This window comes from Cynocephalus volans, chromosome 2 (assembly GCF_027409185.1).
Source record: "Cynocephalus volans isolate mCynVol1 chromosome 2, mCynVol1.pri, whole genome shotgun sequence".
Lineage (NCBI taxonomy): Eukaryota > Metazoa > Chordata > Mammalia > Dermoptera > Cynocephalidae > Cynocephalus > Cynocephalus volans.
Window position 1 is genome coordinate 43585486 of NC_084461.1, and position 288358 is coordinate 43873843.

Consider the following 288358-nt stretch of genomic DNA (forward strand, 5'->3'; position numbering starts at 1 on the left):
CTCCTCCACAATTCTCCCCCCATAACTCTAGGCTATACACTAGGATTGTGTAAAAAATCTTAAATTTGCCATTAATATACAAAATAAAAAGAAAAAAAGAATGATTGCTATTTTGTGAAAAGATCTTCCATTTCCATGTTTATAGTATCCATTTCCACATCCTTGTCAACTCCAAAAAACCCCAGTCCTCAGTCACTGAGCATCTGTCTTGCTATGAGACCCTCCTTTAGTCAGCAAATGCCTTCTCTGCCATATCTAGGGAGGCTGTCTCAAAATAAATTGTTTGTAATAGGAAGACCTTTGTTAGAAAACTAATTTGATTTCACTTTTAAAAGACTGTAATGAGTCACAGAGTCACAGGGTATGCTCATTTAATAGTAACAAATCTTAATATAAGTGTCTTGGTATCTGCTGTCAATATACTTAACAATGGTGGAAATTAAAATGTCAGTCAGTAACGCTTCTATGAGCACAATTGTATTAGAGTTTGTTTAACAGAATTTTTTTTTCTTTTTAAAGTACACCAGAAATATGTCTAGATTTTCTCTCAATACTTGGTCTACTAATAAAAGGGCCCAAAGCCATGGCCTTAAGTATAGACTCTATAAAAAAAGCAAACGTCAACTATCAATCCTGAGTAGTTTTCCAGAGTCTTGAACCTCTTAACAGAGTGGTATTAAGATAACTCAAGTACTATAGTCTTCCTTTATTTCTTGTTTTTCCAAACTGAAGGCTTCATAATTCTGATTCACTTGATTTCTGATTAATCTCAATTTTCTTTTTCACAGCTTAACTTATTACTACTGTTATTCCTGACTTTGTGAGCATCAAACATGCCCTTAGAACAGCACAAGATATAAAAATACAATGACAGAAAAGCAGAAATGAAAATGCCAAATAAGAGCATGATTACATCTACAAGAGGGGTATTTATACCAGCATGTATGTATTTGCTTTTTATATTTCAATATTATGATTCTGTTTTACCCCATTATCTTTGAAAGGCACTTCGCAAAATAAAGAAGAAATACTTTGGGTTAATCCATGAATAAATTTTTTTCTGGAATGATTTTAAAGCAGTGCTTTGAAGAAGCTGTGGTCACAGGTGTTTGTATTTTTTCCAAGCCAATAATATCCATTGCATATGATATTTGAGTGTAGAAAATAAATTTAAATTTTTCAATTAGTCTAATCTTTTTTTCCCCTAACTCCACTTAAAATATGAATATATTATCCTTGTTTCTTTAAAAAAAATAATCATGGCATGCAGGGATACTGTTTTTGAAATAATGAGAATAACGTAATGGTTTTATTTTCCAAATCTTGAGTTATCTTTATATTAATCATGTTCTTCATTATTATAATTTTATGGAGAACCCTGCATTATAATATTTGAGGCATAATCATGAGATCTCTTAAACTAAACATTTCTGGATAACAAAGAAAATGTATAAAAATATATAACATTATCAATGAACTTTAAACATTTTGATTAATTTATGAAAGACTTTTTCTGACATAAGGGTTTAAAAAAAATGTTGAACTACCACTATCATCTTTGTTATATGAGTTTTCATATGTATATGTGTATATGTTTGAAAAGACTAGAGGTAAAAAAAAATTCAAGTGATATTTTTCCAAAGAAACTGATATTATTTAACATGTGTAGTTTTGCAGAAATAATTACTCTGAAATAAGGAAACAGTTTGGGATCACATTTGTCGATTCTTTTTTTTTTTTTTCTTTTTGTTTGCTTGTTTTTATTTACTTTAAATTCTACTTTGAAAATGTGATTTCTTGCTTCACCTTTTCTCCAATGTTGCTTTAAAAATGCTTACTCTGGAAATCCTTGGAGGAAGAAAACTTGGTCGTTAATGTATTTTGGAAGTAGTTCATCCTTTTTTCCCTCTGAGAAAGTTACAGTAAGTGTCAGGATAGTAAAACTTCAAAGAATTACTACCAAAAAAGACACCTATTTAAGTTGGACTTATCCAGAGTTTACTATAATGTATTTGATTATAAATCACTTTTTCTCTGCTACACAACATCTAATTGACATCCACAGAGGTTATGAAATGTTGATGTAGATCACATTTTTTATTTATAAAATTTATAAAATCACCTTGTATAGTATGTTATAATATTGGCTATTTGAAAATAAGTGTCTCTCTTTTGCTACTTAAAAATATATTTTCTGCTTTTATTTTGGTAATTATTTGTGATGACTATTTTAACAATAATAATTAATTACTCCAAACATTAACATACCACTTCTTTTCCCTTTTAAAGTTGTCATTCTCCCCCAAACTTTGAAACTATGTAGCTTAAATATTAGTGATACTGTCCTATGAAAGCAAAAAAATAAATTGACCAAAAGAGCATAATAACTAGTTAGCAGTAGAAGGGGAATTAGAATCCAGGTCTCTTGATATATAATCTTGAAACCTCTCAACTGTCCCTAGTTCTGAGGCTATTTTAAACGAAAGCAAAAGAAAAACTCTTTATAGAATGATAATTTAAATTATTTATTCCTGTGTGTGTGTTTGTCATAGAAGCAAAGCAGAGCACTGATTTGTTAATAACTTCTCCCTTTTTGTTAAAAATGTTAGCCTATGAATGTTCCAGAACTATGAAATTTGTTATGCTAAGAGACTTCCAAAGGAATCAAGCCAAAGGAATACCAATGTCGAATTTCACAGATGGTCAGAAAGTATAATATTCACAAATCACACAATTCAAGGTAATTAATTCCACAAAACCAGATTCAATACTACCTTTAAAAAATAGCTAAGCAGATTTATAAGGAAGAAAAAGAGGGATGGGATTACGAAATACTAAAAGTATTAGAGCAAAATATATTTCAAATCTATTTGATCTATTTGAGCTATTCCTCAAACTGCATCAATTAACCTGGAAGTGTTTGTTTTGTTTCAAAAAAAAAAAAAATTCTTATGTACACATATGTAGAAAATTTTACAAAATTAGGTTGATGTGATCATATTATGCATATTGCTGCTTTTCTGACTTCTTTTATTCTTTTCCTTCAAACTGAAACAAAAACTAAACAAAACATCCTTATCTCACTGCTCTATTAGTAATTCTGTAACAGTCTTTGCATTTTTTCTCTGTTATTTAAAGAGAAACACACACATATGCACAACATTCGTGTCTGTTTGCTTTACAGAAAAATGGGGCTTTATGTATGTTTTCTGACTTTTTGCTCATAAAACAACGTCTAGGGAAAATTGTTCCAAATTAACTGGCAGCTTTGCAATTAATTCTTTTTAATGGTAGCATTTTATTCCCTGGTGTGAATGTTCTGTAAATTTCTTAAATCTTTTTTTTTCTTTTTTATGTGTGGGTATTCCACTTTTGCCTTTATGGATAACGTTACCATGCATAACCTTGCATGGTTGTCCTTGAGTTCTAAAAGTTTGTATTTCTGAAGGATAGATTCTCAGGAGTAAGATTGGTGTGTTAAAAATTATTTGCATATTTAATTGCGATAGACAGTAAAAAATTGTTTTTCATCTCTAACAAGACACACATCTTGTAGCAATTTATAATAACCAGTTTCCTCACATCTCTACCAGTTTTTGATTTCTCCAAAACTGTGTATAAATCAATACCTTATTTTTTCTTTAATTTGTGTTTCCCTGACTGCTATTGTATTGGAATAGCTTTTCATATGTTGGTTGGCTCTCTGGAGGGACTCTTGTGTAAAATTCCTCTTTATTCCTTTTGTTCATATTCATTGAATGTTTTTTTCCCCAATTTATAAGAGATATTAGTTTATTACAGAAATTCTGAATATCTTACAAATACTTTCCCCCACAAATCTGTTACCTAACTATTAGACCTGTTAATATTATCCTTTACCTTAAAAAACTTTGCAATTTATATATAGTTTTTTTATATATGTTATATGTACATATATTCACATATATAATTTTTTTCTTTGATCACATCAGTCCTTCCAGACTTGGTTATAAACATCTCCTTTACCCTTAGCCTTTAAAAAAAAATACTAGATTTTCTTGCATTATTTTACTACCAGTTACATTCTCACTTGTAATGGAATCTATTTCTATATTCTCCCACTATTTCTAGAAGTTGTGACAGTAACAAATTAGTATAGTAGCTTTCTAGCATTGTTTGGCAAGGCAAAAATACCATAGCTGTGCTTTCTCTCAATTGCTTTGACCATTATTAGAAAAGTAGTGGTAACATGACCTGGAAAAACATTTGTTCAATTAAAAATATTACAGTACATATTTAAATTGAATTAAATTTATAGAAAAAAATCTGGAGAATAGTCATTTTTATGTCTGTCCTTCTAAGAACATGGCTTCACTTTCAATTTGTTAAATGTATTTTAGTTTTTTAAAAGTTTTTGATTATATATATTATGATTTTTAAATTAACATTATTTTTATATATCTTATAATTTTTAAGATTACTCTATAATTATTCTCATTTACATTTGTAAGTATTAATTGCTAGAATGTAGAAAAGACTTTTTTTTAATGCTTATTTTGTATCAAAGTACCTTGCCTAATTTTCTTATTAGTTTCAGTAAATTTTCATTAGTACCTCTTGGGTTTTCCAGGTATACAATTATATCATCAGATAAATAAAGTTATATCTTTATCCCCAATATTTTGCTAGTTCTTCTCTTTTCTTTTCTTATTGTATTTGCTAAAGCTGGAAGACAATACCAAACACCAATACTTAGAGAGGGTAACCCTATTTCATTCCTGATTTTTAATTACAATAATTTAGAGTTTCACTGTTAAGGTAGTTATTTCCTTTGGTTTGCTTTGTTTAGCTTTGGTAAAGAGAGTTCTATTTCCTTGAAATAGTCACCTACACGCACTATCACCCCCTCGCTCTTGAACTTAATCAAATCAAATTTTTGCCAGTAACATTCAACCAATATTGTTTTTGCCAAAGTGATCAATAATTTCCCATTGATAACCCTGGTAGTTGCTAGTCACTTTTCCTCTGCACCTATCAAGAATACTTGGGTAGGCTGACGTCTCCCTCCTTTTTGATACTTTCTTCACCTGGTTTCTAGGAGAGCATGCTCTAACTTTTCCTTCTACTTTTTCCTTCTCAGTCTTCTTTTCCTCATGCCTCTTATTCTCTCCAACCTTTTAATGTTGCAGTGACCAAGGGCTCAGTTCTCAGTTCTACTCTCACTCTCTTGGTAATCATATTCAAATTCATAATTCTAAACACCACCTATATGCAAAGCACTCCCAAGTTTATATCTCCAGCCCAGACCTTTCTCTTAAGCTCTGGAAGTATGCATCCCACTGACTATACGATTCATTTTTTTGGATAACAAACACCTTAAGCTCAACATGTTCTATAGCTAATACTTGTATGTGATGACATTTTGTTTGTGTGTGACTTTTTTTTACTTTTCCATTTTTTCAGTTTTATTTATATTTATTTTGTGGGGTACCGTGTGTTGTTTCAATCCATGCATAATGATTCACTTAGGGTAGATAGCATAATTTTGTGCCTGTATAATTGATGACATTTTCCAAAGTTTATGCACGTAGCCATTCTAACACATTCTTCTTTCATTCTACATATATACACAGCAGTATATATAAAATTAATGATGCAGTTATAAAATTGACCAGAGGCTTTAAAGATAAATGTACATATTGATAGAATATCTTTTGTGATAAAATCTTTTCTAAACTAGATATAATATCATTTCTTTAAAAATGTAGATTAAAGTCCCTGGAAGCAATTACATTTATTTCTTAGTAGGAAATAAAAGGTGTTCAAACAAAACTATTTGGCAATATCACAACAATTTTTTTTCCTTTGGTGGCTGGCCAGTACAGGGATCCGAAGCATGATCTTGGTGTTACAAACCTGTGCTCTAACCAATTGAGCTAACCAGCCAGCCCCCTACAACATAATTTTAAAATCAGCATTCTAGTGTGTTGAAAATCCAAGAAATCACTGTGTGCGTGTGTGTGTGTGTGCTTCCTAAAAGCCACAAAAGTTTTACATCATTTAAAAATGCATAAAGTTTACATAAACTAATATAATTGTAGTAAATATTCATACTGAAGGCACAGACTAAATTTCTCTGCTTATGTAAAGCCTAAGGCCTTCAAAAGCAGAGACTGAATGTCTTACTGGAATAAAAGCAAAAGGCTTCTTCCTTCTCTCCCAAGCTTGCTCACTGTCCCAAATTACACCAAAGTCATGAGCTCACTCATGTCAACTGCCCTCCCACAAATCCTACTCATTATTCTGTGGTCTACTTTTTCCACTAAAGAAACCTTCGTTGGCTATGTTACCTGGAATTCCTATGTGTAATTTTGCAGTATATCAAATGAATGTTTTATATTGTATCAATTTTATAACAGGCATATTGGTGTCATCACCTGAAACAAATTGTAACCTTTATGATAAGTGCTGTTCTGTTGTTGACCATTTCTTACAGCACCTCATGTTTTGCAGGATTCATAACTGGCTAACACAGATCACACACAATTGACTGATAATTTTAAAACGTGGAATAATTATAAAAATGAAAGGAAAAATAAGCTCCATGTTTCATTTAAATCCCAGTCATTATTTCAATCCATATGCAAGCCAAAATGTAGTGACCCAGAAGATAATCTAGAGGACCAGTGACAAACCCTCCAGTTACTTGTATTCTTCTTCCAGGTATAATTTAAGAATAGAATCTATTTAAGATATATTTTAAAAGATTTTCTCAACAATGCTAAAATTTATCAAATTATTAAATAAATTCTATACTTTTACGTGTGTCATAAAGCAGTTCATTTAAAGCTATATTTTTAGAAGAGCTATTCAGCCTTCCAAGGAAAAGGTGACATAATTCATTTTACAGCATGCAAAAATTTACATAAATAAATCTCTTTTGTTTATGGAAATGGGTATTAAGAGAAAAAAGGAAAGACTGCAAGTATAAGTCCTCTGTCAATCTTGCTCAAATGCTTAATGCATTATTTATTGTTTACAGGATAATTTATATGTACAAAGGCCAGTCTTTAAGGAATAAGAGCGGAGTGTGAAGAAATTATGTGTTTTTGGGAAGGTGAGATTAAGCAGGTTGGAACAAGAAGTGATGAACGTTCACCCCCGAAGGCTGGAGCCAATAGAGGAAAGCGACAGAAAAGAATTCCCACAGAATTTAGGCTGAAGGATTTCAAGCAACAGATCATGGAGTTATAAATTGTTAACTAACCTGTTGCTGCTTCAAACACTCAAAAAATTAAGAAGCTAAGGGCCTATACGTATCGTGAGGGCAAGGGAACACCAGCTTATGTGGAAGTCACGAGAAATAGACTACATTCTCTGCCGGGGTCCACACTGGGAAAGTGAAGGAGAAATGTGAAAGAGATCAGAAGTTCAGGAAGCACATTAACTGGAGTCAGAAGTTACTCCGAGAATATAATTCCCTTGAATTTAGATATCTTGGAAAGGGCTTTCCATGAGTCAAGAGATAGAAGCCTGAAGACGATTTCCTTTAAATCTTAAAGGAATGGTTGACATCAGCTGATATCTAGGTTACAAAAATATTCACAAGACTCTATAGATGGCTGGGAATTGGACAGGAGATATCTACCAACATATAAATTAAAGTTCACCAGAACCCATCATGGTAGTGATAAAAATAATCACAGAAATCCCAGGAAAGAAGAACTTTTTTCTTACTCTCTAGTACTATTTTCATTCAAATTATGCTTGATTAAACAGAAGTAAATGTATTGCATATTAAAGTTAAAAAATCAAAGTTAGAGTTGGTTAGGGGAAAAAAGAACTCATATTTCACAACTACTTATTTTTCTAAATAAATATGTTTTTAATTTTTTTTCTCCCAAACTGAACTTTAAAAATGTCTGAAGTTGTATACAGGAGAATACCGATTATTTCCCCCAAAAAGTGTGCTATTATCAGTAAAAAAGCACGTTTTGATTAGGTATTCTCATATCGGCCATATTTTTCTAATGGAATGTGTAACCACCTATGATATCATAATAACAATGTTTATTAAATGCTCCTTGGGACGTTTTACAGATTTATGGCATTTAATCCTAATGATAACCCTATATATTATTAACAACAATATATTATTGTTATATTATCAGAATAATATTAAAATTAATATTATAATTCTCATTTTAAAAATGAGCAGATACACAAATATTAAGTAATTTGGCGGTTTTTTACCCCAGGTTCAATTATTCTAATACCTATACTCTTCAATACTGTTAACAATTATGCTATTTTTTTGTACAATGTCTAATATAATAACATATTTAGGCATCAAATTACATTACTATTTTCTTCTACATCTGTTATTGCCGCTAATTATGATGATTACATTGATGATATTGAAAGAGTTTTCCAAATAGCTTGAGAGTAAGTCCAACACAAATTACATTTTGGCCATTTACTTAGCCAATAATAATCGCTGTGGTTCAATCATTGTGTTTGTAGCAAACTGGACTGACTGTACAAAAAATAAACATAATTCGTAGTCTTAATGCTAGTGTTAAGATAGTTATAGTTGTATATACTTATCACAAGAATGTTTATAAGGTGCCATCAGACATCTGATGTGTAAATTTATTTTTAAATATAATATCAACTAGAATGTAGCAGTGTAAAATAATGTTTTTTTAAATAATTATCAATGGACAAAATATTTACTGTGATGATTCAATTTTATCTATTGATTGCAACATATCACATAGGATCTCTATTAATAATCCAATGCTAAGTTGCAAAATTATTATAACATCATGTAAAATAAAATTGAATAATTTAGTCTTATGAGTCAAAGACCTTGTTATATGGGACTATATTTACTTATTTTATTCTTAAATTCAATATTTGGCAAATGCTAAATACTTGCCAAGTTTTAAATGAATGCATAGAAGTTTTCTCATTTCTCATGGAAAACCAGAGGGAAGTAAAAACTCTTGCACTTAGGCGGAACCAATGATTTGGTTAAGTTAAAAGTTGATATAAAATCAATCAAGAATTATTCAGTGATTGAGTCTGTGCTAAGGAAGCTTCTTGGTTCCCAGAGGTGTCATCTGGAAGGTGAGGTTGTACTTGTTCTGAGTAGAGATTGCTCGTAGGTTGTTTCACTCTTGCTTTTCTGGGACAGGGTTCTGCCTCACTACTTCAGGGAATCTAAAAAAAAGCGTGTTATTAGCTTTTTATTTTTTCCCCCACATTTATTTTGATGACTTGAAAAGTAACTTGCATACTCAAATATTAAAAATTATAACTCGTTAGAAATCACTTGTGATACTGAACTTATAAAATACATTTATATAGCTAAGTAAAAAAATCTTATTTTCAACTATTCTATATACTGGTGATCTGCAGAAAAATTTACTTGAAAAAAATGTGTTCCACTGATGCAATAATGTTAAAACAAGAAAGAAGAGTTTTCCACGTATAAGAAAGCAATGTTTTCATTTGAAAAATAAAACATTATAAAAATTGAAAGAAAAACTGTAATCCCTCCACACCATAAAAAAGAATAGCATGAAAAAAATCAATTAATCAATTACTTTGCTCACTAGATTGTATGCTTCTGTCTCTTAAAATGAGTTTTAAGGATTTCTAGTGTTTAGATTGAGTTGTGAACATTAATACTAAACATTTTATTATGATTTATAGATATGAAAATATATCTTAGTTGTTATTATGAAAATACCTATATTTTGTCACCAGTTTTAAATTTCCATATCAAGACACAGAAGCATTTTCATTCACTATGCTTATAGTTGCCAATAAAATTATAATATTGGATAGAATCTGATTTGACTAAAAGATGCTGTCTTTCTCCTACAAATTGTTCACTTATTTTTACATATGGGAAACAATTTAGCAGCACTTTTTAATGCTGTTTTTCTAACATTTTAATGGAAAACTATATAGTTTATATTCAATAGTGATTTTAATGAACAGATTATGGCTTTACCTCTAAAGGAGGGTATTTAAGGACTTTATAGATATCTGAATGTAATACAATTTTGATTAAATACATTAATTGCTTTTTGTTTTTCCAGATGACATAAGTTGCAATAGACAGGCTTTGTGTTGAGCTGGAAGACTTCCGCCTGGTTGTTTCATTCTTGTGCACAGACAGAGCCTGAATTAATGTTCTGTATACAGTCGTGCTGACCACTGAAAGACAAATGTTGAGTGCACTGAGAGACTCTGACCTCTTCAGGACTAAAAGAATTTTCTGACTGCTACATTTCAAAACCAGGTATCTGAAAAAGAGCGGCATCATTTAAAGCTGCTTCCAAGATTAGTGAAAGTGCATTTTCTCTCTTCCATCTCTGCCTTTCAAGAGTAGGAGATAGATTCTATTTCTTAGAAGTCTGGGGGAAAAAAGAATAAATGCAACTTTTCCTTAGGAAGTCTAAATTACTTACATGTAAACCTCAGTCGTTCAGAGTTTCACAATGAAGCCTAGGCAGTGCCTGCAGAATATTGACGTGGTGGTGCATGGAGAGGGCCTCTTCAGGGTTAATTCACCTCTGCATCTGTTGATATCCATGGCCTTGAAGTCTCTAGAGTCCCCATGTACCTTTATTTCTTTTTGGTGTGTTTGGATCTCTGCCTGTTTACTACAGCACTCATACCGTATGAAAAGAAGCAGGCTGGGATATTTTATCTCTTGTCTGAGCTTGCTTCAATTAAATTAATGGACCCATTCAGCTCACTCTTTCCCCTTTCAGATGCACCCCTGATGAATACATTAAAAAGATCTTAAGTCTCAAGATGGTACATCATGGCATTAGCCAGGCACTCATTTCTCTCTGCCTTCCTTTTCTGTAAATCAAATAATTAATGAGAACTCCACCTCAATAAAGCACTTCATCAATATTTTGTGGCAAAGGAAAAAAATGCTCTCTTTGCTTGTAGTAGAGCTTTTATCTCCATTTGTGTAGGATTTTGTGGGCAAATGTAATAATATTGAAATGACAAAATATTGACTGATTCTTATAGTCTGTTTTTCAGAACTGCAAAGGATTAGTTAAAGCCTGTTAAGCAGAGAAGCAAGTGGCAAGCTTGTCAATATACTATGGATGCTTTGTACTCAATATTTAAGTTGTGAACATCAAGGGGAAAAAATTAGTTTTGCTAGAGTTTAATGTCACTAAACAGAGGCATAGGTTTTCTATGGAAAGCACACAGCTTCATTGTTAAAAAAAAGTGGGGGGGGGAAATGGGGAGCAGTTGTCTATATTTAGCTAAATTTATTTATTTATTTATTTACATTTTAGGATATTTCGTCTCTTAACAATGTCTTTTACCTTAAAGCTTCAATTCAAAAATGACACTATACATGAAAATTAGTAGTTCTTCTTTGACTTATCACTTAAGAAGATCCCTTTTCATAGACTGTAGAAGCTATATATTAAATTAAAGGAGGAAAAAAACTTATTTACTTTGTGTAACGCCCTCCAGTTGAGTTGGCAGCTATTTCTCATTTTCTTTGAAGAGGGCAACACCACAAAAGTTATGAACATTTATCTTTCCCCTTCATTTATACATATGGAATCTCAATAGAAGGGACAGGCTTGCCTGCTTAAACTGTTTAAATTCACTTTGGGATAAATATTAATAAGCCATATTTGATATTTCCTTGAACATCTAATGTTAATCAGTTTAAGAGTCAGAATCTGAATGGGAACTGAGTCCAGAGAAAGAGGGAGAGAGAGAAGAGAAATGAGAGAAAGAGAACTTAAATGTGATTGGTACTGCCAGATGTCAAGCTTAACTCAGTCCATCCAAATCACAATCACCCAAAGCACTACTTGGTAAACTACTAAACAGAGAGGATGATGTAGTCCTTATCCTCATAGATTGTGGATTCAAACAACCAACTTTAAAACAATAGGAGGCCTTTTCTTTCTGTCCTTCATTCCTTCCTTCCTCACTCCCTTCCTCCCTCCTTCTTTCCCTTCCTTCCTTCCTAGCAGCCAGTTATGAGTGAGAACATGTGGTATTTCTTTCTGTGCCTGGCTTATTTCACTGAACATAATTTTCTCCAGACTCATCCATATTGCTGCAAATGGCAGAATTTAATTATTTTTTGTAGCTGAGTAGTATTCCATTGTGAACTTTCAGAAGGAGAGAACAAACCTAAGCAAACTAGAGGTGGGGGAAAGGGAGGGAGGGGGTTTGGGAAGTGATAGGTCAGGTAAAGGGCATAAAGAAATATCACAATTTGTAAGAATGCATATGCTAATAATAAATCATAATAATAAAATTGAAAAAAAAATAGGAGGCCTAAAACACAAATACTCATATATGCACATGAAACGGGGCAAAATTAGATAACACTAAGAAGTCTATTGCTTTCACCAAAATAATTGAACACACTTAGAGTAGGACTGGGAAAGACTCATAAAGAAAGGCAAATTATAAGCAGTGTTTTGGTGGAGAACAGGCATGCTCATATGGAGGTCTAGAAAGGACAAAATTGTCTTCAGAAAAACAAAGAGGCTGAATAAGAAACAATTCTAAACTATATGGTCAAGGAAAATTTATTTTCATAGCTTCTAATGATCATGTCATGAATCTGATATTGATTTATAGTACACAGCAAACCCTTGAACAGCATGGATTTGAACTGTGCAGGTCCACTTACATGAGGATTTTTTCAATGATTACAGTGAAAAAATTTTGCTTAGATATGTCACAAATGCATGACATATCTAACCAAACAATGAAGTAGCCTACCTAATGTAGGCCATTAGAAGGCTATTAACTCCTACTTAAGTAACGATGCTGGATCCTTCCATGGGGCTGGGGCATGTACAGTGGCACAGCCCCAACCCAGGGGAAGCAGTGCAACATATTTAAGTACCAGTTAAGTAGTCACGTAGTTAGCTTTCAGGGTAGTCAAAAGTTATATGCAGATTTTTGACTCTGCAGGGGGTTGGCACCTCTTACCCTTGCATTGTTCAACGGTCAATTGTATATTTACAATATTTCAAAGACTTCAGAATCTAGGTAATACTTACATGTTTACTGCCAGGTAGGTGAGGCAAAATTAAACATTTTAATTGTTCCAGATTACATACAGCAAATGAAGTGAATACCCAAATACAAATCTTGACAGTTATTGGACCTTCATCAATTAAATTAATGCTTATTGGGGCTCACAGATAATCCCACATTCACCCACACCACATGCAAATTCCAAGATATGTGACAAAAGGTGTGGAGGGAAAAGTGAAAATAGAAAATTCACAATAGATATGAGAGAAAGTTGAAATCCGTCTGCCAGAAATTTAAGAATTTTTCACACAGATGTAGTGAATATTAGGTAACAAATTGATGAAAGGCATAGAAGCCAATTTACAATTCACTCTCCAAGTAAAACTGTTTTTATTTGAGATCAAGCTAAATTAAATCAATTAATTCATAACTGCTGAAGGAAAAAAGATGGGCAAACACAAAGAGAAATAATTGAAGAAAGCATGTATGGTGGTTAAAACTGAGTTACTTTAGAATTAAGACCAAAATATGAAACATAAAAATAAACAAAAGATTAAATACAGGAGGATGCTACAGCATTCATGAATTTTCATGCATAAATTTTAAAAATATAAAAATATATAAAAGTGTTAGTAATTAAAATAAACTGCAAAAAGCTTCATAGATGTAGAAGTCTCAGGACATTTCACTCAGTTTCAACTGAATGTCAAAGTAAATATAAATAGAGATCATCTGGAAATATAATCAAAAATTTGATTTAACACTATATATAAAGTATATGTTGTATCCTAAAAATAATAGCCTTATGGAAGAGTATGTAAAGAACTGACTCCATATTAACTTAAGAATAAAATACTGATATTGATAATTCTGTACAGCAGATAGATAAATTTACATTCTTGTACCACAATATGATAGAACTTGAAACCTAAAGTCACTATCAAAACATTAGAAAAAAACTCAGGAATTCATTAAAATGTCTTAAAAATTACCTTCTCCTAAAAGAAAGAAAAAGAAAAGGGAGAAAATAACAAAGAAAAGGAAAGAACAGCAAACTTCTTCAGTCAAAATAAATAAACTGGTTAGGGATTATCACATTTCACTGAAAATCAGCTCATGCCTTTTGATCCTACAGTTTTAATTAATTAAGAATTTTACATAAATGTTTTATTAAATATTGAGTAGGTAAAAATTGTAAAATATATGTAAAGTATAAGAACTAACAATACAGTAAAACATATCAATTTAAAGGACAAAATTAACTTTACATGTGAAATCTCTTGTGTAACACTTTCTGATCCTTAATGTAGGTTCTTCTTTTATCTATGAGTTAACCACTGTTAAATTTTTGGTTACCCATCTCCTGACATTTCTGAATATTTTTACCGCATGTATTGGTATTCCAAATGGTATATTGTTTAGTTGATACACAGCTTAATTTAGTGTCAAATGAATAGAATCAAATCCCTGACTTGCCCTTTCACTTGTCCTCATGTTCTGAATTAATCCATGTTGTTGTGTTTAGTTGAAGTGAATTAATTTTTCCTGCTGCACAGTAATCCATATCACACTGTGTATATCTATTTTTCTGTTGATGGTTATTTGCGTTGTCACCCAAAATCGAATAACCACCTGGCTAAGGATAAACAAAGAAAGTTTGAGAGCTCAGTAAACATTCTAGAATTGGGCAGCGGTCAGGACTAAAACTGGTTTAGAATGCTCCACACCATCACCTGTACAGGTCATGTTTATAGCCAGAGAAAAGGAAATGACATACAGAAAAATTGGTTACGGCTTTGCCTTTGCCTTTTTTGGGCATGGTGTGATGAGTTGGCAGCCTGGGATTGGCTGAAGCCTTGCTGTGTGATTGGCTGAATACAAAAGTCAGCCAAAGTTCACAGCATATCTGGCTAAGATGTGTCTGAAGCTCAGGCTGAAATGGCTTCTGAGATCCATTATAGGTGCCTTAACAAGACTGATGCTTTTTTTTTTTTTTTTTTTTTTTTTTTGTCAGGGTAGTATACAGATAGTTGCATTTGTGACACTACCATTATAAACATTTTTGTAGTGGTCTCCTGATATACAAAAAAAAAAAAAAATTTTCTATTAAAGTATTACATAAAAAGTCCAGTCAAAGACAAGATATTTAATTTCTTTCTCTGAGATTTTAAAAAGGTGCCTCCTTACATTAGGGTAGCCCTTCCCAAAAAGAAATGATTGTATTTAATTGCCATTAAGTAAGATTCTTTTTTTCCCTTAGAGATGCCTGGGAGTACCCAGCCACGTCTGCTTCCATGGTTTCTCATACTTCATGATTGCCCAACTGATATACCTCCATAAGCCTGAGATTTTCTTTCAATTTCGTGTGTCCAAATAAAGCTACTTTTTCTATTTTTGAAAAAAAAATATGTTCAAAGTAAAAAACATTGACAGCTATAGAAAAGTACAAAAATTAAAAGCAAAAATATTAGCCTACATATATGAATACATACAAATGTGTAAATGTACACATAAATAAAATGAATGTATGTATTGTAATGGCATTGTATTATCCTGGCATTGTAATGACTGGGTCAAACCTTCTTTAATTGCATACTTTCCTGGCTATAGAGCACTGTGTTAGTTTGTATTGTTGTTGTAACAAATTATCACATATTTAGTGGCTTAAAGCAATGCAAATGTATTATCACACAATTCTGGAGGTCAGAAACCCGAAGTGGGTCAGCAAGGTTGCATCCTTCTAGAGACTCTTAAGGAGAGTCTGTTTCCTTGCCTTTTGCAGCTTCTAAAGGCAGCCTGCATTACTCAGCTCATGTGCCTATCTCTCAACCTTTAAAGCAAGCAGTGAAACATCTTTCAATTTCTCTTTGTCTATGACCCTTTTGCTTCCCTCTTATAAGGACTCGTGTGATTACATTGTTTCTATCTGGATAATCTTTCCTATCTCAAGCTTCTTATATTAATCGTATCTGTAAATCTCTTTTTGCTTTGTAAAGGAACGTATTCACGGGTTCTGAGATTAAGGTTTGGACATCTTTTTAGACCATTATTCAGACCACTGCAAATATTTTCTGTACAATTTTGTAGGCTGTAAAGAGAAGGATCTATAGTGACCAAAAATCTAAAACTCAAATCTTTTCTTGAAAGAGTTCTGTACACTTACAGCCAACAAAGCATACATTCTCACAGAACTATGAACACTGGAAGCCAGTGGATTTCTGTATGGTATCTGATAATGATGATACACTCTCTACAGTCCACTACCATATCTAATTTACTGCATTTTTGGCTTTCATTAAAAAGGGGCTACCTTACATGCTAAGATTAAAATGATTAGGATACAATTCTTCTTGCTCAGATTAACAAAACCTTTGGCACATTATCCATACTGATGTTTCTGTGTCAACTGTGGTTTATCTGTAACCGACATTGTATCCATATGTACTTTATAATTAGAAAATTCCATTGTTTAAAAGTGGACTTTAAAGCTTTGGCATATTGAAGGCAAATCTCATTTGCCTCAATATTAGTGAAGTCATTTATGTTGTCAATAAACCTTTATCCTTGTACATGGTCAAATTTACAAATTAAATATTTTACCTTTTGCTACCTAGATCAGCTCAGGGTAAATGTAATATTTTTTTTCTGTAGGAGGCTAAATGATTCATTTTTAAAGCAACAGAAAAACATTATTTTTATTGAGATGTCAAAAGGCAGCCTATTTAATGTCTTAATAACAAAGTCAAATGGTCTTCTCCTGTATAAGAGGATACTTCAAAAAGTTCATGGAAAGATTCATATTGTCCTTTAATTCTATTTTCCGTGAACTTTTGAAGCACCCTCATATTTACCCAACTCAGAGTCAGTCACTCAGTTGAATGAATTATAGCAGCTAGGGCTTAGACAAGAAGACATTAATTATGAGGCACGTAATTATCACAATATTTGCTTAAATGGATAATGGAATATATCTTTCATAAACAATAGTATAAATAGGGACAACATAACAGAAAAGGATTAAATTATGCTAGCAAAATATTACATAATTAGATAAAACGTTTTGACTATTTTAATGAACAAATATTCAGAAGACCTAACTTTTTAAAAATAAGTCACTGATAAAACATGAGCTATGGCCATGTTGAGAGACACTGGAGTCCCCGGAACTGCTTGACAGTGTGCTATAACCTGAATCTTATTTAAATTGCTGTTTTTCACAGGATAGTGTAGATTCCTTTTTCCTGGCTGCTCCCCTCTAAATACCGCTAAATGTCTTAAAAACAATGCAGCAGACAATCATTAATGGATTAGAACTCTAAAAGGTGAAAGAAAAAGGAACTCAGAACCCTGAGTTCCTTGGGTTTTCTTTTTTTCTCCCATATATCTAAGACTGGGTATCAGAGAGGCTTGAGATCTGAAAGCACCACTAGGTATAGATGAAAACAAACAAAAAACTCTGCTCGCTTTGGTCTAAGGGCCCAGAAAGAGGCAACCCAACAGAGTCCTAGCTAGGAGATCTACTCCCTGATCCCCATCCAGGGCACAGCGGGCCCTCTCAGCCACGGCAGCCACAGCAGCGGCCACAGCAGCACAGCCAGAACTATCCCTTGTCAGAAAACTGGTCCAGTGGCAGACCTGGTCCACTGCATCCGGGATATTGCTGCTGAATCCACCCTCGCAGTGAAATTTCCATTCATCACAGATATTTTCATCATGCTCAGTTCCCATCAGCTCCTACAGAAATGACCACGGTTCTGATTTCTATAACTATGTTCAGCCTTTTCCAGAACTTTATATAAATGCAGTAATATACTAGGTATTTTGCTTATTTTTCTTGTCCATACGGATGCGCTTATCAGAAGTTCATTTCTTCTCGTAGTCGTATGAATATACCACTTTAAGTTTGAGGCCAATTAGAATAAAACGTCTATGTTCTCGTACATATCTTTTGGTGGATGCATGTTTCCATTTCCATTTTGATGCTATTTTGAATGGCATTTTAAATTATTTTTCAATTGTATGTTTCTAATTTAATGGAAATGCAGTTTCTATACTGATCAAGATCCTTTGAATTTCCTAAATAATGTTATCAATTTCAGTAGTAGTTGTTGTTTTGTCAATTTGTTAGGATTTTCCATGTGAATGAAAAGAGTTTAAATATATTATTAGCATTTTTTAAGTTTTTTCCTTTCCTTGCTTTGTAGATCTGCTAGTTATATCCAATACAAGTGATAATATCAAATATCCTTGCCATTTCCTAATCTCAGTATGACGTTAGTTATAGGATTTTCATACATGCAATTTAGTAGGTTAAGGAAGTTTCCATCTGTTTGTTATTTGCTGAGAATTTTTATTATTAATTTGAATGGCTGATGAATTCTGTCAAATGTTTTCTTGGCATCTTTTGAGGTAATCATATTTTTTCAGTTAATACGTTAAATTTTATTTTTACTGATAAATTTTTTATATGATAAACCCAACTTGCGTTTCTGGAATAAAATTCATTTGTCAATAGATATTATCCTTTATGCTGTCAGATTTGATTTGCAAATGTTTTGAAGTATTTTTTTTGTATTTATGTTCATAAAAAATGTCATCTGTAATTTATTCTTCTTGTCAATTCCCTGACAGGTTTTAGTAACAGAGTTTTACTGGTTTCATAGAGCAGTTAGAAAATATTTTCTCATCTAATATTTTCTACAACAGTTTGTTTAAGATTGGCATTTTTTTTTTTTTTCATAAATATTTGAAAAACATCACCAGTAACATAATCTGCACTGGGAAGTATTTTTTGTGTGTTTTTATTTTTATTTTTTGCAGAAAGATTTTTAATTACAAATTCAGTTTTATTTACAGATATAGGAGCATTCTAATTTTTTGTATAACCTCATGTGAATTTCAGTAATTTTAGTCTTTCAAGAAATTTGTCTGTTTCATCTGTTGTCAAATTGTTAGCATAATACTAGTTATAACATTTCCTTATAATCCATTCAATATTACTAAAAATTGTTAGTTTTATCTCTTCTATTCATGATATTGGTATTCTGTCTTTTCTCACTATTTTCTATCAGTCTAGCTAAAGATTTATCAATTTTGTTAATCTGTTAAGAATTAATTGATTTTCTGTATTGTTTTTTGTTTCATATCTTATTAATTGATACCCCTATCTTTATTATTTTTTTCCTTCAATTTAATTCATATTTAACTTTCCTTTTTAAATTTATTTTTAGCTCTGTAAGGTAAATGGTCACATAACTTATTTGAATCTTCTTTTCTAATAAAATAAAAATATACACATATACGAACACACATGTATATTAGTACATATACTTTTTTATGGCTCAGTATATGGTCCATCTTGGTGAGAAAATATTCTGAAGTTATTGGGTGGAATGCTCTATAAACCTTAAATGTGTTAATTGTGTTACATTGCTTGAGAGTATTGTTTAAATGTTCTATATTTTTACTTGTTATATGCTGTTCCATCAATTACTGAAAGCAGATTGTTAATATCTTACAACTATAATTATAGATTAATCTATAGTCCTTTCAGATTTTACTTCAAGGATTTTTGAAGCTCTGTTATTTTGTAATACACATTTAAGATTGTTTTATCTTTTCATAAACTGATGATCTATCATTATGCAGTAACTCTCTTTACCTCTGGTAGTACATCTTATCTTAAAATCCACTTTGTTTGATGTATTGCATTTACACCAGCATTTCTATGCTTAGTAGTATTTCTTGCAGTTCACTTTTTTCAATCTCTGCTTTGTAGTCGAATGTTTCTTCCATTTACATTTAATGTGAATATTTGATATAGCTGAGGTTATGCTTATAACCTACTTATTTTTTATTTGACTTTTTTTGTATGTGTTTGTTTCCTCTTCTCTATTTTCCGTTAAGTTGATTAACTATTATGCTAATTAATTATATCACATTTACTGGATTTTTAGCTAAACTTTTTGCACTTTTAATGATGGCTCTAGCAGCTATGTTATGCATCCTTCACTCGTCACAGTCTACCATGAATTCATTTTATGCCACCATATATGAGAACCTTAATAAACCATAATTATTTTTATACTTGCTCCCAAACTTTGTACTATATTATGTATATTTATTTTCTAAACCCCAAATACATTTTTAATTATCTTTGTTTTAAGCAATGAATGGGCCTTTAGATAATTTTAGAAAAGAAAAGAAAACTATCTTTACCCGTTCTGGTGCTTCTCATATCTTCTTTTGATATGAATTTCCATCTCGATCATTTATCTTCACCTTTAAGATACTTCTTTTACATTTCTTTTAGATTGTCCCTTGACAATATATTTTCTCAGCTTTTGTTTATCTGAACATATCTTTGTTTCACTTTCATTTTTGAAGGCTATTTTTCTCTGAGCCTTGAATTATGTGTTGACAGTTGGTTTTTCTCCAAGCATTTTATAAATATCAAGATGACATTTCATTTTCTTTTATCCTTTCTTGTGCCTGATGTGAAGTCCACCATTATTATTACTGTTTCTCTTTCTCTCTGTGTGTTTTTAAGACTCTTTGACTTACGTTTTTCATCAACTTTATTGTGGTTTACCTAGTTACATTTTTCTCTTAAATTTGTGGGTTGTCATTTTTATTGGGAAAGTTTTGGCTAATATTTCCTCAAATATTTTCTTCTTGCTCTATTTCTCTCTGTTTCTCCTGGAACTCCCATTTCTCTACATTTCTCCCAGAATATATATAAATACATATATTAGATCACTTAATGGTATCCCACAGATTTTGAGTCTTTTTCAATTATTTTTTTCTTCTCTGTGTACTTTAGTTTGGATTATTTCTTTTGAGATCTCTTCAAATTCTGATCCTTTTTTCTATAGTGTCCAATCTAGTGTTAATTTTACTCCATGAATTTCTATTTCAGACGTATATTTCAGTTCTTGAATTTCTCTTTGGCATTATTCTTAAGTGTTTTCTAATATATTCCTAATTTTTCCATCTCTTCAGCACTTATATCAATTGTTTTCTGTACATTCATTCTCATATCTATAATAAGTATTTTAATTATTTTTCTGCTAAATTCAACATGTTATCTCTAGATCTGTTTCTATTGACTAATTTTTGACTATGGGCCATATTTTGACCATTCTTACATGTTTTTTATTTATTAATATAAATGTATATATCTATATCTATATCTAATGTCTACATATACGTAGAAAGAGAGAGAGAGAGAGAGAGAAAGAGAGAGAGAGAGAGAGGTTTGATTTTTGACTATATACTAAATAGAATTGAGTTTTGTTTTACCTGGAAATTAAATTACTGTTGGTCACATCAATGTTACAGAAAGCTCTATTTTAGGTGTCTTCAGGACACATCTCTTGGTTTTTCCTCTTAATACTAGGGCATAGCTATCATAGCTGGGTATTAGGGTTCTTGATTCTAAAATATCGTTATTCTGGAATTTCAATGGATAGGCTAGGATATTTAGTAAGTCTCTCTACTTGGCATAATCTGAAGCCCAAACTTATATTCTCAACCCTGGACAATTCTTCAAGTTTATGTCCATTCTGTCACATTCTCCACTGTAGTTGTTACCTGTGAGTCTTATTCCACATATGTACTACTCAGGAGTCAACTCAGAATTTTCAGGTGTTTGTTTGCAAGTTTGGGAGCCTCCTTTTTTTGTGACTATTAATTGCAGATTTTCTACCCTTAATTTACATTGTCTCTGGAAGTCCCAAACTCTGGCCTAAAATCATAAAACACCTATTTTATTTTTGAGTTTAATTCTCAATGCAAGGAAGAACTAATAAATATCCTCACTAGAGAAGCTAAATAAACATGGAATTCACCCATTATATTTATCTTCTTTCAAGGGTTTTATCCCTTCCTGTTTTTGTTGCCCATTAGTTGCTCTCCAGTACCTTAAAAGAGGGATTTTTGAAAGAAATATTTATCTGGATATTGTAATTATTATCAGTAGGAGAGTTGTCTGGTATAAATTAATTCACCATTTCCAAAATTATTTCCTAAAATAATATTAAATAGTTTTTAAATAATAAACTTGCACATTTTTTAATGCAATTCCATGTTTGAGCAGCATTATTCTGAATTTTGCATCTAATAGAGAACATTCTACTGGTCTGCATACAATTATTTTTTTAATCACAACAACAAGACAAGAACACATTTTCATCAAGATCAAATAAAGGAGGATTTATGGTATAAAAGAGTTGCAGTTGAGAAAATACAATAAGTATTATGGCTCTTAGAATAGAACCTCAGATTCAGTGATAAAGTATAAAGAGTTCTTTGTGTTTGCAATTATTGTTTTTTTGTAAAACACTCTTCAGAGTAAAATATACCATGTGAAATACTAACTTTGTGCACAGTTATATTAATTAACATAACTGGAAAGTTTATGAGAATCTCCTATGGAATTTCCAATTTGAAACTGAATTTGACCCTAGTCTCCATTGACACCAGTTTTCTTAAGAAGGAAAATAAGTGGGTAACAGTCATGCCCAACCCAGTTCAAAGCATTTAACTTGTCTCTCTTGACTGATTCTAAAACTACTGGAAAGTAAATAGTCATGAGGAAACAATAGAATGTCTGGCCTTTACAACCACAGGTAAAGACACCTTGTTTCAAGACTTAGAAAAATTCAGGAAGAACACTGTTCCATGCGTGAATGAGGAAAACTTTGCATCTGGTTGGAAAACACTATTGGAATTCTTAAAGGAGCAGGTCTCAGAGTTTGAAAAATGTGGGAGAATAAGTAAAACTCTGTACTTGTAGCATTAGAATACATACTATTTAGTCAAATTTCCAAGGACCTCTGTTTCTTTGGTGGACAACTGGCCACCCAGAGAGAACGTGCTTCATGGTGAAGAGTAGCTGAAATTTTTGGATGATATTCACAACTGCATATAAAGGTAAAAAATATTGTTCTAAGGGCTTCTTCCTTCAAGGATTTTGTAGCAGGTTGGCTACAGTGATGGGGCACTGTTTTGAAAACTTTAACAAAACAAAATAATGAAGAAAATTTCACAGGATCCAGTCAAGTAAGAGAGTTGCACAACCAGCCATTTTTTTATTATGCTTAGAATTCACCATTAGTAGAGGAGACACCTATATATTTCAAGTATTGTTGAAACCAATTAGGAAGAAAAGAAAGGTGCCTTTATGGAGATTCATCAAAAATAAGGCATCATAGTGAATCATGGATTTGAAATCTCCAAGTATTCGTGGACCCAGAATGAATGCAGAACCAACTCCTTCTCTTTCTATCAAATATCAAAAATCAAGATTGGAATAAGCAAGAACAAATGTCATTGCTCAAAATCAAACAAAAGATAAGCTTAGAACAAATTTGAGTTAGGAAGTACATTACCTGATTTGTTTGTTTTTATTGAGGGACAGCATTGGTCACAAAATAATTACTTTAGCTAATGAGATACTAATTGCTTGATGTTTCAGAAAACCCCCAAGTAATGTAAGAATGACTGAGTCACAGACTGGGACTTTCTGGGAATTTCATGGGTTAGAATATAGAGGTTCCTGCTTTATTCGGTTATAAATAGAGGGATAATTAGTAGCCAACTTCAGTCATCATAAAAAGGAATCCATTCCATTCTTTTTTTCTTTCCTTGCAGAAGAATCAGCTTTAGTGAATTTTGGAAATATTGAACCCAGCTTCAGATATGTTTGCTGTTCCAAGAGTTCAAATTCCCCACAATCTGGTTTGACTGGATTACACCATGATAAAAACCACCAACCTGAATTGCACACTTTCCCCATTCACATGTGGGAGAACCCAACTCCATTCAGGAGGAGGGGGAAAAAGGAGAAAGAGGAGGAACAGAAGGAACAGCAGTAGCAACCTGGCTGTGAATGAAGGACTCTGGGGTGGCAAAAATACATATGGTTCTTTGATTTGCAAATACAATAGTTATTTGACAGAGGTAGGAAATAAACACTGTAGGATTCTACCCTACTAGAAATATTAAAGAGCAGCTCTTCAAGAAAAATGATAACTTAAAAAGGTAGGAAAATGAAACTGGAGTTAGAAAGTAGGAGAATAATGGGAAAAATATTAAGGTTAGGAATTTGAACATTTACAGTGGGAAGGAAAGAAGAGACCCTTTCTTTTGGCATTACTAAAAGAAATGAAGAGGATGTCTTGATGTTATATCACATGTTATGCAATTTCAATAGTTTTTCTGCGTATTAAACTGGTATTCCTTTCGAATTCAATACTGATCTGATTCACACCACAAAACACTTTATTTGGTTTGCCTTAAGCCCGTTCTATTCTTTCTTTCAAAACATATGCATTGTCAATGGGCAACTTGCAGGGGTTGTGAGGATAATCAATTCCTGCTCAAATATGGCTTAATATTTAATGATATATTAACTAATATCCTTTCAATTATCATTTGCAGATGATGGCAACATAAATAGCCCAGTCTGCATGACAGTTATGGTTCTCACTATAAATTTGTAAATTAAAACAAGTCTCTGCTTCCATGAGTTTTTAACTTATTATAACTTTCTTAGGATCTATCCGGGTGAGATTAATTGCAGAGTTTACCATGTAAGAAACCACACATAAAAGCATATAAAAAGATAAAACTTCTTTATTATGGTAATAATAGTACAAGAATATACATGTATATATGCTTACTATAAGGCAGTAATTCTACCAAATTACTTTAATCAAACTATCTCATTTAGCAGAAATATAAATGCAATGAATATATGAGGTAAATACATATATTGTACTCATTTCATCAAGGAAAAATTATACTTTGTAATTTTATTTATTTTCCTTATGTTACTATGTAGCTCGTGTAATAGTCCTGTTACTACTATAGTTTACTGTATTTTCCTGCACCGATTGGGGATTAAATAATATTGTTGATGGATCTTCAAAATGGAAGCTTAAACCATGTTGTTGATCAAAATCCTGATGATTTTCATATGTCCTCAAACAAGCAAAACCTTCTACCAAATTTCACTCATATAAATCATCATCCAGGTATTCCAATATCCATTATAGGCTGATAATCTTTAGGCCAGTCTTCTCATTTGTATTTTTTTTAATCCAATTTGTTTTTAAGTGCAATATAGAATGTCAAATGCTTGGACGGAGAAATTCAAAGGGCTTTGTTCATAATGGTGGCAACTGACCTAGTTATATAGGGGAAGGCTTTGAAAGAAAGGAATACTTCAGCTGACAGGACTTAGATGACGGGAGTGAAAAGACAAGACAAAGTTTTAGGGATTATTTCATTGTTTAAAGTTATATACTTTCTTCCATTTTGGCTTCCGAACAATAAGCAGTCATCATTTTAACTGGGTGAATGCAAGACCATTGTTTTATACCTCCATTTTACATTTAGATAACATCAGGATAGGGGATTTCAGAGATGTCATGTGGGAGACCTCTTGAGTTATTCGACCTGGATTAAATATCAGTTCTGAAACTAAGATCTACACTACTTTGGACAAATCACTTAATTTTGTTTAAGTCCTAGGTTTCTGGTAATGTGGCTATGTGACAGCATGGGTTTAGATGCAGTGCATGCTATCTATGTACTACATATTCAGTAAGTGTTAGCTGTATTTACTGGTTGCTTCAACTCTTCTATTTAATGGGCATATGTTTTACATCCTGAAGATTTGTTGTTCAGTTTGTGTTTTTGCTGTTAAGTAAAATAATCATACCAACTATTCTGTAAGATTAGGGTGAGAAGGAATAAGGCAAATGAGAGTGCTTTAAAGTGAAATACACACACACACACACATATATATAATGAGTTTAAATTATGTGTTGTCTTATTTGTTTCTCTAGTTATGAGTTCTGTATGAGTCTTGACTCCTGAACTTCTCTGAGAAACAGATTAGTCTTATGCTCGTCTTACAGGCTCCTGATGTATGTAGCACAGAGGTAGCATACTGAAGATATCCAATAAGCAACTCCTTATAGCCTTTCCTGATTTTAAAAGATGGAAGTAGTTTATCCTTCCAAATTTGTCTGTCATTTTTGTTCATGTTTTTGTGTCCTTAATGCAAAATTACTTGTTTTATTCATGCACTTGTTTTATTTTACCTTAAACACTGCAAAATTCCTAAATTAATTAATATATCTAAATTCTTAGAACAATAGAGGGCATAGAGTAAGCACTACAGAAGGGTTTTCTGTTATAATAACCACTATAGTTTTGTTATTATAGTTACTTATCCTTTACCAGGTGGGTATCATGTGTAGCGCTCAATGCCTAGCCGAGTGCCTAACTGTAAAAATGATATTATTAATAGAGCATTCTGAATCCTAAAAATAACAAAGATGTATGAGCTAGTTTCTTAAATGTGCTCATTAATTACTACTTAGAAGTTCTATGGAATTTAGCAGATTCCTGTGGGAACTTGAATACAGACTTAAGAGGAGAGAGGCAGTGAAAAGGTTACAAAATCACCTCAGTTGGAAAATCACATAACATTAGCTTCATGCATAATGACATGTGAGCAATGAATAGTATTGCAACCAATTTCAATTTATGGAATCAAAATCATGACTGGAGGTCATCTGTCTAATCCTTGAGAATAGCAGCTTTAAAACGAGAGATGTCTGGGTAATAAAATGCCCATTATCTGCGTCTACCCATAGGTAACCTGCTTTTACCCTTCGACCCACGAATCTGCCATGCTGAAATATCTGTGAGAGTAAACGCTTCTGAAAATGACAAATTAGTGCCAGTGAATCAGCACATCCAGCAGTGAGATGTCATCTCTGCATATCCTGAATTCAAAGACAATGTTCCCAGAAATGGTAATCAGCAGAGTGACGGGTGTGAAGTTTTCTCATTCAATAACTTTGGGGCAAGAGTTAGAAATCGAATGAGAGGCTGGCTACTTAGCTGAGTTGGTCAGAGCACGGTTTTGGCAACACCAAGGGTTGGGATTCCCATACCAGCCAGGCCCTACCCCCGCCAGCCCCAGAAAGGAAGAAAGAAAGAAATAGAATAAGAGAGAGCCATGCTTTAAATATCATGTCTCAAGAAATTTTGTGTGATTCCAAATTGCTTTAAAATGCATCAAATTTTAAAATATTAGCTTCATCTAGAAGCTATAAAAGTTCTATAACTTTTGTTATGTACTGGAATTTGAAAATCATGTCCTTTATTATCAAGGAAGTATATTAATTCTTCCCCCAAACCATTACCTCTTTATAAGATAGTTATTAACACTCACTCTCAAAACTATATTCATAACTTTCCTAAATGACCTGGTATCTAATTTCACTTATAAATGTCCTGAGCTCCACACTAATTTCTGTGTGGAATATACTGATAAATTAGACAATATACTTTCTGTCTAAATGTAGTAAAGAATTGAATTAAAATTTAATTCATAATGGGATAAGGATGCAAGTGATTTGCTCTTCAATGATTCATGTCATAAATACTCTAACACTTTTCTCTGTTGGTCCAGTGCAGACAGTGGGTGGTGGGTTAAAATTTCCCAACTAATTGACAAATCTGCATTTGGCTTTGTACTCTACTGGCATAGCATCAAATAAAAGTTGAATCACCTAACAAAAAAAATCCTATGACAACCTTTCCAAGTAATGACACTTCCTAAAACTTTTGAACACCTGAAGACTAAAATGAGTCTTAATTTTTCCTTTTGTTTTGTTACCTGATATTATATTAAATTTGAAATAATATCTGAACTTTATTAGGCCTAAAAATAAATTTAAAAATCTTTAAATTTTATTTAATTTTTTCATCTTATGCATTTATTTAACTTATTATTTTATACTTGTAAAAACCTTAGCCATATTATTTTCAAGATATGCTAAGCAAAAAATTGTTTATTCAACAAATAATTTATGGGGCACCTATCAAGTACTGAACAGGACCTGATCTCCTGCAGTGACAGTGGGATTCATAAAAGATAAATCAATGGCTGTCTACATGTGAGAAAGAATCTTATTGCTAGAATGATCAGGCATCTGGTTTGCCCCATAGAGTCAGTTTATGCCAATAGTCCTGGAGTATTTATTAAGAGAATCCCATTTCATTGTCAAAGGTGTTCCAGTTAGGAAGGTAAATTATATTGTCATCATAGACATTGGAAGGAGTCAAACAGATTCACGATTAAATCTTGACTTTGTCTTTTACCTTTGTTGTGACATTGGGCCTTATTTTCTTCATGTGGCAAACAAGAATATGACCACTTAAATTACCAGATTATTTTAAGGATAAAATGAAAGGTTCATGAAATGCTTTGCTCCTCTTCCCCCAGGTGTTTGGCACTATTGTCAACATATTGTAAGCACTCAGTACATACTTGCTATTATTTAGAAATATAGGGCCAGCTACATAATTTGTGTAACCCAATGAAAAATTAAAATTCAGGGTCTCTTGTTCAAAACACATGGAAAAATACTTTGGATTAAGTATAAACCTTTTTCGTTCTTCTACAGAATCTCTCCCTCAACTTGAAATACTTTATTTTGCTATTTAATGTTATCATAAGTAAAAAAAAAAGTTAAAATTATTAGCATAAATTTTACCATTCGTCTTTATTCTGTGCAATGCTAGTTTTAACTGCAAAAATAAGAGCATTTAACTCATGTACAGAATCAAAGAAATTATAGCACTTGTATTCCTTAGTCTGTGTTTGCATATCTATTTATTTCTAACTAAAACAGTGAAAAAGTTGCACAGAACTAACTCAACTGGTTTTATGGTCAATGCCTTCTTTCCACAATCAAAGAAAGTTCTGGTTCAAAAGTGGAAAGATGGTCTCTTAGTAGCCCCACATAATCAGCGGAAATGTAGCATGCTTATTTTGTACTCCAAAACTTGCTGAACTCAAACTCCCTCATTTACGAGTCCCCTGGAATTCTGTACTGATAGCTGTCACAAATGCTCTGTCCAAATGACGGAACAGAAGCTGCTGCAGACATGACAATGTATGCATTACCATCTGCTCATCTGCACGTTCTTTTGTCCCATTGGATTTCACTTACAAAGCACAAGTTCAAAAATTATGTTATCAAGAATTTTAAAACAATAACAACATTAAGCCAAGCACAAGGCCCTTCTGAATGGCAGACCCTGTCCAGCATCACAGGTCACATGCCCATGAAGCTGGCCTTGTGGAAATACAAGTATATGTGGAGTTTTCCTGGGGCTGGTAAGGCTATGAAGGAAAGGTAGAATCTCTGAATGTAAGTAACCAAGGTCACAAGAGAAAGAACACTATAAAATTGATTCTAACCAGAAGTTCCACAATTACTCTCAACCATCATTTTCACTTCCTAAGTAAAACATCTTCTATTCCTGTATGTACATTACTACTCTTAACTTTTTACAAAAGGTGAGTTTTACTGATTACTTTATGTCTTTCCCTAAATTGACATCAGTAGAACATGTGCTATTATAGCACTGATATGTAGAATTCTCAGACTTACTGAGATTAGTTGAGTTGCCAAGTCTTTTGAATATGTAAAAGATGAAAAGCTTGCTCTCCTGAGGTCAAGTTCAAGGTTGTATTCATGCTAAGTTGCCCATATTGAAACCATGTCCATATTGCAAATGTGGACTTTTTCGAGATGTATCTCTTGCTGACATAGAGAGGAAAAGAGTAGTAGTATTCAACTACCACACTGTGGTTCATAATTCTGAGGCAGGTGAGCATGGGAGGATTGGTCTATGTGTTCTTTAAAAAAACAAATAGAACATCTTAATGCTCTTATCTTCTTTATATTAACATCTTATAATGGGACAATTAAGTGAAACCTAAATATTGCAACAGTTTTACAGGATGGATCCATTTTTTAGTAAGTCTTTTCTGCCTGAGGTTGCATCCATTTCCTAGGAATTTGAGACCAAAATCACTATCAGTCAACTGAATGAGAAAAAATAGCTTGTCTTATAAAAGTAGCGTATTACTATTGAATTTGGCTTATCACAAGGAACAAGATAGTCTTATCATTTAATGTCATGAATAAAATTTTATTCTAAGTAGTTGTTTACAAGCACCCCAGAAATCTCGAGAAAATCTGGAATTCAGAAAATTCTGAAGGCCAAAATATGCTTTGAAATAAAGAGTTTGGACATAAATTAAATATTAAAACTGTCAAGCCATTAACAAGTAAATAGTGAACATTATTTTGGGGATATATTGTTTGTATGTATGTGTATGTGGGTTTGTATTGTAATATAAAATAATAAATCTAGATGTAGCTCTGTCTACTTCAATGCTTCCAGCTACAACTTTACCCCATTTGAAATAAATTGTACCTTAAATTTGAAGGCAATTTTCGGTAGTTTGGTGTGCAGTACAGATTTCATCTTTGATATTTAGTAAGCCTAAGATCTTTCTAACTTGTGAAGTCTGCATGTCTGCAAACTAGGATGTCTGTGTTTGTGTTTATTACCTTTTTCATGCATGCCTTGAAATGACTAAATTACAGGTATTTTACATGTGTTTTGTGGTACAAGACAGATACAGTCCACTGGTATAATTTATCTTGAAACACCCTGTTTTACAAAATTACAGAAAAGCACTGCAATTTGCTCAATTTTTTATTTCTAAGACTATGGTAAAATCTTCAAAGCCCAGAAGATGCTTTCCGGATAAGAACTTAGCCGTGCAATAAACAATTTTCATCAAAGCTCTGGGTTTGGGGAAATAGAGTACAATTGTGGATTTAAAATGTTGATAATGTTTCTTACTTATTAGCTATTTTGTCTTTTGTATTTTGACCTAATTCAACCACCAAAGACATCAACTCTTATATAAGATTACACACACACACACATACACACACTCACACACAGAGCAGTCCAAATCAGATTATCTACAATCAAGGTAATTGTGGAGAACAAAATTGCTCATCTGTGCTGTGCAGCTGCCTTTTGGATTTCGTGTTTGATCCCAAGTGACTACTGAAGTTACAACTATGCAAGTGTTCTTCTTCTTTAACCCAGTGGAAACTTTTCATTTAAAAAATCACTTTTTAAAAACTTATTCTGACTTTTTCATTCTTTCCAGCAGAATAATAGATGAGAAGCCAAAAACTCAGTAGAAAACATGTAAACCTTGTGGCACTCAAACAAAATGTAAGATAACTTGATACTGAAAATAATTTCTGCTAGTTTTCAGTAAACTATTCAAATACTTTGTACCTCCAGCTCAGTTTTAAATGTTCTGTCTTCTTAACACTAAGAATCTCTGTATATTATGAAAATTTGATTGCAAATTTTGGGCATAGAATTTGACACTTTGTTAAGGTAGCAGAAATACTATCAGTTATAAAATGTGAATCTTCAAGTTTTATATTTGTTAATGTGGCCAAGTGTGTAAAAATTTATAACCATTTTTTATGCTAACGTACCTATTTAATATTCTGGATAATCTATCGGAGAACTTATAGTATATATTTGTGGGGCTCAGCTACTTACGGTTAAATTCTGTGTTTTAATTCATTATTTCAAATGATTTTGATGCAAAATGTTGCCACTACTAGAAAAAAGGGGTTCAAATGTTCTCATCACAATGAAAGGATAAATGTTTGTGATGATGAATATGCTAATTCACTTGACTTGATCATCACACAGCATATACATGTATTGAAATATTACTCTGCATACCATATATATGTACAATTATTGCATGTCAACTATAAAATAAAATTTAAAAAGATTTTTTCAATCATTCTTTGTTAAAATAGCAACTATTTGAGAGGTAACCTGTAGATACTGAAAAAGGGTAGTTTACAGAGGTTTTCAGTTTTACTCTGATCTATTTTCCCCAATGGAAAAAATATCTTCTGCACATTACTCGTAAAGTATGGATTCTTATTAGTAAATAATCCATGAGAAGTTGATATATTTCCTGAATCCATAGATTCTTCCCTGATTACATATATATGTAATATATATAATCTGCCTTGATTATATATTAATTTTTTATATATAGATAGTGTATTATATATAGTACAACATTTATTTTATACCATTATAAATCTGAAAATTCATAGCTAATAAAAGGTATGCATTTAAATTTTCAAAAAATTCAAGTCAATGTTAATTTCATGAGGATGAAACTTCTGCTTCTCATGTTTCAAGACTTGAGCAATGTCCATCATTTGCACCCTATGCTATCCCTGATCTTAACTCTTGTATCGGCCCACAGAGGACCAGTGTGGTTGGATTCTCAGTTGCCACAGGCCCTCTTGCCTCCCTCAGTGATTATCATGCTAGCTTTTTACTTGCTTCTCTGCCAAACACCGTCTCTATCTTTTTGTGGGCAATTAGTGGCCCTCTCCATGGAAAAACCAAGCAATAGCAGCAGCAGCAGCAGCAGCAAACTACAGACATTCACTTTCCCAGTAAAACTACTATGGTTTATTAAAGTATCAGAGCTCAGATGGTGCTAATAAAATACAAACTATAGAAGTAGAAGTCTAGATTTAGAGAAAAACATCATTTTTAAGCAACCATACTAAGATTTATTTTGAGCTTATTGTATGGTAGATGTTGTCAGGAGTATTTCATATGTTATCACTTTGAATCTACACAATTCTATAGGTAGAATTACTACCATTTTTCATGTGTTTTTATGTAATTAGAATATGTTAAAATGTACTAAACTTTTCAAAGATAACAAAATTAGAAATTGTTGGAATTGGTATTCCAATTCAGGTTCATCTAAATTCAGAGCTCATCCATTGTTACAGTGGCATGTGCCTGAAATATATATATAATGTGTATGATATATATGTATATATATATATATAGTGTATGAGATATGTCTTAAAATACTAGAATGTAAGCCTCGAGAAACGTATTTCAGCAACAAATGCATCTAAATAAGGTGGAAAATTTCAAAATTGCAATATGGGCACAGTTTCAACATGGGGAGCAACTTAGGTATGAATAGAACATTAAACCTGATCTCAGGAGAGCAAACTTTTTGTCTCATACCTATCCAAATCACTAAATTGATTTGGCTTCTGTCGGTATGAGAATTCTACCTATCAGAGAGATAATAATACTTGTCTCATCTGTGTTAATTCAGGGAAAGACATAGAATAATCAGTAAAACTCCTCTTTCTAAATATAAGCATTCTATCTACTAAGTGACCTTTTTAAAACTACACGCAATATTATAAAAATGGTAGGGTTTTATTAGAACCATTTAAATATTATTGCCAACAAAGTATTAAATATGGATTAATCAATTAAATGTTGCATAAAAAGTAAGGAATCAGGGAAGAAAGAAATATACTGAATGATTCCTGTCCTTAAGACTCTGATAATGTAGTAAAAAAGATGAAAAAAATACAAAAATTAATAGCAAATATTTGATGAACTGATTTGAATACAAGGAATGATATGGGAAATGGGAAAGAAATCCATAAGTGAGAGGATGACTCTTAAGTCTTTGTGGCAATGGTAATGGAGGAGCTTGACCTTTGAAATGAAGAAGGATTTGGATGAGTAAAATGAAATGTAATTATTCTTTCTGATTCTCTGTTATAGGCAGCTGGGATCTTCATACATTAATCTCCTTGCCTGCCTTCACTTACAGAATAGCAAGCATAGTGCACCAAGGTTAGTCTTTGGCCACAGAGTTTGCATCTTTTTTCCCACCATTTATTAGAACCATGGCTTTGGGTTACTTACTCAATCTCTCTGAAATTTATCTTTAAAATAATAATAATATTAGTTAGTTGTGTTGTTGGGGAATTAATGACAATTATAGCTAATCCATATCACATGCTAAATAAATGACAGTTATTGTACTATTTTAAATGCAGTATCCCATTTGCCTCTCAGGAAAACACCCACATAATACCGTTATCCTTATTTAAACATAACAAATATGAATTTCACAGAAATTAAATGTGGCCCAGAGTCATCTAGATTTGGGATTAGGCACTAGATAGGCACTTTAATTACAGAGGCTGCATATTTAACACTTACATTATCCTCAAATACTGAGATACTGTTTAAAGTGTAGTAGGTACAGAAAATAATAAATGTTGGCAAGAGTATGGAGAAACCGGAACCCTTGTTCACTGTTGGTAAGAATGAGAAATGATGCAGCCTCTATGGAAAACCATATGGTGGCTCCTCAAAAAGTTAAAAACAGAATTATCAGATGATACAGCAATTCATTCTACTTCTGGGTATACATTCAAAAGAATTGAAAGCAGGGGCTTGAAGAGGTATTTCTACACCGAAAAGCGAAAGCAACCCAAGTGTCCATCAATTCATGAATGAATAAACAAAATGTGGTATATACATACAATGGAATATTATTCAGCCTTAGACAGGAAGAAAAGTTTGATAAAGGCTGCAACATGGATGAACCTTGATGACACTTTGCTAAATGATATAAGCCAGTCACAAAAGGACAAATACTGTATGGTTCCACTTATAGGAGTAGAAGGTCCTAGAGTAGTCAGTCACAGAGACAGAAAATTCAGTGCTGGCTGCTAGAGGCTGGAGGAAAAGACAAAGTGGAAGTTATTTACCAGGTAGAGAATTCAAGTTTCACAAAACAAATATAGCATCCTACGGATAGATGGTGATGATCGTAGCACAACAATGCAAATGGACTTAATGTCACCAAACAGTGTACTTTAAAGTATAATTAAAAATTACAAATTCTATGTTATGCATATTTTATCAAAATTAAAAGAAAAGAAAAGAAACCTCAACCAAACCATTAAAAAAAAAAGTATGGTGTGTATGTTTGTATGTGTTTGGGCAAGTGTGTGTTTGTCTGTATCTGTGATGGGAGACGAGTAAGATAATGGTCACTTGTGTGTGTGTGTGTGTGTGTGTGTGTGTGTGTGTGTGTGTGTGTGTGTGGTAAAAGGAGGAAAAAAAAGAGACCATTGGTAATATTAGTTAAAGTTTGCCGATTACAATTTTTTAGTAACTTAAACTTTCCATTTTTATAATAAATTGTATAAAAAGCCAAAATCACCTACAAATTGCAATTTGAGTTATTTTTATGAAAAATGTAATTGGGCCAGGCTCAATGCTGACATCTTTTAATTAACTAATCACGATTTTTGGAACACTAGTCCATGCTGCTTTATAAATCAGCACTGAACTGAAAGGCAGGTCACAGAAACTCAGTCCACAGACTCTGTAATCTGTACTTTAATTGCTGAGCTATCTTTTTCTTTAAAGTTGTAATTCCCCAATTTTGGATATCACAGTAAATGTGACACAAAAGATAGCATCTTAACATGGTGTTACTTAACAAAGATGTCTGTCATTTCTGTCACATGAAAATCCTGTCAGGAACCACACTTGCATTTTCCTGTTGCCATAGATACCACTTTTCTTCTGTGATCAAAAGTAAAAAAAAAGCAGCTCAGTGTCATAATTCAAATATAAAGAATGGAAACCACTTCTGAAATGTATACGACGACTCAGGAGCAAGTCACTTCTCATTGGTATTTCAGTTACACAAAGTGAATTTCTAGATCAATACTTGCTTGGGCTGTGGAGAATCTGAAAAATAGAATACTAATAATGCAAAAGTGAATTGGTCCATAAAACAGCAATATCTATTGAATCCACATATTGCTTCTGGATTCCTTTTTTCATCTATTATTAAAAGAAAGTACTTGGGAACTCATATTCAAGTTTCAAAACTTAGGCCAGAAAAATCTAATTATTTAATGTAGTTTAAACGATAATAAAAGAGAGAGCAAACCTGATATGTAGTATTATCGTGGTTATTTTATACTGAAGTGTACTTAATTTTATCCTGAGGAATGGTACTCAGAGATTATCTATTAATTTAAGGGCATATTAATATATGCTGTATATTGAAGACCTGGGAAATTTGAAGGGCAAAATTATCGAAATGAAAATTAAAGTGATGGAAATAATGACATGACTGAAAGTCACCTGTACAGCAATCAACAACAATGCTCAGGAAAAGAGTAACCCTCACAGGCTACTCTAGTAAACTAGCCATTGTGGAGTTTTGCCAAGCCTGTGGCAGCAAATTGTCTAAATTTCTATGGTCTCTTGGAACAGCCTCTGGGTACAGAAGAGTGAAGGGAGATCTGAGAATCTATTCTGGACTGCCTTGGAGGTACTCCAGAATACTGTAGGGATTGAAAATGCAGATTTGTTCCCCTTGTCTTCCTGGTGGGCCTTATTCATAGAACCATACAATAAATTTGAATTCAATACTCTCCCAGTCTAAGTAAAAAAGCTAATCAACATAATGAGCCACTAAAATAAATATTCACATGATAACTTTTCCAGAAAACTGTTCGTTTTTTATGCAAAGAGGTAACTGGGAACAGACTGTTAAACTGTTACATTTACTAATGAAATCATCATTACTTTGAATTCAATAACATTTGCAGGACCAAAATTCCTTCATAATTTATTATTACAATTACAGGGCAGCAATAGGTGAGATAGCTAAGCAAGTTAGTTTAGAGTTAGATAGAACTGGCCTCTGTCACTCACTAGCATGGGACTTTGAATAACATTAACCTCTCTAAATCCCAATTTCCTCATCCACATAATGGCGATAATAATAATATCCACCTGGCGAGTGTATAACAAAGTTTAAAAAGATAATATAAAGTACTTAATGAAATGCCAACCACATAGGAAAGGCTCACAGAAAATATTTTAAAAATGACATTTAGTGACATAAAAATAGCTATATAGAGATATGAGACATACCATGTTGTTTGATGGAAGTATAGATTTTGTAAAGAAGATTATTTTTTTTCCATATTACATTTTAATTTTGATTTTAGCACAATTTCAAACTAAACACTAACAGGATATATTTAGAAATTTACGGAGGTCATTTGGAAGAATAAGTGAGATCCAATAGAAAGAATATTAATAATTTTATAGAAAGAATATTAATAATTCTATAGTTTTTAAGATTTACTAACAAAAATCTAAACCATATGGTTCTGTTGCAAGAATTACTAGGAGGCTCAATAGATGACTGTAAAGTCAGAAATAGGTTCCAGCATATATAACACTTTGCTATGATAAAAATATTATATAAAAATCACTGGAGAAGTAAATGCTTATACTCTAAATGATTTCAGAACTATTGTGTTAACTGCTCTGGAATGAAAAACTAGACTTTATTACATATCTTAGAAAAATGCACAGATGTGTTGAAACATTAGATGTAAAAATTAAACCATTCAAAAGATCTAGAAGAAATATTACGTGAATATCAATATTCCTAGGTGAATACCAATATATCAGTATATATACATCTCTAAGTGCATGGAACCATTGTAGAATTCTCAGAGGAAAAGTTGTATTGATGTAAATAAATATTTGAAATGTTACTTAGTAATAATTTCATAACAAAATGTATAAGGTAAATGACAAAATGAGATACAATGTTTACAACAAATATTATTACACAAAGATCACTTTCAAGTCAAATAAGCAAGTCATTTCTATTTATCACAGTAGAAAAAATGTCCCAAATCATTTGTGCACTTTAGAGCCAAAGAAACACAAATGGTCCCTAACAAAAAAAGGTTTTACACCACCAATAATCAAGTGATACAAAATTTTAGAAGATACCATAAAACTGGCAAATATGAAATACTTCTGAACACAGAGATTGATATAGGGGCATGAGGAGTTTCATAAGGTACTTACCGAAGTATAAATTGGCAGTCTTTTGGGAAAGCAATTTGGAAAAGTAATTTGGAAAAGCAGAGCTTTCATTTTTTTCATTTTCTTTTTCTCATAATAATTGCTGCTAGCAGTCTATCCTGAGGAAATGGGAAATAAACATATATGTAGGAAAATTTTTATCGCAGTGCTTATATGATTATAGCAAGCAATCTAATGATCAATATGATCAAAAATTTAAATAAATAATACTTTCATTAATTAGATTATTATCCATTCAAATTATTTTTAAAAGTCTGCAATGACTTTAAAGATGAAACAAAAAAACCTATTGTTGTACTTACTTTATTAAGTATATAATATCTCTAGAAGGATACACAAGAAACTGATAACAGTGTGCCTCTGAGGAGGAAACTCAGAGACTGGGGCATAGGAGTAGAAGAGATAAGTTTTCATTTCAAATTTTTAACCATAGAAATGTATAATATATCATCAAATGTATAATTAAAACTTTAAAATAATTTTTAAACACACACACAAAAAACGACACTAAAAATGCTTGAAGTATATTAAATGTGACAAAACAAGTTTTGTAAGCATATAATTTGAATTGTATATAAACAAATATGTATATTCTACGCTTGTGTGTATATTCTTGAAATAAATCCAATTAGAGAAATAGCAATATAATTGTGCAATAGTGGTGAAAATACATCTCAACTTCTCTATACATTTTTGTGCTTGCCTGATTTCTTTTTTTTTAATTTTATGTTACTATGGTAAGAACATTTAACACGAGATCTTTCTTATGAAATTGTTAAGTGTACAGTACCGCACTGTTACCTATATGAACAGTGTTGTACAGCAGATCTCTAGAACTTCCTCATTTTGCATAACTGAAACTTCGTGTTCATCAATGAGCAACTCATTTGCCCTTCCTCCCAGCCCCTGGCAACCACCATTCTACCCTCTGATTTTATGAATGGACTATTTTAGAACCTTCTTATTGGTGTCAAAAATACAATAGCTTCACAGGAAAAGAACATCAGGAATTAGGCTGACTGACATCAATAGACCCCAAGGCAACCCTCTTGGAGGCATAAAATTCTGAGACGCTGCATAATGGCTGTATCCTTCTCTTGCCAGCAGTGTATATTGACACTGTCTTGGCACTGTGTAACAAAACAAAAATATCAGAAGATTCTCTTTTAAACAAAACAAAATGAAAATATCTGAAGATTTCTTCAGTAAATAGAAAATTGTGGGGTTTTTTTTGGGGGGGAGAGGGTATTTCTGGCAGCTGGCCAGTAGTGAGATCCGAACCTTTGACCTTTGTTGTTAGCAACATCATGTTCTAACCAACAGAGCAAATGGGGGCCGGTCCAGAAAGCTGTGTCTTAAATAGCATAAACATTAAGAACATTAAAAAAAAAAACTTGCATAACAGAGGGAGGGAAAGTCCAACCACCCTGGGTAACTACTTTAAGCCATTAGGGGATATTCATTCCCTTTTGGTGATTTGTTTAGAAATCAGCTTGTGACCCAATTCTAGCTTAAGTCACATGAAACAAAATCAGCTTTGGGCGGAGGGAGTGTAATAGATGGATTATTTTTCAGTAAATATTCACTACCTTCCTCTTCTTTCTGTGAGTGGAGTTTAGTTCCCCACCCCACTTGTGTCGGGCTTGGCTATGTAACGTGTTTGGGCCAATGGAATGTTAAGTGATGGGAAATCACAGGACTTCAATGTGCTCGCACAACGTTACTTGGCTCTTGCCTTCTGTAGATCCACCATCAAAAGAGATATTCTTAGTAGTTGCTGCCCTTTTGCACATGCCCCGAAGCAGCACATGTAAAGCAGATTAGAACCCAACCCACTGCCTGATTTCTTACAATATGTATTTTAGAGAGTAATATGTGTCAAGCACCTTAAGCATTTCACATTTCAAATAATATAAGCCTCAAAACCACCCTCCCTTGGTAGATTTTATTTTCTTCATTATTCAGATGGAGAAACTGAGGCACAGACAATAATTTGCCTGAGACCATAAAGCAAAAATGTGGCAGAATGACATTCTGAATCCAAGGCTTATGAACTTATTCTAACTCACTAAGTTATAGCAGTCATTATTTGTGTATACCTTTTATAACACTAAGAAACAAATTAATAAATAAAATACTTAACACATCACACTAAGAAATGAATTGTACTTAACACCAAAGTTCAATAGAATATTCAGCCTCAAGCCACCCTAAAACATTGGAATTTTATAATTGAAGCCTTATGGGCATTTCTCAGGTTTTACACTTTTTCCTCAGAGAAAAATAACAAGTTGTAGTGTTGTTATTGATGTTTATTAAATAACCTAGAGAACAAATAACATAATAATGAAACCAATTCTAGTGATTAGCTACTAAAGCACTCCCTCTTTCATTGCTTAGAAATGCTTTTCTGCATCGGTAATGACATGCTATGTAAAATAAATTTTTGACCTCAGCTTACAACTGGCCTGCCTGTAATTTATAAGGGTAATCTGGAGTTTCTCTTAATATTATTGAGGAACTCTAAGTCCTAACCATATTTTCAATTGAAAGGAGCATATTGTGAAGGAAGAAAATTCCTATTAATTATTTTCAATGTAGATCTGTTATGCTTTACTTCCATAGCACTCCAGTTAATAGTGTTTTTATTTTATAATGCTCTACATTAATATATATTTATTAATAGACTCTAGTAGTGTGATTAAAATTTTAAGAAATTACTTGGATGTGTATGTTACTACTGTTTTAAAAATATCTGTAAGTAATTATACACATAAGAAGGACACTCTTTTTTATTCAAAACCAATGTTTTCTATGCTAGCTAAATGAATTATTATAAACTTGTCAATGAAGTCTCTGGTATTTCAAAAAAATAATCCCCTCTAACTGTAATCAAAATGCCGTATTTTTTCAAGTACTGTGATATGCTAATTCAATATGTACAAATTATCAGTAAAAATCTGATTTCATAATATTTTAGTGGCAAAGATTTTTTAAAAATTACTATGGGTATTACAGTTGACAGCCATAGTACACACTAAAGTATACTGAACAGTGTGAATCCATTAAATCTCCCAATTCAGTCCCTTCAGGGTTCTTTCTGTATCAAATGCAGAACTTCTTTCTATGTTTTATTTCTTCTATTCATCTTTCTTTTCTAAATTAACAATTTTTTTAGCATACAGCAATTTGACACATTAGACCGAAGAGAAAACAAAAACACAAACTCCAAAATAAACTTTATCATGCTTTAGCACAAATCATTCTGTATCTGACCTTATGATTCTTTTTATTATAATTCTAAAGACATTTGACATATTTTATCTGAATATATATGAATATATATACATATATACAAATTCATGTATTAAATATGTTTATGAAACACTGATAATAACAGCATTAATGATATAATTTTTTCTTCCTCACTTTTAGGAAGGATAAATAAAGTACCATGTACTCTGAGAAAATTATACTTTATCTATGGAGCCCAAAATTAGTGAATTAGATGTCTAAGAGACATTTAAAATACGACACTATAACTTAAAATCTGAACACAGAACCTCAACTCATTTTAAAGTAGCTTTTAGTTTTGTAATGTAATTAAAGACTTTGCAGATTCTAATGTCGATAATTTTGTATTGACAAATTAGTATGATAATGAATTGCAACTACTCCAAAACTGTGCTGCAAAACTGGAAGAGTCAAAATGGAATCAAAGTGCATTTCGTTTAAATACAAAATGACAAAATAATATACATACTATGAATGTGCTTAAACATGTTCTGCATGTGTTATGTTTGTATGTGCTATGTATATAATCTTATAAAGTGTACATATAAGAAAGCTATTTTCCAATTATTTCATCTATATTTATTTATATTAAGAAACAACTAAGGCAATAAAAATAAATATTACATTTAATTCCACTTCAACTTTTAAAAGAATCATGTATTAAATATAAAGACATTCATTATTTAATATTATTTATAACTTTAAAATCTAAGATTATAATATTTTAGTAGTCTTAATTTTGACACTGTTTTTGCTATAATAACTAAATCAGAGAAGCCATTCTCTAAGAGCATTAGGTTTTCTATAAGAAGAAATGCTGATTAATGTGCCCCTATGCTAGCACATTTGAAAAAAAGTTAAAATATACCATATGTAAATAATAGAGAAAAAAGAATAGTTTGCACCAAAGCAGTTATAACAAAAATTATTTTAAAAAAGCAAGTGAAACTTCAGTAAATATGGATTCTATGAAGTCTTTTTAGTCTTAAGAAAGGTATAGTAGCATAGAACTTTATGTGATGTTAATATTCATCACCATCCCAGCTCCCAGAACAATTATAAGATTTGTTTCCCTTGTAATATTTAAATTGATCTTTGTTTATTCAGTATAAATCACTGTATAGTCTGTGGAAATGTTTTAATGAAAAATAACAAAATCTATAACAAAAAAAATAGCTGGTTATGTAATATGTTATTTAATCTTTTTAAATAAAACTTCATTTTAAAGACAAATAGACTAAAGACAGAGTAGTTAATTATATGCATTCTCTTGAGTTAGTTCTTTATGATTTGACAACTTGCACGGCAGCTGTTCTTGTAAATATGACAATAAATTTCTAAATCTCCAGAGAACTAGTAAATACAGGCAGATGCACTTAACTGCTGGTGAGCAACAAAAGTCAGACTGCAGGAAACTGTGGCACTAATGTAGCTCTTGATTAATCTCTAATTACAGTTTTGTCATCTTAGCAGGGAGACAAAACTATATCACTTCCTAAATAGCCAAGCAGCATTTTGGCACCTAGCAACCGACAGTTCGTTCCTATTAGCTGCAGTGGACTCGATGCTGTTACATGGGAGGTGGTTATGGATCACTGCTCTATTATTTATGGAGCAGCATTTCCAGAGGCCTTCACAACAGTAGATAAATTAGCAGCTTAATAGACCAGCACTAACTAAAAACATAGCACACGCTGAAGCATCAAGTATGAAATTAAAATGCGACTTGCCCGTAATGTTTGCATCATCCGTAAAAAAGAAATGCTCATTTATTTCTGTTAATTGTTCAACCAAGATAATATGAGTGTTAGCATACTATTGAAAATAAAGTAAACATTTTTTTCAATCATTTCATATTATTTTATAAAGTACCTACGTTAAATCTTTCAGAGAGACTTTTTTTTTTTTAGTTCATTTTCCTCCCCCGAGGGAATTCTCTTGGTTTCGTTCTTCAGCCTGGGATGTTAGGTGGCAAGCATTAATTAGGACTAGTGTGTGCAGCTACAAGAGGCCCCTACGTATCCGTGTAAAAGTGCCTTATTAAGCTGAAAATGGGCAAATGAGGCTGATTCTCATCCTGCTTCCATTTCCCTTTCACTTCGGGAGTGATGAAAAAGTCTGAGGAATGACCTCACACCTCCATCTTGTATCAGTAATTTGAAGGGAGATATAAAATTCTTAAGTACTTTTCTTTCAAAAGACAATCCACAAGCAGGTTTACTTAATTAAAATTAATGGAACATCTTCCTTAATCTTAATAGCAGAGATTATATTATTAATATGATTCTGCTCAGGAGATTCACAATGGGATATCCAAAATCATGGCAACTTTTCATTTTCTTTAATTTTACTAAAAATTATTTTTAAACAAAATGGCATGACACAGCATAATAATGCATACTTTTAAAACATTGTCTTGTATTTTTCAGTTATAACAATTCTCATCATAAGAATTTTTATCCAAAGTGAAAATGTCTTATACTCATTGAATTGTATGACTATTGCACATTAAATTTTTCTGATGACATAAGTAATAAAGTTATTTTTAAAAATATAATTTTGCAGCACTATATGATGAATAAAATAAAATTCCTTTTAATTCAACTGCCCAGAATAACCTGAGACAGCAGTTGAGAAGCCATCTTACTGAAATGTGACCACTCACTCTAGAAATTGTTTCCATTTAAAAATTTCTCCTTTAAAGAATTCTTTTGTAGGGTAACTCTACTTTGAGTTTTTTGAGGAACCTTCATACTATTTTCCACAATGATTGTACTAATTTGCATTCCCATCAACAGTGTACAAAGGGTCCCTTTTCTCTACATCCTCACCAACACTTTTTACCGTTTGCCTTTTTGATAATAGCCATTCTAAGAGGTATAAGGTGATATCTTGTGGTTTTAATTTGTATTTCTCTGATGATTAGAGATGTTGAGCATTTGTTCATTTATCTGTTGGCAATTTATATTTTTTCCTTTTGAGAAATGTGTCTGTTTAGATTCTTTGCCCCCCCCCCCCCCTTTTTTAAATCTGGGTCTGGTATGTGTTTTCTTGCTATCGAGTTGCCTGAGTTCTTTATATGTTTTGGATAACAGCCTCTTCTCATATCTACGGTTTGCAAATATTTTCTCCCAATTCATATGTTGTCTTTTTACTTTGTAAATTGTTTCCCTTGCTGTGCAGAAACTGTTTAGTTTGGTGCAATCCCATTTGTCTATTTTTGCTTTTGTTGCCTATGCTTTTGGAATCCTATCCAAGAAATTATTGCCCAGAACAATATCATGGAGTTTTTTCCCAAAGTTTTCTTCTGGTAGCTTTAGAGTTTCAGGTCTTATGTTTAAGTCTTTTGCCCATTTTGAGTTGATTTTTGAATATGGAGTGAGACAAAGGGCCAATTTCATTCTTCTGCACATGGATATCCAGTTTTCCGAATGTTATTTATTTAAAAGACTGTCTTTTTTCTATTGTGTGTTTTTGACATCTTTATTGAAAATCAAGTGACTGTAAAATTCCACTTTGGGGAATATATGCAAAGGAATTGAAGTCAGTATGTCAAAGAGATACCTGCACACCCATGTTCATTATTATTCATAATAGCCAAGATATGGTAGCAGCCTTAGTGTCCACCAACACATAAATGGATAAAGAAAATGGTATATACAAGGGGTCTTCAAATAGTTCACGGAATAATTTGTATTATCTTTTAATTTCATTTTTCTATGAACTCATATGCACAATGGAATCCTACTGAACTTTTAAAAAAGATGATTCTGTCATTCCCAACAACATGGATAGAAATGAGGGACATTATGCTAAGTGATATAAGCCAGGAACAGAAAAACAAATACTTCATGATCTCACATGTGGAATCTAAAAAGTCAATCTCACAGAAACAGAGTAGAAAGGTGGTTACCAGAGGAGGAGGAAGGGAGGAGGAAGGATAAGAAAAGGGAAAAAAGTCTCAGTCAGACTGGAGGAATAAGTTTTGGTGATCTATTGTACTTTATGGTGACTACAGTTAATAATAATAAATTGTATATTTCAACATTGCAAAAAGAATGGATTTTTAATGTTCTTACCCCAAGAAAATAAGATGAGTTAATAAATAAGTTAATTGGCTTTATAGAAATTTTCTAGAATGTATACATAGACCAAAATGTCACATTGTCCCACGTAAATATATACAATTATTATTTGTCAATTAAAAATAAATAATTCCTTCTTAAAGATAAATTGCTCTTATCACAAATTTTCAATATAAATAATCATTATGTCACTTTGCCTTACAAGAAAACACCAGAAGATGACAAAGTTTAAAAAGAAAGCCGTGAGTTCCATTCTAGTATGTAGAACTTAAGGGCCTGTGAGATATCCACGTGAAGATGGAGGTAACTAGTTTGAAAGAGGTCTGGAATTCAAAGGAGAACTCAGCGCTAGAGATAGAAATTTCAGAATCATTGTCCTACATATGATAAATGAAGCCACAGTCCTGGAGTAGATATTTTAAAGAGACAGTAGAACATGAGAGAAGAATACAAATCAGGAACAAGGTTTGAGGAATTGCAACATTTAAGAACCAGGTAGAAAAAGACTGAGAAGAAATGGAAAAAGACTGAGAAGAAATGACCAAAAAGTAAGAGAAAAAGTGGAGAACATGCCATTGCCAATGCCAAGGAAAGGTATTTTTGAAAAATGGAAAAGCCATTTTAATGCCATCAAAAGACCAAGTATTATGAGAACTAAAAAACACTTATTATGCTGGTTCAGATGAAAATCACCAGACTTATTTCAAGAGAGTAATGAGGATAGATGGTCACCAAATTTTAATGAGTTGAGAAGTAAATTAATGAGAAGATATAAAAAGTGAGTGGGGACAACTACTCCGTTCTTTCATTAAATGCTGTAATTGAAGAAGAGAGATTCAGTGGTAGCAAGAGGTCTCAATACTGTTGCTGCTATTATTTGAGTTGAGAAGAAGATTCTAGTAAAAAAAGAGATGACTAAAATAAATAAATAAATAAAGAGTGTTCAGGTATGGCAAGATCTTCTTTTCTGTCCTAAGGAGTTTCTTGCTAATTTTTTGTGTTAGTGATGTTTGTGGGGCAGGGAGGATGAAAGAGGCAGGAAATGTGCTTTTACTATTCTCGATCTCTGAGCTACTTCTCTGATGCTGATGGCACTTAGATCACCCTGTAACTGTGATGACCAGTAGAAAAAAATTGTCTAGTAATTCTCAGATAATCCAAGCAAGCTTTTGTCGGCCCTTAAAACCTAACGCCACCTTAAGTGACATTACAAGTGGCGCCATTATGGGCCCACAAGGGCGTATTAATGTGGCAGCCTAAGATGGCACCGGGAGGAAGTAGAGTGGGGATGTCTGCGGGAACCTTGCCCTAGCCCTTATTGGCCAAATACATGCGTCGGCGCTTGTGAACCCTGCGTGGTTGCAATAGCTAGGCATTGAGACAGGATGCATGCCCTTGACCTTTAAGTTGATAGGATTATGTAAAAAACCTCCCTTCCCCATTTGCTTTTAAAAGCAAGTGCTTGTGTGATAATAAATGGAACTGCTCGACAGAACCCCCGCCGCGTCTGAGTGTCCTTTAAACAGGGCTGGTTGGGGCCGGCGGTGTGCTCACCTCTCTTCACGGCTCTCTTCCCCTGTCTCCTTCCAAAGGGGACAGGAGGGAAAGAGGAATCCGGGCCATTGGCTTGCCCACCAAAAGGAACGAGGCTAGGGCTGTTTGGGTCGGCTGGCAGCGGACCCGACAATCTTTGCCCCGGTCTCCACCCCTCAAGAAAGGTAACAAGCAATTATAACCACATTCCTGAGCAGCCCTTGTTAAGCTAATCTCCAGACCTAGTACTGCCCAGGTTCAACTAGAAAACCAAGGTCTTCAATGAAGAGTCAAGTATTCTTGACAGAATAATACAGCATAAAGTAGAGAAGTTTTCTTCTGATTTTTACTATTCCCTCCCGATTCTCAGACTCTTCCCTTTGTATGATTAGTCCCCATCTCCTTCTCTCTCACATCCCATTTTCAAGTTTCCAAATCTGCTGCCCCCATCCACTCTCAGGAAATCCATATTTCCCTAGAAAAATGTTGTGTTTCTCGTTTCTCCCCTCCCCTACAATTCTTGTATACAACCTTGGTTTCTTTTTGTGTCTTGTAGAGTAAAGCATTTCAACTTAGTCCAGGTACTCATGGAGGCTTTTGTTAACTTACTTGTTGTGAATACAGGTAGGAAATGCTTTGGCCTTAAGGACCAGGAGTAAGGGGAAAGAGCCATTGCTCCCATTCTAGCTTCCTTTTCTACAAGGGAGAGGTATGACTAAGTTTTTCACTTGTTTACTTAAACATCAAGCCCCTCTCGACCAAGTAAACATGAATGTTATTGCAGTGCTAATAGAGTCTAATCTCATTGGAGTAGTGTATATTCCTTTTTTGAGCATGATTTTGATCTTGCCCTTTGTGGGTCAATTACATGAACATTATTTGTAAAGGAATATTTATGTCTTTTCTTGGGTAACGTAGTATAGGTCCCATCATGCTAATGTAATCGACTCTTTTTCTCTTAGCCTTCCAAATATCTCTGTACACAAAAGGAGGGCAGGATGGGTTCCAAGCCACCATTGTTCTTAATCTTTAAGAAATTTACAATGTCCAGGATGCAGAGCAATGATGGAAAGGATGGCTATAGAGAGGCAGATAAACAACTTCTCTTAAAGAAGGAAACAAGTATAAAATGAGCACAGATGTCCAAAAATTAAATAGCAGTTGAGTGAATTCTTGTCTTATGCTTTCTATTTTCTCTGTAGTGTAGGTAACATGCCTATTCGTTGAAAGTAATTGTGGTGGATTGGCAGAATCAGAGTTTTGAAGAGTGAAAATTTGAAATAGTTTTTGTTGTGTGTATTCAACTGTAGAAACATAATACAGTTTCTATGTCCATTAAAGGAACTTTGAGCTTGGTAATCGCAATACCAATCTGTACCGATGCATAATTTTCTTAAACAATATTCAGCTGCAAAATAATAGACATAGAGTAAGTGAATTTTTGTTCATCAAGGGTTGAGGTTTTGCCAGATTGATAATATAAAATAAAAAAGCAAGAGTGTTACTGAAACGACAGATGCTAGTGCCTAAGCGAGTTCTAAATAAAAATTAGAAGGCGAGAGGACTAGATTGATAGAAAGAAGAGAGTCCTCAAGAAGTTAAGAAAAAGTCCTAGTGGAAATAGTTGAGCTTTCAAACTGGAATAATAAAAAAAAAAACTTTGTTAGAGAATGTCATGCTCTTTTCAATGATTTGGAGTGTTAGAGTAGTTTCTGTTGGTAACAATGTTTAGCATGTTATTCAAGAAGCATGGATGAAGTAGAGACAAGAAATCAAGAAAAGGAAGTGAGGGAATCAAATGAGTCAGTCATGTGGATATTGGCATGTCCATAGCTAATACAGAAAACCACGTGTTATGTGCCAAAGTTTACACTTTAGCTAAAGAGCATTATCCATGATAAATAGATACTTTACTTTGTTTAAATAAGTGAGTTGGGAAATAATTGTCTGAAGAAGCAATCAAAAACAAGGAGGACACCAACTCTAAGCTATTGGTCAAAAACAAATAATTAATACAAGTTACCTGAGAAAAGTTAATAACATTGAAAAGAAAATTCCAAAATGTTCCACAGAAAACACTGTACATAAAATGATGGTGCTTCTTTCTTAAAAAATTCGATTCCTTGCAGTTTATATAATTAAAAAACTTAAATAGAAAATGAATATACATTAAAGTGAAAAGTTATTTTAAAAGCCATAGTTCTTTTTAACATTTCTGATGAATTTTTCTTTTATCCAAAGATGGGAAAAACCTTCATGAAGCCTTGAATAATAGGTGGCATTCTGAGATATTTTGAGAATGGGGTAGAAATGCCAGACAAAACCTCCCTTAGCAAGCACATGGAATGTACAGCTCACCACCTTAAAGAAAAGACATGGTCAATTAGTTTTAACAGCATGGGTATTCAGGAAGATTTGTTTAATGATGACACCCTCATTTTACTGAATCAATGCCAGGGAGTGTTTTACAATGGGATGTCTCTCTCTAGTGAGTAATTTACAACAAATAAATCCATAAATCTATCAAGCCCCTTTACTAGGCTGAGAATCTATAAGATATGCATGGTTAAAGATCAGCAAGAACTTTTGACACCAAACTTCCAGGTCAGCAAATAGGTCACTGGGGCTCTAGTAGTAAATTTGTGAAAGACTGTTCAAAATGATTTGCTCATTAAAGATTTGTTTACTGATCATGAAAAATTCATGCGTAAATGACTAAAGTATCTACATCAGACACATGGATTACAAGTTTGGGAGAAATAACCTGCTCTCTTGACATACTATCAGGTTCTGTCCTCCTCCTTAGATGCTGGTTAAGATCATATATTCTGGAGTCCAGCTGTCTGTGTCATACTCTAACTGTTTACTAGTAGTGTGACATTGAATGATTTACTTACCCTCTCTATGCCTTAGTTTTCTCACCTGCAAATGTGGTAATACTAACACCTACTCATATATGATAGTTTTCAGAATTAAATGAATTAGATTGTGCACAGTACTTACAATTGAAAACAATGTCAGGCACAGAGTAGGCACTCAATAGCTCTACTCTCTTATTGTTAATTTATTGTCATTACTATTAAAAGTAAGATGGCCAGAGTAGTCATATTACATGGAATATGTCACACAATGAGAAGGAAATAAATGTTCACATTTTTTTAGGACTATAAGTGATTGTGTCCTTTACTGGAATTTCTACAAGTCAATATATCAATTTTAGAATTAGAATTATTGATACTTGAGCAATAATCAGAAAAACCACATAAAAGATAATGCTCAATTTTCTAAATTAAAAATAAGTAAAGTAGCTTTATGTACAAGAAATTGGATGGACCTAGATATTAATTCTTTACTGAAAGACGCAAGTTTGTTGAAATTACAAATGACTCATCTACATGGACTCTTTGGGCTTTGCGTCCATTTGGGGACATTTGTCAAGTTCATTTTATTCAACATTAGTTCTTAATATCTCTTGTCCAAACCAACTCTTCATACACGTATTGGTTCAACCCAGAGAAAAGTACAATTTTCATTTTTTTTTTTTAACATTTTAATCATGCTCATTCTTTCTCCCAGCAACCTGAAAATAACACACTGAAAGATAGTTTTAAAAGTGAATACTTGTTTAGCACTTACTATATACACTAAGCACAATTTTAAGCAATCCCATGAACAAGACATCGTTAAAACTCCACATTCCAAATGGGGACTAAAGAGTTGAAATGAGTCGCCCAAGTCCACAAAGCCAGTCAATGGTATAGGTAAATGAAAGATGTCCTTTAATCCAGGAAGTCTGAATAAGCAAACTACTCAGAGGTGCAATCTACTATTGCCCCAAAGTCTCTCAACACATCCTTGCTCAATATGCCATACTGCGAGTCTCACCATCCTCTGACCCCGAGCCATGTGGGAGCTTGCTTTTCAAGGGAGGTGGAGTGGCCTGCTTACTGTTTTCTGCAATAGATGCTGAGCCTTTACCCTGGGTTCCTCATTGTAGTGCAACCTACTAAGTATGAGACCATTATATGACTCACTGTGTCACCTGTAGTAATTGAGGTTAGCGTAACTAGTGCCACAGTACTGGTACTTGTACTGTTTTCTTTTCTTTGAACAATAAACAATTGTACTCTGATCCATTGAGACTTATTGTACACTTTCATCATCAATGAAGATGTGGCAAGCCAACCTGCTTGCTTGCTTAGTCATCTCCTTTGAAGTTTTGATATTCCTTGCCATCATTTATGAGGTTGAGGTTCTTCCCTGACACATACAGAGATCCCAACCACTAATAATACTGCCTTTCAGATTTATTTACTGGGTCTTTAGATCTTCTTCCCATCGTTAATCATCTTTGGATCCCTGGGTCATCCAGGATCAAATCCATAGGACTAGAAATATTTCATTCCACTTATATTTTATATGCCTGTAAGATTTACTTATTGTAAGATTCTTTCAGGCAAAGCTGTCTCTACTTTATCTTTTCAACACCAGCTCCTAGTATATTTCATAAATACATAAAAAATAAATAAGCAATTAAAAGAATAAATGCAAAATAAGTATGTGTTCTACTTAAGAAATCATTCTATTATCACTTTTTCATATCTAGCTGTCTACTCAGAGTAAAATGGGCATTCCCCTTTGAAATGTTTTTCTGCAGAAATGCACTGTATATAGTAAAAGTCTGATCATTAGTATTTGATGATTCTGCATGTGTTCTTTTTGAAAGGCAATGTGACATTGTATAATAATACCATTTAACCTCTAGGATTAATTAGCAAAATTGTAACTTGTATTTGCAACTAACTAGGTAGGGATTACTATTTATTAAGCACTTTGGTTAATTTTCCTGAACTGCAGAATACTCTTTATTTTTTTGTTGAAACATAAGTGATTATACATACTTGTGGGGTACAGAGTTGATTTCAATTCCTATGTGCAATATGTGATGCTCAAATCAGGTTAATTAGTATATTCATCATTATAAATCAATAATTTTTTGTGTCTTTAACCAATTTCTCAATAACCCCCCTCCCTCTTTCCCACTTCTAGTAACCACAGTTCTGTTCTCTCATTTTGAAAGTTCAACATATTATTGTGATTGTTGTTCCTTTGTTTCTTTGTTTCTTTTTTTTATTTGTTTATTTTTTAGCTACCACTTATGAGTGAGAACATTTTGTATTTCTTTTTCCGTAACTGGCTTATTTCATTTAACATAATTTTCTCCAAGGTCATCCATGTTGCATGTTGTTGAATGGCAGAATTTCATTCTTTTTATGTCAGAGAAGTATTCCATTGTATAAATATAACACACTTTCCTTATTCAGTTATCCATAGATGGACATTTAGGTGGTTCCAACTCCCAGCTATTGTAAATAGAGCTGCGATAAACATGGGAGTGCAGGTATCCCTTTGACATAATGGTTTCCATTCCTTTGGGTATGTTCCTTTGGGTATGTTACCAGCATGCAGCTATTAATATTTGATTTGCTTATGTCAAGATTTCTTGAAAAGAACAAGTGTAGTAATCGATGCAAATCAGTTACAAGGCATTTGGCAGCAAGTAAGAGAAGACCCAAATACCTTAAACAATGAGATTTATTATCTCAAGTTATGAGTTAGGAGGATGTGTGCCTCCAAGTTTTACTCACTCAATGATTTAACAATATTATTGGAGAACTGGGACAATGATCTTTCCCTTTCCTTTCTATGATCCTGCGCATGGCTCTTTAATCTATCTCTCTTCGTGGTACCAAAGTGGTTGCTGCAATTCCATGTCTCATAAGCAAATATGACAACATCACAACAGCACCTGGAAGCAAGAAATATAGGCTGCTGATTTTGTTTTGTCTATTTTTAAGAAGAATAAAATAAAACCCTCAACTGATTCCCCTCATGTTTTATTGACGAAGGAATAGGAATACCTTGATTTTCCTTATAGCAATGGTTCTCAAGGTTTATGCATAATGACTCAGACCTTTTCATCTCTGCTTCTTGTAAGTTCATACTTTACATTACATTATACATTGTACATAGATGAACAAAGGTAGTAAATGAATGTCTCTGATTTTATTTTTGGAGATCTAATCTCAGTTGAGTAGGAAAAAACAAACAAACAAACAAAAAGAAGTACAGTAGTACAGGTTTCTTATAATATTTTTGAAGAATTACACACCATTTATGACAAAGTGCTGAGTACACATTATCAATGGGTTTTGGAGGTGGCCGGTGCCATTGTGCACACAATAAGCACCAGCACGAAACAGCTGCAGGCCTTGTCTTCCACTCCAGCACCAAGCCCCTCCCCCCTTCCCTTTATGAGAAGCCTCCTGACTTAGAAACAACTTTACGGCTTCTGCATTGGTGCGGTTCTCCGCCCACTTACATCAACCTACTGGTCCCTCCCCCTGTACATTTCATGCCCAAAAGCTAATATAAACTCTTGCAAACCGGTGGTTGGGGCTGTCCCACATTTTCAGGGCAGCCCTGGGCTGTCCTTCATTTTGAGCACAGCCCGGCAGATTTATTTCTTTAATAAAGCTTGAATGGTACAAGACATCTTGGGTCATCGGTGGGCAAGCTCAATCTCTGTTTTCTGATGAAGACAGTTTTTTTCCCTGCTGGCATATCTTATTGGAAAATGCAACTCCTACCAAAAATAAGGTAATAGGAAGTGAATTTAATGAAATTAAACCAAGATCTTTTACCAGGGACCTGCAAACAGTATTTGCACCAGCAACAGTACACCAAAACCATAAAGGTGGTCCAGGTCATCATAAAGAAGTATTACAGAAATTCCACACAAACAAGCACATTGCCATTATTCCTAGCAAGAAGCTCCGAAACAGATTGAAGGCTCTGTCATGCATCTGCTGAAACAGAATCAGAGAGGCCTCGAGAGAGATATCTACATCATGCTGCAAGAGGAGGAGGAGAGAAAGGAAGATAATTATGTTTCTGAGATCTTGGCCCTGAATCAGAAGATCACTGAAGTAAATACTCATGCTAAGAAAATGCCAAAATTCTTGGACTTTGTCAGTCTGTTCCACCTGCCGGTCACTCAGCCCACAATTGGAATAAATTTCAAAACACCATGTGAAGCAGTTAGAATATTTCTGCTATGTTTTATATTTTCAATAAGCCTAAGACAAAGAAGAAAAAACAAAAAGTACACCAAGCAGTAGATGTAGCTCTCCCCAAGATATTTACCCACTGTAACCCTTCTTTTGGCAAAGATGCATTAATGAACAGCAAATGGTAATTAGGACATGTGAATTCAAAAAGGACAGAAAAAGAGAAGAAGCCCCGAAAAAGGAAGATCAAGAACTTGGCACAAAATGATAAGCTGGAAAAATATATTTGTTCATGTACAGTTGCATGTGTGTGTATAGATGAAATTGTACATGAACAAACATATGCACATATATATGTATGTATAGATATACGCATATATACATATATATATACATATATAAATATAAATTTATGGATAAATACTTATCAATTAAAGTTTGTGTTTGACATAAGTGATCTGATCCTCCCTTGAGAGATATACAGAAGATAAAATCAGTTGGTGGTAAGTGGCAGAGACAAAAAGAACCTAAATCAACAAGCTCATGGTGAGAAGAAAAGCAGTGCTTCCGAAGCCTGGGGCATGAGCCAGTGTCCATTTGGCTACCTAGAAAGAACTAATGGAAGTGTTTGAATGTTAATTCCTGGGCTTCACTCATGAAAAATCTGATTCAAGGTAATACACATCCGTAACTAATCCCAGTGGCCATGCCAACACTCAAACAAAGGACAAAGAAGGTGTAGATAATCTATATCTATTTGCACTATTCCCAAAAAGACCTTTCAGTTCCTCATTCTATTAACCCGGCAATGTAGCTTTTCCTCTTTCCCTTAATTCTCTATTCATCCTTTAAATACATTGCTTCACTTGAGGACACATGAATTTGTTTCTTGCAATAAGATAAAGCCCAGCTACCTATAAGACATTGCAACTTTCATTTTCTTTACATTTCTACAAACATTTGCTCCTACAACTACTTAAAGATGGGAATTATTCATAGAATCCGAAAGAGACTTTGAATTGTAAATTTATATGATCCAATTCAATTTTTAAGAAAGAAATAACCCATTTACTAGGTGTGATAATTTCTGTACTTTAAGACATTTTACCAGGGTGCATGTTATTGCTTTTTAACTTTAATGTTTAAGAAGTTCTAACATTTTTCCTGTTAAAAATCCAGTCCCAAAATAGACTTTCTGCATTATCTTCCCTTTAAACATCATTAAATTATACAAAAAACTCCGTATGACTTAGAGTTCAACAACACTGAAGTCCGCATCATAAAATATTACAGGAAAATATATGAATGCAACAAAACAATTAATGTATAAAAATAAAATACGAAAGAACTTTAAAAACATAAACAAATAAATATCCACAGCAAATGTAGACTAAACATTAAAACCGGAATATAAAAATCATTCTTATACTTATTTTTTAAAAATTGAGAAAAAGGTTATATCCAATTTATGAAAGAACAAGTAAAAACATACACATTGTTTTAGTCCGTTTTGTGTTGCTATGACAGAAATACCCGAGACTGGGTAATTTATAGAGAACAGAGGTTTATTTGGCTTACTATCCTGGGACAGCTGCATCTGGCACGGGCCTCAGGCTGCTTCTACTCATGGCGGAAAAGTGGCAGGCAGCGGGCAGGTACAAGCAGATCTCATGGCGAGAGGAAGCAAGAGAGAGAAAGCAAGAGGAGGTGCCAGAGTCCTTTAAACAATCAGGTCTCGTGGGAACTAATAGAGCAAGAATTCACTCATTAGTCCCCCCTCTCCCAGGGAGAGCATTAATCCATTCATGAGGGATCCGCCCCGATGACTCAATCAGTTTCCAACACTGCCACATTGGGGATCAAATTTCCGCATGAGTTTTGGAGGGGACAACACATCCAAACTCCATCACACATAGAGTAATATTAAACTGCATTAGTGATAAAAGAAATTCAAATAGCAATTTGTATCACTTGTATATTTATATTTCTGTTTGGGGTTTTTTTTGTTTTTGTTTTTGGCAGCTGGCTGGTACAGGGATCAAACCCTAGAACTTGCTGTTATCAGCACCATGATCTAACCAGCTGAGCTAACTGGCCAGCCTGTATTTTTTTATTGCAACATCAATTTTGCTCTTAATTTACGTATGATTTAAAGAAAAATATTGCTAAGTGTTGATAAAGAATGATGAACAAAGGATTTTTTTGCACTCTCGGCTTTTTTATTTCAATGACATTAACTAAATTCTGAACTAAAAATGATGTATCATTTTTTTCTTGTTCCTAGTGAAACATTTTATTCTCTCATTATAAATATTAATTCATGACAAATACAACTTTTCAGACTTATGAAAATTTCTTTTTTTATTGATTATGCATAATCCTGGGGCGCAAAACTGACCAGGATGTGATGTGTCCAAGATGTAATGATCAGATCAATACTATCAATATGCCCATTACCACATTTTTATTGATTTCTGAGAGATCAAAATGTCACAAAACTTTCCAAAGTAATTTTGTAATATGCATTATCATAATAAATCAAAATACAATAAAGATATACATGAACAATAGGAAAGTATTAAGCTCAATAAGTTTATTATAAAAATGTTCACAACTAGAAAATATTCAAGCAATAAGAATATTGTGTAAGGAATGGGCACTTGGTAGAAATTCTATTCATTCAGTAGAATAACATCAAAATTGACATTAAAAAAATACTTATTACCAATTGAAAAGTGCTTTGATATAATGTTAAATTGAATCTCTCCTATTTCTATATAACAGCAACTAAAATTGAAAAATTAAATTAAATTAAGCAATTGTAATAGCATCCAAGTGATTAAATACATAGGGTATGTTTAACAATACATATGCAAGATCTGTACCACGAAAACTATAAAATCTGGATGAAAATTATTAAAGAAGACATACATAAATGAAAGACACAAAATAATCATGAATAGAGTAACTCAATGTTACTAACATGCCAATTCTTTCCAAATGACTTTATAAACTTATCGTAATCTCAATTAAAATCACACTAAATGGTTTTACGTACATTGATAAATTGAATCTAAAATGCATACAAAAACGTAAATGATCTAGAATAACAGCTATGGTTTGAATGTCCCCCAAACTTATGTGGGAGCTTGATTCGCCATGTGGCAGTGTCAAAGAGTGGGGTCTTTAAGAGGTGATTGGATCATGAGAACTATGCTGTTAATGGGTTAATGATTTAACCCATACATAGATGTGGACTGGTGGCTTTTTAAGGAGAGTAACTGAGCACATTAAAAAGTGCCCTTGTGTGTTGATTTGTATCCTGCCAGCTAACAATTACCTGCAGGACTGAGAATAGTATGTCTGAGAGTGGCTCCTGAGGGTGGCTCCTGAGGTTACTAGATCAAAGTGTACTACAAGGTAAATCTGGATAAGGGGGCAATTGGTGATATGGAAGCACTCTCCAGTGGCATAGGATTTTGCACATTCCCAGGGTCCCTAAATGACAGGTTTCATATACTCATGGAATTTATTTTGGAAGTTGAAAAAAGTGATTGGCCAACATTAAAAGAAGTAGAGAGATCTTAGATCTACTATAGCAGACTATGAAGAAAGAGATGAAAAGACTCAGAAAAGTGAGCACTCTTTAAAAGTTCTATAATACAAAAATGGAAAACTCACCAGCTGACCATGTTATCTTGGTGGGTCTGGAGGATACTTTGTTTACCAAGACAATCAGGAATGCACTAACGAAGGTGGGACCAGCATCAATTTAAAGTTCGTTAGTCTCTGTGCTCTGTATAGGGGGACTTCTGTTAGGAGATGCTATTTCAGAGCCAGGCTCCCTGGTAGTAATGTAGATGATGCGATACTGGAATAGCAGAGGCAGGTTGCAGCATTTAACTGTCTGAACCAAGGTCGGTATAATTAACATAATGGGTAGCAAAGTTGGAAGGGCACTTAGGGATGTATGACACTCATAAATCTATGAAGACAGCTCACAGAACATGTAAGGACAGCTAAGAAATATATATAATCAATCGTATAATTACATATATATGATAATTAATATATATATTCAAAAAATATTATGAAGGATGACTACAAAGAGGAAGTTCAAAATGCCAAATGAAAGTCACAAGCCCTTGCCTAGTTATCAAATCTAAACAATTTTTAGACCTGGAAACTATTGACTAGTAGCTGGATCTCCAAGAGGAAAGATCTTGCAATACCACAGCAAATACACACCATGTGATTCTCCAAGTCCTCCTGCAAAGGGTAACTGCACAGTGGGAAAGGAGAGTATCCAGATCTTTTGAGGGTTGTTGGGTAAAAGATCTAAGTTTATGCTGATATTCAAGGGAGTAGTGCTATCACGCTTCCTTTTAGTATTGACGTTTGCAGGTCAGGTAATAAGTGGACCTCGCTCAGGTCCACCTCGCAGTGGGGCTACTGGGTCCACAGACCCCTCTGTTCAGTCGTGTTCTGGTAAATTTTTATCAATTGACTCTCTGAGAAGAAAAAGCCCTAATGTATAGCAGTTGTTTATGTCCAGGGTGTAAGTACTCTCACCATGGCTGATTTTAAGCTGTCAATACAACAACACTAAACAAGGAATTAGGAGGAAATGTGTGATTAGCTCTTGTGAGCCTGTGCATGTCACCTCCAGCACACCACTCCATCTGCTGGTAATTGTCCCAGATCACAAACCTATAATTGTAATGGACATACTTAACAGTTGACAGAACTCTCATATTAGTTCCTTCATTTGTACAGTAAGAGTTATTGTAGTAGAGAAAGCTTTCCACCTCCCCAGCCAATATAGTAAATTAAATAATGCTTTTCCTGGGATAGAGGGTAGGGTAGCAGTGATTAGTGCCATCTTCAAAGTCTCAAAGAATGATGGGATGGTGGTTCTTATCTGATGTAGGTTGAGTTCTCCAGAACCTGGCTAAAATGATGTTTCGTGCAGTAAATTTATAGATATCAGCACCTATGAAAGAAGGAGAAAGCACATCTGGGCAGAAGAGGAAGTCTAGATTGAATACAGACTGATAAAACTTTAGCCAATGCAGTTGGGAGTTCTGGAGTTAGTACATTTGTCAGTGTCTCATGTCGAATTAAATCACTGGCCTTTTATGCCCTACCTTGATCAATTATTGGATGGGCATGACTGCTGCAAAGCAATTCTCTGAAGTTAAGGCAGAGCCTGAAGAAGCTGAAAGCTGGATGTTATTGCTGATGACACCGCATACAGCTAGGCAGCAAATCCTTCCTCAAAGGGTATCTTTGAGAAAGATCCCCACGTAAATCTTTCAATCACGTTCCCATTTAATTCATTAGTCAGGAATCTGCAATACCTACATGAATCATGATGGATGACAATAGACAATTAAAAACTTAACCAATAAGAAAGAATTGCAATATTTGACAGACCAATTTGGCAGCCATAAAAATGCATCTTTCGGGCCGACCGGTGCGCTCACTGGCTGAGCACGGTGCGGCCGGTCACAGAAAGACAAAAAAAAAAAAAGCATCTTTCATATCTTCTGCTTCAGGAACCATAATTGACTGATGGCACTGACTGTTCCCTCTTTGGAGCTGCTACCATATTTGTACCGAGTCCATATTTCCCACAAGCTATTCCCAGCCAATGATTGAGAACAGTGTGGGTAAAAAGCAGTCTCATTTCCACAAGATGTATGGTCTTTTAATTAGCAGGTACTAGATTCTGAAATGTTTCTTATATATGGTAGGACAAATAATGCCCCAGCCAAAGATGTCTGCTCTCCAATCCTCGGTTCCTGTGAATATGTTTTCTTACATGGCAAAAGGGACTTCGAAGATGTGATTAAAAAGGAGAGATTATTCTAAGAGAGAGTGCCCAGCTGCTACTGTTCTATTGGAAGGGTCAGCTTCCATACATGGACCTATAAAATATTTTCTAATTTTCATCCCCACCTATCACATCTATCCTTTCACAAATCCTATATGTCCTAGTGCAGCACCTCCCTAGAGTTAGTCCAAGTAGGTCACACACATCCTCAGCTGGAATCCTCTGTTCTGCCTCATCAGTCAGTGGAGTTAAACGAGCATGCTTCTTACATTCAAGAAGCTTAGAATCTAGAGGTATTAATAAACAAACAAACAAAAAAAACCCCCAGATAATTATAATATAATGTGGGAAAAAACAGTAATAGATCTGTACAGATGAGATTGCATGATTGTAAAGACAGGCTGCCTAAACCCACTTGAGAGTCAAAGAGTACAGAGCTTTTGTGGTCAGGCAAGATCTCCTGGGGGGGGGGGGGTGAGCAACCCATTTTTTCAAGGCCTTATACCTCACCACTGATAGATTGTAGAAACACAGACTTGGTTTCCTGGTTATTAATTTCAGTGTCATCATATGAAAAAGGGGTAGAGTTATATATTCTTCATAGGGCATTTTATGAAGATTAAATGACATGATACATATAAAACCCATACAAAAATGCTTTGAACTAAAAAGATCTTGTATTTAGAATGCTCTCAATAAATGGTAGATATTGATTTTCTTCAATTTTTTCATGTACTTTTATCACATTTTATCTTCTCTGAGATGGGAATGTTCCTTATGATTCATACAGAGAAATGTGCCATCTGTCAGGCAAAGGATTAGGTTATGATATAACTGTCATTGCCTGCTCATGTGTGAATTTAGCAATGCTTAGCAGGTATCCGTTTATCTTCTTGCCATCTCAGATGAGATATTTTTATTAGTACTTCTACAAATGATTGGACTTAAGATGAGTATTTAATTGTTGCTTTAAATGTTTTTAAAGAAATAATTCAATAATGCAGAACTGAAACAAAAACTTACCACATACACAGAAGAAGCCTGCATGTAATGCAATTATATATAGTACAGACTGTCAGATCTCTCAGGATAGCACTAACATTGCCAAATCTAGGACAGGTTACTGTGACAGCTTCATTCACAATGGGCTACGATTGAGGAGATAACGTTTTTCTGCCAAAAACTTCTAGTTGACTTTAAAGAAAAGCTGAGTTGCCCTTTGAGATTCATATCTCAAGTAAGGGGGAGAGTAAGTTTAATCTGATGTCTTCAGTCTGTTTTAGAAGTATATATTGTTTTCGGAGGTACAAAATGACGGATCGTGACGTGCAACATGTCTACATGAAAGCATGCAATACCACCAATGTGCATGATTAATTCAGAAAATCTTTAGTCTTCAACAGTAAACCAAGTATTTTTTTTACTATGCTGAAGAGAAAAATAATGTGAAAGTCTTTGTTAAGTCAAGGGAAATGGACAAATCTATAATTTTTTGTGTGTATTATATAAGATGGATGTATCAGTTAGTAATGGCTATATAGCAAACCACTCCAAAATTACACAGCTTAAACCAATGAGTGCTTTTTTATTTTACAAGTCTGTAGGTTTTTTGGACAATTCTACTGATAAGAACCAGACTCAGCTGGTCTTGGCTGGGCTTGTTCATGATTCTTTGGTCAGCCAACCGTTCAGGTTCGGACAAGCTCATCTAGGATGATGTCAGCCAGGGCAACTTGTCTCTGTTCTGTATGTTCTCCCATCTTCTAGAAGGTTAGCCTGAATTTATTCTCATTCTGGAAGAAGGGTGCAGAGAGAAAGAGAAATAGTGAGTAGAAGAATGCAACACTTCTTAAAAGTTAGGGTCAGATCTACATACCATCACATCTGACACATTCAGTAACCAACGAAATTCACATGGCCATACTGGATTCAAAAGAGTACATGAAAAACTACAGCTCCTGTGGTGAGGATCCACAAAAAAATCACATTTCAAAGGTTGCAGAAACTTTGAGGAATAATGAATTGGTAGATTGGCATGTTAACAATCCCCAGTTAACTGAAATGGAGTTTTTGCATCAAGGAAATACTTCCTGCTTTTATACAATTCTTTATGCTTCAACTAGTCCTTTTGCCAAGTAACTTAATATTCTGAATGAAACGTGATTTTTATTTTAAGTTTAGTTCTTTTCTTTCATTTGTAAACTAAGAAAGTGTTTTGGTCCGTTTCGTGTTGCTATAACAGAACTACCTGAGACTGGGTAATTCATAAAGAAGAGAGGTTTATTTGGCTTACGATTCTGGGACAGCTGCATTTGGCACGGGCCTCAGGCTGCTTCTACTCATGGTGGAAAAGTGGCAGGCAGTCGGCGGGAACAAACAGATCACATGGCGAGAGGAAGCAAGAAGAGAGAAGGTGCCAGGGTCTTTTTAAGCAACGAGCTCTCAAGGGAACTAATAGAGCGAGAACTCACTCGTTAATTCCCCCTCCCCCAGGGAGAGCATTAATCCATTCATGAGGGATCCGCCCCCATGACTCAATCAGTTTCCAACACTGCCACATTGGGGATCAAATTTCCACATGAGTTTTGGAGGGGACAACACATCCAAACTCCATCAGGAGGTTAGATAAATCTTTATTTTTTCAAACAAAATCCTTGTCATTGCAGAGAGATTCTGCCATACCTCTTAGGGAGTTGAGGCAAGAGCAGGGCCCGCTTTTTCTCACTTCTTGAAAATCACTAACTTAAATATCACTAAAGTCACTCTCCGTTCTAAATCTTTATCTTTTTAGATCAAACTAGTTAAATACTTTAGGAAAAGAGTTTATGCATGTACACTATTGGGCGTACCTGGATAATTTTTCAAGTTTCTGTGCTTGGTACTTGTGATTCTTTGATTCATTAAATTCAATGAGAATTTTGTGTTTTTAAATATGCAAGATTCTACAGGAGCCACTTAATTCCATCTTGCTGGCTTTTCTTCCTCTTCTACTTATTAAATGAAGGCATTCTCTAAAGATTGCTCCTCTTTAATTAAAGAATTTATCCACTTATAGATACAATATTTACATATTAATCCAGACCTGTTTCTCAAATTCTATTTCCACCTCTCCAATTAACTACCGAGTTATTTCAATGCAAATTTCTTGACATTTTCCGTTTTCAGCTTATTTTGGACACTTTTGTTTACTGCCTAGAAGAATTAAAAATAATAGCTTTACCCCTTGCCTGAAATAACCAATAAATAAACAAATGCATGGAAAACATTGCTTTTAAGACACAGGACATTAGCTGATAAACGTCAGTGATTCTTGACCTGGAATGAGAAAAGTAATATCACCACAGAGTCTACTGATAATGAGAACAGAATAAGTGAATAAAATGAACAACTTTATGCCAACAAATTAGACAACTTAAATGGACTGGACAAATTCCTCAAAATCCCAAATTACATAAGTTCACTCAAGAAGAAATAGATAACCTCAATGGCGTAACATATATCACCGACTTGATAATTCTTATTTCCCCATCTGTGTTTATGATGTCATCCTTATGCTGATCTGAAACTTTTGAAATCTCTGAGTAAATTTTTAAGATTTATTCTTCAAAATTAGTAATTCACTCTTTGTAAACTTTAAAAGTAATATTTCTAACATTTTTGTCATTCTTTCCATTTCCTTGGCCACTGTCTTATTTATATTAACATTTTATTGCTATAATACCTTGTCTCTTTACTTTTTTAAAAAAGACCTAGCATGTAGCATAATTTCTAGCATTTGGTTAGCAGCCAGTGGATATTTGTTGAATGATAATGTGATTGTTAAGTATATAGTTTCTGAAAATTAGGCTCCCAGAATTTTAATCCAGGCTTCTAAAACAGATCTTTTGGGAATCTTTCTGACATTTCTGCACCTTAGTTTTCTCATTTTAAAAGTTAAATTAATAATTATATCTTCTTCATAAAGTTGTTATGACTATAATATGAATTAATATATTTTGATCACTTAGAGTAGTAACTGATAAATAGTAAATTCCTGAGAAACATTTGCTGTTATTATGTATGAATGCATGTATCATTGCACTAAGAAACCATGAAAGGTTTTGAAGTATGGATGTTTCAAAGTCTCAGTAGTACTTTAAAAAATAAATTTCACAGTATGAAGGATGTATTGACGGAACACCAACCAAGTGTCAGGAAGGTCCACATAGAGATTATCCACAATTCAGCCTGGAGTTACTAGGAATCTGAATTAAGGCAGTGGTAATTATTTGTCTTTAGGCACCATGAGATATCACCACACATCTAACAGAATGCCTTTTTTTTTTTTTTTTTTTTAAGAAGAGAATGAAAATATCATGCAGCTGCAAGGATTTAGAATAACTGGAAATTTCATACATTACTGGTGGAAATGCAAAATGCTACAGCCATTTTGAGAAGTAGGTTTCTAGTTTATTTTAAAATTAAGCACACACTTACATTTGACCCAGAAATTCCACTACTAGATATTTCTTTATGTTCACACAAAACCTGTTGCAAATGTTTAGAGCACCTTTACTCATAATTGTCAAAAACTGAAAACAATTCAAATGTCCTTCAACTGGTGAATGACTAAATAAACTGATATGTACCTACAATGGAACACTAATTAGCAATAAACAGTAACTATTGATACACACATAACAACATGGATGAATGGCAAATGCATTTTGCTGAGTAAGGGAAGCCAGACCCCAAATATACACCATATAATTCCATTGTCATTCAGGAAAAGACAACACTATAGACAGAAAACATACCAGTGGTTGCTAGTTGCCAGGGGCTAGGGGTAGCAGGAGAAGTTGACTACAGAAGGAAATGGGGAAATGTGGAGGGAATGATGGAATCCTTCTAAATCTTTGCTATGGTAGTGGTCACAAAACTGTGTATGTTTTAGAAAACTCACAGAACTTTAAACTTTTCAAAATCAAGGATTATACTGCTCCTTTGAAACAAGAACCTGTAAAATTTTTAGGTAAAAATGTATGGTCTCACAATGTTGTTTTCTAAGTTAGTTTGTATTTAATCAGTAGAAATTATTTAACATTACTCTTGTCTTCAACGTCAAGAAGTTTGACATATAAACATTTGAGCTGAATAAAAAATGAGAGCTCTAAAAACCAATATTGATTTGTCGTGAAGAATTTTGAACAATACAGTTTACTCACAATAAAAATTTTAAATTAAGCTCATCATGGACTCACTGTGTTTGAAGTAAAATTAATAAAAAAGGTACTTACCTATTTAATTACAAAGACAAAGAAAGGAAATTCCAATAAGCACCAGGAAGTGGGAAAAAAAACTACAACTGCTTTGCAATAACGAAAGATAAAAAAAGACAGAAGAAAACTATCTACAAAGTGTTGATGAAAATAAAGGCTTTACTTCAACAATTTAATGTAAAATTAAATTTTTCTAAGGTAAAGGCACATTATTCATAGAAAAAAATGGAGGAAAACATAAGGTCTGGAGCATTTTTAATGTAAAAGATGGAGATTTAAGGGAGGATCATTTGCTCATTTGGCAGTTAAAAGTATTAAGTTACATCTCAGAATAGAGTAATGTGTAAAGATGAAAGCAAAGAGGTACAGAGAAAGAATCTTGAAGAGAGAGCTATATATATGTGTACACAGGTAAAGAAAAAAAGGAAAAACACATGGCCAAAGAAAGAAAATGGCAGCAGAAGATAATTAAAATATATTCAGCTAGATATTAAAAGTAATTTGCTTATGTGCCGTTTCCCATTTAATCCTTCTAAACACATATGGAAAAATCTAGTGTTTGAGTGTTAATGACTAATAAATAGTAGAGGTAGGAATGGAAGTTTACCCCACATCTTATTCCCACTTTTTTAAAAAACCCTTTTTATTATGGAAAACTTCAAATATAATAAAATAGAGAGAAGAGCACATTGAACTCTAATGTACCCATCACCCTACATTAATAATTATCAACTCATGGTCAATTTTAACACACTTCCTGTTTCCCCCAGTAGATTATTTTGCTGTAAAACTGAGATTTTATATCATTTCATCTATATTTCAATACTTAAAAACACAGACTGCTTTTCAAAACATAATTATATCATCGTCATATCCAAAACATTAATGTTAATTCCTTAATTTCATATCAAGTCAGTGTCCAGATTTCCCTGATTTTTTCTTTCTTTTAGTGTTAGAATCAGGATCCAAATAAGTTTATGAAATTGCAATTAGTTGATTTGGCTCTTAAGTTTTCCTTCCATTTTAAAATTGAAAACCAGTTTTAATTGAGTTATAACTAATATGTAATAAAATGTACAGAACTTAAGGGTACTGTTGTATGAGTTTTAACAATTATGAAGATGCATATAACTACCATTCAACTCAATATTTCCCTTATCCAATCCTAGAAATTTTTCTTGTGTCTCTTTCTAATAAATCCCCCTTCCTCTTCAAGCAACCACTTTCTGATTTTTTTTTACCATATATTACTTTTTCTTATTCTTAGATTTTATGTAAATGGAATTATAGTGAGCCTTTTGTATCTGGTTTATTATGGACAACAAAATGTTTTTGAGATTCATTCATGTTGCGACAAGTATCATTAGATCATTCCTTGTTATTGCTAGTAGTATTTCATTGCATGATTCTACCAAAATTTGTTTATCCGTTCTCTTATTGATGGGCAATGGGATATTTCCAATTTTAAGCTATTGCAAATTGAGGCTTCCAAGAACCTGCTTGTACAGGTTTTGTGTGTTTTGTTTTGCTCTTTGACACCTGTTTTTATTTCTGTTGGAAGTGTAATATGTGGAAGTAGTTCAAAATTAACCATACATGTACTGTGACCTAGCTAAGGGTACATGTGTAAGTGGAATTTAAGAGAAATACCTTTGTCATGTCATTGTCCCATTTTACATGCCCACTCCACAATATATGAGAATCCAGTTATTTCCCATCCTTGCCAACATTTTGTATTAATCTTTTTTACTTTAGCCATTCTAGTGGGCATTATATTTTTTTTTTTTCGTGATTTAAATTTGCAATTTCCCATTGCCTACTGATGTTGAGCTTATTGGCTAATGAAATAATAGAATGAATTAAAAAAGACAAATGACCTAGCAAAAAGTGAGCAAAAGACATGAACAGACACTTTACAAAAGCAGATACTCTTCCAATATATTACATGGTATGTCTGTTCATTTACCTAGGTGTTTTAAAATTCCATTCAGTAATGTTTTATAAGTTTTGATTTTGAAGTCCTGCACATATGTCTAAAGTTTATTCCTAGATAATTCTTTTTTATATGATATTGCAAATGGTATTGTTTTATAACATCATTTTCAATTATTCATCGCAAGAATATATAAGTACAACTGATTTTTATATGTTGATCTTCTATCCTGAGAACTTGCTAAATTTACTTATTAATTCAGGTAAGTTTTTGGAGATCCCTTAGCATTTTCTTGTTGTTTATAGAGATAGTTTTACTTCTTTTATAATCTTTATGCCATTTAGTTCTCTTTCTTGTCTTACAGCATTGTTAATGTGGAAAGTTACATTGATTGATTTTTCAGTGTTAAATTGACTTCGTATTCTTGGGATAAATCCCACTTGGTCATAATGCATCATGATTTTTACATGTTACTGCATTTGATTTGCTAATATTCTGTTAAGGATTTTTTTAAAATATTCAATTATTTGAAATGATATATTTATTTATTTATAATAAAAAGGATGTTCAAAATATACACCTTTTTTTTTTCTTTTGCTGATTTGTATTAAGGATTTTAAAGTTCCTGAGGAATATTGGTCTGAAGTTTACTTTTCCTGTAATGTCTTTGTCAGATTTTTATATCAGCTATGCTGCCTTCATAAATGAGTTGGGAACTGTTTCTCCCTCTGCTTTCTGAGTTTGTATAAAATTGTGTTTTTCTTTCTTAAGTGCTTGGTAAAATTCACAGTGAAGGCATCTGGACCTGATGTTTGTGTTAGTGGAAAGTTTTTGTTTATGGATTCAATTTCTTTAATAAATATAGACATTAATATTTTCTAATTCCTATTGAGTCAGTTTTGATGAATTGTGTTTTTCAAGAAATTCATCCATTTTATCTAATTTAGCAAATTCATTGGCAAAAAGTTATTTATAATATCCCACTTGTTATCCTTTTAATGTTTATAGTATCTATAGTAAGTCCCTTCTGATTAATCCTAAAACTAATAAAATACCTTTTCCATCTTTTTTCTTGATACATCGTGCTAGTCTTTTATTGATCTTTTTAACCTTTTCTAAGAATCTATTTTTGGCTTTATTGATTTTCTATGATTTCTGCTTCATTAATTTGTGCTGTTACATTGTTTCTTTTCTTCTACATTGGGTTTAAATCTTCTAGCTTCTTAAGTTAGAAGCCAAGATGATGGTTTTCCATCTTTCTTATTTTATAATGTAAGCATTTAGCATTATCAAGTTTTCCTTAAGCAGTGCTTCATTTGCATCCCACAGATTTTTTTTTCTTTTTTTTTAAATTTATTTTTTATTAGAATATTCATTGCTACGAATCAGAATTATTCTTTATGCCCCTTGATACCCTGCGTTTTTATTATAATTCAGTTCAAAATATTTTCATATTTCTCTTGTGATTTCTTTTATCCATGGATTATTTAGAAGTATATCGCTTTATTTTCAAATATTTGGAAATTTTCTAACATATCTTTTTGTTATTGATTTCTAAATTAATATTGCTTTGGTCAGAGAACTATGATGATTTTCTAAAACCCTCTTTTATACCACCTTTTTCCTAATCTCATTGATGTAGGGTTGTTGTTTTTTATATTTGTTTATTAACTGATTCTCCATAAACAGTTGGAAAAAATATTCCACAGGCCACAATCTAAATAATAGGAGAGATATGACTTTTTATTAACAGTAGAAAACTTAAACAAACATATGTAATATTTTCAGTTCTTAGCCACAATTACTTCTTTTCTCCTCAAATACTCAAATATTTGCCTTCCTCTTAGCTTTAATTTGCTCAAAAAAAGCAAACCTCTTATCTTGTATAATATGATTAATTAGAGAAATATGTATACTTCTTAAAAATTTGTTTTATTTAAGGAATATCCTTCCTCAAGCCTTCCACCTCTCTCTTCTACAAGCTAGCAAATTAAGATAAATGGTGGTTTTGTTGGGGTGTAAAACAACTTTTCAAATATACTCATTCACGAATCACTTATATGTTCTCAGCATTTTAAACCTATAAAAGAATGAGACAAATGACAGCTTAGTGAGCTTTACTTTACATCTCTAGCTAGGTCCAGAGCAAGAGAGAAGGTATTTGTTTCAGGTAAAAGAAGTTGCTAAGTAGCATGTCAAGACGATGAGGCAAGTAAATACAAGAAATCCCAGACTACTAATCTCACTGCTCACACCCTACCTTTAGGTAAACTGAATAGAAAAAAAAAAAAATTTTCTTTTAATGATCTTTTACTTTAACAAATGTTTAATCAAACTTTATATATGCAAGGCAAGCACACTTTCTGGTCTTTGATACTCCCTGTATTATTAGTGATTTTCCCAAGAATATAATCCCAATAATCAAGAAATCAAGAAAAAATTCTATCCAATTATTTGAAAGCAAAAATTTAGTGAAAAACAGGAATGAGAATGTAACCTAGAATGTTGAAAAATCAAAGTGCTTTCTTGGAATTTCTTTACAACAACTCATTATTAAACTGATTGCAAAAATAAGGATCTTGTAAAACTACTGTTGATAAAAAGCAGGTGAGCAAACATTGGGAAAATCAGAACTTATTATATGGGTCTTAGGATCATGCCTTTTCAGAGGGTCCTGGGGACATATATTTAACTATGCAATTAACTCTCTCTGTTTTTAAATCCCCAAGTACAGTTTCTGATAACTCACAAATTTCCATGGAGGTAACTTAGTACTCACTAACAAAAAGTAAAAGTGAAATACCAGAATGATAGTTTTTAAAAATGAAAAGATATTTTGTAATAATCTTGCACTTGAATTACTTTTATTGAATGTTTAAATATGGGGAAAGTATGCTTGATTCCCCTCCTATTTATTAGGATTCCCTTTCAAATAAATAATTCATTCTCGCCTTAACCAAAGTTAAAATAACCATAAACTATAAAATCACTATTTTAGAGAACAGTGTACCAGTGTAACAAATAACTTTATATTTTTGTGAGCAATCCAATTATTTATAATATATGAACACATATTTATAAATGAAGAAATGTTAACACAAAACTGAATTAGCAGGCATTGCACTTATATTTATTCTATTGGAATTCCTGTAATGCTTTCTTTAAAAGCCAAATGTTAATATTTAGCAGTAAGTCCTGGATAAATATATATACTTGACAATAAGCGGCATTTGTTAAGTGTTCTCCAGAAGGCAGATTCAACAATCATTTAAGCTGTCTGGAAACATATTACAGGTATATAATATATGATAAGAAAATTTTCTACTTTATACTCTATTTAATAATATAGAGAAAATCTACTACAACAGCACTTAGAATTTCAAAAGCATACATCTAGAAGGATTTATAGAGGCAGACATCTTGACCAGGTATTTGAAGCACAGTGAAGTTCTCTCAGACAGAGGTGGAGGCAAGGCATACCTTGTTTGAGGAGTGGTGCAGAAGTGGGAAAGTGCACCGTGGTAGCTTTGCATCTCTCTAATTAAGCAAGAGTGTTTGGCTCCAGGCAAGTTTCATTTGCTGAGCTCCTTTGTGTGTTGTCAACTTTGGTCCTCACATCTGTACTGTCAAGGGGGAAGGTTGATGGACATATGAAAAGTTTAGCACTTAGTGGGTCTTTCTTCCTTTTCTATCTATCACCAGCACAAATATACTTTTTTATCTTTGTCTAAAATGTCTCATGAGCTACTTGCTTCTGTATCCTAGTTTCACCTATCCTCCATATGAACTTTAAATGATATAGAATTTGCATAGTGTGGTCATTTCATCCCGCTACACCCTCTTCTAAGTGTGTGAACCTACCCTATCTCTCCCTACTTCTCTCTACATGTTTTAAACTTATTCGATCGATGTAATTTCAGTAGCTTAATTTGATGCTCAATTTGATCCTGTATCATAGCATGTTTAAAAGCAGCCATAGAATCATGTTAATTTAAGGATACATAGCATTGTGAGGTTTATTTTGTTTTGATTTGCTTTTTGGAAGATTGTAATAGGTAGACTATGTTTAGGGTGTTAAAAACCCATCCAGTGGAGGTAGGGAGAACTTGAGGATACCTGACTAGGAAGGGATAATTGAAAGATGGTTCTGTGTAAGGGGTTTGAGGAAACAGTGACCAGAGTTCCCATGGAGGCATTAGCTTTGGAAAGCAGGAAGTAAATCTCTTCTTCTGTAAACTGATTTGAAAAGGGGAATGGCAAATCAGGGGAATTATTCATGTAGTTATTTGGCTAATATTTATTAAATACACTACGTACAAAATATGGTGATATGTGTTAGATCTTTGTTAAGGCATAGTCTGCACATTCACAGAGAAGACAAGCATTGGGCCTATAATTCAAAATGAAACCACTGAGATTTATAGAATCAGTAGGATTTGGCCACATACGGGAGAGTATGGCGAATGGACGCATTTCAGGCAGAAGGATAATCTGGTGTCATGTCTTACAGTTTAAAGATCACGTGACACATTCAAAAAACAAAAGAAGTTCGCTGAAGCAAAGAATGTGTGTATGTGTGGTAGGGTAGAGGGCAGGGGACCTTAGATCTGAAACAAGGTCCTAATAACACTGCTGCCCCGGGTTCGACTACTTAATTGATGGGTTCGGGAACACTCCTGGGAATTCCATGGAAGGTTGTAGAACAGCACAGTCACTTAGAAGGTCTGGGGCACTCACTATTTACTGTCTACATTTTGTTCATATCCCAAAGTTTTGTTGTTCATAATGCCCATTCCATTTGTATTATTTGAACAATGGCCCCACCATAATGTTTAATTAGTTAAAAGCTTCATCAATTTCTGTCTTCTGTTCAGTTTGAGATATTCTTCTTACTCCGTCTTTCCAAATCCTGCATAAATTTATTTATTTTTCCTGTCCATTATATCATGGTTCGCCCATGTCCTCTTTACCAATTCCTTGACTTAAAATTAATTTCCTTGTCACTGTGCCAATGGTGGCACCTGTGCTATGACTTCAGGCCTAAATAGTTACATTTATTATAAGCCTGTTTTGTTAAGAATACAATTTTTTCAGTGCTTTTCTACTCAGGTTTTCTCTACCTTTCAGGTGGTTTATAATAAGCACCAAATTTGTTTGTTATTAAAGTCAGTAGGGAGCCACAGATCTTTAGTACGGCTTTTGCAGATGATGCTGTCTTAAAAGACCACATCTATTTTTCAAGAAGGTATCTTTAAAAACAATCCAATGTTAAAAACAAACAAAAAGGATGCAGTGATCATTTCCCTACTTTCTCCACTGTTCCTCAACATTCAGTTTAACTCTGCTTGTCTGTGACTCCTTTCATGGCTGCTCACTCACTCTCTCTCTTTCTTCATGTTGATTTTCTCCATTTTTTGGCCTTGTGCATTTATCATCAATGTCATGTGGTATAATAATTATTTCTCTTTGAACTTAGGAATTACATGCTATGTTTCATCCTCTCACTAACTACTGTGCTTGAACTAGAGCTCATTTAATAGTAATTGATTTTGTAGGTTCAAATACTAGAACATATAATTTTCTCTTTATCAAGCAGTAGATCTGTAGATTTTAAAGACCCACTATCAGGGATCTTGGTTCATGATACATAAATAGTGTGACATGCTGACTAAATTATGACATAAGCTAGGAAATTGTCCCATGAAGAATCATGTTCTCCAAATAAAGTAGTTGTACAGCTAAATATCACAGTGAATAGATGGGATAAAAGCCATGTAGATCATCACATTCATTTGGCAAAGCCATTCCACTCCCCCATTCATTTTGCCTCACATCCTTGACGGCCACAAAAGTTTCTGCAGAGAAAGTATGGATGCAAATATCATCTTATAGAAGCAGCCTTGGCATCAGTTAAGAGAGCTCAATCGGATAAAGTGACAGACAGCTTTCTAACACTGGAATCAAGAAACTCTCTCACCATTCTCATGGGAATGCTCTGTGAGGACTATAGTGTCCTTAATGTAGCTTTTTAAAAATGGAGCTGGAAACTCATTCAGTAGCAGAAACAAGATCACTACCATAGTGAAAATCATACTCTAGAGTAACACATAGTCTGATATTCATTTTCTTATCACTGTTTTTCAATATCTCAAATCAGGCATCTAATTTACTAACTGCTGAGTCTGAACAACTTACTATTTGTCCTGTTTTGTTCCCTCCTGGTTACGCAACCTTGGCATACCATCATATTATTAATGAAAAGGAACAGATGTCTGTTTAGAAAAAGAGACTCCGTTATTAGGCGCTAATAAATTACACAAGAGGAAGATTTTAGGATCCTTGAAAATCAAAGCTTATCTTAGAACTATGGTAAAGTAAATAAATGTCTCTTGTGTAAAATGTACTCCAGGTGGGACAGGGCTCTTTTCAGTGCCAACTAAAACTTATAAGGGGCTAATTAGACTATATATTTTGTTTACTCAATGAAACTCATTTTGTAGCAAGAAAAATTTCCTAAAATTACATTTGGAAGATAAGTTATATCATACTTAAAATCAACTCCACAAATTACTTCAGTCTTTTTTTTTAAAATTTTTCTTTCTACAAGCAGCAAATTATACAGAAAATTCACCAGTGAAGTCTAAATTGAAAGATAAGAAAAGATTCCTGTACGGCTAATTGTGTATTAAATGTGTGTTATAAATCTCTGGAGTTTGCATTCTTTTCATTTGATTATAGAACATTATGAAAGAGAGAGGAAAACAAAATAATCCAGAAATAGAATTGAAAAAAATGTAAGCCAATGGCAAAGTCAATCTTATAAAATTAATTGATGAGTAAAATAGGCATAAGTTTGAATATCAGCCTTACTGCTAGGTGTGTCAGTCATATTTACCCATGTAACAAAGCTAGGCTATTTGCAAACCATACTAGCAAGGCATTAACATTGTCTTATATTTGTATGAAGACATTGCTAGGCATTCAGAGTTCTCAGATCAGCCTTAAGAAGTCACCTGAAAGTGTTCATTTTATTTTGACATTTTTTGCATTATTTTTGTTGTAATATTGGTCCCAAATTTCCTTTCTATCCATTCTTATCTGGACAAAGTAGAGTATGTGTTCATATATATTGTTAATATACTGAGGTGAAAATGGTCCATTCATGAAGAAGAGAGAATAATTGTGTTTTTAATTAAATTGAACAAGTTTGTATTTACTTTATTTTATTAATTTTACTTAGAATTATTCTACATTTATTAAAAAGCATTAAATTGTTGCTCTTTTTTGATGCACAGGTATTTCAGTGTCTAAATAATGCTTAAAATATATTTAAGTATTGGGCATGATTATTTAATCAATACCTCTAATCACTGATACTCAGAGATTAATATGAACATATGAAATTACATACACTGTTTTCACCATTAGAAAGCTTAAACACACGATTGACTTAGGATGGTTGTGCAAAATCAAGATTTAGAACTAAATTTAAAGAAAGTTTTTAACTGTGACCAAAAGAATGAACTTCCTTGACAAAAGAATACTCATAGCCTAGGATTTAATCTCTGAAAATCTACAGTCAGATGCTGTACAATTGAGCTAGACCCCCTAGACTCTGAAAATCTAAATAAAGACAACATGCTGTTGCAAAAATGTGTTCTAAATAAACCTGTTCTCTAAAAAATCACTTTCTTAAATAGAAATAAAGGCAATCCATTCAATATCAGAAACTGTGAAAAAAAATGGAATAAAATAAAATGAAAAAAGAAGATCTGCTAAAGAAATTATCAAATATTTCATTTTTATACTTAGTTACTTACATTATTAGTTCAGGTCTTCTGTGAGGTGTGTTTTTTGTTTGTTTGTTTGTTTGTTTGTTTTTCTTTAACTCAAAACAATTTATTAGTCAGTTACGTTTTAATTTATGAAGTTCTGGCCTTTGAGGTAAGAAATGGTTTGAAAATAACTTCTTCTATTCTGATTTTCACTAAATCAAAGATATTCTGTTTTCCAACCCTCATTCTAATTTTGAATTGTTAAAATATTGTATAACAAAAAAATTACTTGAGCACCAATCAGGTGCCCAGAACTTTGTAGCTCTCCCTAGTTGAACATATTCATTCCCATGCATTATCTCACAAGTTATTCATTCATGTCTTACAAATGAATTTCTCAGCCATTTCTGTCTTCAAAACTCTGTTTGACTGGATGACTCTACCAGAATATCCTGCAGTTGAACTCTTCCAAAATTGAACTCTCCACTTCTGGCCCCTGAGCTGTAATGCTCCTGTGTTTCTGTCTAACCAGTTCAGAAATCATGACTACTCCTTCTCCCACATCAGCCCACCATCTAAACCACTCCTATGTCCTGTAATTCCTCTCTTCTTTTGGAATCCGTTTCCCCCTTTATTTCCTCAGCCTTAATTCACTCTTGTAATGTCTCTTCTGATTTACTGCCACTAGTTTAAAACGGTCTTCTTGAGCCTAGTTTTTTTCTTACCTCTAAGTAATTTTACATACTTCTAAAAAGCAAATCATGCTATGCAAAAAAATGTCAAATTTTCTATTTGTCTTCAGGATCAAATTCCTTAGCGCAACTAATTAGCCCTTCATAATCTGGCCTTTGTTTTTATCTCCAATTTCAAGTTTTCCATCCCCAACCTTCCCCCTTGTAACCAATAACCACTTTCCCAACCTCCAGTGCACAAAGTGGTGTCTGCTCATTTTAACCTACTTAGCGTTTCCTGATGGTACCAGCATTCTTTGACTTTTCATGTATCATTTTTCTGTCCTATAGATTGACATACCTCCTCCTTCCCCTCTTCTCTACCCAATTCCCACCCTACCTCCCCTGGGTCAGAGACCCTTATGTTTTGAACCTGGGTTTAGATGTTCTGTCTCCAGGAATCCTTCCTGTACACACTTTAATCAGGGCCTTTATCACACATTATTTCAATACCCTTTTTCCATGACTGACTTCCCCATAAACTTTATGCACTTTGATGTAAGCAAACTAACATTATTTGAGTTTGTATTTTTAATGCTTAGCATTCTGGTTGACATTGGAATGCAAAGTAGATGCTTAATAAATTTGTAATAAGTTCATGAATGATTAAATTCATTCATTTATCCAACAAATATTTATTAAGTGACTATTTTATTTCAAAAGCTATTCTAGACCCTAAAAATAAAATGAACAACAACAACAAAAAAAATAGATAAGGTCCCTGCTCTTTCATTTTACAGGGAAGAGACAGATAATAAAAATTAAATACGTAATTTTAAATAAGGTAAGGTAAACAAAATAAAGAAAATACAAACTTGGAGTCTTAAATAAATGAATATTAAATTTAGTATCAATTCTCCTTTTTCTTTTATCAAGAGAATTCCATTTTTGTTTGAGGCAGCAATATGCCCATTCCACATATTCATCTCTTAGGATTCCTTGTAATTTGGTGTACCCATGTGATGCGTTCCTAATTAATGAGCTTAAGTCACGGGATGGACCAGGTAAGGCTTTTTTGATTTTTGTTTTCTTTTCTTCATATGTCCTTTTGTCTGGAAGGTGGAACATGATGTCAGGAGGTAGAACAGATGAGTATTAGCCATGAAAATTAGTCATGCCCTAAGGATGGCAAAGTAGAAAGAAAGGAAGCTGGTTCTTAAATAGTAGTATCAGCTGTGACTTGCCTAACCCTAGGCTGTGTCAGGAAAGAAAAACAAACAAGCAACCACTTATATTATTAAGCCACCCTTAAGTTTCTGTTATGTGTACTCTAATGCAGTCTTCACTGATAACGTTCTTACTCAGGCATCAGTGAAAGAAAAATGTGCTCATGCGCTTCAGAGATTTAGTAATGAGTGTGAGACACATCTTACCATTATAAAAGGGTATAAAAATATGCAAGTAGTTTTTTTTATGAAACTTTACATTCTATATTTATATAGGAGAAGTTTAGATTTTAGAGCCAGAAAAAAATATATTAATTATGATTTCAATTCTTATTAAAGAGGTCATATACTTTTACAGTATTAACATTAGTATAGTTCTGTTTATAAAAACACAGTAAATAAATAACACTATAAAATTCCTTATAAAGAATCGGATATAGACAGAAGAAATCACATAAGAAGAGAAGGCATGAAACTGATAGTTTTCTTAGTGGAGGGAGTAGATGGGAAATAATCTTAGCAGAACCATCAAACACACAGTGTCATAAAGTATCATAAGACATTTTTGGCTTTCACACTTTTAACCTACTGATTATCTAATAATGGTAATCTCAGGATTAGAGCTTTATTTCTTCAACCTTTGACTCAGATATTTAAAATAGAAATTATATTTCAATTAACCAGGAGTACTCATACTTAAGTTTTAGCGGATCCTTTCTCCTTTTGGGAAATAAGCTTATCAAATTCTCTTTAGCTGATTCAGAGTGTGTGTGTGCGTGCGCAAGCACTCAGGAGCATGTGTGTGACCACCTGACTATACGTGGAGTTTGTGAGACAAATAGGAGGTAAAGCAACTGAGCAAATTAAGAACTGAAAGGACAGATAATACCAAATGATGTGTGTATGTGGTGCTTTTGTCTCTAATTATGCAAAATTAAAGATCAAACTGAAAAGATTATATTTTCTTATTACTCGAAGCAAATGAGTTCAGCCTCCCTAGAAAGACCATCAGGCACAGCAATTCTTCCTGCAATGCTCTAGGAGCTGTCTCCAGACCGAATAATGATACCCTGCCCTGCAGTCTCCAGCAGGGTGTTATGTGTCACCCGCCTCAAAGGTTGGCGCCAACCTTCTTCTTCAGTGCACCACAAACCAGAATTAATTGCAAATCAATCGAACAAAGTACAACTGATCAGTAAACCAATTAGTAATTTTAGCTGTTCATCCTGTCTTCATTTACTAGGGGGGAAAGTGGGAAATGGAAGTGCCTTTTAGACCACATATAAGATTCCAGGCTTTCACTCACTGCCCTCTACTTCCCCACATGCTTACATTATAGGAACATTCTTGTGTAAACCCTTCAAAATGCTTCTGTTGCAAAAATATTATGCGGGTATTTTTTGAATGTATCTGCTTTATTTTAGATGTGTAAATTAACTTTGATAAAGAAGCTAATTTTTTGCTGAATAAAATAATATTAAATAATTTTTACACAAATATGCTATATTCCATTTTAAAATAACTGAAAACATAAAAATTCATATCACAGTTTTTCCCCACAATTTTGATTATATTTCAGTCATTGTCTTAAATAGTAGGTATGTAAAAGTCTCTGATTTAAGGGTAATTCTTAAATGTATATGTCAGTATCTCTCCTAAATTTCATTGCATGTGCAGTATCTTTTTTTTTTTTTCTTTCACTATCCTTTGGTGTATAAAGATTATAATATAAACACAGATACAAAATAAATCTGTATTTAAAGCTTTCTCAGTTACTCGTCAGTCCCAAATGAATACACCTTTGATAGTACCTCATATTTTGCCTGTTACTGATCAGAAGTTCATATTAGTTAGCTTGTATAGGCCTGTTCTGTAATGCCAATTTGGCGTTGTTTCTTTGTTACTTAATTACAAGGCCAAGCATCAATTTCCAGTGACCCACTGAGCTGGGTTTATATAAAATTATTCTGCTTGAGAAAAAATTGAATTCAAATTAGGACTACAATACATAGAATATGATAGATTTTTAGTCTAACTCAACGAGAGGATACTTAAGGAACCATGTTGTCATCTTATGGACTCCGGTCATTATTAATACTATCCCATGAATAAAAATGGTAGTAGCCAAGAACAGTAAAGGAAAATTATCACTGGAAAATATCTTTTTCAAAATCTTTCCTTCAAAGCAGTTCTCAAAAGATCAATGTATTTCAGTAGGAAAGTTTAAGATGAGAGGTAGATTGTCTGATAAAATTAACAAAGGGAAAAATAATGATTGTTTTTCAGTAAACACTCAAAGTTTATCACCAAATTTATTTATTATTACATAACCTTCCTTCATTCTTTGTTAAATAGTATGAACCTTCTCTGTTATCAGGGAAACATTTTTAGTGATTTTTCTTACATTATAAAAGACAATCCAGTACAGAAGCAGATGTCCATAGAAAGAGCTCAGAAAAACTGTGTTGGCATTATCCAGCAAGCAAACAGACAATCCAAGGTGCTTTCTACAAATGATATGATTGCCATTATATGATTATGTAATAACATTATTGAGAGGTTAATGTAAAAATGAGTATGAGAAAAAGAAAGATATCATTCTACAGGGACTTGGGATTGGAAAGGATAGGGGTGGTAAGTAGCAGACGTTATCTAATATACCTAACTTAGATTGAATAGATTTCTTTAGGTGCACTCTGTAATTCAGCCAACCAAACTTATGTGTGATTGTCCCATTGTGAATGGAACTTTAAATGAATAAATTCTGAGATCTGAGTTCCCATTTCTAACCTGATAACCTGTAGGCAAAGTTTGCTAGGTAAGATGGGCACATTTCCAGGAGCTGTCAAAATCTAGGAATGCCAGAAGCAGCATGCATTTGAGGACACATAAAAGAATCAACTCTGAATGTTAAACCAAGTGAGTGATGCTTTATTTAAATTTTCTTAGAAAGCTCATGTTCTTTCATCACTTCTATTGATAAACAGTGCAGTATGTAACGACCAAATCTTCAGGAAAGTAAATTAACTAGAAATTTGCTCTGCTTTTGCCACAGCACAAATTTTGGAAATCATGGCTCTCTGCTGTTATTCTTGGAATAAGTAACCACAATCAAAACAATTCCTGGGAAAAGTAATGAAGAAATAAGGGTACACATTCATTTTCCCATTAATCTCCCTACAGTGTTACTAGGTTACAAAAGGAGACAGCAGGCACATTTTCATAGAGGTTTTCTTATGTCGTGGCCAAATTCAGTCTTTACAGTGGACAGCATACAACCGTAGTTGGACCTTGAAGTTTTTGTATCTGCTCTGACAATGTCTATCTTTTAATTGGTGTATTTAGAACCTTTACATTTAAAGTGATATAGCCGAATTAGTAGCTAGCATGTCTTTAAATGTTTTCTATTTATTGCATTTTTTCTTTGTCCCTGCTCCCTTTCTCTTTTTTCTCTGGTTTTAACTGAGAATTTTGTATAAGCCAATTTTATCAGCTCTCTTAAAGTGTCAATTATACTTTTAAAAAAGAAATAGTAGTTTCCCTAGAATTTGCAATGAGAATTTTTAACTAATCTATGTCCACCTTCAAATAGCACTATACAACTTCATATATAGTACAGGTACCTAACAACAGAGTATTCTCAATCTGGGCTTGGTCCATAATCCCAAAGATACAATCCCAAATGCCATAATTTTTAATGTTGAAATGCTGAAAGGTCAAATCCCTGAAGTCTAAAATTTAGAAAATCAAAATCCCCAAAGATAAAAATCACAAAAAGGCAAGAGTACTTCAAAAAGTTCATGGAAAGAGAATTTATTTGAAAAGCATATAAAAATATGACAGAATACTTCACAGGCCAGTTTATACAATGAAATAGACAATAATAACATGTTTTTGCAAGCATAAACACTCAGTTATACTATCTACAGTCACATGGATATAACACTTATGAGGAGATGAACTGTACTCATAAAGAAATAGGTCAAAAAGAAAAATGCGTAAACGCATATCACTATGGTTGTTAATTGTATGCACCCAGCTTTATAACCTGGTTATCTAAAATACTGTGACAAACAACCTAAGTCTTTTAAGGAAATCAGTCAAAAATCACGATGAGTCATCACCGCATATACAGTCACCTGAAGAGCTGAGATCTTGAGAAATTTTATCTTTTACAGATGCAGATGTACAAAAAGCACATCTCTGCACTTATTAAGGAAGCTTAAATGTTTTCCACCCAACATGATGCAGCTAGCATGGTGCAACTATCCTGCTTAGAACTGAAAACTCACTGATCTTCCCCAGAATTCAGCCATCAGAATTTTAACATTTGAAATTTTAATTTTTCAGGATTGTGATTTTTGGGATTTTAGACATTAGAGATTTTAGACTTTAGGGATTTTGATCTTCTTGGATTTCAACATTTGGAAGTGTGGCATTCAGTATTGTGACTTTCAGGATTATGACTGGCACTGTCTCAATCCCTTTCTCCCATTCCTTGTGATATTGCTGTCATTTCTTTTTCTTATCCAGATACTATAATAACCCCAAACATTGTTATTATTATTATTACTTTAAACACTTATCTTTCAGATCATTTAAGAATAAGGAAAATAAAAGATTTCATTTTGCTTTCATTTATTCATTTTTTGATGCTCTTCGTTTCTTTCTGTAGATCTAAGCTTCCAACTTATATCATTTTCCTTCTGCCTGAAAAACTTCTTTTAACATTTTTTTCTAGGGCCAGTATGCTGGCAATGAATTTCCTTCAGGCTGTCTTAGAAAGTCTTTCTCCTCTTTTGAAGTATAATTTTACTGGATATAGAAGTCTATGTTGGCAGATTATTTTCTTTTAACACTTTAAATATTTCATTTCACTCTCTTTTTGCTGGCATGGTCCACTCTGATTCTTATTCTTGTTGCTCTACAGATAAGTTATTTCCCTCCCCTACCCCTAGCCTGAGGGCTTCTCTCAAGATTGTTCTCTGTTTGTTTGTTTGTTTGTTTTTTCAGTTTGTATTGATAGATAGGAGTGTGTTTGTTGTCATTGTTGTTGTTTTTGTTGTTATTGCTGTTGCTGATGGTTTTTTTTTTCTTTTTTTTATATATCCTCCTTGGTGTTCTCTAAGATTCCTGGATTTGTGGTCTCAGATTCTGTCCTTCATATTGGAAAAGTTTCAGCCTTTATTTCTTTATATATTTTTCTATTCCCTTCCCTTTACTCTTCTTCTTCTGGTATTTCTTTTTCTTTCTTTCTTTTTTTTTTTTCACTTTGTTATGATATTTTAATTTTTGAATATTTTATATACATAGAGAAATGCATACAAATATGTGTATAGTCAAATAATTTTAAAGCAAATACACACTTAACTGTCACTCAAGTCAAGATATAGAACAGAAAGCAACTAGAACCCCCAGTGTGCCTTTCTCTCCTACTAAAGTTAGTCTTGATCTTGATTTTTTAATATTTCCTTGCTTTATTTTATAGTTTTGCTGTCTACACAGGCACTCCTAAACTGCAGAGTATAATTTCACCTATTTCCCTCATTACCAGTATCTTGAGCCTCTTTTCATATTGTTATTGGCAGTTTGGACTTCCTTTTTTGGGAAGTGCCTTTTCAAGTTTTTTGTCCTTTCTTTTTCTCATTGATTGTTGGAATTTACTGTGGTACAAGTTTTTTGTCGGTTGTGTTGCAAATATTTTCTTCCAACTTGAAGTTTGTCTTTTCATTCCCTTAATCCCATTTTTTGGTGATCAAACATTTTAAAATTTAATGTGATAAATGTATCAAATTTTTCCTTTATGCTTAGTGCTTTCAAGAAATCCTTTCATACCTTAAGTTCATAACTTTTCAAAGTTTTATAGCTGTTTTCCATATTTTAATTACATGTATGTTACACCTTTTGAAATTGTCCTGCAGCTGTTACATGTTCTGTTCTGTTTTGTTTTTCTCCTATCTTTTCTCTTTGTTTTCAGTTTGGAAAGTTTCTACTGACTTATTTTCAAGCTTACAAATTCTTTCCTGTGTGGACTACACTGTTGAGTTCTCCATTCATGTTACCAATGTCTTGATTTCCAGCATTTCCTTTTGATTCTTTCTTAGTATTTCCACATCTCTGCTTACATTAACCATCCTTTCTTGCTTGTTGTCTAATTTTTTTCATTAGAGCCCTTAATATAATAGTCAGAGTTACTTTGTTTCCTATATAATAATTTTAAAATTTATGTCTGTTTCTTTTTTTAAAATTTTTTTAAATCTTTTTTTCTAAACTATTATTTATTTATTTTATTTTTTATTTTTATATTTTGGCAGCTGGACAGCATGGGGATCCCAACACTTGACCTTTGTGTTACAAAGCTGTGCTCTACTGAGTCTGTTTCTGATTATTGCTTTATCTGTTCAGACTGCTTTTACTTGCCTTTTGGCAGGTTTTGTAATTCTTGGTTGAAAGCTAGACATATGTGTTGTATAATAAGGACTGAGTCAGAGGTATTAAGTGTGAGGATGTATGGAAATCTGGCCAGGAGTTAACTGTGTTTCAAGAATGTTTGCTGTAGCTACTATGTTTACCAGATGCTTCAAAATCCTCATGTGCTTTTATTTTTGTTTTCCCTGTTGACATTTAGTTTCCCTATGTATTCTTGCTTACAAAGCATCTATGTCTTGCAGCTCTTTCATCTGTAATTGACTGTCATACTCTAGCACTGTTAGTGTGATAGTGATGTGCAGAGGAAAAAGGGTCTATAATCTTCTAACTGAATATTACCACCTTTAGTGAGCCTGTGTCTTGGGGCTGTGACATTACAAGTGTTCCTCCATTGGTATAATATCTTTTTCCCCATTCCTATTGCAGTGTCCCCAATCAATTTTCTTGAATCTCCAGTCCCTTTTGAGTATTTTTTTGTTGCTGTTCGTTTGTTTAATTTTTGTTTTTTTACTTCTTAGGTGAGATAGCAAGACTACAAGTGGCTCTAATGGAAAAAATATCTTTCTCCAATGTCTTACTGGCACAAGACTTTGGCAAAGTCATTTCTCCTAGAATATAGGCCCTTTCTATATAGAAGGATCTGGGCATATTTCACAATGGTCACTCTTCCCCTCTTCTGTCAGAAACATGAGGGCATCTTTCTCAGATTTTCACCTTGAGAACTTGTGGGGAGATAGGGGGTGGATAGTTTCTAGAGGTAAAGCCTACGAAAATGTGGTGGCTGTCCTAAGACCATGCCCACAGGATTTTCTTACTCTCATGGTAGTTCATACTCAGACTCCAAGAATTTATCAAAATTACCATTTAAGTGTTCCTACCAGCACATGGCTTTGGTAACTAGGTTCCAGATGAGCAAATCTATCATGACTTTCTGTCTGTGCCTGCAAATTTGGGGCTAGCAGTTTGCCACATAAATGCAGTTCTATGAAGGATCCAAGAAAAGTCATCAATTTTCAGTTTTTCTAGTTTTTCTTGTTGTAAGAACAGTGATGAATTCCAGTCTCTTTACATGTTATAGCAGAAACCAGAAGTCAGTGCTGTAAGATAAAGAAGCACAGTTTATGATAGTAAAACACAAGGAAAGCAAAGTCCAAGTGAGGGAGACAAAAAACTTTTAGAACAAAATCATAATGGGTAAACTAGCCACGTGAAGATTCAAGAAAGGACTTTCTAGACAGAATCTCATAAATGAAGGCATGTAGGTGCAAGAAAGCAATAGAAGAAAATCATGTGGTATAGTCTGGCAATAGTGTAGAGTACAAGAAAGGAGTAATAAATCAATAGTTTACCAAGTGAAATATGCAAGGACCTGCATAATTTTCTAGTATTTTCTCTTCAAGAAAGTTATTTCCTGGTATCCAGTTAGTATGAATCAAAGTATGTAACTAGAAGATTGTTTTCACTGGGGCAGTGGGGAGCGGGGGGAGAAGACACAACAATTACAATTCCTTGAAGTTGATACGACAAGTGAACAGATATGAGGTTGTTGAAAGGGAGGCAGGAAAGGGAGGAGGGAGGGAGGTTTCGGTGATGGGCCACAATAATCAACCACATTGTATATTGACAAAAAAAATAATAAAATTTTTTAAAAAGTAAGTAAATAAAAATAAAACATGAAAAAAAAAAGATTGTTTTCAGTATATAGAATCATCTCATCATTTGGAAGGATGCTAAATAGTCTAATCTATCAAAAAAAAGAAACTTTCCTGTGATGAAAGTGAGTCCTGCTCCCCTTTTATTGGATATTTAACATGAAACAAATTTGCACGTAGTTTACTTTACCAGGAAATTATGGTAAGGGGTAGAACAACTGTTTTTTTTTCTTCCACTTTTTCTTTCCTTTTTTTTTTTTTTAGGTGTGAGGGGGTACAAAAGAGACCTTGAGGCAGAGTGACTAACAAGAAAACAGTTTCTCATTTTGTTGCCATAGCTACTACTCAAAAGTGAAGACTTTCATAATCACTGGGAAAGGAGGGCTATTAAATGTCTCCTTCCACCACAGGTGAGCAGCCACCCCCCAACCCTTACACAGGTAGCCATTACAGGCAATGATGCTACATACAGATACAAAATATTTGAATTTGCACAATATTATTTCCATCCTTATAACTGAAATGTGACCTTAGGATTTAAAGGAATGTTGTCCCAAGAAACCTAAGTCAAATAGCTGAAAATACTACTGCTTTTATCTTTGGTCTGTGGTTTATATTTCAACTTTCTGGAGTCAAGGTCTATATTCATTTATCCTCTTTCTTTCTTTCTGAAGAACTAAGGACACTGACAGTGCTACTTACATTAAAAAATAGGAGCAGATATAAGTTTACGATCAAGTAAGAAATACTAATTCATTTAATAACATAAATGTTTTGATATCTAAGTGGCTTAAGGAGCTTTTTTAAAGAATCTGGCAGATGGCATTAAATCTAAAAATGTGTATATTTGTGATGAATTTTATTTCAAAAGTGAAAATAAATATCATTCTTGATAATCTTTAATTACAAGTGGGAGATTTCTGCCTCCCCGTAGCAGTGGGGAGAAATCAATCTCCCCTGAGATTGATTTTCTTTTGAAGAAAAGTATAATGAAGAGATGTATAAATACAGCAAATACTTCATAATAAACTCAAAGATAATCAAGTCAAGAAGATTAGGCATATACTAGGAAAACCTGGCTCACCTTGGATATGGCTTCTGAGAAAAATCTTTCCTTTCTTCGAAACTCTGATCCCCTGGTCTGCTTGCATGTCTCTTCTCTAACTTTTACTTCAGTGCACTTTGTGTCCATCTGTATGACTGCATTGGGCCTATTTGAACTGGAGAATGTCTTTGTTGAAAGTAAGAAGTAGCTTCTTGTTCCTTAAATTGTCCATGGCTTGGAAAAAATCCTCTTAGAACACCAGCTCTTAATTTCTTAAAAATACTTGTGCAGGTTCAGGGATTTGGGGGATCCCAGAATGTGTGCTTATATTTAGCATCCTCGGGTTTTATGTTACAATTATATTGCATTAATTGGGTAACTGGAGCATCAACCCTACCTGGTTCTTATGTCAGCATCTTCTAGCATAGAAAGATTAAATTTTTTTAACCTCCATTTCATCACTGGTTTGTGTTTTTATCCCACCCATTACTATCAGTTCCATTACGTATTAATATTCACTGTACTGCGGGTCATCACTGAGAAGCTCAGGTTCAAAATACCAAAAGGATGTTACTTTCTTTCCAAAGATATCAGAAAAGGAACAGAGATGTGAAAAGCCACACTGTCCCATTATCAGTCATCACTTCAGTTAACCCAAGATGACTATCCTGGCTACTCGAATGAATACACAACTTTTATTTTTGTGTGTGTGATCGGTAAGGGGATCATAACCCTTGGCTTTGTGTCGTCTGCACTGTGCTCAGCCAGTGAGCGCACCGGCCATCCCTATATAGGATCTACAGCTTTTAAACTCAGGGGATACAAAATTACAGCTAGATAGGAAAAATAAGTTCTAGTGGTGTACAGTAATGCTAGGCATTTATAATTAACAATAATTTATTGTATGTTCTCAAATGGCTAGAAGAGAGATCATAAGGTCATCACACATTTTATGCATGTATTTAAATATAACTCTGTACCCATAAATATGTACCATCAATACATTGCAATTAAAAAATAAATATTTAAATATATATATATATAAATGTACAATTTTAGCAAAAGCAATCAATGGTTAAATCTGATCAAAGGTTCAAGGTTAATATAAATTGATTTTCCTTCAGAGTCCAAAGGACTATCAACTGAAAGGTTAAGCTCCTCTTCACAAAAGCATTACTTCTCCCATGTACCTTCAGTTCCTAATCACCTTTCCTTGTTTTCAGATTTAATACTACCACCCAACTTCTTCAACATTTTCTTGCGTGAAACTTTGCCCACAGGTTAAGTAAGGCCTCGTCCTGGATCCGTTTCACCTATTCCATTCGTACATTTCCCAAGTGTGAATCATCGAGTCTAGAAATTATCTCAGAATCTCAGCAACACAGTAAATGCTGGTTATAGCTCCATAGCTCAGGAGTTAGAGCACTGCTCTTGTAAATGCTGGTTACAACACCACAAGCTAAATATAAGGGGATGAGAAGAGATTTTCACGGTCCAAGTTTTGAAAGCAAATCCAGAGTGAGTAAGGGCCAACTAGATTGGATTTCCTCACCAGTGTGGATTTCAACACATTTCATGCTTTAACTGTTTTACTTGTAGGACAGCATCATCGCACTCTTCTCCCGAGGATCAAAATTTTCAAGGATGATGTAGGTTGATGCCATTAAGAGGTAGAAAATATTTGCCAAATACTTCTCCATTCATGAATTTTGTAATTTGTATTACTATGTTAAACAATAATCTCTCTTGGCGATCCTCAAATATCTGTACCATTCCTTTCTACCTTCCCTGAATAAAGAAAGAAGTCAAAATGTTACCTCTACCTTTATACTGTTAGCGAACAAATTGAGGTATGTGACTTTTGGTCTCTTTACCGTATGGGCTTGCACACTAAATTCCAGTCATAGGTAAAGCTGAACCAGGACAGGACCTCCCATATACAAGGGGCTTGTGCAGTTTCGATTTAAGACATGAAAGAGAAGAAGGGAACTCATTCTATAGTGAAGCTTGAACTCCAGAGGAAGGAAAAGGAAAGACAGAATAGGAGTATGCCCAGTGTTTTTTCTCAAAGAAGTCACTCCACTTCTCTGTGTTAAATGATTAAAAGAGAAAAACGTGTGCACTGGGAAAATCTGTCAAGAACACAGACAGCAGAGGTGTTTTCCTCTAGTACAGAATAGTACAAGTCCACACTGATTTATTCATAACTTCAAAAACCAAAAAGCTCTAATTTTTTCAAAGTTTGCAGCTGACTCATTTGGCTGCAAAACCTCAATTGAACAGATAGATATATGCTGCTTATTGTTCCTACTTGGGGTGAAGATTTATTATTTTTGCTGCAGATATATTAGCCTGTTATTAAACTATTATCTTATAATTTCAATCCATCATTCCATACTTGGCTCTGAACATCTGGAACTAAGACTTATTCAAACTACATTAGCCCTTTGCCAACTAGTTTCCAATTATGTTTTTAACAGTAAGTAACATTAAAAGGGAGACTAGGAGACAGGAGGAAGGAAAAGGGAACTTCTTTCTGCTTGTTTATTTTCCTAACAGAATCACTTCAGCAGTTCATTCCAGCATCCAGGTTCTTTTGGCACCTCCAGAATCAGCCCCATAGCTCCAGTTGAGCAATGCTCTTTTCCAACCTTCTAAATTCTGACAAATTCTTCTTGCTTTTACTTTCTCTGGGTCCCTCAGTGTTTTCTTTTTTATTCTTCCATATCTCCAACACTTGTGTAACCAATCTTCTGTATTAAACTTCCTCTACAGAAATATCTAGTGAGATTCTCTCTCTCTCTCTCTCTCTTTTCAGCTTTATTGAAGCATATTTGACAAATAGGAATTGTTTATATTTAAGGTATACAACTTGGTGTTTTGATATATGTATATATTGGGAAATGATCACAGTAATTGAGCTAATTAACATATCCATCACCTCACATAGTTACCATTGTCTTTCTTTCTCTTTACTTTGTGTAGTGAGAACATTTCATATCTTCCCTCATAGCAAAGTTCAAGTGTACCATACAGTATTATTAGCTATAGTCACTGTCTTAATTCATTTGCGCTGCTTGAATAAAATACCTGAGACTGAGTAATTTATAAGGAAGAGAAATTTATTTTTTCACAGTTCTGGAGGCTGGAAAGTGCAGCGGGTTCCCACAGTTCTGGAGGCTGGAAAATCCAGCGAGTTCCCTTGTTTGGCTGTTTGGTGAGGACTGCTCTCTGCTTCCAAGATGACACCTTGTTGCTGCATCCTCCAAGGGAAGGAATGCTGTGTCCTCACATGGCAGAAGGCAGAAGGACAAGGGAGCCAAATGCTGCGTGAAGCTTAATCACCTCTTAAAGTCCCAACCTCTTAATACTATCATATTGGCCTCTAAGTTTCAACAACAGAATTTTGGAGGGGACACATTTAAACCATGGCAGCCACCATGCTGTACATCAGATTTCTAGAATTTATTCATCTTGCATAACTGAAGTTTTGTACACTTTGACCAAAATTTCCCAATTTCCCCTCCCCCAACCCTGGCAAGCACCATTCTACTCTCTGCTTCTATGAGTTTGACTATTTTACGTTCACATGTAAGTGAGATCATGCAGTATTTGCCTTTCTGTGTCTGGCTTATTTCACTTAGCATGAGATTTCTTTTTTTCTTGACTGGACCCTACTGATCTTGGCATGCTACCACAGAGCCTGCTGGCTATACTATGTAATGTATGGTATATGCACCATATTACCTTTCTAAAACACAAAAAACTCAGAATTCAAAATACATCCCCCATGCTAAAGGTTTTGAATAGGGGATTGGAGAAAAGTATTTTTGTAGTTCTTTTTGAATATTTGCATCAGAATCTCCTATTTTTGTTTGTTTTAAAGGACAAGCTCCTGGGCTATAGAGATTTCAGAATCTGGGAATATGGTCTAGGATCCAGCATTATCAAATACAAGAGCACTTCAAAAAGTTCATGGCAAGATTTGTGTTATATTTTAATTCTATTTTCCATGGATTTTTTGGAAGTAATCTCCTAAAGTGATCCCTATTACTATCATTTAAAAACCACCATCTTCTGCTCACTAGAAATCCAAAAAGGTCACATATACCTTAGAAGCAGCTACTCCTTTAAGTGCACATAGAGAAGCTGTGAACTGACTGTTCCAGAAGCTTCTTGTTAATTTACCACAAAATATCTATGTTCTCCTTCTGGGGAAAAGGGAGAAGATAGTCTATTTTTTTGTATACTTTCTTCTTGAACATAGCCTCTGTTTTCTTTCAGCTTCTGTACTTAGTAGATACAAAGTTATAGCTAGATAGGAAAAATAAGTTCATCCAGCAACTGCTGCTTTTTATGTTGTCTTCTTTACTCACTACCATTTGTGGATGCTTATGGTGATACTAATGGGTTTTAACAACTACCTTAATATTCTACCATTTCTGTGCTATGTATGCAAATGAAGCTATGCCTGTAGTCCCTTAGGAAACACTCCTTCTCAAAAGCAATTAAACAAGAATCATGGTGTTCAAAGGTTAAAATGAGATATGCACCCAAATTGTCAGTAAGATAATGGAGGTGTGTGGGTAGAAATTTGTATTTAATTGATGTTACTAAATGTGTAATAGAAAGCCTTCCCTCAATGTAATGCAAACATAAAATTATTTAAATATTTATTTCTGACTACAAATATATAGAGTCACATAGTCCCTTACTTAGAATCATAAAATATTAGGCTTGAAAAGGCACTGATGATTATTGAAATATAATTGTTAGGGCCGACCCCGTGGCATACTCAGGAGAGTGCGGCCCTGGGAGCGCAGCCGTGCTCCTGCCGTGGGTTTGGATCCTATATAGGGATGGCCTGTGCGCTCACTGGCTGAGCGTGGTGAGGCCTGTCACAAAAAAGACAAAAAAAAAAAAAAAGAAATATAATTGTTATGTGGATCAGTAGTCTCCAAATCTTTTTAATTATGCACTATTACATTTATCTATTTAATGTGTGTAGATATACATGTATTACTGTATTAATGTAATATACATGTTACAAATCATACTAAAACTATGAGAAAGAACAAACAAATATACCCATAAGCCCCAATATTGTCCTCCTGAATCCCAACAGAGCATCTGTTGGTATGTATAATCAAGGGTGCACACCTGCAGTTTGCCAATCTAGCAAAAGTTAGCAACATCCATATAGAAAGGAAAAGCCAACCAACAATACAATACCAGCAACGGAATTTATCAGTCGTCCATTCCAGATCTCTCAGGTAAGCATATTTACACCCTCTCTGCTCAGGGAGACAGTGGATGAGAAATATCGCGTTGCCATTTTTTGCTGTAGATAACTGTGTACATTGTCTTATCTTGCTTTCTGTGCTTCACAGTTTGGCTTTGTGTTACGAACAGAAACGTTTTGAAAGCACCTCACCCACCACATTCGTACTTTATTTCTCTCCTTCAGTGTAGTCCCTTCTAATACATTGTCTGGCCTCACTACATTTTTTTTTTCCCCAAACTATTTTTGATATCATATAGACATGTAGTATGAATACCAGTACATGTTTCCAAAAGATGAATTTTCCACAAATTAAAATATTCTACTTAGTTCTAAATATGAAAACTAAAAATATGCAACCCACTGTGAAATAAATTACTTATAAATTGTGTGTCACATTTTAAACTAACAACTCTTAAAATACAGCTAAATCATAAAGTATTAATTTTGAAATGATGCATTTGTGCTAATGATTTACTAGGTGGAAAAAATCCTTTAATCTAACCCATTTGCTTATGAACTTGAAAGATGAACTCCATAGAAATGACTGACTGCAACAGCAGGACTTTTCACCAGCTGATCAAAATTAACAGTTTCTTTCAATTGTTCTAATTAAGACCAAGGGGAGTTCTGGAATGTACCAACAGTATCTCAAATTGCTCCCTAGCTTAAAGCTAGCTCCTGGGAAGAAATATCAGCTTTTACCTTTCCCTACGAATAGTTTAGTCTAAGTTGCTATTATTACTGTTCACTAAAAGGCCATCTATGAATATGTCCTACGAGAATGTTTTTTTTTTTTTTTCAGTTTTATTTTATTGGGTTAGAAAGCAAAGCAACTAAAGATCAGAAAGAAACATGAAAATCTGGATTAGGAATTTGTAGAATTTTATTAATAATCTGTAAAACTGGTAAGAGCACTAGAAGCATGGGTTGGTGTTTTATATCGCAATAATTTTATCTTACTCAATAATTATTTGAAATTCGTAATGGAAACACAATTAGGGAAATCAGATAATCAATTCATAATCATGGTAATAATATAAAAATTAAATTCATTTAAACGCTAAGGCGTATGAGAATATTGCTTTAAAGTTTATACTTCTGTTAGCTGAATCTCTTGAAGAACCTTTCTGCCTTTCAAAAGCCAATCCTTTCAACTAAATTGTGGCCCATCATAATTCATCATCTAAAGTTCTGATCAAGGTTATTGATAAAAGTTATGTTGTCTTAATCATAATTTCTTTTAAAATTATTTATTTAAAATATTTATTTCCTTCAGGACTCTTGCTTTAAAGGATTTAAATAGCTTACTATTTAAATAAAACTCTAAAATGTATACAAAAGGTAAAGAGTGCATACAAGCAATATCGAAATTTTCATCACTGAATCAAAACAGGGTAAAGAGCAAAATCCTAACCTGTACGTAATTCAATGACAAGTCATTTAAATGATATTTATAAAGTGATTTAAAAAATTAAATAAAGAATTATATTCTAGGTCAACCAACTAAATTCTGAGTGCCTGATGTATTATGATAGGGATTTCAGATCCCTATATGTCAACCAAACACCAGTTTGCTTATAAAGTATGATTGTGTTATGGGTGATAAAAATATGTTGCCTCTCTTCATCACCATTTCAAGCTGTTTCTTATTTGAATGTGGCAATTCCCAGTTTAAAGACCTTTGAGAGGGCATACTCTTTAACCTCATACACAATCCCTAAATAAGTAATTGACTCTTTCAACTCTCACCACCGTGTTAAGATATAAGCACTCTTTTGTTGTAATTAGCATTCTTTCCTAGGAGAAGAATAGTGGCTGGGTGGCGAAATGGGCTAGCAGTCTTCAGAGAAGCATTCTCTTCCCTGGGGCTGGACACAAACTATTTAAAACTGCTGAGAAAGAGTCAACAGGATTAACATGGAGTCAACTTCCTTGGGAAATGGAGCCAAAGAGATTCTAAGGAGACAAAATACTTCAAGGCCATCACACTAGTGGTGAAAATCTCCAGACTTACTGGTCCTGTCACATTTAATTTAACTGATGACATGAACATTAAACAGGGCTACAAAGACTTTTTATATGAGCTTAAACTCCTTTTTTACTTCCTGAAAGTATTTCCTTTTTATTTTTATTTTTTCTTTTTCGAAACAGAAACTGAAGTGAAATCTATGATAAAAACTTGGAAAATACCTTTTATTTATTTAGACATAAAAGAAGATTAGTACCTTTAAATAGAAGCACTTTTACCACCAAATTTTAGGCTATATTCAGGCTATTGTTTAATTTGAATTCTTACCATCTACCTTTTAAAAGTTCTAATTATGAAGAAATTATTAAAGATTCTTGAAAGAAATTAATATTTTGTGGAACTTATTCATGTAAATTTCATCAAGGGCTTGTGCACTTTCTCATTATTCAAGTCTCATAGGAGGATTTAAATATGCAAGTAGAAAGTAGAACTTCAGGAGTCAATTTCATTATCTATTAAATGTCTAGTTCATTGCCAAATATTAAGTCCAAATTGTCAATTAGTGTTAGGTTTTTCACAGAAAATAAAATTTAAAATAGTTATTATTCCTCGTTTAATGTGTAAAATTAGAAAAGCATTTTATTAACTGCTATGTACAAACCAGTATGATGCATATCTGTAGTGAAGAGATGGATAACACTAAGTCCTTCCACCTAAAGCATTTACAGTGTATCTACAGTAAATTCACTTATATTAATATATTTATATTTATTTATATATTTATTAATTTATTAATATATTTTAGTATATTTTGTATAAATATTAATATGTTTTATATATATATCACAATATATTTATAGGCTATCAGACATATTTATAAATAATAAGATCTATTAATTATGGATCATGGGCTATGTCTAGAAATAACCAGCTTCTAGGTCGAAATTGAAACACTGGTGTAACCATGTGGGCCAGCATTAAATTCTATCCCAGGAGAGTTGCAGATGTCAAAAACCCATTCTGAGTCTGTGGGTGGAAGAAAGCCTAGGGCTTTTAATTATTTATCAAATTTAAACTAGATAGGTTTGCCAAAGAAAAGAATTTTTATTTTAAAAGAAAATATATAAATGATTAATTTTTATTGTTATGGTTACTTGCTAGTCCAAGGATAGAGATTCAAGCAAATTTGTTGTGGATTTCAATTCATTTGCTCATCAATTCATTCATTCATTTATGCATGGAGTCATTTAATAAAAGACTTATGCAGTGCCTACAACGTGCTTGACATTGGTCTAACCAGTTTACAAATGCTATTTCCTCCCCTTCTGTATGATTTTGAATCTCCTGGTATATGTAATTGTGTGGATTCTCCTAGACAAAGAAATCTAACTATTTATGATTGGGGCACTAGCTTAAAGCTAACTGGCAAAAAGAAAAGATAATGACAGAATCTACTATGAAAGAATCCATGACTCTGGGATAAAATTTAGTACTAAAATAAAGACCAAATAAGGGGGATTCCATAACAAAGCATGAAAGTCAGCAGACTGCATTCCTCTGGGTATGGCTTGATGGCTGATATTTTAAGCCTTCTTGAGCCACCTGGACTTGTTATGTATCCTGAGAATAAAATAGTTACTAGGTGACATATCGTGTATAAACCATCGCATTAAACTCTCATACTTTGTGCCCAAGCTATTTTGTCATGGGACACCTAACTCCTTGTGTAGCATTGAGTGGAAGAAACCTTTTCTCTTCTTACTTTGAAAGAAATTTGGAATTGCCACATCTCTATGATGACTGAGAGAACCATTAGGTAAAGCAATGTATTAAGAATTTGAAAACGTCTGTATTGTACTAAACTAGTTTATACTAAGAAGAGAGCCTTGAGATGGATAGAGGTGGTTTTGTATTCTCGCAGGTAAAGGCTGATTAGGTACAGAAATTCATATTTTAAAGGCATAAGATTTCAAATTTGTAGAGGTCATTATTTCCTTTTTAAAAAAACCAAGAGGCCAGAAAGATTATATTCTAAACTTCCGATGCACATAAAAATGATTATCATGAAATTTAATTTTTCAAACAGATTTTTTTTTTTTTTTTTTTTTGGCAGATGGCCAGTATGGGGCCAAGTAAATATTTTTATCTGTTATTTATTATAATTTCAAAAAAGGAATAATGTTATAACACTAAAATTTGGACAGAAAGGTAGATCTTGAAATTTAAAAAAAAAATACTACTATGAAAAATTTACCAAAGTATTCTTATTTCATGCCAAAGAAGACTCATAAAACTGATCCATAAACTACACTCTTGGAGAAGCATTTCCCTAAATAATAGATGGGAAAAATCACATCAGTTAAAAGCACTAATAACCTACTAAGTAAAAAATTTAGAGTTGAGGTAAATATTGTTGTTTGTCAATCCAGAATCTATTCCTTCTTTTCTTCACAGATTCTGATTTTGCTCAGTAATTTAATTTATCCCTGCATGACCACATGCTTTGGCAGAAGATGGTCCATCAGCAATTACAAAGGTAGGTGATGGAGTTTGGATGTGTTGTCCCCTCCAAAACTCATGTGGAAATTTGATCCCCAATGTGGCAGTGTTGGAAACTGATTGAGTCACGGGGGCGGATCCCTCATGAATGGATTAATGCTCTCCCTGGGGGAGGGGGGAGTAAGGACTGAGTTCTCGCTCTATTTGTTCCCGCGAGAGCTCGTTGCTTAAAAAGACCCTGGCACCTTCTCTCTCTCTCTCTTGCTTCCTCTCGCCATGTGATCTGCTTGTACCCACTGACTGCCTGCCACTTTCTGCCATGAGTAGAAGCAGCCTGAGGCCTGTGCCAGATGCAGCTGTCCCAGAATCGTAAGCCAAATAAACCTCTCTTCTTTATAAATTATCCAGTCTCAGGCATTCTGGTATAGCAACACAAAACAGACTAAAACAGTAGGTCCTGACTTAGCAGTTTTAGCTGCCTTGATTCAGGGTTTGAAATGTTTAGGAAATGGGTATTTGGCCTGATTCTGGGTCAATGAGACATGAAGGGCAGTTTATTGGAATCTTCTGGAAAAGGAGATCCCTTCTTTCTTAGGGAGAAATGTAAATGTATCTCTTTTATGGAAATGAATAAGGAAGCCTAAGTCCAGAATTTTTGCTGGCATTCAGTGAAACCAGTAGTAGGGCAAGGTGAAACAGCAGACCACAGGACAGACAGACAGAAACAATCTGCATGCTGATGAAGTCACTGAGTTATTGGATCAACCAGCCCTAAAACCTACATTTGGACTTCCTGTTACTTGATCAAGTAAATGTCCCAATTGTGTTTTCTGTTCCATCCAGCCTATACTAACTGAAAGAATAAAAGCATTGAACAATAGGTATTAGATTTTAAGAACCAAAGTTCAAATCATATTTTTGTCAGGATAGTGAATCTAACTGACACTAGCCCTGTATCCTAGATAGGACTAGCTACATGATAGGTTCAGTGCAAAATGAAATCAGGGTTCCTTCTTCAGAAATTATTAAGTATGCTATAGGGAAGCACTAATTAATGCACAGAGCCTTTTTGAACATGGGGTCCTATACAACAGCAGGTCTCATGCTCATGAACCCAACCCTGGCCCTAAAAGAAGTCCCCTAAACTCTTTATGCCTCAGTTTCTTTACTGATTAGTTGGCAGCATTATAATCTATGTTCGTGATTTGCTGAGCCTTCTTCAAACCATCAATTGTTTATGGCTATAGTTTATTTAGGAGCAACCAGATTTAAATTTATATATGTATGTGACTATGTCTTTAGTTATTGGTATTGTCCTTTTTTTTATTAGGAATGCATTTGTAAATCCCCAATTTGCTTTTACATTATAATTTAGTATATTTTCCTCTGTTTGGACGGAAAAGTTTCTCGTTGACATGCTATTTAAATGTTAAATGTAACAGCCACAAGTATGCAATCTTCCACCTTTAAGAAGGAATTCATCTACCGAAATAGATGAACAAACCTAAATGGAATTACAATAGCCCTAATTTGTTTTTCTACCTCCAGGCCCCTAGCCTTCTAGCAAAATTAGTGATTTTAAGCTATTTTAAGTTGTATATTCCTTTCAGAAGATGAACGCTAAATAATTTTATAAGAAAACTGTATATTCTTATCTGTGCAACATTTTCTAAAATTTTCCTTTAACTTGAAGCCTATTCATAGTACTCCTAGTTGGTCTACAGAATGCAGGTTAAAAGTTCCTGCATCCCTGGAAGTAACTGTTCTTAAACAGAAATTTGATATCAATTTCTGGCTTACAGTCTTTCAGTAGTTTGCAATTACCATGTAGGATAAATTCAAGTTGCTTATCATTATGTTCAAATGAAATCTGTTTACCCCCATTGCTCTACTTCTTCCTAGATTAATACATCAGCAATATGGAGCTCTTAAAAAGTCATCCATGTGTCATGTCATTTCCTACCTCTAAAGCTATGGTTCTCAGTCCTCTTCAATTTAGAATAACTTGGGGGAAATTTTAAAAACATACCAAAACCTGGGCAGCAGCCCCAGAGAATTTGATTTAATTGGGCTGGTATAGGGTCTAAACATCAGTATTTTTTGAAATCTCCCCAGATAATTCTAAAGTGCTCTCTGTGAAATATTGAAGTCATCAAGTAAACAGATTTTTTAAAAACTGCTCACTTTAAATGCTGTGGATCACATATAGGTATGTGGGTTATGGTCACTGACAGATAAATTAGTAGAGTTGTTCAAATAAAGAAGAAGAGTAAATCAGGAAGAATCTTTCCTGAGAGGAAAAATTAAGGGTGAGATTCCGGTAGGAGAATAATTCAGGCTGAACAAGGGACAGCAGCCATGACAGGTTAAGCATGCCCTCTTCCTCCCTAAACCCTCCACCAAGCCCTGTAACCCCACAGATATATAAATGTTAAAATATGCATTAACTTTGAAATAATAGGAATGTTCCTGCCACATTTTTGTTTAGTTCTATGTGTGTGTATGGGGGTGGGTATCCACTCATTTGGATTGTGAAAGAAAGGAATTTATAAATGATATTCTGTGTTCAAGTTACAAAAATGTCAAGTATAAAAATCTATGATTTAAGACAGAGTCAACAAGTGAGATTATAAGTCTGTACATGGCCAAAATAATAACCTCATCCTACACTTTTAATATCTTTAAAGATACAAGTAAATAATTACGATAGCAGGGATGACTGAGAAATAAACGATGGTATCCTTGCCATCATAACACAAAGAACACAAATATATTGATTAATAAGGAATTCACTTGAATTTCTTGACATGTCATAGTGCACACCTGATCTTCTCTGTGCATGTTTAGTTGTTAATATTTAACATTTAACTTTAAATGTTACATAAACATTTGCTTTAGTCAGCAATACTCTTTTGGGTAAGTGTTAAGTATTTTCTAATTCAGAGTGGTTTGCATATAATCATTTTCACACATTTATCTAAACACATCTTATTTCTTTAACAGTTTAAAAAAAACCAAAAAATCATTTTATAACAGGATGTGATGAAAAAAAAAAGTGGATATATTTGTACCAAGCCTATCTTCATGAATAGTAAGATGAATGATAACCAATAGAAACTTAGCATATTTCTAAGGAATTAGAAAATTGGTAACTTGAAATCAGATTCTCTGAATCATCATAAACCTGAGTAGCATTATTAGGTGCCATTTCCCAGTGAACGAACGTGCAGTAAAAAGCCATAAGGCTTGCACCTGTCACCACTATGCTGAGATTAGTTACTCTGCTTGGTGTGAGATTTAAGTATGGTGCTGAATGCTGTGTCACACCAGACAATCTGAATATGTCCCCCAGAAAAAGAATATGAAGTTTCCATTGTTATTTTTCGTAGGATTTTGCTCCCTGTATTTCCCTACTAGGAAAGATTTTTTACATGGAACTCTGATCCACTGCCATGTACATAGTTGTTTTACATAAATTACAGGCCCCTTTGATCCATTAAGATATGGCAGCATAAGACATTTATTTTCTTAAAGAAATTCTAGGCTTCTAAAAAGAATTTAGAAACAGGATCCTACTTCGGACCTCACACCACCAGAGCAGTCAGGCTCTTCCTTCTCTAAGATTGAAATATGTGTAATAACAAAATGACTTAATAGCAGAAGAACACATTACCTTATAAAAGACAATTTTAACTATTTCAAATCTGGATAACTCATGTTAGCTCTCAATAATTGCTGTCGTAATGCTAGCTACTTTAGTTTCTTCAGGAGACATTCTTTACCTGTTCCTTCTCCCTACTACAGGAGGTGAGGCAATACCATGGATTAGCCACTATTGTTAGATAAATATGGCCACACAAACCATAATGGATATCAGATGCAACACCAGGTAGGTGGAGGAAAGAACATAAATACCCATGTCTATAAATGACCTTGTGTTTGAGATATGGATGAATTAAGGGGTAAATTAGTACCTAAGAACATCACCATCACGGTGGCTCTCTCCCTCTGCTGTCAGTGGCCAGAGAGAACACAATGATCAGAAGGGAAAATATTATACCAAGACCTGGCCCATCTTGGTGATCTTACTCAAGAAATTCAACTTGAAGAAATTAACTAATCAGTTACTTATGAGAAACAATATCTGTAGTCAGATCCGCTCAAGTGCATATGATTTCACTTTTTTAAGCAGGGAACACTCAAGTGTGGATCTGCTTAAACTTATGGAAAACTTATCGCTGTGATTTCTCTAATATTACTCCAATTCCTTTCTAATGATATACAGAGGTGTTAGATGATGGGGAATCTAAGACTCATTGTAAAGTGCAGCATCCAACACAGAGCTAGAAATACTTGAGATAAATTGTATTTCCTGACACAAGGCAGTCAGAATAGCATCTTTAATAGCATCTCCAATAAAAAGATGCAAAAGTGAAATATGGTTATGGTGTTTAGGTTGAAAAACTATTGTGACACTCATTGATTGATTTGTTTATTCATTCATCCATTATCTCCTTGATCACATAGTATCTTTACCATAATGACGTTTAAAGAAGGAATGCCCTTAGAGTTTCTTAACGATGCTGGCTTTACTTGGTTTCACTCTTCTTCTATTGGTTCCCTGGAGATGACTTCCCTTACAATGATTACCGAACGTATTTCCTGATATCAGAGCAGGCTGGGCTTCTCTAATGGATTATCTCCCCCTCATCCAGACCCTTTCCTATACCCTTTGTAAGGAAATGCCAGCCAGCTGGAACAACAGGACAGCAAGTACAGCTGGGAATTTCTGGCCCGCAGGTGTTCATTCTCGCAATTGATAGCTTGCCAATATCAAAGCTGGATTTGTTGAGGGGATCCCCACAGTTGTTTCACAGAAAGAAAATTATCCACTGGCACTAACAGTAATAATCCCCTCCTCCATATCTGACTTAGTTCTTGAGCTAGAGCCACAGCCCTCTGTCCCCTCCAGGATTGAACTGGTATCAAGTTCTCCATCTTTTTTGCAAGTGGGTGGCAGACTGTCAGGACAGGAATTAGATGTGTACAGGTGGCACCACCTGCTTGAAATGCTTTTGAATATTTTGTGCTTCATTATTGCTGCACGCCATTGGACCATTCTTTCTTTTCTTGCCAATGACCATGTTACCTTTTGTTTAAGCTTAAATCTGTTCCGAACTCTGATTCTGGACAAAAAGAACATGAAAGGGATTTATTTTTCATTCAGAATATGGAACAAGTTTGAGAAAAAAGTAACTGTTTTGTTGCATAGAATGTAATATGAGCTAATCTAGGTTCATTAGCAGATAGATGAGAAGAGATGTTATTGATGATTTTCCAGGAGCTAATTATTTTTGCTTCTTGGCTTAGCTGAAATACAATAATCAGTAAACTGTGTGTTCCTAAATAATAAATGTGGATGCAAAATTCAAATATAAACATCTGTAAATTAATAAAGACGAATTTCTAACGTCTCTGTATTTTATTTTGATTGGTACCTTATACATTATTTCTTTTAGATTGTTTATCATGTTATTTTATGTTTCACCTAAGCTTTAAACAGATGATTTGCTGGGCTTGTGAGATGGGGTGTGGGTTTCAGCATACTATCTTGAGTAGGACAACAGACAGTGAAGTATTTTCAAACTATAAGTAAAGGACAAGACAGTTTAACCAAACTTCAGTCTGAGTTCAAAGTATCAAGATAATGACTTCAAAAAAGTATGTTCAAACTTCGTGAAGATTATGTGCAGTAGTTAAAAGAGGCTCTGTAGTAAGACCCACCTACCCACAGCACCCAAAGTTTTCTAAATGGACTTTAATGTGTGGCCACCAAGACTTTTGCTTAAGTTTTTTTGTTCATTTCTTTTGTTTCAGTAAAGATCCTGGCATGAAAGATATAGCACATTTAAACAGCATAAGTAAGTGGGAAATAGTGGGAGATGAAGCAGAAATTTTCCAAGGGGGTGGGGGTGGTCAGATTCTACAAGGCCTTGTGCCTACAGGGAGTCTGCACTTTGTTCTGAGTGATAATAGTGACATGAATTGACTATAAAATAATTATTCTGGCCAGTATTTACATACCACAAGTGCAGAAAACTTTGTAAACTGTTTTATTCACTAATATATATCGAGGACCAAGAAGAGTGCTTGGGTCATATAGTTTTTGTTCAATAAGTACTTATGCAATGAATAAGTAAATGAATGGTTTAAATGTGGAGAAAAAAACTGAAAGAGGAGTAAGAGTGGAAGAAGGGGAACCAATCAGGGGGTTACTGCAGGAGTGCAAGGAGCTAACAATGGCTTAGCCTGGAGGAGGTAGTAAAAAGTTATTAAATTTGGGATGTATTTTAAAGGTAAACTTATAAGATTTACTACTGAATTGGAGAAAGAATGTGGTGAAAACCAGAAATCAAGGATGCCTCTTTGGAGATGGTGAAGACAGAGGGAAGAGCAGTATGGAATGGAAGTCAAGAATTTTATTTTAGACATACTAAGTTTGAGATAGCCATTAGATATACAATTGGAGTTGTTGAGTTTGCAATAATTTTACATATTTATATATGTAGGAATATATTATAACTATTCATATATGATTATCTCATGTAGATGAAAATTCAGAGTGGAGAAAGTTGGAGATATACATTTATGATTTGTCATTATGTATAGATGCTTTATAAACACATGGGACATGGTTGTGAACTGCAAGTTCTTAGAACTCATTACTTTCCATTTTTGAAGTCTGTCATGAACATATTGTTTATATAGTTGATGTATTCATCCTAGTATATATTTATGTATGTTTGTGAGCTCACCTCTAAGGGAGCTTTTTAAAAGTTGTGTATGTTTTTAAGAAATGTGTGTGAATGCCTCCCAAAATAGTTTGGCATTTGTTTCTGACAAGCACCCCAGAGGTGCACCTCATCAGCTAAAGATCAATTTTGTCGTTAATTTTTCATCTGGGGTCGTTAGATCAAGTGAGAAGTATAAACTTGAATCTTAAACCTATGGCAAGATCAGACCAAAAGTCTTAATTTTATCAAATCCACAATGCCAGAAGCCAGAGTTTTTATCATGTCTCCAGGAACCATAGTACTTAGGCCCCAAGTTTAAGCAGAAGTTCCAGTTTAAACTCCTACTGCACCTAATTATAAGGCCATGTTCCTCTTTCATTCAGTCTTTAAACCTAAAACTATGGATTAATGGGGGTTAATAACCTTCCGTCCACTCCCTAAGAGCCATCGTGGTGTTAGTTCTGGAGCTCCCCATTTGGTTTCTCACATTTTCCCCTTGCCAACGTGGGTTTGTATGAATATTTTTGTATTTTATGATTTATATATTTGTTATATTTATCTCAGTCTTACTACATCTTTTCAACATAAGCATTCTTACTCTTTAAGGGGATATATTTCAAGAAGCGTTAGTATTCTATCTTACTAGAACTGGGAGTTTTTCTCCATTTTCTCACTCTTTTATCTCGTTAATTCAAATTTTTGTCAGGATGTATTTAGACGAGATCGGGCGCGTTCAGAGTGGTATGGCCGTAGACAGTCAGGATGTATTTAGTTTTTCAGTTGTAACTCCTTTCCTCAAGAATATTTTGGGCATGTTGTTTTTCCAGTTCTCAATAGTTTTTTGCAAATGTTTTGGGTTCTGGTTCTTCTTTTGTCTCCCCCACACCTCGCAAGTTCCAGAGCAGATTTTAGCTATCTGTGAGTCAATATATTTATGGAGCACAACCACTCTGTGCCAGCTGCAGTACCAAGCCCTGGGAAAACAAAAGTGAACAGGATGACTGAACTCCTGCCCACCTGGACCTCATAGTCCGCTGGTTCTGTTTTCTGTCTTAATGCCCTGGGTCCTCCTTTCTCCTCATTTATTTATTTTTTTTAATTGTGGTTTAAAAAAAACCCATATAACATGAAATCTACCTTCTTAAAAATTAAGTGTATATTACAATATTGTTAACCATAAGCAAAACGCTGGACAGCAGACCTCTAAAACATTTTTATATTTCATGACTGAAACTCTACACCATGGAACAGCAATTCCACCGTTTCTTCCTACCACCAGCCCCTAGATGCCACCACTCTATTTCCTGTTTCTATGAATTTGATTGAGATACCTCCTATGTGTGGAATCTGATCATAATATTTGTCTTTCTGTGGCTTATTTCACTTGGCATAATTTCTTAAGGTTCATCCATGCGGTAGCATATAAAAGGATTTCCTTTTCTTCATGCTGAATAATGTTCCGTTGTATGCATTACATGTTCATTAAATATTCTCTTAATGGGCATTTAAGATATTTCCATTTCTCGACTATTATTAATAATGCTGTAGTAAATATGGGAGTGCAAATATCTCTTCAAGATCCTATTTTCAGTTATTTTTGGTTGAATATCCAGAAATGGGATTGCTCAATCATATGGCAGCACAATTTTTAATACTTTAAGAAATCTCCACGTGCTTTTCCATAGACGCTGCACCCTTTTACAATCCCACCAACAGTTTACAAGGGTTCCAATTTTTCCACATCCTCACCAACACTTACTTTCTGTTTTTTGTTTGTTTTTGGCCACCCTAAAAACTGAAAGGTGATACCTTATTGTGATTTTTATATGCATTTTCCTGATGATTAGTGATGTTGAGCACCTTTTCATATACCTCTTGGCCATTTATAGTTCTTCTTTGAAGAAATGCTTATTCAAGTCTGTGCCAATTTCTTAATCTGTTTTTTTGTTGTTGCTGTTGTTGTGATTTTGCTATTGAGTTGTAGGAGTTTTCTTAAATATTTGGAATAGTAATCTCTTATCAAATATATGGTTTCCAAATATTTTTTTTCCAATTCTGTAGTTGCTTTTCTCTCTGTTGATTGTTTTCTTTGCTGTGCAAGATATTTTTAGTTTGATGTATTCCCACTTGTCTATTTTTGCTTATATTGCCTGTGCTTTTGCTATCATATCCAATAAATCCTTGCTGAGACTAAAGTCATGAAACTTTTCTTCTATGATTTTTTCTTGGAGTTTTATAGTTTCAGATCTTACAATTAAGTCTTTAATCCATTTTTAGTTTATTCTTGTGTACGACATAAGTGTCTGATTTTGTTTCTTTGCATGTTGGTATCCAGTTTTCTTACTACTATTTGTTGAAGAAGCTATCTTTTCTCCATTGTGTATTCCTGACATCTTTGTCAAAAATTAGTTGACTGTATATGTATGGGCTTATTACTTGGCTCTCTATTTTGTACCATCAATTTATATGATTTTTTTCATGCCAGTACCATGCCTTTTTTGATTACTGTAGCTTTGTGAAATGTTTTGAAATCAAGAAGTGTGAGGTTTCCAGCTTTATTCTTTATTCTGAAAACTATTTGGTATATTCCATGTCCTTTGTGCATACATATGAATTTTTTAATTGTACTTTTCTATTTCTGTAAAAAATACCTTTTAGATTTTAATAGGAATTACATTGAATTTGTAGATCACTTTGAGTATTATAGAAAATTCAGCAATATTGTCTTTCAATCCACGAACACAGAATGTATTTTCATTTACTTGTGTCTTTAATTTCTTCCAGCAATGTTCTGTAGTTTTCAGTGTACATACAAGTCTTTTGCCTCTTTGGTTACATTTATTTCTAAATATTTTATTATTTTGATGCTATGTAAGTGAGATTATTTTCATAATTTTCTTTATGGATGGTTCATTGTTAGTGTGTAGAAGCAACTGATTTTGTATGCTGAATTTGTATTCTTCAACTTTGTTGAATTTATGAGTTCTAACAGTTGTTGCGTGGAATCTCCAGGGTTATCTACACATAAGATTATGTCTTCTGTGAACCGTGACAATTTTACTTCTCTCTTTTCAATTTGGATGCTTTTTATTTCTTTTTCTTGACTAATTTCTCTGGCTAGAACCTCCAGTACTATGATAAATAGAAATGGTAAGAATATGCAGCCTTGCCATGTACCTAATATTAGAGAAAATCTTTTCAGTTTTTCACCATTATGATGCTAGCTGTGAGTTTTTCATATGTGGAATTTAACATGCTGAAGTACTTTCCTTCTATTCCTAATTAGTTGAGTATTTTTAATCATGAAAGTGTGTTGAATTTTGTCAATGCATTTTCTGCATCTGTTGAGATGATCAAGTGATTTTTACCCTTTATTCTGCTAATATGGTATAACACATTAACGGATTTTTGTATGTTAAACAAACCTTGCATCCCAGGGATAAATCATACTCAGTCATGGTGTGTGGTCATTTTAATATGCTGTTAAATTCAGTTTGCTAGTATTTTATTAAGGATTTTTGTATCTATACTTGTCAGAGATTTTATTTTATTTTATGTTATTATTATAAATTTTTTTTTGTAGTGTCTTTTCCTGGCTTTGGTATCCAGTACAATGTGGGCTTCATAAAAAGATTTTGTGTTTTTTTAATTTTTTAATTTTTTAAATTTATTTATTTATTATTTATTGTGATAAAACATATATAACATAACGGCTGGTGATTCTGTTTTCTACTTTTTTAAGAAAATTTTATTTTGTCAATATACAATGTGGCTGATTATTGTGGCCAATTACCGAATCCTCCATCCCAACAATGTCCTTTCTGTTTGCTTGTCGTATCAACTTCAAGGAATTGTAATTGTTATGTCTTCTTCCCTCCCCTTCCCCAGTTCTTTGTGTATTTATTTATTTATTTATTTATTTATTTATTTTTAGCTCCCACAAATAAGTGAGAACATGTGGTATTTCTCTTTCGGTGCCTGACTTGTTTCACTTAATATAATTCTCTCTAGGTCCATCCATGTCATTGCAAATGGCAGTATTTCATTGTTTTTTATAGCAGAGTAGTATTCCATTGTGTAGATATACCACATTTTCCATATCCACTCATCTGATGATGGACATTAGGGCTGGTTCCAATTCTTAGCTATTGTAAAGAGTGCTGCAATGAACATTGGAGAACAGGTATACCTTTGACTTGATGATTTCCATTCCTCTGGGTATATTCCCAGCAGCAGGATAGCTGGGTCATATGGTAGATCTATCTGCAATTGTTTGAGGAACCTCCACACCATTTTCCATAGAGGCTGCACCATTTTGCAGTCCCACCAACAATGTATGAGAGTTCCCTTTTCTCCGCAAACTTGCCAGCATTTGTCATTCACAGTCTTTTGGATATTAAACATCCTAACTGGGGTGAGATGGTATCTCAGTGAGGTTTTGATTTGCATTTCCCAAATGCAGAGTGATGTTGAGTATTTTTTCATATGTCTGTTGGCTATTTGTATATCTTCCTTTGAGAAATGCCAATTTAGCTCTTTTGCCCAGTTTTTAATTGGGTTGTTTGTTTTTTTCTTGTAAAGTTGTTTCACTTCTTTGTACATTCTGGATATTAATCCTTTGTCAGATGTATATTTTGCAAATATTTTCTCCCACTCTGTTGGTTGTCTTCTAACTCTGTTGCTTCTTCTGCTGTTCAGAAGCTTTTTAGTTTGATATAATCCCATTTGTTTATTTTTCCTTTGGTTGCCCGTGCTTTTAGGGTCATATTCATGAAATCTGTGTCCAGTCCTACTTCCTGAAGTGTTTCTCCTATGTTTTCTTTAAGAAGTTTTATTGTTTGAGGTATATTTAATTCTTTAATCCATTTTGACTTGATTTTAGTATATGGTGAGAGGTATGAATCTAGTTTCATTCTCCTGCATATGGATATCCAGTTATCCCTGCACCATTTGCTGAAGAGGCAGTGTCTCCCCCAGTGTATAGGCTTGGTGCCTTTGTCAAAGATCAGATGGCTGTAGGTGTGTGGGTTGATTTCTGGATTCTCTATTCTATTCCACTGATCAGTGTGTCTGTTTTTATGCCAGAACCATGCTGTTTTGGTTATTATAGCTTTGTAGTATAGTTTAAAGTCAGGTAGTGTTATGCCTCCGGCTTTATTTTTTTTGCTCTGAATTGCTTTGGCTATGTGTGTTCTATTGTTATTCCATATAAATGTCTGGTTAGTTCTTTCCATTTCTGAGAAAAATGTCATTGGAATTTTGATGGGGATTGCATTGAATTTGTATATCACTTTGGGTAGTATGGACATTTTCATACTGTTGATTCTTCCAATCCAAGATCATGGGATATCTTCCCATCTTCATGTATCCTATCTCATTTCTCTCAGCAGTGGTTTGTAGTTCTCATTATAGAGATTTTTCACCTCCTTGGTTAACTCAATTCCTAAGTATTTTATTTTATGGTGGCTATTGTAAGTGGGCAAGCTTTCTTGATTTCTCTTTCTGAATGTTCACTACTGGAGAATAGAAATGCTACTGATTTTTGTGTGTTGATTTTGTATCCTCCTACTGTGCTGAAATCATTCATCAACTCCAAGAGTTTTTTTGTAGAGGCTTTAGGCTGTTCGATATATAGGATCATGTCATCTGCAAACAGGGACAGTTTGACTTCATCTTTTCCAATCTGGATGCCCTTTATTTCCTTCTCTTCTCTGATTGCTCTGGCTAGTACTTCCAACACTATGTTGAATAGGAGTGGTGAGAGTGGGCATCCTTGTCTAGTTCCTGTTCTTAAAGGAAAAGCTTTCAGCTTTTCCCCATTCAGGATGATATTGGCAGTGGGTTTGGCATATATGGCTTTAATTATGTTGAGATACTTTCCCTCTATACCTAACTTATAGAGGGTCTTTGTCATGAATGAGTGCTGAACTTTATCAAATGCTTTTTCAGCATCTATAGAGATGATCATATGGTCCTTGTGTTTGATTTTATTGATATGGTGTATCACATTTATTGATTTGCGTATGTTGAACCAACCTTGCATCCCTGGGATGAATCCCACTTGATCATTGTGTATAATTTTGCATAGGTGTTGCTGTATTCTGTTAGCTGGTATTTTACTGAGGATTTTTGCATCTATATTCATCAAGGATATCGGCCCGTAGTTTTCTTTTTTAGTTGTATCTCTACCTGGTTTTAGTATCAGGGTGATGTTTGCTTCACAGAATATGTTTGGGAGATTGCCTCTGTTTCAGTCTTTTGGAATAGTTTGTAGAGAATTGGTGTCAATTCCTCTTTGAATGTTTGGTAAATTTCTTCTGTGAATCCATCTGGTCCTGGGCTTTTCTTTGTTGGGAGCCTTCTGATAACTGCTTCAATCTCCTTTATTGTTATTGGTCTGTTCAGATTTTCTACATCTTCTTGGCTCAGTTTTGGTAGTTTGTGTGTGTCCAGAAATTTATCCATTTCCTCCAGATTTTGAAATTTGTTGGCGTATAGTTGTTTATCGTAGTCTCGAATGATTCCTTGTATTTCAGATGTATCAGTTGTAATATCACCTTTCTCATTTCTAATTTTTGTTATTTGGGTCTTCTCTCTTCTTTTTTTCATTAGCCAAGCTAATGGTTTGTCAATTTTATTTATCTTTTCAAAAAACCAACTTTTTGATTCATTGATCTTTTGTATTGTTTTTTGGGTTTCAATTTCATTCAGTTCTGCTCTGATCTTAATGATTTCTTTCTGTCTACTAACTTTCGGTTTGGATTGTTCTTGTTTTTCTAGTTCTTTAAGGTGAAGTGTTAGGTTGTTCACTTGCCATCTTTCCATTCTTCTGAGGTGAGCATTTAATGTCATAAATTTACCTCTTAGTACTGCTTTTGCAGGTTCCCACAGATTTTGATATGATGTATCATTATTTTCAATAAACTTTTTGATTTCCTGTTTGATTTCTTCTTGGTCCCATATGTCATTAAGTAGAATGCTATTTAATTTCCATGTGTTTGTATAGTTTCCAGAATTTTGTTTTTTATTGATTTCTAATTCTAATCCATTTTGGTCTGAAAAAATACATGGGATAATTCCAATTTTTTTAAATTTGGTGAGACTTGATTTGTGACCTAACATGTAATCTATCCTGGAGAATGATCCATGTGCTGATGAGAAGAATGAATATTCTAAGGTTGTTGTTGGAATGTTCTGTAGATATCTGCCAGGTCCAATGGGTCTAGAATATTGTTTAGGTCTTGTGTTTCTCTGCTGATTCTTTATCTAGATGATCTGTCCAATATTGATAGTGGGGTGTTCAGGTCCCCTGCTATTATGGAATTATTGTCTATTTCCTTCTTTAGGTCTAATAGATTTTGCTTTATAAATCTGGTAGCTCTGACATTGGGTGCATATATATTTATGATTGTTATGTCTTTTTGATGGATCAATCCTTATATCATTATGTAGTTGCCCTCATTATCTCTTTTTATGGGTTTTGGTTTAAAGTCTATTTTATCAGATATAAGAATAGCTACTCCAGCTCGTTTTTCATTTCTGTCTGCATGTTAAATCTTTTTCCATCCTTCTCCTCTTAGTCTATGTGAGTTTTATAGGTGAGGTGGGTCTCTTGAATGCAGTATATAGTTGGGTTCTCCTTTTTAATCCAGTCAGCCAGTCTGTGTCTTTTGATTGAGGGATTTAAGCCTTTCACATTGAGTTGTTATTGAAAAGTGTTCATTTAATCCTAGCATTTTATTGATTTTTGTTTGGTTGTCTTAAGTTTCTTTTGTTTCTTTCTTTCTGATTTACTGTTTGTTTTCTGTATTTGTTGGTTCCTTGGGTTGTAGATAGCCTTTTTTGTTTTGTTTTCTCTTCATCAATGCCTTTTTTATTATACTAGTGGGTTTTGATTTTTCTTGGGTTTTTATGGCAGTGATAGTTGTTTTTCAGATACCAAACCCAGTACTCCCTTGAGAATTTCTTGTAAGGGTGATCGTGTGGTAGTGAACTCCCGCAGTTTTTGTTCATCTGAGAACTATACTATTTGCCCTTCATTTCAGAAGGATAGCCTTGTGGGGTAGAGTATTCTCGGCTGGCAATCTCAGTCTTTTAGTATTTTGAATATATTATCCCATTCCTTTCTGGCCTTTAGTGTTTGTGATGAAAAGTCTGATGTTAGTCTAATTGGGGCTTCCTTGTAGCTGATTTGACGCTTCTCTCTTGCCACTTTTAAGATTCTCTTTCTTTGAGTTTTGCCAATTTGACTATAACATGTCTTGGAGAAGACCTTTTTGGGTTGAATACGTTTGGGGATCTTTGAGCTTCCTAAATCTGAAGATCAGTGTCTTTTCCTATACGTGGGAAGTTTTCTGCCACTATTTTGTTGAACATGTTTTCAATGTAATCTCCTTTTCCTCCCCTTCTGGAATACCCATGACTCATATAAATATATAACCTTAGCACTTAAGGTTGTCTGATATCTCTCTTAGATTTTCTTCAGTGGTTTTCATTCTTTTTTCTTTCTTTTTTTTCTGCCCGTGTTATTTCAAACAGCCCATCTTCAAGGTCAGAAGTTCTCTCTTCTGCTTCTGCAAGCCTGCTGGTTAAACTCTGTTGTGTTTTTTATTTCATTGAATGAATTCTTCAGCTTGGCAAGCTCTGCTATATTCTTTTTCAGGGCATTGATTTCCTTGTACTTTTTTTTTTTCAGGTCCTGTATACTTTTACTCATTTCATCGTGTTGTCTAGCTGGGTATTCTTATATCTCATTTAGTTTTCTTAGAATTATCACTTGAAATTACTTGTCAGACATTTCAAGGGCTTCTTGTTCTACAGGATCTAGAGCTTGAGACTTATTACCCTTTGGTGGTGTACTTTCTTGATTTTTCATATTTCTGGTATGTTTCCTTTGACGTTTAGTCACTGTGGCAGGGGATTTCACAGTCCACTGGCTTGACACTATTGTCTGGCTAGGATGTTGCTGAGGCTGCCAATTAGGTTTGGCTGCCTCAAGCTTGGTTGACCAGTAGTGCCTTAGGTGTGTGGTCACCTTAGGTCTTGGGCCTCTCCGGGGAGCTGCCTCTCTGGTCAGCATGCACTCGACCATGCTAGAGATGGAGTTGGGTGGCGGCGGCGAGGTCCACTTGCTGGGTTGTGCGCCAGTACCACAAGGCGTGTGGTCTCTGCAGATCTTCCATTTCTCCAGCTGGATGTCTCCCTGCTCCTCGCACACTTGGCCAGGCTGGGGATGGAGTCGGGAGGTGGCAGGGAAGCCTACCTGCTGGGCATAAAGGATTTTGGCAGTCTTCTCTCCCCTTCAGTTTTCCAGAAGAGTTCAAAAAGAATTGGTATTAATTTTTCTTTAGAATTAGAAAATTTACAAGTAAAGCCATTAGGACCTGGGCTTTACATTGTTGTTGTTCAGATGTTTTTGATTTCTACTTCAATCTCAGAACTGGTTACAGTATTTCTCTTCCTGTGCCTGATTTCTTTCACTTACCATAATTTTCTCCAGGCTTATTCATGTGGCTGTGAATGGCAGAATTTCATTCTTTTTATGGCATAGTGGTATTCCATTGTGTGTGTGTGTGTGTGTGTGTGTGTGTGTGTGTGTGTGTGTGTGTGTGTGTGTGTATTTGTAAATACAGCTATGTATTGTAAATACAGCTGTGGTAAACACAAGAGTGCAGGTATCCCTTCAACATGATGATTTCCATTCCTCCAGATATATACTCAGTAAAGAGATTGCTGGATCATATGGTGGTTCTCTCTGTAGTTGTTTAAGGAATCCCCATGCTGTTTTCCATAATGACTGTACTAATTTACAGTCCCACCAGCAGTGCAGAAGGGTGGCCCTATCCCTGCATCCTTGTCAGCATTTGTTATTCTCTGTCTTTTTGATAATGGTGAGTCTTACTGGGGTGAGATGATATCTCAGTGTGTTTTCAATTTGCATTTCCCTGATAATTAGTGATATTGAGCATTATTTCATATACCTGTTGGCCATTTGTATGTCCTTTTTTAAGAAATGTCTATTCAGCTCCTTTGTCCATTTTTAAATAGGATTATTTGTATTTTTTACTGTTTGAGCTCCTTATATATTTTGGATATTAATCCCTTGTCAGATGCATAGTTTGTAAATTTTTTCTTCCATTCTGTAGGTTGTCTTTTCACTCTGTTGATTGTTTCATTCCTGGGCCAAAGCTTTTTAGTTTGATATAACTCCTTTTATTTATTTGTTGTTGTTGTCTGTGCTTTTGGAATCTCATTCTTAAAGTCTTTGCCTAGTCCTACATCTGGAATGTTTCCCCTATGTTTTCTTCAAGAAGTTTTAAAGTTTTTGGTCTTATATTTAAGTCTTTAATCCATTTTGAGTTGATTATGATATATCTAAGAGGTATGGATCTAGTTTCATTCTTCTACATATGAATATCCAGTTTTCTCAGAACCATTTATTGAAGAGACTCTCCTTTCCGCATTGTATGTTCATTGAGCCCTTGCAAAAGATCAGTTGGCTGTAAATATGTGGGTTGATTTCTAGGTTTCTATTCTGTTCCATTGATCCAAGGGGCCATTTTTAAGCCAGTACCATGCTGTTTTGGTTTTATAGGTTTGTAATATAGTTTGAAGTCAGGAAGTGTAATGCCTCTGGCTTTAATATTATTATTATTATTATTATTATTATTATTATTATTATTATTATTATTATTATTAGCTCAGGACTGTTTGGCTATTGGGGGTCTTCTGTTGTTCCATATAAATGTTAGGATTGTTTTTCTATTTCTGTGAAGAATGTCATTGATATTTTGATGGGGATCACATTGAATCTGTAGCTCAACATCTTTACTATGTCGATTCCCCAATACATGAACAAGAAATGTCTTGCCATCTTTTGGTGTCTTCTTTAATTTCTTTCAGCAGTGATTTGTAGTTCTTATTGTAGAGATCTTTCACCTCTTTGATTAAATTGATTCCTACGTATTTAATTTTTTTGTTGACTATTGTAAACAGGCTTGCTTTCTTGATTTCTTTTCTGCTAGCTTGTTGTTAAGAGTATTAAAACGCTACTGATTTTCATATATTGATTTTGCATCTTGCAATTTAATTGAATTTATTTATCAGCTCTAAGAATTTTTTGTAGAGTCTCTTGGGTTTTCTATATAGAATCATGTCATCTGCAAACCGGGATTATTTTACATCATCTTTTCCTATTCGTATTCCCTTTTATTTTTTCTCTTGTCTAATTGCTCTGGCAAGTTCTTCCAATATTACGCTAAATAGGAGTGGTGAGAGCAGGCATTCTTGTCTTGTTCCCCATTCAGAATGATATTGGAGGTGTGTTTGTCATATATGGTTTTTATTGTGTTTAGATAAAAACCTTCTTTCTATACTTAATTTGTTGAGAGTCTTTATCATGAAGGGATGTCGAATTTTGTCAAACACTTTATCTTTTTTTTTTTTTTTTTTTTTTTGTCTTTTTTATGACCGGCTGGACCGCGCTCAGCCAGTGAGCGCACTGGCCATTCCTATATAGGATCCGAACCCGCGGCAGGAACACTGCTGCGCTCCCAGCGCCGCACTCTCCCGAGTGCGCCATGGGGTCGGCCCTTGTCAAATACTTTATCTGCATCTACTGTGATGATCATTTGGTTTTTGTCCTTGATTTTGTTGATGTGTTGTATCACATTTATTAACTTGCATATGTTGAACAATCCTTGCATCCCTGGCATGTATTCCACTTGATTATGAAGTAAAACCTCTTTGATGTGCTTCTGTATTTTGCTTGCTAGAAATTTGGTGAGGATTTTGGCATCTATGTTCAATAGGATTTTAATTTTCTCGAATATTTTAAGACTTATTTCATAAGCTAGCATGTGATTCTGGAGAATTTTCTGTATGCTGTTTATAAGAATATCTATTTTGCTACTGTGGGGTGAAGTGTTCTGTATATGTTTGTTAGGTCCATTTGGTCTGTTATGTTATGTTGTTCAAATCTTCAGTTTCCTTTTTGATCTTCTGTTTGGATGTTTTATACATTATTAAAAGTGGGCTTCTGAAATCCCCTACTATTACTGTGTTGCTGTCCATTTCTACCCTTATTCTGTCAATGTTTGCCTTATACATTTGGGTATTCTGATGTGAATGTATATTTGTAATTGTTATATCTTCCTGGTGAATTGACTCTTTTTATTAGTATACAATGTTCTTCTTTGCCTCTTTCAACAGTTTTTGACCTAGATTTTATTTTGTTTGATATAAGTATAGCCATATTGTTTCTTTTTATTATCACTTATATGAAATATATTTTTCTTTATTTTTGGCCTATATATGTCTTTAAATCAAAATTGAGCTTCTTGTAGATAGCATATAGTTTGATTTTTTTTTAATCCATTCATCCATTCAATATATTTTGATTGGAGAGTTAAGCATTTATATCTAAAGTAACTATTAATAGGGAAAAACTAGTCTGCCATTTTGTTTATTGTTTTATATATCTCTTGCAGCTTTTTGACACTCTTTTCCTCTCATGCTATAGTCCCTTGTATTTTGTTGATTTGTTGTAGTAACATGCTTTGATTTCCTCTCATTTTTTTGGTATGCCTTCTATAAATATTCTCTTTGTAGTACCATGAGAATTATATAAATATGTTATAGTTATAACATTGTGTTCTAAACTGGTAATTTAAATTGCATACGAAAACTCAGCACTTTTTCTCTCCCCCCACATACAAACTTTATATTATTGATATCATAATTTATATATTTTATAGTTATAATTATTTTTATGCTTTTCTTTTAAATTCTATACCAGAATTAAAAGTGATTAATGCACCATCATTACAGTATTACAGTATTCTGTATTCATTTATATATTTATCTTTACCAAATAGCTTCATATTTTTGTGTACTTTTGTGTTGCTGCTTAGTGTGTATTTTTGTCAACTTGAGAGACTCCCCTTAGCATATCTTGAAAAGCAGATCTAGTGGTGATGAATTCCTTCAACCTTTATTTATCTGAGAAACTCTTCCTTTCTCCTTCATTTTTGCAGTATAGTTTTGATGACTATAGTATTCTTGGTTAGCAGGGTTTTTTTATCCTGCACTTTGAATATATCATCCTACATCCTTTTGGCCTGTAAGGTTTCTACTGAGAAACCTGCTGATTAGATTATGGAGGTTGCCTTAAATGTGACAAGTCACTTCCCTTGCTGCTTTCAATATTCTCTCTTTGCTTTTGACTTTTGGCAATTTGATTATGTATCTAGGTATGGATTTCTTTAGATTCATCCTAGTTCAAGAACTTTGGGTGTTTTGAATCTGAGTGTCTGTTTCTTTTCTTGGATTTGGAAAGATTATGACAATTATCTCTTTAAATAAGCTTTCTTCCCCCCTTTCTGTTTTTTTCCTCCTGTGGATACCCATAATATATACATTGGTTGCTTGATAGTTTTCCATAAGTCACTTAGGCTTTCTAGACTGTTTTTCTTTTCTTCTTTTTAGTTGTCGTTGTTCCTCTGACTATAATTTCAAATGGCCTTTATATAATATGGCCAGTTTTTGTATCTCATTTATGTTACAACCAGTGTTCTATGAGCATTATTCTGATTTCTGTAATTAAAACATTTTAAATGTTGTACTTCCTCGAATTCTGTAGAATAATAATACATTTCTTTACCCTGAAATGACTTCATAAGTGCAGATTATTTTATATTTATTCATTATAAGCAAAAGAATAGCTATAACCGTCATTTCCTAGTATACAAGATATTTGAGTTTGCCTCCAGCCTCGATTATTGTACACTTAGATGCTGGTTGAATAAGCTTTTCAGATCAACAGTTTTTAAAATTATTTTATTTACATCTTTGTTTCATTGAAATAAGTCTGATTTTGTACCTACTGGTTCTCTAATAGTAGATACTCAAATTTCTGCACTTCCCTGGGTGCAACGTATGAAAGTTAATCCATTACTTCAGCTACTTCAGTCAATCTAGTTTTTCCTCTATTGGAAGCATCTGGATTGATGTAAAAATAAACTCTTGGAGGACACTGGAATTAAGAACATAAGGAAGGTCAGATTAGCAATCTGTAGCTAAAAAGCAACTCTGGCTCAGAAACCTGTAAGTTATGAGAGATAGGTATTGCACACTTGGCTTAATAGAAGTTCAAGGTTTCAAATTTCAAAAATTTTATGTGAAATATTACAATATTAACTCTATGTAAATTGTAATAATTTAATGATTTTTTATAATTCCTAGACAAACCAAAAAATGGTTGAGCTTCTTGTAGATACTGTTACTTTCATTGTCTGCTTATGAAAGACTGTGGCTTTCATCTTGTTCACATTCTCTCTCTCTCTTTCTCTCTCTCTCTCTCTCCCCCCCCACCTGCATGATATAATGAAACAATCTGCCATGATGTGGACAGATTAATGTGGCAAGGGACTGGGGGTGGCCTCTGACCAACAGCAAGGCCTGTAAGGTTTCTACGTAGAAACCTGCTGATTAGATCATGGAGGTTGCCTTAAATGTGACAAGTCGCTTTTCCCTTGCTGCCAGGGGGCACATGGGGTCTTCAATACATCTGCAAGGAATTAAATTCAGCCAACAACTGTGTGAGTGAGGTTGGATTCTAAACTTCCAGTCTTGAGACAATGGCAGCCTTGGTTGACACCTTGACTGTAGCCTTGTGAGATACTGTGAGCCAAAGAACCTAGCCAAGCCACCCAGATTCCCGACCCACAGAAACTGAGAACATAAAATTGCCAATCTATGTCTTGATTTTGATTATCAAATAACTAATTGTAGAACTCATTTTACATTGGTATTGGGATTTTCTGAATCCCTAAGAAGGATTGTGGCATGTATGTGTGAATGTATGTGAGTGTTTTCATTAGAACCATCTGGAGAGGTTTGGGTGTAGAGCTGGGTATACAGGTGGGCTGAAGGCAAAGTTCATTTAGTTTTCATAAAGGTTGACAATAGAAAATTATTTTAACTCAAACATTCATCATCAAAAGCCATTAGATCTCTGCTGTGGTTTTGGTATATTGCCATTTTCTATGCTGCCAAGCTCATCATCTAAATATCTATTTCTTTAAATGAGATATCTACTTCCTTACCCAACTTCTGTTACAGAATTTGACATTTCAAATTCATATGCTGTGTAAGTTGCTATTCCACTGAAATGTCATTTACCTATACAATATAATACAACTGGGAGAACGTCTCATGGAGGTAATTATAATAATTAATAATTTTTACTTCTTTAAGAAAAGTAACTGTTCAAATACCACAGTAAAATATCTACTACTACACAACCCTCTGGCCTAGGCTCCACTTTGGTCATGTCTGCTTTATGACCTTTTATGGATGTGCCCCTCAGCCTTTAAGTATCCAGAACCTCTGCCTTACCTTGATGAATTTACTATGACAATTTCAGAGATCTCCCTGTAGAGAAAAATGCAAACCAATCTAAGGTGTAGTACCATGAGTTTTATAGCAACAATAAAATTTTCTTATAAATAAATATAGCAAGTAAATTCAGATAATAAAAATGCATTTGAGATAATTGATTTGAGAACTTGTGCGGCCCAAACCTGACATTCCCATTCCCATCTTCATTTTGTTTTTAAGGAGATTTCCATTCCTTGACATATTTATTATTTTGACACTGAGCCAGTTTTCTCAAAGCATTTTCACTCCAAGGATTCTAATCTAAGCAAATAAATATTATGCTATTTAAAATATTCTTAGCTTCACTTAGAAAACTAACATACTGACAAGTAAGTGATTGTGCATTCATAGAATCTCTTGACAGAAAACCTGCCACATTCATTAATAAATTTAAAACTACACTTTCAAGATTGTCAATAGGAAGAAAAATTCAACTTAAAAAGGGTGGCTGGTTTTTACTGCCTGTCACATGACCCCATAGGTAGACTGACCTTCAGTTGCCAACTTTCGAGAATTAGGATTTGATTTTATTATGAGTATAACAAGCAGTGACATCCAAGAAATTTAACCAAAGTATTGTAGTGGCACAAAACCATCTGAAGGGACATTGGCCATAGGGCTGGAGCCCAGCTCTGGCCCCAGTTGTATCAGACATTATTCCTTTATTTGCTGGATTGTAAAAGGTATGGGAGTAGCCAAGGCATCAAAGTCACTGAGGGGTTCAAGATAGCAACTTATCAAATGATATCAAAATATTACAATACTTTTACTATTACTGAGTTGGCATGCACTTACTAAACATCAACTCAAATGGCATTTGTTCTCGTGTCTTCATGGACTAACTAGTCTTACTTACAAAACTCAGTCCCTTCACAGGATTACAGAGGGAAGTCAGGGACACCCTGCACATTATACTTTTACTGAAGACTTGTATATCACAAAGAGGGATCACATCTCTTAGCACATAAACTTTACTTGAAAAATCTCCACAAGATTCTTCTCAGGACTCTCCAATCTGCTTTTAGCCAAAACATCTTTCCTTATTTCCTAACTCCCATGTTCTTTCTGGTTGACCTCAAGGGAGCACAGGGGATTCTCTTTTTTTCTGCATATGCTCCTTCTTCTCTATAAATCAGGATTTCTCAGACTTAGCACTATTAGCATGTTGGACAAGACAACACTTTGTGAAGGGGAAAGGGAGAGTATTTTGTGCATTTCAGCCTGTACCCAAGAGTTGCCAGTAGCACCTCCACCCTCACCCAAGTGGTGACAACCAAAAATATCTTCAGACATTGCCACATGTCCCTTAAGGGGGAAAATTGCTCTGGTAGAGAAAAACTAATCTAAATCTATTACTTATTTCTTACCTAGAGCAATTGGAAAGATCTATTCAAGTGCCTTGAAACTTTTACATGCACACATCCATGTGCGAGCAATTCACAAAGGACATACGGTCCTAAGAAGGTAGTGAAAGCAATTCTGTTCTATTGTTGTTGGCCGGAGGATTTCCTTAGAACTAGACAAACACCTTGAATCTGTTAAGTGTTCAATAAGACTATAAACATCATCATCCCAGTTAACTTACGTTGTATGTGTTTGCTATGTTGAAGAAGTTTTCGAAAACAAAACACACCTTACTGTGTTGTATATAAAACATTTGTCCTGACAAGATCTAAGTTAAAATCAATCTTATACTAAATTCTTTACTCTAGAATCTTTTCATTTTGTTTATAAAATCCTCAAGAGTGAGAGAAGTTAGGTAGTCAACCTGCCCTTTGAGGGCTGCTCCTGGTCTATCTGCTTAATTTAGATATTCTTACTTCCTTGTTTAACAATATTTTACCCTAGTTAATCTGTTACAGACAAGAGTACTTCAAAAGGCACGTGGAGAAATTAAATTAAAAGATGATATGAATCCTTCCATGAACTTTTTGAAGAACACTTACATATTCCTTTCTTTATTCAAGTTTTATATAAATGCTGCTAACTGAAGCTTAGAACCAATTCTCACATCTTGCATATTTTCCAACTAAGCATGGATCAGTGAGAGAAATTTCTTTTGCACCATTGTTGTACTTTTGTATGTTAAATTTTCTTTTCATTTCATTATTATTTGTTTCAGTAACATTCTCTTTTAACCAAACCACATTTTCTAAGAAAATACTCTCCAGAAAAACAATCCAACCATCAGAAAAAGTATGAAGTGAATAAAATGTGTGTTTTCTTTTCTGGGACTCTGACAAACAACCACAGAAATCAGAATTTATAGAGATCACATGATTTTTTCATTATTCCATGATGTATTAAGCTATCAGAAACATTGTTTTAACAAATGTCCACAAAAATTGCTTTTGTAAAAGAACTCAATGCGTTACATTTTATAATTTTTAAAAGTTGGATACTAATTTACAATAAGTGAATCTACGAAAAATTGAGAAATATATTAGGCTTTTGTACTCACAAGGACATCAACATCATTTATTGGAACAGTAAATAAAAATCCTATTTCTAGAGAAAACACAAAAATATTAATAATGAAATTTCTAGCCCAAACCTTTTATTAATTAATTTTTGGTAGTTCATTAATACATGTAGCTAAAATGTTTGATACCAGAGCCACATAATTATCACCATAAAATACTGCCTACTTAAAACAATATATAAAATTTATATAAAACTGCTGCCAGTTTTCATGACAATGTCATGAAATATTTATCAAACATCAAAAGCATACCCCAAACTGCTCTGGAATATTTTACTATATCATACCTTCTTTTTCTTTATATATGAATATAGATTTATGTTCTACCATTAATTTTTGTGAAATTCAGCCTAGCCAATGAAAACTCTAGAACCCTTCCTTGCCAGCATTCTATCTCTTACTGGGAACTCAACGATATACAATTTTGATAAGGTTTTTTTTCCCCCAGACTATTATGTAGAATAGATTGAAAACATGAATATAAATTCTATGGAAGTATCACAAGTGATATTGCCCCTTCTGGCATGCTTTTAACTCTTGAATTTTTTATTTCTTTATTTTTTGGCAAAGTTAGAGGATAAATTATTTTTAATTTAAATCAATCTGTTTTAATGTAAGTTATTTCCCTATGGAGAATTCTAGTTGGAAAGGTGCAATAGAAAGAGTATTAATGATAAATGTTTCCATTCTAATAAAATCTAAATATAAAAATTGTTGATGACAATGTAGCCAAATATTCCACAGGTAACAAAAGCTAATTTTAATAAACAAGTACAAAGAAATATTTTTTAAACAAATGTGAGTTTAATTTAATCATTTTCTGTCAGATTTGTCTTTGCTTTCAGCTGTACCATCCATTAAAAATTATTTTTCCCTCTTTTAACTGCTGATGCATTTTATACAAACTAGTGAAATATCGTCCCCTACTGTTCGATTATGATAAATTGGTTAAAAGGAAACATTTGGTTTCAGTTTATCAAACTGTGACTACACCCGAGACCTGGGTGCAGGTGATAGACACACACACACACACAAAAGAGTTCTTTCTTGTACTCCTAATCACTTAGTCATTAAACTACCTATTTTCAATTACTTTGATCAAATCATTTTCTAATTGAGTTGATTGCTGATGTTTTTGGATAATTTGAACTATAAAACAAAGAATATATGTTATTTTACCTATCTTTCTCAGTGTGAAGGAATACTATATATACTTAGCAAAGAAGTATATTATTTCATTTAAAATGTTAATAATTATTTTATATTCCCACCCATGACTATTTTATAAAACTGTGTACTTATAAAACTAGATTTTCTCTAAACAAAGCCTGTCACAGATGTTTTTGTGCATTAGAGAATGAACTTTTTTAAATTTAAAATTAGGAAGGCAGTATGCATTGAAACAAATATGTACAATTTAATGTTAAAAAATAACAAAAGAATAAAATTAAATAAAATTATGAAGGTATAATTTATTTATAAAAGAAGCAAGTCATTCATTCTAGGTGCCTGCAATTTGATACATTTTTAAAGGGGAGAGAATTTTTTTTAAATATGCACACGTGTGTTTAAAAGCCATTTATCCTCATGTTTACCCTTCTCTGGGTATTATAATTACATGCTTTGGAGGTTAGACTTATAGCTATCCTTAGGGTTTTCAGGCTTATAACCTAAAGACAGATATCTAAAGCAACTGTGTCTGTTTGAATTTAGATTAAATTCAAAAAATAACAAAGAAACCATTTTCAAGTATCACCTACAGAAATTAAGGGGTTTGTCTTCTTTCAGTTACTAAATTAACACACTTCTTTTTCAGCAGCCTTTTTAACACTTAGCTGTAAGAAAAGAACTCATTTTGAACTGATTTATTTTTAAGCAAAAAATTGAAAACCTTTAAAATCAAATATAATATCCTATCTATTTCTGTTTTTGGCCAACCAAAAGGGCAATAAAGCTCCTTTACTTTATTTAAAAATCAACATCTCAATCATTATTGAAACTATGAGGGGAATATGGCTATAAGCACAGACACAATTCCAAATTCCAAAGCCATGGGTATCGGTTTATAAAGTCCTTTATTCTCACAGGGAAGAATATCAAGGGTTCAGTTGAGAGCATTTTTAAAATCTAGACTTAACAGTGTTCTTGTACAGGAAAAGGGACAAATGGAAAGCAATCTCTATAGGAAGAGAGATAATAGTTAAATGGGTAGAATAATTATAGATGCACCAGCCCAAACCTCACAGACTAGTTATATATCTCATTTTCCCTGTTGTTAGTTGTTATAAATTTCACAAAAATCAATGGAGATGTGGCTTGAAGAAACTGTCATTACTGATGCAAGACCAGAATCCACTGCACTGTCTGATAGTGTGTTGCCCCTCAAGAATAATCTTCTAAATATCAGCCCTGTTCCTCATGCAGCCTTTCTGTTTGGAGCTAAGTCACTGTTTACTCTTTGCTGAATATAATATGCATATGTTGAAAAAAAAAAAAAAGATTCCTCACAGTTTTAGAGCATGTATTACAATGCTGCAGAGCATTGGCTTTTACAAAAAGCATGTGTGCTAGGAGATCTATTGGAGCATTCCAATTAATAAAGAAACTGAAATAGCCTGTGGCTCATCCACAGGGAACTAGTTAGATAAATCCTGGAACACACATGAATTACAGTGCAATTCCTAGTGCAAGGTACTGGGGCTGCATGAATTATTTGTTCAATGTATACTTACTGAATTAGAAACTCAATTTTTAAGACTATAGACAGAATAATATTAAGTTTATTTTATTTATATTTGTGAATATATTTTCTACACACAGAAGAAACGTTATGGAAAGTTTTTGTTTTTTCTTTAACATCTCGTTACACTGCTTATCCTATCAAGGGAAAGAATAAAAAAAAAAACATCAATTCAAGAAGCAGAGAAACATCTGATAAAAAAAAAGTCAAAATTGAGCAAAGGACTCTATTAGAATTTAAGCAGCACAAGAAAGCTAGCACTTTAATTTTAAGGTATAATTTGAGATTTATGTGTTTACGTAACTTATACAGTCATACTGAGGCTTTACTTAAATTCTACATTAAACTTAATTTTAAAATAGATGGATAAATAGACTAATTTTCTAGCTTTATTGAGGTATAATTGATAAAAATTGTAATATGTTCAAAGTGTACAATGTGATTATTTGATAAGCATATACATTATGGGATGATTACCACAATCAAGCTAATTAACATATCCATCTCCACACATAGTTACCTTCTGTGTATGTGTATATGGTAAGAACACCTATGACCTATTCTTTTAGCAAATCTCAAGTGTGCAGTACACTATTATTAACTATAGTCATCATACTGGACATTAGATCTCCAAAACTTATTCATCTTAAAACTGAAAGTTTGTACCCTTTGACCAAGATCTCCCTGTTTCCAAATTCCTGACTGTTAGATTCGAGTTAACCCCCGAAAGATAAGAAAAATTTATACCAGTGTTCTTGGAAAGCATCTTACTCTAGTATGAAGTAAAGGGTTAACAACACATCTTTCAACACAAACTTCTCTTTCACTCAGAACCACTTTATTCCAGAATGAGTCAAGTCAATGAAATGAGTGTATACAATGGACAATTTTGAGGCTTAGGCTGCCACTTTGTTATTTAAAGTAAGATAAGTTCCAATAAGTTATTGTCAAGTTCAAAAAGAACTATATTTATTCCTTTGTGACCCTTAGTCAAACTGTGTGTAATGCTGTTTCCTGTACAAGAACCACCTGTACAGATAAGCCTTGATATATATCCATGATCATTTGGCAAAATATAATTCAACTTGATTTTCAAAGCTCTGTTGTATTTTCCTCATCTTATGAATAGGGACTATATTTGTAATACTAATCAAATTAAAGGCCTAAATAAGATTCTAACAAAAGACATATTCTCTTTTTGTAAAAGGTGCATTTACATTTATTGCATTGCATACATTTTAACAAATGCAATTATCTTACATAAAAGTAGTAACATGAAACAAATATGATTACAGCACATTCGTACTGTAAAGTCACCTATAAATAGATCTATTATAGTTTCAAGGACCATGTCTTTTCGACATGTCATAATATGTTAGGTAGCCTGGTCCTTTTGATTCAATTGGAAAGAATAGGATATCAATAATCAGAGTTGTGAATCTATCATCTTAGTAGCAAGTTTGTTTTTTCACAAATATACTGTTATTCAGCAATAGACTTTAACTCAAGTAAGAAGCCCAAGCGTGTGTTGATAATTTATCAAGGCTTATCATCACTATCAAAAAGGACAGAAATCACACTGCATCATCCTCTGCATAGTCCTCTGTGATGGGAAGCCTTCCAAACTCATCCAGTGTTTCAATCCTCTCAACATCTCATCGAGGAATTTCTTGAGGCTTCCTGATATACCTGCTATTTCCTCGGCCCACGCAGTCAACTCCAAACTCTTCACTCAAGTGGCTTCTTCTCTTCTTTCAGATAAAGAACATGCTTTCTCTGGGGCTGCCTCACGCCAACTGAAGTCCTACCAACTGCCTATAGCCTATGCCAAAGCTATATTGTAACACCCTGTTGCTTTGTAACGCTCTCCAAAATCATTAATTTGCTCATTTATCATGAATTCCCTTATTTATCATCTGTCTCCTCCGCTTGAATGTAAGCTCTCCATTGCATATCTGGAATCTATCATGAGGTCTACAAACAGCAGCTGTTCAATAAGTGAAAGAAGCAAATTGCTCACTGTACTTAACATGGAGGAACACATAAAGTGTATATAAAGGAATTACACTGAGTTATCCTATTTTGTCCCATTTTTAACTAAAGAAATCTGAAGAAAAGTGTGGAAATAAAGAAAAATAGGAAATTGTCAAGGCTTTTATCCAGATGAACAGATATTCACACCTGCCATGAGCATGCCAGCCAGGGTAAAGCAATTGAGATTCAGCTGGATCCAGAGGTGTTAATGAGGTAGAAATAAAGAGAGAGCTAGAGTGACCTGGCATTAACATCATGGGCTGATGTGAGGAAGTGAGTTGGAATCTCATATTTGAATTGAGTTGTAAAGGATTCTGTGGCAGAGGCACGTAATATGACTGAGGACTTGAAATAAAAAGCAACGTTTCAAAAAAAAAGATATGATCTGTTTAAATAAAGTCACAGCTTAATTAGCATCACGATTAGGCTACCTGAAAACTTGAAAGAAGTCCACAGTATTAATTTTCAGAAGTGGTGGGTCATGGGTTTCAGAGTGGGCAGTCAGCTTTATTGTTATATGTGACAATATCAGCCTCTGTGAATTGCAGTAAAATCCCAACTTTATAAATATGTATGTTTTTTCCCCCAGAACCCCCCAAAATGAGCATGAACCCATGTGAAAAAACATGCTCAGTAAAACTAGGTAGGACCACAACAAAGAAGGTAAAAGGTGATAAGGCGAAAGATAAATCAAGCCATCAAGATGTTTATAGCAATGCCACGCTAAGTTCATCACACAACTGTAGACACAGCTCAACTGCATAGTTGGACACACTTTTTGAGATCTCAAACTGATCCCCATAAGGTACAACCACAGTGACAATTTTGCACTGCTCTTCTTTAAAATGGGAGCTTTTCACCCATCCCTGAGGGAGAGGAGGACTCTTGTTTCCTTCTGTGAAAGTACCAGAGAAATTGATGTAAACAGATCAAATATTTCAAAATATAATTTTCTACATTGTATCTGCACTTTGTGAAGTGACTGTAACTTGTAATAAAAACATAGGCTCTTACTTTTGTTTCCTTCTACTTTGAAAATAAATACTCAGAGTTCTGCCTAGTCTGAAATACATAAATGCATGCATGGGTGTAAACTATCCTTTTAATATATAAAATTTTATATTTCTTATGTTTATGGCCTTACTCATTCCTGACTCCAGGAAAATTCCACATATAGAAATGCATCTGCTGTAGCCTTTTTTATTCATACTTAAGGATCCTACTGGTAATTTATTCTAGATTCTCTGAGAATTATTAAAAAACTAATACATGATATTTTTCAAATACTTAGAAAATTTGTTTTGTTCCTCTTATTATTATCTGTTATTATTATTTCATATCTGTGTGACATCAAAATAAGCAGATAAAACACAAATTCATTTATTTAACTGATAGTTGGGAGCAGATCCTTTGGATTCTGACTTAACCTCTCTATGCCTCAGTTTCCTCATCTGTAAAACAGGGAGAATACCATCTACTTCATAAGGTTGTTGTGAGAATTAAATGACTTAATCTTTGCAAAATGGTTAGAATAGTGCCTGACATGTAGTAAGCACTCAGTAAATATTATTTATTACATATTATAGAGTCACCTTAAAGGATTTTAAAAATTAATTTGTCTGAATTACTGAAGTGTCAATCTGCTTTGGAATCAGATTGAAATAACTAAGATTCACAGAAATTTGCTCAGGTCAACAATCAATAGATTTCAGTCCTACAGTTAGATTCTAAATCAGCAGAATTCTGTGTTTTCTAGTTCTCTTTAAATGTGATCAAGACTTTTTTTTGGCATTTAGCATACTACTGAACATCAGATAGATTAGCTTTTGACCCATTGTGTACACTGAAAATCTTCACCTTTATGAAAGACTTCTCCTAATGCTGTCCATTATAGTCTTCTTCAGCCTGTTAATTGACAGGGGCTGTAAAGCAGTCCATGAATATAGCAATTCTTTTCTGCAGACGTGATTCAGTGGAAGAGTTTCTCAATAACTGTCTCAAGTACACATAATACCCCTATCTTGGGAACTAAAAGAACTTTCCAAAGGACTTTTTTACTTTACATAAAAAATAACTTTATGTTGGTAGTTGTCTTTTAATTGAAGTTACCTTGTATTTTCCACACTGTGCTTTGTTTTCTGAAGTCTACCAAAATATATTTCTCATCTGGTAAGCTACATATATTCATCACCATTTTAATCCATTCTCATGGAACCTCCAAAAAAACAGAGATAAGAAAGGTCCAATTACTTTTTCCAACATTGTTAGTATATAGTAATCTGTTTACTTTCTGAGAGCTAGAATGGAGAAGTTTAAATTGTTGGTATATCCAAATTATAAGTGACACATTACACTGTAGCTTAAAGTTGACTGAAGTTCTAAAATAGAAAATGACCAAAAATTGCAAGAATATAAGTCTGACTCTTATGCACTGAGAACAATTTCATAAATGTTTGGAATAAAGTCCTCTGCATTTACTCTTGGGAAACGTGCAACCCAGCCCTTATAATATGAGTGCAGAGAAAATTTTACCACAGTGGAATAGTGCTGCGTGTTTCAGAGCCAAGAATGACAATTCACAGTGAAATCACACTTTAATCATGTAGAAATTGCACAGTTGCCTGGCTGATAATGTTCTTTCCGGATCCAGCCATGCACCAGGATCACCTGTGGAGAGCTATGGTTTGAATGTCCCTCCAAGCTCATGTTGGAACTTTACCCCCAGTATGGTGGTGGAATGTGGGGCCCTTAGGAGGTGATTGGATCTCAAGGACAATGCCCCCATGAATGAATTAATCCATTCATGAAGTAATGTGTTGATGGCTTAATGGATGGTCATGGGTGTGGTTTTGATGACTTCTAAGGAGAGTAAGCAAGAAGATTAGCTCTCTAGCTCTTGCATTCTCACCATGTGATACCCTGGTCGCTAGAGTTTCCACCAAGAAGAAGGCCTTGACCAGATGTGTCCTTGGATCATGGGCTTCCTAGACTACAAAACTGTAAGAAACAAATTTTGCTTCTTTATAAATTATCCAGTTTCAGGTATTCTGCTATAAGCAACAGAAAACAGACTAATAAATGGAGTTTAATGTACACAAAGATGTATAAGACTCCACTTCAGATCTACTGGCATGTAAATATCACACTTCTCTGAAAATAACACTGGAAAAATAATTAAAATTTCTATAAGAGATTATTATACATGTCCTGAATTGGGATCTCATAGTCCTTCCAGAACATGAACTCTAGACAGAAGCCTGAATGCATCAGATTGGGTATGCTTTATAGGCTTGGGTTCCACTAGCTTATATTTATGAAATTGTTTATTTTCTCATAATCTGTTGCTTTTGTTTAGATTCATGATGCCACGTGTGAAGTGGTTTCCTGGCTACATTCTCATGGTACAAACAGACTTTTCACAGCCAAGTCCACCTAACCACCTCTGTATCGTTTTCCTTTTGAGAAGAACTTACTTTTCCAAGGTTTGTTTTTGAAAAAAACCAATGCCTCCCATGGCTGGATATATACTCAAACAAGTGAAAATCATTATGAAGAAGGGATACCTGCACTCCCATGTTTATCGCAGCTCTATTTACAATAGCCAAGAGTCGGAATCAACCTAAATGTCCATTGATGGATGACTGGGTAAGGAAAATGTGGTATATGTACACAATGCAATACTACACTGACATTAAAAAAGAATGAAATTCTGACATTAACAGCAGCGTGGATGAACTTAAAGAAAATTATGTTAAGTGAAATAAGCCAGACACAGAAAGAGAAATACTGCATGTCCTCACTCTGAAGTGGGAGCTAAAAAACATAAAAAAGTCAATAAAAGAAGAAAGATACAATTTATTGAATTTTCCAAAGGAATGACCAGAATTGAGGCCACCAGAGGTGGGAAAAGAGATGGGGGTTAGCAAGAAATTGGTAAAGAGTCACAAAAATGGTTATATTGTGTAATGGTGAATATACTAATTATCCTGATTTGAGTATCACATATCGCACACAGGTATTTGATATTCAACACTGTACCCTACAGATATGTACAATCAATTAAGTTTCAATAAAAAAAAAAAGAAAGAAAAAGTTAACTTAACTTTATAGTATTTTCCATAGAGAAGACAGGAAACTAAACAATAATTTTGGAAATATCTCTTGAAAAATTATATTTTAAAGCATTGATTCTTAAAAGAGAAATTCAATGCTATAAATATGAGGGTACTTCACAAAGTTTGTGGAAAAATAGAATTAAAAGATAATGTGAATCTTTCCATGAAATATTTGAAGACTTCTCATAGTTCTCATGCATAGGAAAAGTTCATGTACTAATGAAATAGACTAATTTTACTTAAATATTTTACACCTTAATAACCATTCTCTAAGTCATTCATTTAGTTCCTCTTTCACAAATATTTATTAAGCACTACTATGTGTCAAACTTTGGGTTTGATGTTGAGGGAGGCTGAGACGAACACAATCTCCTAAGGGTATTAACCAAATAAACACAAACAGAGTAATGTTACAATTGTGGTAAGTGCCACCAAAAAAGGTATATGGTGTTCTGAGTGTGCTCTGTGAAGAAAGTAGACAATGATTTCTTCAGAAACACAGAAACTAACTCTTTATGATGATAGGAGTGGAAGGAACAGTTTGGAAGGATGGACTAGGAGAAGGGACAGAGAGGAGCATTCTATTGCAAGGAAGAGACATAAGCGAGAGGTGAATTATACACTAAAAAAAAAAAGTAGGATATGTATTTTTAAAGTATGTGTAATTAAATTGCCTAACAAAAATATCAAAGCACTAAATTCAGTGCTAGGGTACCCTGAGGAACTAACCAGGCTTGACCTTTTCACTTTTTGTGATGAAATCAACTTAAATCTAAACAAATGCAAATCTTGAACAGAAATACATTTTTTAATTTGTGAGGCAGGACCCCATCCTAATAGTTTTATATCTATAAATCTGGTAGCCTACATAATGTTTCCTACTGGATAACTCAAGCTTCTCAAACTCAGTATGTCTAAAACTGAACTTGTAAATGTATACCATCCCAAGATCATGAACTCCTGCATTTCTTTCTTAGTGAATTGTAATACTATTTACCCAATTTACTCAAGCCAGAATGTAGCTATTAATATCTGTATACAGTCTCTGAGAAATGGCATGGAATTATTCTATAAAGATATTTTACCTATGTTGTACCACAGGCACCTCATTCCTAAAAAAATAAAAATTAAAAAATGTGGTGGCAAATAATAGTTAAAGGATTAAGTAAATATAATGTATATTGATCAAAAAAACATAAAATAGTTATTATCTTGGGGTCTCAATCTTAATTCATATTACAATTCTAACCAATAGGAAAAAAGCATATGCTTTTTATGCATACTTTCATCTTCACAAATCATAGTTGAATGGGAGGAGCTACATGTTTAATTCATAATGAAATTTGGTCTCATCCAAAAAAAAAAAGTACTGCTTTTAATTTTTTTTCTCATTCTCTCAAGAAAAAAAAAATTTGTAGCAATCTCAGATTTCAAAATTGTTTTCTTGTTTCCCCCCTCCTCTCCAAGATGGCATCTGGGTATAGGTTAGAGAGAGATACCTTACTCAGTCTCATCTTAGAGAGATGGGTTTACAGTCTCCTGGCTCCTACAGTAGATGGACAAAACCTGTTTTTCATGAGTCTTGCCTGCCTGTTAGCTTGCTGCAAGTCCGTTTTTGGTGTGTCTCATGGGTACGTCTCTAGATTTGTGTTTGACACAATGAAATGCCTTGCCAACACCTCTTCAGTTTGGCCCTCATTTGTGTTTAAGATAGCTCTTGGATCTCCTTTGACTCATTTTGGCCCTGGGTCCGAAAGTGTGCTAAGTAGACCACACCCCCACCATAGTGCCCCCTCTGGCAAGCTTTGCAGAGACTCTCAGCCACTTCTGGGTCTTCTCCCAGAGTCCCCAGTAGGGAGCAGAGGCAAGTCCCAATTTTGTCAATGATAAGATCATCTCTTATCTAATCTTTCTCCCACTCCATTGTGCATACTTCAAATCCAACTCCATCTCCCTTCTCTGTATCTTTTCTCTGTCCTGCTATATCCCAGAATAGGAATAAGATGGGCTTTTGTTTTAGCGACATTTTCTCTCTGATTTATCTGCTTTATTTCTAACTTACACATCACAGTTAAATCATAATAGAAAACAGGACTAATTTTCTCTACACGGCTGGAGAATTCTAGGACTACATCCTCAAGACTTGACCCTTAATAGGTTAAAAGAAAAGACAACAGGATCTCGAAAACCTCTCAATACACTGGCCTGGCTTATAGAAGTACTGTTGTGCTGCGTAAGCTATTTTGTATGTCAGAGGTTGAAAACCTCTTTCTTCTTATTCCTTGTATTTCTCCTGTAAGAAAGTTCTGTTCACATTCCCTTACCCCTACTGCAGTCCAGGTAAATGACATCTATTGCTTCTCCCTTTCTCACAAACTATGTTTCCCAAGATTGCTTGCCAAGTTTGGATAAGTTCAGTCAAATGGAAGCACTGGTAGAAGACTGGAGAGGAAATGTCTGGGAAAAGCCAGAGTATTTCTCCCTCTCTTTCCCTCCTTTGGGGGACATTTTCCTTGGTATCTCTACCTCCTCTCTCCATGGATTAGCTTCTGCTGGGCAGTCCCTAGTACGGTTTTAACTCTTACCAGGAGACACAGGCTTCCCGATCAAGATAACACCATCTCCAGTTTTTGTGCCATTAGCCCTGGGTGCTGTATTTGGCTGATCTATACTTGCCTAACCATTCCCTGTTTAACTTTTCATCTTATTTGCTTTAAATTTTCTAACATAACCTGTTGTCTCCACTGGATCATGATTGATACACATACCCAAGGGCAAATAGAAACAATGGAAAGGCAGCAGAGGAAAGCATATTATTTTCCTCAATATAACCACATTACAATATATTTTAATTAGTTAATAAAAGATTTTGCTGCTATTTTTTTAAATAAATTTTCACATTTGCTCAAGTGTATAGTTCATGTTGTTCCTAAAATGTTATGCATTTCTTCAAGCTAAGGTCTTATTTTATAATTCACTTAAATTCTTCATAGGTGTTAGGACATTTTAAGTGGCCCCTAATAGAGATTCTCTGCAAGATAACAAAAGTAAGATTTTTTTAAAAAAATTACTCTTTGATTTATGGATTTGGATGAAATGTGGTTTTATCATTACATATATAATATGCTATCCAAACAGTGGTCATTTGTATGCAACTTTCACAAATTTGCCACATTGAAATGGTGAATTTGCTTACCATCTCCCTTTTATCCTCTCCTTGGTGGTTGCTTTCACACACTGATTTCGGGCTTGGCCATGAGACTTGCTTTGGCCAATGTGTAGTAGCAAACCTAATGCAGTCTGCCAAATCTAATACAAGACAATGAATGTGCAAAGCACTTGTCCATTGGAGTGTGCTTTCATGCTGCTCTGGAAACCTCCACCATATGAACAAAGCCTGCCTACCCTGCCAAAAGATAAGAGACATTGCAGAGAGAGGCCCTGGTCATTGTAGCTATCATAAATAATGACATCATTAGCCAAGCAGCCCACAGCCAACCTGCCAGCCACTGAGAGATGCATGAATAAGTCCAGTGAGATCATCCAAGCCTGTCCCAGATCACAAGAACTGTCCAGCTAAGGCCAGGCCAAATAGCCATTCTACAAAATTTTGAAATAAATAAATGGCTATTTTTAAACACTAAATTTTGAGTAATATCTTTTTATGTAGCAAACGTTCATTGTATACCCAAATATGACTTATGCTGTTATTTAGTAATTTCTTTAAATCAACTTGGTGTTTAAATATTTATTCTTGTCCTACGCACATCTTGAAAAATTATATCATATTTAGCCTATGCTAATAGTTGCCTTTACCCCCATCTCTGGTGTGTGTGTTGGTGGGGGAGTGGGGGTTAAAAATAGAGATAAACAGGAGAAAAAATAAATGACTATTAAAAGATAAAGTTGAAATATGCACCAATATGGTGCTATTAAACAAAATTTTGCTATTTTGGTGAAGTTCAAAATAATATTGCATCTCGAGAAAGAAGGTGATAATCCTTCTCATACAACTAATGATGTTGTTTTTGGAAACCATATAATTTCTTTTTATCCTCTCCTTACCAGAAAGACACAAACTAGAGGTAGTTCAAATAATGGTGTAGGCTCTGCAATCATTGACTTATTTGCTAAAGAAGCTAAATATGTATTGATTGTCTAAATAATAATGGAAAGTGAGAAAAATAACAATCCATGGATATTTGAAATGGATGAGAGCAGCTAGATCCTGCCTGCCATTAAAACTGAACTACAGCCCTAAAGGTCATTTTGTGGGGAGAATGTGGACAAAAAAGAGGAAAAATATTCTTGTCCATCTCATCTCAAATGTCAGAGGCAGACCTGCACAAAAATAGTACTCAAAAGTAGTTGCAGATCTAAAAAGATAGAAATCCCTTCCAGAAAAGAAAATTTATAAACCACTATTATATTTATGTATACACATAAATAGAGAGAGTATAAATTAATGCATAGTGTATTGTAGGCACTCCACAATAGCTGCTGCCACCGTTACCTTTTCTCTTCCTCTCCCTCCTCCTTTAATTTAAGGTTTTCATCTTAATTTAAAGAACCCCTGAATAATAAACTGCCCCATCTATATGAAATATGATCTTCTGCCTCAGTTTCCATCTCTCTTCTCTGTTTTCCCAGGTTAATTCATTCAGATCCATTAATAATAGAATTTTGAGTTACAAATGATATTAAATATCATGTAGTTTAAAGCCACCTTGAAAAGAAATAGAGCACTAGAACTAAACCTTTGTTCACAGGATTGGAATTTGTGTCTGCCACTCTGGCTGTGAGGCTTTGGGCAAAATATTTGATTTGTCTGTATCTTAACCTCTTTGTCTATAAAATGAGAAAAATATAATGTTTACACTCTGGACTGGTTTTTTAGGGTTAAATGAACTAGGGTGTTTTCAGATTGCTATTAAAACAATTAAAACTTTGCTTCCTCTCTAGAAGCAAATAAGGTGACTCCTTCTGCCTTCTCCAAGACATTCTCAGAAGATCCAAAAACACTCCCTATCTCCAATCACTTTTCTCTTGTTAATACAAGCTTCTAAAACCTTTCTCCCTTAAATTATATTCTTTGTTGTCTTCTTCTAGAATTGCCCTTTTGGAAAGTTATCTAATTGCTTAGGTTCATCCTTATTTATTTTGATAAATGTGATAGTTTTATATTGAGTACTTGCTTTATACAGAGAATTGTATGAGTTTTCAAAGCAGGTGGATTATATACCATTACTCTGAAAGTGTTTTTACCGTTTTTTAGTTACAGTGACAGACTGCTAATGACTCATGTGAAATACAGAATCAGATCACCAATAGTCACCTAATCAAAATCCAAAGGAAATATTTTAGGCTAGTTTCTTGCTTTTTAAGCATTATTTTATCCTGTTTAATTTTTTCTACCTGTCTGGCCATTCATTTTTCTTCTATCTTTTTCAACCTAGAACTCTCTGTACAGGTTCCTTTCTTGATAGTATTTCTCTTATATCATGGTTACCTCTTTACTCTTCCCTTTCTATTCTCCCTCCCTCATTGGTGTGCAACTCCAATGCCATGAATGCAACACAGAAGTTAATACCCTTCTAGAAGAAAATCTGTGTCTTTGGCTTAGACTTTTTCTCTGTGTCACAGATACACTGTGATATTCACCTATAAGAGAGACAACAAAATGTAATGGTTGAAAGTATATGTTCTGGAGTCATAATTTTTCAGTAGTTAAATCTATAATACTAGGCAAGTTACCTACCTATTATGTATCTCATTTTTTCTACATAGAAAACTAATTTTATTAATAGTACCTATCTCACTGTGTTGGGAAGATGGAAAAAAAATAATAACTTACCTTTCTTCCTTCCTTCCAACTCAGTAAAATAGCTTTTTAGCATGACCCAATGTGATGAGAAAGGAGCCTGGTATCAGCTGGGACCTACATAAGTACAGCATTGAAGCAGAAGAGAAAGTAGCAGAATAGGAGCAGAGCATGCTAGTGGCCCAGTGGAGGTTAGAGGATTGACTACATGCAGGGAAATTGAGCAAAAGATATTAAGGATAGGAAGAACCAGAATTTGTTTTACTATTTGAGAAGGGAAGTACACAAATAAAAGCCTGTGGTAAATTAGTTCAGTGTGAATTTATGGTTTTCAGTATAAATAGACATAGAAATAATGTAAATTTCATGAATTTAAATACATATGTGAATATTTATAAGGTGTATCAGTACATATACACATATATTTTCTACTTCCCACCCTTGAGAGGACTTGGAAGCACTGGCATCACAGTGGTTATAACCTAGTGCCTAGATCTTGGCTTCAACCATTGCCTGAAAAAGGAAGAAATGCTCCTTGGAGAAATAGCTGATTCCAGGACTGTAACAGGAAGAGTACAAGATAAGTCTGGAATATCTTGTACAAGAAAATGAGATGCTCAGAAAGTGATGCAGAAGCATCTCAAACAGGCTCTAATTGGCAAAATCTGAAATAATTTGAGCATCAAAACAAATTATGAGAACAATAGATTATAACCCACTGAATAAAATTTAAAATCCATGAGTATACATTGATATAAATAAATAATAATTGATGAAACAAGAAAATTTTTCTTTATAGTAGAATTACAACTAAATACAGAAGAAATGGTGGAATCACAAAAGTCACTATTTGAACATTACCATAATGATAACTCTTATAAGAAACAGCAATGACTGCTCAACCCTTTGGGTGAAAGTGAGAGGAAAAACTTATATAGTCTCAAAGCATCTTCTTACAAAATACTTATTAATCACAAAGGAAAGAAAAAGTAACTTTATAGTCTAGAAATATGGAGAACATCATAGGCAGTTCAAAGTCAATACCACCTGTAATGAAACCCCAGAATAATGCAATAATAAGAATACAATAGTATTACTATGATATTCTAGCCAAAAAATGAATAATCTGAATCTCATCATGAGAAAATATCAGATAAATGCAAATGAAGGGGCACTCTACAAAATAGGGGACTTTAATATCCATACATATAAAGATCATGAAAGTCATGAAATAACAAAGAAAATGTTTTATTTTGTGCTGTTGTTTTTATTTATTTTTTTGGCCACAAAACAAGTCTTAATACATTTAAAAACACTAGACTATGATCATAGAAAAAATATGTTCTCTGAACATAATAATAGAATGAAACAGAAAATTGACATATGTGTGGAAATTAAACAACACTCTTCTCAATAAACAAAGGGTAAAAAGAAAAATCACAGGGAAATTAGAGAGGATTTTGAGATAAAAATCAAACTGCAACATATCAAAATTTATAGGATGCAGGGCTCATGCAGTGCTTACAGGAAAATTTATACCCATAAATACCTATATTAAACATAAGAAAACTCAAATCTGTAATGTAAACTTCTATCTTAAGAAAATGGAAAAAGAAAACCAAGTTAAACCAAAAGCAAATGTAAGTAGGAAATAATAAAGATTACAACAGAAATATATGAAGTAGGGAATTAAAAAACAATAGAGAAAATCAACAAAGCCAAAAGGTGATTCTTTAAAAAGATCCAGAAAATTTTTTGCAAACTCTTATTTTGACTGACAAAGAAAATAGAGAGAAAACTGAAATTACTAAAATCAGAAATAAAGCAGGGACATTATTACATTGTCATTATGTTTTTTTGTGATAGTAAAATTTAGTTTCTTTTTTGTTTGCAATTTTGTTCTACCAGTGGGTTTTGTTCTTTCTTGTGCATTTGTTGTAGTGATTATCCTGTTTCATACTCCAGATGCAGGACTTGCTTGCAGATTTCTTGTAGGGCTGGTCATGAAACTGTGGTGGTGAACTTCAAGAGTTTTTGTTTGTCTGGAAAATACACTATTTCTCCCTCATTTCTGAAGGATAGCCTTCTTGGGTATAATATTCTTGTCCAGCAGTTTTTTCTTTAAGTATTTTGAATATTTCATCCAATTTTCTTCTAGCATGTAGAGTTTCTGTTGAAAAACATGCTATTAGTTTGTTAGGGGCTCCCTTGTACGTGACTTGATGCTTTTCTCTTACTCCTTTTAAGATTCTCTCTTTGTCTTTGAGCTTTGCCAGTTTGACTATAATGTGTCTTGGAGAGGATTTTGGGGGTTGAATCTGGTTGGAGATTTTTGAGCCTCCTGGATCTGAAGTTCCACTGTGTCTCTCCCTATACCTGGTAAGTTTTCTGTTATTATTTCATTGAGTAGGTTTTCCATACCTTTTCCATTTTCCTCCCCTTCTGGAACACCCCTGATTCAAATGTTAGTATGCTTAAGATTGTCTGTTAGCTCTGTTACATTTTTCTTCATTTTTAAAAATTCTTTTTGTCTTTTTTTTGCCCACCTGGGTTATTTTGAAAAAATTATCCTCAAGATCAGAAATTCCTTCTTCTGCTTGTTCCAGCCTGCTGCTTAAGCTATTGGTTGTGTTTTTTGTTTGTTTTTTGTTTTTGTTTTTGTTGTTGAGTGAATCTTTCAGTTTCATGAGTTCTGCTACCTCCTTTTTAAAAGTATTAATCTCTTTGTAAATGTCCTCCTTCATATCTTGAATTTTTTGTATCATTTAATTATGTTGTCTAACTGAGTCTTCTTGTATCTCAGTGATTTTCCTTGAGATTGTTGCTCAGAATTCCTTTTCAATCATTTCAAGGGTTTCCTGCTCTATAGGGTCTGGTATTTGAGAATTACCATATTCTTTTGGCAGTGTCACATTTTCTCAGATTTTCATATTTCGAGTATCTCCATGTTGTTGTCTGCTTATCTGGTAAAACAGTTGCTTCTGTTACTCGGTAATGGGCATTGAGAAGCAAGACATCCTCTTCTTTTTGTGGTTTCTGCTGGTAATTCTCCTTGTGTCAATGCAGTCAAGTGTCTGGTGGGCCACCTGCACAGTGGCTATGTCTACTGCTGTGGCATTGAGCTGCTTTTGCAGCAGCTGTGCCTGTGGTGGTAGCCATGGTGGGCCACCCATGTGGAAGTGGTGTTTTCAGTGTGCTCCTTGCCTGCTTCCAGGTGTGGGATGCTGCCCTCAGCTCCTGTCTAGGACACTGGGTGTACTCTCTTGTCTCCTTCCAGGTGGAGGGGCTGCCTATAGCCAGAAAATGTTATAGATTAAAAGAGACTTGAGAGACACAGCAACAAGTAAGCCTGATCCGGAATTGGATTTTTTTTTTTAAATATAACATAAAGAACATATAGGGACAATTGTCAAAATTTGCATGGGGCCTCTGGGTGAAGAGTATACAAGAGTTTTGTTTTGTTTTGTTTTGTTTGTACTACTCATATAACTTTTCTGTAAGTTTAAAATCATTTCAAAAGAAAAAAAAATGAGTTGGTACATTTTAAGCCACTTAGAAAAATGATTGACTCATAGTAACCACTCGATAAAATCCTTATTATAGATAAAGAATAGGCCTTTTTCTATAAAGAGAGTGGTGGAGGAGACAACTTAGTATACGGTAGCAGGGTCCAGAGGATGAAGAACCCTTATTGTTTCTCTCAAAAGATTGGATATTATTTTGTTGGAAAATGGGAAAAAACATGCTCATGAATATGATTGTCAAATATTGTCTTTGTAACTGTGAAGAGCAGATGATTTTATCCACTTCACTTTACTGGCTCTATACCAGACAATGAAGGCTCACTTGTTCCCCTAACATGCCATGTGATCCCATGTTGCATGGTTTTCTATAAATTATTACTTTTCACCTGGCATATCTTTCTCCCTCTCATCTATCTGGAAAAATTTCAGCTCCTCATTTAAGACACCTTATTCATCATCCATCTTCTCACTCCACAGTGCAATCACCTCTGTTCTTATGTGATCACATTATGTCTGTTTGTAAATCTTTTCTCTTTTCTTCTAATTTTGTTTAACATCCTCAGTACTTGAGGATTTCTCTTTTCTTAGATTTGAACTCCTCAAGGGCAGAAGCTAGACTGTCTTATTTTATTTTCATATCTCAAGAACATATCATGACCACATCATTAATGCTTAATTAATGCTTTTTATTAAAATAATTAATGAATGCTGCTTGGCGGGTCAAGGCAACATTAATGTAGTATAAACTGTTCAGGCTGTTGTGTAAGGAGAGCCTGGAATTAGATGCCAGCTCCTCCACTTACTAGCTGTGGACTCATTGGGAAGTTATGTAATATCTGATAGCCTTGGTTTTCTCACTATACAATAGGATTAATAATGCCTACCTTCCCAGGTTGTACAATTTAATGTAAGTATTCATGTTATGTCAAATTTCTACCTTCTCTTGTTCTTTGCAGTCCTGCCTTAGGACATTATTATTGATTGTAGGTAGCTTGGGATTTGGGGGTTATCCCAACCTACTCTCATCAATCTTTATTATGCCCAATGATAATTCCTGGGGAAAATTATATCAGATCCCATATCATACTAAAACATGTTTTAGAATGATAATTTAAAACACATTTAACCTTAGATTTCTAGCTAACAAAATTTTCCCCTTCTCAAGATATCCTCTTGAATTAAACTTTATTAAACATTTGTTTACTATAAAAATAAATGATAGCCTAATTTAATTATTTTAATAATAAAATAATTTGAAATTTGAATTTTTAATTAAAATTATCAATTCCTTGTTCAAAATCCATCAATTTTCATCTTGATTTTGATTCTTCTGATAAACACACTGTTTTACTTTGTTTTGTTTTCCTTAATTTCTTTTGATCTCTCACGAAGATCTTAATCTCTAACTGAATCAAATTATTGCTTCACCTAAACTCTAAGAGATATAAATGAAGTTAAGCATTCTCATAAAAAAGTGTTTTATTTTCTAGAAATCTACATTTGTAAGTAAAAAGACTATTATATGTCAACCAGGCAAGGCAGTGAATGAAGGTGGAGCACAGTTTTCTACCAAGTGCAATGGTTCAGGTAAAAGGTGCAATTTATGGGCAATCTTATGTCATGTACTCACCTCATTTAGATTCTTTGCTAAAATAGTCTCTCAAATAACAATACCACTATTCCTAACTTTAGATACAGTATCACTGGAAATAGCACATAGTAATGCCATCTTGCTTACCATATTGACATTTATAGCTATTACAATTTAATTTCAGCTTAAAATTGGAAATGATAAATATAACAATGTACAAGAAAAAATAACAACATAACCTCATCAATCAAACTATAAATTGCTTTTGCAGATTCCATACCAACAATAGGTAAATGAATATATAGTTAAAAGTCCATAACATATTTGTTAATGAGATCTATGTTGAACTTCACCAAGGGAGGAAAAAAATGGACTTTAAAATAAGACAGGAATTTGTCTGATTTCTGAACCTGTAGTGACTATCCTTGCATCACAGTGGGTAAGTGTATGGAGTCCGGAATGAAATTGCCTAGATTTGAATTCTGGCTCTGCCACTTAACTGTGTGACATGGTCCCAATTACTTCATCTCTCTTACCCTCAGTTTCTCCAACTATAATAACAGCACCTACCTCAAAGTATTGCAAGTGAATACACACATAGAAGAGTTATTTGGCACGTAACTTTCCATAGATGTCAGCTATTAGTGACAATTGACAATCAAACTGTAGGATCTCAGTAAATCTTTCTTTGTGTTTACTTTTTTTTCTATGTATAATGGAGATAACTTTTCAGGATTTTTATGAGGATTAAATCAGAATAGATATTTATATACCTGGCATATAGTAGTAGATGCACATTGTTTTTGTTAGAGTAAGAATTAGTAATTTGAAGGTCTGCACATATCTTAAATCAGTCTTACTTACTACAGCATGTCCACTTTGGCTGTAAAAATCAACACAGAAGCTTATAAACAAAATTCTGAAATTGTCGGATGCCAAACAAGAACATTTAGTTAATTTTAGGGCAAAACCCTAAAGAACAAAACAGATGGGACACAGTGATAGAAGGCAACTGAGGCTAAGCTGGCCTTAGTTTATAGAAACTTCCTTGGCTGTTCTTGGCCAAATAGGAAGCAACCCAGTGCTTCCCCTGGGCCTTGAGGTCAGGTTCATTAATACATTCTTTGCTCATGAATTTGACAGACTTATCGAGTATACCCAGTGTGTTGGGCCCTATGCTGAATCCTGGAGTTGCTGTGTTGAGCAAGGCAGAGCTGAAAGGTTGCTGCAACACAACCGTTCATCACAGTTGCCAAATTTTGACACTATTTCCCCTTAAATTTGCATATACATTTTTAAAAACAAGTAAAAGAAAAATAACATTAACATCATACATGTATAGAGTACATCCTGTGTGTTAGAAATTACTGTAAAATTTTTAAAGGCATTACTCCTAATCCTCACAATAATTCCATAAAGAGGTTTAGAGCTAGGACTGGGTCTGGAGCTCACAGACCCCTCAAGCCCCTTGTCCAGACTGGTCATAAACCCTTCACACACAGGTCTGTGAGCTACGTAACAGGACAAAGGTCCTTGGAGCCATGGGTGAAGAAACAATAGGCTTTATTTCTAGATGGGAGCTCTGCCAACCAGCAGTTCAGAGCCACTGCTTCAAACACACTGAAGACCACACAAAAATAGCAACAAGCTAAAAATACACAGGCATGCATGAGCACTAACTCCATTCAAACACAGCTTGTTTACAAAGAATGTGCTGCACCACCCCCAACCAGACCTGAGGTGAGGGGGCCTGACTAAACTACTCTATTTTCCTCACAAGTGGGCATTATTACCCCTATTTTACAGCTGAAGCAGATGGAGAACAGAGGCGCCAAGTCATTTGCTCTTGATTATGCAAGGGTCCAAAGCCAGGTAGTCGGGCTCCTAAATCAACTGCAAATTCTTCACTGCAGATATTCTATTTATTATGAAGTTTTAAAGATCTCTGTAATTTTAGTGTTTATATGGAAAGAGGAAAGAAACACCAATTCATCTGCCGAAAGAAGTAGAAAACTGAAAATAATTGTTTCACTTGCTTGCATAGATTGCTAGATTATGCTGGATATCACGGGAGATGGGGTCAGGAAATGTTTCAGTTTTGATTAAAACATTTCCATAGTTATTTGTCTGCAACCTAATACTTCTTATAGCTTTAGAAATATTTCTGAAAATTATTTAGAATTCAAATTTCTACTGCTAAAATTTTATTTTTATTTTAAATATGCCCAGAAGTAAAATTATGTTTCAATTTAAGGGCTTTTTATGAGTTATATTTTCTTATGCCATACATGCTAATATCAAAATATACTTTATGTTTTTTGAGGTCGGGAACACATTTGCTTTATGCATTTACACCTTTGTTGATGCTACTGAATGAGCTCCAAATGACTAGGGCCAGTCATTGAAATTTTAAAAAAGATAAACTTAGGGTGCTTAAAAATGTTTACCTAATAAAATGTATGATTCAAATATTATAGTAACATCAAAACACCTTATATTCATATGGTCTTTACATTTTACACAGACTTTTATATGTATTATTATCTATAGCCTTAAAACTTGAGCTAAAGTAGCAAATTAATTAAAAAGTCTTTTCCTCTCCACCCATATTACCAATCATAAGCTTGGCTGGAATGAGATCCTTGTTATCTTATAGCTTCGGACAGCTAATATTCCTGGTTTGGAAGACAGCTTCAAAAAGACCTTCTGTATCACTGATAAAACTAGAGATGATGAAGTCCTGTGTTCGATGTTTTATTTGAAGAGATTTTATTTAATAGCTTCTATTCATCATTTTATTCTTTATAACATCCCAAAGCTTCTTTCCAACATGTACTCATATTAGACTATGTCAAGAATGTGGAAGGCGAGATGAGATAAAACACATGCCTACTGTCACCAGTTGGGACCACCACCAACCAGGCAGTCAAACAGCACCTACATGTTTATAGAGATCATCATTAGTCACGAAGTAATCTTGCATGATAAATTATTCCCTGTGGGACCTTTTGAAACACATACTCCTGCTCTTGCATGCAAGGCACCTGCTTTGGCAAAATAAGGGATGCCAAAAATGAAAAAATGGATAAGAATGAGTAGGGAAGCATTTGACAGAAAACAGACCTACAGTAATAAGCCTTTTATACTCTGAAAAAATTAGGTCTTTAGCCTTTGCTTCTTGCCTTCCCTACACTGTCATTTTACGATCATGCCTTTCTACACATTTTGTCATTTAAGATGATTGATTTTTTGCTTTTGTTTTTACTATTTTAAATTCAGATAACACATAATTATTTTTCCTAAGATTTTCAAAATACCTTTGTCTAATTGGGTAGAAAAAGAAACGTCTTATGGAATTACTACTTGTCTAACTAGTATATTGCTACAAATATGTGAGTGTGAGTGTATTTAGACGAAGTTATACATAAAACACAAACAAACATACATATTCATACCTACACATAAATATACTGTGGGCAACTGAGGAGGAGACTGATTGCAGTCGTGATCTGATTGTAAACAGTAAGGGCAAAATTAATTCCAGTCTTCTTTTTCACCTTTGCCTTACAACTGCACAGGAGTATTATTCCATTTTCTAAGTGTGATGTAGAACTATCAGTTTGTATAAGGACTGCACCATATTAAGTCCCTGCTAAAAATTCAGAAAAATGAAGTATGTGTTTTTTATTCAGTAATAATGACACATATTTAGAATATAAATACTGTCTTGAGTTGGTGATTTTCTAAGTGTATATTTTTTATCAGAATTTCTAGTATTCTTTTTTAATTTTATTTTTTATTCAAAATATTTTAATATTTACTCATACATATTTGTGGGATATAGTGTATTGTTTCAATACATGCATATTCTGCACAATAATTCACCCAAGGTAGACAGCATAATTTTGTACCCATAAGTCCACCACTTTTCCTCCCCCCACCCCTAACACACACCTCTGGTATCAGTTATGCTACTCTCTAATTCTATAAGAACCACTTTTTTTTTTTCCAGATTCCATATATAAGTGAGATCATGTGGCATTTGCCTTTTGTGCCTAACTTACTTCACTTAAATGATGGTTTCCAGCTCATCTATGTTGCTACAAATGATAGAATATCATTTCTTTTTCATGTCTGAGTAGTATTCTATGCTGTGTATATACCACAGTTTTTATCCATCCAACTGTTGATGGGCATTTAGATTGATTCCATCTTCTGGCTATTGTGAATAGTGCTACGATGAACATGGGAGTGCAGGTGTCTTTTTAATATATTGATTCAATTTTGGTGGGTACATAACCAGTAGTAGGATGACTAGGTCATAAGGTAGATCTATTTTTACTTCTCCAAGGAACCTCCATACTGTTTTCCACAACAGGTGTAGCAAGTTATACTCCCCCCAATAATTCAGGAGAGTTCCTTTTTCTCTGCATTTTCTTCTTAGGAGAGAGGAAACACTAAATATTTGACTATTTTCTATTCAGTAGGCATTCTTATTCATGTACTGATAGAAAAGATCGGCATTATAGGACATTTAAAATGACAATAATCAGCATGGGGGGGGAATGATGTTCTTATTGATAAACTTTACTTTTATTTTTATATTATTAATAAAAATCAATACTAATAAAGTGTTACACCAGGGGTAACCAAACTACAGCATGCAGGTGAAATCGGGCCCACTGACTGTTTGTAAATAAAGTTTTATTGGAAAACAGCCACATTCATTTATCACATAAGGTCTATGGCTGCTTGGGAGTTACAAGGGCAGATTTGAGTGTTGCAACAGAAGCCCTATGGTCCACAAAGACAAAAGTATTTACCATCTGGTCCTTTACAGAAAAAAATAAAATAAAATCACTGCCCCATGATTTAGATACTTATCTGTTAATCTAAGTTTAAAGATAATAATCAGAATTGTATAGCATTTTTCTTTATCCTAAAAAATAATCAATTAAATTTATGTAAAAAATATCTGCTAATTGATTAAAATTAGCAGCCAATTCCTTCACAGCCTGTTTGTTCCCATCATCGCTTCCCAAGCCTTGTTTTGGAGCTTCATCTTTTCTGATTTAAAACTCTACCTGTTGATGAATGCCAGGTCCCCTTCCTTTGGTCTCATGAATTTCAAGAATCAACCAGGTGATAGTTGTTTAAATGACTAAATAACTCAAATGTGTCATATGTTCTCTTTTCTACACCTTTCACCCACTCACTTATTCCTTAAGTTTAAAAAATATATAAACCACATTTTCTAATAGCACTTCTAACTTCTGTTCAAATCAGTTGATTTTACTATGAGTCCTAGGTCTCATTTATTCTCTGTTGAATTCTTTGCAAAATGTATCCTAAAATAATGTAATAGATCAATTTCATTCAGCCTCATAACATAAATGCTTCCCGAACATCTTTCCAAGGACTCTAATAACCATATGGGTGAACCTATACAGAAAAAATGTTTTCCAGCAGGACCGAACCATGGCAGCTAATACTGGAAAACACATTGCAAAGAGCGGCCACCTTCATAGCTCAGGAATCTACTTCATGACAGCAGTGCTCTGCAGAGATCACAGGAATTGATGTCTACAGGTCCAGGTTCAAGCTCCAGTTCTGCTACTTATGAGATACATGAACTTGGGCAATTAGTGCTTTACTTTCAGTTCTGAACTTGGGAAATAATCCCCTGGACTCAACTGAAAAATTCTTGCCCTCTTCAGGTACAGCACCACCACCCAGCAAGTCTGCAGATTTTCCCCTCTACGATCTGGTGCTTTTCTGTGATGTCAAATAGAAATGTTATTCATTCTTTTTACACCTACCTCACAGGATTCATGTGAGACTCAGACAATATACTATGTTGTTGAAAGATGCTGAAATGAAAGACAATGGTTGGATAACCTGCAGTTCTGTATTCTTATGCGGGTGTTTAAGAAATAATCATGGTTGACCAGGATTTGAGATTCTCTCTTATTCCCTGTTATACCTTTGTGCTGACCAACTCGTCTGTTTTTTTAGACCTGTTTCTCTACGACGAGAGCCATGCGGCACCCCATGTGCCTCACACTGATCCATCATAGCTGCGAGCACTGGGATCGTGGTAAGGGAATGCTTGTATTCCAAATTTGAAACTGAAAGATAACTTTGACATGGTGTGAAGTCAATTTCATTCATTAGGCAAATTGCCACATTTGAGAATAAGCAAATTAAGCATTTTTATCTGTCTTTTGGCTTCTCTGAGTAGTGTAATCACTATAGATTGTGTCACGGATCAGATTCAAAGCCTTGTAATTGTGTGTCAGTGGGCGACACAGTGCGGAGCATTCTCCCGGGGCTCTTTCTCAGCCCACCTTCAGCTTCACAGTCTCCCTGGACATACCATGACTTCTGATATACAATAAGGATCATTTGGAAGCATTGTTCTTTCAAGCCTCTTAGACCATATCCAATTTGGAGGATCTTGCTGTCCCCATCTTAAGCTGAAGTAATAATAATATGCAGTAAAAGTAATGAGTAGTTGCCTATTGTTTGTGAGAACCATGTGGCAAAGGAACACTCTGCATGTGGACGCCTTCCAGGAAACTCAAATTTGTAGTATTAATCCTTGTTGTAAATTGCTACCATCTATGGAAATTGCTACAGCACAAAATGCAGAAATATGTTTCTTTTGTTGAAAACATAATTGATTGATTTAGAGCTTTCTTTTGTTAATCTACCAAATCACAGCTACTAAACATTGCATGTTATAGCCATAGATACAGTCATCATTCACCTGACAGGTATTGTGGGGGGGGGGGGTTCAGCCCACATTGACATATTTTATTTTAATATAATATGGCCCATACCTTAGGAAAATTTCTTGCAACAGAATTTAAAGTTTATCTTTTTTTTTTTTTTTTTAAAGATGACCGGTAAGGGGATCTTAACCCTTGACTTGGTGTTGTGAGCACCACGCTCAGCCAGTGAGCGAACCGGCCATCCGTATATGGGATCCGAACCCGGGGCCTTGGTGTTCTCAGCACCGCACTCTCCCGAGTGAGCCACGGGCCGGCCCCTAAAGTTTATCTTTAAAGGCATAGCTTTTCAGTACAACAATATGACAAAACTTTCCCCACTAATTAAGAATGTGTGTATGTGTGTGTGTGTTTGTATACACACACACATATTCAAATATGTAGATGTATATATATATATATATATATCTTCTTGTATTATAAATTATATTTTATGAATATTACAAAAGCATATTCCTGATAAATACCACTGATAGATTATGTTTTTCCCTAAAATGATGCATATTTTCAAACTGCAGAAAACTAATTTAATTGGGTGGATTCACTATAGCAATAAGGCAAAGTAAAAATCCTGTATTCCTTCTTAGTTATTTATATTAGTTATTAAAAAGATCCTTCTAAATAATAAAAGCTATCAACTTATTAATTACTTACTATGTGCTAAGCACTGTGCTTATATCTGTTTGTTACTCCCCACAAAAGCCCTATTAGGCATGTGCCATTACTTGCCCCATCTTAGAGAAGATTTAATGAGAGGAGAAGTTTTGTAACTTCTTCCAAGGTTTAGAAGCTTGTGTTGTGTCATCCTGGACTTGAACCTTGAAGCTCTGATTCTAGATCCTGAGTCCTAAACCGCTACATTATATTACCTCCCTTGCAACACAGTAAACTTAATATTTGTCAAATTCATTGAGGTAACTACACAAGTAATTAAAGAAAATTTGTTTCTTCAAACCTTTGGAGTTTAATATGGCAACAGTATTTTTAATTTGAGATTTTTATTTTGGTCTAAGCAGTGTTTAGGAATGATGTGTTTATATAGGATTTATATCCTGCTTATGTTTACAAAGGATTAGAGTTATGTAAGGAAAGTATGTTATACTTCTATACTTATATGTCCATTCCATAGACTTTTATTTGGCTTTTGGTTCTTCCAAAGAGATTGGGTCTCTTGTCAGGCGGCGCAAAACCTGGAAGGATACTCTGGATAGTTCCTTAGCTGTGTGTCCCAGTAGTACTCATTTCACCTCTCAGAATATCATGCCACACATGAATGACAGGGCTAGCCCTAAAAATACATAATATTCTCTCTGACTTTGGCGTTCATGATTTTTATAAAGTTCCCAGCATTCACTGAGATATTGGGCATTTGAGATAGCGTACTACAGTAGTTGGAATTGTTGCTTGATAGGTGTTAACAACTCAAACTATTTTAATTCTTAATCAGTGCTCATCAAAGAGCTACCAATGTTCAATATTACTAATTTTATCTATAAATGGTATATTTTTTGTTTGGGAATAAGTGCTTTTAACTCTGATATTTCTTATTCTGATGTGGCAGTTACGCTCTTTTATTCAACTTTCTAATGTAAATCTCTGTGATTCCTAGTGAAGAAAATCAGTTTTCCCCAGGGTTGAGTACTACTTCTGTGGACCTTTACTGGTGTATGTCTCATTGAGATGACAAGGTCACCTCATATAGCATCCTCTTGGTAACACTGGGGACTCATGTCTCAAATGTCATTTCTGAATTGCCAGTATCACAGGGGGTAAAAATCTGAATTTCATTCCCTCCACAGGGTGCTCTATTAGTCCATTTTCTGTTGCTTACAACAGAATATATGAAATTGGGTAATTTATAAAGAAGTGAAATTCATCTTTTACATTTTTGGAAGCTGGGAAGTCCAAGGTCCAGGGAACATATATGGTGAGGGCCTTCTTCTTGGTGGGGACTCTGTAGGTGGTACTGTGGTGACACAGGCAATCACATGGCAAGAATGACATGAGCTCTTTAATTTGCTCACTAACTCTCCTTATAAAGCCACAATTGCCACTCCCATGACAACTCACTAAACCATTAACCCATCAACCCATGAATGGATCAATCCATTAATAAGGGCATAGACCTCCTGAACCAATTGCCTCTTAAAGGCCCCACCTTTCAACACTGCCACAGTCTGATTTCCCACCCTCTTAAAATTGCTACAATGGGGATCAAGCTTCAGTGAGTTTGGGAAGGACATTCAACCCACAGCAGATGTCAATTGACATTTCATCATTTACTTTACCAAAGTAAGTAAGTTTAGAGCCTAACGCTTGCATGTTCAACAGGACATGCAAACCAATAGAGATGTCATTTTCTGCTTCTAAAATATATGATGTCAAAAGATATTTATACTCCCTCATTTGTTTCTCCCTATATATGCTTTTCAGAAATCACATCTTTATTTTCTGTCCAATTTCTGACTCTTTTTAAAATATATACATTAAATCTTTTAAAGTCTTCACAAACTTTTATATCGAGTTTTAGAGCAACTTTTCTTTTTGCAAAGTAGAATGCAAAATAGTTGGACTTAGATGGAAGTAAAAAGAAAATTCCTATTACAGTATCTGTAAATTACAAGTGAAAGTCACTTATAACTTATCCTGCAGTGCTTTTGAGAAACTTAGCTTGTTTTCTTCAAAGAAGAAAAAAGGTTCATGAAAGGCCTAATAACACATTTAAATTACTAAGGATAATTTGAAATTTTAAGTTTTATGGAATTTAGATGATTACTAGAATCCCAGCAAGTGTTATAATGGACATAATTTTTTATAACAATTGAGAATTACTCTGTACATGATACACTGGCATTGATTTGAACCTAGCATTTATTTATTTATTTATTTTTGGCAAAATATAATTAGTTTGGTAATTGCCCATATTGTCCTATAAACTAAAATGAAATGATACATTTATTTAAGACATGAAGACATATCATTTGTTAATAGTTTCATGTATTTGTGAAATCTTTTTGAAAGCTAATATATAAATATATAGATTTATGGGTCTGAGTATGTGTGTGAATGTGTAATCTATATATTATACACACCCATATAAAGATATATATCTATATGTTTGTTTTATCACCATACAAACTGCTCATCACATCTGTGGTTTTTCCACTCTAAGAATAGCTGCCTTCACTATTAACAAAAGTCAGGGAAAGACTGCAAAAATGGCAAGTGTGGACTCCTGACTTTATCCCCCCAAAACCTGTGTAATTTGAGGGGAGAAACAAGCGGCCAGGAAGGGAAGCAGGGAGGACAAGGAGGAAAGAAAGGTAAAATTGCAATTCAGTGATGAAGTTATTTAAGTCAGAAATCTGAGAATGTTCCAACTATGTAAGGCTGTGCACTTTGTGCAATGAACAAAGGTACGCAGCGGGATTGACAAGTAGGAGTTGAAATTTAGTCCCTCATCTGCTCCCAAAGCCCTGTGCCCTGGGTGCATGGCTCCATCAGGCAGAGAGAAAGGACATCCTTTCTTTTTTGCAATGTTGTCTTCTGCTTGCCAGCTCAGAGGAGCTGCATCTACCTAGAATAAGCATTGTTGTTCTGTTTGTTTGTTTTTAATTTGCAAAATGGCATTGAACCCTGAGCTCTCTGATATAATCTACCACCAAACTCTGTTGAATCTGCCTCCTCCACAGCTTAAATCAATGACCTACACTATGACTCCAAGCCCCCTCTTTGATTCAAGTCCTCATCCTTCCTTGCCTAAATGATGCAACCAACTCCTAAATGGTCCTCTTGTATTGAACATCAACCCTTCTACCCAATTTCCACACTGCTAACAGACTGGTTGTTCTACAATGCTCATCTGACCCAGATGTCACCAAGAATCTTTCACATGTGTATTTAACAAATATTTTAAGTACTTACTATATGTCTATCACTTTGTGACATCTAAATGCTCAAGCAAAAGTCCAAATTCTACAGCAAGGAAGCACAGCTCTTCATGGTTTGACCCTTGCTTAGGTATCCAGCTTTGATTTTTCACGGTCTGTCTTCTTTGCCTGGGAGCCAATCACCCTGAGCTCCTGCAGGAGCCATAACATCTCATGTGTCCATGGATCCCCAGAATGCTCCCTACATTCTTTGCTCCAGTAATGTTACTTTACATTTCAAGAATAACATCAAACATCATCTCTTCCTTTCCTGACTAGTTTTATTTTATTTCTCCAATGTTCTCTCACAGTACCCTATGTATTTCTCTCTTTCAGAGCACTTTCCATATTTACTCCTGCTTCTTTCTTACCCATTTGTAGACTTCTCAGATTCAGGAAAAATGACATTAGTTCTTATGTCCCCACATAGTACATACTCAAAAAATCATTGTCTTTTCTCCTCAGCAAAATATCCTTAGCTCTCAACATTTTTCATTTTTTATCATATGTATCTTAGTATTTGTCCTCAGTGTCATGGTAGCTTTTCCAGTTTTCCTATGTCCTCCACGATTGATCAGAAAAGATGACAAATAGAAAAGGATAAAAACAAAATGCATTGACTTTTAATTATTGCTTTTGCTAGAATGTATGTGATCATTTCAACTGGTCTTCTTTTTATAATAATGCCATTTTATTCTGATATTTTCTTATGTGCTGTTAAGTTTAAATATGTTTCTAAAACCTTAACACCTTTCGTACATACCCGGTATGTAATATTAAAGATAGAAATAACATTAAAATCCCAAGTAACTTCAAATACAGAAGTAATATCTAAGTGAAGTCTATTACTTAAAGAATTTGTGTACAGACTATTATGTGCTTAAATCTAGCCAAATAGGGAGATGCATGTGATCCACAACCCTAATTTCTGATTTACTCCATGATTCCTTCTTTTTTTTTTTTATTTTTTTTATTTCGTGTTCATAAGTGAGTAGTACAATAAACTTATGAAAGTTCTTAAGGTGTAAAAGAGTAAATATGTTTTTTTTTCTTGATAAATTTTTTTTAAATTTTATTTTGTCGATATACAATGTGGTTGATTATTGCTGCCCCTCACCAAAACCTCCCTCCCTCCTCAGTCTCCTCCTTCCCACCCAACAATGTCCTTTCTGTTTGCTTGTCGTATCAACTTCAAGTAATTGTAGTTGTTATATCTTCTCCCCACCCCCAGTTTTTTTTTGTGTGTGTGTGTGTGTGTGAATTTATATATTAATTTTTAGCTCCCACCAATAAGTGAGAACATGTGGTATTTCTCTTTCTGTGCCTGACTCGTTTCACTTAATATAATTCTCTCAAGGTCCATCCATGTTGTTGCAAATGGCAGTATTTCATTCGTTTTTATAGCTGAGCAGTATTCCATTGTGTAGATGTACCACATTTTCCGTATCCACTCATCTGATGATGGGCATTTGGGCTGGTTCCAACTCTTGGCTATTGTAAAGAGTGCTGCGATGAACATTGGGGAACAGGTATACCTTCGACTTGATGATTTCCATTCCGCTGGGTATATTCCCAGCAGTGGGATAGCTGGGTCATATGGTAGATCTATCTGCAATTGTTTGAGGAACCTCCATACCATTTTCCATAGAGGCTGCACCATTTTGCAGTCCCACCAACAATGTATGAGAGTTCCTTTTTCTCCGCAACCTCGCCAGCATTTATCATTCAGAGTCTTTTGGATTTTAGCCATCCTAACTGGGGTTAGATGGTATCTCAGTGTGGTTTTGATTTGCATTTCCCGGATGCTGAGTGATGTTGAGCATTTTTTCATATGTCTGTTGGCCATTTGTATATCTTCCTTAGAGAAATGCCTACTTAGCTCTTTTGCCCATTTTTTTAATTGGGTTGTTTGTTTTTTTCTTGTAAAGTTGTTTGAGTTCCTTATATATTCTGGATATTAATCCTTTGTCAGATGTATATTTTGCAAATATTTTCTCCCACTCAGTTGGTTGTCTTTTAACTCTGTTAATTGTTTCTTTTGCTGTGCAGAAGCTTTTTAGTTTGATATAATCCCATTTGTTTATTTTTCCTTTGGTTGCCCTTGCTTTTGGGGTCGTATTCATGAAGTCTGTGCCCAGTCCTATTTCCTGAAGTGTTTCTCCTATGTTTTCTTTAAGAAGTTTTATTGTTTCAGGGTGTATAGTTAAATCCTTAATCCATTTTGAGTTGATTTTAGTATATGGTGAGACAGTATGGTACTGGCATAAAAACAGACACACTCCACGATTCCTTCTAATGGGAGCTTTACTCTCTGAAGATTACGTTCTCTAAAACTTGGCACTAATCCTGCCAATTTACCCAATTTACACCTACTATTTGTTTGGGGCTCCTTTGAATAGTTTAAAAAAAAAAACCTTTCAAAATATCATTTAATTTAGTATCCAGAACAACTCTACAATTAAGTGGCACAGATGTTATCAGACCAAATTCATATATCCTAAACTTAATGTAATAAGCACATGGTAATTGGTGTCTTGGAATAAACTCCTTTTACTGTTTTTCTCTTCTCCTCTTTGTATCTTTTTGACACAGAGGCAGGTGTTTCTACAGTATTCTCTAGCCCAGGAGCTAAAGTTCACATTTACATTTGTAATGGGAACATTTCTGAATCTCTGCTGGCTCTTCACAGATTGTTTATTGCATGCTGGTGACATAACCATTATCTTTTCATTCTAATCTTCCTTGTCAATGTAACATCTGAAGTGCAGGATAGAGGATTAGCAGTGCCCTGACTTAATCAGTTTATAAAAATCTCCAGAGAAAGCCACCCTCCCTTTCGTAGATCACAGATGTTTTGTTTTCACTTGATTAGGCAATTGATTGGGTCCCAGTACCTCAAGAAAGGAAAGATGTTTTTGCCATTTATTTTTATACTAAAGTATGGTAAGGGAATGGCATGGGTCATATGTAGTACAGCTGGATACAGAATAAGGCATTCCATCAGGAAAAGGGAAAAGCACAAGGCGTTTGCAGACATTTTATTCTTTTCTTCCCACAACCTGTTAAAGTGTGGTCAAGTGCACTGTGATTCACAACACAGCAGGACTGTCTCTACCGTAATTCATGTTTTATATATAGCAGCTGTACATTGGGAAGATTACTAGGAAGCCGTGTGGAGAGAAGTCAAGTTCAAGTTGTTTGCGCAGGTGAATGAGCAGTGCAGCTGGAGTTCAGGACTTTTCCCCCCTTTCAGCCCATTACCAAATGAACCTATCAAGGTTCATTTAAAGTAGTAGAGGTGGAACAAAGTGTCTATCTAAGTGATGTCTGGAGTGAGTTAGTTCCAGAACGTTACTGACTGCTGTCCTGTCTGAATTCTGTATTTCATTTGATGGAATCCCTGATGTAACTGGTGTGCCTGCCCAGCTGTTAAGATGGTATTTTGAAACTTTACTTGCTGTACTAATCAATTTATTACCATATATTTTCTTCAAATATAAGTGTATTTCTTAGCCCCAATAACAGAGGATTTAATTTTTAATATAACGTTTTTATATATTTTGATATTTTATATTATATTCTCTGATGAGTTATTACAAGCAAAAATTTAATAGTGGCTGTTTAATTCAGTCTTGAGGCTATTAGGGGCATTTAGCCTACTCTATTTGTTATCTGAAATTTATTTCTGATTGTTTTACCTTTTTTATTTTGTGGGGTATATATTGACTTTAATTATCATTCCAGCCCAATACATCAAAGAATAAGGACTTATTTTTAGTGAACAAAGTTTATTAGAAATAGTATATTGTGTGTATATGTTATAGGAATAGATTGCTGTAATTTTAATTATATATAACATGTTGTCACAGATTTAAATCATGCATTTCTTAAATACAAGATTTTTGTTTTCTTTTCACTGTTTGGATAGGGTCATCTGTCATTGTGTTGTTGCTTTGAATTATCTTACTATGTGAATATCCATGATGAGGTGGAAAGCACCCTTCTCAGTAAAGGAACTGGGTGACATGTTATCCTAGTCCCTCTTCATTCACATATCACATTTTATAGTAGTTAAACTACAATCACAGCATCAGCTATGAAAACCATAAAAGAACAATCCTTTCAGAGCCCATCCTTATTACAGAGGAAGGGCATTTAGAACAGAATTGTGAAGAAGAGATTAAAATATAATCAATGCATGTCTCAATTATATGGTAAAATACAACATGAGAACAAAACTTTTTATAAAATTCAAAAATCACTGTTTTATATTGGTCTCTAGGAGGAAACTCAGTCTTTCTATATGGCTTATTCTTTACCTAGGTAAAACATAGACATTTATTATATATGTGAAAGCTAAAATAGTCTGAAAATGTGAATGAGTTGAACACACTTGTGTTTATGATAACAATGGCTGCTCAGATCACCATGGAGATAAATAATCCTTTTAATCCTTCTTAGAATACATTCTGCAAACCAAAATGGAATCACTGCATAATGAGAGTTATATACGTCCCATGATAAAAGTACATAGACTAGTATGAATAATTTTAAAGAGGACCCCTTAAACTGTCCTTCACAGATAATTAGGATTATGAGATTAAGAATGTACTCTGAAGATTAGCCAAGAGTCCCTACTGAAGAGTATTGTAACGTATGAAGAGCCCTTTTAGGCCATATGGTGACTAAGACCATCATGTCCTCCAGGGAGCCTCGTCAGACTTCGCCACAATCTGTTGCCAGGAACCACAGGTGAAAGTTGACTCCAAAGGAGTTTAACCCCAGGAAGCCTCCTGAAGACACTATCAAGATTACAAAGACACAACAACTGCCCTGCTGCATTTCAGACTGTTTGTTAGAAGTTTCTCTTCCCTTTTGTACTATTATACCATAAATCCAGTGTTCTCTCCCACTTAATTTAAAATCATTAGGTATATCGATGCTAAGAACACTTTCTCTATGCCCAGTGAATTTGAAATGAGCCCTGTGATGCTGTGGAATAGAATATTTAAGTCTGTAAAATCTCATATTTGCATCAATTTATACATCTTGTCCTTTACATATTTTAAACAATTTGGAAACTAACTTACAGAGCTGTACATGAGTGATCATTCCATAAGTGATCTCTCATTATTCTTTGAAGTTGAATTTTCATCTAAAAATACAAATTTTTGTCACCCTAAATGCCTAGAATTCTAGGATTAAGAAAAATAGGTCAATGCCACAATAACACTCATCATCATAGCCCAAACATAGCATGGCTAACTTTTTGCTTTGCCAAGTATTAATATGTTTAAACTGCTTTCTACTATCATTTTAACAGGAACACTTTATTGTTTTAATTTTAACAGTGAAATTGGGACAGGCATGCTCTTAGGAGAGAAAGGACAGTCTTCAAAATTGAATAAATTAGTCATCTTAACAGAAATGAACTTTAGACATGTCTTCACTTATTTTTAAGGGGAATAAAGCTCACAACTACTTGCACCAGAACACCAAATCTGCTAGTACCTTAATTTTGGACTTCCTAGCCTCCAGAACTTTGAGACATAAATTTCTGTTGTTTATAAATCGCAGAGTTCATGGTATTTTGTTACAACAGCCTGAACAGACTAAGCCACTCAGTAAAGAATACTTTGTTTCACCAGGAGTCTTTATAAAATATTTTCTCTTTTCATTCTGAAAACTGTATAAATATAAGCGAATATGCCCTCTCGTTGGGTTATGTTGTCATTTACAAATAATCTTGGATGGGTGTGGCCATGGAGGAGCCACCATCTAAATATGATATGTTTCAAGAATGTGGAATTTGAAAGTCAAACTTCCATTCAAATCTTGGTCTGAAACTGAAAAAAATTTACTATTCCAGGCTCCTTCAGAGTTTTAGGACTTCTGGAGAGTAAAGGAGGTTGGGGATCCTGGGGGAGGACCAGGCATGACCAGGAAGACGAGAGTGCTCAGGGTGGCAGCACTAACCAGACAGGATGAGAAGCATCTGTATTTCAATATTCTAGAAAATCATATGGCATGCATTTTATGCAGGGTTCCCAGGGAAATACAATCTGGGACGGATAGTAACATGCAGGAAATTTATTGGGAAGTTGCCTCAGGAGCAATACCTATGGGAAAGTCAATAAAAGAGGATTGAGCAACGGGATGAGTTGAACTGCAAAGAAGTTCCAACAAAGGTGTCAGCAGATTCCATAGGACACTTTGGAGCTGGGGTGGCCATTCAGAATTGTCCAAAACTGAGGTGAGGGGGGACAGGCACATTGACTCCATACTGACCATTTATCAGACACAGGATGCTCTGAGATGAGAGTGACCATGGAGGGTGGCTCTCTTCCACTGAAGATAATTCTCAGAATGAGACTCAGCTGAGACCTAGCGACTGCCAACACTCCCATCAGTTGGGAGAAGTAGTCCTCAGTCCTGAAGGAGGGATTTGGATAGTGAACCACAACATTTATTGCACTGCCCTGGTGTGTACCTGCCAAATAGCAGTTCTGTCCTTCCCACTTTTTTTCATTGCATTTACCATCAACTAACAAATTATAGATTTTATGTGTATACTTTGTTTATTATATGTCTCCTTGCTTACACTGGATTACCCAAAAAGAAGAGCCTGAGGCAAAGGTTTCTGTGCTTTCTTAAAGAGTACATTCCCAGGTAACAAGATTCAGGTTAAAGGGAAACAGGACTAAGAAGTGAGGTACAGCCAATACTGGCTCAGTTACCAGGCCAGCAAGCTTCTGGTAGCAAGCAAAAACGTTCAGTCTCTTAAGACCATCTCACAAAAGGCCATCTAAACAGCTGCTTCTCAGACATTCTTCCCATGCAGAGAGAGAAAGGACTTTCTTTCACTGCAGGGCTTCTTCTCCCACTGATGAAAGGTTCATTCCACAAAAATTTAATTTTTCTGTATTCCTGATTTGAGGATGTATAGGCAAATATGGGCCTGCACTTGAACCCAGCAACGTTACTTTTAGCATTTTATCAAAAAAAAAAAAAAAAACTCAAATGCAAGCAAAAAACATAAGTAATGTAGATACAAAGCTTTTCACTTCAACTCTGCTTGTAATTCCAAAAGATTAGAAACAACCCAATTATTCAAGTGGAGCAGATTAAATAAATCATGGTAAAGTCCTATTATGGACCACTGCATATCCACTAAAAAGAATGATAGTATCTTTATATACTACATAAAACAAGCTTCAAGATATGTTGTTAAGTGGAAAGAAAAACAAACAAAACCAAGGAACAGAATTTATAAACCAAAGAAAAATGAGATTTCTTTATACCTAACAGCTAGGGTTCCAAATATGACTTGGGTCCTACCAATGAGATATATTCACCTAAGACTCTGTTCAGAAGCAATCCATGTGGTAAAAGAAATAAACTAATGAAACATGAATATACTTTGAAATTACCTAGAGACAAGGAGAAATGGGATATAAGCATCCATTCTGCAGAGTGATTCCAGACAGAGGCACAGTGGCTGTGGTGTCAACAGCCACAGATTTGGCTTCATGACTATGGCCAGTAGAGCTTATCCCTTCAGTTCCTGTTCTAGATGTGATGTGGCTTTAAAGCCATCCCTGAAATGTCAGCCTAGAGTCTGCTTCTTCAGATATCCCAGTGTTTCTGCAACCTATTTATATCTTTCATAGAGGATCTTTCTTCTAAAGCCACCTAGCTAAGTTTCACAGTCTATATAACTAGTCTTGCTAACATATATAATATGCTACCATTTTTGTTTGTAAAAAGTATTTTTAAAAGTATGTGGAAAGATATTTTCTTGTACATACATAAAATATCTCTTGAAAGACACACAAGAACTGGTAACACTGGTTGAGTCCAGGGAGGAAAATTGGAAGTCTTCATGATATTCCCTTATAAATGTTGCACCATGTAAAAGCATTATTTTCAAAAACAATCAATCAATGCAAATTCTACACATATGGAGCTGCCATAAATATGTACTTCTTATAAGTATTTCATTGTAGAACTAAAATATTCAATCAATAATGTTTATTGAGTGCTTACTGCATGCCAGAGACTTTAAGTGCAAGAGGTAGCGTAGAGAACAAGACAGGGAAGTTTCCTGATTCTATAAAGATAGGTGAATTATAGATAAGAAAAAGAGCATGTAATAGTTACATAAACATCCGATATCGCTATATCAATTAAGCTAACCATTGCTATCCATTACCAAAATTCTATTTTTATATATAAATACATATTTTGTCTATATATATATTCTATTTATTTAAATACATTTTATATAATAGTGATGCATGCTGTACATAATACAATTATGCTTATTTAATAAGCAACATCTTGAGTATTTGATGAGGTTTATAAAGCTTCCAAAAATATGTTCAATTTATAAATAAAAACACTTTTGTATAATCTCGGTCAATCAAATATCCAAAGAAACATTTTGGTGTATTTTTTTTCTTCTCTTACGGTGCCATAGTAGGTGACTTCATGGACACAAACCAATCAAATAATGGTTATAATTATTATACTGGGTTAAGCCTTTCAAATTTTCTCATCTTCTAGGAAAGAGAATATATTCTAGCCATTTCAAATTATAAATGTCTGTGTTAATTATTCAAAGTGTCAGAGATAATCATGAAAAACACATTAAATCATCTGAAGATGTTACATTAAAAAATGCCCCCTGAGTAGATGTTCTCTGTAAGCTGTCTCTAGTTGACTAATCAAAACTGAAAGTTGTGGGTATTTTTGTTTTGTTTTGTTTTTTGCTGAGAGTCGGGAAGCTGAGTAAACATTAGGTTTCTCACACAATATTATATAAAGTTAGAAAATAATGACATGTTCATCTTCACAGTTCTGAAACCCAATATGGACAAATATATGAAGAATTCTAAATACTCTTTTGTAGACCTTAGAATAGTCATGTTCAGCCAAAGGAGGCAGGACAATGAGAGCAGTAAGTTCCAGAATAAGACTTTCTGGAACCAGTGCCAGTGGGGCCATTTATTGGCTCTGTGATTTTCAACAAAGATTTTCAAATCTCTCTACATCTTAGTTTCTTCACCTGTAACGTGAGGATGGTATTAGTATGATACCACAGAATGTTGTATAAGGACTACAAAGAATAATCTATGTAAACACTTACCCTAACGCCTGCTAATAGTCATTGATAGATTAGCTATTTCAAAAAATAATAATTGAGAACTTCTTTTTTACATGGTACCTGGCTTACGCTAGTCTCTCCCTATTTCTGGATACATACCCAATAAGGCACATAAAACTTTTAACTCTATAAAGCATTTTTAAAAGAGTTTTGAGCCTGCTATAGAGAATTTTCCACTAACCATAAATGTGTGAATGTGAATTAGAATCTCAGTTTGTGGCCGATATATGTTTATTTTTGTCTTCCTTCTGAAATGAAGAAAATATACACTCCTTAGAAAGGGCTACTTTCCTGACTCAGTGAGCCAACAAAGTGAAACAGAGTTGTCCCTTCCCTCTCCTAGACTTGTTTTTGGAAGTCCCTCTCAACATATTCAGTCACTCTAGAACACAGTAATGCCAGGATAAAAACTATGGGGGAAGGGAAAACAACAGAAGCTTCCTTAGGGGCACACTAAATTTGGGAACATGCTGCTCAAATGATTCAAATAATATTAGTTGATTTAGGAAAATCCCTTTTGGAAGTATTCACTGAAGATTGAAGTTACATATATGTTGTTTGGCTCAATATTAACAAATGCTACCGAAACAATAAAAACTGGGCATTTAGTTTAAAGAAGTTAGAAATCTGTTCTCAGAAAATGATTTTTCTGAATGGCAAGAATTAGGATGACAGGAGCCCTTCATTCTTTCTCTTGGGAAACACTTATTCCCATAAGAATAATGTGACAGAGAAAGCTGGGTTTACTCTGTTGGTTTTTGTTTTGTTTTGTTTTGTTTTGTTTCAAAACCTGTTTTTCACTTCTCCAATAATAGGACTGTAATTTTTACCTAAAGAATGAATAAAGACCACATTACGTCTAAATTACCACATAATATGTAAACCAAAGTGTCATTTGGCCACTTCTGTGAACTTGTCTTATAAAATTATTGGTGTATGCCTTTTCTGCATTTTAAAAATTATGTGTCCTTTTCTCTATCGTATTATCTAAAACTGGAAGTGATAGCTGGAGCAATGGCTGCTATCATGTGCCAGAAGTGATGAACTGGAAGAAACAGGGAACTTTTTGAAGAGAATTACCATGCAAGCCTGGGCCACTCACTCCAAACCTTAACAGGGAAGAGAAACATTATCTTATTCAAGGCAACGTTATTTTACACCTTTATCTCTGTTACTCCCAATTAACACAATCCAATTTTAATTTTTTTAAGTGAGACTTAAAGGAAATGGATTAGTATTCTGAAAACTTAAAGAATATTCTACTAGAGAGAGCAAAACAAGGAAAAAAAGAAAAAGCTGATGAGGGTACAATATAACATGCAAAGGTTATGCATCAATGAATCTAAACAAAACCAGGAACCAAAAATCTAGGGGGGAAAAGGCAGAGGGAAAATGCAGTGGGGCATCTCATTTCTACCACCATGGCAAGCTAAATGTTCTGAAAAATCCCTCAGCTCTGAAACATGTTGTGCTGTACAAACTATTAGAAACATTTTCAAATGATTAGCTGAAATCAGAACAAATCTAATGAAATTCTCAGGGGCTGAAAATGAAGACAGAGCAGGACAATCAAAACGGCAAGTGAAGCTGTTCTGTGTGCACCTGTAAATTTTAAGAACCTAGGCCTTGCGCTGTAAATTCCACACAGAGGAATGAAATAAGGCCTAGAGCCCACAGGAGGGAGAAAGTTGGAAAAGAGACAACTGCCAAAAATACAAACTTCGAAGGTCCAAACCCTTAATGAAAAAGTATGGTAGAAAAATTCTACTAGGAGTCCACTAGGAAATACACAGTTTTTAAAAAATAACTCCGTCTTTTAAATGGTATCTCACATTAATATTAGAAATGTTTCAGTAGAAATGTATCTTTGATACAAAGAAATCAAAATAAAACATTTATGAAGTGTTGAATTCCCCTTCGTTTTTCTTTAGTTTTGTTTTTATGTTAAATTTCAAGTAAAATTTTCCTTTGCTTTATTTTAAAATCATTTACATGTGATTGAATTCTTATAAAATTCTTCTTGCCATTTAATAATATTAAGTGCTACTATCCCACTGATCTTTCTTTTTGTATATATGCATATATGGATATTTGAAGAGATGTAATATTAAAACTGGTTAATTCTGGGTGGCTTATGTGAATTAATTATTACACTCATTTATTTTTTTGATTATTACGTTTTTATAGTGACCATATATCCTTCAATAAAACAAAAGTAAGCAAAAAGGATACAAAGGGTTAATCTTATAAATATTTGCCAAATTTAAAAAGAAAAAAAAACATAAAGAAGAAAGTTTAAATTTCTAATAGTTGTAGCATGAGTAGTGACAGTCAGCTTTTCTACCCCTTGAATATTCATAACTGATAAAAAAATAATAATAGTTATAGTATTCAACAAAGAAGAAAACAAACTTGAATTTAATATAGCAATATCATGCATGGCACTGTGCAAAGAAATTAAGAAGTATAGTTAGTACAGCTCAGAAAACAAGAGCTACCATAACAATGGCCACAGGAGCAGACAGTCCAGAGATCTTTCTGTATTGGGACACCAAAGCCCTTTGCAATATAAGAAGACATCGAGTGAATACAGAAGATACCTACGAGGCCCTTTGCATCGTACTAGGAAAATGGGAGCCAAGCAGGAAACTAGTGTTTAGACTGGAGAATGATTGCCACCTCCCTTGTAAGGGTGTATTGGAGATGCTGGTGAAAAAGTAGGTGTGTATATGCATCATCTCTAACCCTCAGTCACCCTGATAGTTAAGCTTTATTACCTCCATTTGTTATCTAAGGAAAACAGGGATTGACAAGTTAAGTAATTTGCTCAAGCTTCACATCCAGTTAGTGGCACAGCCCAGAAAAAATCAAGGACTGGCTAGTTCCAAAGTCCATTTTTATTAGATTGTGCTTTTATGAACTCCAACATATTTATAGATAGAGAATATTACAGTAGTATGTTAAATATGTGCATTCTTGCTTTAATAGTAATATTATAATAGTATGTTTTTTTAAAGCAAACATTGGCAGGATGCAACACTTGGCTGAACTTTCCAAACTCCATTTTTAAGTTCTACTTGACTTGATAAGAGTGGTTGTCATTTTTCAAGTAAATGGAATATTAGACTGATAAGTCAAAGAATCAAACAGGATAGAATTATTTGTTGATTCATACATTTTAGTCATGATACAAATATTTTCTTTTTTTAAAATAATCACTGTAATGTTGTGGAAACTTAGACTTCATCCTTTTGGATATAGTTATTGAAGTATTTTACCATATAGTAATCATACTTCACATAAATAAATAAATGCAAATAAATGTCAAGTTCCTGGGATATTTCAATTCAGGAGCATTTTAGGTATATAAAATAAGCTTTTAAAATGTTTAATTTTAAGATTTTATTTTCCATTTTATAGTTTGTCTGACCTTAGCAGCCAGTTTTTGCACTGAAATAAGTTTGAAGTGGGAAGTAACAGACTATAAGCTCTGTTGGTCTAGTGACCTCCATAAATGACTCCATTCTGTAGCAATGTAGCACTTTGTGCACTTTGCAGCTTATAATTTTTTGAGATGCTTGAACATACTACAGGGAATAATGGGAGTTATTAAGGTTTGTTGGGATATTTTTTTTCTGCCTTTCGCAGAAGAGTACATGGCCAGTATCATCAGGTATGAAATGAAATATTTTATTAATTGAACATGGTGGAGACACAATGATGAAGTCTGTCTAAGGAAATTTATTGCTACCATGAACTCTGAACCATTGCCCCATGGTTGAGGACTTCTTAAGAAAAGAGCAACTTAATTCAGTTTTCTACAGTTTTTGTTTTGATTTGTTTGTTTAGGGGGTGGTTTAGAGTGGAAAAGAAACATAAGATGCTTTACTTCCATGTTTTTAAATCTTAGAACCTAGGTTATAAATAACCATCCATAGTAGAAATAACAACTGTAGTCCGATGTGAAGAGCATTTCTAAGTAAAACCAAAATGAGATAAAGGCATATTTCATTCATATACTTTTACTGAAAAGAAAATACTGTGCGTTTAACAATACACACTCTCTAGGATGTTAATTTTATATGCTTGAGGTACTTGTCACTGACAAAGTGACAGAAAGAAGCAGATGTTAGATGGATGAAAAAAAAAGACTTATCTCTTTAGCATATTTAGCACAAATGTTCTATGAGCATGTAAGTGAACTTGTCCAATGTGCTTTAGAAAGAAATCTGGTCTGGAAATACAAATATGAGAGTCATCAGCATATAGATGGCAATTTAGGCCCAGAAAATTTAATCTCGTCACCTTCATGCTTAGTCCAAGCCATGTCCACTGCAAGCTAGATGCACAAACATTCGAGACCTTTCATTTGCTACTTATTGTTGCTCACATTTGATTCTTATCGCCACATTAATTTGAGCTTTTTTATAAATTTGTAAGGTCACTACAAACATGAGAAAGCAAACATCATTAATTTGCTTGAGGGAATCTTAGCATTTGGCTCAGCAGAGCATGTGAAAATGACCTGCTGATTCTTCCACATGAATGTCTTTTCACCACTGCAGACCAAACATGCTCCTAATCTAAGCATATAATTTTCTCTGAACATGGGTTCCTTTCCAGGACACCCCATCTCTGCTTATATTATCCACCATCCTCCATCTCACCCATACTTAAAACCTCTTTCATTTTAGACAATATAATCTTAGTCTTATCAATAACTACAATTGAAAACTGTGGAGCAAGAAAGACAGACTATACTTGTTAACCCTATGGAAATGTTCTATGAACTACAAATTAGCATTTCTAATTATAATTGTTGCTCTCTGAATTCAAAACTTCAAAATTCTCACTAATTGCAAAAGTCCATAATGTCTCTGAAATGCTAAACTGTATAGAATAAAATGACAGCTAATGGTATAAGAATATTGAAAGAATAAACAAGAAATACCTCAGCCTCATAAAAACATTGATCTTATGGACCAATTGACTTCATCTATCGACTCCCATGCTAAGAGCAGTTAATCATTAAACTATGAGAAGAATATCATTGTCACTTTCAATTAAAAGTGTATCCATTATTTTGGACCCTGCAGTGTGTCTGTAAGACATGATTTATTTTTTCTCCTCTAAAGTGTATACACAGTCCAAATATATTTTGTCTGACTCAGCCTTCTTAAGTGAGGTATTTCTTACTTAACTACTTGAAGACCATCTGGGGGTCTGAAACCTCATTACGATAAATTAACAGAAGTGGCTCATGGCTTAGGTAAAGCAAACATAAAAATCTATGTATATATACATATATGTATAAATTCACACAGCACATGCATGCACACACACCACATATTGAATGATAAGAGGCTAAATAAAATATTCCACTTTAAACTACATCTCCTAGAAACTCTCCTGGAATCTAGTTTTTCAGTCTTCATGATGGTGTCATGGCTTAGAAACTGATTATAAGGATATGGTAATTCGAGAAATTAAGGAACACATGCCAGCTACTCTCTCAGCAGGTATTCCTTCCAACAGAAAAACTAGCACAGCTGGTCTGCTCTGCCCAAGTGCAGGCACAGCACCAGGTCCCACTTCAAAATCACTCCTCAGCATATCAGCAATTTCACGTTTTAATCTTAGCAAAATGGTCTTTCAAGAAAAATGCTTCCCTTCTGGGGTGTAGTTTCAATGCTGCGCTGGAATATGGAAGGGTCTTATAAAAAATATATTGCATTATATTTTTCATGATATTAGTTAAAAAATGAGCTGAAATTTTCAAATGATTGTTTTTAATTTGAGATGATTAGTAAGTTCAGAGTTGTCACATAGCTTCTTAATATCAATTTTCATTGTAGTAAAATGAACTTAATAAAAACTTTTTCTACAAATATCTGTCAAAAAAATCATTAGGACCTGATGACTGCTGGTTATTCTTATATTCTCCTGGTTTTTATTAGCTTCAAAAGTAATTTTATTGTTCATTTCTGGATGCATCCTTAAACATTTTGGAACGAAACAAGTTACTCACTAGGAACCAAGCCAATTAAATGACTTTAAAGGCAATATTTAATTCTGAAATTCTATAATTCAAAGATTATTTGACCAGATAATTTATCCAGTATAATCTCCAAATTCCTTTCCATCAGACTGAGCAGCTTCTCATAAATTATACAACTCACCTCAGTCTGGATTTCACAATCAGGATTAGATGCAGGAACTACTTGATGGCATGATGCCAAGAGGAAGAAGATAAAAAGTAAAAAGCTTACATCAGCTCCATATAACCTAATCTGCAAATAATTAAAAGTTGGCTGTAAAAAGGAGGAATCCTAATTGGCTTTACTTCTCATGTTTTATACATACGTAAAGTTTTTTGTTTTTGTTTTTATTTTTAACTGTTAGTCTCTTAAAGTATATAAAGCTGCGGCCATTCCTTTAAATACTTTGAGAGCTTACACTCTGGGGTCATACCTGTACATGTCTTCTCTCTTACCACCATTCAGATTTATTTATCCCTGTTGAGGTAGAGATGGCTGTGGCAAAAGAACTTAGTTTTAAAACATGACTGCCTCTACTTATTGTGATATTGTCAGTTTTACTTTTAATCTATCCAGTTGTCAGTTTCTAAAAGGGTTTTCAGGAAAGTAAGTGAAATAAGCATGTAAAGAACTTGGCACGATGCTTGAAGTCAGATAATGATGACTAAAATTTACTGAGCACATATTGTGTCATTTGGATTTACCACTTATACCATATGCTCATGATGAATCCCATCACACAACTGTGGCCCCCTGATTTCAGCTCTGCTGGGTCCCTAGCAAGTTGCCAGTGGTGTTTCTACTTTGGGCCACAAGGATTTCTTTAAAGCCAAGGAAAAAAGTTCAGCCACACACAGGTACAGCCCAAAAGTGAGGGCAAGTTACCTCCCTGGGGCAATCTTCAATCAATAGGAAGCAGGAGTTAGTGAGTAAAGTCCCCAGCCTTTTCTTTCTCTAGGCCCCCATGGTATTGAACCCCAGCTGGCCACAGTAGAAACCAGCTCATTAATTCACACCCTACTGACTTTTCTTCCTTTCCTCTCCTTTCTTCCTTACTTTTGTTTCCTAAGCTCACCTCTCAAACAATGACAGCCAAATTCTTGTCTTAGGCTCCCCAAGGAACTCAACCTAAGGCAAGCAGTTTGTTTGTGCCAGGCACTGTGCTAAGTACTTTATATGATTAATGCATTTAATTTTCACAATAAACCTATGATGTAGCTATGATTGAGTCTCATTTTACATATAAGGAAACTTAAGCTTAAGTAAATTGCCTAAAGCCTTACAGCTACTAAGTGACAAAGCTAGGATTCATATCCAGTATATCTAGTTAGACAGTCCATAATTTTAAGTCACTACACCTCCTGCACTAAGTGCTCAATATATGTAAGAATCATGTTGGTGGCTTTTTAATAATTAAGATTTCTGAGTGGCTAACAAGACTTAACTGAATCAGAACCTCTGACTGTGAAGGCTAAGATTAGAGTTTTTAACAAGCTCCCCATATGATTCTTATGTACACTAAAGGTACATAGACCAATTAATATAAGCTGTTATTATTTTGAAGGTACAGGCAAATATTTTTAGCCAGAAATGGCAGTTAGCAAATTTGCCTGCATATCACTTAATCTATTTAATATACATCTGCATTAGAAATTTGCATAAATAAGCTACCCATTATCACAAACTTCAGCCATATCGTGGGGAAAAGAAAAAGCAGTGGCCTCATTAAAGATTAAAGTGAAAAATTAGTGATTGTATGGGGCAGCAAAGAATGATTTTTAGTCCCAGGTATCCTGAACAAAACTTGAAACCACCATGGACTATGAAGGAGAGAAGATGAGAGGAAACACTAAAAAGCAGACATAAGAACTTAAGTGACACGGTAGAGAACAGCATCTGGGAATGGCCCTGATATAGAGCCATAGTTCTCTAATGAGGCTCAATCAATGTGGTAATTAGATTCTAGAACAACTACAACTCTCTGAATCTTTAGCTGCTCAAATTGCTTTAGGAATCACTTCATACTACCTGGATTTGCCACCCTTCTTCAAGATAGAAATCAGCAACTCAAGTTCTGGTTACAGTGAGTATCAAGAAGCATATGGGGAAATTATAAATCCAGTCAGAGCCCTCCTTTGCCCTTGCTGTATGCTAAGCACTAGACAAACACTACCTCATTTAATTCTGACAATATTCCTGTGAAGTCAATAATACTATCCAGGCTATAGATGAGATCATTTTAAGTTACTTGCCCCCATTTACAGAGTAGGTCTGCAATAGTAGAGCTAAGATTTGCATTTGGTTCTTTTTTACTTGTCTGCTACCAAAACAAATGGGTAATTTTTAGTTGTTCTCTTGCCCCTTCAGCAGAATTTGACATTTAATCTTTCTTAACCCTCTCTCTTCCCTTAGCTGCTGTGACTGCACCTTTTCTGGTTTCCTGCTACTTCACCGGCTTCTCTTTTATAGTTTGTTTTGAATACTATCCAATTTTAAATGTCAGAGATCCTCAAAGCTCCCTTTCAGGCTTCTTCTTGTCTTACCCTACGCTCTCTTCCTGGGCATTCTCATCTATGCCACCAAAATCAGTTACAGTCTGTATAACAATGAGATTTGACATCTATATCTCTAAACCTGACCTGTTCTCCAGTTTCCAGACTCATCTATATTCAAGTGCCTACCTGACATCTCCCTACGGGCATCTCCGTGACTGCTCAAACTCAATCTGCACGAAACTAAACTCAGTATTCACCTGAAAAAATGGTTATCTTTTACTTTTCCTGCCCCAGTATATGTTACCACCACCATCCACTCAGCTACACTGTCCAGAAAACCAGGGGTCGTTCTGGACCTGTTTCTCTTTCTTTCGACCCATTTTCATTGGTTCTAACTCTTTGCTGTCTTTTGCAACTGCATCATTATTTTCAGATGCTTGGCTATTTCTCTAGTCCAAGCTACCATCATTTCCCTTCGGACAATTATTGCTGAAGCCTCCTAATTGGTTCATAGCATCAGCTCTGGCCTGTTCATTCAGTGCTTGACACTGCAATCACAATAGCATGTTCAAAAGACAAATTTGGTCCATTTCCAATTCTTCTACCTCAACCTCCTCAGTTAAAAACCTTCCTCTATTAAGCTTTCAGATCTCAACCCAAATGTCACTTCCTCATTTACCCTTCCCTGAGTCCTCTATGTAAGTCAAGTTCCCACATTATATGAATTTAATAGATACCATTCCTACATAAATCAAACCAGTATAATTACACAAGTATTTTTGAGGTCATATGATTGATGTCACTGTCACTTAGTAGAGTTTAAATCTTTGACAGTACCGATCATGTCTGTTGTTGTGTATCATTGTATCTCTAGCATGGCTGGTGTCTGACATAGTCAGTGTTCAATAAATTTTTGTTGAATAAATGAATATTTTCAATAGCCTTAACTAAGATTCATATTGATGATAGGTCACTAATTTCCTCAAATTTTAAATAGTGCAATAGTGTAAACATTTTTTTTCAAATTAAGTATGCTGAAAAACCTAAGTTAAATCACATTTGTTAACCATTATCAGGAATAACGTGATCTACATTACAAAATTTTTCAGTTGCTACCCCCATGAGTACTGCATTAAAACCAATTAATGATTTGAAATATCCTGGCCTAAAACATATCACACCCTTTTCTATCTTCTTAAATAGTATATTAAATACACTTTAATATTACTTGCTATAATTTATGTATGCATTTGGGGACCAGTGACACCTGTTGATATATCTCCCTTCCCTGAATAGTTCCCTGCTCCTGCATAAGTAACTACAACTTTTTTTTCGTAGTGTTTTCTCTCTTCTTCTCTCTCTAGGCCATGGTCATTTTGAGTCGTGGTCAGGATACTTACATGTAATAGTCTCTCCCTTCTGCCCCCAAAACAATTTCTAATTTTCTTCTTTAATCTCTTATGTTGTCATTGCCATTTGTTTCATAATGTGGCTTACATTTGGGGTGATGAGTAGTTTATACATGCACATTTATTATGCAGATATATATTTAATAGATTTAATAGTAGCCAGGCAAATTTCTAGTTGATATTAAGAACATCCACCTCTGCCTTCAAAATAGAATAGCTTACATTAGTGGGCTCAGTGACCTCTAAAGTATCACAGAGAGAAGGAGCAAACATAGTCATCTTCAAGGAATTTACCCCTCTGTGCTTTGATTTGCATCAAACAAGGATTTATCTCAGACCAGGACATGGGTGCACAAAAAAAGAAAAGGGAATAAAAGGCAACTTAATGCATGGGATACCTCTGTGGTTAAATGGAGCCCAACCCATTGGGCATCTTCTGAGAAACCACGTCAAACATGCCTTAGAAGTATCTTACCTGAGGATAGGAAGGCTCAGGCATTTATCCGTGGATTCCCATTTAACTACTCCTCACCTCTGGGCTGTCCCTGCTTGTGGCTGAGTAGCTTCCGTGAGGCTGAGAAAACTATCAGCCAGAGAAGAAGAGCCAGGAGATGTCTGAGGGGGAAACTGCCAAGCTAAGATGGGGCAGATAATATGTGCAGTGCCGGATAGCTGAGGCCACCCCTGCATTCTGAATACTGGTGGTATTTCCAATTCATTGCAACCTCAAGAAAGGTGCCCACAAATTTTTACAATACTTCCTAAGGTAAGTTATCACCCTTCTAGATAGCCACTTGTACAAGTATTTAATAAATATTTGTTGAATGAGTTTGTTGATTAGTATGAAGAAGGAATTTTTTTTCTCTCCAAATCTTTTAAAATTGTAGTATAAAATGTACAAGTTTAGTGGCTGAAAATAATTTACATTTTAGATGGACAGTTTGAAGGATATCTTTTTTAAAAGCTAACTGCTTGCATTTAGTGTCCACCATTTTTCCTCAGGTTTAATTTGTTTAAAAAAAGTAGACTAGAAGTATTCCTCAGCAATTACCATTCTTGGAAAATAAATCTGTATCTTTATCTGGGTGATCAGATGAATTAAAATGTTGTATTGTACTACCATCACTTTATATTAAACTAGTCTACTAATTAAAACACACACACACACAAATTTTTTTGCCTTGTACCAAAAAGCTAATTTTAGAGGAAAATTGATGAGTTACACAGTGGATTTATTTATTTTTTAAATAACTTAACCAAGTGCTGGAAATACATAATGCCTCCTAATCTACAGGGTACATATAACTGTGCATAGCCACTTATGGTGTTCATGCACTTGAAAAGTTAGAGTACGCCCAGGCGCTAACTGATGTGACGCTCCTCAATTCAACCTTCAAGGTGTAATAATTAATGTGACTTTCCAGACTATTTATTGCTAGGCTCTCACAGCAGAGGATATGTTTTCTGGCTTCCCTGTAAAACATTAACACCCAAAGCTTCTCCGTTTCTGTTGCCTGGTTAGAAAAACAGAATGGGTGAAGCCAAAGAGTTTATTTTTTCCTTCAAAGCATGCCACAGGTAAATAGATCCTGGTAGCATGTTTTCATGCAGCAAACAGAGCCCTTGAGTTTAGGGCTGTGCTTTCTAATACCTGAACTCAGTGGTGTCTTTAGGCCATGGTCCCTGTGGCAGATTTCCAGTTGTAGCTAATCTTTACTTGCTAGAACTTTAAACAGTTATAAGTGTGCCACATATGTATGTTTTAATTATGGTAATCATTGTGCCCTGACATTCACTCAAAGAAAGCATTCTATATTCCCAGGCAGCTCAGGAAGTGTCAGAACAGCATGCCCTTACTTGGCTACTTTCTTAATAGCACATTTGCTTCTGTCACAGACTCAGTGTCCTGTGCCCATGCGGTCTGACTAATCTTACTGGTCCTACAATTATTTTGTCACTGTGATGGCTGAAGGGTGATCTACAAAAGGCAGTGTTTGTGGGTTGTTTTTTTTTTTTTTTTTTCATATTGATGGTTCTGTCTGACAGAGTCTACAATACTACTAGTGGCAGATATTCTAATTTTTGTGTGTATTGTGCCAAATCTCAAAAGGAAAATTGCAGACAAAGCAAAAGCAAAATAGAACTTGCTATAAGAAGCATTGTAGATAGCAGCTACACACTTGTTTGTTATACCTGCTAGCTTACAAGGAATAGGAAGAAAGAGAGAGGTAATTAATAATATTTGAAATGTGATATTTTACTAAGTTAACGACAGAGCTAATATTTATCCACTTTATCAAGAAAATGCCATTTGTATAAAATACTACTTTTCATGTTAAAACAATGCCGAAAGAAATCCTTTCCTTTTTAAGTTTCTAAAAAGCTACAAATAGATTTTTTTGTACCTAAAATGTCTATAATTTCCCATGCCTTCAGAGTGAAATCATTTGCCTGTGGCGTAACTTCAGAAGCATTTTTTTTTTTTTTCAACACAAGAAATCAACCATCAAGGTACATATTAAAATGAATCTGGAAATATGTTAATCCCCTACTTATTCAACAGTACTAGAGATTTAATATTGATATTGCTGAGAGCTGAACAGGAGCCAAACTAATTCCACAAAAGTGCTCTATCTGCATATTAACTGCTGAAAATACACAGAGATACAATCCTATTTATGCTACTCTGCAGAATCTGATGTGATTTTGTTTTGCAATCTCTTCAGCTTTTTAAATGCATTGTTATATCCCCCTCCCCACTTACCTGGAGATGAATGTTTTACCTTTAGGTCAACATTATGCATTCTGAAATGTAAATAATTACAGAAATGAGAATTTGTTTTATTTCACTGGCTCATACTTTTTTATATCCCAATGTTTAATATGGTGTCCACTGAATTATGAATTTTCTTGAGAAAATAAATAAATAAGTGTCCTCCTTTATCCAGTCAAGTATAGCTAGATCATCTTTATGACATACAGAGTCACTAGTAGCTTACTTGAGATAAAAACACAAGTTTTAGATTATCGTCTGCAATTTAGGTTGGCATGGCATCAAAATTTAATCAGTAGGAAATAAAAGATAAATTATTTTTCTCTTTTTGTTACTTCTGAGTGTCATTATAATGTACCATAGAAAGTAAGTTTAATTTCTGTGTAAGAGTATTTCCAGAAATGATCTTAAAAACCCCAACATCTCTTTGAAAATATTCAGATCACTTACTTTATAAATTAAACAGAATTTTTTTTTCTGTTTAAAAAATGCCTTTACAAAGGGAGCCATAAGAAGATTACTATTAAAGCAATCAGTTATTCTCACTTGAGGTTTTAGAGAAAATATGAAAGATTATTCCCACAATGACAAGTAACCTATTCTAGGAAAAGAAGGACATGCTAGCTCAATCCCACCATTATAATGTAGTAAATATATAAACATACACACAGACATATGTGTGTGTGTATGTATGTATACAGTTTCCATAATACTAACTAGGCAAAGAAAACCTTGACACAATCTTAGATGTGGGGGATACCATGTGAAACTTCTAGGGGACACAACCCAAAAAGCATAGTCAAAAACCCTGAGATTGGAAGATTCACACATATTAAAAGGAGAAATCCATTTTAAACAATAGTGAAACTTTGCTTTCAATCATATATTTTACTTGTGCCCATAAAAAGGAATTTGATTTATGAGAATTAGACATGCACACTACGGTAAAGCATCACATTTAGATATTGAATAAGTGCAACAGTGTACTGAAATCTCCTGGAATTAGGAAGGAAAAAAAAAAACCCTTCCGCCTGGGTCCTCTATTTCTTATTTTCTGTTACAGAAATTTTGTCACAATACTCCTTAGCCACAGCTATGCTCCTTGGTCTTTTCTATTTTTTCTTTTTCCCCTCCAAAGAGTAACTAAAAAAAGGAACTGCTCTTGATTAGGATCAAAGAAAAGGCTAATCTGCCACCTTTTATATAATTTTTTAACCAATCAGTTCTTGACTATTCTCTTTCATGTTTCAGGCCAACTGCCTGCCAATCAACCCTTTCCTTTTCATCTAAGAAAGAAAATATCAAAAAGCAGAAACTGCATTTCATGCTCATGTAACTTCATGTAGTGTTTATCTTTCTGGGTTTATACCACCACTCCTAGACCAGGGAGCTAAAATCTAACTTAACAGGACTGAGTCTAAACCTGAGATAAATGAGAAAGAAGCTTCTGCAAATATGAGTATTTCTCTCCTCCCACAATTTCTCAAAGTCACTGCAGCGTGAGAAACTTAACGCCCTCTGCAGAGGATTTGGTGTTTCTTCAAGGTATAGCAATGTACATTTAGATGTTTTCAATATTATAATCAGAGAGAATGTTTTTGGCCTGATAATGCTAATTTCTAAGATTGGGAAAAATAATAGGACCACATTTTAAGTGCAAATAATAATGAAGAGTGAATACTAGCAAATTAAAGTAAATCAAAGCAATCAGAACATCACTGAAGGATGGAGATCCAGAAACTAACACGTAAGTACTGTGAGGAACTTGGAACCCCCTCATAATGAACAATATAGGTAATTTTATTCACAAATTGCTTTTTTTTTCTTTTTTCACTTATTCATTATACAATGCATATGTATCAATGTGAGCAGGTTACAGCTCTTCTAGGATTGTACATCAGTTTGCTATAATTACATTGTAATATAAAGGGCTGAAAATACTTTGCATGAGTCAACTGGTGACCTTGATTTATTTTTCCAGGTCATGGAGATCCATCTTTGAACTTCATCAAAAATTCCAACTTAATAGTAGGTGTTGGCCTTTAATATTCCTCTGCTTTTCACCATCCAATTTGTCAAAAAAAAAGTCCTACAAATAATGAAACAAATTGAATAAAATTTTTATTTTTGCATCTTTAAATATTTTACAAATTATTATAAAAAAGCAAATAAAATACAGCTTATATGACACAAGACCAAGAGGAAAGGGAAAAATGATTTACATATACCCTCATACTCTCTATTTTCTTTTGAAAGCTGCAGAATGAAAGAGAGTAATCTTTTGTGAATTTGGAAGAGTAGCTAATGCTTCCATATTCCCAGTTACCTTTCTGAGAATGGCACAGCATTTAAAATTGCATCTGTTCAGGAATGCTGCAACCCCTCTTAGTGTTAGAGCAAGCCTTTCAAACGTTATTACATTTAAAGCTGTGTAGTACATTTAAGTACTGTCACATTAGGGAAATCCTATACTGCTGGCCACCCTTTCCATAAAAGCATGTGATCAAATTTGAGCCCAGGTTGTAGTGTCAACATTCCTGTGTCAAAGCAAATTTGGAGCTGATGAAAACAAGACTAGGCTTGCTTATCAATCTGAGATAAATAAATGTTCCAGTTGGGCACACACGTTTTAAATAAGAATTTGATAGAGACTCCACTTTCCAGAATGAATTCACCCAAGCATTTTTAACTTGTAGTTATCTGGGGCAGTTCTCTGTGATGGGCTGCAGTGAGACAAAGACATGATGTGGGGGCTTCAGGGTTGAGGAGGAGAGGAATCAGTGAACCTAAAAGGCAGCTACATCCATTGAAGATGGGTAATTGTATTTGCCCATTCAGAAGGGTCCTCCTCATCTCCAGGCACACACCCCTCTGAGACCACAAAGAGCCAAGCTCATAGAATTGCAATGACCTCTTTTTACGAAATGACTCTAAGGTTATGATTCCTCTTTTACATGTTTAGGAGGGATGACCAGTGGGGTAATTCACTCCCGGCTACTGTTTACCTTTCATTCACTCTGACATCCTGCTCTTAAGGACTCTATTCTAAGGCAGAAGACTTGTGTGTAGCATTTGGGATTTCAAGGAAAGCTATATCAACTTCTGCTCAGGATGCTGACTTGGCCAAAAGAAAGTAATAGCAAATTTGAGATTGTATATTACCAGCAGTGTGCTGGTAAAAATTATGAACAACCATTTCTCCCAGGGGAGAGGTGGGGGAAGGTTTCACAATTTCTCTGCCACAGCTGATTTCAAGCTACTAACATGATGATATCAGGGAACTAGGAAGAGTCACAAAAACTGACTCTGTCAACCAGCCACACCATGCCACTGGATATGGCTCCTAAAGTGCAGGAAACTGTTCATCTCCATCCCAGAGTTCCTTATCTCTTAACACCAAAATCTTATTAACTCTTAACATTACCGTATGAGAAGTAACAAAAATAAATTTGTATAAAATGTCATTAATAGGACAAGCAAAAGAAAGAGATTTAAGAGTGCCCTGCTGGCCAAATGCAAACCATTTTATGAATTAAAAGAATGTACAAATCCTTCCATGAACTTGTTAAAGTACCCTCATATACCCCTAGATAAAAAGATAGGTAAATCTAGATACAGATATCATTATCTCTTATGTAGGACAGTTATATGAGAAAAGATATTTGTATATATATATTCATATATACAGAGAGAAAGAGAGACATAATAAAAAAATAGTTTTTAAAAAGATAGGTAAACAAAGACAGGTAAAGAGAAATAGGCAAGAGTGGTGAAGTAAATTTAGCAAACAATATTTAATGAACCTAGGTGAAGAGGAGATGCTATTCTTTATCCTATTTTTTGTAACTCTTCTGTTAAAGAGTTTGAAGTTAAAGCAAAAGAAAAATATTTTTAAAAATCAGCAGTTGAGTTCATTCATTTCTCCATTTAGTAAGCCCGTTACTTTGCTGGGCAGTGGGAGCATAATGTCCTTGTCCTTGATAAGTTCACAATACACGGTAGGAAAAATTTAAATATGATTTTATAAGTGCAACAATAGACTGTTGCTAAATAAGAAGGAAAAAAGAGTCTGTTAATACAAGTCATGGTGGGAGGGTGGGCAACAAAGGCTTTCCAAATGTGGTGATGTGTGGGCTGATTTTTAAAGAATGAACAAAAGAAAGCCAGGTGGATGAGTGGGGAAGAAAACCCAGGTATAGGGAACAGCCGGGCAAAGGCGTAAACATGTGGAACTCTTGGCAGACTAGTGAGAGCTAGGACAGAGTGATGTTCAATAACACAGGCTTTGAAATCAGACAGACTTTTATTTGAATCCCATTTCTTCCATTTACTAGCCGCATGTTAATGCTGATTTACTTGATCTCTCGAGGCTTCAGGGTCCTTATTGTGAAGTGCGAATAGTGTTAAGTTGTTTTTGACAGTGTCCTTTTGAGAATGAAATGAAAAAATATATCTAAAGTACATGACACAAAGTAAACTTTCAAAACATTTTAGACATTGCTGCTGTTGCTGTTGTTTTGAGACTTTAGGTAAAAGACATTAGAAATAGGGATGTATGGTAGAGAGATGAGAAATATAGACCTGTCTCAGTTATAAAGAGCGTTTCAGATTATTTTAAAGAGAGCTAACCAACACTGATCCGAAATTACCAAGAGTTTATATGTGTTAGTTGCACATTTGTTAATTCAAAATATTTAGCATCGTGGTGTCACAAAAGTACATTGTTTGTTGTTTTAATATATTAGTTGATGTATTACTGGCAGAATAACGTACTTTCTTCCTGGCTTTTACAATGTAAACCAGAATCACTGTGACTTTGCCTTGACCAGAGCTTGCACATAGATGCAACTTTGAAAAAAAAAAGAGAGACAAGGACACAATATCTAGAGTTGTGTGAGCAGCGGTTGGGAAGCAACAAATGTCTCTATTGCTCCTCTTTTTGTGAATAACTTGGTGACCTTGACTTTAAAGGACACTAACAAATCTCTACTCCAGACTACAGAGCAACTGTAATAAATGTTGGAGGGAGTATATCTTAGTGGTTAAGACCTTGGGCTCCAAAGTCAGGTTAGATTTAGACTCTGGCTCTGCTGTTTAGCAGCATATTGACCTTGGCCCATTTATTTTATGCTATACCCATATTTCTCATCTGAAAAAAAAAAGAGAAGCGTGCAGAGATAGAAAAAGGTGACTACTTCTCATTGTGTTCTTCTGAAAAATAAATGAAAATATTCATATAAAGCTCTTATGTGGATATAATGGTGGTGGTGATGATGACAGAAGCAATAGTGGTAGCAGTTTTCGGGTCATTAATTCACTCATTATGCAGACATATTTTTTCAGTCAATATGTGTGAATCACTGCTAATAGAGAAATAAATAAGGTACAGTTCTGCCACATGAAAATAAAATTTAATGGGGAAAAAAAGCAGAAAAATAAACCAAGTTCTTCAGTTCACTGTAAGAAATATGTATAACTATGTATAAGATATGACAGAAACACACAAGAGAAGTATATAAATAGGACTGAGCATTTAGAGAAATCTAAATGGGAAAGGTCATGTTATATGAAGGCTTTTCAGATTCAAAATTAAGGTTTTAACTTTTTGAAGAGAAATGGGAAATTGTAGTCAGTATAAAGATATAAAAGAGTAAAATGAAGATAGAATGATAAAACCTGGAATCAAGAATTAATGGTTGAAGAAAAGAATTAATTGACCCCTAGCTGAGGCAAGCTTTAGCATGCAGAAAAACAGAAATCCCTCATATTAGGCTCTGAAGAGAAAATAATGGCAGATGTGTTCATTTATCCCAAGGGAAGTCTGGTTTTACTCAATATGGCAATCCCAGATTCCATTTCAAGCAGAGCAGCCCACGAGAAAAGGTCAGTCTTAGAATATTAGTCTCTTAGGTTGTCAGAACTGAGAGACAAGCTAGGTCAGTTTCCTAAATGGCAGACACCATTACAACTATCTAGGAGATTTTAAAAAATACACATTCCTGGGCACCACTCCCAGATATTTTGGGATTGTTGGTCTTTCTTTTGGAACTCTGCCTTCCCTCCCCCACCACCACGATGTGATTCTGATGAGCTACTAAGTTTATAAACTATTCAATAGTCACCCTTCTTCCCATGAGCCCAAAGAGATGAAATCCTTATGTTAAATCTTAAAATCAGTTAAGTGGCAAAATTGGGACTAGAATTCAGATCTTCTAACTCCTAATATAAAACCTCTCTACCGGACTGTAGGAAGCCTATAAGGCAGTGCTACCTTTTCCAGAAGCTTTTCATGATGCCAATCAGAGCAACCATTAGAATTACCCTTTTGATCTACAGCAGAACTTTCAGATTAGGAATCAGAAAATAGCAGATTGTGGGCTACTTCTGGCTACCAGCAGTTTTGCTTATCTTAAACATAATTTTTTAAGCAATTTGTAATGTCTTTACACTAGACATGCCTTCTCCAATTGGCCAAAAATTCCTCCACAGACAATTATCTTATATTATCCAGATGGTTTCATTTATATAATCTCCTGTTCAGTCCTTTGGAAGCATTTGAGCTTAAGATCCAGGCTATATAGAGCCATTAGTACCAGAAGGTAATTCACTAGCACCTTTGGACGTATTAACACAGATTATTTAATCAGTTGCCTAACAATCCCTTAATAAAAAAAAAAAAGGCAACAAATCTGCATCAGAAAAAAGTCAAGCCATCTTTCTCCACTCATCACTCCTCAACATTGTTTATACCACATACCTCTTTTCCTTGGCATAGCTAATTCAGGGCCAGACAACTAATCCAGTGGCTACATTAGGCCCGTCAGATTCTCTCTGAGAAAATTAGAATTGGTATACATAGAGATCAGATCAATCAAATTCAGGTACTAGACTTGGAAAGTGAGTAGCTACAAATATAGATAGAGGTCACTTTTGCAGAGCAAGTCAAAGTGAGTCATCCCCTGAAAGTAAGCAGAGGATACTCCCTGCAGATGAAGAGAAAAAGATGCATTGGAGAGAAGAGATGCACATGATACCCCAGAGAAAAACAGATGGAGAGGATAATTACTTTTATTATACACGGCTTCCCAGGTTATTTTTCCAGTTCCAACACATAAGGCATGGCTATAATATCTGCTTTTGGCTTTGGACAGATGGCCATTCCCATTTGCTTAGATTAATTGTAGTGGGTTTCAGTTTCTTACAATCAAACAATCCTTGGCAAAGACAGCCACCTAGGGATAAACTTAGATGTGAATGGGAAGTAGAGATAATGCAGAACAGGATGACTTCCAAGGTCAGCCCAGACAGGGCACATCAGAGATAATGAGTTCATCAGGAGGGTTTGAAAGCAATGGACTTTTGGAGGAGAAAGTAAATTGGGAAAATCAAATGGAAAGATTCACTCTCACTAAAAAAAAAAGTTGGGGGGAGGAGGGTGCAGGTTATGAAAGGGATGATACCAATGAAGAATGTAATCTACCACCTAATTTTAACACACACTGTCCCTGAGCCTCTGAAATATGTTTTTAAAGCCATCAGTACAACCTCAAGACTGTTTAGGATATTTCCATTCACTAAATTAATTAGCACTCTAAGTGAATTAGACCATTGCAAAGACTAGATTGCTTAGTTATTTGTTTCTATTATAAAAAATATAGTTGCATTTTTTCCATTTCAGCTATAATAAACTTTCAAATATAATCTGAAGTATAAACAAGTTTATTGGGAAACCACTGAAATCATTTGTGTGACTCTGACCTACTCTGCAACCACTTTAGGATCTTCCTAGCCATCAGTAGGCATGGTAAGAAGATCAAAATGTGCTCTTTATGGTTCTTTCTAGCTTGAAAGCTCCCTGATAACAGGTTTCTGAGCTACAATGGAAGCCAGTTCAGATACCCTTAGAGTGAATGGGTGAGGTCTGCAACTCCGAGTTTAAGAAAATACCCAGCTGTACTCTACCAGTCTCCCACCCTCTCCTCACACAAAAACAAAGGTCCTTGTTCATCTACATCCACTTTCAAGTTCAATACCCTTTCTTAAATGCACACATAAGGCAGCCATAATGAGGAAGGAGTTCTTCAGGTTCGTGCTGTTTTCTTAGCCCCATCACAATGAAAACACATTTTCTCTAACTGACCCATCTGGTGAAGAGTGAAGAATCACCCTGTAATCAGCTAACTTGAACTTTTTATTATTTGGCTATGATCAAATAATGAGTTCATCAGTAAAATTAACAATCTTGGACTAGGAAATTTTTAGTTCTAGCCCAAGAGAGAACGGTATTTATTTACCTTTATTTAAAATATTAAATTTTGCTGTAATTATAATTAGAAAATTCTTTTGATCTGAAACTATTGGTTATTTTGATATGGAAGTCAACAAAATGGATGTAGTTCTAACACTTTTAAATTCTTTGAAAAATAAAATGTAAAATCCATGGAAACTCTATATCACTGTATAGTGCTTACTGAAAGTGAATGCTTAAATATGGTTTCTTTTGACTGAAGGTACATTTTAGTGACACTGAAGCAAACAGAAGGCAGGCTTACAGAAGTTTTATAAACAACTGTGAATTTTAATATTTCAGGGAATAATTTAAGAGTGGCAGAAAATCTACCTATATTTTTTTGTGACACTAAATGCATTAGTTTATATGTCGGTTTTAATTTAGTGAAGTAAAAACACCATATAACAAGATTGTATACTATTTGCACACACAAAAATTGTCATCTGAAAATATTTGTGAAAACCTATTTTTATGCTTTAACTTAAGTTGAATGCATAATTTAGTACTTACTTTCAGAACAAATAGCCTGGAAAATTTTCATGCACAATTGATGATAATTTGAGTGTGCAATCCATGGCTGGAGTTCATTAACATATTCATTCTGTCTAAGCTCTGTGTGCAAATTTAAAATATAGTTTTCCAAAAATGGATTATAACAACTCCAAAACATCAAAATCAGTCGTTCTTAGCACCAATGGTCAAGCCCAAAGACTTTCACATGATGAACCTATCTTTTGGAAGACAATTCCCACCTTTGGGAAAAAGATCATAACAACACTGGATATAATTTGTGTTTGGATTATACTGAATACAAAAGTTAAAAAAATAAAACTGCAATATATAAAACACAAGTTTTATGTAGAAGTAAGAAGGGGAAAATGTGTGTGTGTGTGTGTGTGTGTGTGTGTGTGTGTAATTTGTAGTGACATCTAAAATATTTGTTTTCTTTTTTTTTTTTTTTGGTCTTTCAGATTGTGAGTTTGTGACTTCAAAAGTGGATTTTTACATGTGCTTGAGAATTGCTAAGAGGAGATTTTAAGTGTTGTCACCACAAAGAATGATGTTTGTGAGATAATGAGATAATGCACATGTTAATTAGATTGAGTTAGCCATTCTGCACTGTATACATGTATCAAAACATGCTGTACTCCATAAATATATACAATTTTATTTTTTAATTAAAAAATAATCAATTAGAAAAATGTAATAGAAAAAAGTGGATTTAAAAAAATTATTTATATACTGCCACATTAGTAACAACTAATTGGATATTAAAATATTATTTTTCTAAGAAAAATGTGAACTATATGGACCAGAAATTCCAAAACCCTTCTTTAAATTTTATTTTACAGGGCATAAGTGTAAATGCTGCTCTTGGGAAGGCAGAGAGGTTTAGCTATGATTGGTGCATGTGCTTTGCACGTTATATTTGATGTGTGATTAATTGTTTCAAATTGGTTGTAGTGTGACAGGATGATTTATTTGTCTTAATTGAGTTTCAGCTTTATAAATTATTATTAAAAAGTAAAAAAATTATATTACTAGAAATAAGTAGAATATTTTAAATAAATATGCTTTCCCAAAATCAGGCATCATTTTACTATACATAGTATATAATAAAATACTTTTTTTTTTTTTGTCTTTTTCATGACCGGCACTCAGCCAGTGAGTGCACCGGCCAGTCCTATATAGGATCCGAAACCGCGGCGAGAGCGTCGCTGCGCTCCCAGCGCCGCACTCTCCCAAGTGGCCACGGGCTCGGCCCAATAAAATACTTTTAAATGGCCATATTTTCTGTGTACATTTTAGACTTTTTTATTGAACTGTATAATATCAGTTATTTTTTATATTTTCAATATTTTCCATATTAAAACTGAATAATTCACAATTACTTTATGTTAGTCATAAAAAATAAACACACCTTAATGAGTTCCCCATAAACAAATAACTAATAAATCAATGAAACTTCTGGAAAATAACATTGTCTATAAAACAGGATTATGTATTTAATAGTACAGTTTTGCAAGAGTATGCTTTTCAGCCCTGATGCATTACATAAGAGGATTTGACAAGGTTAGAATTTGTGTTACTAATGGAAATTATTTTTTCAAGAATTAACCTTTAGGCTATAAAGAATGACAGATATTCAAATATTCTCAAATGAGTATTTAAAGTGAAAATTTCTATTCATTCCTGCCCCCCAACAGAACTTTCATTCTGGATTCCAGCATGTCACACACACAATTGAATTCTTAACAGCTGCCATTCAAAGGAACTGCAGAGGACCATTTGAAAGTAATATTTTGCTCGGTGTGACATCTCATTTTTTTCCCCTCAGAAATCATAATTTTTTTACACACCTCATAGTCTTCCTAACAGGAAACCAGCTCTGCCTGTCATTTTGATTGGGGAGGAACCTTGTTTTCCAGGTCACTGGCTTGAATCCTGGAGACAAGATATTCATGAGGGACCTGTATAGGGAATTTACATCTCGGTGCAGAGTTTTCCTCTCCATTTGTTGGCATGCCAGGTCAGTGAGCTGCTCTGTCAGAGGGAAGATAATGGCTACTGCAGTGCCCCCTGCTTATTACACACTCAGTGCTTCTGACCTGCTTGGGAGACCCCCCCCAAAGCATTCTGATTTGGGGCATCCCTCTACTCTTGAAGGCCCTCTCATCTGTCTAAAATATGACACGATTCACAGCTTTGGGGGAGGCTACTCCTCCATGCCAGATTTTATATTTTTTCTCTCTCTAAAAATTTCCTGACTATGCAAAGGAAAACAAACAAAACTGTTTCATTTTTTTTTAAAAGGTAAATTGTATAATATAAGAAACACTAAAGATCATTACACTTAATTTACTAAAAATAAAGTAAAATAAAATCATCGGTATGATTGGAAAAAAAATCAATGCATAGTTTGTCAACCTTTATTGACAACTTGAACTAGTCATATTTGTAAAAAGGAAATATGTTATATTTTTGACATCAAAATAGCAACACTTTATTTTGAAGAAATTAAATTAAATATGTATATTTTAGTAGACAGCAATGCTGTCTTAAGACGTGGCAAAGTTAGAAGTGACTCCTCTTCCTGTGTTTGTGCCTTAATTTGATTATTTTGTTTGCAATGAGGTGGATATTTCAGGACACTGAGAAATGGACACTAATGCAGAGGGTTAACTGTCCCTTCAGTTTCTAACCCAGATATTCAGATATTATCCGAAATAATTCTGCTCTCTACGTGATTTTTAAAAATGTCTTTTAACACCTAAGCAATCTAGCATCATCTGATCCTTTGGATGAGGAGCCAGTAGAGAGGGATTTACCAGCAAATGGTATCAAAGCTGGGTGACCATCTCAAAGGGAAGAGGGGAGCAGAGAAGGTGGCCCAGAGGTAGTTCCCAATCACAGCTTTCTTCTTCATGTATGATAGACTCATTGGTGGTAACAGTAAGCAAGCATAATTTCTGGGAAAAGGGGACTCTGACAGGAATTTCCCAAATATTCCATACTTGCTCTCCTTATTTCAGTTATAGTGCATTTGTTGGTTATGCATGGAGGGCCACTCATGCTCGCATACAACTTTTTAAAATCATATACATTAAAAATTACATTATTTTCTCCAAAGTTAGAAACATAATTATCTACTAATGTGTAAGGAGCCTCCAAAGATTTCCCTTAATTAGTATCTTTTGTAGATTTCTTAATTTAAAATTTTAAATCTGAATCTTCATGATGTGCTAGAATTATCTGACTGCTGTATAGGACAACAACGAAAAAGACAGTCATTACATTGTGTAAGCTTGCATTTTGCAAGTGTAAATGTGTAGTAAATATTGAGCACTACTTTGATAGATGTAGAGATTGAACAAAATGTATCTATCACCTTTTTTAAAAAGTGAAATTTCTGAAAGCCGGGCTATATGCCTGTTGCCTTGGGAGATTTTCCATTCATATCTGACATGCCCTAGGGATGCAGTGATTGGTCCTGCAAATGGCAAAACACAGAAAACAACAAAAGTAAGCCCTGCCTTCTCCCAAGAAGGTCAGAAGCATCCAGGACAGGTTCAGATTTTATCAAGGTTTTACCAACATGCTGGTCTTAGAACCTGTTTCACTCTTAAAATATATTGAGGACCCCAAAGAGTTTTTGTTTATGTGGGTTATATCTATTGACATTTAACACATTAGACATTAAAACAGAATATTTTTAATGTTTATGTATTAAGTCATTTAAAAGTAATAGTAATAAGCCTGCTACATGTTAATATAACATTATTTATGAAAAATAACAGTGTTTTCCCAAACAAAATAATTAGTGAGACAGTGGCATTGTTCTCATTCTTGAAAATCACTTCAATGTCTGGGTTAATAGGAGACGATCAGATTCTGTTATCTTCTTCAGCATTTAATCTGATTCAAAATGCTGGCTTTGTTGAACTCTCTGAAGGAAATCGGACCTTGCACAGACATGTAGTTGGAAAATCAAGAAGTATTTTAATAGCCTTTTTAGATAATTGTGTATGTTTTCCATTGGTACTATACCAAAACTCAACCTGTGTTAATTTCTAATGGTTAGTTTTAATGTGAACATTTTACACTATGTTACATTAAAGTCATTAGTCTATTTGTCATTATTAAACTATTTTTCACTTTGAATCAATCTTTACCCATGCATGATTTTGTAAAATCCTGAACTGGTCATTTGGAAAATTTTGGAACACTGAGTTACAAAGAAGTCCCACATATTGACACATTTAATTATATAATTTTTTAAAAAACCATTTATAAGTATCACTACAGATCACATTAGAAATGTCTTTAAGTCTTGGGAAAGTGTCAAGTCCAAGGTGGGGATACAAGTTTTAAATTCTAATTTTTGTTTGAAAGCTGACATTTTATCATTGGCAATAAACACTGTCAGCTGCTTTCCTTGAAGTGAGGAGCTCACTTCGTTCATTTCTGAGAAACTATCTGCCAAATACCCAAGGCTGCATAACCACAGTTTGTCATTTCTTTAAAATATAAATGATGCTCCAAGAAAAATGGACTTATTTGGCTTGTAACTCAAGGGATCACATAAATTCTTTTCACAAAATCAGCCATCATACTTCAAATGCAGCAGAAGTGCTTTCCATGTATTTCTCAGTTTGTCACACAGAATGTTAAAAAGTCTCACGGAGCAGAATTTAATAAAATTCTTAATTTTTACTCCTTCATCAAGAACATCCTTAACTGAAACTGGTAGCACAGTGTGGCATCATTGTCCTGATTCATACTATGACACCAGCAGATTCGCCCACAATTGCTTCTGATCATCAGGGCAAATATCAACAAAGCAAAAAAGGCAAAGAAAATCTGGTATTATTAGGAAAACAATTTTGACCTCATGGATCCAGTGAAAGGGGCTCAGGAACCTCCGGGGGTTCACAGATAACACTTTGAAAACTTCCAGGTTTTCCAAACTCAATTCCACAAACCAACTCTAAGCAGTTCTGGAAAGCTAATGAGTACAGCACTTCAAAAGTTAGCAGTGGTAACATCTTACCCCACTCACCCATCAAATTCTGAACAGAAAGATTTTCCCAGGATTGTAAAGGGGAGAACTGCCCAGTGATAACAGACTATGCTACCTAGCGTTACCCTTTAGGATCTGTATGCTTCATATTCAAAAGTGTTCTTACGGATCCCACGATGTCTCTTATGCCCTTGGGTAATATTCTCAGTGTCTGAGAAGCTAAAGTTTTTTTACACCCGGAATACTAATAAAATTGCTCATGCTTTTAAAATTATCTCTTTATATACACACATGGTAGATAGATTAAAGTAATTAGAAATATACTTGAGTAGCTCAAAACAGTATACATAGTTTAATAGGAGATTTTTTTAACATCAAAAAGGATTTACAATCAATGTGCGAAGAAGCGAGGGAATAATAATAAGGGACAAACATTTATTGAACCAGGTACCATTCTTAGTGTTTGACAGGTATTAGTTCATTGAATTTTCACAACAACTCAAAGAGATACTTGTATTATCCTCACTTTTCAGATGAGAAAATGAAAACTCAGAAGGGGTAAGCAAGTTTAACAAGGTTAGATAGCTAGTAAGTGGTGAAACCAGGGGCTGAATCCAAAGTTAGGGTCTGCAGTCTATGTGTTTAATTAGCAAAGTACACTGCCACTAAAGAAATTAATGTATTTTGAAATGTTAATAAATGTATTTGAAATATTTCAAATATATTTTGAATATTAAGATGTCAGAGCATTACTAAATTTTTGCTAAATTATACACACTTTTCATAAAATAAAGTGTTCATTGCATTCCAGTTTCAAAGTATTCACAACTGGAAGTCTTATATCTGGGATCAGAAAAGTCATGATATATCATACATATTTCGTATCCTAAGTATTTTCCAGCTTTCCTTGGAACTTTGAAATGGAGTTTGTTTGTGTTGTTAAAACTCACTTCAAATTGCTTCAAATTTATCTTATTATGTATCATTGGTGGATTTTTGAAACTATTTTTGAATCTCAGGAATTATTTCAAATTATTTCCATTTTTTTATGTGCTAAAATTACTACATGTAAAATCTATACAAACATGAATTTCTATAGGAACACAACATATGCACACATACACATTAACACATCACAATTAGCATCCTTTCATTCATTTGGCAATATTTCAGAATGCATAACTGTTTTGGTGTAAATTGTGTCTCCCTCGCAAATTCATTTGTTGAAGCCTAACCTCTACTGTGACTACACTGGGAGAAAAGACTTCTACAGAGATAATTAAGGTTAAAGGAGTCCATAAGGGTGAGGTCCTAACTTGATAGGATTGGTGTCCTAAGAGGAAAAGGAGAAACACTCTCTCTGTACACACCCACACAGCAGAAAGTCATCGTGAGGACACAGAGAGAAGTCAGTCTTCTCCAAGCCAGGAAGAGCACCTTCACCCAAACCAATGCTGACAGCACCTTGATCTTGAGCTTTCCAGTCTCCAGAACTGTGAGAATATTAATTTATATTGTTTAAGTTACCAAGTCTTTGGTATTTTGTTATAGCAGTTCAGCTAATAGAACATATAAAAGACATTTTTAATCACATCAGATCAAATCAGTGTTGACATCATTTCAATATATGATGAAAAAGATAAAAGAAAGCTAATTTGCACATACACAGCATGCCATCCCAGTTAAAAAACAATCCTTGGTCAACACTGTTGTTTTAACAAGTGAGAACTTTAAATTAAGCATAACTTTAAAAAAAAAAAGGCATAGCTAGAGTCAAGTTTTGGGATCTATAAAGAGCTCAATCCAAGCACTTTTGTTGAATGAAAAAAAGGACTTTAAACTGAGGATTGGATTTGAATTTTTGGATTCAAATTTTAGATTCTGAGCTAATCACATACCTTTCACCCTCTGCGGCTATTGTATATTCAAAAGTAATATACCTTTCTCACTGATATATTGTGATAATTAAATGATGAAAGAAATATAAAAGCATACCTAGCTTTTTTGGCAACCTGTCAAAGCTCAGCCCTAGGAAAATTTAGAAAGCTTCTGTGGTCTTTATTGTTCCCTTTCGCACATTCCTATCCTACAAGAGATTCATCGCCTTTGCTTTTGTGTTACTGAGCTGAGGTGCTCTAGATTGCTGCTCCAAATTCCTAAGTCTAGTCACCATTAAGATTACAGCATTTTATTTTCAGTTAATAGATAACTGCCTAGTTACCTAATTATCTATCCCCTCAAGATTAGGTTTGGCTTTCTCTCCTTTTTGTGGTGTAAACCAACTAATCTGATAAATTCATTCTTACAAATATCAGAAGATGATAAATTTTCACACTAAACCCAAAACAATTTTAACTGAGAGCCACACATAAGCACACATGCACACACATACCTGGGCACATATAGCCAATCCAGTACTTGTTACTTCTTTCTTATTTAATTTTAAAGGGTATATTTTCTTATTAAAACTTTTTCATTACATCTTCACTTAATTAAATAATAGAATCTAATCACACAAGTATCTGTTCATTTCTGTTTAAATTTTCAGTATCACAGCTTTAATTTTTACTATTAAATAACTATGTATTTTATGTCCCATAGTAAACTTAAATAATTAGTAATATTAAAGCTTAAGTGAAACCAAAACTATCTGCACCTATTTCCCAAGAGTTACATGGGTAATAAGGCTGTGTAAAAGCCAAGGTACTACTTCAAAAACCTCTTCTCAGCTCCTGTCATCTGTTTGAAGTCCCTAAACCTTTATGTTAAAACTGCAGGATGGCTGCTCTAACAACCCCTTTTCTAGTCCCCTACGTCAAGTCTGAATAGAAATCCTAGTGAGTTCTTCTGTACTTTCCATCATTGGATCTTTTGAGCATAAAGAATTATGTCCTCAGTAGGTTTTCTATTAGGGAAGGAGATTATATCTTTGAGCCTCTTCAAGTAAAGTGCCTGTGAATTCAACCAAGTTTTCAACATGCTGCTATACAAATGTGTCTCAGGCCCTGACTATAGGAATAGTCTCTTTGTTTCTGTGTATACGGTAGTTTCCATTCCACTCTGTTTCTGAAGAAAAGATACTTCAAGGTAGTAGAAAGAGAACTAGATTAGAAGTATGGAGACTTAGGATCTAGGTCTCTACTTAGTCCTACAGACGTGGGAAGGTAGGTCACTAGCACTGCTTCTTTCTTCATCCCTCAAGTCAAGACAGAAACGCCTGCCTTGCCTATCTCAAATCGTGTAATGTAAACACATTTAAGAAATTCGGTGAAATACGATCATGAAAGAAATTATTGTTGCTTTTTGTTATATAATTCAGACTAATTTACAACACAAACATTTATGAATCAGAAGCTGATATCAAATTCAATTTTAAAAGATTAAATACAACCCTGATGATGGCTAAAACTTCCCTGACAGTTGAAAAGTCAGTAAAGCTACATATTTCTCATGAAGTTTATATCTTGTGAGTGAGATATAATCGGGCAAGAAAAAGAGTTCATTTTTTTAATGTCATAAAGACTTCTCTCAAAATTAATTTGAGCAGATTTAACCACAAAATAATAGATTTCCTCGTGATGGGTTTTTCTTAATCCCTCACTAACTAGGAAGAAAATGTTAGGAATTAAACAAAACTGGCATAAATTTATTCCTTATGATTTGAAATTTTATGTTCTTTCTTTCATATGAGTTTGCACATTTCTGAAGATTGCACTGATTCTTCCAAAAATGATAGTCTATTAACGGTTGGGGAATAATTAATTCTCTATGGGTTTCTCCTTGTACTCCATGTCTTGTAAGCAGAGACATTAACTGCCTTTTCCTGGACAATCTTCTAAGAATGTCTGCATATAAAACAGCCTAGGAATATAAAGATAGTACTTCTCTCTAGGAAAAAGGGCAGGTTTGTTTCTGCCTAGGGTGATAAAGATAATATCTTCCTCTAGGGCTTATTGTCAGTTAGACTTACTTCCATTATAAAAGAGTTGGGTTCCCTAAACTCAGAATTCCTCCCCTACAGTGAAGCACATTCCATGAACAAATGTCTCCTATCCCTTTTTTCCTTTTTCTGTTGGAACTGAGACACAGAAAACCAGCAGAAATGCTCATATTCTGGTTGCCACTATTGCTGTCAGTAGTGAGTTCTTAGCCTCTGACCCAGGAATCTTGTGCCTTTAGCCACCATCCGTGCAACTATGGCAGTCTAACTTATTGGCTATCAAGTGGGGTAGAATTTTGTTTTATTTTATTATTATTGATTAGTTTTAATTGACACATTAATATTGTACATGCTTATGAGGTACATTCTGATGTTTTGATGCACATATATGTTGTATAATGATGACATTTTAGGTTCTTCAGTTATTGACAGTAAGAACACATGAAAAAAATAATATACATCATTTTTCTCAATATTTTGCAGGATTAAATTCCACTGGTGAGGTATTAGAAAAATGTATTAAATCTAAAACATTCCCATATGCAGTGACCAAGAAGGTACTGTTATAGGAAACTTTTACTAGAATCCAGCTACTAAAGTCTGGAATATTTAGCGAGGCAACTAAAATTGCCCAAACTAGGGCATAGGGACACCTGGTTCCTTATAAACATCTTTCTTATTTCCTACACCATTGTACAAGAGTTGTCAACCATTTGATTTCTGTCCACACTTCTTTCTAGTAAAACCTGTCCACACTCAGCCCAGAGGAGCAGCTCTATCAAGCAAAAAGACCTGCAGACCACAGTTATTTGGGCTGAAGGATAGAGAATTAAAACAACCTCAGCCAATCCTGATCTACTTCCAAAGAATTCAGAATGGAGACACAAGAAGTGAGATTTTAATTGTGTGGTTGTGTTAAAAGATCGTGCTGACTGGAAGATTGAGAACATTGTCTGAAGGTTGCCATGGTGAGATGTATACATACAGAATAGCAAGAAGCCAGTCTCCAAACAGAGAAAAGTAATGTGGACACATACAGGAGTGACAAGAGACTATGTTAAGGCCACAAAGAGGGAGACAGAGACAGACAGAGATAGATTTCTGCTGTCATTCTGTTTCTCACAAACACCTGTTCTGCTTCTTGCACTGATATCCATAAGATCTTTGTATATTCTGACAAGAAATTTCCTTCACTCAAAGAACAAAAGTGCACCTGATTAAAGGTGTTAAATCTATTTATTTATTTATATTATATTATTTTTACTTCGGTACAAGTAAATATTTTATGGTGTGGCTGTCTTATAACTACAATAAAGTGAATTCATTCTGAGATCATCCACATGATGTTATATAATGGAGTAGCATGATAAGCTAATGGAATTAATCCAATTGTTTCTTAACAACTCATAACATAATCTACTCCCAAATATCACCGACATAGAAATTTCACAATGACGGGAAAGAGTCAGACAAACTTGAATTGGTAAAATATTAGTTGTGTTTGCATAGGCTAATAATGTTAATTTTCTATGTCACAGCTTCTGCACCTGTAAAAATAGACTATTAATACTTATCTTACAGGTGCATCAATTTTTGCAATACTGTAAGGACTAAACAATATAGACATCGTAATTTTGTCACAATTCCCTAACTGTTTTATTCCTCCCCGTTCTGCAAACTCCTGCCCCTTATTGTCTGCTAGGCTAGACTAATACTGAGGTTAATAGCCTAGTCATTTCTACCTGCACCTTCCCTGCCCTGTGAACTCAGGAAAAACTTGTCATTTTTAGACAAGATGCCAGACATTGATGATAAAGATTTAGAGAATTGAAAGAGATGGGAAGAACCCAGGAGGCAGAAGATGCGAGAAATAAGTAAGCAAAAATCAGCCATGACAATATATGTAAAGAAGGGGAGACAAAGCCAGAGGAAGGAAAGAGAACAAAAACGAGGCATTCTTGGGGAATTATCGCAAACTGAACCCTGGAGAATGTGAATAATGTACTAAAAAACTGGAGAGGAAAGAGTAGGAAAATATTGCTGAGTTAACAATTAGATCCCCAAGATGTGTAATCAAAGAATGAAATTGCTTTTGTATTTTCAGTGATGGTGGCAAGGAAGAGGTGGCTATTGAAATATGTTTCCCTGAATGCAAGATTATTCTAAGTTTGGATGACATAGATCCTTAGCATCAGTATTTATATGTAAGTTACATACAAATTGTTATACTTTCAATAAAGAGTATCATCTTTACTTTTCCTGCTATTCCAGATTTAGTATGCAAAAGAGGAAATAAAATAAAAGAGACCTAGATTCTGCTGTCAAAGACAACTAACATATTGGATCATACCCTATAAGTATGATGATGTAAAACCAGTGAAAGCTTTTGTTGTCAATTTGAAATCACTACTGTTTTTGTACAATGCAGACCTCTCAGTTACCCTACAGTTCCTTCCTCTGAGTGCTGGTCGGGCCCTCAGTCATTCACACTAGGTCAGTGCAGATAGAGAATAATTGTCATTCCATGACATGTACTACATTATGCACATTATATATTTTATACCACTTATTTCTCACAGCATATGAGATAGAAAATATTAGTACTATGATCATCTCCACTTTACAATAAAGCAGAATGAAACTTGTAGAAGTTAAATAATATATTAGTTAGAGTAGAGGCTGCTTATATATTGGGGTTCTGGATGAAAGTCAAAGTTATAGCAAGGATCTGTAGAGCAAGTCCATACCTGGGTGAGAAGCCCAGGGTATATTTAAACAAATCAAATCCAATAGAGTTGGAGGGTTAGGTGGAAGCAGAATGCAGGCTGAAGGAACTCTTTACTTCCCCAGGCTTACCAGGTCTAATTTCTCCAGATGCCTACTGGCCGGTAGAAATGGGAATCCAAAGATCTGTCTAGGATGAGTTAATTTAGCTCACGGACTGGGCAGGAATGAGCCTGAAACTTGGCATTCTTAATGTCAGCAGCTTGTAAACTACTGAGCAAGCAGGGATGGACACTAGAAACTTTATTTTCATTTGCCTTTTTAAGATGTTTTAGTAGCATAGTTTATCCACATGACTAAACCTTTTAAATGTCTGTGTCCTTATAAATTTGATTTTTAATAATGCTTGTTGATCTAAGCATTTTTGAAGATTGCGTACTCCATTCTCACGATGAAATAGTCAAGACTAAGTACAGTGTTTCAATGTGGCTTTGTATTTCCTGTCTTCCTGTCATAGATAAACTTGCATGCCTGGCAGCAATGTCAATGTCATCTCACAGACAGGCATTAAACATAGGGGAGATGGTGAGCCATCACTTAGATTAAATTCCGTAGGCTTTTTCCCCCCATTATAAATCTAAGCCATCTGACCTTAGCAGCAGGTGCATCCTATTCCAGGAGATACAGGATTTGGTGTGTAGACTAGCCCTGCATGATATGCACGGACTCTATTTTATGACATCCCTTTACATAGTGAAGGCTGACTACAAATTCCTCAGTATGGCCAAAAGTAGAAGAAAACTCTCATCAAACAGGGAGAAAGTTTGCTTGTATAAATTAAGAAGCCCTTGAATAAACAAGCAGTAATTGCTACAGTAACTTTGCAAATCACAGAAACAATAGGACTAGATTTTTTTTTAATATTTGAGAATGCTAGCTCATTGCTTCCTGTTTACTTGCAATTATTTGAAAATAACCTGGATAACTTTATAATCAAGGTATTTCCTCTTGTCTCCCTGGTATACATCAGACTGCCTGAGGAGAGGATTGACATCCTAAGGTGTCCAAAGCATAATCAACCTTAAGAGCTGCTAATGTTAAAATCCTGACTAATGTTAATCAAAAATTAGAAAAAAATCTTAGCTTGTTAAACACACACACACACACACACACACGTACTAAGATCACATTAGTTGTTAAAACACAGCTGGTAAGTGATATTGCCTAATTTTGCAACTGTTTTGGCTCATGTCCACATTGCAATACTGCATCTGTGTATGTGCCTGTGTCTTCACATATGGGTTTATTATAACTAGTAGTCAATATAAGCTGTATAAAATTCGCCAAATAATGTCCAGCCCCTTTCTAATAATGTATAGTTAGCAAAAGCCAAAACACTAAAAGAACACATATAACCCTTCAGATAAGGACGACTTTATTAATGAGAAAAGTACTTTCTAAACTTTTATTATGTGCTGGCATTGAATGGATTTATTTTATGATTATGATCTTAGGAAATGTATACAACTGTGCTGAATATTACATTAGTTATAAGCCATATATTTACATATCTAGGTATTGGTGTGTTTAAACACATATTTATTAGGGTGCTATTAAATCAGACCAAATTAGACAAGCGTAAAGTACTTAAATTATAGCCAGAAACTGTTTGAACCTGTACCCCAACTGTACAACCTTTCTCTCTGCCCTTTTCATATTCCCCTTCGGTTATGCTCTGCCAGCAACCACGCCCGGTGCTTCCCTACCTCGGCTTCGCACTACCTTTTTTACTGGCCTCTGTCCCCTGTAGGTTGTAAACCATATCATGATAGAGACAATATTTTATGCATATTTGAATCCCCATTACCTTTTACTTTGCTCCATACATAGTAAGTGACCAATAAGTTTTAGCTGAATGAACAGAAGTGATGTTTAAAAAAAAAAAAAATCAATGTGCTTTCCTTTCTTATTTTTCCAGATACACACCAACTCCTCTACCTACGCATCCATTTGCTAAGACAGAAATTAGGCCAGGTGAGAGAAGAGATAGGGCCGAGGAAATATTCAGGGCTTGCCACTTGAAAATGGGATTAGGCAACATACTCCTAGTTTTACAATCTAGGTTACTGTTTTGATACAGGCTTTTCCCAATTCTTTCCTCCTTTGTCTTGTCAATAACCATGCTCTGATGGTCAAGCTCATTGTGTTCTCCTTCCAGGCAGAGTTCACCATTAAAGCTGAGAGGAGTCAAGAAAGAGGAGGCTATGAGGCGAGGTGGGAAATAAAGGAAAATAAAAGATCTTGGGTTGGGTGAAGGATGTTTACTAAGTGTTGCAGTCTGAATGCTTGTGTACCCCCCAAAATTCATACATTAAAACCTTATCCTCAATGGGATGGTACTAAGAAATGCGGCTCTTAAGAGGTGATTGGGTCATGAAAGTGGAGCCCTCATAAAAGGGATTAGTGCCTTTCTAAGGATCTGAAGAGACCAGCGTTCTCCCCTTTTCCACCATGTGAGCAAACAGCGAGAAGTATTATCTATGAGGAACTAAGCCCTTACCAGACGCCAGATCTGCCAGCACCTTGATCTTGAACTTCCGATTCTCCAGAACTATGAGAAATAAATTCCTGTTGTTTATAAGCCATCCAGTTAATGGTACTTTGTTATGGAAGCCTTAATGAACTCCAACACCAAGGAAAATTGTGTGAAGAAGAGGTGAAGGAAGGATGCTGCCTGAGAAGAGAAGACACGTTGGGGACGCTGAGCTGAGTGCAGAAGGAAAAGGGCTCTTGCACTGCTCAGCATCTGAGGCCCAGGGAGGGGTCCAGCTTCAGGATGCCCTGCCTCAACCACACCCACTGCCACAGGAAGACAGAGAAGCAGCATGATCAGATAGAGGGAAGCTCTGATCTGGAATATTCCAGAATCTCTGTTAGTTTTTATTTTATAAGAATGCTGAGTTGAGAGACAGATAGGCTGATAGGCCCACCACAGAGGAGCAAGTGGACATGCTAGGAACAACTCTGGGTAGACATGAGTCCAAAGCTCTGGGTGGAGGATGCGGCAGATATTCAAACAAGGAATGACATATGAAGGGAAACCAAGTTAGCCAAGAGCAATGGCCAGTGCCTAGTGGAGGCATTGCCAAAATAATCGACACCAAATGACTTGAGCTTCAGTCTTCATAATTAGAGCTTATTTCAAATCTTCTTTTCTCTAGGAAGTACACCTGTGTAAAGCAGACCACTATCATCTATTCCCTCAGACAAATCCCGATTTTGCAAAGATTCATCTTCTCTACTGCATTATCCACTGCTCTCTTTTTACCAGGTTAAGTGCATTGTCACATCAATATTCTCTTTTGTTCTTCATTTTAAACACACACATGCAAGATAAAACAAAACAAAAACTGTCTCTTGAACTCCTACCTCCTCTTAATCCAATATTCAAATTATTTGTTCTCTTCTACAATAAAACTTCTATAATGAGCTGTCCGTAATTATGGATTGAATGTTTGTGCCCCTCCCACCTATTCATATGTTGAAGCCCCAACCCCCAATGTTATGGTGTTTGGAGATGAGAAGATTAGGGTTAGGTTAGGTCATGAGAGTGGGCCCTCGCGATGGGATTAGTGGTCTTATAAGAAGAGGATCTCTCTCTCTCTACCTCTCTCTCTCTCTCTCTCTCTCTCTCTTTCTCTTCATGTATGTGCACCCAGGAAAGGCTATGTGAGGACACAGCAAGAAGGAAGCTGCCTGAGAGCAAGGAAGAGAGCCCTTACCAGGAACTAAAATCAGCGGGTACTTTATCTGGGGCTTCCCACTCTCCAGAACTGTGAGAAACAAATGTCTGCTGTTTAAGCCACCCAGTCTATGGTATGGCATCTGGAGCAGACTAAGACACCATACTTACTCAGTTCTGGCATTTATTCTCATCAGCACACCAAAACAGCCCTTTCTGAGGTCACCACTGACACTGGCGTTAACAAATTTCAGGTACCTTTCTCGGTCCACATCTTACTGGATGTCCTGCTGCATTTAACATAGTTTTTCACACTCTTCCTTTTGACCTCCGTGAACCTCTCTTCTGATATCTGTGACACTGCTGTCACGTGGTTTTCCTCCTACATGCTCACAAATTTCTCTCAGCCTTCTTTTTAAGCTCTTTCTTCTATATTGATGTCCCAAATGGAACTCTTAGTTTTCATAGGAATTGGGAGGCTTCTGTTGGCATGAGCACAATTTTTTAAACATTGTTTTCCCTCGAGAAATGAACATCCACTGTTAACTTGATTTTAGCCCTAGGCTGATCACAATGTTATGTTCTTTCTCTGCCTTCATGGCCATGCATGTATTGTCCTTAATTCTAGGATTGCCTCCCAGTTAATACAGGGTTTCCTCAAGACAGATATAACATCAAAAACCATTAGGAAAATCCCATCAGGTGAAGGATTTCTAAGATTCTACTCTTCAGATTTTTCATTTTGCTATTCCTAGTTCTCTGATCATATTCTTGGCTCAAAAACCAAGAAAAGAGGAATATGCTATAGTGAATGTGAAGACAGAAAAAAATTAGGTTCAAAATCCAGTTCTATCACTTGTAATCTGTATTTCAAAAGACAAGTGACCTCACACACCTGAGCATCATTTACTCGTCTGTTAAGTGGGGAAGGTTATAACACCATCATGAGGGTACTGAAGAATTAAATTAGGTAAAATACGACAGGGCTTTGCACATAGAGGCTTCTCTCTCCGCCTCACGAACCCTGAGAAATTACTTTGTGGATACACCTTTGGAGTGTCTTTGGTGTATGAATGTATTATTAACATGACTAATGACATAGCTTCTCACTTTCATGAAGATTTGATGGTGTACCAATCAGTGATACTTTTTCTAGATAGTGGAATATTATAGTGTACCTTCTAAAAGCTAGATGGAAGAAAGAGCCACTTTCTATTTTTCTCTAATGAACTACAAGGTAAAAAAAAAAAAAAATCAATTTTCTCTGTTAAGTAACCAAATAACCAAAACATTTCTTGAAATTTTAGATTTTTTTAAACCACAAAACTGCAAAACAACAAATAAAAATAAAAATGTTACCTGACTACAGATGATGCTACTCAGTTTTATTCTTGGGCATCGTGATTATCTTGCTAAGTCACTTAGTACTTAAGGATGCAGATGAATCGAAGGAGAGTGAAATAGGAGGTTTGTGCAGTTCACAGAAACCTTCAGTGTGAGCTTTGGTATTGAGGTCTAAAAAATAATGGCTCGATAGCAAAATTCCTTAGGGCCTCAGAAGAAGGAGGCAAATGTATTACAGACTGTAACTATGCAGTGACCTACACAATATTTTCTGACCTAGAAATAGCTATTTCTCTTTAATGTAATTCTTCCTGCATGCCTCTTTCCCTGTGCTTGTATTCAAGATCTACTTCCAGTTCAAAGGCTCAAATTCTAATTCAAAATATGATTGCCAACACTATCCCATGCCTAGTGAGAGCTTATCATTTGTACTAATTACCAAAGCAAATTTAGGTATGATAAAAAGAGGGAGACATAATCCTCCCATAGCTTCCATGTTTCCTTATTTGTCCTGAATGACAAAGGGGGCTTAATCTAATTCATCCAGAGCAATTAGGAATGAAGCATCCTTCTTAATTTCTCCTGCCACTGTATAAAGATTTTGTCTAACTTGATTCTTCAGAGACACTTACTCACTTATTACTATTCTTCTTCTTAAAATTTTGTACTGTTCCATTCTGGCAGATTCTCTAAGCTTACCACCCTCTACTCCAGTTTCTCTCTTGCAGAGAAATTGTTTCAGCTCCAGATTTTCATCCATCCATCCCAAATGTCAAGGGCTTTTTCAAAAGACAGTGGTGCTTAAAGATTCCCTTGGTGTTCTTCTCTCAAGCACCTTTTCACCTTTTAGTCTCTGGAGTACTTAGCATCATTCCTTCAGCATTAATGCCGGGGGACAGCTCTTGACACAATGTCTGTTGATATCTTTGCCCATCTGTCATAACACTTCCCAGAAATCTAAGAATGAGTCTCATGACACAATTTATTTCAAAATTATATCAGAACATATCATTGTCTAATCATCGTCTTCAGAGAGATGGACCCCTTGGTTTGCATGTTCGTTTATGTACTCACGGTCAGTTATTTACTCATTCATTCAACAATTATTTACTTGGTTCGTCCTATTATGTGAAGCATGGTGTTCCAGGTGTAAGGCAGAAAATGGAGTGAAGGCATGGTTTCTTGTCCACAAAACTAATCTTTTAGCATTACCATAGGGTAGGTAGACATGAACCAAAGAGTCCCAGGACTTAGTGAATAATGACATACTCAGACATTACTTTGAAAAAAGAGAGCATTTTAGTGAAAGAACCTGACTTCAACTAGGAGTTAGGGAAGACTTGGCAGAGAAAGTGATGTTTGAGCTACAGGGTAAATGATTGGCAAGAGTTAACAAGACAAAGGCTTAGAAGGAAAAATGTTCCAAGCAGAGAAAATGGGATGTGCAAATTTCCCAAAAGAGAAGAACTGATAGAAGCCCAGTGTGGCTAGAGCACAGATATAGGAAATGTTTGTGATACACAGGACTGAGGACCAGGGCCAGACCAGGTATCAGGCCATGTAAGACACTGGGGGTTTGGTCTTTTTCCTAAAAGAAATAAAAGGTCATTTAAAGTTTAAAACCAAAGGGTGAAGGATGGGGTAATGGAGGGTGATGTGATGAGATTTGCATTCCATAAGCTCATTCTGGCTGTAAGAGGGATCTTCAAAAAATTCAGGGAAAGATTTGTATTATTTTTTAATTCTATTTTTCCACGCACTTTTGAAGTACCCTCATATACTAGAGAATGGCTTGGAATGGAGTGTGAGTGAGTGTAGGAAGACCAGTTAAATAAAACACTGGTAAACTGGACTAAGATAGTTGCAGTGGAAACAAACATATGCCAAGGAACTGAGAAAGAAAATTAACAAAATTTAATATAACATCTTGAGCTCACAGTTGTCCTCATATATTTTATAGCTTTGCTTCCATTTCAAAATCAGATAGCCAGGAAACTTGAAAAATACTTTGTTGCCACCTAGATTAAGAATCATACTATAAAACAAAATTGAGTCTCCCAGAATAATCATTCCCTAGAGAGTTAGTCAAAGTAGCTTACCACAGTGCCTCTGGGTTACACCTATAATTTTCACTAAAAAAAAAAAAAAAAAAGCTTCTTCCTCGTTATTAAAACAGTCACAGTTTCATTATCTAGCATTGAATTAAAAACATAAATTAATTATTTTTCAGTAGAAATATATACCTGAATATACTACTACAATAATAGGAATGCAAATGAAAGCACTTGGAAATTGTATAGTTCATTAAATGTTAGTTAGCTCACCCTTTTTAAAAGCATTAAATTTTGTAAAAAAGAAAAAAAAATTCAGGGATTGTTTGTTAGAAACTAGAGAATTGTGTTTCATTATGTGACCCAGGAACGACAGTCTCCACTCCTCTTTGCAATGGAACAACCCACCCAGTCGAAGAGAACATGAAAAAGTACACAGTGCCTCTTGCAACATGTCAGTGACTAATATTTTCCCCTCATTCCTTTGTCACAGCAAGCAAACAAGAACAACCTCCTTATACCATTCTCAAGTGGTTTTAAAAGCTCTTTAAACTACTCAGCATATTAATGATTTGCTATTTATAAATTACAACTGTTGAAAGGCCAAAATGACAAAAAAGAACATTGAAACTTGTCTCTGTTAGAAACTTGCCTCTCCCACATCCAAAACGAACACAGGCAAGGCACTTTTCAGTTGACATTAGGGTCATCAGAAGCTGAGCTATGAGACCTCCATGACATTGAGTGATGAGCTGGCTATTTTTTTTTTTCCACTAGAAAATCTTCTTTGAGTTCATAAGCCAAGAAAGAACTTAATTAAAATGTAACTCTTCTAACAAAGAATAAAAATGGGAGGTGGTGGGGTGGGTGTTAACTTGCCTCCTTTATGATGTTTTGCTTTACTTATTTTAATTACTGGACATTTCAATTTATCATGATTCAACTCTCATATCAATGCCAGAAAACCACATAATCTACCTTCAAAGAAAAATTTAGCACACAAGTTTGAGTCTGTTTTGCCGGAAGCTTAGAGAAGCTAAAAAAGTAAAATGCACATTTATAGCACATTTCTCACCCATATTTACAGATCTTCACCTTAGATGTTAATTTGTATTTCTAAATAGCTTTAGAAAGAATATGAAATAGCTGACACTTTTTGTTTGACTGTTTTCCCATCAGAATATAATCACTTAAAGAACGGTCCTGCAAGCTGCTGTCACAGAAATAGCAGCAGAGAGGAACAAGTGGTATTTGCACAAATGAGTACATACATCTATTAATTTTAAAAGGCAGAATAAAAGATCATACTCTGAAGAACTCGTTGACTGTGTTTAAATAATCTGTAAATATAGATGATGACAAACAGGATAAATTATAAAACTTATCAGGATGGAAAAGGTATCATTTACTACTTAAATAATAAGTACCACGGTTGACTGAAAATACTTCTTTTGATAGTTGGAAAACACCAGAGATATGGAATTAGTCATTGGTATGCTGAAGAGCAGGAGTATCTATTCAGCAGTTCTTAGGGTCTGCTGGGATTTGTCATGCTGAGGGCAATTTTAGAAAAGGGGCTTTTAGGTACAGAGAATGTCTTCCCCAACTGTTTTAACCTCAATGTGTGATCTTTCTTCTCTGGCATTTTCTTTAGAGAATTTATAAACTGTAATCTATTCCAAAAGTTAATGAGAATAAATATTACTATATCATGTTCTTTCATTCATTCATGTCTATAATAACAATCATAGGAATTTGTTAACTGCTAATTGTCTGTGGTTCTTATGTGTTAGATGTTGCCTAGTATTGCATGTGACTGGGACAGAGCTTCTCTTAAAATGCTGGAAATGTGGAAAAGGGCTAGAGGAGTATAGGTTGAGAGAATTCAGTGATCCCAGATTTGACTCCCTTAGTGAAAAGGGAGCTAGGTGAGTTGTGGATGAAAGTGAAGTTCAGCTTTCATGTTTATCCATAATACACTCAAGTAATCATAGAACAGGGCATTATTTCCTGAAATGCCAGCTCTTAGCCTTATGCTTCAGGAAATGGAAGAGGAACCTCTTGATGACAGCAAGTCCTTCCTGTTCCAGTGAGGTAAGGGGAGTTTGAGAAAGAACTGGTATGCCTCAGGCTATGCATGGCTCACTTAAGTGGTGGCCTGTTTATGTCATTTCCTTCCTCTGTTAAATGAAGAAAAAGAACGCAGAAACCTTCAAAGGTTTCAAACCTGTGCTCCCAAACTGAAAGAGTAAAGCAGTCCAACTCTATGATGCTAGAGAGAAAGAATTTGCCAATGATCATGGAGACAATACTGCCACAGGAGGAGGTCCATTGAGAGCCTGCAGTGTGAGTCCAGACATCACAAGTGAGAGTTTCAGAGTCTGCAGAGCCCACCACTTGCTGGGCAAGAGATAAATGTGGAGAGTCCTGGGAGAATCATCCCTTGTCCCGCTGGTGTTTCTGGGACTTTAGGAGAATCTGCAGAGACTAGATGAGATGAGGCCACCAAAAATATGACCTTACTTAGTTACTGGTGAAAAGCATGTACATAACAGAGATTGGAACCTCCATTGATATCAGATATCCAAGGAAAGGGCTTTCGCTAAAGCACAGACAAGGAGGGAAGGTAAGAATGCTTCATGTGGTTAGACCTTATTCTACTTCACTTCCCCTTCCTTTGTAAATACACCAACACACACACACACACACACACACACACACACAGAGTTCACAGGAATTAACAGAAGCAGCTACTCTATGTCTACCCTTTTGCCCTCTGCAGCCACATGATCCTTAGACTTAGTACTTTCTGTATGTCTATTCTGCTATTCCCGTAGGAGTCAGCTTTTCTTCCTTGCTCCCACATGTCTTCAGCTGGCTATGGTTTAATTTCCACAGTGGCAGCTCTAGACCAAATACTTCATGGTCTTACAAGTTCAGCATTGTTGACCAAGAAAGCAGTAAACCAAAAGTTAACATAGCAGTTAGGATATTTGGGCTGATAAGGAGGGGAAAGACTGAAGTGAACAGAAAAATTATGTATATGTATGTGTGTGTGTGTGTGTGTGTGTGTGTGTGTGTGTGTGTGTATCTCATATTTTCCTTTTTCATTCATTCACTGGCAAACACTTAGGTTGATTTCATATCTTCACTAACACTGCAACAAACATGGGAGTGCAGATGTCTCTTCAACATACTGATTTCATTTCTTTTGGGTATATACCCATATGACAGTTCTATGTTTAATAGTTTTCCATAACGGCTATACCAATTTACATTCCCACCAACAGTGTACAAGTGTTCTCTTTTCTACACACCCTCACCAATACTCACTGTTTCTTGTCTTTTTTGATAACAGCCATTCTAACAGGTGTGAAGTTATATCTCATTGTGGTTTTAATTTGTATTTCCCTAATAATTAGTGATATTAAAAACCTTTTTAGATATCTATTGGCAAATTTTATGTCTTCTTTGGGTAAATGTCTGTTCAGGTACTTTGCCCATTTTTTAATTGGTTTATTTATTCTTTTTGCTGTTGAGTTGCATGAGTTCCTTATATATTTTGGGTTCAGGCCCCAAATTATTTTATACAACCTAATTTTAAGGTGCTATAGTATGATTGTGATTAGAACTCAAGCTCTAGAAGCAATGCTTTTCCTTGAGCAAATTACTTGGTTGCTCCCTAAGTGTCCTCCTTGGTAAAATGAGGATGGCAATTTTACCCAGCTTAACACAGTGCCACAGGCATTCAATGGCACCAGGTTAGTAGTAGTATGTGCTAGCTGTTGTTGTGCTAACACCTGCTGTGCCTTTTATTCAGCATGTGCATTTAAGCTAGTCACTTAAGGACTTAGAAGCCTAATTTCAAGTCCATTTGGCTCAGGATTTCTTCTCTTTTCTGAAGATTTAATAGAAACATTTTTATTTTAAATATTTTATGGGCTTCTTATCTCCAAATAAATTCAAGCAATTTTATAGGAATTAAAAGAAGTTCATTATTACTCACTTTATATTAATTCAGACCAATGATTGTAATAAATAATCAATAGTGACAAGTAGAGGAAAGAGAATCCGGTTCATTGGTGCTTCCATAACTGTACTCAGTAGTTAATTTGACTAATCTGAATAATAATTAAATAGCACTTAGGCTTATTCCACTAAAGTTTATTTTACTCTATTTTACTATGTTAATATAAACTTTTGTGTTGCATTAGAGTTACATCAGATTTCCACTGTGTTTTACTATGATATCTACATTTTAGACTTTTGCTGGAAAATACAGTAGCCACTGTTTATGTGGCTGAGTACTTGAAATGTGGCTAGTCTGAATTGAAATGTGCTGTAAGTGTAAAATATAGACAAAGTTTTGAAGATTTAGTATTAAAAGAATGTAAAATATCTCAATATTTTATACTGATAACAAGAGTATTTCAAAAGGTTTGTGGAAAAATAGAATTAAAGATAATAGGAATCTTTCCATGAACTTCTTAATGTACCCTCATACATGTAGAAACAATAGTATTTTGATAGTTAGCTAAAGAAAATGTACTGTTAAAATTAATTTTACCTTTTGGTTTCTCCCTTTTTTTAATGTGTCTATGTAAAAAAATTTAATTACATATATGGATATATGGTTTGCATTATATTTATATCAACTAGCATTGATTTAGAATTTCTTTTAATATACTTGGGGTGATTACAAGAAAAGCCTAACTTGTAACCTTGATTAAAAAAATGATATTAAAAATGTTTGTTGTTATTGTTTTTTTTTATTTAACACCTATTTGTTGGGTACTGATTCTAAACAATGTAGGAGTAATAAATAAATGGAGGTCTTGGCCCAAGCTTGTCTTGTAGTTAATTCCAAATCCTAAACATAAGATCATAGCTCAAAATGTATATTCATTTCTGGTCCACTTTCTAATAATAGGCACCAAAATAAAATTTATAAAGTGAATTAGAGGACTGCAACTCAATATAAGACTAGACAGAGAAGGTAGGGAGGGGACTTACAGCAATATATCAACTGCAACCTGAAATTGATGAAAGAGTCTTTGGTAAGAATGATCCTCCAAAATGCAGGAAAATCAGGAATAAGTTCAATCAATGTTAATTTGATTATAAAAAGCTATGACTAAGTTTTTGAGTAGGGGAAAAATTCTATAGATTACTAACAGTATAAACATGCTTTTACAAAGTTCTTTTTTTAAAAAAATTTACTTTGACTTTTAACTTACTTCTTGCTTATTACTTTCAGGACTTTTTGGAAGACAGAAATAAGAAATCTGCATTTTTAGGAGAACTGTATAAAATATGTATATTATATATATATAGTCATATGTATATTATATATGTAGAATAGTTATATAATAGGTATTTTGACACTTAATCACGCAAACTTTACATCTAATTCAAAGAGTAATCCCTTAATACCATTTAATTCCTAGTCAATGTTCAAATTTCCCAATTGATTGTCTCAAAAAGTAAGTTTGTTCAAATCAAAAACCAAAGAAGACCTATACATAGCATTTGACTCTTATATTGCTCAAGCCCCTTCATTCTATAACAGTATGCCCTTCTTTTAAAAACATTAATAATAATAAAAAACAATTTTATATTTTAGAGAAATCAGGTCATTTCCCTCATAGAACTTATGAATTCTGCATTTGGTTAAGTGCTTCCTCATGATATCCTTTATATTGCCTCTTGATCCTTCTTTCTAATTAACTAGGGGCTTTATCAGACTCAATTTTATTTAAAGCAACAATACTTCATAGATTGTGCTGTGTACTTCACAAGGAGGCACATAATACTTTTTATGTCTTTAATTTGGATTCAGGGAGTGTCAACCTAAAATCTCCATTGTAAAGTTCACTACTGGTCTTTCACGTGACAGTTTAAACATCCAATAATTTTTGTTGCCAGTATCCTTTGTTTCATAAAGGATTGTAAAATATTGATTTTCTACTTATGGTTCTTTTATTTATAAGCTGCTATTCCTCTATAAAGAAGAACTTTCTTCATCAACTATTTAGTTATCCAGAAATATAGCATTACATGAAGATAAGATAAATGCTTGATTTTTTCCCCCTTCTCAAATTTTAACCATAATGAATCGATGCCCTAGCAGCCTCCAGTGGAGGACGAGGCAAACTTTTTGTTGGTTTATTTACTTCAAGTATCATAATGAACTCATAGAAACTCATGGAACTAAAAATATAAATTAAAATGTATGGTTAAATCCATTGTAGTAATTATTATTTTTGATGCTCAAAATATTGTACTGTAGGCCAATGGGAGACTCATCAAGTGACCCCTGTGTCCTTTTGACATTACTCTATTAGTCTTTGAGAGTTTCCTTAATTATGAGAATCAACAACATGTTCCAAATGAAATCCGTGTATTTTCTGCCCCAGATTTGGAATCACCCTTAAAGTGAATTTCTTTAAGTAGAAAATGATATTTAGATACCACAATCTGAGAATCATTGCAACTGAATTCTCATTAAAAATACTTCCTTACTTTTTCAGTGGACAGAGGTACAAAACACATATTTTTAAAAGGAAAAAAATCAGGAGTTTATAATGACATTTTAAATTCAGATTTAAGATGAAAGTGTTTATGTTCTCACTTATTGGTGGGAGCTAAAAATTAATATATAAATTCACACACACACACACACACACACACACACACACACACAAACCCGGGGGGGGGAAGAAGATATAACAACCACAATTATTTGAAGGTGATACAACAAGCAAACAGAAAGGACATTGTTGGGGGGGAGGGGGGGAGGGAGAAGGGAGGGAGGTTTTGGTGATGGGGAGCAATAATCAGCCACAATGTATATCGACAAAATAAAATTAAAAAAAAAAAAAATAAGATGAAAGTGTTTTAATTTCTTGAGATTTATATATATATCCCTATATACACTCTTTTTTCTAAATAAATGCAAACAATTTTAAAAGGATTAAAAAGAATTAAAAGTTCATTATTAGTTATTTCAACATTAATTCAGATGAAAGAGTGTAATACTTAATTATGACATAGAAGAGAATATGATTCTTTACGTGTCTATTTTATTCCAAAAATATTAGTTTCTAACTATATTAACATTATTTATATTGACTTTGTCTACCTATGATAGTTTTTAATCAACATATTAACAATAAGACTACTAAATAAAGTTTAAGAGGTTTTTTTTCTTTTCTTTTTTTTTTTTTGCTTCTGTTTGTCCTCATATCTTACCAGTATATATGACTAAAATATTGGGCATTTGAAATAGTTCGAAATAATTCTTTTGCTGTGTGGTTTTGACAACAATTTGATATACAGCTAGGTTTATTTGTTCGTTTTTAGTTTTTAAGATTGCTTTTACATTTTTAGTTTAATTATATAAAATTATATGAAATATAAAATATTTCAAAGTCAAAAACTATAACAATGTGCATAAAGGTCTTTATTCCATCCCTGTCTCCTCTGCCTTGTAACTCTCTCCCTGTCCTAAAAGTGATAATTTTCAATACATTTTAGTTTGTTCTTTCATTGGCTTATTTTGAAAATATAAGCAAATATATGTTTATATTAATATTCCTCCCCTTCCTTAGACATGTTTTTAAAATTCTGTCTTTACTTTTATTTTTCATCTAAAGTACATCTTCAAGATCATTCCAAATCACTACATAGAGATATTCCTTGGTCCTTTTTAGAATTGCATATATTTCGTGCTGTGAATTTACCTTAATATACTGAACCAGTGCTCTATCTATGAACATTTGTTTTTCCAAAGTCTTGCCATAATGTCACAAAAGCCTTATGCATATTCTTTTGAATACGTACATAATCACATTTCACATAGCACATCTTCAAGTTCAAATATTTATGTAGCTAGTTTAATAAAATGCTATTGTTTCATGCCCATTATTTGGAAAGGAAGTCATGGGAGAATACTTTCTAACCTGCTATAAACTGTGGACACTTATGAGGAAGATAGAAGACACTGAGATCAAATCAAGTCGAGGAAAAAATTCAAGTGGAGAGAACGGAAATTAAGAGTCCACACTGAATGGCTTTTCAGTAAAGAACAGCTAACTGCAAATGGTAAGGTGGGTTTATTCTTTGTTTTATTTGAAGTAGGAAAGAGTGTGGAGCAGATTGTTTGGAGAATTCGATTGGGAGCCAATTATAGGTAAATTTAATATCTATCAAAATAGAATAAAAGGACTAGTTGTAATCAAAACTACAACTTTATGCCTCAGTGAGTCATCCTAAAGGTCCCATGTTCTCAGTGTTCCATACAGTGTTCTGTATGAAGCACCACACAGTAGATGCAGTGGCATCTTATGGCTGTGTGAGGAACAAGGCAGACATGCTGTACTGACAGACATCAGGGAATCACGAGGGTAGGAACACAGGATTAGGTGTTTGACTGTGGAGCAAACTGAGCAGGAAAAAGTGAACCATAAGAGGGCCAGTAGGTAGTACGAGTCAAGGGATGAGTCTCGATGAAGGAAAAGAGTGAAATAATAGTTTTTCCCACCAAATTAAAAGTACTGTAACTGATCTATTTTATTCCTAGGGAAATGAGTGAAATACCTATTATCTGTCTAGATTAGATTGTTTTCTTAATGTAAGCAATTTGATCATTTTGTACAGATGCATACTTATGTATGTTTTGCTGTAAGAGACTTATCATAACACTTAAAAGTCTGATGTAGTTTCAGGTCACACACAGCTATGTTCAGAGGTTAATCACTGCCCAATGTGACCTTGTGTTCCCCATTGCCCCATAGAGCTCTCCTCAGTTCAATAGTCACTTTTGGAAGCAAGCTCACTTCCCAACTTCATCTTTCTTACCATATTCAATACTTTATAACCATCATGACACATTTCTTTTTAATTTTTTCTTTTCTGGCCACCACAAGGCTTCTTGATGATGATACTTTTTTGGCTACTCAAAGCCTCACATTATTGCATATACCAAAGATTTAAACTATTTTCTTATTTTTATTTATAATTTTCATAAACAAACACAGCACTTTTATTCTCTTCTATAACATATCTCTCCACTCTTGCCTGTCAAAATATAAGAATTTGTGCAGTAACAGTAACTTCTAAAAGGCAGAAACTCTTTCTTATTCCATGCTGCCTAAATTTCTATCCCAACTCTGGCACCTACTCCAGGGCCAGATCCCTGTATGCATTAACTAGGTACTAATGCATAAGGAAAGATTGAAAGAATACCCAGTCTGCTTATGACAAGCAGAGAGTTTTCAAAAAGACGTAATTGTGTTTATTTATTCTACTAGTTTTAAAATTTCTTGCTTGACTGAATTTCTAAGGCTTTACTCTATTTGGCTGCAGGTGAAGAATATGCTTTATAGAATAGAGTGTGGTAAGACATTCAGTGTTTCTCAGCTACAGTTTCCAAGAAATGTAAATGTAATTAACTAAAGATGAATAAGGTAAAATAACAACAACCAAAAAATGTGCTGTTTTATGCCAGAAGGCAATTTGATTAATAAATGTCGATTTTTGAAATCAAGTTCGCGACTGAGCAAAACAGGCAGACCCTTGAAAGACAGAAACAAACCATTTAGCTGTTTTATTTTATTTTATTCCTGTCATTTATTTTGTTAATTAACAAAGAAGAATTATATATATTTGTTGTGGACAACATGATGTTTTGAAACGTGTATACATTGTGGAATGGCTCAATCAGGTTAATTAACTTATGTATTACCTCAGATACTTATCATTTTTTATGGTGAGAACACTTAAAATCTATTCTCAGCAATTTTCAAGAATATATTGTTATTATCTATAGGCATCATGTTGTATAGTAGATCTCTTGAACTTATTTCTCCTGTCTACCCTAAAGTTTTTACCCTTTGACCCACATCTGACTACCACACCCCCTCTCCTCGCCTGTGATAACCCCCATTCTACTCTCTGCTTCTATGAGTTTGCATTTTTTAGATTCCACATATACGTGAGATCACATAGTATTTGTCTTTCCATGTCCAGCTTATTTTATTCCACATTGTTTTTCATAATGGCTGTACTAATTTACATTTCCACCAACAGTGTAAAACGGTTTTCTTTTCTCCACATTCTCACCAACACTTGCTATCTTTTGTTGTTTTGATAATAGAGTTTGGCTATTTTATTATAAGTGTCAATTGCTGTATGTTAAGTTCAGGTAATGCACTTGACAATAGAAACAGAAGGCAGATCTTCATAATTTAACTCACCATTTTGGCTTAGGTATAATTCAGCTTTCTTGAAATGATATTAGTTGGATTATATATTTATATATAGAAAATTACTCATTCATAGTATTTAACCTTAAATGAAAATAGCTGCCATATTCAATACACATATTAAATATCTTCTTGGAAATATAATTATTTTAAAAAGTCTGTTAATCTTTGCCAGAAGGACATGAAGACGCAATAAATTATAATTTAACATAAATTATAGTTCAACAACTATTGTTTTTGACAGATTAGAAGTTTTTCTGCTCACTGTTCAGAAGTTAGCTATCCAAAATTAGTGAGATACCTTTATAACTATCATGGACCCAGAATCCTGTATTGCTGCTCTATCATTTTCAATTTACAGCTTTAATTTTGTGGCCCGAGGTGGCTACTTAAGCTCTTGGCAACATGTCCACATTCTAGCCATCCAGAAACAAAAAGAGAGGAGAAAGGAGGACATTACCCACCCACCCCCCTTTAAGGTCACATGATTCATCTAATGGACAGAATTTAGCCACATCGAATAGTAAGAAAAGTTTGAAAATGTAGTCTTTATCTCAGGAAACCATGTACACAGCCTAAAATTAGGAGTTTTGTTATCAGTTTAACAGGGGAGAATAGATATCAGGGGACAAATACATTTTCTGCCACGCCTTCACAGAGATTCAGACTATCAACAAGAAATCCAGAAGTTTAAAACTTCTTTCAATTTGTAGATTGAGAATTAGCAGAAAGAATACAGATTTGGAAATGAAAATCTCTCCAAGTAGCTTGTCCATAGAGAGGGAGACTGATAGTACATAATGCTGAATAATGTTGTTTGTATCAAGTAAAGCAATGACTACACAATTTAAAGCGATGCTTAAAAACTGTTATTTTAATACTATCATCATTAACTAACAATCTGATATTTAGGTGATGAACATGGTAAGAATAAATAAAAAAGTCAATATTATGAATGATTCTCTACACACTTACACAGTGGTTAATACAGATTAAGCATTTTTGACATTTTTTTTCTCAGAGGACCCAGAATTTAATCTATTATCATTAAGCACTAATGAATAAACTTTCCAAAAGTTGTTGCCAGGAGAACAACCTTCAGAACTTTATTTTCAGTTGATCAGATTGGTTGTTTTCCATGATTGATTCAGACACTATGATAATAATTCCAGATCTTGTCAAACATTTTGAACTTACAAGATGCTTGCTTATGTATTATGCCATGCAATACTCAATTCCATAAAAAATGATGGCCTGTATTAGTCCTTTTCTGTTGCTAATAACAAAATACACGAAACTAGGTATTTTGCAAAGAAAAGGAAGTTTATTGCTTACAGTTTTGGAGGCCGGGAAATCCAAAGTCCAGGGAACACATCTGGTTTGAGCCTTAGTGATGGTGATAGTGATGGCAGAGTATCACATTGGGAAAATGGTGGAGCAAAGAAACCAACCTCCTCATTCACTCTCTTTTTAAAGCTCTTGGAACCACACCCATGTCAACCATTTTTATCTCATTCACTGCAGCATGGTCTTACAATCCAACCACCTCTTCAAGGCTCCACCTTTCAATTACCATAATAGGATTTCCCACTCTCAACAGTTACAGTGGGGATTAAGTTTTAGAGGGACATTCAACCCCAAGCAAGGCCATTTAAGTGCTAACCCTACTTTTTAAATGAAGAAACTAAGCTGGTAAATGTTGGTTAAAGTTTTCAAATTCACACAGGTATTGAAATCATTGTTCAATGCTTTTTAAACCACAGTGAATCCAGTGTTTGAAAGACTATGTATGTGTGTAAAAACTACTGCAGAACTAATGCAAAGAATAGATGTGTTTGTCTGCTTGTATTGTTCAAATGTCATGGTAAATTATGGATTTGTGGGTTCTAGAAAGATGTACATAAGACTGGGGAAAAGAGCTCATTTTTTTATGGTATTGTGTATTCTACGTAATTATAAAAATTAAATATAATTAAAAGCTACATTACATAAATAGATGGGAAAAATAAAAACGATGGGAAATGAATTTTTATTGGGAAACATAAGACAGAATAGCTCTATAGATGACTAATAATTTATGCATCCTTTTGATATGGGTAATTAGTTCACTTTAGTAGTTGAAAATTTTTATACAGTCAATAATTTCCATAGAGATAAGCAACTATGAAAATATTTAGCAAATGAAAGCTCTCTTAAGCAATCTCTAATTTCTCATAATGTAAAATTTATAAGCAAAGAGAAATATAATCATGAACATAATCACTATTCCATTAGCCCAGAGGGTTAAAAAATGAAAAAATAGTTATGAGACCAAACATAAAGAGAGGCAGTGTGCATGAAAAGAATGGCAATATCTGCCTAGATTTTGTTTTCTTTTCATTACTTTTACCTCCATTGCTTGGGGAGCTAACTGTTTTTAAGGAAACCTAGATTCCACTTATACAGTGGGTCATAGTTACAATCCTACTGTAGCCTGGTTAACATATCCTCCTCCATTCCCCATACAATTGCCAAGATGACCTTTCTAAAATGAAAATCTAATAATATATTTTCAGATGGTAAAGCTGTTCAATATGAACTCTTTTTCAGAATGAATTGAAACCTATTACAATGGTGTTTATTACCATGTGATTTGGCTCCTGCATGTGAGTCTAGGCTTATCTCTCTTACTCCCTTTCTTATATCCCTTACACCAACTGTATTTATTTATTTTTTGTTTCTTCATTCATTCAAAAAATTGTGTATCAAGTAGCAAACATATGCTAGACAGTGTTTTAGGTGTTTGAGATACATCAGAAGACACAGATACCTGGATTCATGAAGGTTGTATTCTCTTCCCTAACCTTAATTGAGTCACTAAAAGGTTCAGATAATTGAAAATGGAGAATAAAGTAGTGCCCTCGGTTGTGGACCACCATCTATGCTAAGTGTGCTCTCATCCACTCTTGAAACCTCTGCTATAGCCATACTTTTCATACTTTGAACCTTTGGATGTGCTGATTCCTGCATCTGAAATGGGTTTTCCTTCCCCCATTTCTCACCCCAGTTCTCCTAGCTAACGCCTACTGATCCTTTAAGATTCAGGTCGGGCCGAGCCCGTGGCGCACTTGGTAGAGTGCTGCGCTGGCAGCCGCGGGTTCGGATCCTATATAGGACTGACCGGTGCACTCACTGGCTGAGTGCCGGTCACGAAAAAACGACAAAAAAAAAAAAAAAAAAGATTCAGGTCAATCAGTCTCATTCAGGAAAGATTGCCTGGCTGACCCCAAACTCCTCTCTAATAGATTGGGCTGGGTATTTCCCCTATGTGCGACCATGACCTAAATTAAAGGCTCCGTAAAGTATAAGATCATTTGTTCATATATCCAAACTAAAATACAGGAGGGCAGAATCCATGTGTTCCCAGCATCCAGTACAGGGCCTTACGCAAAAGATACGGTTAATCAATTAAAGATTAAATGTTTTTTCCAGTTTATGATGTACCAATACGTTTTGGGAAACAGTATAGTTGGAGTTATTCACTATTTCATGCAGAAGAATTATTGTTATGTTTTATTAACTAATATATTTTAGATTTTTAACCTTTCTTTTTTCAAACCCAACATCCATCAATGCATCAGTGATACTTATGTCTCTGTCTCCAAAACATATTCCAAATCTAACCACTTCTCTCCTACTCCACTGTTGTAACTTTAGTAAAAAACCTATTATCTCACAGTAAAATCACTTCCAGTCTTCTGATCGGTCTCACTGTGTCCACTCCACCTTCTATACAACCTATTGTACTCCCAGAGACCATAGTGATCTTTTTAATCCATATCATATCACAACATTCCACATACATTTATTGATTGAATCATAATCTTAGACATAGAATGAATGAGTCATTTTCACAGCTTTTTGGGAAGAATCTCTGGGAGTTTGAGCACAAATAAATAAATTTAAACCCTAAAAGTTAACATCATAAAGTAAATATAACCCAATGGTGGGAACATCTAAAGCAGAAGCAGATTTCCTGTAAATTCCAGAGTGACTGTGCTGCGTTGACAATCAGAAAAAATTGGAAATGTGGCCCTTGTGATTTTTAATCCACTAAAGTAATTTACAAATTGAAAAAGTATGGGATTATTTAATGTAATTGCATATTTATTAATGTTCACTATTCTTGACTTCCTTTCGGTTTGTGAAACTGATTCAGTCTTTTAGTAATAGGTTCCTCTTTCACTTCTTTCTTATCTGTTGACTTTCTTATTTGGCTTCCTTGTAAGTGTGATTTCTAAAAACAATAGGTTTAATCGGAAGTTGACCTCTGATGTGAGTAACAACTACTGGTCAAATACTAGTAGACTCTTATGCAAGTCAAGATCACTTTTTAAAAACAGAGCCTCATGAACCAACATCAACCTAAGTGGCAAAATTCTTTCAGGAGGGAATTTCAAGCTTCTATTTCACTACTTGCTTTTCTGGGTTTAAGCACAAGCTTGACATTAAGTGAATTCAGTTTGCTGTGTTTAATTACTATCATTATTATTATTATAGATACAGTAGTAATTATCTCTTCCTACTGTCTCATTATGTTTTGATCAATTCACATAATAAAAGTTTACTATAAATATAAGGTTAGGTAACATTCAAGAAAACATGTAATTATGGAATATATAATCATATACAATCTAAACAACTGAACATTTTCCAACATTTCTAACAATTAAATGTTTGGAAAGCAAAGAATTAGCTGCTTTTAATAACATAGGTGCAATTCTGTAGGCAGTGACTACAGAATGCTTTATTTGTTGACCTAAAATTACTTTACTTCTGTTATATTAATAACATCTAGGTTTCTCAAAAACCTGCTGGCAAAAAAAAAAAAAAAAATCTTTCCAGCTTTATTAATGATTCATATGGCAGTTTCTGAAGAGACAAGTCCCACAGAGAAGGAGCACTTGATTAATGACCTGGAAACACTTTTCCTTTTCAGCTGATTAAATAAAATTGACTGGATTTTTACATTTTTATAATAAAATGACCCGCAGGGCTGAGATGACACAGTGAAAGCAGCATGTTCACTCTTCAGCAGATTTTTATTTTGTCACTTGTAAAAATGAAAGGGCTAACCACCCGAGCAGAAAAATGCACTTTATCATCGTCCGTGGCTGCCAGGCTGACAAACGCTGCATACAAATATAAAAACATGGAGGAAATAGATAGAGTTTATATTCAGCATGATTTTGTCTAATGATGACTAAAGTTTTATTGTTCCTAGGCCTGGAAACTGTATTATTAAATTATTGTTAAACAACAACAACAACAACAAAAACCCAACTAACCACTATCTGCAATTTTTAGAGCAATTCATTGCTACCCTAAGTAGGATTATTGGATACCATTACTGTAATTCTTACATGCTTCTGGGCCAAGGGGATTCTCTTTAGAGACTTAAATTCTATTCTTACTTTCACAGTAACAGGCTCACTGACAGCCCTAAGAAAAACTGTGAAGTAGGGAAAAAAAAATTCTTTTTCTGTTTTCTAGGGGCCATCTTCTTTCTTTCTCTCTCTGGATCCCTACCAGAGCTCTCTTCAGCCAGGATCTGACCTCCTTAACTTGACACTCCCCCACCTCTTGCTGTTTCTTGGCTCCCTAATTCCTTGTTAAATTGCCTATACTCGTCTTCTTTCTTAGAGTGGTACTTTTGTTACTGTCCACCTTCCTCCTCCAGGCTATGGCTGGTATCCATCTCTACTCTTTGAAGCCTACCAGTTCCCAAGCCCATAACCTCAGGTGATCTCAAAAAGAACCCTTCCAAAGTTCTTAACTTGATAAAGGGAAAGGCCAGAGAAAACTCTTTGGGGTAATTATCTTGTAGACCAGAAGTTACTAAATGATAGTCTTACATTCAGCCACAGAGGTGATTTGTTCGGCTAAACAATTATATCCAAGATAATTTACACACACACAAAAATGCAAATTCTGAGAAATTTTGAAAACTCCAAAATTCTTTCAGTACCTGAATAGCTTTCCCACATGGCCACAGACATCGGAAGCTGTGTGAGATGAGAGGCAAGCTCACCTCATCCTCCCTTCCTCCTAGTGTCCTTGACACTGAGGTTGAGAGTAATTCCCTTTATCTCATAACTCCCATTTCTCCTTTCTCATTGATATAACCTGCCTGACTCCTGCAGGCCTTTGAATTTGTGAGTCTTGACCAAGATCTAGGAGTTCTTTCTGATCTCCAAAATGATATTTGTGCAATTTTATATTTTTCTCTTCCTGGGGAAAAAAATTATATATATAATTGCCAACTAACCCAATGAAACAATAGCAATGTGATACTTTCTAGCTATTAGAGGCTGTAGAAAGGCACCACCATGGAAGGTTAATATAATAGTTGATAATATTTGGGGGCAGACATGAGCTTTCTATGTTTATAGTAATTCTCTGTTCTCTTAACTAGCCCAATAGTCTCAAAGTTCAAATCAGTTAACTAAGCAAGTAGATCATTTTAAGTATGAAAATTATTAAACTCAGAGAAAACTGGCATTAGATAATATAGCCAAATTTATTTTCTATTTATTTTGTGGTTTCAGAATAGTAATGAAGGTTTTGGTGTATTTTATAAAAAGAAAGGAAAATCAATAAGAAATATTACCTGTTGATCTTGAGTTGGATAAGCACTGTTCAATAAAAGTCACAAACTGCTTTGAGGTTGCCATACTGGAGCTGGGTAGAAAGGCCATACTCTGTTCTTACATCATTATGATACAGAATGATGCAGAAATAAATGCATTTATTCAATTTTATGTTATAAAATTAATAATATTAATAAGTCAGAACAACTAATGATATATATCTATGTGAGTAATTACTTCTTTCAATGCATTTTTCCATGTATGAATTCCTTCAGATTAGCATGAATAGAAAAGAATGTAAGCCCTATGAAGGAATTTTGATCTGCTTTGCAACCATTGTACATGAGAACCATTCTAGAAGAGAACTGGCAACTAGTCAACACTCAAAATCCATTTATTTATTTAGTGAAGATGGCTGAATTTAAGGTAACCTCTCTGACTCTCCAATCATAAAGCATTTAGACAGTCACTAAAAAATTTTAAGCAACCTGATGATTTAATAGTTATCTGAATCAGTATGACTGGCCCAAAATTTTTGTTATGTTAGTAAGGACAATTCACTATTCGGTGCCTAGATAAGTATTCAATATTATGTTCAGTGCAAGAAATCTATCAAAATCATTATGTCTAGATCTCTCTTAAGTACAGTATGTATGCAAAGAAGTGTATTAACATTTGCTCATGAAGGAGTTTATTATCTAGTCATACTGATAGATTTATTTTACTTTCCCTTTATTTAGGACATCATTTAATAGTTATTAAGCTTCAATATAGGAAATAACTTATTTATCTAGTCTCCCTGCTGCAATTTTTCTTCCCCACAATCCTTTCTCTGTATAGCCACTGTTATATATGTAACTCATTTCGTGTGTATTAAATATATATTCAGAAATATACACACACGTGTGAGAGAGATGTACACGCGTGCGCGCGCGTGTGTGTGTGTGTGTGTGTGTGTGTGTGTGTATTCTTTAAGTAAGGTTGCTTCTAGATCTTCCCAGGGTAACTGAAGACTGTTTTATTTCTATTCACTGCAATATCAGTTTAGCTGTTTTGAGCTACATAATGATTTTAGCTTTGAAGTTAAAGGTCAGCCTCAGGGCAAGGAGCACTTTACTGTGAAGCTGGAAATATAAAGAAGTGTGAATAAAACTGTTCATGACCCCCTGAGTCTCTGTGAGCCAGGACTTAAGCAAGAATTTGAAGGATGTCAAATGCACACTCTCTTCAACAGGCCATTATAAATGCCATACAAGTCTCCCTAGCATGCAATAAGGCTGGTGACACTGGACACATGGTGGTGTGCCTGTAACAAAACCATGAGATAATTGCATTTACATGGAGATCTGCGAGGAGCGCAAAGCCCTTTATGGATTTCATTCTGAATCAATTTGTGCAATTCCCAAATGTGTTCTGCTGAATTACAAAGGGATAGATTATATCCCAACTTTTATAGATAGAAAAAGTGAGGCTTAAGAAAAGATAGGTAACTCACTGAAAGCCCCAGAAAACACTGGTAGAACTGTCCCATTTACATGACATTCTCATGCCATCGCACTTTCGCTGTTTAAAAGAGAGCATGCTACCACCATGCACACGGTGAGGGAGGCCTCCGAAAACAGTTTCATTCAGCTTTCACTTTCAGGTTTATAGGCTCTCAGAAAAAGTTCAGAAGTTCAATTTGAGGACATAATAATAAGTTCAAGGGTTCACAGTCTATGAGTGAAAGTAAAACCATGAAATTAAAAGATGTAGAGTATTTTTCCCTTTCACAAGCTAAGAAACATTTCTGTTTGTAGAAGGCAGAAAATTCAGGAAGGATATTGCTTAGGCATCTTCCCATTTTTATTTTACATGAAGTTTTCAAAGGCAAAATGGAAATGGAAACAAAATGAGGAAAATGAGGAAAATTCCTGGTGGTGTAGGGAATTGAAAATATTGGGATTCCTTCATGCTCTGAATGTGAATTTTATAGGACACTGCCAGCCCAAGGACTCTCGGGGCTGGGTCTCACCTCCAGATACAGTTTTCTGAATTCCTTTTGCTCGAGAAACTCCTCTGAGAGAAACTTCCTCTGTTCTGAGAAAGCTGCTCTTCCAAATGAGGTTCACGGTGTTTTGATTTTCACAAATCAAAGTTAAGTTTTGAACACTTCTAGGCATGCTGTGTAGCACTGCGAAGATATCTAAAGTCAAGGGAATGGAATTTGCTGTTTAATCTCCCTTTTATACTGTTAAAACACTAAAAACATCAATAAAGTTCACTTAAACTTTGTGAGGTTTTTTTTTTACTAAAATTAAAAATAGAAAGGATTCCTAATAAATTAGAATCTAAAAAATAATGCTACTGTAATCTGGAAATATAACATGAATAAGTATTGCATTCAATCTCACATCTATTTACATAATGTAATACATACATTTCAATTTTTAGAACAAAATTATCTTATTTATTGGATACTCTTTTTAGCAGAGAATTCCATTTATATAGCGTCTATATTCCTGATTGTCAAAACTCAGAATACACGAAGAGGAACTGTACTGGACAGGTCCCAGAGCCTGAGGATGCGCCACCATATAGACAGGCATGTACCGTAATGGCAGCAACACTGAAATATTTCACTGAGATTTGCACTGGGGAGTGGGGGCACAGGTTTATACTGAAATAATTTTGCATAGTCATAGAGTCAAGTTATGCCACTAGAGATGTTCTCATCCACAGTTATGAAATGTGGGCCTTAGTTGTCAAGGACAGGGTACTATGAAATTTGGATGGGTTCTGTGACTCCCCTGCCATTATATGCAAACTGTGTGTGTGTGCTTTGTATGCATGTTTCTTTGTGGAAATAGAATACATAGCTTTCCTAAAGATTTTCAAAAACATTCGTATTGAAACAAAAAGAGAGCCCGGGGTATGTATTGGCCTGGAGGCAGTATGGTCTAGTGGAACTTGAGCTTCACCAAGAGGTTGAGAGATTTGTGCTCTAGTCTCAGTCTATCACTAAGCAATTGTTTGCCCTTAGGCAAGTTACCTACTCTCTTAATTTCTCAGTTTTTTCAACCATGAAATGGAGGAAATAATACCCTGCACCTGCCCTTTTTTAGTTCATAGGGCTGTGGTGAGGATCAAATAAGAATTTGTAAGGAAACCCTTTGCATTGAAGTGTTCTGCAAATTCTTGGATTATGGGGATCGGTCTCTCCTGCTCTTTCCTATATCCCTCTCCTCCTTACTTTCACCCACGTCACAAACACACAGAGAGAATCTAGTCCTCATGTACAGTGAATTCCCTCTTCTAAAACCAAATAATACTGCCTCCATGTGCTAAATTGAATATATTACAAATTTCCACATTTCTGAAGTCTGGAGGCTATTAGGCTCTGCCTTCACTAGATATTTCTATCTCTTCTCTATTTAGTAAACTTTCCTCTGTCACCCAAGACCCAGCTTTATTCATTTCCCAGCTGTATTTCTCTTTAAATAAGCCCCCAACGGTTGCACAAGCCTATGTACATAGTAGGCACATTGTAAAGTGGCTGTAGAGTAAGAAAATTGATATAAATGCATTTCTATGGAAAAATCTACATAAATATGCTGCCTTTTCTCCAAAAAGTGCAAAAACTTTCTACGGTTTTGCTATGTGAGACATAATTTGTATGCTAGTGAACAGCATTATTTTTTAGTAGAGAACATCTTGTGTGCCATATTTTAACTATATTTTAGCATCTTTTACAGCCAATTTGTCTTCTGTTTTTATTTTTCAAAACAAAAACAGTTTCCTAAACTTGTCAGGTTTATTTTTTCATTGGATGGATCCCTTACAGAATTTTATATACATTGCTCCTGCTTGTGAACATTATGTTTAGCCCTATTTTCAAAGCTCACATTTAATTTTAAGTAAAAAATAATTCAATATTACATAAAAACTTTAAAAGCTAAGAGAAAAAGCATGTTACTTATCTTGATCATTTTACCCTTCTAAGATAGTCTAGTGTGGCCTAATACTTATGTTCTCTCGCAGGAATGTTTCTGCCATCAAGAGGGAAGAAGAGTAAAATTTGTCTCTGACAGTAGCTTGCAATAATAAAAGCAACCCTTCCTCTTCTCACTCTAATCACATGTTAATTAGAGCCTAATTTGGGTCTCTCAACTAGTAGTCTACCAAAGGCAGTGGGGGAAAATACTGAGCAGTCCCTCTAGTAAAGGATAGAGAGGCTAAAATCCTTCACATGGGATTTTCATTGTCCAAGGTTTAGTAGACCTTCCATTAAGTTTTATAATCTCCCCCCTACCTCAACCCCCACATAGGTCCCATATACCAGTCAGCATAATGTCCCACGTACTCTCTTCTGCGATCTGTTCCTCCAAACTTAAGCTTTCTTTTGACAAATGCCCCAAGGTTATTAGTAGGATACAGAGGATCCACTATTTTGAGCATCTCAGCTTAAGAGTAAGCAGGAAGAAATCATACCTAGTGGCATGTTCTTATAATATTAGATATAGATTTGCAAATTACATTTGTATAAAAAGTGTGGCACTCCAAATTTGTTTCTTATTTTATTAAGCATACCATTTTACAAAGAATACCATTTTTTAAACTCACCATGATTCAAGCCTTCGCTTTGAAGAAAAAGAGTACTACCAAAGAAATAACCCCTTTTATTCTTTCTAATTTTGAGGATAAAGCCACCACAAGGTGACTAGAAAACAAAGTGGAGAATAAAAATAAATGTCAGGGCTTAAACCTAGTATGAGCAATGGAAGTTTACTTCAGCAAATTTAATTCAAGACAGCATGGCCAATTAACTGAGTTATCCTGGAGCTGCGATGATAAAAATATAAATCTCTCACTAGGTCTCGTAAGTAGTCACATTCTATTTCTTTTATACGAAGTTAGCAAGAATACTTACTGATGTACCTCAGTCTGAAGTTCTTCTCACCCATTAGGATAAGACATTTTCCTTCTACTGCTAATATTTACCCTTGGTAAAATTCGTTCTAGCTCTGACTTTCCCAATACTAAATGCCTTAAACACTTCGAAGTTTCACCTACACAAAAAGCTGTTTTTGTATCAGTGTCTGGTGTCTTTACTCAGAGTGTCTCTACTGAATGTTCTGTTTCATGGAACAACAGGAATCTTCTCCACCCCTGACTATGCCTCTCCCCACACCCATTATCTAGTGTGAAGAAAAGCTCAATATGACCCATCTAAGCTTATGTGGGAGTTAGAATTCATAAGTATTTTAATTTGCTGCAGAAACATTAAGACCCGATGTTACCAATTCAAAAATATATTTTTAAATTCTATTGAGGTGATTGGAAGAATATCTTTTTTTAATATCATTTAGGGCACTTTGGGTTACATAGCATTATGTTAGTCATCATGCATTGCAAACTCTGATTCTGTTCTCCCTCCCTCCCTCTCTCTCTCTCTCTCCCTCTCTCTCTCCCTCCATCCCTCCCTCTCTCTTTCCCTCAGAACTATTTGTAATCCTCTGAAGAACACAGGACAGTATTGGAATTATGGGTTTTCCATCCTTTCCTTTTTATATACTATATTCATGCATTCTCTTCAGCCTGAAAGAGCTGACTTTTGAAACTCCAGGGGTTTTGGTGATCTCTCTCTCAAATGTTACTTTATACCTTAGAAGTAAGATTATAAAGGTAAGATCAGTAAATTGTGTGACCTTAGACGGTTAGCAAACATGATCCAAATTAATCCTCCCCAGAACAAGGACCTACTTCTCTTTGTTCAAAAGGAGACATAATTTCTTCCTGCATGAAATCTACAATCCAGTGAAAGATAAAATAACTGCATAAATAAATATAAAATTATAACTATGACAAATGAAGAAGAGGTACATAGTAATATAAGAGCAAATAATAGAAATTTGACTTGCATAGGATGGTTAAAGAAAGTATCCACAAAGTATTAGCATCTGGGGACTAAGGAGCCCTTCTTTAATTAGGAACTAAGGCCCTGAAAGAAGGCCAATGTGGTTAGAGAAGGTAGACTAAAGAAAGACACGTTTCAAGATGAGTTTGAAAAAGAAGGTATGAGCTTTACAGCTAGTGTCTTGTAGGCAAGTTCAGGAATTTGGTGTTTATTTTAAGAATTACAGGAAACAACTGAAGGGCTTTAAGGAACAGGAGAATGAGATGGAGTATGAGGAGAGAGGAAGAAAATAGCCATATGATTAGATTTGTACTTCTGAAAAGACTCTTCTGGCTATATGAAAAGAGTAGATTTAAGAGATGAAAGGCAAGAGTTGGTGAGGTAGAACAGTTGGTTGGCTTTTGCAGGATGCAAAGCAGGGATGATTGCAGTGTGTATTAGCACAAGAGCAGTGAAGTTGAAGTGAAGTAAAGAAATTTAAGAAATATTTAGCAGATAAAGTCATCAGGACTTGGGAATGAATGAATACTGGGTAAGTTTTATGGAGAGGTTTGAAAAAGACTCAAGGTTCTGACTTGAGCTTTTATATTTGAGTTCCATTCCCTGACGTAGGGAACATTATGAGAAGAACTTGGTTTCGGGAAAAAGACCACGAGTTGGGAGCTATCCAGTGTGAGTAGCAGCAATACACACAAAACTGTCTTTTATGAAGATTGATAAGGCATAGGTAGGCAGGGTGAATTGGACATGGTAATAATAAAAAACAATAAAAGCAGATAGAAAACTATTGCAACAGTCTATGTGCCAGATATTAAACAGAAATAGCAGATCAAATAAATAAGTAAAAGTAATGATAAACAAAATTTTTCACTATAAATTAAAATGTGATTATTTGCAAAATATAGTAGGTATAGTAGATTATTCGCAAAAAGGAAGGGTGAAGGGACTATTTAGACAAAGATTTATTAGAAATTAATTCTTACTTTTCCTTTGGAATAGGATTATCTTTGGGGGGAAATAGGATTCTAAAGTGCTTTATTGGAAAATAGCCAATTTAAATTTTAGCAAATTAAAATGTAAAGAATATTTCAGGCACAGAGTGTGGTTTGAATGCCAGGATAGAGAAAACTTTCGACCAAAGCAGTCAGGTTTGTTTCTGTTGTGTCTGCTCCCTCAGGTAAAGGCCTGTTCTTTTCTACTCTCTTCTCTTTCTCCCCTTCTCCCACTAGTCACTTCCAGTAGACTATTGCTGCCATATACCTAAATATAAACTCATAGAAACAGTAGCAAATAAAGTGTGTTTATGGAGTGTACCTGGCCAAGATCCACTGGATATTTACCATTATATAAAATTACTGAAATAGTTTTAAGTTTAAAAAATAAATTTCTGATTTCTAGGAAACTTGTGGGAGAAAGTTTCCTCTCTGAATTAAAAAAAAGAAGAAAGAAATACAACATAAAAAACGGCCTTTTTCTGACTTTTATGGGGCTGTGTGAAATAGTGATGCCTGTAACTATGACATTCACCTTGTAGTCGTAGGGCCAAGCCTGAGGTCAAAGCCAGAATACTAAGATGGCAGAGAGGAAAGACTGAAAGAATGCAGGTGCCTAGTGACATAGTTATGACCCTGAATTTTTAAACCCTGCAATGTCTTATCTCCAGATTACTTTCTTTGTGAGATAATAAATTTCCTCATTGTTTAAGCTATTTTAGTTTGCTGCTTCCAAAAGCATCCAGATACGACTTGATTCTTATAAACAGTTAGTTTTTATTCTCTTCCTACAAACCTCAACTTGCCAGTAGTGATATTTTTTTACCAATTGACTAACTTTTGAATAATAATATAAATGACTTATAAATTCTTTAAAAAATAACTGTCTTTAATTCATACAGAATACTTGTTTGGCTTATAAGAGAAGAGTGCAAACACACATAGAAGGTATGTTACAAAACCATGGCTTATACAATTCAAAATTACTCAGTGAATTCAGCAGTACAACTTGATCTCTAATCACCAGTGAATATTCATTACAAAAGCATACATTATGGTGGCATATCTGTATCTGTATGTCTATATCTATATCTATATCTGCATTTGCAATAAATGTATGGATGGTTTATTTGAATTGCAATGAATTGCATATCTTAAAGTCTAGTTATTGGTAAATATAGGCCAGTAACACTATTAATAAAAATGTGCTTGACTGTGCACTGTAGAGTTAACAAAACATCCCACAAAATACTTAATTTAAAGATAATGGCATTCAAATTTTAACTGATATCTGAGCAAATGATAGCAAATACGGATGAAATGATTCTACGAGGTAAAGATGTGACCACAGAAAGCTGAAGCCACAGTCAGCCAAATTTATCATATGCAAGTCAGCATGCTTATCAACACCAACACATAAACATTTGCAATCAATTTTGATGATAGAAAAAAAGTTTGAACCGAATTAAGCAAAATATTATCTTACTCACCAGAAAAAGAATTCAATTTATCTCATTAGTAGACCAATTTTACATAAAATTATACTCAATTAAGCAAACAAACAAAAACCCAACAGCCTAAACTCCCTAGTATATAAAACAGAGCTTTTCTGACCTAACCACTTCCTACTTCTCGTGTTGTGTGTTGTACCACACCCTCCCCTGGGCTTCTGTTCTAGTCTTGGACTTCTCAAATCTTATATGCACACACAGATAAGATACGAAAAGCCCAATGCTGATGAAGCCACATTATTAAAAAATAATAAAAAAGGAAAAGGTTGGCTTTACAGGGTATATTAATTTCCTTATTGGTGACACAACAAACTACCATGAACTTAGTGTCTTAAAATAAGTTACATTTATTCTCTTACAGTTCTGGATGCCAAAAGTCTGAAATGAGTGTCACAGGGCTAAACTCAATGCATCAGCAGGACCAATTCCACCTGGAGTCTGCAGGGGAGAGCCCGTTTCTTGTCTCTTTCAGCTTCTAGAGGTGTCAGCATGCCCTGCATTGCAGACACAATATTGCAGTCTCTGCTCCCATTGTCATATTACCTTCTTCTCACTCTCATCTCCTGCCTCCTTATTATAAAGACCCTTGTGACAGCATTGAGCCCATCTGGGTATTCCAGGATAATCTCCCCATGTTAGGGTCCTTAACCTAATCACATCTGCAAAGTTTCTTTACTCATAAATGGTAACATTCACAGGTTCCAGGGATTAAGATATGGGCATTTTTAGGGTGACCGTTATTCATCTATGACCCAGGGCACTTGAGCAATTAGTCATTCAGGATAAATTTTACAGATAGCTAATATTTTATCTTTCTTTCTTATTTGCCAAATTATATTTTTAAAACATAGTAACTAACTACTTCATGAGTTTTTATGTGCTTGTCTTTCCTAATAAATCAGAATCACCCCTTTGGATGTTATTTTACTATGTAAAACGTAATGATGACCACAGTGTACTGATGTAGGCAGAATGATTTTCCCTTTATTTAATGGTATCACACCAGTGTTTTATATTGGATTTCTCTCTATTCACTTATACATAAGTAAAACTTCACAGTTTCTGTATTTCTCCTCCTTTGTTCATTGTCTGTCCTAATGGTTCTCAAACTGTGGTCCCTGGACCAACAGCACCAGCATCAATCTGGAAACTTGTTAAAAATACAAATTCTCAGGAACCAATTCAGACCTGCTGAACTGAAAATTCTGGGGATGATGTCTTGAGTTTTTTTATAATTCTGGAAATTCTGAGAACCACTGGTCTGTCGAATATAACTAATTCTCCATGACTATGTCTGTTTGTAGGAGACCCTCTGCACTCTGTACTTCACTGTTTGTAATCTATTGTGAGACTGGAAACCAGATGAATACTCTAGTTATAACTATCTTCATTATAAGACCATAGGAGTTTGAGTGAAACCTAGGAATTTCTTGTATAAATAGAGTTCACGAGCTTCATAAATATGCCATTAATTATCAGTGTTAGCTACTTCAAATAATATTGTACTTATTTCCTAGTCCTCCATTAGGTCACCCATAAGCAATGTTTTATATATGTGGTTAAATTCCGTAAAGACTAGATAAAGCTTAAGTAAAAAGTGAGGTTAAAGAAATTTACAATCTAGACTTTCCAGAAAATTTCCAATTTTATGCAATGAGTTTTTAAAAATAGAAGTGAATACTCAACTATATGACCAAAGGTAAATATTTACATATTGATTCAAATATTATTGAATATTTAAAATCTTCAATCATTTTATTCTAACAAATTTGTCATTCTGAAATTATTTTACCCACAAATGTGTACAAGTTTTGGAAAATATGTCACTACAGGTGGATAGATAAAAATTATGTATGATCCAACTGTGTTGTATTTCACAAATACAGCAGCAAAAAAGAAGTTGTAAACTTTATGTTTCTGAGTACCATACTTAGAATGGATCAGGTTGGTTTGAACTTTTTAGAAACATGTTATTGTATGAATATAATAATTCAGCATCACTCCTCATATGAAATGTAAGACTTTCAGAAATAATTTAACAAAACAGAATGTGTTCACTTAAATGACTGACTTTATGAATAAAAAAGCAAAATGTAATGATTAACGTACTAATAAACTATACTGTTAGTAATAGGAATGACACGTAAGTATGTACGCTCTCTATGTATGTTTATACTAACATGATTTTTCTATAGAAGTTAAATGTTACTGTTTGCAAATGTATTTTTCTATCCTGTGAGTGACTCGTTTTAAAGACAATGCTGCTAGAGTGGTGCTGTATTTGTGAACAGCATAGTTGAAGTAACATCATGTCCTTCTAAATTAAGTGCTGCTTTTCTCTAGAAAGAAAAAAAATTTGAAGTACTTCCAATACTATTTAATAAAATACCTTTAATCCAGAGAGGAGATAAATTATGAACATTATACAAGCAAAATAAAAGTATACATGGAGGTCAATTGATGGCTGGACATAATCCTGAGTAACCTTGTTTCCCAACTCTGTCCTTTCAGCCCTTACCATTACAGTGCATAAAAGCTCCAAGATTCCATCATTTGAGTGCCTCCTCTGTGGGTCACAACCCATTCTGTCACGTGGAGGGTAGGCCAGAAGTTCCAGGCAGTTAACACCCTGGGGAAGCAGCCTGCAAATAATGGCTGACAATTGTTGGTGTGTAAGTACCCTGGCGTGCTTGTCCCTCAGATGAAAAACTCTGAGGCACAGATTCTATGTAAATCATCAACAGTTGCAGTAGGATTAAGATCCATTTGCCCACAACGGCAACTGGTCTGATCATTCACTATTTATTAGCTTTCTCCCGGATCCTGGGATCATCTTTGAAAACACTATTTACACTCTAAACTTTGTCTTAGTGTCCACTTCTTGGGAAAGCCAACCTAAAAAAGCATCACTTAATTTGAGCAGAAAGGAAATCACAATTTTGAAGTTTAAAGTATGGCTTTCAAGTGCTTCAGTCTTTCTAACAGTACCACTATAAGGAGAAATAGAGAAAAGAAAGATTAAGGGATGAGGGTTGGGGTATTACAACATTGAAGTGAAATTGAGCAAAAAATAAATTTCAACTGAATATAAGAAAAAAAATTGTTTCAATGAGCGAGTCCTTTACACAATAAAAGAAATGTTCTTGGCCCAGTGGTAGAAGTCCTATTGTTTGAGGCATTTAACTCTCGATGCAACAATGTGTTGTAAATAACAATGCCAAATGGCAGTGGATGGACGTGATAACCTAATAGGTCTTTTCTGGCTTTAATATCTATGATTGTATGATTCAATTCAAATATAGTTGTTTACTATATCTCGAGTGTGTAATACACTTCAATTGTGCAGTGCTACAATTTCAACACTAATATGTTTGGAGTGGCAGACATGTCACCGAAGTACCTAGTAGAGTCATTTGAAATGCTACAGAAAACAAACCTTCCCCTTGTGAAAATGTTTGTATATATTCCTAATCTTCCATCAGGCAGACATTGTACCCATAAGCAATTGTAGTTTATTAACAAGATCCATATTAAATCTTCTGAAAGTCCACATGTGTGAAATTATTCCACAAAGAAATAAACTGAGTCTTGCTAGTTTCATGTGAAATAATATTAGTCTGCACCAAGACACTGGTCAAAAGTCATGCAGATCATTGCAATTTCAAGGAAAGTCTGTCTCTATCAACATCAAAATCACTGAACTGAGAAATCTACAGTGTCTAAATGATATTGGGAATTTTGCTGTTATGTCTCTATTTAGTGATACAACACATGTGGCTCACCTCTGAAATATGCCAGCCATGTCATTCCCAGTTGAAAAAAGAAGGGGAAGTTTCTCTGGTAACACTCTCTTTGATTCAGTCCACATACTTCTTTTTTTTGTTGTTGTTATGAAATGTAATTCTTGAATTTATAGTGTACCCCTTGATTGCCAGTGAAGATGAAGGAAGAGAAAGGAACAGTGACTCAATTACATGAGCTCCATTTTCGAGCATGGAACTCCCTTGAAGGCAGTGGCACCTCCCAACCCAGATCATAGGACATGAGGCTCATTGACAAAGAGACTTTGGAGAAGCCAGGATACAGACATCATAGGTTCAGAGCAGTGTTTCTCTATTAATGCCACCCTGCATGAATGCTACCTTGTTACACTGTTAATGTTCTGTAGTACTTTTAAAAAAGAAAAAAAGAATTTACTATACTTCTCAGATCAGTAGTTTTATTAACCTTTCCCTTGAACGAGACCTTTCATTTCCCAGAGGTAAATAAGAGTCTCTGTTCAGTTCAGAGACACTATGCACAGACAGACATGAAGTTTCAAGCCCCCTTCAAAGAAAGGAGGTGTAGCATTTACAAAACATGGTTGTGATTTCTTTGACACTCCTCTCATGAACAAGTGGGGTCCTTATCCTCTCCCCATGAATCTGGGTGGGCTTATGACTGCCTCAATCAATAGAATATGGTATGTGACTTCTGCAGCAAGATTACAAAAGTCCATGCATCTTCAATCACTGTTGCTGGAACATTCACTCTTGCAATCTTGAGTCACCATCTGAGAAGTCTGATCATCCTGAGGTCTCAGTTGCCATGAGGAATCCTAAGCCACACAGAGAGGATACATTGTAGGTGTTCATTCTCACCTGTGGCCAATTTTTGCATCATACCCATACACATGCCAGAAACTGAGTAAAGCAATCTCCAGATCATTTTAGCTTCCAGCCATTTGATTCTTTCTAACCAAGACCCTGGATATTGTGGAAATGAGATGATCTGACTCTGGTATGTCCTTCCTAAATTCCTGACCTTCAGAATCCATCATGAGGCTATTAAAATGGTTATCTTTTATATCACTAATTATGAGGATGTTTGCTATTCAATAGAAAAGCAGGACAGGAAGAGAGATTTTCAGAAGAAAGAAAGGAGAGGAGGCCAGAAAAAGTGACAGAAGAAAGGAGGGAGGAAGGAAGAGAATATGGAGGGGAGGAGAGGAGGTAGGAGGGAAAAAGGGAAGGGGGAATAATTAGGGGGTACGAGAAACAGTGATCTGTCCTGAGGCATCTCTAAGCCAGGCTTTCTTTCTGTTTTACCATACATGATATTCATGGAGAATCCTTCTGTTATACTATTTATTGTTGTCTTCCTCAGGGAGCATGGTGCAACCGAAGTAGATATTAATTGATTAAGTGTATAAGGATTCTAAAACAAAAAATGGAAAAAAAGGAGGATAAAGAATTTTATCATGGGGAGATTTTTATTGAATAACATCCATTAACTATAGAGAAGGGGGGAAATGTAATAAAACAAAAGAAAGGTGAGGAGAGGGAGAATTGAAAATACTGGCATAAATTATTTCTGCTACAAAAGGGGCGTCATGATTAGGACTCAAAACTTTTAACTAGGTTCATGCCACCCCACAGCCTGAGAAAACCCAAGCAGGACGCATGATAGGAAAAGATTTTTGCTGAGAACAAACTCATCAACATAATATGTTTATTATCAACTACCACATAACTCACTACTTTAGAGATTAATTGGTGCTAATTACTCACAAACTGGACTTTTAAAAATTATTTAAAGGAATTTGGAATACAACTAAATTTTTGTTTAAAAAGTTCAGTTGTAAACACCCACACAAATTAGTGATCAGTCTTTCAGTCCTTTAGAAATCTATTCTGTTATTCCATCATTTACAGGAACCCAATTCTCCCAATTATGTACGTAAAACGTGGGGTTCTGTGATTAATTTCATACAATTCCCATAAAACCAGACAAACATATTTATAAGCAGGGACATCTACATTTCAATAATTTACTCAGCTTTAGCTCTCTCATAATCCCAAAATTGCCAAATATCTCCAGAAAATCGTATTGAAGATGAAAGGAGGAAGTTAAAGAGAAGGAAGTGCAGGTGCCCCTTTGACATGATGATTTCCGTCCCTTTGGGTGTATACCCAGTAGTGGGATTGCTGGATCATATGGAAGTTCTATCTGTGGTTGTTTGAGGAACCTCCATATCGTTTTCTGTAATGGCTGTACTAGTTTATAGTCCCACCAACAGTGTAGGAGAGTTCCCCTTTCTCCACATCCTCACCAGAGAACCACAATAATACGTTGAACTTTCAGGAGAGAACAAATCTATGGTTGCTAGAAGTGGAAGTGGGGAGACAGAGAGGGGTTGGAGAGAAATTGAGTAAGGGGCATAACTACGATTTGTAATAATAAATATGGTAATATTGATTTGATCATTACATGTTGTACACAGGTGATGGTAGGCAATGCTGTAACTCCAAAATATGTATAATCAACTATGCTTCACATAAGGGGGGGGAGAGAGAGAGAAGAGAGAGAAGACTTGCCAGCAATCAGGCACATGGATTTACCAAGAGGCAATTTTGATCACTTGGAAAGTAAGCAGTGGCGCTAGGTCTCAAAACAGTTGATTTATCTTTGTGTACGGGGTAGCTAAAAACTAACTTTCTTTGGGGGATTTCTCATCACTATGGGATTAGCTCTTATTCTTCACTTTCTCTCCGTTCTGTTCTGTGCTTGTGTGTTTCCTTTTTCTCTGCTTCTTTCTCTCCCTACCTCCAAATCTGCTCTCCTCTGTCCCAAGGCTAATACTCACACCCACTCTTTCCTATATATCTATATCCCTCCGTTAAGTTTTGCTCATCCTATTGTAGGTATTGAAGGTATATACCTCTCATCCTTAATCACAAAATTAGTGGCAACATTCTACTTTAAAAAAAAATTTTTTTAAGTAGCATGTATGTGAATTTACCCCTTCCTCCAAGATATTTTTATTCTCTGACAGTTTTTTTTTTTTTATCATTGACTATTTCAAGCTATTAGGTCTGTTTTTATAATCATATTATTTTTCTACTTTTTTTCTCATGGAAAATTTCAAACAATTCAAAGAGAGAACTGCATGAACTTCCATGTACCCATCCCCCAGCTTCAATGATAAACATTTGGCCAGACAACTTAAAATTTTTGAGCCTGAAAAACCTTGATAATGGTAAGTCACTATCACAGAGCTTTTAATGACCAGGGATCATTTCAAACAACAAAATTGTAATTCTCTAATTTGAGGGTTCTTAACCATGTTTAACCCATGCCCACTTTGATAAAATAAAATGAAAACCACTTCTATTTGCCTTAACACCTAACTGGAATGTTATTTGAATTTTTTTTTAATAAATTAGATTTTAACTAACATAAAATTACTATATTGCATATGATATTCCAAACTACACATAACTCCCCTTCCCAAATGGCCCCCACTTCACTCATATTCATCCCTGACTGGCATTTCCCTCTAATCCTACTTGTAGTCCAGAATTACTATTCTAATATTTATTTTTAAAAGCTTTTTAAAAATAGAATAATAAAAAATATCTAAATCCTAACTTTCTAAGAATTCCCAATTATTCCAGGAGAGATAAAAGCAGGGATTTAAAATTGTAGCTAACACAAATAGATAAGTATGTTGATGACAACCATTGTCTAATACCTATTGAGGGTAATCTGTAATAGGTTTCCAAGAGTATAGAGGTCATATGACAAACACTGATATTTCTAGGCTTTTTAATTGTGGATCTACATTTTAAAATTAAATATATATTAAAGACACGTGTCATTGTTCTTTTCTCATTGTATCATTTTTCTGCCCTGACTTTATTTTAGCATGAAATAAAAGATTAACTTGCAATAGCAGCCATAGATAAAAATAAAATCTTGTAAGATGTTTCTTGACCAAAATAAGTAGGGGGCAAGGGCAATTTATTCCACAAGAGTCTTCTATAATTATTGGCAGCTTAATTACTTCTGTGGTTTTTTTCAAAATTGCTGGTGTTAGAAAGACCTTTCTGGTGAAGTGAAAGGGGCTGTGACCTTCTTTTCGATTACGCATGCCTTCTTGTCAGAAACTTACCATTAAAAAGGAGTTTGCAAAGTAGAGACTTACCATATTCCAACTAATAGGCCACTTAAAGGATCTGTTGTAAGTTCCTAAACTTTCATATATGAATAGTGATATATGAGTAAAGAAACTTTTACTTCAGGTTTCTTCTTATAAAATAACATTTATATTAGAAATAGTTGATCATAGAGAAGAAAACATTTGACAAATGTTTAGGTCAGAAAGTGGTACCTTACTATGGAGGTTGACTTGAAGGTCAGGTTCACAACAACAATTAACTTTAATTTTCCCGTAATGGTGTTTAATGATATCTTCATATTCAGCACAATATGAAGTGATTTACAAGGCAGCCCTTTATAAAATGTCATTTGGCTAATGTAAAATAATTTGTCCATTGTTCAAATCTTAAGTTTTTGCCTTTATTCAGTAAAGTGCCTCCTGCCCTATGGTTATCAAAACCCTACTACCTGATAATCTCCTAGGTGTGAGTTAGATTCTAGGTCAACACACAGACTACTATTAGGAGCTAGTACCTTGCTACCTTTAGTCTAGGAACAATAGAGAATGTAAATGGAAAATCTTCACTAGGAATAGTGCACACCTGCCTTAGTTTGTTCTTCTAGCATCCAAAGCCTCTTTTTAATTTTAGGGAATATTCTTCCTCTGAATGTGGAAAGCAAAGGGGTCAAAATCCTTTATTTCTATCCAATTCTCTCTAAGCCAGATGAAAACAACTCAGTTCATCTTTCTTTTAGGATCACTACATTCTAGTGAGGTAAATTTCATGAATTCTCCATCTGGGTTGCACAATTTAGTTGGCATATATGCAGTTTATTTCTCTCCTTCAGTATAGTAACATCTGTTGCTAAATGAATATTCTAAGCCAGCAGTCTCAAAGTATGGTTTGGTCCTTGAGACCCTTTTAGGAGGTCCATGTTGTCAAAATTACTTTCATAATAACACTAAAATGTTACTTTTATTTTTTACTCTTATTCTCTTATGAGTTTAGAGTAGTTTTTTTAAACAAATTGAAGCACATGCAAGTATCTAGCAGCCTTCCATTAAGTTACACATTAAAGAGATTTGTAAATATCTTTCAAAAATCAACTTTTCTCTTTTTGAAAATATAGTTAATTTTTATAATAATGAGGTTATGTTATCATGTAATGAGTTATTTTTGTCACTTTAACAAGTTAATAAATAATTACTTTGAGTTTTAATTTCTAATTCAATATATATCAGTCAATATTTTTCAACTGTATAATGAGATCCTAAGATCAAAGTATTTGCAAACCACATTTCTAATCCATTGGGCTATAATGAATAATTGATTATTTACTATATGGAGAAATTAATCACAATTAAATGAAAACAAAACAAAATAAAGAAACAGTTACAAAACATCTTGGTTTCCTCGGTAACCAAATGAGGGCAGATAAATAAATGACCTCTAAGGTTCTTTTCTGTGTAATTTTCTAAAAGAATTAGTGAGAAAATAACATAATTGGCTTACAAGCTATAGCTACCATTTGGAAAGGTGCTTACTTTATTCACATTTAATTTTTGATAGCTCCCTCATTTTATCTACCTTCCTGAAATATTACTTATTACTCCAGAAAATTACTACACAGAATTTGGAAAAGTATGCAGACACACTAAAAGAATATTATTTTAAATCTCTTTTACCAATCAGTTGTATTGATTTGCGATGTCTCTGTAAAAAGAGAAGAAAGAGATATTTGTGACTATACTAGAGGAAAAACAGATACAAAATAATTCTTATAAAAATTATGAATGCAAATGTATTCTAAAGTCTGAGGTATATCTCAAAATTCCCTAGTAAATGAGTAAGAATAGCAATGTAACAAGACTTTATATTGAAACAATTATTGCAAAGTCTAAGTTATAGTGACTTTAAATTTTATCACATTTTTTTCTTAGTTACATATAAGACCTAATTTTCTAAGTAATTATAAATGTTGATAGTTGCAGTATATAACAAAATACTGCAGATTTTTTTGTTCTCTTTTTAAAATATAATAACTTTTAAGTTCCAAAAGTTACATTTTGAAATAAAATTAACTTATAAAAAGTAATTATAATTTTTAAGAGCACTCAAAGGAAAATAATTTGTCATCCTACCCGTAGCCACATCTAATTCCCTAATAATTGAGTGTACATACTTTAAAATTTTTATGTACATCTATCCCTTAATTAAATGCACACATTTAGATTGTCAGAGGCCAGGAGTTTTTCTTTTATTTGTTTGTTTGCTTGCTTTACAAAAAAAAAAAAAGTGAATCATACTTGATAAATTACTCTTCATCTTGAATCCCTCCTTTTAAAGGATATGAACATACTATTGGGTTAACTGATAAAGCTTTAATTCTTTGTTAGTAGCACCATAGTATGGCTGCACCATGATGTACTCTTCCATATATTTTTGTCAACTGATTTTATTTCCTTAAGATAAATTCCCAAAATTGACTTGATGAGTCTTAAGTGCTTTGTATATTTAATATTAATAGATGTTGATAGATCGGTTCCACTGAGCTCATAACCATTTATATCTCCAGCAGTGTGTAAAGCCACTAGTTTACCTGTAACCTTGCCTACAGATGGTATTATTACACCTTTACATTTTTGTCCTTCTTTTGGGTAAACACTATTATCTTTTTGCTTTACTTTGCACTGTTAGTGAGGTTGAGCATTATTTCTTTATTAGCCATTTGGAATTTTTTCTATAAACTATCTTTTCCTGTTTCCTGTGGTTTATCTATTATTTTCTTATCAAACTAAGGGAGTTAAATGATCCCTATCAACCCTTATCAGCCATGTCTTGATAGCCCTTTCAATCTAAACTCATTTAAATTTTTAAATTGTAATGTATGTCTATATTTTCCCTTTCTCCTTCTTATGTTCCTGTATTGCTCAAGAATATCTCTTTGCATTATTTGAATTTTGTCTAATCTTATTATTATTTTTAGTCAATATTTTAGGTTAGCATTACTTTCATAGAAATAAACAATGCCGTAGGAAAACGCATCCATAAATAAAACTATAAAATTGGATTAGGACTTAAAACTTGATCTGAAGAAGCACAGAGATATTACCTGTTCCTGCATGTGAAGATGACATTATATAAATATCAATTCTTCCCAGATTAATATGAGTAAAGTGTACCTTTACTCAGAATCCCAAAAGAATGTGTATTTTTATATGCTTTGGGCTTTTGTTTTTGTTATAGAAACTGGTTAAAGTGATTTAAAAATTCATATCTATTTTAAATATCTCAAAGAATCACAAAATGTTTGTAAAAGAAGAAAAGCAAATTGCCATCATATGATATGATTCTGAAAGCATTATCTTCTGAGCCACATGGCAAGGAGTTTCCCCTGCATCCCCTCACCCCACAATGATATATACCCAGAGATTAAACATTTGCTAGGCACTACAAGGTGCTGAATGTTTGGGATAAGAATAAATTAATGAATTAATTAATTGAGAAGCAAAGATGAGCCACTAAAAGTCCTTCCACCCTCCTCTTTCCTCTATGTGCTTCCTCCTTGTCCTTCTCTTCATCACTTTTGCATCTTTTCAGAGTATAAGAACGCTCAACAGTTCACTCTGAAGAAATTAGAGAATGGCATACTTTCATTGCAGCATAGGAAAAGCATTTTGAATGGCAATTTACATATTAATTTGTTTTCAATTTTACTCTATTATAATAAAAATTAATAATTAATTCACAAATATTTGTCTGTGTTTCTGGTTATTTCTTTTACATAGATTCCTAGAATGAGGAATGGGAATTAATCAGTCAATAATTAAAAGTATTAAGCTTGTATAGCAAATTGTTTTTCAGAATTGCTATAATCAATTTACACTGTTAAAACTACAGTTTTTCCTTGAAAACTTTTCATCAAATTAAAATTAAGATTTAAAATTAATAAAAAATAATAAAAATTTTTTCGTATGAAATTGGAAACATTGGTTATCTCCTGGGATGGGAATTAATGAGTTGAGAATAGGTGAGAGGGGGGCATTTTTACCTTTTAGTTTTAAATTGTATAAATGCATTAACTTCTAAAAATTAATTTTCAATTAAATTTTAAATTATATGATAACTTAGCAGGAGGAAATGTTATCCAGTGGTTCTTTTAAACATATATTCTAATTGTCAGGTAGATTTGTATGTTCCTTGTATCTCATCTTCTATGAATTGCTTGTTTTTCTCCTAGGGCCAGTTTCTCTTGGGGTACTATTGTTTTTATCACTGTTATGTAGGGTCTTCATAAGCTAAGGCCATTCAAGCTTGTCTTGTTAATTGTAAATGTTTCACAGCTTAAGTCTCCATGAATTTGGATTAAAATTTTATCATATTAATTTTTACTTACATATGGTCAGCAAATTTATTGTTTGTATTAATTTTATGAATAGAAAGTAATTCCCTTTACCAACATTAGCTAATAACCTAAAGCTAATAAGATATATTTTCTTCCAATTTTGTTGTTTGCATCCATTTTACATATACTTTTTTGATCTACCTAAAATTCATATGCTGTGAGATGGAAATCTACAAGGCTGTCGTTCTTATGGTTTTTTAATGCAGCTAGTTGTTGCAGCACTTTTTATTAATTAACTATTTTTTTCCACTCTGATTAACCACAAACTTCATGATCATATATGCAGGTTCAAGGCTGTTCTGTTCTGATGTATCTGCTAATGAGAACACTATTTCTAAACTATTTTAAATATTTTAGGTTCATAGCATATTTTTTATATTATGATAAGCCCCCTTAATTGTCAACTTTATCTGGGATAGTCTTACTAATTAAGTCATTCATATAAATTTACAATTACATTATCATTTATCTTCTCACACCATCCCCTAAAAAACTGCTATTTTGATCAAAACTTCACTAAGTCTGAAGACACCCAAACAATACATTTACCTTCTTCCACTTGTAAATTACTTTAGAATGAACTGATATCTTTAAAGTATAGTCAGCTTTCCAAATATAAATCTGGTATAATTGTTGAGATTAGGGGCTTAGCATGTTTTTTAAAAATGACATATTTAAAGCACTTAAATTATGATATGAATAATAATAATAATTTATTGCCTAAGTCACCATATTTTACTGTATTTGTGCTTATGTTATTTTAATCAATCCTCATGAAATCCTCAAGAGCTTTTGCACTATTTTAGATGAAGAAATGTGCTATAAGGAGCTAGTGACTTGCCAATATAACCAACAATTGAATAAATGATAAAAATCCAGTAATTCTGCCTTTAAATTTCATTTTCATAGAATATAGTGTACAAAAGAGATATAAAGTTACCGTATGTCTCCATACTTCAAACAAGACTCTCCTATAAACATTAACTTCCTGTTTTATCCATAGAGTTTCAATTTAATAGGACAGAAAATATATACATGAGATCCGGGTGGAACTGCACTCAAGTTTAGTAGAAGTAAACATAAAAATTTGAAAACCACATAAGCTTTTCCTGAAATGTTTGCCCTGAAGGGTTAGGAACCATAGAAACAACCTCTTTATTGCTTGTTAGAATTAAATTTAACATATTGATTTCAGCTGTCCCCAACAAATAATTTGATAAAATACTCATTTAATTGCTCTTATTATTAATTTGCTTTTAAGGTCCCTCTGCCATGTGGCATCAAGGAGCACAACAGTTCTCTCCAATTATAAAAAAATTTATTGGTGCATGGCAAGTGTAAACCACTAGGATCCCTGGCAACAGTGAAACGGCAAATTAAACCAAAACCACATGCCAGTTGAAGTGAATCACCGGTAAATGAGCATTTGGGAAAGGATGCCAAGCAAATAAACAGTCAGTCCATTAGTCAGTTATTGCCAGCACTAAATGAATAAAACTCTTGAGAAAAAATCACGGCAATGTGGCGACAATCTGTTCGGTGTGCTGAGTCCTGTGGAAATGGCTGACATGTTCACATGGCTGCTGTGAAACACTGGAATGTGGGTATGGTGGCCAGGCTGAAAGATGCCTCTTATTTGAGACCCGCTGATGAGCTCCAGTCACTTAACGGCATCCTGAAAAACAGCTGGCACCTAACCCTCAAATATTGATTTAGTGTTTACAAATCTGGTTCAGTTTCTAGGCAAACAGCTTATATAAACATAGTGTACCATCTGCTTTTACGGCTCACGTGTTTCAACTATACTTTTCCCTGGGGGTGGGGACCATGATTAATTTGAACAATTTATAGTATCCCTTCACTTCCTGCAGAGTTGTTACGGACTGGGCTTTATTAGATACAAATTTTGGATTCTGGGAGCATGGAATTTTTCAGATAACTATAAATAGCAAGAAAGAAATCACTGCCAGTTATGTATGTGGTCCCGTGAGAAGGTGATAAGTCTAAACTTTCTTGAGCGTAAATTTGCAGGGTGAGAAGGAAGTGGATTTTACAGGCAGTGTGTACCTTTGTTATGCCACATTTACCACACATTATCAAAGGCAAACATGGAGAAAGGAGAGGTTTTGAGGAGACAAACAAGTTTTGGACCTTCTTCAAACAGCCATAGTGGTTCTAAGTATGGTAGCCAAGCGGAATCTAAAAGTGTAGTCGAGGTAGACCTCAAAGTGTGTGGAATTCAGACAGTAAAAAGCACTGCATTCCTTGCTCACTAATCTGACTTGCCTATAATGTTGTTGTCCCAAGGTGGCTTGAGAACTGCAATTCAACAAGCTGCATTTTTGCTTACCTGAGCAGATCTCTCCATTCATCAAGAAAGAGTTTACAGGGTTTATAGAATGAGGCTTGGGTACAGTTGACAATGCTATGCTGGCTTCTCTATTGTTGAGCTCTTAAGAGACATAACAACTAAGTAAGGTGAAGCGGGGCTATCCTTTTTTTTTTAGATAGCCCTCTACTCAAAACCAGTCTATACTCAGTGTAAGCAAGAGTGCAGCTTGTGCTATTGCACTGTGTGTGTGCTTCTTCCATAATAATCTCAGTCTTAGCTTTATCTTGCTTTTCACTTTTCTCTTTGATCATTTTTCTTACTTAACTTTATCTTGCTCTATTTGTAATATATTTTGGGAAAATGTGAGGTCTAAATAAATAATTGCATGTATAACTGCATTCCAGTACTCCTCTCAAAATCACCTCACTTCTCCTGACTACACTGTATGTTGCTGTACTTTTGGTATTTGATGGTATGTGTCTGCTAGCTTGTAGAAACAGCAAATCCAAGCAGAAATCCTTGGTCGATTTAATTTGTCTACTGTATCTTTCACCTCATTCATACCTTGAAAAAAGTTGAGCCATTTGGGTCATCAAAAATAGTTCTAGAAAAATCACAGCTCTCTTTGAAGAAGATAAATATAAATTTTTTATTTACATGAATATATATTATCAGGATGACTTATCAAATAAGTGATAAGGAGCTTATAATTTCCAAGGCAGATTTTAATTCCATTACCCTAAGTATTTCTTTTTTTAAAAAAAAACCTTATACCTTTTATTTTAGAATTTTTCGTTATTACTTATTAATTGAAACGTAATTGAGTATACATATTTATATGTTACAGAATTGACTATCGATATTTGTGTACAATATGTGATGATCAAATCAATATTATTGTTATGTTCATTATTACAAATTCTAGTTATTCTTTGTGTCTCTTACCAAATTTTTCCCTGACCTCCCTCCCCTTCCCCCTTTCCCACCTCCAGTAATTGTAGATCTGTTCTCTCCTTCTGAAAGTTCAATGTACTATTGTGGTGTTTTTCTTTCTTTCTTTCTTTCTTTCTTTCTTTCTTTCTTTCTTTCTTTCTTTCTTTCTTTCTTTCTTTCTTTCTTTCTTTCTTTCTTTCTTTCTTTCTTTCTCTCTTTCTCTCTTTCTTTCTTTCTCTCTCTCTCTCTGTCTCTCTCTCTCTCCCTCCCTCCCTCCCTCCCTCTCTCCCTCTCTTCCTTTCTTTTCTTTCCTTCTTAGCTCCCACTGATGAGAGAGAACATGTGGTATTTCTTTTTCTGTGCCTGGTTTATTTCACTTGCCATAGTTTTCTCCAAGCTCATCCATGTTGCTGCAAATGGCAGAATTTCATTCCTTTTTATGGCAGAGTAGCATTCCATTGTGTATACACACCACATTTTCTTTATCCAGTCATCCGTTGATGAACATTTAGGTTGGTTCCATATCTTGGTTATTGTAAACAGAGCTGTAATGAACATAGGAGGGCATTCCTTTGCGTATACATCCAGCAGTGGGATTGCTGGATGGTATGGTAGGTCTATCTGTAGGTGTCTGAGAAAACTTGATACTATTTTCTATAGTGGCTATACTAACTTACAGTCCCACCAACAGTGTAGAAGAGTTCCCCTTTCTCCACATCCTCACCTACATTTGCTGTTCTCAGTCTTTTGACTATAGCCAGTCTAACTGAGGTAAGATACTATCTCAGTGTGGTTTTGATTCTCATTCCCTGATGCTTAGTGATATTGAGCATTTTTTTATGTACCTGTTGGCCATTTGTATGTCTTCTTTCAAAAAATGTCTATTCAGCTTCTTTGTCCATTTTTTAATTGTATTATTTGTTTGTTGACTGTAAAGCTGTTTGAGTTCCTTATATATTCTGGATATTAATCCCTTGTTGGATATACAGTTTGCAAATATTTTCTCTCATTCTGTAGGTTGCCTTTTCACTCTGCTGACTGTTTCCTTTGTTGTGCAGAAGCTTTTTAGTTTGATATAATCTCATTTATTTATTTTTCCTTTTGTTGCTTGTGCTTTTGGGGTCTTATTCATAAAGTCTTTGTCCAGTCCTACTTCCTGAAGTATTTCTCCTGTGTTTTCTTTTAGTAGTTTCATAGTTCCAGGTTTATAATTAAGTCTTTAATCCATTTTCAGTCAATTTGGGTGTATGGCAAGAGATATAGTTCTAGTTTCATTCTTCTGCATATGGATGTCCAGTTTTCCCAGCACTATTTTCTGAAAAAGGAGTTGTTTCCCCAATGTATGTTCTTGTTGCCTTTGTCAAAGATTGGTTGGCTGTAAGTATATGGGTTGATTTCTGGGTTCTCTATTCTGTGCAATTGGTCCAAGTATCTGTTTTTATGCCAGTATCATGCTGTTTTGGTTACGACAGCTTTGTAGTATAATTTGAAGTCAGGTAGTGTTATGCCTGTGGCTTTATTTTGATTTTTGCTGAAGATTGTTCTGGCTATTCAGAATCTTTTGTTCCACATGAAAATTAGATTTGTTTTTTCTATTGCTGTGAGGAATGTCATTGGTATTTTGATGGGAATTGCATTGAATCTGTAGATCACTTTGGGTAGAATGGACATTTTCACCAGGTTAATTCTTCCAATCCAAGAGTGTGTAATGTCTTTCTACCACTTTGTGTCCTCTTTAATTTCTTTCATCAATGATCTGTAGTTCTCATTGTAGAAATCTTTCACCTCCTTGGTTAATTTGACATTACCCTTAATATTTCTAATGAATTCTTTTTCTTTTAAAACTACATTAGTAAAGTCAGCATAAGATTAATTAGCTGCACAGTTGTACTTATTCCCTCTAAGCACTACGTACTTACTACCAAAAAGGACTTTTATACAAGGATGCAATCAACTAGACAATTTCTCCAATTGTTCAGCCACACACAGCAGGAATCTGATTAATAAAAATTAAATCATTTAACGTAACTCATCCACTGTATGTTCTGAGAAATGTGTTCAATTTATGCAAGTTTTCCTATAATTACCAATGTGATGATACAGTCATTCATTCAAACATTTATTCAAGGAGGGCCTATGATGTGTTGGAATATTGAAACAAGTGTTAATAAGATATCTCAAAGATTTCAGAGTAGAGTTAGGGAGACAGGCAGGCAAGCAGGCAATTACAAGACAGTGTGGTAAGAGAGATGGGAGGGAAGTCCAGGGGGTTAAGTTTCCCCACTCAGCTTGGGGATGGTGTGCAAAATATGATTCCCAGTGGAGCAGACACTGGTGCCAAGTCATCCAGGAAAAGTGAGTATTAGCCAGGTGAAGAAGTGGAGATGGGCTTCCCAGCAGAAAGAAGCCCATGCTATGGCCTAGAGAGTTGGGACGTTCAAGGTGGCTAAAGGTGAGAGAGTAAGATCCAGTATGGTGAAAGATGAGGTTGGAGAGGAACCCAGGGCATGAGGAGCCACTGAAATGCTTTCAACAGGACATAATCAAATTTCTGTTTCAGAAAGCACATTTTAGCTGAGTACAGGTGGCAAGAGTGGAAGCAGAGTTAGGAAGTGATTATAGTAATTGAAGTGACCTAGTTTTTACATTGTATGAAATTTACCAGAGCCCAAGAAAATATATGGATAGTTATTTTGCAATGCCCTGATAGAGCTTCTGTATGGGCATCTGAATTGGAACAAGAGGAGAAAATCAGTGAAGAAAAGAGCCAGGCAAAAAAGGACTTTGCATGCCTCAACTCTATCTGCTCTCACCCACATTCTGGATGATACTCCTCCACTGACTCTTCCAAGTCCTGAGATTAGTCAGATAAACTTCAGTCTGAATATGCCCGCAAACATGCACTATATCCCTATGGATGCGAGAGAGTATGGAAAAATCCAAGCAGGATGGGATTTTCAGAAAGAAAACCTGAGGAGAATCCAAAAATAATAATGATAAAATAAAATAAAAGCCATAGCATTCAGACATTCAGGATATTGCACAGTGCAAAGTTTAGATTCTATCTTTGCTGTCTAACCAAAGATCAGTTTCTGTGGCAGTAACAGTTTTGAGGGCACCCTGTCTCCAGTTTCTTTACCTTGCCTTCACCTACTACTGTTCAAATACCTTGGCTCTGAAAAAAAAAAAATCATTTTACATGGTAAAATGCAGGTAGTTGGAAGCTCAAATTCTCCCAGACTGATTATACACTGTCCTGGTTTTCTATTAGCTATGCTTCTCCTGAGCTTCTCCATCGGCTGCCACCTGGCGGGCCCTCCACACACACATCAAGGTCCTAAGCTGCCATACGTTTCATCTCTTTCTTCAACAGCCGTTGGCTCCTTATATCCACTGGAGTCCTGTATCCTCTGGGTGAGGAAGCCACTGTTATACCAGCTCTTCTAAGATGATTCCCTTAGATTTGAGGGAATCTTTCCATGACTTTTTTATCACCTCCATCATCACACTCTGCCATTCCCTTTGCCCACAGGCTACTTGTTTTTTAATCTCTTCTCTTTTACCATTGCAATTTCTTTTTCTTTTTTATTGGTTATGAATATTCATGCAATACAAAGCTGATTGTCACCTCTTGTGCCCAAGATGTAAAGGCCACATCCATACTGGCAGTGTGCCCACTACCACAAATTGCATTTGTACCCCCCCATCCCCCACCCAATTATCTCCAACCTCCCTCCCCCTCCCTTTTCCTCCCACTCCACTTTGTATCCCAAAGTATATTCTCTCCCTCTGCAAGTCCAACACACCACTGTGGTCTTTCTCTCCTTCCTTCTTTCTCTCTTAGCTCCCACTTATGAGTAAGCACATGCAGTTATTTATCCCTCTGTGCTTTGCTTATTTCACTCAATATAAGTTTCTCCAAGCTCATCCATGTTGTTGCAAATGGGAGAATTTCATTCTTTTTTATGGCAGAGTAGTATTCCACAGTGTATATATACCACAGTTTCCTTATCCAATCATCCATCAATGGATATTTAGGTTGGTTTCATGCCTGGGCTGTTGTAAACAGAGCTGCGATGAATGTGGGAGACTATTGCAATTTCTTGAGTAAGTTTCAGTAGCTTCCCCTGGCAGGGGCTGTTGTCTTCCCCAGCTTTCTTTCCTCGTAGATTCACTCATCCCCCAGCCACTGGGAGTGCTTACACCTTTTCTCCAAAAACTTGCCCTTGGCTGGCAGGAACCATCTCACCCAAGGATGCCTGGGAGGTGAAATTTCTCCTGCCCCTCTTAGCCAAGGACTGGTACATATGAGATTTCCAAAAGCCCAAATCTCAGCCCATTAGCTGAGGGCATACCAATCCTGCTGTGCCATTTATACGTCAGCTAGAAGCTAGAATTTGCCTGAGGTAATGTTCTTGCTCGGTTCTTTCTCCATCCCTACTCTCTTCCCTTACTTTCTCTGAAAAACCCTCCCTCCAAAATTCATGTGCACCAAAACCCTGTTTTGGTCTCTGCTTTTAAAAAACCCAACTCAACACATCTCATTTCAGGTCAGACCTTCTCACTGCCGTCTTCCCTTATGGTTCTAGGTGGGATCTTCTGTGCACAGGCAAATGCAATGACAGAGATCTGAATGTCCTAAAAAAAAAAAACCCTACCACATGAACAACATCACATGTCTAGAAGCAGGCTGCCTGCCTGCTTGTGTTTTTAAAAGCAGGTCCGAATCTTTATCTCTTCACTAAATTCTCAAGTTTTTATTGTGATTTGAGGGCACTGCCCTCAGATAATTTTCTCAAACTCTTAGCTATTTTGCAGAGCTCTGGTAACTAAATATCTATAGTTCATTCATGTTTTCCATTTGCTGGGCCCTTATAATTACTGCTCACAAACAGCACTTAAGTGCTTTACATGCATGAATAAAGCTAATGGCACAAAGATCCTTCCTATGGGATCTATAATGCTATGATTCATACTTAAAGATGAGAAAATAGAGGATTAGAAAAGTTAAGTAATATAGCTTATAAGTATATGTAGAAGTCAGAATTTCAGAGCCCAGACTTTTAACCCAGGCTGACTTTTCTGACCCTGTTTCACCCACTTAGAAGCATATTCTCTTTGATGATTTATCACTGTTTCCCTTTATGGTGTGATCATCTAGAATCCTTCCCATTTCATGAGCACAGTAAACCAAGTAAAGTTAAACAGAGTAATTTCTGGTAAGAGAAGAAGAGGGGCATGCTTTGGAGTAGGAGTATAGCACAGTGATTGAAAACCTGGTCTCATTCCACCTGAATTTAAGTTCTGACTCTGCCCTAACAAATGATGTGCGATATCAGTCCAGTTAACAAGCTTCTCTGAGCTTCAGTTTTCTCATCTCTAAAACGGGGATAATAGTATCTACCTCGGCAGTTGTCAGGAGGATTAAATGAACCGATGCATCCAAAATTCTTAGCAGAATGTTTAGCATGTAGCAAGCACTGAATACATGTTCATTATTATTTCTCTATAAACCCTGTTTTAGATATTTTCTGTCACAACCATTTTTCCTAGAGAAATAATTTTCTTCTGCTTGCCTCTTGCATGGAGTATAATGTATTCAACATTAAAATTTGGTACCATGATGCTGATAACACCAAAGGCCAGGGTTTGACCCCTGTAATGGCCAGCCACCTAAATAAATGAATAAATAGATAGATAGATAGATAGATAGATAGATAGATAGATAGATAGATAGATAGATAGATAGATAGATAGATAGATAAAATTTGGTTCACGTTTCACTTCTGATATTTCTCTCTCCCAAGTATAATGGGTATAACCTTCATTTCAACTGGGTAAGACTCGATCCCTGCCACAATTCTTTAATGTTCTTCTCCAGATTGAAAGTGGCTTCATGGATATTCCCTCCCCAAACCTTCCCGTGCCTAGAGCTGCCAGCCGAGTCAGTGAGGATAGCAACCTTTCTGTTAGCTTGCCCCTAGCCATCCCAGGCTTACTCTCAACTTAGAACTATCTCTGTACACATCCTCTGCCCACAGAACTGACCAAATGGCTCCAAAACCCATTTTTAAAAAAAACTGTTAAAAAGAAAAATAAATTACAGTAAAGTTCTCATGAAAGTCCCCAGAATTCCAAGGCTTCTTTTTAAAACCACATTCTCCCCTTGACTTCAGAGCCAACCCGTCTTCACCGCCAAAGTTTGGCAGGTGTGGTTGGATGCCTTACTCATTAGGTGGGGAGAATTAAGATCCTGGTCAAGGGATACAGCAGTTATCTCTATTTACTCTTTGATTTCTCAAGCCCTCTCTTCTCTGTTTAAGCCTTTTGGTTTAGCAAAGCAAAGGTGATTTTTCAGGCTTGGCCAAATCTTTCTTCTTTGTGTCTGCACTGCGAAAAGTAAACATCTTTAACCTATGACCAAGGAAATAAGAGTCACTTTGAATTGTTTTCACTTGGAGAACAGTTGTTTGATGAGGTCTGCTTACAGAAAAGGAGAATATAAATTTACCTGGAGAGTTTTTAAGGGAAGTTCAGGCACAGTGCAGACTTAATTTTTCTTCTTGTCATGAATGCTCTACAATTATTCATTTCTATCATGCACTTCCAGTAAAACATCGTAGAACAGTCATAGACTGCTTATGTAATTTTTTCTTCAAGCATCATATCTTAACTATACCTAAAAAAAAATGTGCTTCTTTGGCTGTCCATGTTAGAAAAGTCCCTGATTCTTTTCATATGGTAAACGTAGTAAACCCTGGAGTGAAGGAAAACCACAAAGGTTTTAGCATTTGTGCTTGGATTTTTTCAAATCAGCTCTGCAGTGACCTCAGGCTACTCCCATCCAGGAGCACTTTCTACGTGGGCAATGTAATATTGTTTTTCTCTATCCAGCAACATTTTAAAAATCTCCTTCAGTAGTTTAAGTTTACATTTTATTGTCATCTTCCTGGCAGCAGGCAGTGCAGGTGGCAAACGGAGTCAGAGGGAAAATTTGACAGCTGAGTTAATTAAGAGATGGCAGTTTGGAGTGTCGTCAAGTTCCCAGTGGGGATGTAGGTGCTTTGGGCAGAAGTATGCAAAGATGCTCCCCAAGGGTCAAAATATTTGTATCTCTCCGATTGTTTTGATTTTCTCTTTCTGGGTATCTATAGCTTAGGAAATGTATTAAAATTAATCAGTAGATGTTATTCCTGGTCATAGACGAATGGCATTTTCACAACATTTCTCAATGTCTTTTTATCAGTTTTTTCATGTGTGGACACTTGTTGCAATAGAGTTTACACACCCCTTCAAAGATTTGGACATTATCCAATAGGTTTTTTTAAGACAGAAAGAGTCCTTCTTTTCCTGCTTGCTTATTTTGAGGTATAATTTTGAGGCAGACAATACAGTTTTATACTTTGCCTATTTTTATTTTTCCTCTCTGAAGTCTTTTCTCTCCACCCTGAAGCTTTTCAATAAGATTTCCCCATTAGGTATTATTGCTAAAAGAAACAAAAAATTTTAGTTCTTATGTATCTCCCTTCAAATTTCCTCGTATGAGATAGATAGATGGACAGAAGCTAGATATACTTTATAGACTGAACCAAAGGTTCCCAGTGTTTCCTATTCTTTGTGAATAAATGAAAAACATTTTGGAAGAAATTGATAATTTTTGACAATAATTTCTAAAGTATTTGCGTACATATAATTGATTTTGATATTTGTCTACAATAGTAATAGACTATTTAGAATAAACTAAAGACAGACCATGTTCTTTATTGTTTCTATCAGAGATGTAAAAGCTACATTAGGACTGTAACAGATCTTCCCACTAGTGGAACAGTCTCTATTCTCTTTCAGTAACATGTTATATATAGACAATGGGTTAAGATCTTCAAGCTATTAAATTGGCAGCATTATGAGACAAATTCATCCTATAATCATTCATTTCAGACATTTTACACAACAGTATACAACACATAATTAACTTTGGTTACCTACTATGCATTTGACTATGATAAATATTTTAAAGTTAATGTCAATTTAATTAAAGCAGAGATAATTAAAATTAAAATTTTTAATTTAATAATGTTAGTATTATTGATAGACACTTTTTTTACTCCAAATATCAATGTAGCATCTAACACTACAAAATTTAAATAAAATATATGTAGAGGAAAAAAGTTTATGTATCCTAAAATTAAATTACGCATTTTATGCTTTAGAATTAAGTTAGCTCTCTACTGAATCATCGTATAACACATGTTTGAGGCTTTAAGATATTTTGGGACTGGAATATACAATTTATGCACTTAAAACGACAATAAAGAGTTACCAATATTTATTGAGTTTCTATTCTAGGGATAGTACTATTCTGAGCTTTGGCCTTGAAGACCAAAAGTCACAGTCCTCTCAAATAGTTAAGTTTATTTAAAGGGAGACATAAAAGAGAAAAGACTGTTAAAATGCACTACAATAAATATAATTAATAAAGATATGTTCTGGAAGCTATGGGAATTCCAATTTAGATTAAGAGGAAAGAAAACTTCCCAAAAGATACAAGACCTGAATTTTAGACAGTAATAATAATAACAATAAGAATGCTACCAAAATATTTTAATTTCTTAGTGTACAAAGCAATTTATATACACTCTCTCATGCTATCTTTACCCAACTCTCTGGGATACATGTATTACCCTCTTCTCATAAATGAAAATGAATAAACTGTCCTGAGCCATATAACCAGTCATGGGTAATGCTGGGGGAGGAACCCGGGTCTGGCTGACGGTTCTTTTCACCACCTCTCTGCTATTTTTAATTTGACAGAAGGGTTAGTATAATTGAATCACAGAAGAGAGGAAGAGCATGGAGTGTTTAGGGAACTTCAAGTAATTTAGAATGAGAAGACTCTTAGATATACAAGGGAATAGGCAGGGAGGATGAGGATAGAGTACCAGGGCAGTTCAAAGAGGGTCCTATAGGCCAGGGTTAGAAAATAGAACTTGATCTCCACAAGCTGTGAAGATGCAGGGAAGATATGAAGCCATGGAGTGTGAGCTGCTAAGCATGCTTTTGTTTTTTTTTTTTTTTTTTTTGTTTTTTTTTTTATCTTTCAACCTGAGTTTTATCTTTATTTTTTTTTATTTTTATTTTTTTTTTTTTTTTTAATTTTATTTTGTCGATATACATTGTAGCTGATTAGCATTAATCAGCTAAGCATGCTTTTGAATGATCACTCTGTCAGCAGCAAATGGTCAATGGATACTAGGGCACCGGAGAGTAGTTTATATTTAGGGCATGAGAAAGAGAGAGTGAAGAATCTCAGTTTACCTTGGGCTGTGTGGATGGGGGTGGGGACTGGGAAGTGGTGGCTATCTTCAGAGACAGGAAGGACAATAGAGAGATCTGGAGAGCTCTGATTTGGAAATGAAAAGTTGATATGGAGTTCATTTGCCTATGTTGATGTAATGTGAACTGCTGAGAGTGTATTAAGAACGAATGTTTTAAAAAAGAAAATGTTAAAGGTGTTTTAATACAAAAATGACAAATTTTAAAATCTAAATTTCAAATAGAGCAGAAAACACACTGGAAGTTTGAGATTACATCCGTTCACTAGACAATTACCTGTCTGAGAAGAATCAAGATGGTAGTTTGACAAATAAACTCTGTTTGGAGTTCCTTTATTAGCCTAACAGTTTTGTCACACTGATTACTTTCTATGCTATTCTAATGTTCAGACTCAAAAGTACATTCTACAGAGGCACAGAATTAAGAAATCAGTTGAAACTCTATAGATTTCTCTTTATTGCATTTTATTTTCTTATTTACTTATTACATTTTACATATATATTAATATTTATTATATTGAGCATTTTGTGAGTGATTTCCTATAAATTAGATTTATATTTAAATTATGTACACATACATTTACACATGAGTACATACATATGCATATACATATACATTTATGTATACATAAAATCAGCAAATGTTTTATTTTTAAACCCAGAAATTGGGACTGGGTTATGACTTTACAGAAACCGTGTAGCTTGGATACCAAGATATAATTCAACACACATGGATTAAGGGTGTACTGTTGGCTGTCTTCAGGGAGTTGACGGTATTTTAGAACACTGTGTCTTAAACTTTAACATGCATGTAATTTGCCTGGGGAATCTTGTTAAGATGTTAGTTCCTTATCCACTAGGTCCAAAGTGGGGCTTGAGACTCTGCTTTGCTATTATGGTCCTAGGTGATGCCACAACTGTTGATCTGCAGGTCATACTTTCCATAGCAAACTTTTAGAGAAAATCAATATGTATCTTAACTGAACACTATACCATATGAAGTCAGTATGTGCAGAATGAACAAAACACTATGAAAGCCCCAAATTACAGACTATATTTTATAGGTCTAGACTCAGAGTTTGAATGGGAGATTTGCACTTATTCAGTAACCAGTGAATGGCCATTGACAGGCTGTTCAATTATTTTCAAAATGTGTATCAAACCTTTAGCGAGAGAATCACCCTGGTCCCTTTAAAAATCCAAGTTTGCAAGAGGAGGTAACAATTAAATAATACAAACTTCAACTAAGTGAATTATTATAGGGCTCAATCATGAAAACCAATGGAGCTAAATACAGGAATAAACTGCAACACAAGAAAGGATAATAGAGAGTCCTAGAAGTTTATTCACTCAAATAAATGTATCTTAATTCCAAATTGAGTATAAAAGGTTTTTAGGACAAATCTAAGAATTGCCTTATGTCTTTTTGTTCAGTAATGAACATGGAAAAACACAAGAAGAAGGCATTAGCTGCATTTTTAAAGACCAGGCCGGGCTGCAGTATAGAAGGAGGCCTGGTGAGTGAGCGTCTGAGGTCTCTGGGCCTGTATTGGCTGGCAGATTGCAAGAAAACGAATTAAAGGTAATTAACCCAGCAATAGCATTCACCTAAAGGATAATTCAAGCAAACTAGAAATAGCTGGAAGTGGAGCCAGCTTTTCTAAACTATGTGTAGGCCTGTAGTGCTGCAGTGGAAAGTGGACATGAGATGAATTGAAACAGCAACTGGCACTGGGCATGGCGGTGTAGCAGAAGCTATTGAATCACACTGCAGAATAATATTATCTTTACAAACTGTCTTCTAATCTTATTGGCCATTTTTGTTCATTAAAAAATATATAGTAATAATTCTTTAATTAGTATTAGCAAAATCATCTATATTTACACGTATATACACACAACGTATATACATATATATGATCGATTCTATTTTTGTTTCTTCTAAATACTTTTTTAAAAATTGCTACATGGAGGGTCAGAAGCACAGATGCTGAGTCTGTTTAAAATGGCCTAGAAAGCAAAGCACATGCTTTAATCTGATGTCTAGGCTGCATTTTAAAAAATTGGATTGAAAAGGATTAGATTATATTAGACCTTCTGGATTTAAAAATGTTAAAGCTCCATTTATGCTTTAACATAATCTCTTTCTACTCTCTGGAGCCATCAAGCAGAACGCAGTCTTGGGTAGCTTTTTTATTATTAAATTTTAGGCCTTTTTTTTTAACATCCCACTTTCATATTTGTAATAGAAAAAAAAATCCTCAGAGACTGAGCTAAAAGTTCTTTTGACCTGCTGCTAAAGAGTAGGGTGGGTATGTAAGCCTTCTGATTTTCACAATGACTTTTATGTGTTTGTACAGACACAGACACACGTGAATATGAATAACTAGCTTTTATATCCAAATAGCAGTGCATACTTTTGAATACTAAGCATTTTTCTAAAGTTATAGCTGCTAGTATAACAATTCATTTTAAACCTTAAATAAAAAACCTTTATAAGACTGTATACTGTACCCTAATTTGACATATCCATTAGCTCCCATCTGTAAATAAAAAAGACAACTATACACCATTTTCAAAGTACTGAGGTTCTGAATACAAATAGACTTGTTTTGCAGTTTGGGTGTTTATGGATCATAAAATAGAAAATATAATTATATTTAAGATTATATAAAGTATTCTGAGGTGGAAAGTTGGAAAACTTTTTTGCATGATCAATGCAAAACTCCTTTGCCATCTTTTTATTTCTTAATGTTTAATTATTGCTTCTCTAAAACACATACATAAAAAAAGCTGGGATTGACTTGTAAGCATTTGTAAGTTTTGTTATCACTGCACTTGGGATGGCACTTCTCAGAGTTAGGGTGATCACCCTATATATGAATTATATGAATTATATTCATATATGATGTAAGATTGATGGCTTATTCTAGATAAAGAAGTACTGTCATTTATCTAAGACATAAACAACACTATCTAATCAAATAGCCCTGAAGATATTTACAAACTATTTTTTAAAGAAATAAATTATTTTTCAGTAAATTTTTAAAACTGGAACATGAACAGTCATAGAAAAAGAAATATTAGCGTTCTTATTGTCCTTGATATAAAGTTTGATAACCACTTGGTGGAAGACACAATAGGGCTGCTTAATCTCCAGACAAAAGGCTGGTTCACCCTATGGAGCAGAATCATCACAAAAAGTACAACTGAGAATAAAAATGAATTTTCTCTTTTAGGAAATTCTAAAATTCACTTGGTTTCACCTTGCGAAGTCTGCTTTTAGAATTTTGGTAAAAAGTTTGATTTTTTATTTGGAGGAAAAGGAAAGCCATATTCAATATTTTATTTTATTTTAAAAAGAATCCACTGGTATTTCAATCAGTTAAACTTTGACTTTTAGTAAATATGAGACAGGATTTAGCATTTTTCCTTCCTTTTCCATAAAAACTGTACCTACATGTAACCAAAGAGTTGACCAGAGGAAGGTTCTCTCTATAGAAATATTCCAGCTAATAAACAGAGAAGGAAATACATAATTAGAATATTTTCATTTTGCAGCTCCTAATACCAAAGGGAGATGCATTTACTGATCCCAACATCTGCTAGTATCACAAAATGAGAAGCAACAGATATTGTGGATGTCCCGACAAAATCACAATACCACAAATGAAATTTTGTGGGGTTTTTTTTCTATTTGAAAACTAAAACTTGAATCTGTCCAAGCACCATCAACCAATTAACAGGAAAAATATGGGACAACAGGACATGTCAAACAATACATTTGGATAGAGTCAGCAACATTCTGGTTATAGGAAACTCCAAGTAACAAACGTCTTGGTTTCTTCAACAAATAAATTGCAAGGAAGAATGAAAGAAAGAGAAGTAGAGACAGAAAGAAAGAGAGAAGGAGGAGGAAGGAAGGAAGGATGGAGAAAAAGGGAAAACCTATAGCTTAGAAGAAACTTAAAAGCTATAATAGCCCAATTACAAAGTATGGACCTTATCTCCAACAAATACACCAGGTATTATGTTCTCAACCATGCATGTGACAATTGGCAAATATAGGAAAGTTGCAAAAATTGTTCTATTCTGAGGAACACTTGTTCTGAAAACAATTTTTACAAAGCTGCAAGTAGGTGTCCAGAAGTGCTTTTTGCCTCTAGGGGGAAAAAAATAGTGATACATTTAGTAAGGCCTTAAATTCAGCCAAGTTAGACAGTCTTTGCCAAGCTTTAGAAGATTACAGTAGTTCTTACAAGTTAGTGTGTGATTGTCACTTTCACAAACCAAATGCTAACAACTTAGTAAGCTTGGGCCAACAAAAATCATTAAGCTAGATACAAGTAATGCTTCTTTTAGCAGTTCAGTAGGTTCTTTTCTTGGACATCAATGTAAACTTTCACAGAGTAAACTTCATTATTTTACATTTATAGAAAGGTGTAGATCTAATATTAAAAACTACCAGGTTCTAACTCTTGAAAAAAGAAAAAGATAGAAAGAAATGGGAAGAAGTAAACAAGAAAATAAAAAGCACTAAAATCAACATCTAAATGGAGGAAATATTAAACCTCTAAACTAACAAAGAAATATATTTTAAAGAGAAAATAAAGTATTAATAAGATACAATTTGTGCAAGATGAAAAAAATCTCAAAACAAAAACATGAGGGAGAAATCTTGAGCAATGGGAAATGAAATACTCCCACAATACATTATGCTAAAAGGTACTTATTTCATTTGCAAGTTGTATTTATATACTTTTTAATATGGAAAAGGAACAGCAAGCAACACATTATGTTAAAAGGTACTTATTTTTTTGTTATTTCTATTTATAGAAGTAATAGCCTTACTTGAATTACCTATAGATTAAATGTGAATTTATATTAAATTGTACTTTTTTTTAGCACAGCGATACACACTTAAAAAAAAAAAAACTTGGGTAAAAAGAACTGTAATTACTTGGTATATTTTTGATTTTTATTCCTAAAATTTTGAGATCTAAGGCATTTTTTATATAAAAATTTAAAAATTTCTGCTTCAAGAAGGTCTTTGAATATCAAATCAGTTATTTATCAAAGGGACTTAACTGCTTTCTCTATTTGATGCAGTGAAATAGGCCAATTTTGTAAATCTTTTGAACATACTAGGGCTAGTACATATTGTTATATTACTGATTTATGTGTGGGTAAAAAATTCTTTTCATCAGTTTAGAATGCATTTAAATGCTGGGGGTTGTTAGGATGAGATGACACCTACCTGTCAGCCCGTGGGAATGGAATTTCCCAACAGCAAAAGGCACTTCAAACAGTAATTTCAGGAGCCCTGAATTGGCAAATAGCAGCAATTTGTTCTTAGGTACCCCAGATGTTTTTTAAAAACACTTTCTAAAGTGTAAACATCCCTATTTATCAATATATATTTTACCTAATATTATGGGCTTTAAATGCTGACAAGATTTTCTTGGCTTGAAGTCTTTTTATCTCTAGAAACTAAACTAGATTAACAAAACTGAAGCCTTTGTGAATGTTTCCTTCAGTAAGAGGTGGAGTATTGTTTTAAGAGATAACCATTTCTTTGCAAGGATTCTTATTCTCCCTTTGTTTATAAATGATCACGATTTTACCTCTTTGTTTTTTCAGGTGGATTTCTTTTATGTAAAAGATGTAGGTATTTTACAAAAAGAAACTCCACCCCAACCACTGCATTACTGCATACTCAGTTCTAAAATTCCCACTTTTTTCTTCTTTATATGTTTTATTTCTTTTTTAAAATTTTTTCAATCATCTATTTGACTTCTATTTTTAATTGTTTCAAACATCTGTAATTTCTCATTGAATCTTTATTTCAATTGCTGCTTTAAACATCTTTCCAGGTAATTATAATATCTGTGTCATTTCAGGTTTGGCAATCCTTCATTGTTTTTTCTCATCTGAGTAGAGATTTTCCTGGTTCTTGGTATAAGTGATTTTCCATTGAAACCTGGACATTTTGGTATGTAAAACTCTGGATCTCATTTGCATTTCCTGTTATAAAAGCCTTCTCTGACAATGTTCCTCTGGAGAAAGTGGTATACTGACTTGTTACTGCTTGGTAAAATGCAAGTCCAGGTTCCACACTTGACTATGACTAACACTCAAGGGGAGAGAGTCTCCTCATTACTTCCAAGTGGGTGTTGGAGTTCAGGTTGTGCACTAATTCTCCATTAATACTACCCTGTCTGGGAAGAACAGGAGTGTCTTATTATGCTCCTTCCATGACCTCTACTGACACCAAGGGAGAGTGGTTTTATTACTGCTGGGTCTTGGTAAAAGTCCTGATTCTCTGCCAGGTGTACTATGGTAGCACTGCACCCCAGTAGGAATTGTGAGAGCTGCCTCATTACCACTGGTTAAGGGAGAAGTCCAGACCACTCACTTAGTGTCTACTGACACCATGGAGTGCTGGACCTCATTAACTTTCAGCTAGGATGAAAGTCCAGCTCCTCACTTTGACTTCTCTAATAACACCTGTTGAGGGCTTGAGGCATTTCACTACAGTCTGGCAAAGGTGTAAGTCTAGGTTCCGCATTTGGCCTTTGCTGGTGAGAGTAGTGGTAGAACTGAAGTATTTTCTGTGGTGCTTAGCTACAGTAGAGAAGTTATCGTCTAAAAGTTTTCTGTCTTGCTGAGCTGCCTCTTTCCTGGCCTGTTCACTAGGAAGAGCAGGATTTTCTGGAGTTTTCCATTGCCCCACTCCTGTGGGCATTCTGGGTTCCCGGCTTCTGTGGCACCCAAACTGGGATATAGAAGGGAAAAAGAAAATCCACAGAACTTATTCCTTTGCCGTTGCTGATGTTTCAAGATCCCTAGACAGTCTGCGTGCTTCTTTTCACTTTTCGGGGTCTCCTTGTTTCTGTTTTATATAAGGTTCAGGGTTTTTAGCTGTTCTTTGTGAGAGGAATAGGTAAAAGTACATCTACTCCTGGAAGGAGAAGTCATTGATGATATTTTTTAGTTAGTACTTTAATACTATATCAAGAGGGTGATCAACCAAATTGAAAATTTCAGAAGAGTAGGTTTGTTTGGATTATTTTTGATAACCTTTATAAACTACCAGATGTTATGAGAGACAGTGGTGCTGAATACTAATATACAGACTTTTGAGTCAAGCATTTCTTAGTTTGAATCCCTCATCCGTATCTTAAAAGATGTAATGGCATTCATAAAATTACTTGATACTTCTATGAGGGCACTTCAAAAAGTTTGTGGGAAAAGCAATAAGGTAATATAAATCTGCTCATGAACTTTTTGAAGAACCCTTGTAGAACTAAGTTTCTACAACTACAAAATGGAAGTAATAATAGCTGCCTAATATGGTGGTTGTACAAATTCTATGCAACAGTATAAATACAGCCTGGTACAATAAATAACAGCTCTTATAATCTCAACAGATATGTTTCCCTTTTAAGGCATCATTATATGAAATAATAAATTACTCCTTCCCAGATTACTGATTGGCACTTTCCTGCCTTGAAATGGTGAAGCAGAATAAAGTTTCTGTAATATGTATTTTCTTCTCCTTGATGCATCTTGGGATCAGATTATAGAGAGCATCTGATTTGTTTAACAACCAGGAGTTGCCACAGATGAGCACACTGTAAGCTCTGAAACACATTTGAAAGTATCTTATATTTTGGCCCATGACTCACTTTTTGACATTAATTCTTCTCTATAAGGGATTAATGTACTCAGGAATCAATATGCTTTCAGACAGATCCTACATCAGTGAGTTTCTTTGCTGGTCAGTATTTTCATTATTAACAACTTATGTCAGCAATATTCCCTATTCGTCTAGAGGTATTTGAATTTATTCTCTCATTTTAGTCCCAATTGTTGAGCATTACTCTAAAGGTCTTTCATAACTTGATTTACTAAGAAAGCAGATTAGGAATCTAAAAGACTCAGAGGCCTGTAAATGGGAACAATTAGAGTGTACTGCTTAGTTCTATCTCCTAGATACATGGGGTAAATATTTTAGGTTAAGGTTTGCATTTTAAAAACTATATCCCTCAATAACCCCCGGTTATTCTATCCAAATTTGTTGCTTAGTCTTTTAGTCTTTTTTCATCATAATAAATGTCTTTTATCGTTTTCTCACTTGAATCTCATATTTCAACAAAGTGGCCTTATAATATGCATTTATCTAATCGATATTTAATTATATTTACACTAATCCTATTTTGTATGTTTTGACAATGTTTTTATATAGCACTTAAGAATATATTGTCTAGCCCAGATCTTGATTTGTAAAGTTCATTACCCACTAAAATGAATCAAGGTTCCTTGTATAAGTGGCTGATTTTAGAGCTAAGGCAAAGAAAGTATAAAATGAGCCTAGAATATATTTTTATTCTAGAAAATAAGAAAGAGTGCAACAAATTAGAGGGTCATATAAAAATGACATAAGAGTCAAGTTGATAGAGTTCCAACAGGCCAAAGCTGGAACAATTAATTTGAACATGAAAGTGAGTAATGAAAGTAATAGATTATAAACCAATGATTTAAAAAGAATCCATGAGTCTATACTAATATATACATGTATATATAGGCATGAATAAATGATAGATGCTATGGGCTGACTTGTGTCCCCCCCAAAATTCATATGTTAAATCCATTACACTGAGGGCCCCAGAATGTGAGTGTATTTGGAAGAAGGGCCTTTAAAGAGATAATTAAGTTAAAACGGGGTCATTTGAGTGGGTCCTAATCCAATGTGACTGTGTCCTTAGAAGAAAGGAGATTAGGACACAGACAACATAGACAGAGGAATGACTATATGAGGTGAGAACACAGCAAGAAGGTAGCCATCACAAGCCAAGGTGTGAGGCCTCAGGAAAAAAAAAAACCTCCAAAATTATAAAAAAAATAAATTTCTGTTGTTTAAACCACCCAGTATGTATATTTTGCTATATTTAGTTATGCCACTTCTTGTAAACTAATACAATAGGTTTTTAAAAATCATCATTATACAACCATCATAGCAATAATTGGTTCAGGCAAGAATTATCAATACATATATTAGAGTAAATCTTGATGTTGGACAATATATTTACATAGTCTCAGGGTATGGCCGGCACATTACTTATTAGTTTCAGTGGAGAAATGTGGCAGACCCTTAACCAAAAGATCAATGTTGACATCATCAATAATGGGACAATCTGGTACTATGTGCCTCCTGATATGATGCACTGAGAAGAATATATAATTATTAGGCATTCATTACTCCTAATCAAACCATATAACTTGAATCATGAGGAAACAGTCAGATAAACCCAAATTAAGGGACATTGTTTAAAAATGACTAGTTAGTAGTCTCTAAAATGTCAATGTCATAAAAGAAACAGAAAGGCTGAAATATTCTTACAGAATTAAGGATTCATCTAAAGGCTATAAAGCAATTTCTTACAGATTATTGTAAAAATTTGAATTTGGACTGTACATCAGATAATAGTATTATGTCAATGTTAAAATTACCAAGTGGATAATTGTGATCACATAGCAAAATGTCCTTATTGAAGTGTGACATGAAGGTAGTGGAATAGGATGGCCCGGCTCTTGTTCTGTCACAGAAACACTTATTTGCGAATGATGTATGGACCAAAATATCTTTATAAAAACTCAAAGAAGTTGTAGTACCCCAGGTGAGCACAAAACTAAGAGCAGCCACATTAAAATGGGTGAGAAGAGCAATTTTTTTAACTGCATCAGCCACTCGCCTAAGCCAGCACAGCTCAGTGCCAGGAGAAAATGTCCTAGCATGAGACTCGTATATTGGAGGAAAGAAAGAATACAGTGTGCCTCCAACATTTCACCTTTTTAGAGGGCAGCTTGATAAACTGGTTTCTTTCTTGCCTCCCTCAAGGTACTGATGCATAGTCTGATAGTTTGAATGACTGGGGGCCACTGAGAACAAAGTAAGTTGCACTAGGGCTGCTGTTACCAGCATGACACAGCACTATTTAAAGAGGGCCCACAGCCTCTGAGGGGAAGGAGTAGAGGATGCATCTGGCATTCTGGCTCTTAGGTCTGCCTGAGGGATTGTTTGTTATCACCTCACTTGGAGCACTGACAAAACCAGTATACTTTGGATGTCCTGTAGCTGCTGAGAAAAAGAACAGTGGGAACCTTGCTATGGCTGGCATGTCTCATGATCAAGACATAGTACATAATTTGAAGATTCTCCTGAGGGAAAAAGAGGAGTGAAGCAAGAGTCCGGCACTCTGGCTTTTTAAAGGGCTGCTTGAGAATCTGGTATCTGTCTGACCTGATTCAGGGTGCTGAAAGGGAACCAGCATACTCTGGATGCCTGATGGATTCCGGCTACCAGGGAGAGTTGAGCAGCTTGTTGATGCAGAGCCAGGGAACTCTTAGTGCCACAGACAGACAGAAACAGGCAAGTGTCTTGAGAAATTGAGAAACTGCACACAGAGGCCCAGAGAATCACATCCTTCCCCACCGAAAGAATATTTGAAGCTGCCAGAATATCTACCTGAGCTGATTGGTAAGGGTCTTCCCATGTAAGAAGACAGTCCATAGAGACTGGGAGAGGTGGATGTTTTTTCAATTATATAGATTCTAACACAAGATGCATGAAGAAAGAGGAAACATGGTCTAATAAAAAGAACAAAATAAATATCCAGAAATTGATCATAAAGAAACAAAGATTTATAAGTTCCTAACAAATTCAAAATAATCATCAGAAACATGTTCAATGAACACAAGACAACAAGGTATAAACAAAAGGAGAATATCAAAGTAGAGGAAAAATACTAAATAAATTTTGGAGCTAAATAATATAATTACTGAACTGAAAAAATTCACTAGAAGTGTTCAACAGCAGATTTGGTCAAGTAGAAGAAAAAAGCAGTGTACTCACTCAAAGAAAGGTCACTTGGGGAAAAAAAAAGAAAAAGACAAAAGAGTGAAGAAAACCTAACTGACTCATGGCACACCATAAAGTGGACCAATATATTCATTATGGGAGAACAAGAGTAGGAGAGAGAGAAAAGGGTGGAAAGCTTATTCAAAGAAATAATGGCTGAAAACTTCCCACATCTGGAGAAGGAAATTGACACCCAGATTCAAGAAGCAAAATGGACTCCAACTAGGAGGAAACCAAAGAATCTTTACAGAAACACATTATCATTAAACTTTCAAAAGTTAAAGATGAAGAGAGAATTTTGAAAGCAGCAAGAAAAAAATGATTTATCACATACAAAAGAAATCACACAGGTCAACCTGCAGATTTCTCAGCAGAAACCTTGCAGGCTAGAAAGAAATGGGAAAATATATTTTAAAAACTAAAAAAAAGAAAATGGAAAAGAAAAAAAAACTGCCAATCAAGAATACTATACTATAACTGGCAAATCTTAGGGTCAAACTATTGGGTCAAAAATAATCAAAAGAAAAATTAGAAAATATCTTGATACAAGGTAAAATGAAAACATAAGATACATAAATTTATAGGATGCAGAAAGAGCAGTACAAAAAGGGAAGTTCACAGTGATAAATGTCTACATTTTTAAAAAATCTCATATAATACAAATTTACACTTCAAGTAATTATAGAAAGAAGAACAAACTTAGCCCAATGTTACTAGAAGGGAAAAATGTCACCTCTCCCCCAAGGTAATGGAGATGCAAAGGATTACTCAAAGCCCATTTCTTCTGAGCAGACAGAGGCCCCAAAAGGGTTAATTCCAGACAAATCTTTCAAGGGAGAAGAATTCTTGGAAACTAACCCTGAATCAGGGTTTTTTCTCAGTATTTATTGTCCAGGCAAGAAAGTTACAGAAAAGGAACACAGGTGGTTACAAAAAGAACTGTAAGATATTTGTCATGGCAACAATCATTAGGTTTAGCTGCACCAAGGACATCTGCCCTTAGAGCCAGCATTTTTGTTGTGTTACAATTCTTTTATCTACAACAGAGACTTTTGTCATGGGAAAGTTTTCTGTCTTTCCCAAGCTTAATATTTCTATGTGCAATTCTAAAAAGTTAGGCCCTGTAAAATACATTCCTTTATTAATGTTAGTACCCTCCACAGAAAAAAAATGAAGATTAGAGCAGAAATAAGCAAAATAAAGAATTTTAAAAATTGAAAAAAATCATTGAAACTGAGAATTAGTTTTTTGAAAAGATCAGCAAAACTGACAAACTATTACCTAAATTAATTTTTTAAAAAAGAGATAAGACAAATAAATTTTTAAAAAATGAAACGAGACATTACAACAGATGCAACACAAATTAAAAAGATGATAAAACACAATTATGAACAACTATGCACCAACAAACTGGATAACCTAGAAGAGATTAATAAATTTCTAGAAGTATATAATATACCAAGATTGTATAATGAAGAAAGAGAAAAATCTGAACATACTTGTAACTAGTAGACATTGAAAAAGTAACAAAAAACCTCCAAAAAAAAAAAAAAGGAAAGAAAGAAAGAAAGAAAAGAAGCCAAACATCAAATAGCTTCCTTGATAACCAAACATTAAAACAATTCATGGCAATACTCCTCAAACTCTTCCAAAAAAAATTTAAAAGGAGGAAACATTTTCAAACCAATTTTATGAAACCAGCAGTACTCTGAGATGAAAACCAGAAAAATGCACCACAAGAAATAAAAACCACAGAACAATATCCTTGGTGAACACAGATGCAAAAATGCTCAACAAAATACTAGCAAACTAAACCCAACAGTTCATTAGAAGAATGCTTCATGACCAAATGGAATTTATCCCTGGGATGCAGTAATGGTTCAAAATAGAAAATCAATAAATGTGATACACCACATTAACAGAAGGAAAGATAAAAAATTGTATGACCATCTAAATAGATTCAGGGAAAGCATTTCACAAAATTCAATATGCTTTTATAATAAAAAGACTCAACAGACTAGAAATAGAAGAGAATTACTTCGACAAATCAAAAGCCACATATAAAAAGCCCAAATCTAACCTTATATTCCATGGTGAAAAACTGGACAAGTTTCCAGTAACATCAGGAAAAAGACACGGATGCCCACTCTTACTACTTCTATTGAACATAGTACTGGAAGTGCTAGATGGACCAAATAGGCAAGAAAAAGACATAAAAGACATTCAGATTGGAAAGAAAGGAGTAAAATTATTTGTGTTTGCAGATGACATGACCTTATATGTGGAGTCCACAAAAGTATAAATAAATAAATCTAACAAAGTTGCAGGATTCAAAAACAATATACACAATTCAGTATCATTTCTATACACTAACTAAAAATAATCTAGAAAGGAAATTAAGAAAATAATTGCATTTGCAGTAGTATCAAAAAGAATGAAATATTTAGAAATAAACTTAACCAAGGAGGCAAAAAATTACACACAAAAAACTACAAAACATTGCTGAAAGAAACTAAAGAAGAAGCAAATAAATGAAAAGGCATTCCATGTTCATAGGTTGAAAGATTTAATATTGTTAACCTGTCCATGCTATCCAAAGTGATCTTCAGAGTCAATGTAATCCCTAACAAAATCACAATGGCATTTTTTTATTAAAAAAGAAAAAAAATTCTAAAATTTATATGAAACCACAAAAGACCCTGAATAGACAAAATAATCTTGAAAAAGAAGAAAAAAGCTGGAGGTATCACAGTTCCTGATTTCAAAACATATTATAAATCTATTGTAATCAAAACAATTTCATATTGGCATAAAAACAGACATATAAACTAATGGACCAGAGTAGAGATCCCAGAAATAAACTCATGTACATGATCTTCAACTATGGTGCCAAGACTACACAATGAGAAAGGATAATTAATCTCTTCAAAAAATAGCAGCGGGAAAACTGGATATTCACATGAAAAAGAATAAAAGCTTGATTTTTGTATCAACTCGAAATGACTGAAGACTTTAACATAAAACGTGAAACTACAAAACACCTCAAAGAAAACAGGAGGAAAGCTTCATAACACTGGTCTTGGGAATATTTTCTTGTATATGACTCCAAAAACATAGGCAAGAAAAGGAAAAATAGACAAGTGAGACTACATCATAATATAAAGCTTCTGCACAGCAAATGAAACAATAACAAATTGAAAAGGCAACTTAAGGAATGGGAGAAAAAGTTCACAAACAACGAATCTGATAGAAGTTTAATATTCAAAGCATACAAGGAACTCATACAACAGAATAGCCAAAAAAAAAAAAAAATTTTTTTTTTAAAGGGCAAAAACCTTGAATACACTTTTTTTTCCAGGAAGACATACAAATTGTCAAAAGTATATGAAAATGTGCTCAGCATTACTAATCATCTGGGAAATGCAAGTTCAAACTATGAGTTATCACACCACAAGTGTTAGGGTGGAGAGAAAAACTAGAAATAAACAAGTGTTGCCAAGGATGCAGACAAATTGGAACTCATGCACTGTCGGTGGGAATATAAAATGGTGCCTCTGCTATGTAAATCAGTATAGAATTTCTCAAAAAATTAAAAATAGAACTACCATATGATCCAGCAACCCCATTTCTTGGTATTTATCCAAAAGAATTGAAATCAGGATCTCAAAGAGATATTTTTACCACCATGTTAATTGCAACATTATTCACAATAGCCAAGAGGCAGGAACAAACTAAATATCCATTGGTGGATGAATGGATAGAGAAACTGTAGTATATACACACAATGGAATATTATTCAGCTATAAAGAGGAAATTATTTTGTATGCTACAACATGAATTAATCTTGAGGACATTGCGCTAAGTGAAATTGTTGTGGAAAATGGACTAGACAAGAAGCGACCCAACACTCGGAGTTTTGGAGAGCCAGAAGTTTATTACAGTAGTGGGCCCAGACTGAAAAATCTGGACCCTGAGCCCAGGTCCCACAGGGCTTATATAGGCAAACTTCTCCAGGTTTTAGGTTTTGCTTTCTCAGCATTCAGGTGTTCTAGGCTGATAAGCTCTTGTTACAAAAGCCAAAAATACAAGCTGTGATTAATAGCCAGAGTAAGCAAACATAGTTTCAAGGACAAGATATTACTTCAAGAACAAAGCAGCCTTGTGAGAAAATTATTTCAGCATTTTTCCCAACAAAATAAGCCATTGACAGTTGGCTTTGCACAGAAGCATTGCACACATTTGTATGAAGGGTATATAAAAAGTTCGGACATACAGAGTGGGACTTTGGGTAGAACAGCATTGCTTAGAAAGGGTGGTGGGTTGATAGCATAAATTGACATCTCTGGTTTAGTACCTTAACTGGAAAGATTTATAATTTAAATGGAAAAATAGGGCATAATAATAACAACAAAAAATAGCAGCATTTTGAGCTATGAGGAAAGCAACTATGAAATTAACTAATCCATACTAATATATAAATGATTGACTGCTCCTAAACTACCCCCAAGAATCACATGTGTTTTCCTCCCACACAGAAAGTTAAATTTCTGGAGGGCAGAGGCACATGTCATAGTCATCTTATTATCCTTTGCAGCACTTAGTAGGGTGTCTGGCACATGTTATGCATTCAAAAAACACAGTTTTCATAAGCAAAAAAAGCCAATAGAAGTTTGGAATATATAACAAAGTGAAGTAAGAAATTTTCAGAAGTATGAGGAAATTTGTTTAGTGACCAAGGTTAACTGGAAAGACAAGCAAGTTCTGCCTGACAGCCTGACCAATGTCAGCTTCTCTAGTTTTAACTTCATTTCACCATCTCATTCTTTTCCCCATTTATGAATGAGAATTTACCCAATCTTGACAAGATGTACGTTTACCTTATCCCATGTATTTCTGATTTAGAAAGCCCTATTTTTGCTCTGTACTGACATTCTTAAGTACAGCTCACAAAAGAAGACCTACATCACAAAACTATTTGGAAAACTTTCACTAATATACTACTGAAAACACCATCAGTAATAGACATATATCCCTGCTACTATTGCTAGCAATAAGTGAAGAATGTGTTTATAAATGTAGCTTTAAAATACTAAAATGAGTATTCTTTCTCTTTATATAAAAAATATGCTATACTCATTCCAAAAATGTTCTTAAATTTAATGGTATTCAGCACATATATTTTCGATAGTATCCTTTTTCCAATTTAGACAAGTCTACTTTGTATTTTTAAAAATTTCCTTAAGTATTTTGATAAAAGCCATACTAATTTATGACTTTCATCTCTGCATTTGAAGCCTACTTCATTATTTTATACATAGTAGCTTTCAAATAAACGTAGATTATTTTATATATTGTATGCAATTGATCTAGTTTTAATGGTTTTTATTTTTCTATTTATACAATATTTTAAAAGCTAGGCAGCTACTCTGTATTAATTCACATTGTCTTTGCACATATACATGCAAATAAGGAAATGATGTATGCATGTATATATATGTATGCATATAAATGTATACAGTGACAGATTTATTGATATTTATGAACCTAATTTGCAGTGGTCCTACACAATAGCCAATCCCAGAAAAAAAAAAGTGTTTTATTTTATACTCACTATAAAACTGATTCTTTTTTGTTCTTATTTTATAAACTGAGTTACTAAGTCTCATGGACATTGTTTGATCAATAGCTTCGAAAAACGTTAATTTCAACAGGTGGTCCTAAACTTAAGTTTCTGCTGTCAAATGGCATACAGCAGCATTAGGAACATAAAATAAGAAGTTCTGATTTTCACTGGGTTTATCGAAATAAAGCAAATCATTAAATCACTAATATTCTCTTTGCTGAGCTGCCGAACTATCTTCCCTATGAAGCCTTTGACAAAATTTTTGCAGGATACTTGTATTGACATTTCAGTATTTTTATTGTCCTAATAATGACGTCTTTATTTTTTTTATTGGAACGTAGTTGATAATGCATATTTCTGAGGTACAGAGTTGACTGCCAATACTGTGCACAATATGTGATGATCAAATCAGGACAATTAACATGTTCACCATTACAGTACATAATCATTCTTGGTGTGCATTAACCAACTTGTGATGTCTTTAAATATAGTGAAATATCATGTTCATATTTATCTTCTGCTTTTTCCAATTTAGACAGGTCTACTTTGTATTTTTTAAATTTTCCTTAAGTATTTTCCTATGATAAACTAGTAAAGTTATTATAAACTGGAAAGGGTTTCTATGATTTCCCTAGGGTTTCTGTGCTGCCCAGTAAATCGAGAAGTACTAACCTGTTTTCTGTTTCCTTTCTCTTCCATCATCCATTATTATTCCATTTATTAGAGATCAACATGCCTAATTGTTTCTCCCCAATTCTGACATTCAATGAGCAATGGTGATACAGACTATTGTATTGGCAAAACACAAATTACTGCATCACAAACACATCAAAAATAATATGGTCTTGAATTGATGTTGTACCAAACACAGTCTAAGCCCCTCCAGGATTCCCTTGGCCCTGAGGAGCCTAGTCTTTATCTATATTGCCTCATGCCCTAATCCTACCAGCTGTTTCAGGTTCCCTTTGGACAAGAGCCACACTTCCTCACAGCATCCTTCTCACCCACCATAGTGGGAGCTGCAACTAGTCCAGTGCCAGCCAATTCCTGTTCTGAATTTCATTGCAACTGCCTGGGGGAGGGAAGTTGAACTGAGTAACACAACCCATATGTGCAGGAGAGTTAACTTTGACCAATGAGAGACAAGATACAGGAAAAATGACCATTCAAGGTCTCAGGGATTCTATAAGGACTTTCAAAAGACATACCATACCCTATCACCTAGCAACGGGTCTTTCCACTTGTGTCCAGGCCAGCTTGGCAAGCATCGTCATTCCCCTCCTTTCGTACTTCACTTTCCTTTATTCTCCATATAGCATTGGCACGGAAGCTTTATCTCCCATTGTTTTATGGAGAATAAAGGCTAACACATAGGTGGAATATTTATAAAACAAAAAGTTTAAGTGGTTAAAGTAAGATTTCTGAAATCTCTGTACATTTGTAAGATTGGACAAGATTGTTCCGAGGCCATTCCTACAACTTTCTGAGGATGATTTTCACTGTCACATTTTACTATATGCATGACCTGAAGGTGGTGACTTTTATTTTTCATACAGCTAATAAATGATAGTACAGGAAATTAAGGTAACATTTGTTGGTGGCCAGTTAGATGGAGATGTAGGGTCTAAAAGAGCAAAAAGTTAAGGATAGCACTGAAGTTTTCAGCCTGAGGAAGTACAAAACAATGTTTACACCAAAATATTGGGGTTATAAAAACATTTAGGGAAAAGATGATAACCTGGTAGTCTATTTCTAGTCTGTATCCCCCCTTATTTCTCATCATCTTTTAATATTGTTTTCTGCTCTTGGAGAATTAAAAAGGTAGAAATATCAAATTATGGTTGTAAATTCTTCCCCTTTAACACAAATCTCTATGCCCCTTTCTTGAAATTTACCTTACTATCAATGGAAATTACTTGCAATTTACCCAGCAATTACCTGTAAGAAAGTTTATTTCAAAAACAACTTCAGAAGAACACAGAAGGACTAGCCCATTAAACTAGACTGAAGGGCAGTCACTTCTCCCTAACAGAAGTGATCAACTGGCAAAAGTGCCCTGCAGGCTTTTCAGAGTGAAATGATTGTGGGCAAAACTCTATGATCAATACCTACCCTCAACAGTGGGGAATCCGGTCTGCTCAAACTTCTGAAAAAGTTAATATCCTTAAGAATGCCTGACAAAAAGGATAAAACCAGTGAGTTAATAACTAAGTGTTGCATCATCCTGTTTTGGTTAGTAAAATAAAAAAGTTAAAGTAGAATAAATCTTTTTCACTGGTCTTCAGATCTCTTAATATCCTAAAATTGCTAACATATTGTTTAAAGAATCACTTCTTATTTTGGCAAGCACCTACCACAAATAATCCATTCTACTTTGGACATAGTGAATTTGGATTACCTGGAATAATCTTTTTATGTAAGCTAACATTTATAACACACCACGTAGATATTATTATCACCAGGACACTGATGCTTACTGAGAGTGACTGGCTCCAAATTATACAGACAATAAGTGTCAAAAATAAGAATTAAAACTAAATCTATCTAAATTTTCTTCCTTCTATACCACACCGAATCTTATTTTTTTAATAAGTATCCAAATTCATTTGCTGTTTAAATAATGAGTATAATGTAAGCTTTATCTAATTATGATGGGAAAAATTACTGAGTGCATTCTTTTAGTAATATACAAAACTAGGAACATAATTTGAGCAATCCTTTTAGTTGCAGACTTGACATGAATGCATTGCTAAGTTATTGTTCAAATGTGTAGTCCATGTGGCTTCATTCTGCGTTTATAAAAAATACTGTACATTTATTCTAATGCTACCTTTTCTCTGTGAAAACTACCTTGATTCAAATTCAGCCGCCATTAAAAATGTTTACTGGGGAATTATTTTCCTAGCAACAGTTACCATGTGCCTAGACAGTCTTACCTGTTCATTCAGTTTCTTTTTCCAATCCAACAATTGGCATTAATGTTCATTATGGCATCAAAGTTGAAAATTCAAATTCAGCACAATATGACAAGCCCAAAGTGAAAATATAATCACAATTAAATCAATGTTTATACTAACACACTGAGCCAGAGAAGTCAATAGACTGAGTTGGAAAAGCATGCAAATGTCACTTAGGGAAGTTGAAAACAGGATTTATAAATTCCATTGCCCAGATCACTGTGGGTCCACTGTTGTAGGGAATGGAATATACCAGCTAAGTTTTTTGAGACTTCCAAAGTTTTCCAAATGTGTGGTAAAAAAAAATGAATTCTAAAGAAAATATGTATGAGTAATTCAAAAAATATATAAGTCTGGTTCATGTGTGATATAAAAATACAAAAGTTCCTCTTTAATTTTTCTATTTAGCAGATTTTAAACTTCAATATAATGATAATACAACTGCAAATCACTTTGGAATTTACAAGATATTATCCTCTCAAACTGAAGTTAAAATTCTCAAACAAAGAAAAGTAATAGTGATCAAAACCTCAATGCTTGTTAAATCATAGAATAAAAGAGGCAAAATCAGGTTCAGATTACCATCTTTAGGAAGAAAACTTAGTATGTATCAGGCACATTAGTGCAACTCTGGTAAGGGTGCTAAATGTGACCACCAACTTGGACCCATGTGTCTTGAACACAGAATCACACACTCACCTGTCCATGTATTGATTTATTCATCCACCCAGTTATTCATTCAACATGTACTTATTGGGTTCCCATTATGTGCCACACACTGTGCTGAGCATTGTACAAATGTGGAAAGTAGACCTTGAAAGGATAACAGTACAGAGAAAATAAAGACAAGTAGTCAGAAAACGCAGCTAACTTAAGTGGAGAGAGACTGCCCAGGAGCCAGACATCTGAATTCCTCTTCCCTTTACCATTCAGAGTTTGTGAAACTTTGGGCAAACATTGGCCTATTTACCTTACATGTTACCTTACATGTGACTATGAGAAGCACAAAAGAATATAAATTGTACATTTTCATGCAAAGTTATGTATATTGCAAAATGCTCTATAAATACTATTCCACTGAAAAACAGCACTCTCTTAGTGCACACCTCCAAATAACCTTACTCTTTTTGTCCATTGAATGCTCCAACCTGTCTTGTCAAGTTACTTCACTGGTTCTTGTTTGACATCTAGTATAGATACCAAATCTTCTATACTGTCACAGATAATGAATTTTTCCAATAATATTTAGTCAGAAAGCTTCTCATTTCATTAATTAAAAAATGTCTAGTTTTCTTTTGTAAGAGATCATTGGCTCTGAATTCAAATTCTATCATGAGAAAGGGGGTGTCATTAGATTCTTGCCTATTCCACCCTGTCTTGTATCTGTGTTCTGTTCTTCATTCTACCCAGACCACCGCCTTGTACCTAAAGGCTTGTAACTGTGGAAGAGGAGAGATCAGAACAAGAAGTTCTTAGCTAACAGTGCTGTTGGATTCCAGCACTGGGGCCCATGGGCATTCAGCACTGGATCTTCTGTGAGTAGGGGGCTTTCTCTGTTCTTCAGGAACCTACTCATTGATGGAGAGCTCTCAACTGCAACTCTCACCACCATATTTCAGGGTGCCATTTACAGAATAGAAGCACATGAAAAAACACAAAAATTCTTCTTTAGCAGGCTACTTAGCCTCTCCCCTCAGACCCTGGTTTTGAAGATCTAGCCCAAAAAATACTTCCTGTTTAGGTCCTGTAACTCTTCCAGAGCTCAAGGATCCCTCTTTTTTTCTGCACCACAGCACAGCTTTCTCTGTCTACCCACTGTCAGGCCAGCCTGCCATCACAATCTTTGGCTTTAGATGGAATATTCACATTGTTTTTGATTTTTAGGTTGTGTTGAACTTTACTAAAAATAATAATAAATAATGACCTGGATCCATAAACTCACTGAAATCACAATTACTGAACCAGTTCAAAATAATTATTTCAGTCAGCCACTTATGTCAAGATACTACAGATGAATTGAAAAATGTCTTCCAAAAATATAATGTGAGTCATTTTCAAAGTATTGACTACCAGTGGATAGTATTATTAAATGAAATACTAAACTTATACATTTTTAAGACATCATATACATAAGGAATACAAGAACCCCTTACTGCTTGTCTCATCTCATGTTGCAGCAAAGATTGAAAGATACGGGCTTTGTCTCAAACTAGTGCATGCTCACTGTCAAAATAAGCCTAATATCCAGTAGCAATTTTGCTTGGCTTAACTAGTACATAAAAGCTGGAAAAATAATGACACTGAAATTCAATATCGTATGACTGAAACTAAAGGCTGCCTCTTCTAATTGCAAAATGGATTCTATGTTGTCAACTTTCGTTTAATAAAATGAAGGCATCAAGGCAGATATTTCCTCTATCTCAAATGTTAATCTTAATTCAGCTAAACCAGAAAAGCTAAACTGTATTTGATTCGTGAAATAAAATCCATTGCTTTGATAGAGCTTTCACAAGGTTTTTAAAAATATCAGTTATTTAAAAATAAAAGTTGTTTGCATCATCTGGTACTATGACTGTACCATAAAATGTCATTTTTGACAAGATAACTAAAATTTAAAAATTCACCCCATTTCAGGATGCCATTTACAGAAGAAAAGTACTGAAAAAACATAAAACTGTCTATATATTTTTCATACAAATTAAAATAAATAAATGCAATCTCATTACGCAAGTGCCACCCTGAAAGATCAGAGTGTTCCGTGCTGTCTCAGATTATCATAAGATGTTTTTAAAAATTATGTTCTGCCTTTTTTTATAATAAAAAGGTATTATTTCCTTCAGACAGATGCATTTTTTTAATGTTGACATTTTCCATAAGCGTGTGTCTTTGCCTGACTGTATGCAATGTAGATTAGCACATATTAGACATGCAAACCCTATTTCTCTTCTCTTCCTACCATCAACATTCTTATTTTACAATAAATATTGTTTGATTGGGTGTAGTCATGAGGTTTGATTGGGTGTAGTCCAGTCACATTCTTAGTGACTACTGTAGGAGATCGTTCCAATTTCCCTTGAAGGATTACATTCTAACTGAAGAATCTGCTTGCCAATAATAACATGCAGCCCAAATTACCCTGGGGTTGAATTATAGCCCAAACAGTATCTTGCAAAGGAGTCATTATTTTTCAACAAAAAAATTATTGATATGATGTTGTACTCTAAAAATTAATCTAAATCTGGAAGTCATTTTACTTTACTTCCAAAGGTGACTTGTAACCGAATGAGGAACAAGCCTTTTTTTTTTTTTTTTTCTCAAATATATAAAATTATGGTCACAAGCCCTCTTATTATAACAAGAAATTATAAAGGAAAGAACCTCAATAGGTAATAAATGTTCCAATTCTGTCTGTGCAATTTATGAATTTAGAATGAGAGGACTGTGAACTTCTGTGAATAATGAACTTCTTTGAAGGCCAGGACCTAGGCATTTTTAGTCAGGTTCGTAGCATCCTATTATTTTATTTGCCTGTGTTCAAGTCCATTATTTTGTAACTGAAGAAAGGAGGAGGAAAAAATAACAGAACACATGCAGAGAAAAGGTTACCCAAATATTCCTAGAGTGGTTTCAATGAGAAAAACTTACTCAATTTTTTTCCTAATTAAGCTTGTTTATTTCTGATTCTTTAAAATCTCTGCTGTTCCTATACCACATTGTTACTAATGAAAGATTCCAAAGAATCACAATTAAATTAAACAAAGCCTGTGCCCTCAAGATGCTCACGGTCTAAATGGAAGAGATAGTTGCATAAAATAGCAATTTTACCACAAAGTGATCAATTCTTTCAAGGAATTAGAAGGTACTGCAACACATATGAAAAAACTAGCCCTTAATAAGTAATCATCGGGCTATTAAGATGAAAGTAACTGATTCTTATAAAAATTACAAAATACATAATAAAAAAGGCAATTTATAAAATATTTTTTCTGGGCAAGTACCAAATTAACCAAACAACGGAACACTCAAATAAAACGTTCTATTATGAAAATAACCATTACTGGAAACCTGTTTTCAAATGTTTATTTGGGGCTTTTTAATGTAAATTCAAAACCACAATGGAAATTTAGCATTAGAAAATCAACAGTTTGAATTAGCATTAATTCATAACTAAGTAGAAAAAAATAGAAAAAAGAATCAACGTCATTTTGCTTGGCTCCTGCCTCAGGTCACAGAGAACTATCTGGAGGAATCAGCCATTCCCACAGTTCTCTTACAGCCGCTGCTACAAGAGAAAATTCAGCACAAAACAAATATGTATAGAACACTGAATAATAAAAATATACTCTCACAGACTGCTGGCCTGTGCCTCCCTCCCCTTTTTAAAATTTAAAACCAGACCTATCTGCCGGCACATGGAGTAAATAGAGGAACCAGAATAAAAACATTAAACCAAACAAAATCATGACTAAGCATCATCATAAGAAAGAAAACACTTGAATCTCTATTAATGATAAAAATGAGGAAGCATAATGGTCTGAAGAGCAAAATATAACATACATACACACACATATATAGTACACATATCTACACACTGTGTGCATGTATCATTTATTTATTATATTTTTGACACTAATGCAAACTGGTATATGTGAAACACCTTTAGAAACTGAGAGGTACTATGAAACATAAGCTTATAACCACTAGCTTTAAGCAAAATGGTTTTGCTGGAGTGACTTAGTCTTGTTAAACAATTGTCTTCCTATTTAAGAACCAAGAAAGGTATAGAACAGTGGACCTGAATCTTAAGAAATGGAAAAAATAAGATGTTTGAGCCATAGACAAGCATTAACATGATCAACCTTCCTTATGGATGGGAACGACTAACTTAAATCAAATTCGGAGACTGCTGGTCCTCTGGGAAAGTTTTTTCTGATTTGTCAATGATGGACATGGTCAATTTGAACCAAGAAGCAGAAAGGCACCAATCCTACCCATTGGGGTAGAATGTCTCTTCTTCAGTCACAATACAGAAACTTGACTGGAAGGCCAATGAGGCCTTTGCTATATCTGTGCCCCTATTATCAGAATCAAGGAGGTGAGTTCTATATGCATAGTATTTTCTGTAGCACTAGAATTGCCACATGAGGTGATTTCCTTCAGCATATGATTCAGTCTGTCATCAGTTTTATACAGAGCTCTCCTTTATGCTTATTAGACTTTTCTTTATTTAAAACATTTAAACATATTACTCCCTGATAAATAATTCCTCCCTAAATTTGCATATGTTAGTGCAAATTTAGCAAGCATATCACTCACACTGTCATACTGAATTTAACCTGGGGCTTTGTAAAAGAAGAAGGAATGAAATTACACCTAAGTAAAGTCTGCAGTTATACCCAAAATGAAATGACCCCTTGAAAAAAAAAATGTCATTCTGAAAAGCTGCATAATTTTGAGCACATCACTGAGGACTGATTTTATACTGAAAGCTTAGAGGGGGAAAAAAACCCAAAACACTTGGTGGCATACATTACCTTGATGAGGTATAGCATTTACTCAAACAAAATGATTCACACAATTTTCCGCTTTGAAACTCTCACCAATACACATGTTGTGGAAATATAAATTTTGACTTGCAAACAAGCTTTAAAGAGGTAGAGTTGATATTGAGTGATGGTTTTCTAGATGTCCTTTAGTCTTTCCAAATAATACTATAGGTTTTTTTTTTCTACCCAGTCCTGCTTCTGATTTGTTCTTAATTCTCCTAGATGCTGAATAAATTACTGTTTACAGATGCTTTGTCGAACTTTGAAGGAAAATTTAATGTAACTGTTCTTGTCCACCACGAATCTCAGGATCCAGAAACCTCGGAGTACTGTGCTAAAAATACGTATTTGTGTTACAGAGCTCAGCACAGTGTCAAGTAAAATTCAGATGAAAGGGAAAAAACATAACCAGATGACAAATTAAGATATATATATATATATATATATATATATATTTTGTTTGTTTGTTTGTTTTTACCTCGGCAGCTAAAGATGAGAGAGCATTTTAACATATCCTTCTGAAAGACAGGAAGAAAGAACAAGCATTTGGTTCTGTTAAGGGCCTTAAGTGACAAATCAGCCAAATTGAGGATAAAATATGTGAAGACAAATGTCACAAGTAGGTAAGAGACTTTGGAAATAGAAAAATAAACAGAAACCACACAGCTGTGTAAAAACCTAACAGGTAGACTGAATTAGAAAATTCTCTGTCAATGAATGATTATAAATACTCAGTTTGTTGTATTGTACAAAAGTGAAACTTATCTTAGAGAAAATCAGAACATTTTCTTAGACAATCAGCTTCTATGGTGGAGCACTTATCAATATTAGTTCATAAAAGTAAAAGGAATTGTCTCTATTCCCAGATAATCTGCCTGCTCTTGTTTTATTTGAGGCTGCAGATATTCATTTAATAACATAAACTGGTGTGCAGCCTCTAGTTTTAGTAAGCTCAGGATTTTCAAAAACTCCGAATTTGTTCTGCTCTTGATAGTCAAAATTCTAATCAGGATGTATTTGAAAGAGCAAACCAACCACATGCTTCCATTTCATAAAAACAAAACAACCAAAAGCATCTAAAACAAAAAAAAGTATCTGCTTTGGAGTTTTAAAAAGCACAATATAATTATTTTTTATCCTTTCCAACCACTATGTTCATTCAAATCCAATTATCCATCCACTTTACTATAGTAGATGGAGAAACTGGGCATTTTGGATAAATTCTTGTTTTAGGACAAGCTGTTTTTTTCTCTGTCAGAAACAGATTGAAAGCTTTTCATGCTTCATGAGCATTCTGGGCTCCTTGAATGAAAGAAGTGTCTGTGCAGAGTACTGGGCAGGAGGATGCTTCTCTCATATACACCTGTTCTGGTTTCTGATGCACTGGCCCGCAAATCACCCCTGCATCTTCCTCAACCTCAGAGCTTCTATTCTTCTCCAGTGACCTGAAGCTGATGCAACAAAAGGAGGCAATTCCAAAGAAATGTCAGAGGCCCTATGCTACCAAAAATAACACCCTGCTAAAACCTGATAGCTAGAAAACTAAGAAGTAATGTTTGTATTGGTTTTTATGTAGGGCATCTTAAAAATAAGACAACTGAAGCATTGTTAATTCAAATTCCTATTTGTTAATCCAAGGAATGGGGCTGTGGGTACTAAGTTCTATGGACAAAGGCGAAGACAATATAATTACGGCACTTATGACTCCAGCAAGCAGCAGCAGAATGCCTGACTGAGAACACCAGCACTGCCTTACTAGCTGCTATTAACCCCTTCAGCATTCCTGCTTCTTGGACAGCAGCCAGTCCATGTTTCTCTTTGAGTAACCAAGGTCATTCATTTGCTCTGGTCCACCTCTTTCTCTGTGTTTACAGAAAGTACCATGTTGCCTTATATTGCATTTACATGCATTTACTTGCCCTGCTGCCAAGTTTATTTACAATGATATTAAAAATGAAACTTAAATTTCAAGCACTTACATATTTATAAAAATATAAATTTTATATATATCTGAAAAGGAGCTTCGAAAAAATGCATTTTAATTACTTTGTTGATACAAGTTCATCATGCAGGGGAAGGACTTCCTGGTTAAGTCAAATGCTACTCATAGCCTTAGTTTTCCAGATTTAAATATTTTCTGACTTGTACAATTCCCTCGAATGTCCTTTTCACATGGCTCTATATTATCTCAATATACTAATATGGCTTTTTCTTCCTATTTCTAAACATACTGTTAAGATACAGAAAATGCCAGATCATGTCTAATTATTTGTTATCTATTAGACACAAAAGATTTTGTAATCTTTAGGACACACTAAAGGAAGGCACAGAAGAATCACAACTACAAAACAAAAACACATATTTATTGAATTTTAATTATGTGCCAAGAATCATGCTAAATCCTTTCCACGCAATATTGCATTTAATATTTCCAAGGACCCCATGAAAGAGGTAGAATGACCCTTGCAGTTTCATAAATGAGAAATGGGTTTAGAGAGGTTCAATGGTATAAAAACTGACTTTGTCATACCTGACAAGGAGAGTAGTCATATTTGAAACTCCCCTCACCTGAAAACTTTGAACAGTTTACAATCCAAACCTCTTTTTTCCATTTCTTTCTTGTATATTTTGCCAAAACATGCCTCCAAGAAATTTCTTTTGTACCAGCTTCTGTCAAACAACACTGGAAAAGATCAAATAACAGAGTAACAAATATTATCAAAGAATAACAACAGGTCACCTGGCAGTGTCTCCTTGTTATGAGAACAGCAAAGTCCCTGTCAGCAAAATTATTTCAGATGGTTCCCAAACTAACCTATCTAGACACCTTAAAAATAAAATACAGAAACAAATAAAAATTACATTTGTTTGGGAAATGGGGAATATAGGGAACACAAAGATCACTCTAGCAATTACCTTTAATAATTTACACCTGCTAAGAGCACATCCCATTTTCCCATCAAGAGTTCCCTGGCCAATGAAGATGGTCTTTGCCAACCAGATTGTGAACTCCTTGAGGGAAAGAACCATATCTGGGTGACCTCTGTATCTCCAGTGGTGTCCAGTTTTTATTGAATTGGATTAAATGAGTTAACTAAATTAAATAAAATTAATCAGGGCAGGTAATCAGACTAGATTGTTGTTCAATTCTAAATAGTATTGTAAAGCTCAAGTGAGGCATAAGGTAGCATTTTTTCTTTTTATCTAATAACAAGGTATTTTAGCTGGGAGAAAGGTTTCACATCTAGCTCAACCTTCTCATTTTACTTTTCCTAAATGTTAAATCTTAAAATATTCTAGAAGACTAGTTTTGCCACTTTTAAATTTTCTGAAACTGAGCTGGGTTAACAAGAATCCTCTCAATTAGGTATGCCTTTACACAAGGAGCTGGAATCAGTAGATTTAAATTAAAGCAATGAAAGTAGAGTAACCAACTGAACGGAAAGTCCATGTTCTAGGAAACTTCTCAATCGTGAACAAATTGGGATGGTCAATCATCATAAAAAAAATCAAAAGCAATTTCTGTAAAAGTAATTCCAATTAGAGGAAGCCAATGAGAGAGTAAATATTTTATGAGCTCCTACTTATTGCTTAATTTTTGTCTTTGTTTTGCTATGTTTTTGTTGTTGTTCTTGTTATTTTGAAAACTGGGTGGATTCAAGACCTCTATAGTCCAGAAGCAAAATAAATTAATATCCAAATCAAATACTTATATGTTCAGTTGAATAGGAGACTGTAAGTTAAAGTTGGAAAGTAAGCTGGCTTTATGCAGGTGGTGAGTCTTCCTGCAATTATATAGACAAGAAAAGAAATCAATATATTTTAGGCCAGAGAAAAAACATATTTAATTAGACAAGAAAAAAATACTGGAAATTAAGCAAGAGAAAACTGAAAAAGCGTGCCTAATGCAGTGTGTTTCAGACCTGGCTGCCTATTTATTACCTGGAAGCTATAAAAAACCTCTCATGCCTGTTACTTATCCTCAGACATTCTCATTCCATTGTTCTGGGATGGGACTCAGGAAGGGGTATTTGGCACAGTTCTTCAGGTAAATTTAGTATCTAGACTGTTATCTTCCCTTGAATTGTTGTATCATTGTGAAAATAAATAAATTTATCAAAGAAGAGCAGAGCCAGAGATGAAATGGGCCTTTGGATTACTAATTAACAATTTATTTTTTCATATTATTATAAAAATGAAAACATATCTGCATATAGTTCGGTCTTCTTATAGCCTTGTTAAAACTTGAGAATCTTTCACTCTCAGATGATAGAAAACTTAAATGTTAGCAGATTACTAGGGTGGCAATAATCACTAATGGAGACAATGATTCCATTCCATTTATTTTGCACAGCATAAACTATAACTTAACCTACATATACACTCACGTGTCTGCATGAAACAGTGAATCAGAATTGATTTTTTAATCAGATAGGGAAAGGGGAAAAAATTATCATCAGTAAGGTCCTTCTCTAAATTGAATCCCAAGGACATGTATAAAGAAAAATGAACATTTGGAGTCTGTAATAATAGATGAAGACAACAACCTTTTAAATACTATTTTAAAATTTCTCCAGGTCAATAATGGCCAAATGTTCTAATGTATTGATTTCTCAGTGATCCATGTCAGTTGACTAGATAATGAATCTTATGCTAGCAAAAAAAAAAAGAAAGAAAGAAAAAACATCAGTATTTTAAAGACTTAATTGCATAAATAGGTATTGCTAGTGAGGTATGTAAAAAAGAAAAAAAACAGATCAGATTAATAAATGCTAATTTACACTCTGAACAATTTCTACTCAGTCTAAAACACATCAGATTTAGAAACTCTAGTATGGGAGTAAGAATTGTCAATAAGAGGTTGCTTGAATTGATTTGTGCCCTAAGATGTACACATATAGTAGCATAGAAACTTAAGATTTTGGAAATTTAAACGGGTATGGAAATTGCAAATCTGCTCAGTGGAAATGGTGAAAGGAAAATGAAAATACAAGCCAATTTTGAAATAAGAAATTGAAAGGAAAGTGTGATTCTATTATAGTGAATCAGGGATAGAAATTTTAAGTCTTATTCCATGTTCTATGAGGAAACTCACTTTGCTGCCAGTGATCTGATTTTACATTTTGAAATACTGACATAAATACAAACAAACACATACCTTGCTATTAGTATTGTCTGCAACATTTTAATTCAATCGGCTAATGAGACTAAGGCTACTCATTTGATCATATTGGACAATTAGAATCATAATTCTGAAGTCACTGGCTAAATTTACAAATGTGAGTAGCCATTTCTCAAATTTGTACAATTTAAGATAATGAGAACAGCTGAAAAAGAATATATCCTTTTATGGTAGACCCATTGCAATATCTTCATAAAAAGATTCTACATTAATATGGGGTCAAAAATGACAAGTACTTTTTAAATAAAATATCCTTTCAGAAATAAAACCCAATACTTGTGTTCTTAGAGTTGAAAACAAGGATATTTCAATAGAAAACATTTCCAAGTGAGTATCATTTGTTTTTTATCTTTTCAGCTGAAATAAATATGTGGTTTAATCTTATTAAAATGCCCAAATGCCCTGCAAATACTTCCAACTGATAGTTGCTCTGTCATTAAATGGAAATTGTTCAGCTGTTTCAGCAGTTTGTGAGATACAAACATGAGCATTTTAGCCCTGACTAGCAGTAGGAAAAGTAATGTTTTTAGAGATTAATATATCTTGCTCTTCCTAAAACAACTTAGTCTGCAAAGAATATTATTCCTTTTTTCTACTTCAAGTACTAATGGTGTCATCAACTTTTGCAGGAGAACACATAACTCCATGTCCCCACTCTTGACAGTTAAATGCCTCTTATTTAGCAGCAGGGTCATTTTTTTCTCTAGAAATAACTTCTCAGTTGTCACATGAAACCTGTAGACCAATTAAGGAGCAAGAGCTGCCAACCTCACTCGTTAAGAACATTAGCAAACCATGGAACTCTTACTCAAAAAAATATGTCAGGAGAAGTAAAGGGAATGGTTCCCATCCCTTAATGGTGTATTTAGGTATTACAGGTGTATGATATAACGTAACAATTCATGTTCTTATCAGATATGGGAAAGCCTGGGTGGGCCTGCTGGGCCTTGAGTGAAGTGAAACTGCATACTGCTCACACAAAAATGTATTGAATAGGGGAAAAAAAGATACAACATATTCTGTTTTTTTCCATCATAATGTGACTAGTTGAAAATCCTCGTATTTTTTTTTCCTTTTTTATTGAGGTACACTTGACAAATAAAAATGTATACTGTTGTTGGGTTAGGGCAATTGCTATGCTAATTGTATGGCTAGGCATTTCATAAGTGAGGCCAAAACGTTTTGTTATTTTAGTTACACTGTTTTCCATTTGTATTGTCAGGCTAGGGCTCAGACCCTTCAAACCCATTGTATAGACTGGGTCACCAGACCGCTCACATGCCAGGCTGGATCATAGACCCCCTCCACACAGGTCCACACTAGGTAGTTGGGAATGATCCCGGGAGCCACTGGCAGATGACATGAGCTCAGTTCACAGCAGCAGCAGCAGCACCGGCAGCCTCTCGGGGGCATCCCAGGGGCACTGGAAGCAACATCTTGCAGCAACAGCCTCCAGGAGCAGTAGTGGCCTCCCTGGGGGCATCCTGGGAACAGGGGCACCGTGAATCAGAGCTGTTAGTCCTTTATACTTAAGTCCATAACCCAGGACACCTGGGTGCACATGAGCAATTACATTAGACAATAACCAAGTAATACCTGGGTGCATGTGCATATTTACATCAAATCCTCCGCAAGATTCTAAACATCTGAGGGGCCCTGACCATTTTCCTTCACTTTCTCTACAACTGTATAATGCAATGTTTTGATATATGTATACATTTTGAAATGATTACCACGACCAAGGTAATTAACATATCCATCACCTCACGGTCATTTTTGTATGTGTGAGTGTGTGTGTGTGTGAGTGTGTGTGAGTGTGTGTGTGTGTGTGTGTGTGTGTGTGTGTGTGTGTGTGTGTGTGTGTGTGTGTGTGTGTGGTGTAAGAACAACTAAGATCTACTTTCTTAACAAATTTCAAATATGTAATACAGTATTCCTAACTACATTCAGCATGCAGGACATTAGATCACCAAAACTTCTTCATTCTGCATAACTGAAACTACCCTTTGTAAGTTTTTTTATTAAACGACTTAGAAGGAAAAATACATGAAAAAGAACAAGAGCTCAACTTTGATATTCTAGGAGATTCATTATACCTAATGAAATTATCATCAAGGCTATTTATTAGTAGTAAAGTGAAATGAAAAGATAGTTTGAAAACTATTGTTCTGCTGTTCACTCACAACCCACAACATGAAAAGAACACTGCAGTGAGGTACCTAGAAATTCCCAAATATGACCATGGGGGCAGCCTTTCATACCACGCTGAAAACACTTCTGTTGTATGCTAAAGGGTGTCGGGTCGCCGCCGGCCAATCCGAACAGCCCTAGCCTCGTTGCTTCGGTGGGCGAGCAAATGGCCCGGGATTCCTCTTTCCCTCCTGTCCCCTTTGGAAGGAGATGGGGGAAGAGAGCCGTGAAGAGAGGTGAGCACACCGCTGGCCCCCAAAACAGCCCCATTAAAGGACACTCAGACGCGGCGGGGGGGTTCTGTCGAGCAGTTCCGTTTATTGCCACACAAGCACTTGCTTTTATAGGCAGATAGGGAGGGGAGGTTTTAACATAATCCAATCAGCTTAAAGGTCAAGGGCATGCATCCTGTCTCAATGCCTAGCTATTGCAACCAGGCAGTGTTCACTAGTGCAGAAGCACGTATTTGGCCAATAAGGGCTAAGGCAAGGTTCCTGCAGACACCCCCACCCGTCTTCCTCCCAGCGCCGCCTTAGGCTGCCACGTTACTACGCCCTTGTGGGCCTATAATGGCGCCGCTTGTAATGTCACTTAAGGTGGCGTTAGTTTTTAAGGCCCGACAAAAGGGAAAAAAGGAAAGGTGGCACCTACCTTAGCTAATCTACGGTGCACCTCAGCCAGAAAACTTCAGACAAGAGTTGAAAGACGAAAGCTTCTACGTCTTTCTCTTCTCCCTCCCCAGGGCCACACTGCAGATTCTTTGGTGACTGGCTGTTGGCTTATGGTTTCTTAAGCTAGAAAGCGAGATCCTTAGTTTCTTCAGTATTTTAACTCTACCAACTTAATCTAATAGCAAGAAATTCTTTCCACATCACTATCGTTAGTAAGAAGGCACACAGGCACTAAGCCCTTCTAGCCTTGTCGAACTCTACCTATCCAACAAGTATCCAACCATGATTCTTTTTTTTTTCTGTTCTAAAATTTAGCCCAAATGAGTAGGAAATCTACTTAGTAAATCATTGTCTCTTTTTCCATAGAAGTAAAAACCACTCACATCTGGTTTTACTCATTGTTACCTGAGGAAATACATATGCACACTTATATCTTACATAGAAGATACTTTATATGTGATATTATTTAAAATAAATACAAGTATTTTATTTTTAAGATAATCGTTTAGAACTTTTGTCTTTGAAAGTACATTACAATTACTGTCATCTCTTTTAATCTATTATATGATCTTGATTGATAACTAAGCCAGGTAGTTATGAGATTAAAGAAAGAAACAAACAAAAGCAGAAGCACAGGGAGATTGACTTTTCTAATGTCTCAAAATGAGTTAGTGACAGAGGCAGTCATCTAGCATTCAGGTGTTTTGGCCCATGGCTCTTTCCAGTAATCAAGATATCAACTAGGTTCAGAGCAAATAGCATTTTTCAAATACCAAAGATGGCGATCTTGTAGAAATTTTAAAATTAAGGTGTTTACTGACAAAAAATTTACAAACTTCTTTTGAAGAGAAAATTCAGGCTCCAGGAAAATCCAAGCGTTGAAATTTTATTTAAACTGATTTTTCTTACATATCTTGCTTTTACTATACTGTTACTTAAAATTTTAAAATCAAATGTTGAATTGTATATGACAGTCATGAAGAATCATTTTATTCAGAACTACACACACACACACACACACACACACACACACACACAAATGACAAACACAATCCCTTGAATATAGAAGGAAGCTCAATAAAATTTGTTGAATGAGCATATGGATTTCTCAAATAAATGACCGAGTAATTCCAAGGAACATCTAGAATAACCATTGGCAATTATTTACTGTCTCTGGATTTATTCAGAATTTGCTTCATCCCTTCAACCTGAAATTCTACTATTTGTGAATAAACCTCATGATTAGGTTGCAAGAAAAGTATCTTATCTAACAGCCTAAACACACATTCTATATATTCATCATTTTGATTACAAGCAGCATTCATTAAATCGTGCAAGATGTGTCATGGACCATACTGGGTAATGACTTCTCTCTGCCATAATAGCCCATGTTTCCTCTTCCTGTCTTCTGCACTTACTCTACACAGGAAAGTCAAAGTTGCACTGGGATACAGTGGATTCTATACTCGTACAAATTGTGCCAGAGGGTATGAAAATCCTCTCTGATTCATCCAGCTTCTTCACTAAGGGTCATTGTCAGGGCATTCTCAGAGAAACAGCTGGGAAAATCAGACCAAATCAAAGACTATCTGATGATTAAAACAGCAACAAGGAATCATTGCACTATCAACATTGCCAAAGTGGCATTATCATCACATCCCTTCAGTATTATCATGGATATATCTGCCGAACTACTTTGTTCTATTTCCACCATATTCACTGTCTGCACTCAAACCCATATCAACTCTCACCAGACAACTATAACAGCTTCTAACTGATCTCCATAAATCCACTCTTACTCTTTCCCCAAAACACTTCCAATCCATTCATCACACTGCAGTCACAGCAAACTTTTCAAAATGCAAAGAAGATCTTCTGAGACTACCAAGGCTTCTCCTTGTACTTTGGATCAAAACAAAAAACCCTACCATGACATTAAAAGACCTGAATTACTTGACCTCCCTCAACTATAACATCTCCTGTGCTTTCAGTTATCTCTTGTTGTTTAACAAGGCACCAAAATCTTAGTGACTGAAATAACAATATCATTCTTTTGCTCAGAATTTTGCAGTGTGAGCGGGGCTTGAAAGGGACAGTTCACCTGTGCTGTGTGTGGCATCATCTGGGGCTGCTCTGTTGGGGCTGGAGGATGTACTTCCAGGATGGCTCACTCACATGTCTGGAAAGTTGGTTTTGTAGGTTGGGAGCTCAGCTAGGGCTGTGGGCAGCAGTGTTCAGTTATCCTTCACATGGGCCCCTCCTTGATGCTGATTGGGCTTTCTCACAGCATGGCAGCTAGGCCTCAAGAAGCAGAAAATTGGAGCTGCCTATCTTTAAATTCTAGGACCAGAACTGGTACAATATATCACCCCTGACACACTTAATTTTCCAAAGTAGGCATAGGCCCAGCTCAGACTGAAGAGCATGGATATTTGGGACTCACCTATCAGGGGATGTAATGACAAAGAATTCGCAATGATTTTTAATTCCTCAAACCTATCATGTTTCTCCTTTCTTCTTTTGTTCCACCCTTCCAGCACCCATCAGCATTATGATAGAATTTTATATAGATAAAACAATATAAGAAAAACAAATTTAAATTTATATCTGTCCTTCATAGCAGTTAACCAATTTTACATTGATACAATGACCATATCTTGGATGAAAGGATTTGTCTATAAAATGTAGCTCTAGTTTAAATTATCAATTTTAATATTAATAATGATGATATACCTGAAAATACAGGCCTGAAGCATAACTTAAATTTGCCCCTCCTGCTCTTTTTCCAAGTTTCTCACACCCTTGATGCTCAATTTGTGATATACCTGACCCCACCGGTTTATCAGCCAGCAACTCAGTGAAGTTGAATGATACAAAAATATAGAAAGAGGTCATAGAGAGAGAGAGAGAGAGAATGAGAGAGAGAGAGAGAGAGAGAGATTAAGAGAGGAGAGAATAGTAGATGCCTTAATCATATATGATTAATTCTGCACAGTCTCTTTAGCTCTACGTTCACTTTAACTAACTTAAATATATTAAAATCAAACATACTTATTTTATAAAATTTCCTCTTCAAATAAAGCCATTAGAAATACAAGGGTACTTCAAAAAGTTTGTGTAAAAATAGAATTAAAATATAATACAAATTTTTCCATGAACTTTTGAAGTACCCTCATATTTATAGCTATAAATTAAAATCATAATAGTTAATTTCAAGGAATAACAACAACAAAATGACCAGTAAAAATTGTGACTATTTGGAAGTTAGTTGAAAATGCTTTGACTGAAAGTAATGTACATCCAATTACTGGCTGTGGTTAATAATTGCCAATTATTAACCAGACAAATTAGATAGAAATTTGAGCATGATGTTACATGAAATAGAGATTCAATTTGTCTTCTTTTCACTTAAGAAGAATCTATTTCAAGACAGAAAATGTATACAAAATGCACTATGAATCAACATTGTGATTAGTAAAAATGTAGATGGATTGGCCAAGTCTGTTTATAATTTCTGGGTCAATTATATTGAATCAATAATCGTCTAAACCATTAAAATGCTTAATGAAACATTATAGTCTGGTTCTCAATAAAATTGTATCACTTGCAAGTGCCCAGTAAGGAATATAAAATAAATACAATATTAAGTGTTATTTTTTACACATAACACATAATTTTCTTATGCCAGAAAGAATCTCATTGTGACATATAAAAAATGTGCAGTAAGAATATGGGGAATCCCAAAAGGAGCCAAACTACTGCAAATTGGTTTCAGCTCATTTTGAAGGTCAAGTTCTGTATGTCCTGTGAACAGATTGCAGGAACTAGGACTCTGACTAGCCTTGAAGAGAGAGAATAAGGTGGCCTACATAGGATTATTTTCTGGGCATCAAAAAATTATAATCTTAATTTGGCCACCATGATGTCATAACATACAGAATTCATTAGAAAACCGTCTCTTACACTTTTCTATAAAATTTGTGTTTTAGATTAATACTTCTTAAAACACTAATTGTTTTCCATATTAGTTAGTGATTAAATAGTGATGATTAGGAGAAAGAGAGCTGAATGGAAATGAGAGTGTTTTAGGAAGATTTAGTGTTTCTTTCCTTCTAAGAAAGTCTTTGTCATTGTCACTACACTGCTTAAGGCAAGCCTGTAAGGCAACACTAAGGAATAACCACATCTCTGGATGCTGTGATGTTAAAGAACAAGAAGTTTCAGGACAGGAGAAAACCAAATGGCAAGTGATAAAGTAATGATTAAATTATTAAATATTTACTTGTTGGAATATTTTGGACTTTATTAAAAGTTAAGTCATGAAAAAATAAGCTTGATATAAAGTTTGGTAAAAAGATACATTCATAAATACATAATGACTACAACTATTATATCTATTACACGTGCAAATACATACGCACATATAAACTATACATAATAACAGTATGATGTAATAATAGGTGAATTTTTTCTCCCCATAATTTTGTTTCAAAGCTCCATTATATTTTTTATTAAGAAGAAACAGAGAGTACACAAATGATCATTTTAGAGAAAAATACACATGAAGAAGTTGTTCATGGCAAATTAGAATGTGACACTACAAATATAGACAGCACTTGTTCCTGTTGCATTTGAAGGAAAAATAGGCGATCTCTGGAAGGAACGTGAACCAAGGCACCATGCAAACTGTTGGTCAAAGAATTGGTCCGGGACACAGACTGTTAAGGAACTAAACCTGATTTTAGCCATGTTGTCTGCATTAGTTGGTTTTCTTCAATGTTTCCAAATCCACTGTTGCTCAAAATATCACATGACATTTTCCATTCCACTAGAGAGAAACCTTGTCAAGTTTCTTCTTATATCCGTTTACCCCTCGATCTGAGTCTCAATTTCATGCCAAGGTGCTGACTTAGCAGAAATGCGTAGTGGCATGGTGACTTTTACCCCTAACCACGAGACGCTTTACATTT

General features: G+C 34.5%; 1 pseudogene; it reads left to right on the forward strand.

Moving 5' to 3' along the window:
* Window positions 1-53361: 53361 nt before the first annotated feature.
* LOC134370486 (small ribosomal subunit protein eS17-like) lies at window positions 53362-216121 on the forward strand (annotated as a pseudogene).
* Window positions 216122-288358: the final 72237 nt, after the last annotated feature.